At 33.8% G+C, this 288358-nt stretch overlaps 24 protein-coding genes and 10 pseudogenes across 37 annotated transcripts; all 34 read right to left on the reverse strand.

The window, feature by feature from the left end:
* Nucleotides 1-715: 715 nt before the first annotated feature.
* On the reverse strand, nucleotides 716-4772 carry LOC114180367 (putative disease resistance protein At3g14460). Its single transcript, XM_028066670.1, has one exon. The coding sequence runs from the start codon at nucleotides 4504-4506 to the stop codon at nucleotides 961-963; it is 3546 nt and encodes a 1181-aa protein (XP_027922471.1). The 5' UTR covers nucleotides 4507-4772; the 3' UTR covers nucleotides 716-960.
* Nucleotides 4773-8178: 3406 nt separating this feature from the next.
* LOC114181154 (putative disease resistance RPP13-like protein 1) lies at nucleotides 8179-12705 on the reverse strand. Its single transcript, XM_028067514.1, has 2 exons — nucleotides 9044-12705; nucleotides 8179-8336 (listed from the first exon to the last, which is right to left on the reverse strand). Coding segments are annotated over exons 1-2 (3471 nt in total). The 5' UTR covers nucleotides 12514-12705; the 3' UTR covers nucleotides 8179-8335.
* A 7455-nt stretch (nucleotides 12706-20160) lies between these two features.
* On the reverse strand, nucleotides 20161-24215 carry LOC114181526 (annotated as a pseudogene).
* Nucleotides 24216-28624: 4409 nt separating this feature from the next.
* On the reverse strand, nucleotides 28625-32180 carry LOC114181418 (putative disease resistance protein At3g14460). The gene is made up of 2 exons (XM_028067868.1): nucleotides 29173-32180; nucleotides 28625-29124 (listed from the first exon to the last, which is right to left on the reverse strand). The coding sequence occupies exons 1-2, from the start codon at nucleotides 32153-32155 to the stop codon at nucleotides 28625-28627; spliced, it is 3483 nt and encodes a 1160-aa protein (XP_027923669.1). The 5' UTR covers nucleotides 32156-32180.
* Nucleotides 32181-36892: 4712 nt separating this feature from the next.
* On the reverse strand, nucleotides 36893-42904 carry LOC114181417 (annotated as a pseudogene).
* Nucleotides 42905-47919: 5015 nt separating this feature from the next.
* On the reverse strand, nucleotides 47920-52371 carry LOC114181327 (annotated as a pseudogene).
* A 1545-nt stretch (nucleotides 52372-53916) lies between these two features.
* Nucleotides 53917-55299, reverse strand: LOC114180933 (putative disease resistance protein At3g14460). The gene has a single exon (XM_028067228.1). It carries the CDS (start codon nucleotides 55297-55299, stop codon nucleotides 53917-53919), a length of 1383 nt encoding a protein of 460 aa, XP_027923029.1.
* A 581-nt stretch (nucleotides 55300-55880) lies between these two features.
* On the reverse strand, nucleotides 55881-56800 carry LOC114181331 (putative disease resistance RPP13-like protein 1). The gene has a single exon (XM_028067756.1). It carries the CDS (start codon nucleotides 56766-56768, stop codon nucleotides 55947-55949), a length of 822 nt encoding a protein of 273 aa, XP_027923557.1. The 5' UTR covers nucleotides 56769-56800; the 3' UTR covers nucleotides 55881-55946.
* Nucleotides 56801-67464: 10664 nt separating this feature from the next.
* LOC114180934 (putative disease resistance RPP13-like protein 1) lies at nucleotides 67465-69689 on the reverse strand. Its single transcript, XM_028067229.1, has 4 exons — nucleotides 69554-69689; nucleotides 68571-69084; nucleotides 68408-68474; nucleotides 67465-68259 (listed from the first exon to the last, which is right to left on the reverse strand). The coding sequence occupies exons 1-4, from the start codon at nucleotides 69687-69689 to the stop codon at nucleotides 67465-67467; spliced, it is 1512 nt and encodes a 503-aa protein (XP_027923030.1).
* A 3421-nt stretch (nucleotides 69690-73110) lies between these two features.
* On the reverse strand, nucleotides 73111-81448 carry LOC114181330 (annotated as a pseudogene).
* A 6652-nt stretch (nucleotides 81449-88100) lies between these two features.
* On the reverse strand, nucleotides 88101-90842 carry LOC114180935 (putative disease resistance RPP13-like protein 1). Its single transcript, XM_028067230.1, has one exon. The coding sequence runs from the start codon at nucleotides 90840-90842 to the stop codon at nucleotides 88101-88103; it is 2742 nt and encodes a 913-aa protein (XP_027923031.1).
* A 3363-nt stretch (nucleotides 90843-94205) lies between these two features.
* On the reverse strand, nucleotides 94206-98276 carry LOC114181328 (putative disease resistance RPP13-like protein 1). Its single transcript, XM_028067755.1, has one exon. It carries the CDS (start codon nucleotides 97751-97753, stop codon nucleotides 94217-94219), a length of 3537 nt encoding a protein of 1178 aa, XP_027923556.1. The 5' UTR covers nucleotides 97754-98276; the 3' UTR covers nucleotides 94206-94216.
* Nucleotides 98277-98362: 86 nt separating this feature from the next.
* LOC114180936 lies at nucleotides 98363-99226 on the reverse strand (annotated as a pseudogene).
* A 2643-nt stretch (nucleotides 99227-101869) lies between these two features.
* Nucleotides 101870-104608, reverse strand: LOC114180937 (putative disease resistance protein RGA4). The gene is made up of 3 exons (XM_028067231.1): nucleotides 104167-104608; nucleotides 102525-103134; nucleotides 101870-102375 (listed from the first exon to the last, which is right to left on the reverse strand). The coding sequence occupies exons 1-3, from the start codon at nucleotides 104572-104574 to the stop codon at nucleotides 101870-101872; spliced, it is 1524 nt and encodes a 507-aa protein (XP_027923032.1). The 5' UTR covers nucleotides 104575-104608.
* A 2628-nt stretch (nucleotides 104609-107236) lies between these two features.
* LOC114181647 lies at nucleotides 107237-109291 on the reverse strand (annotated as a pseudogene).
* A 10-nt stretch (nucleotides 109292-109301) lies between these two features.
* LOC114180938 (putative disease resistance RPP13-like protein 1) lies at nucleotides 109302-111098 on the reverse strand. Its single transcript, XM_028067232.1, has one exon. The coding sequence runs from the start codon at nucleotides 111096-111098 to the stop codon at nucleotides 109302-109304; it is 1797 nt and encodes a 598-aa protein (XP_027923033.1).
* Nucleotides 111099-117087: 5989 nt separating this feature from the next.
* On the reverse strand, nucleotides 117088-117805 carry LOC114181646 (annotated as a pseudogene).
* A 7281-nt stretch (nucleotides 117806-125086) lies between these two features.
* LOC114180939 (putative disease resistance RPP13-like protein 1) lies at nucleotides 125087-127219 on the reverse strand. Its single transcript, XM_028067233.1, has one exon. It carries the CDS (start codon nucleotides 127217-127219, stop codon nucleotides 125087-125089), a length of 2133 nt encoding a protein of 710 aa, XP_027923034.1.
* A 2908-nt stretch (nucleotides 127220-130127) lies between these two features.
* On the reverse strand, nucleotides 130128-134408 carry LOC114181008 (putative disease resistance RPP13-like protein 1). Its single transcript, XM_028067318.1, has 2 exons — nucleotides 130534-134408; nucleotides 130128-130322 (listed from the first exon to the last, which is right to left on the reverse strand). The coding sequence occupies exon 1, from the start codon at nucleotides 134120-134122 to the stop codon at nucleotides 130583-130585; it is 3540 nt and encodes a 1179-aa protein (XP_027923119.1). The 5' UTR covers nucleotides 134123-134408; the 3' UTR covers nucleotides 130128-130322; nucleotides 130534-130582.
* An 8016-nt stretch (nucleotides 134409-142424) lies between these two features.
* LOC114182394 lies at nucleotides 142425-151297 on the reverse strand (annotated as a pseudogene).
* Nucleotides 151298-158489: 7192 nt separating this feature from the next.
* Nucleotides 158490-168345, reverse strand: LOC114181285 (putative disease resistance protein At3g14460). 6 transcript variants are annotated; one of them, XM_028067701.1, is made up of 4 exons: nucleotides 164685-164919; nucleotides 162202-162452; nucleotides 158934-162053; nucleotides 158506-158742 (listed from the first exon to the last, which is right to left on the reverse strand). In XM_028067701.1, the coding sequence occupies exons 2-3, from the start codon at nucleotides 162245-162247 to the stop codon at nucleotides 158977-158979; spliced, it is 3123 nt and encodes a 1040-aa protein (XP_027923502.1). In that variant the 5' UTR covers nucleotides 162248-162452; nucleotides 164685-164919; the 3' UTR covers nucleotides 158506-158742; nucleotides 158934-158976. The 6 variants fall into 6 exon arrangements, 5 of the variants coding, with proteins under 5 accessions (XP_027923503.1, XP_027923502.1, XP_027923501.1 ...); XR_003603788.1 differs by lacking the exon at nucleotides 158934-162053 and having other exon boundaries at nucleotides 158490-158742; nucleotides 164685-168345; XM_028067702.1 differs by lacking the exon at nucleotides 164685-164919 and having other exon boundaries at nucleotides 158505-158742; nucleotides 158934-161906; nucleotides 162202-162537.
* Nucleotides 168346-169235: 890 nt separating this feature from the next.
* LOC114182642 (putative disease resistance RPP13-like protein 1) lies at nucleotides 169236-174263 on the reverse strand. Its single transcript, XM_028069553.1, has 4 exons — nucleotides 170575-174263; nucleotides 169990-170082; nucleotides 169766-169874; nucleotides 169236-169614 (listed from the first exon to the last, which is right to left on the reverse strand). Exon 1 carries the CDS (start codon nucleotides 174135-174137, stop codon nucleotides 170634-170636), a length of 3504 nt encoding a protein of 1167 aa, XP_027925354.1. The 5' UTR covers nucleotides 174138-174263; the 3' UTR covers nucleotides 169236-169614; nucleotides 169766-169874; nucleotides 169990-170082; nucleotides 170575-170633.
* Nucleotides 174264-181560: 7297 nt separating this feature from the next.
* On the reverse strand, nucleotides 181561-185854 carry LOC114182641 (putative disease resistance protein At3g14460). Its single transcript, XM_028069551.1, has 2 exons — nucleotides 181995-185854; nucleotides 181561-181785 (listed from the first exon to the last, which is right to left on the reverse strand). Exon 1 carries the CDS (start codon nucleotides 185587-185589, stop codon nucleotides 182044-182046), a length of 3546 nt encoding a protein of 1181 aa, XP_027925352.1. The 5' UTR covers nucleotides 185590-185854; the 3' UTR covers nucleotides 181561-181785; nucleotides 181995-182043.
* A 2630-nt stretch (nucleotides 185855-188484) lies between these two features.
* Nucleotides 188485-196176, reverse strand: LOC114181152 (putative disease resistance RPP13-like protein 1). 3 transcript variants are annotated; one of them, XR_003603755.1, is made up of 4 exons: nucleotides 194768-196176; nucleotides 190125-192480; nucleotides 189019-189417; nucleotides 188485-188869 (listed from the first exon to the last, which is right to left on the reverse strand). XR_003603755.1 is itself a non-coding variant. In XM_028067511.1 (3 exons), coding segments are annotated over exons 1-3 (3471 nt in total). In that variant the 5' UTR covers nucleotides 195882-196176; the 3' UTR covers nucleotides 188485-189416. The 3 variants fall into 3 exon arrangements, 1 of the variants encoding a protein (XP_027923312.1); XR_003603756.1 differs by having other exon boundaries at nucleotides 188485-188909; XM_028067511.1 differs by having other exon boundaries at nucleotides 188485-189417.
* Nucleotides 196177-211276: 15100 nt separating this feature from the next.
* LOC114182592 (putative disease resistance RPP13-like protein 1) lies at nucleotides 211277-214822 on the reverse strand. The gene is made up of 2 exons (XM_028069489.1): nucleotides 211825-214822; nucleotides 211277-211776 (listed from the first exon to the last, which is right to left on the reverse strand). Exons 1-2 carry the CDS (start codon nucleotides 214805-214807, stop codon nucleotides 211277-211279), a joined length of 3483 nt encoding a protein of 1160 aa, XP_027925290.1. The 5' UTR covers nucleotides 214808-214822.
* Nucleotides 214823-221863: 7041 nt separating this feature from the next.
* LOC114180941 (putative disease resistance protein At3g14460) lies at nucleotides 221864-223532 on the reverse strand. The gene is made up of 2 exons (XM_028067234.1): nucleotides 222038-223532; nucleotides 221864-221922 (listed from the first exon to the last, which is right to left on the reverse strand). Exons 1-2 carry the CDS (start codon nucleotides 223530-223532, stop codon nucleotides 221864-221866), a joined length of 1554 nt encoding a protein of 517 aa, XP_027923035.1.
* Nucleotides 223533-223712: 180 nt separating this feature from the next.
* Nucleotides 223713-225207, reverse strand: LOC114180262 (putative disease resistance RPP13-like protein 1). The gene has a single exon (XM_028066555.1). It carries the CDS (start codon nucleotides 224891-224893, stop codon nucleotides 223751-223753), a length of 1143 nt encoding a protein of 380 aa, XP_027922356.1. The 5' UTR covers nucleotides 224894-225207; the 3' UTR covers nucleotides 223713-223750.
* A 2822-nt stretch (nucleotides 225208-228029) lies between these two features.
* On the reverse strand, nucleotides 228030-242289 carry LOC114181397 (putative disease resistance RPP13-like protein 1). Of its 3 annotated transcripts, XM_028067842.1 has the most exons (3): nucleotides 242018-242289; nucleotides 228644-232054; nucleotides 228030-228432 (listed from the first exon to the last, which is right to left on the reverse strand). In XM_028067842.1, the coding sequence occupies exons 1-2, from the start codon at nucleotides 242193-242195 to the stop codon at nucleotides 228693-228695; spliced, it is 3540 nt and encodes a 1179-aa protein (XP_027923643.1). In that variant the 5' UTR covers nucleotides 242196-242289; the 3' UTR covers nucleotides 228030-228432; nucleotides 228644-228692. The 3 variants fall into 3 exon arrangements, with proteins under 3 accessions (XP_027923643.1, XP_027923642.1, XP_027923644.1); XM_028067841.1 differs by lacking the exon at nucleotides 242018-242289 and having other exon boundaries at nucleotides 228644-232321; XM_028067843.1 differs by lacking the exons at nucleotides 228030-228432; nucleotides 242018-242289 and having other exon boundaries at nucleotides 229052-229243; nucleotides 229531-232321.
* A 4183-nt stretch (nucleotides 242290-246472) lies between these two features.
* Nucleotides 246473-247882, reverse strand: LOC114180942 (putative disease resistance protein At3g14460). The gene has a single exon (XM_028067235.1). It carries the CDS (start codon nucleotides 247880-247882, stop codon nucleotides 246473-246475), a length of 1410 nt encoding a protein of 469 aa, XP_027923036.1.
* A 3415-nt stretch (nucleotides 247883-251297) lies between these two features.
* On the reverse strand, nucleotides 251298-255092 carry LOC114181816 (putative disease resistance protein At3g14460). The gene has a single exon (XM_028068392.1). The coding sequence runs from the start codon at nucleotides 254843-254845 to the stop codon at nucleotides 251309-251311; it is 3537 nt and encodes a 1178-aa protein (XP_027924193.1). The 5' UTR covers nucleotides 254846-255092; the 3' UTR covers nucleotides 251298-251308.
* Nucleotides 255093-258092: 3000 nt separating this feature from the next.
* Nucleotides 258093-266819, reverse strand: LOC114181814 (probable phospholipid-transporting ATPase 8). 5 transcript variants are annotated; one of them, XM_028068390.1, is made up of 10 exons: nucleotides 266356-266505; nucleotides 262538-262630; nucleotides 262150-262426; nucleotides 261844-261932; nucleotides 261650-261758; nucleotides 261344-261574; nucleotides 261091-261216; nucleotides 260081-260179; nucleotides 259504-259556; nucleotides 258093-258956 (listed from the first exon to the last, which is right to left on the reverse strand). In XM_028068390.1, exons 1-9 carry the CDS (start codon nucleotides 266412-266414, stop codon nucleotides 259554-259556), a joined length of 1086 nt encoding a protein of 361 aa, XP_027924191.1. In that variant the 5' UTR covers nucleotides 266415-266505; the 3' UTR covers nucleotides 258093-258956; nucleotides 259504-259553. The 5 variants fall into 5 exon arrangements, with proteins under 5 accessions (XP_027924191.1, XP_027924190.1, XP_027924192.1 ...); XM_028068389.1 differs by having other exon boundaries at nucleotides 258095-258956; nucleotides 259504-259694; nucleotides 266356-266488; XM_028068391.1 differs by lacking the exon at nucleotides 266356-266505 and adding an exon at nucleotides 263123-263234 and having other exon boundaries at nucleotides 258098-258956; nucleotides 259504-259694.
* Nucleotides 266820-271467: 4648 nt separating this feature from the next.
* On the reverse strand, nucleotides 271468-277481 carry LOC114181818 (putative disease resistance RPP13-like protein 1). The gene is made up of 4 exons (XM_028068394.1): nucleotides 273890-277481; nucleotides 273228-273332; nucleotides 273038-273116; nucleotides 271468-271779 (listed from the first exon to the last, which is right to left on the reverse strand). Exons 1-2 carry the CDS (start codon nucleotides 277373-277375, stop codon nucleotides 273312-273314), a joined length of 3507 nt encoding a protein of 1168 aa, XP_027924195.1. The 5' UTR covers nucleotides 277376-277481; the 3' UTR covers nucleotides 271468-271779; nucleotides 273038-273116; nucleotides 273228-273311.
* A 5695-nt stretch (nucleotides 277482-283176) lies between these two features.
* On the reverse strand, nucleotides 283177-286903 carry LOC114180233 (annotated as a pseudogene).
* A 1307-nt stretch (nucleotides 286904-288210) lies between these two features.
* Nucleotides 288211-288358, reverse strand: part of LOC114181574 — a 3920-nt pseudogene continuing 3772 nt past the window's right edge.

Genomic DNA, 288358 nt, shown 5'->3' on the forward strand with positions numbered 1-288358 from the left:
TGGCTCCAACACCACTTCAACCTTATGATATTTTAATTTCCTAGATAAAAAAAAAATAGGATATCTTCCATAATAAAATTTACGTAACTAGCTAATAAATTATATAAACAAAATAAAGAAATAAATGTTATATGAATTCACCTCTTAGTAGCTTAGGTTAGTTTTTTCCTATTTTTCTGTTTTCCTCATAAAGGTAGTTTGATTGAAAAAATAATAATTATTCTTGTGATTCAAATAAAACTATTATAAGTTTAGAGATAATGATCGAGATTATGGTAGAATGATTCTTTTAATTTCCTCGTCATTCTTAAACTTGGGTGTCATATGATAATGTTTTCTATATCTGATGACTCTGTTCCATCAAAATTTTTCATTCTCCATCGTGTAAAACAAGAAAGACTATTCTAAAATAAGTAAACCATCAATAGACTAGTTATGCAATCAGTCTAACTTCTTCACTTCATCTCGTATCAGATCAAAGGTTTTAGTTGATGTGATATATACACTAGAAAATTTTTCTTTCCTTATTTTATTTTAAATTTCTTGCAATAATCCTTTATAATAAAAACATGATAGGAGAAGAGATGATAACCAAAATATAACTACAAAATATCATATAATAAAATCAAAACCTCTAAAGGGCGTTGGCTGTGTCATATTTCCAAAACTTAACGAATCATGTGGCATATTTGCGGAAAAATGGTTTTGCCTTCTATTTATTTATATTTATGCTTCCTCCAACTTAAGTATATATGCTTCCTTTGCTTTGAATATTCACACAAGAAATCATTAGACAAAGTGATGAATGTAATAGCACAACAATGTAAATTCCAGTTACATAGTCAAATATATATTTGCGCCTAACAAGATTGTAATTGAAAAGGTAGAGAGATAGTGAAGAGTATCAACACCTGTTGAAGAGGCAGACAAACGGGAATTATTGCACATCTAATTTTAAACTTATGGGAGAATAATTAGGTCTTCAATGTGAGCAATCTTGTTCCAGTCTTGGCCTTCGGGATTCTGACAACGTTGTTTCAACAATGGACAGTTCAAGATTTGAAGAGAGGAGATGGATTTGGGGAGACCATCCTCTGGTAAGCATTGGAGGTTGGGACAGTTATGAAGTAAGAGAGAGGAGAGGTGGCAGAGACCCTTGTACTCCATCTTTTTAAGATTTGGGCAATCACAAATTCGTAGAGCAGTGATAGAGTGTGGTAGCAAAACTTCATCGGGAAAAAACTCCACATCCATCTTTTCAATATACAAGCTTTGAAGACATGTGTTGGTACCCAAGGTCTCTCTTAGGGAGGCCATAAGTTTCAAACTTGAAAGAAACACCGCTTTTACATTTGGTGGCAAACCTCCGTTTGGGAACATCTCCACTTTTGGACAACAAATTATCTTTAGTATATTAAGAGACGGAAGCAGGATTTGCATCTGCTTTGGCAATAACTTCAAATTCTCCGCTTCATCAATATCAATTCTCTTTAGCCGTGGAGCAGATAAACCTTCACTAGGAAATGAGTCAAATCGAGAGCAACCGTCAATTGTCAAACTCTCGAGATGATTATGAGTGTGATCCTGTGAAATAATTTGTAGGTTACGACAGAAATACAATGAAAGAGCCTTAAGGTTTGGGAAGAAATCTAGTGGAAAGGTTGTTAGAGAATCACAACCGCGAAAGATGTTAATTTGTTCAAGCAGATCAAAGCTTCGACTCATTGGAATATTCATAATTGGAAAAGCACAAAAGTTCAAGTCTTCAAGTGAATTATGAGATACAGTGTGCTCACACCTTTCAAGGCACCATGCTTTCATGCTGCCACGTATATCAAGATACTTTACATTAACAAGTTCTTTTGGCAGACCTTTTAGTTTGGGACATTGATACACACTGAGAAATTCAAGACGTGGAAAAGCAGCAGTCTTACGTTCACATTCTTCCAATTCCTTCATGTTTGAAAATGTCAATCTTTCCAAAGATGTAAACGAAGAAGAGCTATTCCCATAAAATTCATCACCAATGCTCACTATTCCATCAAATCCAATAATCTGAAGGGTCTTCAGAGATGACAATAGTCCAAGGGGAGGCAAACACAAACAATATTTACAGTCCTCCAGCCTTAAGGACACTAAATTTGATAATGAATTATCAAATACCCAACTTGGGAATTCTGTACCACCATAGCTCTTGATTGACAAATGTTCCAATGTTTTGGAAGGTTGTAGATTCTCCAATACTTTCTTTTCTTTCCTTGGATCATCAGGGATGTAGTCTGACTTCCATTTTAACTCTAACTTCACAAGATCTTTATTTTTTAAATTTGCTTCTAATGCATCTACAGGATTTACAATATTTTGCACCTCATTAATTGATAATCCTCCATGAAGATTGAGCCCTCCTAGATGCTTAGTACTGAACTCCTTATTTTTATCGACAAAAACCGCACTAAGTACTTGAAGATTCTTCAACTCTCCAAAATGCATTGGCATCTCTGTCACATTTGTATTTTCAAATTCAAGACAACGCAATTTGGTGAGTTTATGCAAATTTAAGGGCAACTCCTTCAGACTTGAACAATAGTTCAACTTCAAGATTAGCAAGTTATAGAGCAAACATGTTGAGTCAGGTAGTTTTTGTATCTGAGTTCCCGAAAGATCTAAGGAATGGAGATGTTTAAGATCACCGATGGAATCAGGGACTTCTCTAAGCTCAGAATATTGATCCAAAGATAATACACGTAAAAACTTAAAGTTGGAAAACAATTCATGTACCAAAATCTTGAATTGCAAAGGATAATAATCAATATATCTTCTCCCAAATTCTTTATATGGAAAAAAAGAACGCAGTCTTTTAGCATCAGTTAAACTCCCAAGCCCATCAAAATATTTTACGTCAGAGATTCCAAATGAAAAATGACGGGTTGTTTTGGATATGCAGTTTCCTTTATCAAATTTCAACCTGAAACAGAAGTCCGCACAAACATATTTTGCCAAATCATTTAGAAGGTCATGCATGAAGAAACAGGTTTTGAAATCTGATTGAAGAAAGAAAGACCTCATTAGTAAATCATTGAAATATTGTTCACCAATTTCTTCTAGATTGTTGCTCTGTTGAGAGCAATGGAGAAAATCTTGAGCTATCCACAACAAAATTAATTCCTTCTTGTCAAATTTATAATCTTTTGGAAATAATGCACAATAAGCAAAGCACCTCTTGAGATGAGAAGGAAGGTGTTGATAACTCAATAGTAGAGCAGGCATAATTTCAACTTCTTTCGGTAAGTCCCATATGTCGCTTTCCAATACGCTTTGCCAATCTGAAATAGATGACTTTGTGCGCAGAAGACTTCCAATTGTTTTCAGAGCAAGAGGTAATCCTTTGCATTTCTGAACTATCCTTCTACCAATCTCCTTTTTTTCATCATTCAATTCAAGCTCATCATCTCTTAAAGCGTGTTTTTCAAAAACATTCCAGCATATATCCTTTTTTAATTGCTTTAGGCGATGCACTTTAGACCTCATGATAGAAGCAACTTTCTCACCACGTGTTGTGACAAGAATTCTACTTCCTGGAGCCCCATAGCTAAGAGGAGTTTGCACAGCTTCCCACTTTTCTTGTCTTTCGTTCCAAACATCATCCAAAACAAGAAAAAATTTCTTTCCTGATATTTTTTCTTTCAATCTTTCATGAACCATTTGTAGGTCTCCGCTATCATCTTTAGATTTAGTGACTGCCTCAAGAATTGTTTTTGTCACTGTCAAAACATTAAAATGATCAGAAACACAAACCCAAGCTGTGATATCAAATTTAGCCTCCTCTAGTTTTGTGTCATTGTATACATGTTGGGCAAGTGTGGTCTTACCCAACCCACCCATTCCCACAATGGAAAGTACTGAAGGATGGTTATGATTGCCAGTTTCAGATGTGAGCCAATTAAAGATAATTTCTTTATCCACATCTCTGCCATAAATAACAGTTTCAACCACCAAAGAAGATGATGGCAATTTCTGTGACACCTTACTACCTGAACTATCACCAGAGTAAATACCCTCTTTCAAACCAAGAGCACCCTTTTGCTTTGCAAGATATTCTAATTTTTCTAGGACTTCTCTCATCTCAGATTCAATTTTCTTGTTAAATGAACTGAAAGTAGAGTTGAAGAAGGTAGATACCTTGTCAGTAAAGGTTTGAGGTTCAGATCCAGCTTCCACTTGGCATCTGGTGAGTTCATAATCTATTTCACCCAAGAGATCCTCTGCATCAAAGACAGCCTCCTTGACAGAAAGAAGCCATGCTTTGACGTGTGGATCTGTGAACTGTTTCTGTTCTGCATCATCAGCAAGAGCATTGATGGAGTGCAGCATGATGTTCAAATTGCCGAGCAGCTTCTCATCAAGTTTTCTTCCACGAAAGAAATCTACGAATTGAGGAGAAGCCAGCCTGTCGAATGCAACCTGAAGAAAAGCGGAAAGAAGAGCACCACCAACAAGTTCTGCCATGGTAGGAGTTGGAAATGGATTGAATGATGAATGGAAGTGTGAGATTTGAGATGGAAGTTTACAACAGGGATTCAGTGCAGGGATGCTATACTGATGTTATGATTGAGCAATATAAGATGTGAACAGCAGAATATCCATTCAACGTTGTGATGAATGAAATTATGAAATCCTAGCTGTGGGCCCAGTGAAGCAATAATTGTTGAGTCTTTCTGATCACAAAAATGTTCACAGCTGTAATCCATGAATGTCTCACAATAAGAATCAGCACTGACATCTGACTTGGTATACAGTATTTTGAAACCAAAACTTTAAATGGGCGAAGGAAACTATAATTGTTTGGATATTCTCTAACTTTAAAATATAAAAAAGTAAATATCTTTTCTGCATCAATTATCTTATATTCATGTACTAATTCTCATCCTTTCTTTATTCACTTAATTGGCTATCTTAAGCTAGTTTAGCATATGCAGTGAGTAATTTTTAATTATCCAAGATTTGGTTTATTAGTTTTTCTTTGCCCCTTTAGCATATGCAGGGACCTCTTATTATTTTACAAGGTATCAAGTTAGTTCCACTCTTATTTACAAATAGTAAGCTAATTTTTTTAAATATTGTTTCATTGACTAACTCGAAAGTTGGACCTAACATCTATTTGATATTATTTTTTTTAAGTACATACTAATTAGGTATTAAATTGGTTATGAGGACGAGATCTTGATATACGATTTTTTTGAAGAATACGGTGGTGGCCGTAACCTGTCATTTAAAGATGTTGACAATAGCTGTGGTGCAGAGAATTGGAGTAGCACTTTTAAAGAACAACTTGTAAAATGCTGAACCGGTTAATTTAGTCCCTAATCTGTTTTCATGATTCAATTTGTGTTTTCATTGCATAATTCACATTTCAATTCAGAGTTCTCATGTTTATCATGGTAGGTAATATAGTTATGGTAGTTAATATATATTGATCTTTTATTTTCAGATTTTAGCACTGGTTCTGCATATTAGATTTAAGTTTCTGAATTTTACAGTTCTATGCATTGTTTAAGTTTAGTTTCACCATTTGAATCTTGTTCATGACTTTAATTCCAGTTTTGATTGCATATTTCAGTTTTTACCCCATTTTAGAAAGTTAGGTTTATTAGTTTAGTTAGTTTTCCCCCATCTTAAAAATCTAATTCTGCACTTGTTCTTAGTATCAATTCTCGGTTATAGTTTTCAATTAGTATGTTTCAAGACTACATTGCATGTTGCCTCCATGATTCAAACCATTATATTGCATCTTAATTCAGTTTTGCTTATCAATCGTCATAATTTAGTTTTCAGTCGCATACACTACTCACTGTTTTCGTTTCAGTTTGCTGTCTAATTTTATTTCCTGGTTTCAATTTGTTGTTTTAGTTTATTTTTCTGATTCTGAAGTCGCTTATCACATTGTTGTATTGATTAAAAATAAAAACTATAAGCTATTAGCAATTGTCACTACTTCAATGCTCCTTCCTAACTCAGCAAGAAATCAAATCTAATTTCAAGGTCTAAGAATGTATATATAGAAGCATTTACATATCACAACTCTCTTTCCTTCTATCTCTCTCTTAGGTGTATTATTTTTCCTTGCACATGTTTAGGTAACTCAGGTGTTCATTGTCTGAATTAAATATGTCAAGAGTTTGGCACAATGCGTGATAATCTGTTTATCTTCTGTATAGTCAGAAGTTATATGATTTGAACTTGACATGGAGAAGTATTACACAAGTCTACAATGTCACGAATAATAGAATATGAGGACGAATGGATAAATGATCATTTAGAAGAAGTAATATGTGATGTTGATGAAGAAAATTTTGGAAAAGCTCATTTATATGATTCTTTAAAGTTTGATTCAGAGGAGGAGTTGTTCCTAGGATGCGCTTACATGATTGTTGACAACTTTAGAATTATTTAGTTTAAAAACAAGAAATAAATGGACTGATAAAATATTTACATAATTGTTGGAGTTTTGAAGGAAATCCTTCTAGAAAATAACACGTCCAATAACGGGTTTGGAGTACAAAGAAATACATGCATGGCCTAATGATTAGGTATTGTACAAAGACGAGTTTGTTTGATTTAAAAAAAAAAAAACTTGATGGAAATAGTGTTGGTGAAGGCATAGATGGTCTCCCTCTTAAAGTGGTGTGTTACTTGTTGGTAATAACTAGGTTTAAATCATGACAATTATTTTGTATATTGTGACAATTCTAACCGTCACTATTTACTCATGTGACAGTTTCAAAAATCATCACAACAATTCGTGTCGCCACAAAATATAATATAATAGTTTCAAATGAACTGTCACAACAATCGTCATTTATTACACAGTACAAAGTGGTGTTTTCAAGAGGTAAATAATGCCAATTTATACTATCATTATTCCCATTATATTATGGTGATATTTTTAACCATCATAATTCAAAAATTATATTACTTATAATTATAAATTATTCATTTATAATCCACTTCTATATTTTGTGTTTACAATTTTGTAACTCAATAAAATTTATTTTAACAAATAAATATAAAATTTCATAACAGTACTTAAAATAAAATTAAATTCCCATCAAATTTGTCTTCTGTTTTTTTTTTCTATTTTTTGAATTGTAATGGAAGTCACTTGCAACCCATCCTTTTCCCGGTCTCCAAGAGTATGAGGTCTACCTAGAATCATTTGAGTAAGCAGGGTAACTACTAATTAGTTTGGAAAAGTAGAGGTCCTTCATATATTAAAACAAAAAAATTTACATCATTAAATATTACATTATGTGGAAGAATAATTTTATCTTCTGATGGGTGGAAATGGAAAAGGAATTCCAAAAAAAAGGTTCTTTCTTTTTCGTATACTTATAGTTTTTTTGGGGAATTCTTTCATTTTTCAAATTTCTGCAATTACGTGGATTATACCTATTTGAAGAAATACCCCGACGATTCCCATTCGTTAATATGTAAAGTCCAATAAGCATATCTTGAGTTGGTACAGAAATTGGATCCGCGATAGCTGGAGACAAGAGGTAAAACAATGTTGTATTCCCAATATTAAATCACTATTACATCAATTCCACGGGGATTTTAAAAGTAATAACTTTGAACCTTTTAACTTAAGGCCTGTGTTTCTGATGCCAATTTCTTCTTGGGATTTTTCAACAATAAACAAATAATCTTATCAATAAGAAGAAATACAAAGATTCTACAGAATTACAAAACCACACTCAGCATGAAAAAAGAAATAGAAATCCGGCCCTCAACCTGCAAACGCATACTCCAAAAATGTTATGAGGTTTTAAGGCTGTAAAAAAAATGAATAATCATGAACAACTAATTATGAAGTAGGAGTTAAGATTTTAAAAGGGGTTTAAAAATGGAAGAGACTGAAAAGGGGTTAAGATTTTACATACCTCAGAGACAGTAAATGGCGAAGAGTAGCAAAGAGTGCCTTGAGACAGTAAATGGTGAAATTGACCCCACCATCTCCAATTGTAGCCTCTGGAAATTTTAAAGAGACTCTTCAATTGCTTCTTTTGCACCATCTTTTAGGTACAAACTCAGAAACAACTTGAATTCTACTTCCCAGCTCAGAAAGCAAATACAATTTCTTGTCCTTAGAATGTGTCTTAAGTATTTACATTTCATTTCACAACTACATTTGATTCAATCTCTCTCTATGTAGCGGTTTGCCCTGGACTTGTTTAGGTACATTGGTGGTAGAAACAGATTTTACCATCTTTTCAGAAGTATCGATTAAAGACACAATTAGTGGTCAAGAAGAAGATCACAAAAGAGGGTCTCTTCTACTCCTGACAAAGAAAGGGATCTCATTGTTAAAAATCAATCCCAACAAAAGGAATAAATAGACAAACATTGGATACATTAGCATTAGAAATCTCAAAGAGTGCAAGTTCAGTTTTATGCATGTGATTGACTGATACATTTGATCTTGTTTGTGAAGGTATGCGATGATGTGGAGTCTATACATTTTATTATAGTCCTACCTTAAGGTGAGATAATATGTCCATATATATAATAAATTCAAACCAAATTTTATACAATATGAACGTATATGGATTTGATGATCACATTTATCACAACTAATAAACAGAAAAACTAATCCGAACTTTTACTAAAACCGACTCATAAAAACAAATAAGCAAAAACAATAACTATATATTTACATAGACATAGTTTATTATTGGTTTCTCACTTTGTTAATAATCTTTTACAAATTTGTTTTTCAAAATTGACTTTGGAATTTCCAATCAACCTTTTCTAACATTCCTTTTGCTAATGTCAATTGGGAAACTTTTCCGTTAACTTTGATAAAAACAGCAGAAAAAAGAACATCCATCAAACAACATTGTAAAATTAACTTCTGGTGTGAACTTCAACAGAAAACAATTTTAAGCTTCAATAAAAGACAAAACTTGGTCAATATCAACCAAAAATGATTACTCCAAATTTGAATTATTAATATTTCTTTAATATTTAAATAATTTTTTGCACTTACTAATCAATAGACAGTTGTTGAATGTGAGCAATCTTTCCCCAATCTTCGCCTTCTGAATTCTGACAACGCGGTCTAAGCAATGGACAATACCATATATGAAGAAAAGAGATGGATTTGGGCAGACCCTCCTCCGGTAAGCATTCAAGGTTGGGACATCCAAAAAGTCTGAGAGATGAGAGGTGGCAGAGACCCTTGTAGTTCAGCTTTTTGAGAGTTGGGCAATCGTAGATTTTTAGAAAGGTAAGAGAGGGTGGCAACAAACCTTCATCAGGGAAACACTGCACGTCCACCTCTTCAATAGACAATGTTTCAAGACAAGTGTTGGCACCCAAAGCCTCTCTCAGGGAGGCTATAAGTCTGAAACATGAAAGAGACACCTCTTTTAAATTTGATGGCAAACTTCCTTCTTCAAACATCTCCACTTGTGGACAATCAGTTATTCGCAACTCAGTAAGAGAGGGAAGTAGGATTTGCATGCGCTTTGGCAACAACTTCAAATTCCTTGGTCCTTTAATCTCAATTTTCCATAGCTGCGGAGCAGATAAACCTTCACTAGGAAATGATTCAAATTGAGGACATTCATCAATTTCCATTTCCTTGAGATGATTATGAGTGTGCTCATGTGAAATTCCTCGTAGGTTTCGTAACCCTGTTATATGAAGTAAATGTAGCTTTGGAAAGAAATCTAGCGGAAAGATGGTAAGAGAGTCACACCCACCATTAATTATCACTTCTTCAAGAAAATCGTAATGGGTAATAGGAATATTCACAAGTGGGCATGAATAAATTATGAGCTTACCACGTAAACTAACAAATAGTTCCTTTAAGTTAAGAAGTTGCTCTGAAGTACCTTTCAGCTTTGGACATCGATTGATAAAAAGATATCGAAGACATGGAAAAGTAGTTTTACATTCCCACTCTTCCCATTCCTTCAAGTTGTCGATTTCCAAACTTTCCAAGGATGTAAACGAAGTAGAGTTGCTCCCACAAAACTCAGCACCAATGCTCACTATTCCATCAAACCCTCTAATCTTGAGGGTCTTTAGTGATGACAGAAGTCCAAGAGGAGGCAAACATAGGCAATACTTACAGTTCTCCAAACATAAGAACACCAAAGTTGATAATGAATTATTGAATACCCAACTTGGAAATTCTGTTCCACCATAATTCTCGATAGACAAACGTTCTAAGTGTTTGGAAGGTTGTAGATTCTCAAGTACTTTCTTTTCTTTCAATGGATCATCAGGGATGTGCTTCCTCTTCCATTCCAATTCCAAGTTCACAAGGTGTTTATTTTTCAAATTTGCTTCTAATGCATCCAAAGGATTCACAATATTTTGAACCTCCTTAATTGATAGACTTCCATGAAGATTGAGTCCTCCTAATTGCTTAATATTGCACTCATTGTTTCTATCAACGAGAAACGTACTCAGTACTTGAAGATTCTTCAATTCTCCAAAATGCTTTGGCATCTTTGTCACTTTTGTTCTTTCAAATTCCAGACAACGCAATTTAGTGAGTTTATGCAAATTTGAGGGCAATTCCTCCAGATCATAACAATTGCTCAACTTCAGTATTAACAAGTTATAGAGCAAACCTATTGAGTCAGGTAGTTTTTGTATATTAGTATACTCAAGGTCTATCGATTGGAGATGTTTAAGATTACCAATAGAATCAGGGACCTTTTTGAGATCGCTAATACCATAGAAAGATAAGACGCGTAAAAACTTAATCTTGGAGAACAAATCATGTAATGAAATCATGAATTGCCAAGGATAGTTGCCAAGGTAACGTCCCCTAAGTCGTGCAATTGCAATAAAGGAACGCAATCTTTTAGCATCACTTAAACTCTCTAAACCATTAAAACATTTGACATCACCGGGTGTAAATAAAAAATGACGGGTTGTTTTAGGTATATATTTTCCTTTATCAAATTTCAACCTAAAACATATGTCCCCATAAACATATTTTGCCAAATCATTTAAAAGGTCATGCATGACGAAATTACCTTCATATTGTTGAAAGAAAGACCTTGACAATAGATCATTAAAGTATTGTTCACCAACTTCTTCTGGATGTCTAATTTCTTGAGGACAATGCAGAAAATTTTCAGCCATCCACAACAAAATTAACTCCTTCTTCGCAAACTCATAATCTTTGGGGAATAAGGCACAATAGGCAAAGCATCTCTTGAGAGGAGTAGGAAGGTAGTGATAGCTTAGTAATAAAGCGGGGATAATTTCACTAGCTTCTTTTGGTAAGTTCCACATGTCACTTTCCAATATGTTTTGCCAATCTGAAATGGATGACTTTGTGTGTAAAAGTCGTCCAATTGTTTTCAAAGCAAGAGGTAATCCTTTGCACTTCACAACTATCCTTCTACCAATCTCCTTTAGGTCATCGTTCAATTCAATTTCACCGTCTTTTAATGCGTGTTTTTCAAAAACATTCCAAGACTTATCCTCTCGTAATTCCTCCAGAAGATGCACTCTAGACCTCATGTTAGAAGCAACTTTCTTACTACGTGTTGTGACAAGAATTTTACTTCCTGGAGCCCCATAGCTAAGAGGAGTTCGAACAGCTTCCCATTCTTCTCCTCCTTCGTTCCAAACATCATCTAAAACAAGAAGAAATTTCCTTCCTGATATTTCGTCTTTCAATCTTCCATGAACCATTTCTAGGTCCCCGCTATCATCTTTAGATTTAGTGATTGCCTCAAGAATTGTTTTTGTCACTGTCAAAACATCAAAATGATCGGAAACACAAACCCAAGCTCTGATATCAAACTTAGCCTCCTCCATCTTTGGGTCACGGTATACATGTTGGGCGAGTGTGGTCTTACCCAACCCACCCATGCCCACAATGGAAAGTATAGACGGATGGTTATGATTGTCGGTTTCAGATGTGAGCCAATTAAATATAATTTCTTTGTCTGCATCTCTGCCATAGATAATACTTTCAACCACCAAAGAAGATGATGGCAATTTCTGTGACACCTTACTATCAGAATAAGAAGTACCCTTTTTCAAACCAAGAGCATCCTTTTGCTGTTCAAGATATTTTAGTTTTTCTAGGACTTCTTTCATCTCTAATTCAATTTTCTTGTTAAACGAACTGAAAGTAGAGTTGAAGAAGGTAGATACCTTGTAAGTAAAGGTTTGAGGTTCAGATCCAGCTTCCACTTGGCATCTGGTGAGTTCATAATCTATTTCACCCAAGAGATCCTCTGCATCAAAGACAGCCTCCTTGACAGAAAGAAGCCATGCTTTGACGTGTGGATCTGTGAACTGTTTCTGTTCTGCATCATCAGCCAGAGAATTGATGGAGTGCAACATGATGTTCAAATTGTCGAGAAGCTTCTCATCAAGTTTTCTCCCACGAAAGAAATCAACAAACTGAGTGGAAGCTAGCTTGTCGAATGCAACCTGAAGAAAGGCTGAAAGAAGAGCACCACCAACAAGTTCTGCCATGGTTGGAGTTGGAACAGATTGTAGTGGATGGTGAATGGAAGTGTGAGATTTGAGATGGAAGTTTACGACAGTGATGCTATACCGATGAAATGAGTAGTTGGTTGGCTATTTTACGACGAAGACTTGACTTTAAGGATAGTGGAACATCATTTTCTCAGCTTTGTTTCACAATTCTCGTTAGATTAGGAATGGTCGGCTCAAACATTTGATAAGTTTTATTGATCATTATAAAATGTGAGCTGTTCGATATTCATTCAAGGGCTGTGATGAATGAAAGCATGAAATTCTGAATGGAGAGAGGATTGTGGGCCCAGTGAAGCAATAATGTCTTTCTGATAATTTTTTTAATTGTTAGGTTATGAGAATGATGCAGTGGAAGGATGGTGCTATATTAATGAAAGAAAATCAGTAGTAACGTGTTTTGCTTTGGGGTTGATGTCAATACAGACTGTATTCCATGAGTGAATCTGAATATTGTGATGTGTGCATTCTCAATACTTTACTACTTTGCACTCTGTCCAACCTATGAGTTTAATAGTGGGAAACACAGTTTATATTAGCGTTAATTTAAAACAGTTTTCAATCGCAGATCTCTATGTATGATGATGTTGTTGAGTTTTCACAGAATCATAATAAACCAATTTAGAGTGTGACATCGAGCCTCATTTAGATTATTGGATTTCTAGATCTAGTGGCAATAACGTGCCTAACACGGGGTGGTGACAGAGAAGTCTAATTCATTATGTCGTAGTTAAATTCAAAAAGTGTATTTGGTGGATTAAATATTACAAGTTACACAATAATAACTTTAATAGCAATAATAATAAAATGAGGAAAAAAAGTATAAAGTAAACGCATTAAGTTCATGGCAATTTATACTAATTACTTTCTTTACCTAGTGCAATTTATACTAATTAATTGCTCGGTTTCCGCTCCAAAAATGTTAGTTCCATGTTTTCAATTACTGTAGAATTATGATATCATGCTAAATGCAATAGTAGAGAATAGTAATCCCATATGAAGAACAGAACATATTGAAGTATTTTAATTTTTCAAGTTTCTTCGTCTTGAACTAAGAAACAAGCTTTTCTTTAAATAACAATTATACTTCAACATCCCTACAACAATCATTGTCATCTACATAGATTAATAGAAGAATAAGTTTCCTTTCAAAGAAATGTTTGATAAAAAGTTTCAAGAACTATATGTGATCACGTTACCCAATCTATATATATCAGGAAATTGCCAAAGAACTTGTGTAGTAGTTGTACCTTTACCCGGCTAGAATTGATGTCAAAAAATTTCAGAAGCAAAATTACTTTATATCATTGTGCATACGTTTGCTGGAAGAGTTAACAATCAAACTCACTAACCCTCTCATATTTTGAACAGCTGTTTGCAGTGAAATGATTTTCTGAAATCTGTCATAGTTCTTTGGCAAATCATCCAAGTAGTGTAAGTCAAAGCTCCTAATCACACAAGTTTTATTAGAGCACTACCCGGAATTGAATTCAACCAAAGATAAACAGCAGTATTACACTAAAAAAAATAGATGGTGAATTGATTCTTCATTTTTTTACATGGAGAACAGAACAGCCCCTCCATAACCATAAGAAGTTGACGGCAATTTCTGTGACAATTTAATACTTGATTCAGCATCAGAATAACTACATTCTTTGAACAGGAAAAGACTCCACATCCAATTTTTGAACAGACAAGAGTTGTAGAGAGTTGTTGGCTCCCAAAGCCATTTTCATTGGAGCAGTCTGAGAGATCCATGGTATTTAGATTTGATGGCAAACCTCCATCAGAGCACAACTCCACTTCATCAGTTTTGGGAAGAAATCTAGAGGAAAGGTCATCGGAGAGTCAAAGCCTCCATCTATATCCAGTGTTACAGGTAAATTGTAGCGAAGTCTCAATGGAATATTCATGTACAAACAAGAATAAATGTGTAAGACTTAAATAGAGTTATTATTTATGGTATCCCCTATCCTTTCCAGGGTTGATGATTCCGTGTTGTGTCCGCTAATGGTGAACCTTTCACATTCACAGATAATTATTTGCTTTACGTGAAGAAGTTGGTTTGGCAGCCCTTTGAGCTTGGGGCAATGTACTATAGAAAGATGTTGAAGACGTGGGAAAGGAGTTTCACAATCCCATTCTTCCCACTCCTTCATATTATAGAAATACAATGTTTCCAAGCATGTAAATGAAGAAGAGCTACTCCCATGGAACTCAGCACCAACACCCACTATCCCATCAAGCTCTATAATTGTCAGCTGCTTGAGGAATGGCAAAAGCCCAAGGGGAGGCAATTGCAGAACATACTTACAACCTATCAATGTTAATGACACCACATTTGATAAGGAACTATCAGATAACCAACTTGGAAATTGTGTACCACCGTAGTGACTGATTGAGAAATTCTTTAAGTGTTTGGGAGGTTGTAGACACTCGAGTACTTGTTTTTTTTTCCTTGGATTGTCAGGGATCTGGTTTGAATTCCATTCTAACTCTAGCTTTACAAGGTGCTTTTTATTTTTTCAAATCTACTTGTAAAGCATCTGAGGGATTCAGAATATTCTGCATATCACCAATTAAACCAAAGTAAATTGAAGTATATATCATTGTCCTTTGAATAACTAATTGTATAATTTTGTGATTTTAGTACACTTTGTAATATTTATTGCTTTGTATGAATTTAGTAGAAGTTAATGGAAAGCATGTATGAAAGATAACATAATAGAATTATATATTAATTCTATATTATATCTGTGTGTGTATGAAACATAATAGAATTATATATTAATGGAAGGCTTGAGGAATGACTTTGTGTGCAGAAGACTTCCAATTGCATCATCAGCGAGAGAATTGATGGACAAGAGTTTGATGTTGAGTTTTGTGAGGAGTGCTTGATCAAGCTTTCTTCCACGAAAGAAGTGTAGAAGTTTAGGAGAGGTTACCCTGTGAAATGCAACCTGCAGAAAAGCACAAAGAAGAGCACCACCGACGCATGCTGCTGCCAAGGTAGGAATAGGAAATGAGTAATTTCAATCGCAGGTTATGACAATGGCTTGGAACAGTGCCTATTGAGTTTTCATTGGAATTCAGAACTGCATTTGATGAACGATTGAATGACTGACTTTGACTAAGATAAAGGTAGGTATTTGAGGGATATTTTGACTGACTTAGCACAAAATATCTGATCGATTGTTTCCCAAACAAGAGGACATTGCACATGACGTAGTCACATGCAGATTTTCAAACAATACTAGTAGAAGAAAAAATAACTTTTTGGGTGTGCAAGTGGCTCCCATGAACAGAACTACGTAGTGTAATTATATTTAACAGTCTAAAGTTCTGAATATTAAAGCAAATAAAATTTGACAGCGACATGACTGCATTGTGTTTGTCACTAAAATGAAGGTTCAACACAGAATTAGTGGTGAAGAATATATATGTGTGTGTGTGTTATAAGTGCGAACATACATAGTAGAGAATAGTAAGCCCATATGAAGAACAGAACAGAACATTGAGATTATTCCTTTCACCTACCATTTTCCTGTCTCGTTTAAACTCTTCAAATGTGTAGAAAATAGAGTTTCCCGAAACTAGACGAAATCTAGCGGCTATGTGCAAGTGATATTATCCACCATTTAATATGTACCTTTTATGGATTAAAATCCTACTTTTAGAACTATGAAAGATGCATATGTATAGAGAAAGATGCACAATAACAAGGAATGAGAGTTGGGTAAGATCAATTGATGTCTAGGTCCTCTTACAGATTTTATTATTTATTTTCAATTTTATATTGCAGACGTAAGATATGAAGTTTCCTTTTTTATTTGAGATTTAAATAAAGTGAGACAACTTTTTTATAGTAATTATTAGAGATAAGATTATTCATGTAGATATCCACAATAGGAAAGCACAAACATTGAGTGTTACAAATCATATGAAAACTCTTACAAGAAATCAAGACACCACCAAGAAATTCGATTAATATGAAAACTCTTACAAATCATAACCTATAGACACTGGTTTCTTGGTTTCTGAGTCTTTTCTCTTAACATGTTGTTTATTTATACCCAATGCGAAACACCAACTCATGGCTCCAACTCCACTTTAACCTTATGATCTTTTTATTTCCTAGATAAAAAAAAAAAATAGGATATCTTCCATAATCAAATTTACGTAATTAGCTAATAAATTATATAAAAACAAAATAAATAAATACATGTTATTTGAATTCACCTCTTAGTAGCTTAGGTTAGTTTTCTCCTATTTTTCTGTTTTCCTCCTAAAGGTAGTTTGATTGAAAAAAAATAAAATTATTCTTGTGATTCAAATAAAACTATTATAAATTTAGAGATAATGATTGAGATTATGGTAGAATAATTCTTTTAATTTCCTCGTCATTCTTAAACTTAGGTGTCATATATAATGTTTTCTATATGTGATGACTCTGTTCCATAAAAAATTTTCATTCTCCATCGTGTAAAATAAGAAAGACTATTCTAAAATAAGTAAACCATCAATAGACTAGTTATGCAATTAGTCTAACTTCTTCACTTGATCTTGTATCTCATCAAATGTTTTAGTTAATGAAGTAGCAAATTTTTCTCTCCTTATTTTATTTTAAATTTCTTGCAATAATCCCTTATAATAAAAACATGATAGGAGAAAAGATAATGAGCAAAATATAACTACAAAATATCATATAATAAAATCAAAACCTCTAAAGGGCGTTGACTGTCATGTTTCCAAAACTTAACAATACTAGTCAGCTATCATCTTTCTTGGTTGACAGTATTTTGAAACCAAAATTTTATATGGACATAGTAAACTTTAATTGGATATTCTATCACTTAAAAATATAATACATATATATATATATATATATATATATATATATATATATTTTGCATCAATTATATTATATTTATGCGATGTACTAATTCTCATTCTTTTTATTGACTTAATTCATTACAAGAAAATATTTTACAAGTGATCAATTTTAGTGACAAAAAAGTAATTAGTCACTGTAGTAACTAATTTAGATAATAATTTATAAATTAAAAATTATTGGTACTTAAAATAATTTCTAAATTGGTCACTATATAGTGAATGGTCTCTATCGTTAGTTACCAAAAAAATTGGTATTTAAATTGGTTTTTAATAGGACAAATTTAAATACCAATTTTTTGGTTATAGTGACTAATTTAGAAATTATTTTCGTTATCAATAATTTTTAGTTTATAAATTGGTTTATAAATTAATCACTATAGTGACTAATTATTGTTTATTTCTAAAATTAGTCAGTAATCAAATATTTTTTTTGTAGTGATTTATTATCATAAGATAATTAAGTCAGTTTAGTATATAAAGAGTTTAGTGCATGCAGTGAGTAACTTTTAATTAGCCAAGATTAGGTTATAAGTAATTCTTTTATATAGAGACAACATTATGAAAATGTTATCTTTTTGTAACATTTACTTTAATAAATATTAGTAAATGTTTACTTCAGTGAAATAAAACGTATTTTATAAATTCGGCAAATAACCTTTTATACAAATATTGTGATTTAATGTAGACAACATTTTTATACAAATATCAGGAACTGGGACACAGTCATTCAGACTCAATTCATCATTACCTTATCATACATAAATTGGCATGTACATTCAGAAATGTTAATGATGTGTTAGGATTGCTGACGTGAAGTAGTTGTTACTAAATCAAATGTTTTTATATACCTATGATTGTTATTTGGTGATGGTTACTTTTTATTTGTTCTTCTTACGATTGTGGTATAGTTTTAAACCATTAGTCATAAGGCAATACAGTTTCTTTTATATAAAGCTTATTAGTTTCCCATGAAAATGAAACAGTGATGTTTTCATTCCCTTTGCCTCTGCAGAAATTAAAAACAGAGAAAAGGTACTACAATCAAAAATGCAGTAGACAATCATGAGTGCTGATATGATAGGGAACACAAGAATTTAGAGATAATGATGGAGATTATGGTAGAATGATTCTTTTAATTTCCTCGTCATTGTTAAACTTAGGTGTCATATGATAATGTTTTCTATATGTGATGACTCTCTTCTATATATGCTTCCTTTGTTTTGAATATTCACATAAGACAGCATTTCTTTCTTCTGATATCAAGTAAAATCCATGCAGGGCAGAAACTTGAAGAAACTTGAAGAGGAGACAATGGTTTTGTTTTATTCTGCCATGTATATACTACATCAAAGGGGGAATCTAGATATTTATGTAGAAATCATTTATCTAAAATATATTGTAAAATATCTAATGTTGTTTCCAATAACAAACACGTACGCGTTTTACGGTTCAACAATTACACAAAGTTTACATGTTTTCTGACAACTACATAAAATCCTGCCTCTACAAATTTCATAAATAAACGAAAAGTTGGGGGAAGAAAATTGTAGCTAAGAAGTAAAAGCTATTATTGTAATGCTCACTGCTTTAATGTCACTCTCCAAAACTGAGTCCAGTTTTTCTTTTTTTTCTCTTCCTATGTGGATCATTAAAGACACGGGTACTGTGATGCCCGGATACGGATACGGACACGACACGGACACGGATACGGAGATACGGCAAAATTGAAAAAGTATAAGACACGGACACGGCAATATACATATTAAAATCTAATAATTTTATTTCATAATAAAAAAAACATTTAAAATATCATAATGTTTGAGGCTTATATATGTTAATCTTCATCAAAAAAATACAACTTCTAATTCTGGTTCATCGAGAGATAGGCTAGCAATATCAAGAATTTCATTATCATCCATTGAAAAATATTTGAGTAATAAAGAAAAAATCAAATAAAATATTTGAGTAACAAAAGAAAAAATTAAATAAAATATTTGAGTAATAAAGAAAAAATCAAATAAAATATTTGAGTAACAAAAGAAAAAATCAAATAAAATATTTAAGTAACAAAGAAAAAATCAAATAAAATATTTGAGTAATAAAGAAAAAATCAAATAAAATATTTGAGTAACAAAAGAAAAAATCAAATAAAATATTTGAGTAACAAATAAAAAATCAATTGAGTAATAAAGAAAAAATCAAATACAATATTTGAGTAACAAAAAAAAAATCAAATAATATATCTCAGTAATAAAGAACAATCAAATAAAATAATATAGTGCCATTAAAAAGAGAAGGGCGTGAAAAGGGTGAAAAGGGCGTGAACAGAGAGCGTGAACAGAGAACCATCTTCCTCGCGAGGTGTCCGCCGCGCATCCGAGCACCTACAGGTGTCCGCCAACGCGTGTCTCCGACCTGGCCGTGTCTGATCCAGAGAGAAGCCTCCGACACCGTGTCGTGCAGGTGTCCGCCGCGCCTCCGCGTCCGTGTCCGCTTCGGGAGCGGGAAGCGGCGTCCAACCACCGTGTCGGAGCATCACAGCACGGGTATTAGTCATCAGTGTATTTTGAAAGTACAGTAGAAAAAAATAACACAGAACATACCAGTTGAGGATATAAATTCAACAAGACGAAAACAAATACAAGTTCAAGTCCCAAGAAACGGAAGTTTAAAAGTAATTGCATTTTCACAATTGCGTTTGTTTCAAGAAGAATATCCCTAAACAACTACTTACTCTTTTCGGTGTGCAGCTTAGAATCAAGGGTCAGCCGATGAGGGAGGGTGTCTTCTGCTCCCTCCAGATTCAGATAGGAATGTTGTACAGAGATAATACGATTAGCACCAGATACCGGCTTCCAATTAAATCATTAGTTTAAAAATTAACAATAAACAATTAACAAAAGAAATCATTAGACAAAGTGATGAATGTAATAGCACAACAATGTAAATTAACAAGATTGTAATTGAAAAGGTAGAGAGATAGTATAGAGTATCAACACCTGTTGAAGAGGCAGAGAAACGGGAATTATTGCTCATCTAACTTTAAAATTTTGAGCGAACACTTAGTTTTTCGATGTGAGCAATCTTTTTCCAGTCTTGGCCTTGAGGATTCTGACAACGTTGTTCCAACAATGGACAGTTCCAGATTTCAAGAGAGGAGATGGATTTGGGGAGACCATCCTCCGGTAAGCATTGGAGGTTGGGACAAGCATGAAGTGTGAGAGAGGAGAGGTGGCAGAGACCCTTGTAATGCATCTTTTTAAGATTTGGGCAGTGATCGATTCGTAGAGAAGTGATAGAGTGTGGTAGCAAAATTTCATCGGTAAAAAACTTCACATCCATATTTTTAATATACAAGCTTTGAAGACATGTGTTGGTACCCAAGGTCTGTCTTAGGGAGGCCATAAGTTTGAAACTTGAAAGAGACACATCTTTTACATTTGGTGGCAAACCTTCGTCTGGGAACATCTCCACTTTTGGACAATTAATTATTTGTAGTTCACTAAGAGACGGAAGCAGGATTTGCATCCGTTTTGGCAACAACTTCAAATTACCCGCTCCATCAATTTTAATTATCTGTAGCCGCGGAGCAGATACCCCTTCACTAGGAAATGATTCAAATCGTGAGCAACTGACAATTGTCAAATGCATGAGACGATTATGAGTGTGCTTCTGTGAAATAATTTGTAGGTTACGACACTCAAGCAGGAAAAGAGACTTAAGGTTTGGAAAGAAATCTAGTGGAAAGGTTGTTAGAGAAACACAACTGCTAATGATCCCAATTTGTTCAAGCAGATCAAAGCTACAACTCATTGGAATATTCATAATTAGAAAATCACAAAAGTTCAAGTCTTCAAGTGAATTATGAGATACAGTATGCTCACACCTTTCAAAGCACGATGCTTTCATGCTGCCACATATATCAAGATACTTTACCTTAACAAGTTGATCTGGCAGACCTTTTAGCTTGGGACATTGATACACCTTGAGAAATTCAAGACGTGGAAAAGCAGCAGTCTTACGTTCACATTCCTCCAATTCCTTCATGTTTGAAAATGTCAATCTTTCCAAAGATGTAAATGAAGAAGAGCTATTCCCGTAAAATTCATCACCAATGCTCACTATTCCATCAAATCCAATAATCTCAAGGGTCTCCAGAGATGACAATAGTCCAAGGGGAGGCAAACACAAACAATATTTACAGTCCTCTAGCTTTAAGAACACCAAATTTGATAATGAATTATCAAATACCCAACTTGGCAATTCTGTACCACCATAGTTCTCTATTGACAAATGTTCCACATTTTTGGAAGGTTGTAGATTCTCCAATACTTTCTTTTCTTTCCTTGGATCATCAGGGATGTAGTTTGACTTCCATTTTAACTCTAACTTCACAAGATTTTTATTTTTCAGATTTGCTTCTAATGCATCTACAGGATTTACAATATTTTGCACCTCAATAATTGATAGTCCTCCATGAAGATTGAGCCCTCCTAGATGCTTAGTACTGAACTCGTTATTTTTATCGACAAAAACCGCACTGAGTACTTTGAAGATTCTTCAACTCTCCAAAACGCATTGGCATCTCTGTCACTTTTGTATTTTCAAATTCCAGGAAACACAATTTGGTGAGTTTATGTAAATTTGAGGGCAACTCTTCCAGCATTAAACAATAGTTCAACTTCAAGATTAGCAAGTTATAGAGCAAACATGTTGAGTCAGGTAGTTTTTGTATCCTGGTTCCCGAAAGATCTAAAGAATGGAGATGTTTAAGAGCACCAATAGAATCAGGGAGTTCTCTAAGCTCAGAATATAGATCCAAAGATAATATACGTAAAAACTTAAAGTTGGACAACAATTCATGTACCAAAATCTTGAATTGCAAAGGATAATGATAAATATATCTTCTCCCAAACTTTTTATATGGAAAAAAAGAACGCAATCTTTTAGCATCAGTTAAACTCCCAAACCCATCAAAATATTTTACGTCAAAGAGAGCAAATGAAAAATGACGGGTTGTTTTGGGTATGCAGTTTCCTTTATCAAATTTCAACCTGAAAGAGAAGTCTGCACAAACATATTTTGCCAAATCATTCAGAAGGTCATGCATGGAGAAATAGGTTTTGAAATCTGATTGAAGAAAGAAAGACCTCGTCAGTAAATCATTGAAATATTGTTCACCAATTTCTTCTACATTATTGATTTGTTGAGAGTGATGGAGAAAACCTTCAGCCATCCACAACAAAATTAATTCCTTCTTGTCAAATTCATAATCTTTCGGAAACAATGCACAATAAGCAAAGCATCGCTTGAGATGAGAAGGAAGGTGTTGATAACTCAGTAATAGAGCAGGGATAATTTTCACTTCTTTCGGCAAGTCCCATATGTCGTTTTCCAAAACCCTCTTCCAATATGAAATGGATGACTCTTTGCAGAGAAGACTTCCAATTGTTTTCAAAGCAAGAGGTAATCCTTTGCACTTCTCAACTATCCTTCTACCAATCTCCTCTTTCTCATCATTCAATTCAAGATCATCATCTCTTAATGAATGTTTTTTAAAAACATTCCAGCATTCATCCCCTCGTAATTCCCTCAGGAGATGCACTTTTGACCTCATGTTAGAAGCAACTTTCTCAGCACGTGCTGTGACAAGAATTTTACTTCCTGGAGCCCCGTAACTAAGAGGAGTTCGAACAGCTTCCCATTCTTCTCCTCCTTCGTTCCAAACATCATCTAAAACAAGAAGAAATTTCCTTCCTGATATTTCGTCTTTCAATCTTCCATGAACCATTTCTAGGTCCCCGCTATCATCTTTAGATTTAGTGATTGCCTCAAGAATTGTTTTTGTCACTGTCAAAACATCAAAATGATCGGAAACACAAACCCAAGCTTTGATATCAAATTTAGCCTCCTCCATCTTTGGGTCACAGTACACATGATGGGCGAGTGTGGTCTTACCCAATCCACCCATGCCCACAATGGAAAATATAGATGGATGGTTATGATTGTCGGTTTGAGATCTGAGCCAATTAAAGATAATTTCTTTGTCTGCATCTCTGCCATAGATAATACTTTCAACCACCAAAGAAGATGATGGCAATTTCTGTGACACCTTATTATCAGAATAAGAAGTACCGTTTTTCAAACCAAGAGCATCCTTTTGCTGTTCAAGATATTTTAGTTTTTCTAGGACTTCTTTCATCTCTGATTCAATTTTCTTCATAAATGAACTGAAAGTAGAGTTGAAGAAGTTTGATACCTTGTAAGTGAAGGTTTGAGGTTCGGATTCAGCTTCGACTTTGCATCTGGTGAGTTCATAATCTATTTCACCCAAGAGATCCTCTGCATCAAAGACAGCCTCCTTGACAGAAAGAAGCCATGCTTTGACGTGTGGATCTGTGAACTGTTTCTGTTCTGCATCATCAGCGAGAGCATTGATGGAGTGCAGCATGATGTTCAAATTGCCGAGCAGCTTCTCATCAAGTTTTCTTCCACGAAAGAAATCTACGAATTGAGGAGAAGCCAGCCTGTCGAATGCAACCTGAAGAAAAGCGGAAAGAAGAGCACCACCAACAACTTCTGCTGCCATGGTAGGAGTTGGAACAGATTGGAGTGAATTGTGAATGGAAATGTGTAATTTGAAATCCAAGTGCAGGGATGCTATACCGATGAAACGAGTATGTGGCTATTTTACGACGAAGACTTGACTTTAAGGATAGTGGAACATCATTTTCTTTTATCGCAATTTTTCTCAGCTTTGTTCCACAGTTCTCTTTAGATTACGAATGGACGGTTCAAACATTCGATAAGTTTGATTCGCTATTATAAATGTGAGTAGTAATATTCATTCAAAGGTTGTAAAGTATGAAATTGTGAATGGAGAGAAAGTTGAGTCCCCGTGAAGCAATAATAGTTGAGTCTTTCGAATCACAAAAATTGCTCACAGCTGTTATCCATGAATATAAAGCAAAACTTGTCTGATTATAAAGCAGTAGTGATATCTGACTTGGTATATCGTATTTTGAAACCAAAACTTTATATAAAAGTAAATATCTTTTCTGCTTCAATGATCTTATATTCATGCAAATTTATTTTGATGTACTAATTCTCATTTCGTATTTCTTCACTTAATTGGCTATCATGAGGTAATTAAGCTAGTTTAGTAGATGTTTAGTCAGTAATTTCTAATTAGCCGAGATTTAATTTATTAGTACTTCTTCGCCTCTTTTTTATAATTTTTTCAATTTGGTTTAATAGTAAGCATATTACGTCCTTTCCCATATCTGATCTTAGATAATAAAGTCATGATAACATGATGTAAAGACATTATGAGTGTATAAGATTTGGATAGTTGAAGTCACCATCTTACAAAAACATTTCCCAAGAATTATGTGTTTAGTAGATCAAGATTGAGCTGCTAATTGAATCCCATCTTACTTCATCTAAGATTGTTAATTTAAATAAGTGGTATCGATGGTTTTCATGATATTTTGATTTATCTATATGATATGTTGTAGAATTTTACAGCCTCAGACCCTGCTGTAATATTACAATGAACACAGGAAACAATTATCTCTTTATACATCATGAACTTTAAGTCCTTTTTAATAACCTGCTGATAAGTCTCCATTTGTTCATACTTTTCTAGACTAATTATACTTTTTTTAGACCTTTTGCTTTTATTTCTTTGTTTAAGGACATATTTGGTTTTCCTTCAATAAATATTAGTTTTTCTAAATCTTTTTTAATTTTGCATTCTAACAGTTAGATTTTTTTTAGTAATTTATATTTGTTGATTTTAGGATTTTCAGAAAAAAGAAAAAAAAAAGGTGACAGCAGCTGTATGGTGCAGAGAATTGGAGTTCAGCAGTTTTAAGCAATCATTGAAGAACAACTTGTAAAATGCTGAACCGGTTAAATTGGTCCCTAATCTGTTTTCATGATTCAGTTTGTGTTTCCATTGCATAATTCACATTTCAATTCAGAGTTCTCATTTGTTCATCATGGTAGGTAATATAGTTATGGTAGTTAATATAGTTGATCTTACATTTTCAGATTTTAGAACCGGTTCTGCATATTAGATTTCAGTTTCTGAATTCATTTTACAGTTTTATGCATTGTTTAAGTTTAGTTTCATCATTTGAATCTTGTTCATGGCTTTAATTCCAGTTTTAATTGCATATTTCAGTTTTTACCCCATTTTAGAAAGTTAGGTTTATTAGTTTAGTTAGTTTTCCCCATCTTAAAAATCTAATTCTGCACTTGTTCTTAGTATCAATTATCGGTTATAGTTTTCAATTAGTATGTTTCTAGACTACATTTCATGTTGCGTCCATGATTCAAACCATTTTATTGCATCTTAATTCAGTTTTTCTTATCAATCTTCATAATTTAGTTTTCAGTCGCATACACTACTCACTGTTTTCATTTCAGTTTGCCGTCTAATTTTGTTTCTTGGTTTCAATTTGTTGTTTTAGTTTAGTTTTATGATTCTAAAGTAGCTCATTACATTGTTGTATTGATTAAAGTGTGTTCCAATTGCTCTCATAATTCATTTAATATTTCAGTTTCGTTCAGGCATTTTATCAAACAGTTTTGTCCGGTTTTCATTTTCACTCAGACATTCCATCAAACACTTTTTATTTTTCATAGTAACTCACTGTTTTTCGTGCTTTCCATTGTTGTTGCATGTTACATTCCCATTTTCATTGCTTTATATGTTTTCATTAGTCAATTCTTGCCACTCTAATTCATTCTCATTAATTTTTGCGACTTTACTCACTTTAGTCCCTCAAGAATTGATCATCTATTTCACATGGGGCAATGCAGCAAATAAGAAAAGAGTGGGCAACATTTCTCCTCCAAAATTGGAGTTAGGTTTAGCTTTAAGATTATTATCATATTTAGTTTAGATTAAAACGTTGAAGAAAGAATTTTAGATTATGAAATCTACATTTTGTATTACAATAATTTTTGTTTTGAAATATATATTCTGCGTTGTGACTTTCTGATTATCAGATTTGGTTAATTGACAAATGTAAGTAAAACATAAAAAAAGAAAGAATTTGACATTTGTTTTAACAGACGTAAAATTATGTCGATTAGAGCAACATTTGACGGAATTTTACTTCTATTAATGTCCTAACATACGTAAAATTCTGCCCTTTTTTATTTAAATTGGCTCCAAATTTTATTTTGGTTCCTTAGAGAACAAACATTAATTTAAGTGTATTACAGACCACGTTCGACTTAAAATTACATTTGATGATACCTCCAATATCAATTTATAACACATGTAATAACGTCAGACATTTCTCTGATGTCAACAATAACAAACATAAAAAGTTTTTTTTTATTAGTGATATTTCCTATCTGCTTATTTATCTTTCCTTCTCTGAATACTTTTTCTCCCATCTAATTATTTAACTCTAGGCTGTTTGTTGTTGCTACTTTAAGAGTAAATTTCATAATAAAAATTATACTTTCTTTCATAAGTGCTTTTACCCACATCAATGGCTAAGAACACATGGATGAAAGAGTTGAAAAATCAAGTTACAACTCAAGGTGAAGAACTATAGTGATTCGTGTTAGGAATAATCCAAGTGTGAGTCAAAGTCTCACATTAGATAGAATGGACAAAGTTAAACACTATATAAAAATAAAGACTCATAACATCATTGCCTTTAAGGTTTTGGTGTAAATCAGGGGTCACTCATATACCTAAAGGAAAATATATCATATGAAAAAGAAAAAAAAAAAAAAAAAAAAACTGGACTCACCCTTGGAAAAAGATTGTTGGGAATAGTCCAAGAGTAAATCAAAGTCTCATATTAGATATAATAGACAAAGTTAAACACTATATAAAAATAAAGACCTATAACATCATTGTCTTAAAGTTTTGGTGTAGAAGATTACGACTCGGTTGCAGAATATAACACATGAACTACGAACAGTCACAAAGTAGTAGCTGTCAAGGAATGGTCTCAACCTGTCAACATTAAACAGATGTGAAGAAATTGTCACAATGTTAATTGCCATCATAGCTAGCTGCATGTTTTGGACTAAAAATGTGAGAAATTAAACAAATTTAAGATAAATAATTGTTCAGCCAAATTGATTTAAGGACATTCTGCAATCTTGTTGCAGTAGCTACAGCTTCAATTGACTATGCTACTGAGTCAGTGATGTACTTGATCAATGATAAATTACACGTGTCTCTGGCATTTATGTATATGTTTATGCATATCAAAATTAAATAATTAATTTTTATAAATCTACTATTTCATCCTTTTAACTAAAAACAAATTATAAAAATAAATAAAAAAATATATTTATATAATATAATTTATTAGTGGTCCTTAAAAATATGTTATTTTTCTGTCAATAATGTTTAGGATTTTTTTTTAAATGTTAACTTGAAAATTTTTATTAACCTTAACTAGGATTGCTTTAGTCAATGTCGACAAAAAAAAAATCCAACTAACAATGTTGGAAAATTAGCCTCGATTGAGAAAACAATTTGGATGTACTTCAATGGATAAAAGCTTCGACAATATTAATTGAAAATATCTTAACAAACCTCAGGGAAAAAAAAAGGAACTTTAACCAAGAATGATTATAGAATATCATCTATTTTGAATTATCAACTATTCTTTGATATTTAAATAATCTGTTTGATTTACGTAATTTATCCAAACAAAAAAAATAAAGTTAAGTTAACTTATATAAACAAAAACATTTAAAAAATAAAATAATTTGATAAAAGATTAACTCAAATTGAATGTCTATAAATCAATCACCACAATGAGATATATTAATAAATTTTAAATTGTAGTTTTCGTTAACAAAGTGATTCAATATAGAGCAAACTGTTCCAATATAAAATTAGCAGAGCAACAAAATAATAGAAAATTACTATAAAATGTTATTACTTTTACAATTTTTAAATGAACAAATCTATAATGATATTTGCAACTTAATTTTTAATTTTGTTCAAAAGCAATAACATATAACAATAACAAGAAGCAACTTCTAAAAAAGTGTTTGATTTGAAGAAAGATGTATACTATCGAGAGAAATATTTGCGACTATAGAAAAGTGTAATGGAAAAGGTAGAGAAATATTGTGGAGAATTAGCAGCTGTAGAAAGAGACAGAGAAAAGACAAGTATGCACATCTAATTTTGAACTTCTTTGTCTTATTCCCATTTCCCAACTCTCAGTTGTTGAATGTGAGCAATCTTTTCCCAGTCTTTGCCTTCTGGATTCTGACAACGTTTTTGGAGCAATGGACAACCCCAGATTGTAAGAGAAGAGATGGATTTGGGTATACCTTCCTCTGGTAAGCATTCAAGGTTGGTGCACCCATTAAGTGTGAGAGAGGAGAGGTGGCAGAGACCCTTATAGTTTAGCCTTTTAAGATTGGGGCTCTCAGTAATTAGTAGAGTGGTGAGAGAGCGTGGCAACAAACCTTCGTCCGGAAAGCACTCCACGTCCAGCTTTCCAATTTGCAAAGTGTTATCCAAGTTCACTCTCATGGAGGCCATAAGTTTAACATTTGAAAGATGCATATGTTTAACATTTGATGGCAAACCTCCATCCGGAGGCATCTCCACTTGTGGACAATCAATTATCCATAGTTGATTTAGAGAAGGAAGCAGGACTTGCATGTGTTTTGGCAACAACTTCAAATTCTGCGCTCCAAAAATTTCAAAACTGACTAGTTGCGGAGCAGATAACCCTTCACTAGGAAATGATTCAAATTGAGGGCATACCGCAATTGTCATTCTCTGGAGATGATTATGAGTGTCCTCCTGTGAAATTCTTTGTAGGTTTCGACATCTTCTCAAATAAAGATAACAGAGATTTGGAAAGAAATCTAGCGAAAAGGTTGTAAGAGAGTCACAGCCATCGTCAATTGACATTTCTTTAAGTAAATTATAATGCGTAGTGGGAATACTCACAAGTGGACATGAATTCAATTTCAGGAATTCAAGCGATCGTGTGTCCATGTTGGTCTCGCTAATGATGAGCTTATCACAGTAACAAATAACTAGATGCTTTAAATGAAGAAGTTGGTTTGATAGACCTTTCAGCTTGGGACATCTATTCACAAAAAGATGTTGAAGACGTGGAAAAGAAGTAGTTTTACATTCCCATTCTTCCCATTCCTTCATGTCGATGAAATTCAATGTTTCCAAGGACATGAACGAAGAGTTGCTCCCATAAAATTCAACACCAATGCTATATATTCCTTTAAGCCCTATAATCTCAAGGGTTTTCAAAGATGACAAAAGTCCAAGGGAAGGCAAACATACGCAATACTTACAGCTCTTCAAACGTAAGAACACCAAATTTGATAATGAATTATTGAAGACCCAACTTGGGAGTTGTGTACCACCATAGTTCGTGATTGACAAATGTTCCAAGTGTTTGGAAGGTTGTAGATTCTCAAGTACTTTCTTTTCTTTCTCTGAATCATCACAGACATGGTTCGACTTCCATTCTAACTGTAGCTCCACAAGGTGTTTATCTTTCAAATTTGCCTCTAATGCATCTAAAGGATTCACAATATTCTGCACCTCATTAATTGATAGCTTTCCATGAAGATTGAGTCCTCCTAGCTGCTTAACACTGGACTCACCATTTCTATCGACCAAAAACATATTCAATACATGAAGATTCTTCAATTCTTCAAAATTCAATGGCATCTTTGTCACTTTTGTATCTTCAAATTCCAGACAATGCAATTTGGTGAGTTTATGCAAATTTGAGGGCAATTCCTCCAGATATGAACAACCGTTCAACTTCAGTATTAGCAAGTTATAGAGCACACTGATTGACTCAGGTAGTTTTTGGATGTAAGTACGCGAAAGGTCTAACGAATGAAGATGTTTAAGATCACCAACAGAATCAGGTACCTCTCTTAGATCGGAATATCCATCCAAAGATAATACGCGTAAAAACTTCAACTTGGAGAACAATTCATGTATCAAAGTCTTGAATTGACAAGGAAGCTTATAATGGTAAGATTTAGTTGTTGCAGTTTCTCTAATTGGAAGAAATGAACGCATTCTTTTAGCATCAGTTAAGCTCCCTAAACCATCAAAACATCTTGCGTCTTCCAATCTAAATGAAAAATGACGGGTTGTGTTGGGTACAAAATTTCCTTTATCAAATTTGAATCTGAAACAGAAGTTTGCACAAACATATTTTGCCAAATCATTCAGAAGGTCATGCATAGAGAAACGTGTTTTGATGCTTGATTGAAGAAAGAATGACCTCGTTAGTAGATCTTCAAAATACTGTTCACCAATTTCTTCTACATTATTGATATGTTGAGAGTGATGGAGAAAACCTTCAGCCATCCACAACAAAATTAATTCCTTCTTGTCAAATTCATAATCTTTTGGAAATAATGCACAATAAGCAAAGCACCTCTTGAGATGAGAAGGAAGGTGCTGATAACTTAATAGTAGAGCAGGCATAATTTCAACTTCTTTGGATAAATCCCATATGTCGCTTTCCAGTACGCTTTGCCAATCTGAAATGGATGACTTTGTGCGAAGAACACTTCCAATTGTTTTCAGAGCAAGAGGTAATCCTTTGCACTTTTCAACTATTCTTTTGCCAATCTCCTTTCTCTCATCATTCAATTCATCATCATCATTTTTTAGTGCATGCTTTTTAAAAAGTTTCCAACATTCCTCTTCTTCTAATTGCTTTAGCCTATGCACTTCAGACATCATGTTAGAAGCAACTTTCTCACCACGTGTTGTCACAATAATTCTACTTCCTGGTGCCCCACAACTAAGAGGAGTTCGCACAGCTTCCCATTCTTCTCGTCTTTCGTTCCAAATATCATCCAGAACAAGAAGAAATTTCCTTCCTGATATTTTTTCTTTCAATCTTCCATGAACCATTTCCAGGTCTCCGCTATCATCTTTAGATTTAGTGATTGCCTCAAGAATTGTTTTTGTCACTATCAAAACATCAAAATGGTCGGAAACACAAACCCAAGCTCTGATATCAAATTTAGCCTCCTCTATCTTTGGGTCATTGTATACATGTTGGGCGAGTGTGGTCTTACCCAACCCACCCATTCCCACAATGGAAAGTATTGATGGCTGGTCATGATTCTCAGTTTCAGATGTGAGCCAATTTAAAATCATTTCTTTGTCTGCATCTCTGCCATAAATAACACTTTCAACCACCAAAGAAGAAGATGGCAATTTCTGTGACTCTTTGCTACCTGATCCATCACCAGAGTAAATACCCTCTTTCAAACCGAGAGCACCCTTTTGCTTTGCAAGATATTCTAGTTTTTCTAGGACATCTTTCATCTCTGATTCAATTTTCTTGTTAAATGAACTGAAAGTAGAGTTGAAGAAATTTGATACCTTGGAAGTAAGGGTTTGTGGGTCTGATCCAGCTTCCACTTGGCATCTGGTGAGTTCATACTCTATTTCCTTCAAGAGATCCTCTGCATCGAAGACAACATCTTTGACAGCAAAAAGCCAAGCTTTGATGTGTGGATTTCTGAACTGTTTTTGTTCAGCATCATCAGCGAGATCATTGATTGAGTGCAGCACGATGTTCAGTTTGCTAAGCAGCTTCTCATCAAGTTTTCTTCCACGAAAGAACTGTACAACTTGAGGAGAAGCCAGCCTGTCGAATGCAACCTGAAGAAAACCGGAAAGAAGAGCACCACCAACAAGTTCCGCTGCCATGGCAGGGGTTGAGAAATGGTGAATGGAAATGTATAATTTGAAGTGCAGTTTACGAACCACAATGCGGAAATTAATAGTTAGGTATTTTACCATTTACGGTGAATTGACTCTAAGAACACTGACTCGGTGCAGACTTGACTTTATGTCTTTCGGACAAAGCAAACTTCCCTGAGCTTTGTAACTTAATGATCCGTTGGAATCGAAGGTTAAGTCACTCGTAAACCGTGATTGTCCGATTAAGAATGGATGGTTGAAATATAGGATGAGTTTGATTCAGTCTCATCTAAATTTGAGCGGTTGGATACGCATTAAACGGTTTTGACGAATTTAATGTGTGAAACAATAATTACACCACTTCTACCAGGTATTTAGTTATTAAAAAAAAAAGTTAACTTTTATATTTATAAAAAAGGAAAAAAAAATTAAAAGGCAACTGTTACATTTTTCTTTTTCCTTATTTGTTTATCTCTAACAACATTTGTAGCTCAACTTGTGCTAAATAGATGTATGTATCGTATGCTTTCCCTTGTTCTTTCTGTTTTCTATCTTTTATATATCCCCATTTTATGAGCTATAAGCCCTAAGATGGAAGATTATATATAATAAATAAATAAATTCTGCTAAATAAGATTCACCAATTAGCATAAAAAGATGTTAAGGATATTATTATAGTACATGTAATAAATTGTATTCAATTTTATTTTTCTTCCAATTAAAATTGGGGCTTTAGGATTTAAGTATGCAAAACGTAAATTGGGAAGCAAAATTAAAAATCGAAATCAATATATCTATCCACATACTCAAACCCTCAAACAATTTGAAAATTATAGTTCTCTAGATATTTGATTCCAATATTAGGAAAAAAAGAACAAACTTAAATTAGCTAACGATGAGTGCAAGAATTCAATTTGTGTTGTTTAATGTTCACCCCCTAATTGATCCTCAGATATTTTGTTTTTCGTTATTTAATATCAAAAGCGAAAATAGAAAAATAATTGATTTATGATCTTTGCTTTTGGGCAGAATTAGGTCTTTAATAAGCTCTTACCTAAACCCTAATTTTACAAAACCCTAAAGCAATTTGGTCTCTAATATAAGGTCTACGAGCCTAATTAAAAAATATGCAAATCCTGTGGTTCATTTACAATAAATCTGGGTTCAACTCCTAAAAATTATAAAAATAACATAGGATTCCAAATCCATCAATCCATATGACTATTTTAAAACTCTGAAGTGTGAAATCAAATACAACTGACATTTCAATCTAATCTACATTTTATATATTTTATGGATTGGATATCCATTTTATAAATCAAGATTTTTAAATATGGATAATCTAAAAAATCCAATCCAAATTTTCAATTTAAATTTTTAGTTGGGTTAGACTAAAGGTTGAGATGGAGTATGCTAAATTCAGACATGGACAGGCCTTGCTCGACGACCTATACGGATCGGGCAGGCCCGACAACCATAAGAGGTTGGGTAGGCCTAAAGATATGAACCGGCTAGGCGGGCCCGACAAATCGAACTAGTCAATCGAGCCCAACGATTCAAAAAATTCAAGTGAGCCCGATGATCCGAACGGGCAGGCGGGCCCAATGACCTGATGAGCCAGGTGGGCCCAAAGACCCAAATGGGTCAAGCGGGCTCGAAGAACCGAACAGATCAGGCAGACCCAAAGATCCGAATAGGTCAGGCGGGCCCGATGACCCGAACGAGTCAGGTGGACTCGAAGAATCGAACGGGTAAGGCGGGCCCGGAGACCCGAACGGGTCAGGCGGATCCGAAGACCCGAAAGGACCAGGCAGGACCAATGATGAAAACATGTCAGGCAGCCCAAAGACCCGAACGAGTCAGGCAAGCCCAAAGACCTGGACGGGCCCGACGACCCAGACGGGCCAAACGACCAGGACAGGTCTGACGACCTACACGGGCCTTACGACCCGGATGGGCACAACGACGAACGAGCCAGACGACCCGGATGGGCCCGATGATCCAGGTAGACCTGACGACTCGGACGGGCCCAACGACCCAGACGAGCCTAACGACCTACATAGGCCTTACAACCCAGATGGCACGATTACACGAACGAGCGCGTCGACCTGGACGTGCTCTACGACCCATACGGGCTCGACGTCCTGGACGAGCCCTACGACCCGGACGGGCCCGACGATCCGGACATGCCCGACGACCCGGATGGGCTCGACGACCCTGACGAGCCTGACGACTCAAACGTGCACGACTACCCGATTGGGCCTGACTGTTTGGACGGGTTCGTCCGGGTCGTCTGGTCCGTCCGGGTCATCGGGCCCATTCGGGTCATCCAGCCTGTTCGCGTTGTCGAGCCTGTTCGTGTTGTCGGGCTCGTCCGGGTTGTCCGACCCGTCCAGGTCGTCGAGCTCGTTCGGGTTGTCCGGCCCGTTTGGGTCGTCCTGGTCATTGGGCCCGTCCGGGTCCTTGGGCCCGTCCAGGTCGTCAGGCCCATCCGGGCATCCAGGCCTTAATGATACAAGTTTTAAAAAATTCAATTTAAATTTCTTCTATACAAAAATGGATTCTGGATTTTGAACTCTATCCAAATATTTGGATTGGATTTAAATCTTGATCCAAATATTTGGATATGGATTTTAAAAAAATCCAAACTACTTTTGCTAAAAAAATGGATTTTGGTAAAAAATTTAATCCAATTATTTAGATCTAAAATGGATGTGGATTGGATCATTAAAAATCCAATCCATGCCCACCCCTAACAACTGTAATCAACAAGTAATTATGTTTGTAGAAAAACTATTGTAATCAACAAGTAATTATGTAATTTATAAACATAATTCCAAAGTTCAGTAGAGTGACCAAGTCCAGTATGAGTTTATTATTATATCGTGTAAACTTTCATGAGTCGAACATATAAAAATCTTTTAATCTTCTACATCTTCTTTGTACATAATTTTTTTTTTCTTCTTGTAATTTGTTGATTAAATAATGATATCTTAACCCGCTTTTAACTCATTATTTTAATCACTCTTTAATTATTTATTTTAATTTTATTTAATAGTGTAATGTGATAATTGAAGAACGAATGGAATGATAGATTAAGAGTAGATCTTGGATAATAATATTTTGATCTACTTTTAACTTATCACTTTAATCATCTTTCAATTATCTATTTTTATTTTATTTAGTGATGTGATATAATAATTAAAAAGTGATTGAAGCATTGGGTTAAAAATTGAATAAAAAAATATTGATCAAAATATTATTATTCTTGCTGATTATACATTTGCTTTGTTCCATAAGGTTAGTGTAACTTTGCAATTATTTGAATAATGGTATGGTGTCTGGTCAATGTGTATTGGTGTGATGAAAATACTCTTGCAAGGGTTTTGCTTGTTTTGAATAACTATTTGTATAGTTTTGTGATTTTAGGGCACTTTGTAATATTTATTGCTTTGTATGAGTTTATTAGAAGTTAATGGAAAGCATGTAAGAAAGATAACATAATAGAATTATATATAATTCTATATTGTCATTATATATATATATATATATATATATATATATATATATATATATATATATATATATATATATATATATATATATATATATATATATATATATATATATATATATATATATATATATATATATATATATATACACACACGTGTGTGTATGGAAATGTCAACCATGTATTGAATGTGTGTGGTGTGAAATTGGGATCTACTCAACGTTGAATCTCTCTAATAACACGACCATCCAGTTTTAAACCACATGCAGCAAACTGAAAATCCCCTAAATAGATTCAATTCACGTTGCACTTCCTCCAACAATCTTGGCACAATAAAAGATTTATTTTTAATGAATATAAAAAATATTACTAAATCATCAAAAACATTACTAAATATTGATAACATTTAATCAAATCTTGTTAATGTGATTTAGTAATATGACTTGTTGTAACATCCGAGTTATCGGTCATCCCAAAATAAATAAATTAAAATACAAAAGAAAGTATAACTATCAAAGAGTTTTCAAAGAAAAACTACGAGCTAATACCAAAAAATATAGATATAACAATACAACAACATCTCCTCCTCTCCTCCTTGCCTAATCCAGCTCCAAAATCTTCAACTATTCACACCGATCAGGTGATTATTGCAAAAGAAAACATACACCAAAAAAACAAAACATAGGAAAAAGAATAAGCTAATGAATTACAAAAAAAACACACACACACACACATTAATTCACAATACAATAGTATAAGGTATACACAAACAATCAATTATTTACATACAGATATATAAAACCAAGACTCACTTAATCTGGATACAAGCATTGATATTGAGTCTTAATAGGTTATGTACTTGTTGTGACCTCCAATGTTTTACATAACGATAAACAATATCACACATAAGGTTAATTCAGTGTTGTACAACAAAAAATAAACCAATGATCTGAAAATATTTAAAAATATTACTATTAACTAATCATCACATCAATAACCAAATATTTATATTTATCAAAATTTCATTTCCTCTCTTAATTTATCCAAAATCATCTTTTAATGTTATGAATCATATTTGTTTCTTATATTACGACAAAACCTCAATTAAAATTTTCTTCTATATTAAATAAATATTTTCTTATATTCTACATAAATAAACTATTTTCAAAATAGTTTTTTCCTTCAAAAAAGGATTAAAAATATTTTCTTTTCTCTAATTTTAACCATAGTTTATTGTGACGTCCCATTTTAATAGATTAATCCATCAAATAAAGCATCACGCAATTATAATAACGAGAAGCATTCGGATAAGCAAAACGGTTAAAAGGTAGCTATTACAGTCATCCAGAAAATACTACGAAACCGGATTTAGGCATGCCACCACGCCATAAACAGAAACAAACTAAAGTTTAACAGTTGAGCGAAAGAAATGCTCTAAGAGCATGGAACTACAAGGCGCGAGGGCCATAGAATTTCTTCGAAAACCGAACCAACGGGCCCACTAGACTGCACCGCTACCACCATCAGGCCTACCTCCAGAAGTATTCCCATCTGCTCCCACCAATCGGTGATCATCGCAAAAGAGAAAACATAACAGCAAACAAACACAAACACGCAAGGGTAAGCTAGTGTAATATGATACTTATCATGGCATAAAGAAATAAATATCTAAGCATTCCAGACATACAACTCAGAGACACATAGATCATGTTATGGCAAACAAGCAAGACACTATGACTCAATTATCCGGATACATATATTAAGATCGGATTCACTGGATGCCTGCACTCGTGGTGGCCTCTACTGCTCTGCAGAGCCATTGCCAATGGGTTTCACCCTACCACTCACGAGGTTAGCCTTCAAACGTCTAAGGCCATTATCCTGCCAAAGACTAGGGCCTCCCGCTACTCTCACCACTTGGGTCAGTTTGCTCTACTTGAGACTCACTGACCCTTTAGAGTTTCGGGATGCGATCCTTACTTGAATCCATATCTTAATATATACACTACACGCCACCATAAAGTCTCCCCACGAGACTCATGGAATTACGCCTATCACACGCCACCATAGAGCCTCCCACGGCGACTCATGGAATTACGCCAATCACACCATCATAATCATATTTCTCATGCAATTCCCACCTCAATTTGACCATCCATTAAATTCTCATGCAAATTCTCAACCAACCAACCAAACAAAATCCATGTATTATTCATGCCACATACCAACTTTTAGTTCATAAGATTCAAGCAACCATGTATATACATATATTCACATGCTTTAAGATTTGAAGCGAAGGGGGTAATTAAATAAATCACAACTTCATCCCTCAAACAACGAGAGAAAACAGAATTGGAGCCCTCCGCCGTCGCAGCCTCGCTCAAGCTAGGAGCAGTCGCCCAGGCGAGAGAAGTTGTCTCGCTCAGGCGACTGGCTCTCGCTTAGGCGAGCCTACCACGTGGAGCCTTAAATGATTTCACGATTTCTCGCTCAGGCGACGCTGTCTCGCCTGAGCGAGCTGACCTGTCGCCCAAAAGTGCAGCATCTCGCCTGGGCGAGTGCTCGAGGGAGAACCAGGGTGAACGTCCTGCAACTCTCGCCTAGGCGGAGACGAGCTCGCTTGGGCCGAGAATCGCAGAGCTCACCACTGTCCACCCACATGCAGTGGCGGAAACCACTCAGATCCGCCCCCAAACCCACATGCAAACCCATATCATTCAATAAAAACATACCAGGCACGCCATACGGACTCAAAAACAACCACAAACAGCCAAGGACAACTCAAAAACAGATGGATCTAGCTTCCCTTACCTCTTGTTGGAGCACCAAGAACAACCAGACTCTAACAGCGTAGCACAGCAGCTCCAGGAGCTAAGGCAGTGAACGAAAACTGGGAAAAGAAAACAGAACGAGCTCAGGGAATCTAACTCCAACTTGACCCACATGCATTAGGCAAAGAGGAAGGAAACAGAGCGGACCAGAGGTTCCGAAGCTTACTCACCTGGGAAAAAGGGTTTTCCTAGCTTGAAAGCAGACCAGCTTTGTGCCCTAGGAGAGCCTTGCTGAAGGACAGAGTTGAGAGCGTTTAAGGGAGGGGGAAAACTTTCTGAAAAGGAAACAAGGCAGAAATGAGGGAATATGGTAGGGTAGGGTGCCCTTCTGTAGGGCAGGGCCTTGGGCCTCCGGAAAGGCCAGGCCCAAACTCTACAGTACAGAAGAAAAAAAAAAAAAAAAAAAAGGGCTTACATTTATTGTTATTATTATTCTTCTTAAAATCTCTTTAATTATCATGATAGTACAATACAACTTGTCAAGTTTATTTTCCATTAGAAATATCTATATTTTGTTAAATAGTTAATTTTCTAAATACTAAAATGAATTTTTTTTACAATTCTTAATTCAACAAATCTATATTAATTGATATTTGCAACTTACTACCAGATTTTGTTAAAAAGCAATAACTGATAAAACTGTTGCAAGAGGCACCTTTCTGAAAAATGTTTGATTTCGAAAAAGAATTGGCAATTAACAAGTAATCCATTAAAACTCATATGACCATTTCTTTTACAACTTTGAGCATATGTTGTTTAGCAAGTGCTAACAGAGTGAAATATTTGTAACTAAGAAAATTGTAATCGAAAAGGTCGAGAGAGAATTAGCACCTGTAACGCGACTGGTTCAATAATCCGTTTTTTAATGTGAGCAATCTTTTTCCAGTCTTCGCCTTCAGGATTCCGACAACGCTTACTGATTAATGGACACAACCAGATTTTAAGATAAGAGATGGATTTGGGCAGACCCTCCTCTGGTAAGCATTCAAGGTTGGGACATCCAAAAAGTGTGAGAGATGAGAGGTGGGAGAGACCCTTGTAGTTCAGCTTTTTGAGAGTTGGGCAATTGTAGATTTCTAGAGAGGTAAGAGAGGGTGGCAACAAACCTTCATCAGGGAAACACTGCACGTCCACCTCTATAATAGTCAATGTTTCAAGACAAGTGTCGGCACCCAAAGCCTCTCTCAGGGAGGCTATAAGTCTGAAACATGAAAGAGACACCTCTTTTAAATTTGATGGCAAACTTCCTTCTTCAAACATCTCCACTTGTGGACAATCAGTTATTCGCAACTCAGTAAGAGAGGGAAGTAGGATTTGCATGCGCTTTGGCAACAACTTCAAATTCCTTGCTCCTTTAATCTCAATTTTCCATAGCTGCGGAGCAGATAAACCTTCACTAGGAAATGATTCAAATTGAGGACATTCATCAATTTTCATTTCCTTGAGATGATTATGAGTGTGCTCATTTGAAATTCCTCGTAGGTTTCGGGACCCTGTTATATGAAGTAAATGTAGCTTTGGAAAGAATCTAGCGGAAAGATGGTAAGAGAGTCACACCCACCATCAATTATCACTTCTTCAAGAAAATCGTAATGGGTAATAGGAATATTCACAAGTGGGCATGAATAAATTATGAGCTTACCACGTAAACTAACAAATAGTTCCTTTAAGTTAAGAAGTTGCTCTGAAGTACCTTTCAGCTTTGGACATCGATTGATAAAAAGATATCGAAGACATGGAAAAGTAGTTTTACATTCCCACTCTTCCCATTCCTTCAAGTTGTCGATTGCCAAACTTTCCAAGGATGTAAACGAAGTAGAGTTGCTCCCACAAAACTCAGCACCAATGCTCACTATTCCATGAAACCCTCTAATCTGAGGGTCTTTAGTGATGACAGAAGTCCAAGAGGAGGCAAACATAGGCAATACTTACAGTTCTCCAAACATAAGAACACCAAAGTTGATAATGAATTATTGAATACCCAACTTGGAAATTCTGTTCCACCATAATTCTCGATAGACAAACGTTCTAAGTGTTTGGAAGGTTGTAGATTCTCAAGTACTTTCTTTTCTTTCAATGGATCATCAGGGATGTGCTTCCTCTTCCATTCCAATTCCAAGTTCACAAGGTGTTTATTTTTCAAATTTGCTTCTAATGCATCCAAAGGATTCACAATATTTTGAACCTCCTTAATTGATAGACTTCCATGAAGATTGAGTCCTCCTAATTGCTTAATATTGCACTCATTGTTTCTATCAACGAGAAACGTACTCAGTACTTGAAGATTCTTCAATTCTCCAAAATGCTTTGGCATCTTTGTCACTTTTGTTCTTTCAAATTCCAGACAACGCAATTTAGTGAGTTTATGCAAATTGAGGGCAATTCCTCCAGATCATAACAATTGCTCAACTTCAGTATTAACAAGTTATAGAGCAAACCTATTGAGTCAGGTAGTTTTTGTATATTAGTATACTCAAGGTCTATCGATTGGAGATGTTTAAGATTACCAATAGAATCAGGGACCTTTTTGAGATCGCTAATACCATAGAAAGATAAGACGCGTAAAAACTTAATCTTGGAGAACAAATCATGTAATGAAATCATGAATTGCCAAGGATAGTTGCCAAGGTAACGTCCCCTAAGTCGTGCAATTGCAATAAAGGAACGCAATCTTTTAGCATCACTTAAACTCTCTAAACCATTAAAACATTTGACATCACCGGGTGTAAATAAAAAATGACGGGTTGTTTTAGGTATATATTTTCCTTTATCAAATTTCAACCTAAAACATATGTCCCCATAAACATATTTTGCCAATCATTTAAAAGGTCATGCATGACGAAATTACCTTCATATTGTTGAAAGAAAGACCTTGACAATAGATCATTAAAGTATTGTTCACCAACTTCTTCAGGATGTCTAATTTCTTGAGGACAATGCAGAAAATTTCAGCCATCCACAACAAAATTAACTCCTTCTTCGCAAACTCATAATCTTTGGGGAATAAGGCACAATAGGCAAAGCATCTCTTGAGAGGAGTAGGAAGGTAGTGATAGCTTAGTAATAAAGCGGGGATAATTTCACTAGCTTCTTTGGTAAGTTCCACATGTCACTTTCCAATATGTTTTCCCAATCTGAAATGGATGACTTTGTGTGTAAAAGTCGTCCAATTGTTTTCAAAGCAAGAGGTAATCCTTTGCACTTCACAACTATCCTTCTACCAATCTCCTTTAGATCATCGTTCAATTCAATTTCATCGTCTTTTAATGCGTGTTTTTCAAAAACATTCCAAGACTTATCCTCTCGTAATTCTCCAGAAGATGCACTCTAGACCTCATGTTAGAAGCAACTTCTTACTACGTGTTGTGACAAGAATTTTACTTCCTGGAGCCCCATAGCTAAGAGGAGTTCGAACAGCTTCCCATTCTTCTCCTCCTTCGTTCCAAACATCATCTAAAACAAGAAGAAATTTCCTTCCTGATATTTGGTCTTTCAATCTTCCATGAACCATTTCTAGGTTCCCGCTATCATCTTTAGAGTTAGTGATTGCCTCAAGAATTGTTTTTGTCACTGTCAAAACATCAAAATGATCGGAAACACAAACCCAAGCTCTGATATCAAACTTAGCCTCCTCCATCTTTGGGTCATGGTATACATGTTGGGCAAGTGTGGTCTTACCCAATCCACCCATGCCCACAATGGAAAATATAGATGGATGGTTATGATTGTCAGTTTCAGATCTGAGCCAATTAAAGATAATTTCTTTGTCTGCATCTCTGCCATAGATAATACTTTCAACCACCAAAGAAGATGATGGCAATTTCTGTGACACCTTACTATCAGAATAAGAAGTACCGTTTTTCAAACCAAGAGCATCCTTTTGCTGTTCAAGATATTTTAGTTTTTCTAGGACTTCTTTCATCTCTGATTCAATTTTCTTGTTAAATGAACTGAAAGTAGAGTTGAAGAAGGTAGATACCTTGTCAGTAAAGGTTTGAGGTTCAGATCCAGCTTCCACTTGGCATCTGGTGAGTTCATAATCTATTTCACCCAAGAGATCCTCTGCATCAAAGACAGCCTCCTTGACAGAAAGAAGCCATGCTTTGACGTGTGGATCTCTGAACTGTTTCTGTTCTGCATCATCAGCAAGAGCATTGATGGAGTGCAGCATGATGTTCAAATTGCCGAGCAGCTTCTCATCAAGTTTTCTTCCACGAAAGAAGTCTACAAATTGAGGAGAGGCTAGCCTGTCGAATGCAACCTGAAGAAAGGCCGAAAGAAGAGCACCACCAACAACTTCTGCTGCCATGGTAGGAGTTGGAAATGGATTGAACGATGAATGGAAGTGTGAGATTTGAGATGGAAGTTTACAACAGGGATGCTATACCGATGCAATGAGTAGTTGGCCTTTTTACGACGAAGACTTGACTTTAAGGATAGTGGAACATTATTTCTTTGATCGCAAATTTTCTCAGCTTTGTTTCACAATCCTCGTTAGATTAGGAATGGACGGCTCAAAATTTGATAAGTTTTATTCATCATCATAAAATGTGAGCTGTTCGATATTCATTCAAACGGCTGTGATGAATGAAAGCATGAAATTCTGAATGGAGAGAGGATTGTGGGCCCAGTGAAGCAATAATGTCTTTCTGATAATTTGTTTAATTGTTAAAAATATTCGGGTAAAATTTTAAATATTATTTCATTGACTGACTCCACTTAACACTGATTTGGTATTATTTTTTTATTTGGACACTAATTAAGAATTAAATTAGATTACGAGATGAGATTTTGATATACCTATTATTGTTATTTGGTGATGGTTACTTTTTATTTGTTCTTCTTACGATTGTGGTATAGTTTTAAAACCGTTCAGTGATTAGGTATAAGGCAATATAGTTACTTTTATATAAACCTTATTAGTTTCCCATGAAAATGAAACAGTGATGTTTTCATTCCCTTTGCCTCTGCAGAAATTAAAAACAGAGAAAAGGTACTACAATAAAAAATGCAGAAATTAAAAACAGAGATTTTGCAATGCATGTTTTGCAAAAACACCGTAGCAATGATCTTACTGTAAGTGCATTAGGCGATGCACTTTACTTAACAACATTGTAGAAACAGATGTTTTTATTTTTTTTATCTTATCAAACACGAATTTGAAAACAGACAATATTGATAATTATTGATTTGTCTTATTAAAATATTTAAATAGTGAGGTATTCTATTCATAGCTTTAAATGTTGCTCTCTTGATTATGCAGGAAATGATTGACCACACTCAAAGCACACTCTGTCTTATCTTGTGTGACCTAAATAACTGAGCTTCTCTACAAACATGTAATATGAACCTTTATTTTGATAGAGTTATCATTCTCAGTTCTATGACTTTGTTCTGTATGAGTTCTAGAGGCCTTGTAATCAATTTTTCATTCTTTGAGAAGATAAATAAGATATTGAAGTATTTTAATTTTTCAAGTTTCTTCATCTTGAACTAAGAAACAAGCTTCTCTTTAAATAACAATTATACTTCAACACCCCTACAACAATCATTGTCATCTACATAGATTAATAGAAGAATAAGTTTCCTTTCTGAGAAATGATTGATAAAAAGTTTCAAGAACTATCTGTGATCACATTAACCCAATCTATATATATCAGGAAATTGCCAAAGAACTTGTAGAGTAGTTGTACTTTTACCCGGCTAGTATTGATTTCAAAAAATTTCAGAAGCAAAATTGCTTTATATCATTGTGCATATGTTGCTGGAAGAGTTAACAATCAAACTCACTAACCCTCTCATATTTTGAACAGCTGTTTGCAGTGAAATGATTTTCTGAAATCTGTCATAGTTCTTTGGCAAATCATCCAAGTAGTGTAAGTCACAGCTGCTAATCACAAAAGTTTTATTAGAGCACTACCCGGAATTGAATTCAAACAATGCACATAAGAAAAAAAATCCTCTGCAGGAAAGACCAAAGATAAACAGCAGTATTACACTCAAAAAAATAGATGGTGAATTGATTCTTCATTTTTTACATGGAGAATACATGGAACATAGAAACCAAGTGCACCCTTTTGCCTTGCAAGATATTCTAGTTTTTCTAGTACTTCTTTCATCCCCGAGTCAGTTTTCTTGTTAAATGAACTGAAAGTGGAGTTGAAGAAATTTGATGCCTTATAAATGAAAGTTAGAAGTTGAGATTCAGCTTCCACTTTGCATCTGGTGAGTTGATAGTCTCTTTCATCCCAGAGATCCTCTGCATCAAACATGACCTCTTTGACATCAAAAAGCCATGTTTTATAGAGTGGATCTTTGATGGAGTGCAGTGTGATGTGCAAGTTTCCTAGTAGCTTCTTATCAAGTTTTCTTCCACAAAACATATTGTTTAGGGGAAGCCAGCTTGTCAACCACCAACAAATTCTGCTGCCATCCTATGAATTGGAAACAAAGTGACTAATGGAAATCAGTAATTTGATCTGAAGTATATGGCAATAGCCCAACATTGTATTTCAAAAGGTTCAAACTTCAAACAACTACCTGATGTGTGATTTCAAACTTCAAGTTCATGTCTCACATCTTCAAACTCTATGTTTTCAAGTCAGCAATCTTTTCCCAGTCTGAGAGATCCATGGTATTTAGATTTGATGGCAAACCTCCATCAGACACAACTCCACTTGTGGACAATCTAATATTCGTATGTCTGTAAGAGATGGAAGGAGGATATCCATGAGTTCTTCAATTCTTAAATACTAAATTTTACTAGCTTGGGGGCAGATAATCCTTCCATGGGAAATGATTCTTTAAGACACCGATTTCGATTGGTTTATTGGTTTATGAGTGTTTTCTCCTAACATATTGTTTATTTATACCCAATGCGAAACACCAACTCATGGCTCCAACTCCACTTTAACCTTATGATCTTTTAATTTCCTAGATAAAAAAAATAGGATATCTTCCATAATAAAATTTACGTAATTAGCTAATAAATTATATAAAAACAAAATAAAGAAATAAATGTTATATGAATTCACCTCTTAGTAGCTTAGGTTAGTTTTCTCCTATTTTTCTGTTTTCCTCATAAAGGTATTTTGATTGAAAAAAAATATTTTATTCTTGTGATTCAAATAAAACTATTATAAATTTAGAGATAATGATTCAGTTATGCAATTAGTCTAACTTTTTCACTTCATCTTGTATCTGATCAAAGGTTTTAGTTGATGTGATATACACACTGGCAAATTTTTCTCTCCTTATTTTATTTTAAATTTCTTGCAATAATCATTTGTAATAAAAACATGATATGAGAAAAGATAATGACCAAAATATAGCTACAAAATATTATATAATAAAATCAAAACCTCTAAAGGGCGTTGGCCGTCATATTTCCAAAATTTAACAATACTAGTCAGCTATCATCTTTCTTGGTTGACAGTATTTTGAAACCAAAATTTTATATGGGCATAGTAAACTTTAATTGGATATTCTATCACTTGAAAATATAATATATATATATATATATATATATATATATATATCAATTAATAGATCTAAGACCTTAAGTTAATAAAAATAATTGAAAATTATTTAGGTCTCAATTCAGTAACGTCTTAAAGTAAAAATAAAAAATCAGGTAAAACATAATTAAAAGGAACAACTATATAAGATTAGGGACACAAAGTAATTTTTTTTCAAATATTTGGTAATAATTTTAATAAAACTAGGAGGTGCGCTTGTCCACGCTCAAATACATACAGATTTGCATATATATATATATATATATATATATATATATATATATATATATATATATATATATATATATATATATATATATATATATATATATATATATATATATATATTGCATCAATTATATTATATTCATGCTATGTACTAATTCTCATTCTTTTTATTGACTTAATTCACTGCAAAAAATAATTTTACAAGTGATCAATTTTAGTGACAAAAAATAATTAGTCACTATACTAATTAATTTAGATACTAATTTATAAATTAAAAATTATTGGTACTTAAAATAATTTCTAAATTGGTCACTATACGGTGAGTGGTCTCTACCGTTAGTTACCAAAAAAATTGGTATCTAAATTTGTATCTAAATTGGTTACTAAAAGGACAAATTTAAATACCATTTTTTAGTAGATAAAACCTTGGTAGTTAACGACAGTGATCAATTCATTATAATGACTAATTTAAAGACTAATTTAGAAACTATTTTCATTACCAATAATTTTTAGTTTATAAATTAATCACTATAGTGACTAATTATTTTTTATTTCTAAAATTAGTCAGTAATCAAATATTTTTTTGTAGTGATTTATTATCATAAGATAATTAAGTCAGTTTAGTATGTAAAGAGTTTAGTGCATGCAGTCAGTAACTTTTAATTAGCCAAGATTAGGTTATAAGTAATTCTTTTATATAGAGACAACATTATGAAAATGTTATCTTTTTGTAACATTTACTTTAATAAATATTAGTAAATGTTTTCTTCAGTGAAATAAAACGTATTTTATAAATTCGGCAAATAACCTTTTATAAAAATATTGTGATTTAATGTAGACAACATTTTTATACAAATATCAGAAACTGGGACACAGTCATTCAAACTCAGTTCATCATTACCTTATCATACATAAATTGGCATGTACATCAGAAATGTTAATGATGTGTTTAGGATTGCTGACGTGAAGTAGTTGTTACTAACTCAAATGTTTTTATATACCTATGATTGTTATTTGGTGAATGTTACTTTTTATTTGTTCTTCTTACGATTGTGGTATAGTTTTAAACCGTTCAGTGATTAGTAATAAGGCAATACAGTTACTTTTATATAAACCTTATTTCCCATGTTTTCATTCCCTTTGCCACTGCAGAAATTAAAAACAGAGAAAAGGTACTACAAAAATGCAGGAGACAATGGTTTTGTTTTATTCTGCCATGTGTATACTACATCAAAGGGAGAATCTAGATATTTATGTAGAAATCATTTATCTAAAATATATTGTAAAATATCTAACGTTGTTTCCAATAACAAACACGTACGCATTTTACAGTTCAACAATTACACAAACTTTACATGTTTTCTGACAACTACATAAAATCCTGCCTCTACAAATTGCGTAAATAAACGAAAACTTGGGGGAAGAAAATTGTAGCGTAAGAAGTAAAAGCTATTATTGTAATGCTAACTGCTTTAATGTCACTCTCCAAAACTGAGTCCAGTTTTTCTGTTTTTTTTTTCTTCCTGTGTGGATCGTTAAAAACACGCGGTATTAGTGATCATTAGTATATCTTGAAAGTACAGTAGAAAAAAAACAAACAACACAGAAAAGACCAGTTGAGGTTATAAATTCAACAAGATGAAAAACAAATACAAGTTCAAGTCCCAAGAAAAGGAAGTTTAAAAGTACTTGCATTTTCACAATTGTGTTTGTTTCAAGAACTATCTCTGAATCAAGTCAAGGGCCAACCGATGAGGGTGTCTTCTGCTCCCTCCAGATTCAGATAGGAATGCTGTACAGAGATAAATATGATTAGCACCAGATATCGGCTTCCAATTAAATCATTAGTTTAAAAATTAACAATCAACAACTAACAAAAGAAATTATTAGACAAAGTGATGAATGTATTAGCACAAGAAATTTGTAGAGCTGCGTTTTTAGATTAAAGTGGGAGAGAGATCAAACAAATTTCTGACAAATTCTAGTTTAATCACATTGCTTCAATGAGATTCTACAATCCATAGCTAGGATCAGTTACGGTGCTCAGTGACTAATGCATTTGATCCACGGTGTCTCTTGCATTTTTAAGAAGCTCTATCATGATAGGAAAGATGTTTGAAATATTCTTCAACACATACTTACTGACTCAATTTAAACAATTAATCAATGACAATTTTTTACTATTAGGCAAAGCTTGGCAGAGACAGCTTGATCAAAAAACGCTAAAAGGCACTAGATAACAACCATCACACTGAGAAAAATTAGATATAAAAGATAATGTTTATATTAAAAGTAAAATAATATAAATCTAATATATTATCTCTCATTTATCCTCACAAGTATTTCTTTTGCTTAGTAAATGCCATTTACACAGTCAAATGTTTGCGCCTAACAAGATTGTAATTGAAAAGGTAGAGAGATAGTGAAGAGTATCAACACCTGTTGAAGAGGCAGACAAACGGGAATTATTGCACATCTAATTTTAAACTTCTGAGCGAACACTTAGTTTTTGAATGTGAGCAATCTTTTTCCAGTCTTGGCCTTGAGGATTCTGACAACGTTGTTCCAACAATGGACAGTTCCGGATTTCAAGAGAGGAGATGGATTTGGGGAGACCATCCTCTGGTAAGCATTGGAGGTTGGGGCAGCTAGAAAGTGTGAGAGAGGAGAGGTGGCAGAGACCCTTATAATGCATCTTTTTAAGATTTGGGCAATCATAGATTCGTAGAGAAGTGATAGAGTGTGGTAGCAAAACTTCATCGGGAAAAAACTCCACATCTATATTTTCAATCCACAAGCTTCCCAGACATGTGTTGGTACCCAAGGTCTCTCTCAGGGAGGCAATAAGTTTGAAACTTGAGAGAGACACATTGTTTACCGTTGATGGCAAACCTCCAACCGAGAACATCTCCACTTTTGGACAATACATTATTCGTAGTCCATTAAGAGACGGAAGCAGGATTCTCATGCGTTTTGGCAACAATTTCAAATTTTCCGCTCCATAAATTTCAATAGCCCATAGTCGTGGAGCAGATAGCCCTTCACTAGGAAATGATTCAAATCTAGAACAAAGGCTAATTGACAAGTGCTTGAGATGATTATGAGTGTGATCTTGTGAAATCATTTGTAGGTTACGACAATTAACCAATGAAAGAACCTTTAGTTTTGGGAAGAAATCTAGTCGAAAGTTTGTCAGAGAATCACAACCGCAAATGATCTGAATTTCTTCAAGCAGATCAAAGCCACGACCCATTGGAATATTCATAATTGGAAAAGCACAAAAGTTCAAGTCTTCAAGTGAATTATGAGATATAATATGCTCACACCTTTCAAGGAACGATGCTTTCATGCTGCCAGTTATATAAAGATGCTTTACATTAACAAGTTGATCTGGCAGACCTTTTAGTTTGGGACATTCATACACCTTGAGCATTTCAAGACGTGGAAAAGCAACAGTCTTACGTTCACATTCTTCCAATTCCTTCATCTTTGAAAATGTCAATCTTTCCAAAGATGTAAACGAAGAAGAGCTATTCCCATAAAATTCAGCACCAATGCTCACTATTCCATCAAATCCAATAATCTGAAGGGCCTTCAGAGATGACAATAGTCCAAGGGGAGGCAAACACAAACAATATTTGCAATCCTTCAGCTTTAAGAACACCAAATTTGATAATGAATTATCAAACACCCAACTTGGGAATTCTGTACCACCATAGCTCTTGATTGACAAATGTTCCAAGTTTTTGGAAGGTTTTAGATTCTCCAATACTTTCTTTTCTTTCCTTGGATCATCAGGGATATGGTCTGACTTCCATCTTAACTCTAACTTCACAAGATGTTTATTATTCAGATTTGCTTCTAATGCATCTACAGGATTTACAATATTTGCACCTCATTAATTGATAGTCTTCCTTGAAGATTGAGCCCTCCTAGATGCTTAGTACTGAACTCCTTATTTTTATCGACAAAAACCGCACTGAGTACTTGAAGATTCTTCAACTCTCCAAAATGCGTCGGCATCTTTGTCACTTTTGTTTTTTTAAATTCAAGACAACGCAATTTGGTGAGTTTATGCAAATTTAAGGGCAACTCCTCCAAACTTGAACAATAGTTCAACTTCAAGATTAGCAAATTATAAAGCAAACATGTTGAGTCAGGTAGTTTTTGTATCCCAGTTCTCGAAAGATCTAAAGAATGGAGATGTTTAAGATCACCAATAGAATCAGGGACTTCTCTAAGCTCAGAATATTGATCCAAAGATAATACACCTAAAAGCTTAAAGTTGGAAAACAATTCATGTACCAAAATCTTGAATTGCAAAGGATAATAATCAATATCTCTTCTCCCAAATTCTTTAATTGGAAAAAAAGAACGCAGTTTCTTAGCATCAGTTAAACTCCCAAAACCATCAAAACATTCTACATCATCGAATGCAAATGAAAAATGACGGGTTGTTTTGGGTATGCAGTTTCCTTTATCAAATTTCATCCTGAAACAGAAGTCCGCACAAACATATTTTTCCAAATCATTCAGAAGGTCATGCATGGAGAAACATGTTTTGAAATCTGATTGAAGAAAGAAAGACCTCGTTAGTAAATCATTGAAATACTGTTCACCAATTTCTTCTAGACTGTTGCTCTGTTGAGAGCAATGGAGAAAATCTTGAGCTATCCACAATAAAATTAATTCCTTCTTGTCAAATTCATAATCTTTTGGAAATAATGCACAATAAGCAAAGCACCTCTTGAGATTAGAAGGAAGGTGTTGATAACTCAGTAGTAGAGCAGGCATAATTTCAACTTCTTTGGGTAAGTCCCATATGTCACTTTCCAACACGCTTTGCCAATCTGAAATGGAGGACTTTGTGCGAAGAAGACTTCCAATTGTTTTCAGAGCAAGAGGTAATCCTTTGCATTTCTCAACTATCATTCTCCCAATCTCCTTTTTTTCATCATTCAATTCATGCTCGTCATCTCTTAATGCGTGTTTTTCAAAAACATTCCAGCATATATCCTTTTGTAATTGCTTTAGGCGATGCAATTTAGACCTCATGATAGAAGCAACTTTCTCACCACGTGTTGTCACAAGAATTCTACTTCCTGGAGCCCCACAGATAAGAGGAGTTCGCACAGCTTCCCACTTTTCTTGTCTTTCGTTCCAAACATCATCCAAAACAAGAAAAAATTTCTTTTCTGATATTTTTTCTTTCAATCTTTCATGAACCATTTGCAGGTCTCCGCTATCATCTTTAGATTTAGTGACTGCCTCAAGAATTGTTTTTGTCACTGTCAAAACATTAAAATGATCAGAAACACAAACCCAAGCTGTGATATCAAATTTAGCCTCCTCCAGTTTTGTGTCATTGTAGACATGTTGGGCAAGTGTGGTCTTACCCAACCCACCCATTCCTACAATTGAAAGTATTGATGGCTGGTCATGATTCTCAGTTTCAGATGTGAGCCAATTTAAAATCATTTCTTTGTCTGCATCTCTGCCATAAATAACACTTTCAACCACCAAAGAGGATGATTGCAATTTTTGTGGCTCTTTGCTACCTGATCCATCAGCAGAGTAAATACCCTCTTTCAAACCAAGAGCATCCTTTTGCTTTGCAAGATATTCTAGTTTTTCTAGGATTTCTTTCATCTCTAATTCAATTTTCTTGTTAAACGAACTGAAAGTAGAGGTGAAGAAGGTAGATACCTTGTAAGTAAAGGTTTGAGGTTCAGATCCAGCTTCCACTTGGCATCTGGTGAGTTCATAATCTATTTCACCCAACAGATCCTCTGCATCAAAGACAGCCTCCTTGACAGAAAGAAGCCATGCTTTGACGTGTGGATCTCTGAACTGCTTTTGTTCTGCATCATCAGCGAGAGCATTGATGGAGTGCAGCATGATGTTCAAATTGCCCAACAGCTTCTCATCAAGTTTTCTTCCACGAAAGAAGTCTACAACTTTAGGAGAAGCCAGCCTATCAAATGCAACTTGTAGAAAAGCAGAAAGAAGAGCACCACCAACAAGTTCTGCTGCCATGGTAGGAAATGTAAAATGATGGGAAGAATGAAAACCAGTTATTTGAAATGCAGTTTGTGACAAGGATTCAGTGCAGGATGGTATATCTATTGATAGGATGAGTAGTAAAGTATATTAGAAAGGATGAGTTGACTTTAAGGATGGTGGAACATCGTTTTCTTTGATGGCTACTCTCAAACAACATCTCATTTGAGTCTTTCTTAAAAGCTTAATTCCACAATTATTCGTTGCATTCACACATTGAGCCAATCATAAAGAGCGATGGTTGGGTTAGGAGTGGACGGTTCAAACACTGGATACATATTTTATATATGTTTGATTAAGACATAAAACATGAGTTCTATATTCTATGGTTTTGGTTCGTTGAATGGTATAAAATGCTGAGTGTAGGAAATGTGTATCCAAAAAGGTTGTTGGTCCCAAAGTCTAGCAATAATTGTTTGTTTATTTTCTAATATGATATGACAAACGTATATTTAATGAATAAAAGTCTGACGCTATACGTCATTATTTTATTGTGGATATATAGAAGATACACCTAAATATCAATCACTTAAATATGTTTTAACAGTTTTTAACGTATTTCAAATTTCAGGATATAAATTCATCATTTTAAAATTAAAATAATGCTTATATATGCACTTTATATTAGAAAATTTTCTCTTATATTAGATTATTATGCTACGTTTTAAAAAACTAACGAAGTATATTTTGCACTATAATGCAATAAAAATTTATTATCTTGTGTTTTGTAAGGAACTAAAAGAAATAGTTAGGAGTAGAAATGGTATGTTAAAAGTGATGTTTGGATATTTTATTATTAAAATACAAGACTTGTAAATAGAAAATTCGTTTATAATACTAAAAAAATTGAAGCCAAAATATCAAATGCAGCCTGAATGAATGAAATTTTGAACAGTTAAATGTGTGAATGTGTGTATTGTAAAGTCTGAATCCAACCCAGCTTTCTAAAGATTTGATCACAGAACTTGTTAGATTAAGTTAAAAGAAGGTCAGTTGGAAAATCTTCAGACTGTCATTTTGAAATAGATGAAGAGATTATTGGATTCATACACAATAATTTTGGACCTGGTACGCAATCTTTCTCCTGTGGTAATTTACAAATGGGACTTGTGCACATCTAATTTTTAACTTCTACTTCATCTTATTACCAAATTGTTATATTTTCAATGTGAGCAATCTTTCCTCAGTCTTTGTCTTCTGAATTTTGACAACGTTGTTTTAAGCAATGGACAATCCCAAATTTTAAGAGCAGAGAGATGGATTTGGCAAACCCTTATAGTCTATCTTTTTAAGATTTGGACAGTAACAGATTTGTAGAGAGGTGAGGGAGTGTGGTAGCAAAACCTCAGCGGGAAAAGACTCCACATCCACATTTGTAATACACAACCTTTTATATTTGATTTAACAGATAACAATAGCAAAACTCATCTCACCATCTCCTTTAAAACATAGTTCTGTTGTTTTAGTAAATACCGATCACAGAGTGAAATATTTGCAACTAAGAAAATTGTAATTGAAAAGGTAGAGAGATATTGCAGAGAATTAGCACATCTTGAAAGAGACAGACAAATGAGAATTATATTGTATACACATCTAATTTTGAACTTCTACTTCATCTTATTCCCCAATTATCAATTCTTTAATATGAGCGATCTTTAACCAGTCTTCGCCATCAGGATTCTGACAACGCAGTTGGAGCAATGGACAATCCTGAATTGTTAGAGAAGAGATGGATTTGGGTAGACCCTCCACCGGTAAACATTGAAGGTTGTGACAGTGAAGAAGTGTGAGAGAAGAAAGGTTACAGAGACCCTTATAGTCCAGTTTTTTAAGATTTGGGCAATTAAAGATTCGTAAATTGGTGAGAGAGCGTGGCAGCAAACCTTCATTTGGAAAAGACTCCACATCCACATTTTCAATAAACAACCATTCAAGACATGTGTTGGCATCCAAGGTTTCTCTCAAGGAGACAATAAGTTTTAAACTTGAAAGAGACACATATTTTACATTTGTTGGCAAACCTTCTTCTGAGAGAATCTCCACTTGTGGACAATCAATTATCCGCAGGTTATTAAGAGATGGAAGCAGGATTTTCATGCGTTTTGGCAACAACTTCAAATTCCCTGTTCCTTGAATTGCAATTTTTTGGAGCCACGGTGCAAGTAACCCTTCACTGGGGAATGATTCAAATTGAGGGCAATCTTCAATTGTTAGTTCATTGAGATGATCATGAGGGTGCTCTTGTGAAATTCTTCGTAAGTTTTGGCACCTTTGCAATTTAAGTAAACGAAGCTTTGGAAACAAATCTAGCGGAAAAATTGTAAGAGAGTCGCAGCCACCACTAATCTTTATTACTTCAAGGAAATCATTATGGGTAGTGGGAATACTCACAAATGGACTTGAATAAATATTCAAGATTTCAAGCGACGATGTGTCCATGCTGTTTTCACTAATGATGAGCTCATCACAATAATGAATAGTTAGTTCCTTTGAATGAAGAAGTTGCTCTGAGAGACCTTTCAACTTGGGACATCTATCGATAGAAAGATGTCGAAGACGTGGAAAAGAAGTAGTTTTACATTCCCATTCTTCCCATTCCTTCATGGAGTAGAATACCAATATTTCCAACGACTTGAACGAAGAACGGTTTGCCCCATAAAATTCAGCACCAATGCTCACTATTCCATCAAACCCTATAATCTGTAGAATCCTTAGAGATGACAAAAGTCCAAAGGGAGGCAAACATAGGCAATATTTACAGTCGGCCAACCATAAGGACACCAAATTTGATAATGAATTGTCGAATACCCAACTTGGGAATTGTGTACCACCATAGTTAAGGATTGACAAATGTTCCAAGTGTTTGGATGGTTGTAGATTCTCAAGTACTTTATTTTCTTTTCCTGGATCATCAGAGACATGGTTCGAATTCCAAATTAACTCTAGTACCACAAGGTGTTTATTTTTCAAATTTGCTTCTAATGCATCTAAAGGATTCATAATATTTGCACCTCCTTAATTGATAACCTTCCATGATGATTGAGTTTCAGTCCTCCTAACTGCCTAGTACTGAACTCACTATTTCTATCAATACAAAATGTATTCAGTACTTGAAGATTCTTCAATCTTTCAAAATACATTGGCATCTTTGTCACTTTCGTACTTTCAAATTCCAGGCAACTCAATTTGGTGAGTTTATGCAAATTTGAGGGCAACTCCTCCAAATTCCGACAATAATTCAACTTCAGTATTAGCAAGTTATAGAGCAAACATGTTGAGTCAGGCAGTTTTGTTATCCAAGTACCCGAAAGGTCCAACGAATTGAGATGTTTAAGATCACAATAGAATCTGGGACCTCTTTAAGTCCTGAACAACAAGACAATGATAAGACACGCAAAAACTTAATCTTGGAGAACAAATCATGTATAGAAATCTTGAACTGCCAAGCAGAAGGGTAAGGTTCCCAATATGTTTAATCGGAAGAAAGAACGCAGTCTTTTAGCATCAGTTAAGCTCCCAAAACAATCAAAGTATCTTACATCATCGGAATGCAAATGAAAAATGACGAGTTGTTTTGGGTATAGAGTTTCCTTTATCAAATTTCAATCTGAAACAGAAGTCTCCACAAACATACTTTGCCAAATCATTCAAAAGGTCATGCATGATGAATTGCATTTTGAAGGTTGATTGAAGAAAGAAGACCTCGTTAATAAATCATCGAAATACTGCTCACCAATTTCTTGTACATTTTTATTCTGTTGAGAGTGATGGAGAAAACCTTCGGCCATCCACAACAAAATTAATTCCTTCTTGTCAAACTCATAATCTTTTGGAAATAGAGCACAATAAGCAAAGCACCTCTTGAGGTGAGAAGAAAGATGTTGATAACTCAATAATAGAGCCGGGATTATTTCAACTTCTTTCGGTAAGTCCCATATGTCACTTTCCAATACACTTTGCCAATCTAAAATGGATGACTTTGTACAGAGAAGACTTCCAATTGTTTTCAAAGCAAGAGGTAATCCTTTGCACTTCTCAACAATCCTTCTACCAATCTCCTTTTTCTCATCATTCAATTCAAGATCGTCATCTTTTAGTGCTTGTTTTTCAAAGACTTTCCAGCATTCATCCTCTTCTAATTGCTTTAAGCGATGCACTTTAGACTTCATGTTAGAAGCGACTTTCTCACCACGTGTTGTCACAATAATTCTACTTCCTGGAGCCCCATATCTAAGAGGAGTCTGCACAGCCTCCCATTCTTCTCGCCTCTCGTTCCAAACATCATCCAAAACAAGAAGAAATCTCTTTCCAGATACTTTTTCTTTCAATCTTCCATGAACCATTTCTAAGTCTGCGCTATCATCTTTAGATTTAGTGATTGCCTCGAGAATTGATTTCGTCACTGTCAAAACATCAAAATGATCGGAAACACAAACCCAAGCTCTGATATCAAATTTAGCCGCCTCCATCTTTGGGTCATTGTATACATGTTGGGCTAGTGTGGTCTTACCCAACCCACCATTCCCACAACAGAAAGTATCGATGGATGGTTATGATTGTCGGTTTCAGATATGAGCCAATTAAAGATCATTTCTTTATCCGCATCCCTGCCATAAAATTACAGTTTCAACCACCAAAGAAGATGATGGCAATTTTTGTGACACTTTACTTCGTGATCTATCACCAGAGTAAATACCCTCTTTCAAACCAAGAGCACCCTTTTGCTTTGAAAGATATTCTAGTTTTTTCTAGGACTTCTTTCATCCCTGATTCAATTCTCTTGTTAAATGAACTAAAAGTGGAGTTGAAGAATTCGATACCTTATAAGTAAAGGTTTGAGGTTGGGATTCAGCTTCCACTGGGATCTGGTGAGTTCATAATCTATTTCACCCAAGAGATCCTCTGTATCAAAGACAGCCTCTTTGACAGAAAAAGCCATGCTTTAATGTGTGGATCTGTGAACTGTTTTTGTTCTGCATCATGAGCGAGAGCATTGATGGAGTGCAGCATGATGTTCAAATTGCCGAGAAGCTTCTCATCAAGTTTTCTGCCGCGAAAGAAATCAACAAACTGAGTAGAAGCCAGCTTGTCGAATGCAACCTGAAGAAAAGCAGAAAGAAGAGCACCACCAACAACTTCTGCTGCCATGATAGGAGTTGGAAATGGAGTGAATGATGAATGGAAGTGTGTAATTTACGCGGGGATTCAGTGCAGGGATGGCATGATGAAATGTAGTTAGATTAAGTTTGGTTGAGCAATATATGAGATTGGAGTTATGAAATTGATTGGACGGTTGTGATGAATGAAAGTATGAAATCCTAATATTGGAAGAGGGTTGTGGGGCCCAGTGAAGCAATAATTGTTGGGTCTTTCTGATCATAAAAATGTTCACAGCTGTAATCCATGAATGGATGTCTCACAATAAGAATCAGCACTGTCATCTGACTCTTTATACAGTATTTTGAAACCAAAACTTTATATGGGCGAAGGAAACTGGTAATTGTTTGGACATTCTCTGACTTGTAAATATCTTTTCTACTTCAATTATCTTATATTCATGTACTAATTCTCATCCTTTCTTTATTCACTAAATTCGCTATCTTAAGCTAGTTTAGCGTATGCAGTGAGTAATTTTTAATTAGCCAAGATTTGGTTTATTAGTCTTTCTTTGTTCCATTATTTAACATTTTCTTAATTTGGTTTAACAGTAATTTTCATCTCTTTATTTACAATTGTTTCACTTTAATCTTATTGCTTTACAAGGTCCTCAGTTAGTCCACTTTTATTTACAATAGTACGCTAATTTTTTTAAATATTGTTTCATCGACTAACTCGAGAGTGGGACCTATGACATCTATTTGATATTATTTTTACAATGAAGACAGGAAAGCTTTATCTCTTTATACATCATGAACTAGTCCTTTTGAAAAAGCTGCTGATAAGCCTCCATTTGTTCATGTTTTCTAGATTAATATTCGGTTTTCCTTCAATAAACAGTAGTTTTTCTAAGTCTTTGTTAATTTGGTATCCTTAGTTAGATTTTTGTTAGAATTTTATATTTGTTTCATTTTAGGATTTTCAGAAAAATAAAAAGAAAATACTTGGAGTTGAATAAATATGTTGATAGCAACTGTGCTGCAGAGAATTGGAGTTGAGCAGTTTTGAGCAATCCTTGAAGAACAACTTGTAAAAATGTTGAATCTTGTTGTTTAAGTTTACTTTCATCATTTGAATCTGGTTCATTGCTTTAGTTCCAGTTTTGATAGCAAATTTCAGTTTTTACCCCATTTCAGAAAGTTAGGTTAATTAGTTTAGTTAGTTTTCCCCATTTTAGAAATCTAATTCTGCACTTGTTCTTAGCATCAATTCTTGGTTATAGTTTCAATTAGTATGTTTCTAGACTACATTGCATGTTGCGTCCATGATTCAAATCATTTTATTGCATCTTAATTCAGTTTTGCTGATCAATTTTCATAATTTAGTTTTCAGTGGCATACACTACTCACTGTTTTCGTTTCAGTTTTGCTGTCTAATTTTGTTTCTTGGTTTCAATTTGTTGTTTTTAGTTTAGTTTTCTGATTCTAAAGTCGCTTATTACATTGTTGTATTGATTAAAGTGTGTTTCAATTGCTCTCATAATCCATTTCATATTTCAGTTTCATTCAGGCATTTTATCAAACAGTTTTATCCAGTTTTCATTTTCACTCAGACATTTCATCAGACACTTTTTTTTCATAGTAACTCACGGTTTTTCGTGCCTTCCATTGTTGTTTCATGTTACATTCCCCTTTTCGTTGCTTTATATGTTTTCATTAGTCAATTCTTGCCACTCTAATTCTTTCTCGCATTGAATTTTGCAACATTACTCACTTTTCTGTAATGCATTTTAACTCTGCATTCATGTGTTTTTCTGATATTGTTTTTAGCTTAGTTCTTTGTGGCTATGTCATGCTTTAGGATAGCCCTTTTAGTTTTAATTGTTATTTACACTTTCTTGTTTTAAAAGCACCACAAGCTTTGCATTTCATTCTCTAACAGACTTATTTAATCAACTACTTGAATCATGTTTTCTTGGATTGGTTGACCCTATACCACATTAGGCGGTAACATCGGATTTTGTTTCAATCTGAACGCGATAAAGGGTTCAACACTTGCTTTCTTGTAATTGCATCAATGTCCTTTCTTAAAATGGGGATGTATTATAGAAATTTTTATTAATGTCTTTTTAAGGGTGTCAATTATCTTGCATTGAGCTTAGTTCAATCTTTCAGATGGTCAAGTTGAGAAAATTAGTGTCTGTAATAATTTTGGATTGATATATGTTTATGTACCCTGGCGTTTTGTTAGGAAGAGAAGAGGTCTTGTGACGAATATAGAATTATATAGTATATCACTCTTATTCAAGTGTTCGTTATATTGTCGAGTTTTTTTTTTCATACTTCTTTGATTTCCTTTTATCTTAATTATCAACACCTATGCTTCTGTGGATGCTTGATAATAATTTCTTAGAGAAGAACATTCTGCTACAACTATCTTATTCTACAAAATTTTGACACAGTTTCATCTCCATGAGATAATAAACTTTCTTTCTTGCAACATGTGTTTATCATACACCAATTTCAAAATCAAACCCTCTTTATCTTGGAACATGTAAAAGAAAGCTCATATACTGATATTGAACTATTATTATATAGTATTGTAGTTGACATTAATATCATGAACCTCACTTTACAAAGGTATCATGTTTCTAGTTGTTTTTGGAACTTGCATCAGATAATAAAGATCATTTATATGTAAATTATATTGTAAATTGCTTCTATTGCTTCTTCCATTAACAAATACAAGGACCATTTTCGGTACAACAAATACTTAAGCTTTACCTACCTAATCTACATCACGTGACTGCTACACAAATTATCCTCTCCTAATCTTATAAACAAATGGAAACCCAAGAGAAAAAGAGAAATCAAATACAATTTCAAAGTCTAAGAATATATGTTTAGAAGCATTTACATTTTCAATATCAGTCAGGTGTATTAGTTTCCTTGGACCTGTTTAGGTAACTCATCATCAGATAAACCAATTTGAATCCCTTCTACTAGTTTTCTCTTTGTATAATATCATGGTACATTGGCAGAAAGCGATGGCGATTTTAGAAAGAGCTAAAGGAGAAATAGGGTAGCAGCACACACACAACAACCATAGTACTACTCACACGAGCTTTTTGTTTGGGTGAAGATCGACAACATATGACAGAAGCACAATTAGTGGCAAGCTCAAAGAAGGACCTTTCCAAATTCTTGTTAAGCGAATAATCTAAGGACTTCCCATCGATTATCAAGCCAAACCCAGAAGAACTTCCTTTATTTGCATTACAACTCTCTTTTGCAGAGTTAATTTGTGAGATTCCTTCTCCAATTTGCTTCTTAATGCTTTCAAGAGAAGCCTAAGAAATTTTTGTATCAAAGATCTACAATAGTGAAAGAATATTAAATTCCAAAAATATGCCAAGGCCGTGTACCTTTGCTAGAGCCTGCTTGTCCCTTTGTTTTTCCAAGTATAGGATATATGAGGAATCAAGAGTGATCACTATCTTTTTCATGTCCTTTCTAATAAGTAAACTGCAAGCATACCTGTACAATGAAAAGGGTGGAAAATAAGTTCAATTTTACACAACCTTAAGATTTTGTACCTTAAGCAATCTTTAATACAGACAAAAGAAATTTAATAATTAATAAAATTTTGTACCTTAAGACAAAAATTTTGCAGGAACAACATGATAGAAGATGCCTAGAGCGATCACTTGAAGTGAAGACATTGGAAGCCATTGCAAGAAACTTGTGTAAAAAGCACATCCCCGACTCGGTAATACTCTTGAATTACAAATAAAAATTTACAAGTCAGTCTCAGGAAGAATAATAGATCAATAGTCAAGAAGGAAAATGAAAATATTCAACAGTCTAGAATTCTTAAGGAAAATCAAATTTGACAATGGCGTGACTGCATTGGACCCTGTTCTAAGAAAATTTGAAGGCTCAAATTTTATCAGTTTATCGGTTGTTTTGATTTAATCGATTAAGTATATAAATAATCCATATCACATAACTGTTTCAATATAGAACACACTGATTCAATATAAAATTTAGCAGAGCAACAAAACAATAAAAAAATACTAAAGTGATTAATAGTAGATTTTTTTAATCAATAAATCCATAATGATATTTGCAACATACTTAGTAATATTTTTCAAAAGCAAACAGATAAGAACAGCAAGAGGCAGCTTATAAAAAAATGTTTGATTTCCTAAACAAAGTTATATTGTTGTCAATTAACAAGTAACCCATTAAAACTCGTCTCACCGTCTCCTTTAAAGGCAACTGTCGTTTAGTAAGTGCCGATAACAGAGTGAAGTATTTGTAACTAAGAACTTTCTAATTTTCTTTGATGAAGGTTGGGACATCCAAAATATATGACAGAGGAGATGTGAGATAGACCCTTGTAGTCAAGCTTTTTAAGATTTGGGCAAAAACGGATGTGTAGAGTGGTGAGAGAGCGTGGCAACAAAACTTCACCGGGAAAAGACTCCACCTCCAACTTTTCAACAATCAAGCTTTCAAGACATGTATTGGCATCCAATGTGTCTCTCAGGGAGGCGATAAGTTTTAAGCTCGAAAGAGACATCTTTTTTAAATTTGATGGCAATCCTTCATCTGGGAACATCTCCACTTTTGGACAATCAATTATCTCCAACTCAGTAAGAGATGGGAGTAGGATTTGCATACGTTTTGGCATCAACTTCAAATTCTCCGCTCCTCGAATTGAAATTATTTGTAGCCACGGCGCAGCTAATCCTTCACTGGGAAATGATTCAAATTGAGGGCATTCACTAATTCTTAATACCTTGAGATGATTATGAGCGTGCTCCTCCTGTGAAACTCTTCTTAAGCTTTGGCACCTACTTAATTGAAGTAAATGGAGCTTTGGAAAGAAATCTAGTGGAAAGATGGTGAGAGAGTCGCAGTCACTATTAATCTCCATTGCTTCAAGAAAATCGTAATGGATCATAGGAATATTCACAAGTGGGCATAGACTAATTACGAGCTTATCACAGTTATTAATATCTAGACTCTTTAAATAAAGAAGTTGCTCTGGCAGACCTTTCAGCTTGGGACATTTGTAGATAGATAGATTTTGAAGACGTGGAAAAGATATGTAGTTTTACATTCCCATTCTTCCAATTCCTTCATGTTGTAGAATCCCAATTTTTCCAAAGATTTGAATGAAGAAGGGGTGCTCCCATAAAATTCAGCACCAATGCTCACTATTCCATCAAGCCCTTCAATCTCGAGGATCTTCAGAGATGACAAAAGTCCAAAAGGAGGCAAACATAGGCAATATTTACAGTCTTTCAACCACAAGGACACCAATTTTGATAATGAATTATCAAATACCCAACTTGGGAATTGTGTACCACCATAGTTCTCTATTGACAAATGTTCCAAGTGTTTGGGAGGTTGTAGATTCTCAAGCACTTTCTTTTCTTTCCTTGGATCATCGGGGATGTGATTCAAATTCCATTTTAACTTAAGCTCCACAAGGTGCTGATTTTTCAAATTTGCTTCTAATGCATCCAAAGGATTAACGATATTCTGCACCTCGTTAATTGATAGCCTTCCATGAAGATTGAGTCCTCCAAGTTACTTAATATTGATGACCTTGCTATCTCTATCAACACAAAACGTACTTAGTACTTGAAGATTCTTCAATTCTCCAAAATGCATTGGCATCTTTCTAACATTTGTATGTTCAAATTCCAAACAATTCAATTTGGTGAGCTTATGCAAATTTGAAGGTAATTCCTCCAGAAAAGAACAAAAGTTCATCTTCAATTTGGTGAGCTTATGCAAATAATGATCCGTTGCATTCACAGGTTGGGTCAGTCGTATGCGATTAGAAATGGATGGTTTTTCGTTTGATTTTTCAAACTTTCTTAGACACTTCATTTGTAGGTGTCTGCTAAAAAGTATGGATGTAGACTTCTAGTCCATTTAGGCGAGAGAAACTAGATTTTTTTTTGGGAAAATATTTTTTAACATGACTTCCTCCAAGTTTTTAGTAATTAAAGAAAAAGTTAACTTTTATATTTATATAAAAAAGAAATAAAAGTAAAAATAGTAGAAATGAGATATGTGAAAAAAATTGTTAACGTTACGTTCCGAAAAAATACTTTATTAACAACTAATTTAATGACAAAAAATAATTAATTATCTCAGAGATCAAAAGTAGTAGAAGTAATTAATTACTTTGGTGACGAAAGATATTTAATTATTTTAGTGACTAATTTAAATACTAATTTATAAAATAAAAAATTATTTGTTATTAATATAATCGTTATTATAAATAAAAAAATTATAATTTATTTTTAAATTTGTTTTTAAAATTTAATTATCAAAAGATATTGATTACTATTTTGCTCCCAAAATTAGTGACCAAAAGAAATGGTGATGAGGTTTTAATATTTGTATGTTAGTAATATATTTTAGTGATTGTGATTTTTTATATGATTACTAAAAATTAGTTACGATTGTGTTTGTTCCCAAAATCAGTGACTAAAAGAAATGGTGATGAGGTTTTAATATTTGTATGTTAGTTAGTCAACTATTTTAGTGATTGTGATTTTCATATATGATGATCGTATTTTATACCAGAACAAATAATTATGCATATATCGAGAAAGGTGATAATACAAGGAAGATTTGATTTAAGATAATACTTTAGTATTGTGTTTTCTTTTTTAATAAAGTTTTTGGTTATAAAACAATGGTTTAATGGTTTTATTTATTGAGATTTTTAATAAAACTGGAATAAGTTTTTATTTTAATATCATTTTTACAAATATCATTTTTCAGCCTAAGATGTTATTACAAATTATTAGAACAAGATATAAAGCCGAATGATAAAAGTTCACTATAAATCAACAATTATGAAAGGAAACGGATAAATGAAATTAATACACAAAATTACCAACCTCTTCTTTCGATTCCTAAAACATTTTTTATCTAACCACTTTCTGACAAACAAATATAGACTTATTGTTATTAATTGTTTAAATACTTTTTAATCGTTATTAATGCAATACAACATATGTCAACTTTATTTCTCCTCTCAAAATATTTATATTTCTTACACAATTAATTTTAATAAATCTACTATTCCATTTTTTAACTAACATAGAAAATAAATAAATAATAAATCATATATATAATTTATTATTGGTTCTCACAAACATATTAGTCTTTATCTATAATTTTTAGAATATTTTTTCAAATGTTGACATGGAAATTTTCAATCAACCTTCATTAGGACTATTTTGGCCAATATCAATTGAGAAATTTTCCTGCTAATATCGAAAAGCCGATAAAAGAAAATCCTACTACCAATGTTAAAAAAATTAATGTCGATTGATGTCAACCTAAGTAATTTGGTCATCTACAATAGAAAACAATTTCGATATACATTAATTTATAGAAAACAAACATCATCAGTATTATTTAAAAATATTTTAAAAAACTTGAAAAAAAGAGATACAAGATATCATTGATATTAATATTTTGAATTATTGAGAATTCTTTGATATTTAAATATTTTCTGCACTAAATAAAAATTGAAATGATTTATTAAAAAAATTCAAATTGAATCAATTTGAATTGGTTTATCTAAACAAAATATTTTAAGAAATCGAAACGAGATAAGCTCAAATTCAATATCTTTGATGTTTAGTAATAGTGAAATTTTCTATCGTCCTAAATTGAATTTGTGAGTAATACATTATAAAGCAATCACCACACTGAGAAACATTAGATATAATAAATTTCAAATTATAGTTTTCGTTCACCGAAGATTTAGAATAAATTGATTCAATATAAAATTTAGCAGAGCAACAAATTAATAATAATAAAATAATAAAGTGATTTTTTTTTAATTTTTTAATCAATAAATCTATAATGATATATAGAACATAATTACTAATGTTTCTAAAACGCAATAACAATAGCCAAACACAACTTCTAGAGTAATGTTTGATTTGGAAAAAAAAATTATATCATTGTCACTTATCAAATAATCCATTAAACTCATATGATCATCTCCTTTAAAATTGAGTGTTTCTGTTTTGAAAAATGGTTTTGCCTTCTATTTATTTACATTTATGATTCCTCCAACTGAGTATAACATTTCTTTCTTCTGATAGCAAGTAAAATCCATGCAGGACAGAAACTTGACGAGGAGGAGACAATGGTTTTGTTTTATGCTGTCATGTGTATGCTACATCAAAGGGGTAATCTAGATATTTATGTAGAGATCATTTATCTAAAATACATTGTAAAATATCTAATGTTGTTTCGAATAATAAACACGTACGCATTTTACAGTTCAACAATTACACAAGCTTTCCATGTTTTATGACATACATAAAATCCTGCCTCTGCAAATTTCGTAAATAAATGGAAAGTTGGGGAAGAAAATTGTAACGTAACAAGTAAAAGCTATTACTGTAATGCTCACTGTTTTAATGCAACTATCCAAAACTGAGTTCAATTTTTCTGTCCTTTGTTAAACATTAAAAACACACTATTTTTGAAATATTAGTGATCATAGGTGTATTTTGAAAGTACAACTGACAAACAATAAAAAAAAATAGTAGAGAATTTAGATTTAACAAGATGAAACAGATACAAGTTCAAGTCCCAAGAAAAGGAAATTTAAAAGCACTTGCATTTTCAGAATTGTGTTTGTTTCAAGAAGAATATCCCTAAAATACTACTTACTCTGTTCAGTGTCGAGCTTAGAATCAAGTCAAGGGCCAACCGATGAGGGAGGGTGTCTTCTGCTCCCTTCAGATTCAGATCGGAATGCTGTAAAAAGATAATACGATTAGCACCAGATATCGGCTTCCAATTAAATCATTAGTTTAAAAATTAACAATCAACAACTAACAAAAGAAATCATTAGATAAAGTGATAAATGTATAAGCAAAAGAATCTAAATTCCATTTACATAGTCAAATATTTGCGCCTAACAAGATTGTAATTGAAAAGGTAGAGAGATAGTGAAGAGTATCAACACCTGTTGAAGAGGCAGAGAAATGGGAATTATTGCACATCTAATTTTAAACTTTAGAGCGAACACTTAGGTCTTCAATGTGAGCAATCTTGTTCCAGTCTTGGCCTGCGGGATTCTGACAACGTCGTTCAACAATGGACAGCTCCAGATTTAAGAGAGGAGATCGATTTGGGGAGACCATCCTCCGGTAAGCATTGGAGGTTGGGACAGTCATGAAGTTTGAGAGAGGAGAGGTGGCAGAGACCCTTGTACTCCATCTTTTTAAGATTTGGGCAGCGACAGATTTCTAGAGAAGTGATAGAGTGTGGTAGCAAAACTTCATCGGGAAAAAACTCCACATCTATATTTTCAATACACAATCTTTCATAAATGTGTTGGTACCCAAGGTCTCTTTTAGGGAGGCTATAAGTTTCAAACTTGAAAGAGACACTTCTTCTACATATGGTGGCAAACCTCCATCTGGGAACATCTCCACTTTTGGACAATTAATTATGTCTAGTACATAAAGAGACGGAAGCAGGATTCTGATGCGTTTTGGCAACAACTTCAAATTCTCCGCTCCATCAATAACAATCATCCATAGCTGCGGAGCAGATAAACCTTCACTAGGAAATGAGTCAAATCGTGAGCAACTGCGAATTGACAAAATCTCGAGACTAGTATGAGTGTGATCCTGTGAAATCATTTGTAGGTTACGACAGGAAAACAATGAAAGATCCTTAAGGTTTGGGAAGAAATCGAGTGGAAAGGTTGTTAAAGAATCACAACTGTCAAAGATGCGAATTTGTTCAAGCAGATCAAAGCTACGACTCATTGAAATATTCATAATTGGAAAAACAAAAAAGGTCAAGGCTTCAAGTGAATTATGAGATACAGTATGCTCACACCTTTCGAGGCACGATGCTTCCATGCTGTCAATTATATAAAGATTCTTTACATTAACAAGTTGATCTGGCAGACCTTTTAGCTTGGGACATTGATACACCGAGAGAAATTCAAGACGTGGAAAAGCAGCAGTCTTACGTTCACATTCTTCCAATTCCTTCATCTTGAAAATTCCAAACTTTCCAAAGATGTAAACGAAGAAGAGCTATTCCCATAAAATTCATCACCAATGCTCACTATTCCATCCAATCCAATAATCTTAAGGGTCTTCAGAGATGACAATAGTCCAAGGGGAGGCAAACACAAACAATATTTACAGTCCTCCAGCCTTAAGGACACCAAATTTGATAATGAATTATCAAATACCCAACTTGGGAATTTTGTACCACCATAGTTCTCTATTGACAAATATTCCACGATTTTGGAAGGTTGTAGATTCTCCAATACTTTCTTTTCTTTCCTTGGATCATCAGGGATATGGTCTGACTCCCATTTTAACTCTAACTCCACAAGATCTTTATTTTTCAGATTTGCTTCTAATGCATCTAGAGGATTTACAATATTTTGCACCTCATTAATTGATAGTCTTCCATGAAGATTGAGCCCTCCTAGATGCTTAATATTGAATTCATTATTTTTATTGACAAAAACCGGACTGAGTACTTGAAGATTCTTCAACTCTCCAAAACGCATTGGCATCTCTGTCACTTTTGTATTTTTAAATTCCAGGAAACACAATTTGGTGAGTTTATGTAAATTTGAGGGCAACTCTTCCAGCCTTGAACAATAGTTCAACTTCAAGATTAGCAAGTTATAGAGCAAACATGTTGAGTCAGGTAGTTTTTGTATCCCAGTTCTCGAAAGATCTAAAGAATGGAGATGTTTAAGATCACCAACAGAATCAGGGACTTCTCTAAGCTCAGAATATGCATTCAACGATAAGACACGTAAAAACTTAAAGTTGGAAAACAATTCATGTACCAAAATCTTGAATTGCAAAGGATAATAATCAATATTTCTTCCCCCGAATTCTTCATATGGAAAAAAAGAACGCAGTCTTTTAGCATCAGTTAAACCTCCCAAAACCATCAAAACATTCTACGTCATCGAATGCAAATGAAAAATGACGGGTTGTTTTGGGGATGCAGTTTCCTTTATCAAATTTCAACCTGAAACAAAAATCTGCACAAACATATTTTGCCAAATCATTCAGAAGGTCATGCATAGAGAAACGTGTTTTGATGCTTGATTGAAGAAAGAATGACCTCATTAGTAGATCTTCGAAATACTGTTCACCAATTTCTTCTACATTATTGATTTGTTGAGAGTGATGGAGAAAACCTTCAGCCATCCACAACAAAATTAATTCCTTCTTGTCAAATTCACGATCTTTCGGAAACAATGCACAATAAGCAAAGCATCGCTTGAGATGAGAAGGAAGGTGTTGATAACTCAGTAATAGAGCAGGGATAATTTTCACTTCTTTCGGCAAGTCCCATATGTCGTTTTCCAATACACTCTTCCAATATGAAATGGATGACTTTGTGCGGAGAAGACTTCCAATTGTTTTCAAAGCAAGAGGTAATCCTTTGCACTTCTCAACTATCCTTCTACCAATCTCCTTTAGATCATCATTCAATTCAAGATCATCATCTTTTAATGCATGTTTTTCAAAAACATTCAAGCATTCATCCCCTCGTAATTCCCTCAGGAGATGCACTTTAGATCTCATGTTAGAAGCAACTTTCTCAGCACGTGCCGTGACAAGAATTTTACTTCCTGGAGCCCGTAGCTAAGAGGAGTTCGAACAGCTTCCCATTCTTCTCCTCCTTCGTTCCAAACATCATCTAAAACAAGAAGAAATTTCCTTCCTGATATTTCGTCTTTCAATCTTCCATGAACCATTTCTAGGTTCCCGCTATCATCTTTACAACTCAAGTTACAACTCAATGTGAAGAACTATAGTGATTCGTGTTAGGAATAGTCTAAGTGTGAGTCAAAGTCTCACATTGGATAGAATAAACAAAGTTAAACACTATATAAAAATAAAGACTCATAACATCATTACTTAAGGTTTTGGTATAAACTAGGGGTCACTCATATACCTGATGTAAGGCCCAATTGTTTCTGCCCTTTTATTTTATAGGCTGTCCAATATTATGGGCCTAAGGGGGGTTGGCCCAGCCTAAGGGGGGTTGGCCCAGTTCGATTTCTGACCTAAAGTGCCCAAACCCTAACTTGTGCTCACTTTTCGTAAAAACAGATCCCTCACATTTCCTTGAGCTGTTGCTGCCGCCTCTGCTAGGGTTCCATAGTGTATCCAGTCTCACGTTCAGCTTGACCGTTTCGGGCTCAGTAAGTATTCCCAACCCACATTTTTCCATCTCTGGTCCCGTTCCCGTGAGTAGTGTTAGAGCTTCGGTATTAAACACCCTCTGCTCACTTTTCCAGCTCTGTAATCTTCTCCTAGGACTGTGGTGTTCCGCTGTTCGGGTGTCGAGATCTTAAAACTAGCTCATTCCAGGTAAGGGAAGCTAGGGATTTTCGTTCAATTCTATTTCTTGCATGTTTTGCCCATTGTTTTATGCTTTGAACGAGTATGGTGCCTTTGCGAAATATTAAATGCATGTATGCTGCTGTTTGGGATGTGGTTGGATGACTGTGCAGGGTGATCAGTGACGAAACCTGACGATCTCACCCAGGCAACCAGGCCTAGCCCAGGCGAGACATGCAAAGACAGACCCAGACTCGCGCTCGAGATCTCGCTCAGGCAGAGAGCTTTCGTTTGAGCGAGACACCATCTCGCTCAAGCGAGAGAGGTTCGCCTAAGTGAGGACGAGTGGGGGTTTGAGGTTTTTTGTTGTAGGCGTAGCTCAGGCGAGGGAGCCTTTCTTTTTGGGCGAGGGACATGCTCGCCCAGGCAAGTAGCAGCTCGCTTAAGCGAGAATCCGTGAGCCTCGCAGGGTTTCCCTAATGACAGTCTCGCCTAAGTGAGACCCTGTGGCTTGAGCGAGACTTGCACGGGATTTCTTTATACAACTGTACCTTTTATGTTGTTGGGGCCTTAATTGTATGTTTGGCTTGTTATTCTTTACCTTGGGTATGAACTATATGAATTGAGTGACCTTGTATGAGTGAGAGGGAATTATGATTCATGAGTTTTAATATGAGGTGAGCATGTTGTTTTGTATGTGGTGATTCATGGAATTTGAAACGATGGTTTGGTATGGCTTTGACATGATATATGAGGGAATGTGGATCAATGAATGTGGCATGGTGCTGGTAGGAAATACACTCCTACATTTGTAATTTGTGAAGGATGAGTGGGATGGATTCAATATGAAATACAAGTGAGAATGGAATTGTGAAGGTTGTCATGATATATATATATATATATATATATATATATATATATGTATGTATGTATACACATGTGCATGTTAAATAGTATTGGTTTGATTATGATTGGTCCGTGTTAGTGTGTAATTCCTTGGAGCCTCTAGGTGAGACTTTCAAGGTCGCGCTTCAGTGGTCGGGACGTAATTTCATGGCCCCTGTTAGTGGGTGTTCATGGTGGTGCCCCATCTATATGGTCTGGTAAGGATTCAAGGTAAGGTTGCATCCTAACACTCTAAGGAGTCAGTTAGTCTCACTTAGAGCGGACTGACTCTTGTGGTGAGAGTAGCAGGAGGCCTGAAACTCATTAAGGGCTAACCTTGTGTGTGAGGGAATCGATTCATTGTAACACTTGTAACACATAGCTCGGGGGTAAGCAGAGGTATCCACCACAAGTGCAAGCATCCGCTGAATCCGACCAGATTGTATGTATCCGGATGAGTCGAGTCGAGTCTTAGTGTATTGGTTTGAGAGTCATGGCATGTTTGGGTGTTTTGTGTATTGATGACTGTGAAAGCGTATCAGATTGCATGATGAAATTATTTTATGCTCTAGCTTACCCTACTTTTATTGTTGTGTGTTCTACTGTGTGGTACTCTCTTTTGCGATGATCATCAACTTGTTGATGTGAGCAGATGCGAGGAACACCAGTGGTCAACAGGGAGGTGATGGTTCTGCCGCTTAGTCTTTGGATTGGCTTCTGTCTTTGGGCTCTTCATTTAGGGCTAAGGCCCATGTATTGTTTTCTCTGTAGATTGGTTTAAGTGTTTATCACTCTCTTGCTTTACTTGGTACTTGGCATCGTGGTGTGCCGCTTTTATTCGTCCTTTAAGTTTGGGATATTTGTATGAGTGACGTCATACTCTTTTATTCTCGCTTCTTATATTATTCAGCGTGACATGTCCTTTATTTAGCTTTATCAAATAAATGAGGTGTTACACCTGAAGGAAAATATATCATATGAAAAAGAAAAAAAAAAGTGGACTCACCCTTGGAAGAAGATTGTTGGGAATAGTCCAAATGTGAATTAAAGTCTCACATTAGATATAATAGACAAAGTTAAATACTATATAAAAATAAAGACTCATAACATCATTGTCTTAAAATTATTATGTAACACGTTGCGACTCCGTTGCAGAATATAACACATGAACTACGGACAGTCACAAAGTAGTAGCTGTGAAGGAATGGTCTCAACCTGTCAACATTAAACAGATGTGAAGAAATTGTCACAATGTTAATTGCCATCACAGCTAGCTGCATGTTTTGGACTAAAAATGTGAGAAATTAAACAAATTTAAGATAAATAATTGTTCAGCCAAATTGATTTAAGGACATTCTGCAATCTTGTTGCAGTAGCTACAGCTTCAATTGACTATGCTACTAAGTGAGTGATGTATTTGATCAATGATAAAGTACACGTGTCTCTGGCATTTATGTATATGTTTATGCATATCAAAATTAAATAATTAATTTTTATAAATCTACTATTTCATCCTTTTAACTAAAAACAAATTATAAAAATAAATAAAAAAATATATTTATATAATATAATTTATTAGTGGTCCTTAAAAATATGTTATTTTTCTGTCAATAATGTTTAGGATTTTTTTTAAATGTTAACTTGAAAATTTTTATTAACCTTAACTAGGATTGCTTTAGTCAATGTCGACAAAACAAAAAAATCCAACTAACAATGTTGGAAAATTAGCCCTCGATTGAGAAAACAATTTGGATCTACTTCAATGGATAAAAGCTTCGACAATATTAATTGAAAATATCTTAACAAACCTCGGGAAAAAAAAAAAAGAACTTTAACCAAGAATGATTATAGAATATCATCTATTTTGAATTATCAACTATTCTTTGATATTTAAATAATCTGTTTGATTTAAGTAATTTATCCAAACAAAAAAAAAAATAAAGTTAAATTAACTTATATAAACAAAAACATTTAAAAAATAAAAAATTTGATAAAAGATTAACTCAAATTGAATGTCTATAAAGCAATCACCACAATGAGATATATTAATAAATTTTAAATTGTAGTTTTCGTTAACAAACTGATTCAATATAGAGCAAACTGTTTCAATATAAAATTAGCAGAGCAACAAAATAATAGAAAATTACTATAAAATGTTATTACTTTTACAATTTTTGAATGAACAAATCTATAATGATATTTGCAACTTAATTCCTAATTTTGTTCAAGAGCAATAACATATAACAATAACAAGAAGCAACTTCTAAAAAAGTGTTTGATTTGAAGAAAGATGTATACTATCGAGAGAAATATTTGCGACTATAGAAAAGTGTAATGGAAAAGGTAGAGAAATATTGTGGAGAATTAGCAGCTGTAGAAGAGACAGAGAAAAGACAAGTATGCACATCTAATTTTGAACTTCTTTGTCTTATTCCCATTTCCCAACTCTCAGCTGTTCAATGTGAGCAATCTTTTCCCAGTCTTTGCCTTCTGGATTCTGACAACGTTTTTGGAGCAATGGACAATCCCAGATTGTAAGAGAAGAGATGGATTTGGGTATACCTTCCTCTGGTAAGCATTCAAGGTTGGTGCACCCATTAAGTGTGAGAGAGGAGAGGTGGCAGAGACCCTTATAGTTTAGCCTTTTAAGATTGGGGCTCTCAGTAATTAGTAGAGTGGTGAGAGAGCGTGGCAACAAACCTTCGTCCGGAAAGCACTCCACGTCCAGCTTTCCAATTTGCAAAGTGTTATCCAAGTTCACTCTCATGGAGGCCATAAGTTTAACATTTGAAAGATACATAAGTTTAACATTTGATGGCAAACCTCCATCCGGAGGCATCTCCACTTGTGGACAATCAATTATCCATAGTTGATTAAGAGACGGAAGCAGGACTTGAATCTGTTTTGGCAACAACTTCAAATTCTGCGCTCCAAAAATTTCAAAACTGACTAGTTGCGGAGCAGATAACCCTTCACTAGGAAATGATTCAAATTGAGGGCATTCCTCAATTGTCATTCTCTGGAGATGATTATGAGTGTCCTCCTGTGAAATTCTTTGTAGGTTTCGACATCTTCTCAAATAAAGATAACAGAGATTTGGAAAGAAATCTAGCGAAAAGGTTGTAAGAGAGTCACAGCCATCGTCAATTGACATTTCTTTAAGTAAATTGTAATGCGTAGTGGGAATACTCACAAGTGGACATGAATTCAATTTCAGGAATTCAAGCGATCGTGTGTCCATGTTGGTCTCGCTAATGATGAGCTTATCACAGTAACAAATAACTAGATGCTTTAAATGAAGAAGTTGGTTTGATAGACCTTTCAGCTTGGGACATCTATTCACAAAAAGATGTTGAAGACGTGGAAAGAAGTAGTTTTACATTCCCATTCTTCCCATTCCTTCATGTCGATGAAATTCAATGTTTCCAAGGACATGAACGAAGAGTTGCTCCCATAAAATTCAACACCAATGCTCGATATTCCTTTAAGCCCTATAATCTCAAGGGTTTTCAAAGATGACAAAAGTCCAAGGGAAGGCAAACATACGCAATACTTACAGCTCTTCAAACGTAAGAACACCAAATTTGATAATGAATTATTGAAGACCCAACTTGGGAGTTGTGTACCACCATAGTTCGTGATTGACAAATGTTCCAAGTGTTTGGAAGGTTGTAGATTCTCAAGTACTTTCTTTTCTTTCTCTGAATCATCACAGACATGGTTCGACTTCCATTCTAACTGTAGCTCCACAAGGTGTTTATCTTTCAAATTTGCCTCTAATGCATCTAAAGGATTCACAATATTCTGCACCTCATTAATTGATAGCTTTCCATGAAGATTGAGTCCTCCTAGCTGCTTAACACTGGACTCACCATTTCTATCGACCAAAAACATATTCAATACATGAAGATTCTTCAATTCTTCAAAATTCAATGGCATCTTTGTCACTTTTGTATCTTCAAATTCCAGACAATGCAATTTGGTGAGTTTATGCAAATTTGAGGGCAATTCCTCCAGATATGAACAACCGTTCAACTTCAGTATTAGCAAGTTATAGAGCACACTGATTGACTCAGGTAGTTTTTGGATGTAAGTACGCGAAAGGTCTAACGAATGAAGATGTTTAAGATCACCAACAGAATCAGGTACCTCTCTTAGATCGGAATATCCATCCAAAGATAATACGCGTAAAAACTTCAACTTGGAGAACAATTCATGTATCAAAGTCTTGAATTGACAAGGAAGCTTATAATGGTAAGATTTAGTTGTTGCAGTTTCTCTAATTGGAAGAAATGAACGCATTCTTTTAGCATCAGTTAAGCTCCCTAAACCATCAAAACATCTTGCGTCTTCCAATCTAAATGAAAAATGACGGGTTGTGTTGGGTACAAAATTTCCTTTATCAAATTTGAATCTGAAACAGAAGTTTGCACAAACATATTTTGCCAAATCATTCAGAAGGTCATGCATAGAGAAACGTGTTTGATGCTTGATTGAAGAAAGAATGACCTCGTTAGTAGATCTTCAAAATACTGTTCACCAATTTCTTCTACATTATTGATATGTTGAGAGTGATGGAGAAAACCTTCAGCCATCCACAACAAAATTAATTCCTTCTTGTCAAATTCATAATCTTTTGGAAATAATGCACAATAAGCAAAGCACCTCTTGAGATGAGAAGGAAGGTGCTGATAACTTAATAGTAGAGCAGGCATAATTTCAACTTCTTTGGATAAATCCCATATGTCGCTTTCCAGTACGCTTTGCCAATCTGAAATGGATGACTTTGTGCGAAGAACACTTCCAATTGTTTTCAGAGCAAGAGGTAATCCTTTGCACTTTTCAACTATTCTTTTGCCAATCTCCTTTCTCTCATCATTCAATTCATCATCATCATTTTTTAGTGCATGCTTTTTAAAAAGTTTCCAACATTCCTCTTCTTCTAATTGCTTTAGCCTATGCACTTCAGACATCATGTTAGAAGCAACTTTCTCACCACGTGTTGTCACAATAATTCTACTTCCTGGTGCCCCACAACTAAGAGGAGTTCGCACAGCTTCCCATTCTTCTCGTCTTTCGTTCCAAATATCATCCAGAACAAGAAGAAATTTCCTTCCTGATATTTTTTCTTTCAATCTTCCATGAACCATTTCCAGGTCTCCGCTATCATCTTTAGATTTAGTGATTGCCTCAAGAATTGTTTTTGTCACTATCAAAACATCAAAATGGTCGGAAACACAAACCCAAGCTCTGATATCAAATTTAGCCTCCTCTATCTTTGGGTCATTGTATACATGTTGGGCGAGTGTGGTCTTACCCAACCCACCCATTCCCACAATGGAAAGTATTGATGGCTGGTCATGATTCTCAGTTTCAGATGTGAGCCAATTTAAAATCATTTCTTTGTCTGCATCTCTGCCATAAATAACACTTTCAACCACCAAAGAAGAAGATGGCAATTTCTGTGACTCTTGTTGGATATTAAAGGAGGAAGATAATAGAACCAGATGACAGAATAATGGAAGAGAGAGAGCTCAGTTTATTGTTCTCCTCACATTTCTTTAAAATGCTGAACAATACAATGTTTATATAATAAAAAAACTTGGCTAACTATCTCCACTAACCACGTCTAACAATCCTACATTAGTGGTGCTAAGAATAACTTAAAAACTGAATCTTAAAGTGCTCCTAACTAATAGCCGAAAAACCTACAACAGACTTTTGACAAAGTCTTCCAACAAGGTCACTAATTTTCTCTGACTTTTATTCAGCTTCTTACGTGTGCACATATGAGCTTGAATTATATTGCAACACCTCCCCTTAATTCAAACTCATACATACCAATTTTCTCCATAAAGAACTGATGTTTGGTTTGAGCTAAAGCCTTGGTGAACAGATCTGCATTTTGGATATTTGTGCTGCAGAATCTTAGAACGATTGTTTCATCTGACACAAGCTTCCTTATGAAATGATGCTGAACTTCAATATGCTTGGTTCTTGCGTGAAATGCTGGGTTTCTTGTCATAGCAATCGCAGACCTGTTATCACACCATATCTCAGTTGCTCCTTCCTGCTCACAACATAAATCTTTCAACAACTTTCTAAGCCAAACAGCTTGTCTTGCTGCTGCACCAGCAGCTACATATTCTGCTTCAGATGATGACAGAGCCACAGTGTCCTGCTTCTTTGAGCTCCAAGTAATAGCTCCTGAGCCTAAACTGAAAACTGACCCTGAGGTACTTTTCCTGTCATCCAAACTGCCTGCCCAGTCACTGTCTGTGTAGCTAACTAACTTGAACTCATTTACATGTTCATATAGGATTCCAAAACGAGTTGATCCTGCAACATACTTTAGAATCCTTTTTGCTGCACCTAGCTGTTGCTTTGTTGGAGAGTGCATGTATCTGGATACCACACTTACACTATAAGCAATGTCAGGACGTGTGTGAGTGAGATAATTCAGACCTCCTACTAAACTTCTGAACAGCTTTTCATCAGCTTTTCCTGTGCCATCCTCCTTCTGCAGCTTCTCATTTGGATTCATAGGAGTGTTGACAGTTTCACATTTTTCCATTGAAAATTTTTTCAATAAATCCTCTGCATACTTCCTCTGGCACAGAAATATTCCATTTTCTCCTTGCCTTACTTCTAGACCCAAGAAATACTGAAGCAGTCCCAAGTCTGTCATCTCAAATCGCTTCATCATTGATGCTTTGAACTCATTTAGCAGCTTCTGAGAGGAGCTAAAGTAGATGATGTCGTCCACATAAAGACAGACAATAATGAATCCATTCATGCCTTCCTTTTTCACATAGAGAGTTGGCTCATTCTGACTTCTCTCAAACTGATTTTGAAGAAAGAATGAGTCAATCTTGGTGTACCAGGCTCTTGGAGCCTGTTTCAGTCCATAAAGTGCCTTTTGCAGCTTGTAAACCTTGCCTTCTTCACCATCTTTGACAAAGCCGAGTGGTTGCTCAACAAAAACTTCTTCTTGTAAGTCTCCATTGAGAAATGCAGATTTTACGTCAAGCTGAAACACCTTCAATTTCCATTGGGCAGCCAAAGCTAATACTACTCTTACAGTTTCAAATCTTGCCACTGGTGAGAATGTCTCCTCAAAATCGATTCCTTCTTGCTGTGCATACCCTTTTGCCACCAATCTTGCTTTGTGCTTTAGAATACTACCATCTGTATTGAACTTAGTTCTGAATACCCACTTAAGTCCAATAACATTCTTTCCTTCAGGAAGATCAACCAATTTCCAAGTCTCATTCTTTTGAATGGACCTGATTTCCTCGTTCATTGCATTCTGCCATTCAACTTCATCTTTAGCTTCATCAAAACTGGTTGGATCTGCAGCCATCAGTGCAAAGTTGCAGTTTGCATACAAGTCAACAAGAGTCATGTATTTTCTCGGTGCTGAATCATCTGATGAACTTGATGAGGAAGGACTTGAAGAAGATGATGAGCTGTGATTTGAAGATGATAATGGTGTAGGAGGACTTGAAGACTGCTGGTCATTTGATGGCACAGTTACGTCTTCCTCTGAGCAATCAGTCCCTACTATATTCTGCTGAATACTGTCACAACTATCTCTTTGCTTCCAATTCCAGCCTGCATTCTCATTAAATACAACGTTCCTACTGACCACAATCTTGCCAGTAAGAGGGTTATACAGTCTATATGCCTTGGATTGAGTAGCATACCCAATGAATACACATTTCATAGATTTATCATCTAGTTTAGATCTTAAATCAACTAAAGCATAAGCTATACAACCGAAAACTCTTAAATGACTTACTGATGGTTTTTTTCCTCTCCATGCTTCAAATGGTGTCATATTCATGACTGCCTTTGTAGGAGAGACATTTAGGATGTACACTGCAGTAGCTACAGCTTCACACCAAAAGTTGTTTGGTACACCTCTAGCTTTGAGCATGCTTCTTGCCATCTCTACAACAGTTCTGTTCTTTCTCTCAGCTACTCCGTTTTGCTCTGGAGTATATGGTGCAGTCAATTCTCTTCTTATTCCATGCTCCTCACAAAATGTGATGAATTCATTTGACAAGAATTCGCCACCACGATCTGTTCTTAAGGCTTTCACACATAGACCAGATTGTTTCTCAACCATAGCCTTAAAAATCTTAAAGTTTTCAAAGGCTTCAGACTTAGCCTTTAGAAAGTAGACCCAACTCATTCTACTGTAGTCATCAGTTATGAGCAAGAAATACCTACTTCCACCAAGAGAAACTGTCTGCATTGGTCCACAGAGATCAGCATGCAGCAGCTCCAAACTTTCACTTGCTCTCCAAGCTCTGCCATTAGGAAATGGTCCTTTTGACTGTTTTCCATATAAGCATCCTTCACACAATTCAAGCTCACCAATTTTAGGCAGCCCTTGCACCATGTCTTTGGAACATAGAAGCTTCAGTCCCTGCACATTCAAATGGCCATACCTCAAATGCCACAGCTTGGCATCATCATCTCCTCTAACTGTCAGTGCTTTGCTCACATTGCCAGATAAATCAAGAGGGAACATTCTGTTTCTCCCCATAACAATCTTTACTACAACTTCTTTGGATTTCTTATCACAAATCAAACAAAAATCATTCTCAAACAATACTGAATATCCAGAATTGATTAATTGACCCACACTCAGCAAATTGTGAGCCAAATTTGGCACATACTGCACATCATATAATAGCTTGGTGTTTCCTTGCTCCGTTTTGATTGCAATCGTGCCTCTTCCTTCCACTTCAAGTTGCTTTCCATCTCCAAGCCTCACCTTGCTCTTCAAAGATTCATTCAGTTCTCTGAACATAGACTTGGCACTTGACATATGGTTGGAACATCCACTGTCAACATACCACACGCCATCTCCTGCATCATTTCCAGCTGCACTTTGTGCTAAAAACAACTTTTGCTCATTCTCCACAAAATTGGATTTTTGATCACCCTTTTGTTCATCCTCCTCCTTCTTCCAGCAGCTAGCTTCTTTGTGGCCTGGCTTCTTGCAATAGTAACATTTGAGTGGACCCTTATACGATTGCTCTTTTCCTTCCTTATTCTGTCCTCTTCCACGGCCCCTTCCTCTAGAGCCAGCTCTTCCTCTACCTCTTCCACTGAATTGCCCTGTCTTTTCCCTGTTTGAGGAATCTCCTTTCACATGGAATGCCTTCTCTTCCTTCTTCTCACCATTTCTATTGAGCCTCTCCTCATGAGCTTGCAAGGATCCCATGAGTTCATCAAAGGTGTATTCTCCCATGTCCTTTGACTCTTCAATGGCTGCTACAACATGGTCATATTTGCTTGTGAGACTTCTTAGAACTTTTCCAACCACATGCTCATTGGTCATTGTTTCTCCATATGACCGCATTTGTTGTACCACAGTGGATACACGTGACAGGTATTCTTGGACCGATTCTTTGTCCGTCATTAGAGCTGTTTCAAACTCTCTCCTTAGTGATTGCAGCCTCACTGTAATCACCTTCTTGTCACCTAGATACTCTTGCTTTAGAGTATCCCATGCCATCTTGGATGTGGTTGCTGAAGCAATTCTGGGAAAGATTCCATCATTCAAGGCCTGTTGTATCAAAAATAATGCCTTGGAATCTTTCTTTCTCTTTTCTTTCAATTGCTGATCAGGTTCTGGAGATTGAGCATCATCAAATCCTTCTTCAACAAAACTCCACAGTTCTTGAGACTTGAATAATGTTTTCATTTTCAAGCTCCAAAACTGATAATTTATGCCTTTAAAGATAGGCAATTGTGAAGTGGCTCCAGATCCATTGTTCTGCATTATGAACAACTTTTTCACTCTCCAACCGTGTTTATCCTTGTGTTTGAGTGATCTCTCTTCTCACTCAACAATTCCCTGGATATGAACCCGGATTGCTCTGATACCAAAATGTTGGATATTAAAGGAGGAAGATAATAGAACCAGATGACAGAATAATGGAAGAGAGAGAGCTCAGTTTATTGTTCTCCTCACATTTCTTTAAAATGCTGAACAATACAATGTTTATATAATAAAAAAACTTGGCTAACTATCTCCACTAACCACGTCTAACAATCCTACATTAGTGGTGCTAAGAATAACTTAAAAACTGAATCTTAAAGTGCTCCTAACTAATAGCCGAAAAACCTACAACAGACTTTTGACAAAGTCTTCCAACAAGGTCACTAATTTTCTCTGACTTTTATTCAGCTTCTTACGTGTGCACATATGAGCTTGAATTATATTGCAACAACTCTTTGCTACCTGATCCATCACCAGAGTAAATACCCTCTTTCAAACCGAGAGCACCCTTTTGCTTTGCAAGATATTCTAGTTTTTCTAGGACATCTTTCATCTCTGATTCAATTTTCTTGTTAAATGAACTGAAAGTAGAGTTGAAGAAATTTGATACCTTGGAAGTAAGGGTTTGTGGGTCTGATCCAGCTTCCACTTGGCATCTGGTGAGTTCATACTCTATTTCCTTCAAGAGATCCTCTGCATCGAAGACAACATCTTTGACAGCAAAAAGCCAAGCTTTGATGTGTGGATTTCTGAACTGTTTTTGTTCAGCATCATCAGCGAGATCATTGATTGAGTGCAGCACGATGTTCAGTTTGCTAAGCAGCTTCTCATCAAGTTTTCTTCCACGAAAGAACTGTACAACTTGAGGAGAAGCCAGCCTGTCGAATGCAACCTGAAGAAAACCGGAAAGAAGAGCACCACCAACAAGTTCCGCTGCCATGGCAGGGGTTGAGAAATGGTGAATGGAAATGTATAATTTGAAGTGCAGTTTACGAACCACAATGCGGAAATTAATAGTTAGGTATTTTACCATTTACGGTGAATTGACTCTAAGAACACTGACTCGGTGCAGACTTGACTTTATGTCTTTCGGACAAAGCAAACTTCCCTGAGCTTTGTAACTTAATGATCCGTTGGAATCGAAGGTTAAGTCACTCGTAAACCGTGATTGTCCGATTAAGAATGGATGGTTGAAATATAGGATGAGTTTGATTCAGTCTCATCTAAATTTGAGCGGTTGGATACGCATTAAACGGTTTTGACGAATTTAATGTGTGAAACAATAATTACACCACTTCTACCAGGTATTTAGTTATTAAAAAAAAAGTTAACTTTTATATTTATAAAAAAGGAAAAAAAAAATTAAAAGGCAACTGTTACATTTTTCTTTTTCCTTATTTGTTTATCTCTAACAACATTTGTAGCTCAACTTGTGCTAAATAGATGTATGTATCGTATGCTTTCCCTTGTTCTTTCTGTTTTCTATCTTTTATATATCCCCATTTTATGAGCTATAAGCCCTAAGATGGAAGATTATATATAATAAATAAATAAATTCTGCTAAATAAGATTCACCAATTAGCATAAAAAGATGTTAAGGATATTATTATAGTACATGTAATAAATTGTATTCAATTTTATTTTTCTTCCAATTAAAATTGGGGCTTTAGGATTTAAGTATGCAAAACGTAAATTGGGAAGCAAAATTAAAAATCGAAATCAATATATCTATCCACATACTCAAACCCTCAAACAATTTGAAAATTATAGTTCTCTAGATATTTGATTCCAATATTAGGAAAAAAAGAACAAACTTAAATTAGCTAACGATGAGTGCAAGAATTCAATTTGTGTTGTTTAATGTTCACCCCCTAATTGATCCTCAGATATTTTGTTTTTCGTTATTTAATATCAAAAGCGAAAATAGAAAAAATAATTGATTTATGATCTTTGCTTTTGGGCAGAATTAGGTCTTTAATAAGCTCTTACCTAAACCCTAATTTTACAAAACCCTAAAGCAATTTGGTCTCTAATATAAGGTCTACGAGCCTAATTAAAAAATATGCAAATCCTGTGGTTCATTTACAATAAATCTGGGTTCAACTCCTAAAAATTATAAAAAATAACATAGGATTCCAAATCCATCAATCCATATGACTATTTTAAAACTCTGAAGTGTGAAATCAAATACAAGTGTAATCAACAAGTAATTATGTTTATAGAAAAAGTATTGTAATCAACAAGTAATTATGTAATTTATAAACATAATTCCAAAGTTCAGTAGAGTGACCAAGTCCAGTATGAGTTTATTATATGTTAAAACTTCATGAGTCAATCATATAAAAATCTTTTAATATTCTACATCTTGTTTGGACATGATTTTAATTTTAATTTTTATTTTTGCAATTTGTTGATCGGATAATGATATTTTGATTCACATTTGACCCGGTACTCCAATCACTCTTCAATTATCTATTTTAATTTTATTTAATAGTGTGATGTTATAATTAAAGAGTGATTAAAATGGTGAATTAAAAATGAATAAAAGAAAATGGGTCAAAATATCATTATCCTGATTACACATTTACTTTATTTCATAAGCTTAGTGTAACTTTGCAATTGTTTGAAAAATGGTATGGTGTCTCTGAATGTGTATTAGTGCGATGAAAATACTCTTGTAACGGTTTTGTTTGTTTTGAATAAGGAAAATGATATTTTAACTCACTATTTTTTATTTAGTTTTAACACACTACTTTGATCATCATTAAATTATCTATTTTAATTTTTTTTAGTGATATGATGTAATGATTTAATGATGTGGGTTAAAAGTGAATAAGAAAATGAGTTGAAGTATCATTGTCTTGTCCTGTGAATAACTAATTGTATAGTTTTGTGATTTTAGGACACTTTGTAATATTTATTGCTTTGTTTGAATTTAGTAGAAGTTACTGGAAAGCATGTATGAAAGATAACATAATAGAATTATATAATTCTATATTGTCATCAAAGAAGTAAAAAAATGATATATATGTGTGTGGTGTGAAATTGGGATCTACTCAACGTTGAATCTCTCTAATAACACGACCATCCAGTTTTAAACCACATGCAGCAAACTGAAAATCCCCTAAATAGATTCAATTCACGTTGCACTTTCTCCAACAATCTTGGCACAATAGTTAATGGAAAATGTTACTAAATCATCAAAAATATTACCAAATATTGATAACATTTAATCAACTTTTATTGATGTCATTTTGTAATATGAGATAAAATACTTGTTGTAACATTTACATAATTGATAAAATCAAAACATAAAAGTTAATACATAAATCTCATATTACAGTCATCCCAACATAGATCAATTGAAATACAAAATAAAGTATAAGTATAACTATCAAAGATTTTTCAAAAGGAAAACTAGGATCTAACACCAAAAAATCTAGATGTAACTATACAACAGCATGTCCTTCTCCTTCTCTAATCCAGCTCCAAAATCTCCAACTGCTCACACCAATCAGGTGATTATTGCCTCCAGTGCTCTACAGAGTGGGTATACAGTACCACACACAAGGTTAGTCCGTTAAAACCTCTGATCAAGGTAAAATTTCAAGGCTAGGACCTCATGCTTCTCTCACCACATGTCTCATCCTTCTCTACTTCAGAAATTGATGGTCATTAGAGCATCAAGATAACTTCCAATTGAACTCTCATGTTAATGCTTATAATCCAACTCCAAAATCTCCAACTGCTCACACCAATCAGGTGATTATTGCAAAAAAAAAAAAAAACAGACATCAAAGGGAACAAAACACAAGAGTAAGGATAAGCTAATGAATTTTAAAAAAAAAAACACATTAACCCACAATACAATAGTTAAGTTATACACAAACAATCAACTATTTACATACAGGCATTGGTGGAACTAGGTGATGACAGGGGGAGCCACGGCTCCCCCATTTTTTTTTTTGAATTTTTTTTACATATATTTATATATTTTTTAAAATTATAATATATATTATTTATATTAAGATTATATTATGGAAAATTATAATAAAAGATAAATAAAAAAATTTAATGGAGACTTTAATTTATAAAAGAGATTAGGTTTTTTTTTTTCTGACTATAAGATTTTTTCACCATGTAAATTATCATGAAAGTGTGTGAAGAGAGATAAATACAAAGAGATAAATTGGGAAATAAAGGGTGGAAACACATAGATTGAGATTGTGTATACATTCTTGCATGATCTCTCACAAATCAAAGTTAGTATCTTATTATGACTTATGTATATTAGTTTATGATTCTTTTTATGATGTTTCTTCCAAATTAAGTTTATTCCAAATTAATATAAACCCTAATTATGATTTTAGGGATTCTTTTGTGAAATTGGTATAAACCCTAATAATAATTTTTCCTAAATTATTATAACCCTTAATTATGAAATTTAGGGATTTTGTGTTTTTCACTACCTGTGGTATTTTTTTTTTAAGTTTTGAATTTATACAATATTGCTTATTTAATTAAAGTAGTATGAGTTTTGTTATATTTTGCATTGTGATAATCGTGATTTGTGAATATAAATTTTATTTTTTCTAAATAGGCGAGAGGTGATAAATTTATATTAGAAAGATTATGATAAAAAGTAAAAAAATTGATTCCTCTTTTTCAAGGAGGAAAGGTTTGTGATAAAGATGAAAAAAATGCATTTACGCTAACTAAACTTAAGAAATTTAATAAGAACTAAGAATTTAAGACAATAAAAAACAAATCTCTAAAGTTCTAGAGTTACAATTTAAAAATTCATTAGAACGTGATCTGGGAAAAACGACATCAAATTTGACAATACCACCAAATCAAATTGATGAGATACGAATGACTTATCTAAAATGGTATTCATGGTTTGGTATCATGATATAATAGCATGATATAATAGCGAATGATAGTAATATATTTTTGAATTCTACTATTATGTGTGTTTGTTTTAAGGAGAGGAAATGAAGAGAAAAAATGAAGAATTTTTCTTCTAAAGAAAAATTATATATAACAAATCTAATTTGGCCCCCCTATATTTTTTGTCCAAGTTCCGTCACTGCATACAGGTATTTAAAACTAAAACTCAATTAATCCGGATACAAGCATTGATGTCGAGTCCTAGTAAGTTGTGCACTTGTGGTGACATCTAGTACTCTACGGAGCGGTAGATAGTACCACACACAAGGTTAGTCCATTAACACCTCTGATCAAGGTAAAATCCAAAGACTAGGACCTCATGCTCCTCTCACGACATGTCTCATCCTTCTCTACTTGAGAAATTGATGGTCATTAGAGCATTAGGATAACTTCCAACTAAACTCTCACGTCAATGCTTACACTACAACAATCACTACTAATTTTCCTTGAATTAGTATTATTACATACTCATTCATCATCATTTCTCAAAATAAACATTCATAAGAGTCATAAGCTTTCTCGAATAACTCAGTAAGTAAATGTTAAGGTTGTGATCTACTCGCTCATCGAGCACATCCTCTCGCTTACCTAAAAGTGTGAAATTGTCCTTTTTGACCAGCGATAAAATGGCTTGCCTAAACTCGCTGGGCTGGGACTTCAGCGGAAAATATTTTAAATAATTCACCCAGTGAGAACTACTCATTCAACGACTTCGAAGTCAAAAAGCCTATGAATTTGAAACTCGCCCAATGAGTAGCATCGCCCAACGACTTCCAAAGTTTGGGAGCTTCTGACTTCAAAACTCGCCCAGTGAGTAATGGCTCACCCAACGAGTAATGGCTCATCCAGTGAGTAATGGCTCATCCAGCGAGTAATGGCTCGTCTAATGAGTGTGCATAATTATGCAGAACATGTTTGCTGCATAATTCTACATTACGAAAATCAGGCCAAACCTCCCAACAACCGTACCAGATACCAAAACAGAAATTCATCATGAATACCAATATCAATTTATCTCATATGCACAATTAAAACATTAGTTATTCTCAAGAAAGATAATCTAATTTTCATAGCTTTCACATAACATTTCTCATTTTGCAACTCATATATCAAAATAAATACAATCATACACTTTATAATTCTGACATTATGAATTTTAAAATAATACAACTAGCTTTCCTTACTTGTAAAACAACGTAGACGACACAAAGCGAGTATCAAACCGCTTTTTAAACCTAACAGAGACCACAACTCAATCTAAGAACAACAAGAACATGATTAGGGAACATCATCAGAACCATTGATCAAGGGAAAAACATGAATAAAACTCAGATGACACATACGAGTGAAAATCTCTTGCATGCACCAAAGATCTAAATTGAGCAAGAGACAAGAGTAGAACATAACTTACTTTGTTGGAGAAATTGATCAGGCAGAATTAGAGAACTTGTCTCAGGGATCACCCTAGTGGTCTTTGATGATCATCAGACAAATGAACACAGGAGGAGTGAGAAATTGAGAGAGAGGGTTATAGAATATAGGATTTTTAGAGAAATATGACACTTATAACTAATGAAACTCGTTTATAAGATTTCTATTTATATTTTAGTATTCATTATTTTAAACACCTTATCAATTCTAAAATACTATCTTCTAGGTTCTCAAACATACTATAGATTATGTTATTAATAACATCTAACAACATTTTGACATATTATTTAAAAATATGTTAACTAAATCTTTTAGTAATATTTTTTTTTAGTAGAAATGAAACTGTTTTAGAAATGTGATTAAGAAATTTAGTGACTTTTTTTTTTCACAGAGAAAAATATAATATTATAATAGCGGTGCTGGAAATTTTGTAACATTTTTTTAATAAAAGGTAACATTTTAAAATTGTTAATAAAATTTTTTGGTAACGTATTTTTTTACAGAGGTAGGTAACATTATCAAAACTGCGACCAATATAAATATTTTGTAAAAATCAATAAATGTTACCAAATCTTTTTCTTTAGTGAAATAAAATATGTTTTCTTAATAAATTTTACAAATAACATTTCATTTAATAAATCAAAATTATGTCAATACTGAATTCAATTAATATCTAAACTAAAAACATAAAATAATTAAACTTATCAAGGTATATCCAAAACAAGTTATACAATTGTAATTTAATGTATTTAATTAAATATATTTAATAATTTAATTAACCAAAACAATGGTGAAGAGTCATAAAGTGACATGGGTGCATGATAGTTGAAATAACTTCAAACAATAAGTACACAACAATCAACTGTAACGTATTGATATGGGGATGTCAACACACAAGTAGCCATCCATAAGTTTTGCAATATCCAAAAAAGAAGAAGAAGAAGCAATGTAATAAAGATAAACAAAATAGTATTATATATAGACTTTCATCACTAACATCAAAATAGAAAACAAAGTAGTACAGATTCTCTATCAAGTTTATTTGATGTTTTTTATAAATGTTTGGACAGAGATATTGGAGAATTATACAATAATCGGTTCTTTAATGTGAGCAATCTTTTTCCAGTCTTGGTCTTGTGGATTCTGATAACGCTCACTGATTAATGGACACGACCGGATTTCAAGAAAAGAGATGGATTTGGGCAAACCCTCTTCTGGTAAGCATTGAAGGTTGAATCATCGAATAATTATGAGAGAGGAGAGGTGAGAGAGACCCTTGTAGTCCAACTTTTTGAGATTTGGGCAATTAAAGATTCTTAGAAAGGTAAGAGAGGGTGGCAACAAACCTTCATCGGGAAAATACTCCGTATCCACATTTTCAACATACAACCTTTCAAGACAAGGCTCGGCATCCAAAGCCTCTCTCAGGGAGGTTATAAGTCTGAAACTTGAAAGAGACACCTCTTTTAAATTTGATGGCAAACTTCCTTCTTCAAACATCTCCACTTGTGGACAATAAGTTATCTCCAGACTACTAAGAGATGGAAGTAGGGTGTGCATACGTTTTGGCAACAATTTCAAATTTGGCGCTGCTTTAATTTCGATTTTTTGTAGCCACCGTGCAGATAATCCTTCACTGGGAAATGACTCAAATTGAGGGCAACATAAAATTTGTAGTTCCTTGAGATGATTATGAGTCTCTTCCTGTGAAATTCTTTGTAGGTTTTGACAGTGGAACAGTAGAAGTGTACGGAGCTTTGGAAAGAAATCTAGCGGAAAGATTATAAGAGAGGGGCAGCCATGAGTAATCCTCATTACTTCAAGGGAATTGAAAGCAGTAATAGGAATATTTACACGTGGACATGAATTAATATTCAAGAACTGAAGCGACCATGTGTCCATGTTGTTTACGCTAATTGTGAGCTTATCACAGCCACCAATAAATATATTCTTTAAATGAATAAGTTGCTCTGGCAGACCTTTCAGTTTACAACATTGATCCACAAAAAGATATTGAAGACGTGGAAAAGAAGTAGTTTTACATTCCCATTCTTCCCATTCCTTCATGTTCCTGAAGCTTAGTCTTTCCTTGGACGCAAAGGAAGAAGAGTTGCTCCCATAAAATCCATCACTAACACCAATGCTCACTATTCCATCAAGCCCTTCAATCTCGAGGTTCTTCAGACATGACAATTCTCCAAGGGAAGGCAAACATAGACAATTTTTACAGTTATTCAGTCTTAAGAACACCAAATTAGATAATGAATTATCAAATAACCAACTTGGAAATTCTATACCGTGATAACTCCAGATTGACAAATGCTCCAAGTGAATGGAAGGTTGGAGATTCTCAAGCACTTCTTTTTCTTCCCTTGCATCATTAGGGACATGATTTGAATTCCATATTAACCCTAACTCCACAAGCTGTTTATCTTTCAAATTTGCCTCTAGTGCATCCAAAGGATTAACAATATTTTGCACTTGATAAATTGATAGGCTCCCATGAAGATTGAGTCCTCCCAACTGCTTAATACTGGACTCACTATGGACACGAAACGCATCCAGTAAATGAAGATTCTTCAATTCTCCAAAATGCATCGGCATCTTTGTCACCTTTGTATGTTCAAATTCCAGACAATGTAATTTGGTAAGTTTATGTATATTTGAGGGCAACTCCTCCAGATATAAACAACGGTTCAACTTCAATAGTAGTAAGTTAAAGAGCAAACATATTGAGTCGGGTAGCTTTTGTATATTAGTATATGAAAGGTCTAACGAACGAAGATGTTTAAGAGCACCGACAGAATCAGGAACCTCTGTAATAAGATCACCAAATCCACTCAATGATAAGACGCGCAAAAACTTGAACTTGGAGAACAATTCATCAATCAGAATCAATTCACAAGGAAGACCGTCAATATTATTTGTCATTGGAATAAATGAACGCAGTCTTTTAGCATCAATTAAACTCCCCATACCATCATCATATACTTCATTATCAATTGAAAATGAAAAATGACGGGTTGTTTTGGGTATACGGACTCCTTTATCAAATTTGAACATGAAACAAAAGTTTCCACCAACATATTTTGCCAAATCATTCAAAAGGTCATGCATGACAAATCGCATTTTAATACTCGACTGAAGAAAAAAAGACCTTGTTAATAGATCATCGAAATATTGTTCACCAACTTCTTCTACATTCTCGATATGTTGAGAGTGACGGAGAAAATCTTCAGCCATCCATAACAAAATTAACTCCTTCTTATCAAATTCATAATCTTTGGGAAATAATGCACAATAAGCAAAACACCTCTTAAGGTGAGAAGGAAGGTGCTGATAACTCAAAAGCAGAGCAGGGATAATTCCAAGTTCCTTTGGTAAGTTCCATATGTCACTTTCCACTACGCTTTTCCAATATGAAATGGATGCTTTTGTGTAGAGAAGGCATCCAATTGTTTTCAAAGCAAGAGGTAATCCTTTGCATTTCTCAACTATACTTTTACCAATCTTCTTTTTCTCATCATTCAATTCAAGATCATCATCTTTTAGTGCATGCTTTTTAAAAACTTTCCAGCATTCATCCTTTTCTAATTGCTTTAGGTGATGCACTTTAGATCTCATGTTAGAAGCAACTTTCTCAGCACGTGTTGTGACAAGAATTCTACTTCCTGGAGCCCCGTAGTTAAGAGGAGTTTGCACAACCTCCCATTCTTCTCGTTTTTCGTTCCAAACATCATCCAAAACAAGAAGAAATTTCTTCCCTGACAATTTTTCTTTCAGATTTTTGTGAACCATGTTTAAGTTCCCACTATCATCTTTTTTATCAGCGATTGACTCAAGAATTGTTTTTGTCACTGTCAAAACATCAAAATGATCTGAAACACATACCCAGGCCTTGATATCAAATTTTGCATCGTCGATCTTTGGGTCATTGTACACATGTTGGGCGAGTGTGGTCTTACCAAGTCCACCCATGCCCACAATGGAAAGAATTGATGGATGGTTATGATTGTCTATTTCAGATGTGAGCCAATCAAGGATAATTTTTTTGTCGGCATCTCTGCCATAAATAACACTTTCAACCATCAAAGAAGATGATGGCAATTTGAGCATAAGTCCTTGGGAGAACCACACCCCAAAAGCTAACTATTAGAGTGAGAGAGCCCAAGTCCTTATAAGGTCTCCCTTTGAAATGACCTCCCCGATGTTGGAGGAGTTTGAATGACCCGTATAAAAATGTGAGGAGTTGGATACGCATTCAACGGTTTTGATGAATTTAAAGTGTGAAACAATAATTTAGTCCTTAGTGTAGGAAATATGTATCCCGAGAGGCTAAAGGCCCCCAGCGAAACAATAATAGTTGACACTTTCGAATACTATAAACCTTTATAACTTAATCAGATAGATTAGTAGCTCATTCTTTTTCGTTTGATTTTTAAAACTTTTTTAGATGTTTAGTAAAAAGTATGGATTTAGACTTCTAAAGCATTTAGGCGAGAGAAACTTTTTTTTGGGAAAATACTTTTTAACACCACTTCCACCAAGTTTATAGTTATTAAAAAAAAGTTAACTTTTATATTTATAAAAAAGAAAAGAAATTAGAAGGTAAAATAGTAGAAATGAAATATGTGAAAAAAAGTAATTCGTTGTTTTAATGATCAATTTAGATACTAATTTATAAAAAAAATACTATTTGTTACTAATATAATCATTATTATAAATAAAATATTATAATTTGATTTTAAATTTATGTCTAAAATTTAACTATCAAAAAAATTAATCACTAAAAAATAGTTATGAAAATTTTTGCTACCACATATATTGATTTCTAAATTAGTGACAAAAAAAAAAATGATGATGATGTTTTGATATTTATATGTTAGTTCAGTCATCTATTTTAGTGACTGTGGTTCTCATATGTGATCATCGTATTTTATACTAGAACAAATAATTATGCATATATCGAGAAAAATGCATAGTGCAAGAAAGATTGATTTAAGATAATAATTTGGTCTTATATTTTTCTTTTTTTAATAAATTTTATGGTTATAAAGCAATGGTTTAATGGTTTTGTTTATTGAGATTTTTAATAAAACTGGAATAAGTTTTTATTTTAATTTAGATTTTAATAAACGATACAAATGGGATGTTAACTAGAGAAACAAACTCAAATGTCAACTTCTACGTACTGTCTTGATAGCATATAGACTCGTACTTTTGATTAAGGAAATGTTAAAAACAATATATATATATATATATATATATATATATATATATATATATATGACACAGGAAAAAAAAAACAGCATTATTTTACAAATATCATTTTTCAGCCTAAGATGTTATTACAAATTATTAGAAACAAGATATAAAGCCGAATGATAAAAGTTCCCTATAAATCAACAATTATGAGAGGTTGTTATTAATTGTTTAAATACTTTTTAATCGTTATTAATGCAATACAACATATGTCAACTTTATTTCTCCTCTAAAAATATTTATATTTTCTTACACAATTAATTTTAATAAATTTACTATTCCATTTTTTAACTAACATAGAAAATAAATAAATAATAAATCATATATATAATTTATTATTGGTTCTCACAAATATATTAGTCTTTATCTATAATTTTTAGAATATTTTTTCAAATGTTGACATGGAAATTTTCAATCAACCTTCATTAGGACTATTTTGGCCAATATCAATTGAGAAATTTTCCTGCTAATATCGATCGAAAAGCCGATAAAAGAAAATCCTACTAACAATGTTAAAAAAATTAATGTCGATTGATGTCAACCTAAGTAATTTGGTCATCTACAATAGAAAACAAACATCATCATTATTATTTAAAAATATTTTAATAAACTTGAAAAAGAAGATACAAGATATCATTGATATTAATATTTTGAATTATTGAGAATTCTTTGATATTTAAATATTTTTTGCACTGAATAAAAATTGAAATGATTTATTAAAAAAATTCAAATTGAATCAATTTGAATTGGTTTATCTAAACAAAATATTTTAAGAAATCGAAACGAGATAAGCTCAAATTCAATATCTTTGATGTTTAGTAATAGTGAAATTTTCTATCGTCCTAAATTGAATTTGTGAGTAATACATTATAAAGCAATCACCACACTGAGAAACATTAGATATAATAAATTTCAAATTATAGTTTTCGTTCACCGAAGATTTAGAATAAATTGATTCAATATAAAATTTAGCAGAGCAACAAATTAATAATAATAAAATAATAAAGTGATTTTTTTTAAAATTTTTTAATCAATAAATCTATGATGATATATAGAACATAATTAGTAATGTTTCTGAAACGCAATAACAATAGCCAAACACAACTTCTAGAGAAATGTTTGATTTGGAAAAAAAAATTATATCATTGTCACTTATCAAATAATCCATTAAACTCATATGATCATCTCCTTTAAAATTGAGTGTTTCTGTTGTGAAAAAATAGTTTTTCCTTCTATTTATTTACATTTATGATTCCTCCAACTTAAGTATAACATTTCTTTGTTCTGATAGCAAGTAAAATACATTGTAAAATATCTAATGTTGTTTCGAATAATAAACACGTACGCATTTTACAGTTCAACAATTACACAAGCTTTACATGTTTTATGACATACATAAAATCCTGCCTCTGCAAATTTCGTAAATAAATGGAAAGTTGGGGAAGAAAATTGTAACGTAACAAGTAAAAGCTATTACTGTAATGCTCACTGTTTTAATGCCACTCTCCAAAACTGAGTTCAATTTTTCTGTCATTTGTTAAACATTAAAAACACACTATTTTTGAAATATTAGTGATCATCGGTGTATTTTTAAAGTACAACTGACAAACAATACAAAAAAATTAGTAGAGAATTTAGATTTAACAAGATGAAACAGATACAAGTTGAAGTCCCAAGAAAAGGAAATTTAAAAGTACTTGCATTTTCAGAATTGTGTTTGTTTCAAGAAGAATATCCCTAAAATACTACTTACTCTGTTCAGTGTCGAGCTTAGAATCAAGTCAAGGGCCAACCGATGAGGGAGGGTGTCTTCTGCTCCCTTCAGATTCAGATCGGAATGCTGTAAAAAGATAATACGATTAGCAGCAGATATCGGCTTCCAATTAAATCATTAGTTTAAAAATTAACAATCAACAACTAACAAAAGAAATCATTAGATAAAGTGATAAATGTATTAGCAAAAGAATGTAAATTCCATTTACGTAGTCAAATATTTACGCCTAACAAGATTGTAATTGAAAAGGTAGATAGTGAAGAGTATCAACACCTGTTGAAGAGGCAGAGAAACGAGAATTATTGCACATCTAATTTTAAACTTTAGAGCGAACACTTAGGTCTTCAATGTGAGCAATCTTGTTCCAGTCTTGGCCTTCGGGATTCTGACAACGTCGTTCCAACAATGGACAGCTCCAGATCCGAAGAGAGGAGATGGATTTGGGGAGACCATCCTCCGGTAAGCATTGGAGGTTGGGACAGTCATAAAGTTTGAGATAGGAGAGGTGGCAGAGACCCTTGTACTCCATCTTTTTAAGATTTGGGCAGCGACAGATTTCTAGAGAAGTGATAGAGTGTGGTAGCAAAACTTCATCGGGAAAAAACTCCACATCTATATTTTCAATACACAATCTTTTCATAAATGTGTTGGTACCCAAGGTCTCTTTTAGGGAGGCTATAAGTTTCAAACTTGAAAGAGACACTTGGCCTACATATGGTGGCAAACCTCCGTCTGGGAACATCTCCACTTTTGGACAATTAATTATGTTTAGTATATAAAGAGACGGAAGCAGGATTCTGATGCGTTTTGGCAACAACTTCAAATTCTCCACTCCATCAATATCAATAAACAATAGCTGCGGAGCAGATAAACCTTCACTAGGAAATGAGTCAAATCGTGAGCAACTGCGAATTGTCAAATGCTTGAGACGATTATGAGTGTGCTTCTGTGAAATAATTTGTAGGTTACGACAGGAACACAATGAAAGATACTTAAGGTTTGGGAAGAAATCGAGTGGAAAGGTTGTTAAAGAATCACAACTGTCAAAGATGAGAATTTCTTCAAGCAGATCAAAGCTACGACTCATTGAAATATTCATAATTGGAAAAACAAGAAAGGTCAAGGCTTCAAGTGAATTATGAGATACAGTATGCTCACACCTTTCGAGGCACGATGCTTTCCTTATATAAAGATTCTTTACATTAACAAGTTGATCTGGCAGACCTTTTAGCTTGGGACATTCATACACATCGAGATATTCAAGACGTGGAAAAGCAGCAGTCTTACGTTCACATTCTTCCAATTCCTTCATCTTTGAAAATGCCAAACTTTCCAAAGATGTAAACGAAGAAGAGCTATTCCCATAAAATTCATCACCAATGCTCACTATTCCATCAAATCCAATAATCTCAAGGGTCTTCAGAGATGACAATAGTCCAAGGGGAGGCAAACACAAACAATATTTACAGTCCTCCAGCCTTAAGAACACCAAATTTGATAATGAATTATCAAATACCCAACTTGGGAATTCTGTACCACCATAGTTCTCTATTGACAAATATTCCACGATTTTGGAAGGTTGTAGATTCTCCAATACTTTCTTTTCTTTCCTTGGATCATCAGGGATATGGTCTGACTCCCATTTTAACTCTAACTCCACAAGATCTTTATTTTTCAGATTTGCTTCTAATGCATCTACAGGATTTACAATATTTTGCACCTCATTAATTGATAGTCTTCCATGAAGATTGAGGCATCCTAGATGCTTAGTACTAAACTCCTTATTTTTATCGATAAAAACCGGACTGAGTACTTGAAGATTCTTCAACTCTCCAAAATGCATTGGCATCTTTGTTACTTTTGTATTTTCAAATTCAATACAATGCAATTTGGTGAGTTTATGCAAATTTAAGGGCAACTCCTCCAGACTTAAACAATAGTTCAACTTCAAGATTAGCAAGTTATAGAGCAAACATGTTGATTCGGGTAATTTTTGTATCCCAGTTCTCGAAAGGTCTAAAGAATGGAGATGTTTAAGATCACCAACAGAATCAGGGACTTCTTTAAGCTCAGAATATCCATCCAAAGATAAGACACGTAAAAATTTAAAGTTGGAAAACAATTCATGTACCAAAATCTTGAATTGCAAAGGATAATAATCAATATTTCTTCCCCCGAATTCTTCATATGGAAAAAAAGAACGCAGTCTTTTAGCATCAGTGAAACTCCCAAAACCATCAAAACATTCTACGTCATCGAATGCAAATGAAAAATGACGAGTTTTTTTGGGGATGCAGTTTCCTTTATCAAATTTCAACCTGAAACAAAAATCTGCACAAACATATTTTGCCAAATCATTCAGAAGGTCATGCATGGAGAAATAGGTTTTGAAATCTGATTGAAGAAAGAAAGACCTCGTTAGTAAATCATTGAAATACTGTTCACCAATTTCTTCTACATTATTGATTTGTTGAGAGTGATGGAGAAAACCTTCAGCCATCCACAACAAAATTAATTCCTTCTTGTCAAATTCATGATCTTTCGGAAACAATGCACAATAAGCAAAGCATCGCTTGAGATGAGAAGGAAGGTGTTGATAACTCAGTAATAGAGCAGGGATAATTTTCACTTCTTTCGGCAACTCCCATATGTCGTTTTCCAATACACTCTTCCAATATGAAATGGATGACTTTGTGCGGAGAAGACATCCGATTGTTTTCAAAGCAAGAGGTAATCCTTTGCACTTCTCAACTATCCTTCTACCAATCTCCTTTAGATCATCATTCAATTCAAGATCATCATCTTTTAATGCATGTTTTTTAAAAACATTCCAGCATTCATCCCCTCGTAATTCCCTCAGGAGATGCACTTTAGATCTCATGTTAGAAGCAACTTTCTCAGCACGTGCCGTGACAAGAATTTTACTTCCTGGAGCCCCATAGCTAAGAGGAGTTCGAACAGCTTCCCATTCTTCTCCTCCTTCGTTCCAAACATCATCTAAAACAAGAAGAAATTTCCTTCCTGATATTTCGTCTTTCAATCTTCCATGAACCATTTCTAGGTTCCCGCTATCATCTTTAGAGTTAGTGATTGCCTCAAGAATTGTTTTTGTCACTGTCAAAACATCAAAATGATCGGAAACACAAACCCAAGCTTTGATATCAAATTTAGCCTCCTCCATCTTTGGGTCACGGTACACATGATGGGCGAGTGTGGTCTTACCCAATCCACCCATGCCCACAATGGAAAATATAGATGGATGGTTATCATTGTCGGTTTCAGATCTGAGCCAATTAAAGATAATTTCTTTGTCTGCATCTCTGCCATAGATAATACTTTCAACCACCAAAGAAGATGATGGCAACTTCTGTGACACCTTATTATCAGAATAAGAAGTACCGTTTTTCAAACCAAGAGCATCCTTTTGCTGTTCAAGATATTTTAGTTTTTGTAGGACTTCTTTCATCTCTGATTCAATTTTCTTGTTAAATGAACTGAAAGTAGAGTTGAAGAAATTTGATACCTTGTCAGTAAAGGTTTGAGGTTCAGATCCAGCTTCCACTTGGCATCTGGTGAGTTCATAATCTATTTCACCCAAGAGATCCTCTGCATCAAAGACAGCCTCCTTGACAGAAAGAAGCCATGCTTTGACGTGTGGATCTGTGAACTGTTTCTGTTCTGCATCATCAGCAAGAGCATTGATGGAGTGCAGCATGATGTTCAAATTGCCGAGCAGCTTCTCATCAAGTTTTCTTCCACGAAAGAAATCTACGAATTGAGGAGAAGCCAGCCTGTCGAATGCAACCTGAAGAAAGGCCGAAAGAAGAGCACCACCAACAACTTCTGCTGCCATGGTAGGAGTTGGAAATGGATTGAATGATGAATGGAAGTGTGAGATTTGAGATGGAAGTTTACAACAGGGATGCTATACCGATGAAATGAGTAGTTGGCCTTTTTACTACGAAGACTTGACTTTAAGGATAGTGGAACATCATTTTCTTTGATCGCAAATTTTCTCAGCTTTGTTTCACAATTCTCGTTAGATTAGGAATGGGCGGCTCCAAATTTGATAAGTTTTATTCATCATCATAAAATGTGAGCTGTTCGATATTCATTCAAACGGCTGTGATGAATGAAAGCATGAAATTCTGAATGGAGAGAGGATTGTGGGCCCAGTCAAGCAATAATGTCTTTCTGATAATTTGTTTAATTATTAAGAATATTCGGGTAAAATTTTAAATATTATTTCATTGACTGACTCCACTTAACACTGATTTGGTATTATTTTTTTATTTGGACACTAATTAAGAATTAAATTAGATTACGAGATGAGATTTTGATATACCTATTATTGTTATTTGGTGATGGTTACTTTTTATTTGTTCTTCTTACGATTGTGGTATAGTTTTAAACCGTTCAGTGATTAGGTATAAGGCAATATAGTTACTTTATATAAACCTTATTAGTTGCCATGAAAATGAAACAGTGATGTTTTCATTCCCTTTTCCTCTGCAGAAATTAAAAACAGAGAAAAGGTACTACTATGCACTTCAGACATCATGTTAGAAGCAACTTTCTCACCACGTGTTGTCACAAGAATTCTACTTCCTGATGCCCCATAGCTAAGAGGAGTCTGCACAGCCTCCCATTCTTCTCGCCTTTCGTTCCAAACATCATCTAAAACAAGAAGAAATCTCTTTCCAGATACTTTTTCTTTCAATCTTCCATGAACCATTTCTAGGTCTCTGCTATCATCTTTAGATTTAGTGATTGCCTCAAGAATTGTTTTTGTCACTGTCAAACATCAAAATGATCGGAAACACAAACCCAAGCTCTGATTTCAAATTTAGTCTCCTCCATCTTTGGGTCATTGTATACATGTTGGACGAGTGTGGTCTTAACCAACCCACCCATTCCCACAATAGAAAGTATTGATGGATGGTTATGATTGTCGGTTTCAGATGTGAGCCAATTAAAGATCATTTCTTTGTCCGCATCCCTGCCAAAAATAACAGTTTCAACCACCAAAGAAGATGATGGCAATTTCTGTGACACTTTACTACGTGATCTATCATCAGAATAAGTACCCTCTTTCAAACCAAGAGCACCCTTTTGCTTGGCAAGATATTCTAGTTTTTCTAGCACTTCTTTCAGTCCTGAATCAATTTTCTTGTTAAATGAACTGAAAGTAGAGGTGAAGAAATTTGATACCTTGTAAGTAAAGGTTTGAGGTTCAGATTCAGCTTCCACTTTGCATCTGGTGATTTCATAGTCTATTTCATCCAAGATATCCTCTGCATCAAAGACAGCCTCTTTGACAGAAAAAGCCATGCTTTAATGTGTGGATCTGTGAACTGTTTTTGTTCTGCATCATGAGCGAGAGCATTGATGGAGTGCAGCATGATGTTCAAATTGCCGAGAAGCTTCTCATCAAGTTTTCTGCCGCGAAAGAAATCAGCAAACTGAGTAGAAGCCAGCTTTTCGAATGCAACCTGAAGAAAAGCAGAAAGAAGAGCACCACCAACAAGTTCTGCTGCCATGGTAAGAGTTGGAAATGGAGTGAATGGTGAATGGAAGTGTGTAATTTGAAATCCAAGTGCAGGGATGCTATACCGATGAAACGAGTATGTGGCTATTTTACGACGATGACTTGACTTTAAGGATAGTGGAACATCATTTTCTTTTATCGCAATTTTTCTCAGCTTTGTTCCACAGTTCTCTTTAGATTACGAATGGACAGTTCAAACATTCGATAAGTTTGATTCGCCATTATAAATGTGAGTAGTAATATTCATTCAAAGGTTGTAAAGTATGAAATTCTGAATGGAGGGAAAGTTGAGTCCCCGTGAAGCAATAATAGTTGAGTCTTTCGAATCAGACAAATTGCTCACAGCTGTAATCCATGAATATAAAGCAAAACTTGTCTGATTATAAAGCAGTAGTGACATCTGACTTGGTATATCGTATTTTGAAACCAAAACTTTATATAAAAGTAAATATCTTTTCTGCTTTATCTTATATTCATGCAAATTTATTTTGATGTACTAATTCTCATCCTCTATTCATTCACTTAATTGACTATCATGAGGTAATTAAGCTAGTTCAGTAGATGTTTAGTCAGTAATTTCTAATTAGCCGAGATTTAATTTATTAGTACTTCTTCGCCTCTTTTTTATCATTTTTTCAATTTGGTTTAATAGTAAGCATATTATGTCCTTTCCCATCTCTGTTCTTAGTTAATAAGTCATGATAACATGATGTAAAGACATCATGAGTGTATAAGATTTGGAGAGTTGAAGTGACCATCTTACAAAAACATTTCCCAAGAATTATTTGTTTAGTAGATCAGATTGAACCGCTAATTGAATCTCATCTTACTTCCTCTAAGATTGTTAATTTAAATAAGTGGTATCGATGGTTTTCATGATATTTTGATTTATCTATATGATATGTTGTAGAATTTTACAGCCTCAGACCCTGCTGTAATATTACAATGAACACAGGAAACAATTATCTCTTTATACATCATGAACTTTAATTCCTTTTTAATAACCTGCTGATAAGTCTCCATTTGTTCATACTTTTCTAGACTAATTATACTTTTTTTAGACCTTTTGCTTTTATTTCTTTGTTTAAGGACAGATTTGGTTTTCCTTCAACAAATATTAGTTTTTCTAAATCTTTTTTAATTTTGCATTCTAACAGTTAGATTTTTTTTAGTAATTTATTTTTGTTGATATTAGGATTTTCAGAAAAAAGAAAAAAAAAAGGTGACAGCAGCTGTATGGTGCAGAGAATTGGAGTTCAGCAGTTTTAAGCAATCATTGAAGAACAACTTGTAAAATGCTGAACCGGTTAAATTGGTCCCTAATCTGTTTTCATGATTCAACTTGTGTTTCCATTTCATAATTCACATTTCAATTCAGAGTTCTCATTTGTTCATCATGGTAGGTAATATAGTTATGGTAGTTAATATAGTTGATCTTTCATTTTCAGATTTTAGCACTGGTTCTGCATATTAGATTTCAGTTTCTGAATTCATTTTACAATTTATGCATTATTTAAGTTTAGTTTCATCATTTGAATCTTGTTCATAGCTTTAATTCCAGTTTTGATTGCATATTTCAGTTTTTACCCCATTTTAGAAAGTTAGGTTTATTAGTTTAGTTAGTTTTCCCCATCTTAAAAATCTAATTCTGCACTTGTTCTTAGTATCAATTCTCGGTTATAGTTTTCAATTAGTATGTTTCTAGACTACATTGCATGTTGCGTCCATGATTCAAACCATTTTATTGCATCCTAATTCAGTTTTTCTTATCAATCTTCATAATTTAGTTTTCAGTCGCATACACTACTCACTGTTTTCATTTCAGTTTGCTGTCTAATTTTGTTTCTTGGTTTCAATTTGTTGTTTTAGTTTATTTTTATGGTTCTAAAGTAGCTTATTACATTTTTGTATTGATTAAGTGTGTTCCAATTGCTCTCATAATTCATTTAATATTTCAGTTTCGTTCAGGCATTTTATCAACAGTTATTACTATAAAATGTTATTACTTTTACAATTTTTAAATGAACAAATCTATAATGATATTTGCAACTTAATTTTTGATTTTGTTCAAGAGCAATAACATATAACAATAACAAGAAGCAACTTCTAAAAAAGTGTTTGATTTGAAGAAAGATGTATACTATCGAGAGAAATATTGCGACTATAGAAAAGTGTAATGGAAAAGGTAGAGAAATATTGTGGAGAATTAGCAGCTGTAGAAGAGACAGAGAAAAGACAAGTATGCACATCTAATTTTGAACTTCTTTGTCTTTTTCCCATTTCCCAACTCTCAGTTGTTGAATGTGAGCAATCTTTCCCCAATCTTCGCTTTCTGAATTCTGACAACGCGGATTAAGCAATGGACAATTCCATATTTCAAGAAAAGAGATGGATTTGGGCAGACCCTCCTCTGGTAAGCATTCAGGTTGGGACATCCAAAAGTCTGAGAGAGGAGAGGTGGGAGAGACCCTTGTAGTTCAGCTTTTTGAGAGTTGGGCAATCGTAGATTTCTAGAGAGGTAAGAGAGGGTGGCAACAAACCTTCATCAGGGAAACACTGCACGTCCACCTCTTCAATAGACAATGTTTCAAGACAAGTGTCGGCACCCAAAGCCTCTCTCAGGGAGGCTATAAGTCTGAAACATGAAAGAGACACCTCTTTTAAATTTGATGGCAAACTTCCTTCTTCAAACATCTCCACTTGTGGACAATCAGTTATTCGCAACTCAGTAAGAGAGGGAAGTAGGATTTGCATGCGCTTTGGCAACAACTTCAAATTCCTTGCTCCTTTAATCTCAATTTTCCATAGCTGCGGAGCAGATAAACCTTCACTAGGAAATGATTCAAATTGAGGACATTCATCAATTTTCATTTCCTTGAGATGATTATGAGTGTGCTCATTTGAAATTCCTCGTAGGTTTCGGGACCCTGTTATATGAAGTAAATGTAGCTTTGGAAAGAAATCTAGCGGAAAGATGGTAAGAGAGTCACACCCACCATCAATTATCACTTCTTCAAGAAATCGTAATGGGTAATAGGAATATTCACAAGTGGGCATGAATAAATTATGAGCTTACCACGTAAACTAACAAATAGTTCCTTTAAGTTAAGAAGTTGCTCTGAAGTACCTTTCAGCTTTGGACATCGATTGATAAAAAGATATCGAAGACATGGAAAAGTAGTTTTACATTCCCACTCTTCCCATTCCTTCAAGTTGTCGATTTCCAAACTTTCCAAGGATGTAAACGAAGTAGAGTTGCTCCCACAAAACTCAGCACCAATGCTCACTATTCCATGAAACCCTCTAATCTTGAGGGTCTTTAGTGATGACAGAAGTCCAAGAGGAGGCAAACATAGGCAATACTTACAGTTCTCCAAACATAAGAACACCAAAGTTGATAATGAATTATTGAATACCCAACTTGGAAATTCTGTTCCACCATAATTCTCGATAGACAAACGTTCTAAGTGTTTGGAAGGTTGTAGATTCTCAAGTACTTTCTTTTCTTTCAATGGATCATCAGGGATGTGCTTCCTCTTCCATTCCAATTCCAAGTTCACAAGGTGTTTATTTTTCAAATTTGCTTCTAATGCATCCAAAGGATTCACAATATTTTGAACCTCCTTAATTGATAGACTTCCATGAAGATTGAGTCCTCCTAATTGCTTAATATTGCACTCATTGTTCTATCAACGAGAAACGTACTCAGTACTTGAAGATTCTTCATTCTCCAAAATGCTTTGGCATCTTTGTCACTTTTGTTCTTTCAAATTCCAGACAAACGCAATTTAGTGAGTTTATGCAAATTGAGGGCAATTCCTCCAGATCATAACAATTGCTCAACTTCAGTATTAACAAGTTATAGAGCAAACCTATTGAGTCAGGTAGTTTTGTATATTAGTATATCAAGGTCTATCGATTGGAGATGTTTAAGATTACCAATAGAATCAGGACCTTTTTTGAGATCGCTAATACCATAGAAAGATAAGACGCGTAAAAACTTAATCTTGGAGAACAAATCATGTAATGAAATCATGAATTGCCAAGGATAGTTGCCAAGGTAACGTCCCCTAAGTCGTGCAATTGCAATAAAGGAACGCAATCTTTTAGCATCACTTAAACTCTCTAAACCATTAAAACATTTGACATCACCGGGTGTAAATAAAAAATGACGGGTTGTTTTAGGTATATATTTTCCTTTATCAAATTTCAACCTAAAACATATGTCCCCATAAACATATTTTGCCAAATCATTTTAAAAGGTCATGCATGACGAAATTACCTTCATATTGTTGAAAGAAAGACCTTGACAATAGATCATTAAAGTATTGTTCACCAACTTCTTCTGGATGTCTAATTTCTTGAGGACAATGCAGAAAATTTTCAGCCATCCACAACAAAATTAACTCCTTCTTCGCAAACTCATAATCTTTGGGGAATAAGGCACAATAGGCAAAGCATCTCTTGAGAGGAGTAGGAAGGTAGTGATAGCTTAGTAATAAAGCGGGGATAATTTCACTAGCTTCTTTTGGTAAGTTCCACATGTCACTTTCCAATATGTTTTCCCAATCTGAAATGGATGACTTTGTGTGTAAAAGTCGTCCAATTGTTTTCAAAGCAAGAGGTAATCCTTGCACTTCACAACTATCCTTCTACCAATCTCCTTTAGATCATCATTCAATTCAAGATCATCATCTCTTAATGCATGTTTTTAAAACATTCCAGCATTCATCCCCTCGTAATTCCCTCAGGAGATGCACTTTTGACCTCATGTTAGAAGCAACTTTCTCAGCACGTGCCGTGACAAGAATTTTACTTCCTGGAGCCCCGTAGCTAAGAGGAGTTCGAACAGCTTCCCATTCTTCCCCTCCTTCGTTCCAAACATCATCTAAAACAAGAAGAAATTTCCTTCCTGATATTTGGTCTTTCAATCTTCCATGAACCATTTCTAGGTTCCCGCTATCATCTTTAGAGTTAGTGATTGCCTCAAGAATTGTTTTTGTCACTGTCAAAACATCAAAATGATCGGAAACACAAACCCAAGCTCTGATATCAAACTTAGCCTCCTCCATCTTTGGGTCATGGTATACATGTTGGGCGAGTGTGGTCTTACCCAATCCACCCATGCCCACAATGGAAAATATAGATGGATGGTTATGATTGTCGTTTCAGATCTGAGCCAATTAAAGATAATTTCTTTGTCTGCATCTCTGCCATAGATAATACTTTGAACCACCAAAGAAGATGATGGCAATTTTTGTGACACCTTATTATCAGAATAAGAAGTACCGTTTTTCAAACCAAGAGCATCTTTTGCTGTTCAAGATATTTTAGTTTTTCTAGGACTTCTTTCATCTCTGATCAATTTTCTTGTTAAACGAACTGAAAGTAGAGTTGAAGAAGGTAGATACCTTGTAAGTAAAGGTTTGAGGTTCAGATCCAGCTTCCACTTGGCATCTGGTGAGTTCATAATCTATTTCACCCAAGAGATCCTCTGCATCAAAGACAGCCTCCTTGACAGAAAGAACCCATGCTTTGACGTGTGGATCTGTGAACTGTTTATGTTCTGCATCATCAGCAAGAGCATTGATGGAGTGCAGCATGATGTTCAAATTGCCCAACAGCTTCTCATCAAGTTTTCTGCCGCGAAAGAAATCAACAAACTGAGTAGAAGCCAGCTTGTCGAAGGCAACCTGAAGAAAAGCAGAAAGAAGAGCACCACCAACAACTTCTGCTGCCATGGTAAGAGTTGGAAATGGAGTGAACGGTGAATGGCTGTGATGAATTGAAAGAATGAAATTCTGAATGGGGAGAGGATTGTGGGCCCAGTGAAGCAATAATGTCGTTCTGATAATTTTTTTAATTGTTAGGTTATGAGAATGATGCAGTGGAAGGATGGTGCTATATTAATGAAGGAAGAGAGTAGTAACGTGTTTTGCTTTGGGGTTGATGTCAATAAAGACGTTGAGAGCTGTATTCCATTAGTGAATCTGAATATTGTGATGTGTGCATTCTCAATATTTTACTACAACCTATGAGTTTAATACTGGGAAACACAGTTTATATTAGCGTTAATTTAAAACAGTTTTCATCGCAGATCTCTATGTATGATGATGTTGTTGAGTTTTCACAGAATCATAATAAACCAATTTAGAGTGTGACATCGAGGCATGCTCTACATTCATTTAGATTATTGGGTTTCTAGATCTAGTGGCAATAACGTGCCTAACACGGGGTGGTGACAGAGAAGTCTAATTCATTATGTTGCAGTTAAATTCCAAAGTGTATTTTGGTGGATTAAATATTACTAGTTACATAATAACAAGTTTAATTGCAATAATAATAAAATGAAGAAAAAAAAGTATAAAGTAAACTCATTAAGTTCATGGCAATTTATACTAACTACTTTCTTTACCTAGTGCAATTTATACTAATTAAATTGCTCGATTTCCGCTCCAAAATTGTTAATTCAATGTTTTCAATTACTGTAGAATTATGATACCATGCTAAATGCAATAGTAGAGAATAGTAAGCCCATATGAAGAACAGAACATATTGAAGTATTTTTAATTTTTCAAGTTTCTTCATCTTGAACTAAGAAACAAGCTTCTCTTTAAATAACAATTATACTTCAACACCCCTACAACAATCATTGTCATCTACTAGATTAATAGAAGAATAAGTTACCTTTCTAAGAAATGTTTGATAAAAAGTTTCAAGAACTATCTGTGATCACGTTAACCCAATCTATATATATCAGGAAATTGCCAAAGAACTTGTATAGTATTGATTTCAAAAATTTTCAGAAGCAAAATTCCTTTATATCATTGTGCATATGTTTGCTGGAAGAGTTAACAATCAAACTCACTAACCCTCTCATATTTTGAAACAGCTGTTTGTGGTGAAATGATTTTCTTAAATCTGTCATAGTTCTTTGGCAAATCATCCAAGTAGTGTAAGTCAAAGCTCCTAATCACACAAGTTTTATTAGAGCACTACCCGGAATTGAATTCAACCAAAGATAAACAGCAGTAATTACACTAAAAAAAATAGATGGTGAATTGATTCTTCATTTTTTTACATAGAGAACACATGGAACACAGAACAGCCCCTCCATAAGAAGTTGACGGCAATTTCTGTGACAATTTAATACTTGATTCAGCACCAGAATAACTACATTCTTTCAAACCAAGCGCACCCTTTTGCCTTGCAAGATATTCTAGTTTTCTTGTTAAATGAACTGAAAGTGGAGTTGAAGAAATTTGAAGCCTTATAAATGAAAGGTAGAAGTTGAGATTCAGCTTCCACTTTGCATCTGGTGAGTCGATAGTCTCTTTCCCCCAGAGATCCTCTGCATCAAACATGACCTCTTTGATATTTGATGGAGTGCAGTGTGATGTGCAAGTTTCCCAATAGCTTCTTAGCAAGTTTTCTTCCACAAATAAGTCTAAAAAACTTTTAGGGGAAACAAAGTGACTAATGGAAATCAGTAATTTGATCTCAAGTATATGGCAATAGCCCAACATTGTATTTCAAAAGGTCAAACTTCAAACAACTACCTGATGTGTTGATTTCAAACTTCAAGTTCATGTCTCACATCTTCAATCACTATTTTACAAGTGAGCAATCTTTTCCCAGTCTTAGCCTTTTGGTTTTTAAGATCTGAACAGTTACTGATTTGTAGAGAAGTAAGAGAGAAAGGCAAGAAAGCTTCATCAGGAAAAGACTCCACGTTCCAATTTTTTAACAGACAACACTTCTAGAGAGTTGTTGGCTCCCAAAGCCATTTTCATTGAGGCCATAAAGGTAGTTTGATTAGAAAAAATAAATAAATTATTTATGTGACTCAAATAAAACTATTATAAATTTAGAGATAATGATTGAGATTATGGTAGAATGAATTCTTTTAGTTTCCTCGTCATTCTTAAACTTAGGTGTCATATGATAATGTTTTCTATATGTGATGATGACTCTCTTCCATTAAAATTCTTCATTCTCTATTGTGTAAAACAAGAAAGACTATTCTAAAATAAGTAAACCATCAATAGACTAGTTATGCAATTAGTCTAACTTCTTCACTTCATCTTGTATCTCATCAAAGGTTTTAGTTGATGTGATATATACATTAGTAAATTTTTCTCTCCTTATTTTATTTTAATTTTCTTGCAACAATCCTTTATAATAAAAACATGATATGAGAAAAGATAATAACAAAAATACAACTACAAAATAACATATAATAAAATCAAAACCTCTAAAGGGCGTTGGCTGTCTCATATTTCAAAAACTTAACAACAATCATGTGGCATATTGTGGAAAAATGGTTTTGCCTTCTATTTATTTACATTTATGATTCCTCCAACTTAAGTATATATGCGTCCTTTGTTTTGAATATTAATCGCGCAAGACAACATTTCTTTCTTCTGATAGCAAGTAAAATCCATGCAGGGCATAAACTTGATGAGGAGACAATGGTTTTGTTTTATGCTGTCATGTGTATGCTACATCAAAGGGGTAATCTAGATATTTATGTAGAGATCATTTATCTAAAATATATTGTAAAATATCTAATGCTGTTTCCAATAACAAACACGTACGTCGTTTCACAGTTCAACAATTACACAAACTTTATATGTTTTTTGACAACTACATAAAATTCTGCCTCTGCAAATATCGTAAATAAATGGAAAGTTGGGAAAGAAAATTGTAATGTAACAAGTAATGCTCAATGTTTTAATGCCAATCCCCAAAACTGAGTCCATTTTTTCTGTTTATTTTTGTTTTGTCTTGGGTTAAGCATTAAAAACACACTATTTTTTAGATATTACTGATTATTAGTGTATGTTGAAAGTACAGCAGACAAACAATACAGAAAAAAACCAATAGAGAATTTAAATTCAACAGGATGAAAACAGATACAAGTTCAAGTCCCAAGAAAAGGAAGTTTAAAAGTACTTGCATTTTCACAACTGTGTTTGTTTCAAGAAGAATATCCCTAAACAACTACTTACTCTGTTCAGCATCCAGCTTAGAATCGAGGGCCAGTCGATGAGGGTGTCTTCTGCTCCCACCAGATTCAAATCAGAATGCTGTACAGAGATAATACGATTAGCACCAGATATCGGCTTCCAATTAAATCATTAGTTTAAAAATTAACAATCAACAACTAACAAAAGAAATCATTAGACAAAGTGATGAATGTCTTAGCACAACAATGTAAATTCCATTTACATAGTCAAATATTTGCGCTTAACAAGTTTGAAATTGAAAAGGTAGAGAGATAGTGTAGAGTATCAACACCTGTTGAAGAGGCAGACAAACGGGAATTATTGGACATCTAATTTTAAACTTTTGAGCGAACAATTAGTTTTTGAATGTGAGCAATCTTTTTCCAGTCTTGGCCTTCAGGATTCTGACAACGTTGTTCTAGCAATGGACAGTTCCAAATTTCAAGAGAGGAGAGGGATTTGAGGAGACCATCCTCCGGTAAGCATTGGAGGTTGGGACAGTCATCACGTGTGAGAGAGGAGAGGTGGCAGAGACCCTTGTACTTCATCTTTTTAAGATTTGGGCAGTGATAGATTCCTAGAGAAGTGATAGAGTGTGGTAGCAAAACTTCATCGGGAAAAAACTCCACATCCATATTTTTAATAGACAAGCTTTGAAGACAAGACATGTGTTGGTACCCAAGGTCTCTCTTAGGGAGGCCATAAGTTTGAAACTTGAAAGAGACACCTCTTTTACATTTGGTGGCAAACCTCCGTCTGGGAGCATCTCCACTTTTGGACAATTAATTATCTGTAGCAAAATAAGAGACGGAAGCAAGATTTGCATTCGTTTTTTGGCAACAACTTCAAATCTCCGCTCCATAAATATCAATTGTCTGTAGCCGCGGAGCAGATAAACCTTCACTAGGAAATGAGTCAAATCGAGAGCTACCGCTAATTGACAAATGCTTGAGACGATTATGAGTGTGCTTCTGTGAAATAATTTGTAGGTTACGACACCCAACCAGTAAAAGAGCCTTAAGGTTTGGGAAGAAATCAAGTGGAAAGGTTGTTAGAGAATCACAACTGCCAATGATCTCAATCTTTGCAAGCAAATCATAGCTACGGCTCATTGGAAAATTCATAATTGTAAAAGCACAACAGTTCAAGGCTTCAAGAGAATTATGAGATACAATTTTGTGGGAGGATGTTATCATGCTGCAACTTATATATAGATGCTTTACATGAAGAAGTTGTTCTGGCATACCCTTTAGCTTGGGACATACACACACCCTGAGAATTTGAAGACGTGGAAAAGCACCAATCATATATTCCCATTCTTCCAATTCCTTCATGTTTAAAAATTTGAGCTTTTCCAAAGATGCAAATGAGGAAGAGCTGCTCCCATAAAATTCAGCACCAATGCTCACTATTCCATCAAGCCCTACAATTTCAAGGGTTTTCAGAGATGACAAAAGTCCAAGGGGAGGTATACATAAGCAATATTTACAGTCCTCCAACCTTAAGAACACCAAATTTGATAATGAATTATCAAATACCCAACTTGGGAATTCTGTACCACCATAGTTCTCTATTGACAAATGTTCCACGTTTTTGGAAGGTTGTAGATTCTCCAATACTTTCTTTTCTTTCCTTGGATCATCAGGGATATGGTCTGACTTCCATTTTAACTCTAACTTCACAAGATCTTTATTCTTCATATTTGCTTCTAATGCATCTACAGGATTTACAATATTTTGCACCTCATTAATTGATAGTCTTCCATGAAGATTGAGCCCTCCTAGATGCTTAGTACTGAACTCGTTATTTCTATCGAAAAAGATCGTGTTGAGTACTTGAAGATTCTTCAACTCTCCAAAATGCATTGGCATCTTTGTCACTTTTGTATATTTAAATTCAAGACAACGCAATTTGGTGAGTTTATGCAAATTTAAGGGCAACTCCTCCAGACTTGAACAATAGTTCAACTTCAATATTAGCAAATTATAGAGCAAACATATTGAGTCAGGTAGTTTTTGTATCCCAGTTCTCGAAAGATCTAAAGAATGGAGATGTTTAAGATCACCAATAGAATCAGGGACTTCTCTAAGCTCATAATATTTATCCAAAGATAGTACACGTAAAAACTTAAAGTTGGAAAACAATTCATGTACCAAAATCTTGAATTGCAAAGGATAATGACCAATATATCTTCTCCCAATTTCTTTAATTGGAAAAAAAGAACGCAGTCTTTTAGCATCAGTTAAACTCCCAAACTCATCAAAATATTTTACGTCCCAGAATGCAAATGAAAACTGACGGGTTGTTTTGGGTATGCAGTTTCCTTTATCAAATTTCAACCTGAAACAGAAGTCCGCACAAACATATTTTGCCAAATCATTCAGAAGGTCATGCATGGAGAAACAAGTTTTTAAATCTGATTGAAGAAAGAAAGACCTCGTTAGTAAATCATTGAAATATTGTTGGCCGATGTCTTCTAGATTGTTGCTCTGTTGAGAGCAATGGAGAAAATCTTGAGCTATCCACAACAAAATTAATTCGTTCTTGTCAAATTCATAATCTTTTGGAAATAATGCACAATAAGCAAAGCATCTCTTGAGATTAGAAGGAAGGTGTCGATAACTCAATAGTAGAGCAGGCATAATTTCAACTTCTTTGGGTAAGTCCCATATGTCGCTTTCCAATACGCTTTGCCAATCTAAAATGCATGACTTTGTGCGGAGAAGACTTCCAATTGTTTTCAGAGCTAGAGGTAATCATTTGCATTTCTCAACTATCCTTCCACCAATCTCCTTTTTTTCGTCATTCAATTCAAGCTCATCATCTCTTAATGCGTGTTTCTCAAAAACTTTCCAACATTCATCCTCTTTTAGATGCTTTAGGCGATGCACTTTAGACCTCATGATAGAAGCAACTTTCTCACCACGTGTTGTGACAAGAATTCTGCTTCCTGGAGCCCCATAGCTAAGAGGAGTTCGCATAGCTTCCCACTTTTCTTGCCTTTCGTTCCAAACATCATCCAAAACAAGAAAAAATTTCTTTCCTGATATTTTTTCTTTCAATCTTTCATGAACCATTTGTAGGTCTCCGCTATCATCTTTAGATTTAGTGACTTCCTCAAGAATGATTTTTGTCACTGTCAAAACATTAAAATGATCAGAAACACAAACCCAAGCTGTGATATCAAATTTAGCCTCCTCAAGTTTTCTGTCATTGTAGACATGTTGGGCAAGTGTGGTCTTACCCAACCCACCCATTCCTACAATAGAAAGTATTGATGGTTGGTCATGATTCTCAGTTTGAGATGTGAGCCAATTTAAAATCTTTTCTTTGTCTGCATCTCTGCCATAAATAACACTTTCAACCACCAAAGAGGATGATTGCAGTTTTTGTGGCTCTTTGCTACCTGATCCATCAGCAGAGTAAATACCCTCTTTCAAACCAAAGCATCCTTTTGCTTTGCAAGATATTCTAGTTTTTTTAGGATTTCTTTCATCTCTAATTCAATTTTCTTGTTAAACGAACTGAAGTAGAGGTGAAGAAGGTAGATACCTTGTAAGTAAAGGTTTGAGGTTCAGATCCAGCTTCCACTTGGCATCTGGTGAGTTCATAATCTATTTCACCCAAGAGATCCTATGCATCAAAGACAGCCTCCTTGACAGAAAGAAGCCATGCTTTGACGTGTGGATCTCTGAACTGCTTTTGTTCTCCATCATCAGCGAGAGCATTGATCAATCAGCTTTAATCCATGAATGGATGTCTCACAATAAGAATCAGCACTGACATCTGACTTGGTATACAGTATTTGAAACCAAAACTTTAAATGGGCGAAGGAAACTATAATTGTTTGGATATTCTCTAACTTTTAAAATAAAAAGTAAATATCTTTTCTGCATCAATTATCTCATATTCATGTACTAATTCTCATCCTTTCTTTATTCACTTAATTCCCTATCTTAAGCTAGTTTAGCATATGCAGTGAGTAATTTTTTCATTAGCCAAGATTTGGTTTATTAGTCTTTCTTTGTTTCTTTATTTATCATTTTTTTAATAGTAATTTTCAACTCTTTATTTGCAATTTTTTCAATTAATCTTATTATTTTACAAGTCTTAAGTTAGTTCCACTTTTATTTACAAATAGTACGCTAATTTTTTTAAATATTGTTTCATCGACTAACTCGAGAGTGGGACCTATGACATCTATTTGATATTATTTTTACAATGAAGACAGGAAACCATTATCTCTTTATACATCATGAACTTTAAGTCCTTTTGAAAAAGCTGCTGATAAGCCTCCATTTGTTCATGTTTATCTAGATTAATATTCGGTTTTCCTTCAATAAACAGTAGTTTTTCTAAGTCTTTGTTAATTTGGTATTCTTAGTTAGATTTTTGTTAGAATTTTATATTGTTTCATTTAGGATTTTCAGAAGAAAAAAAAGAAGAAGAAAACGATGTGCAATTGAGAAGAATATTTGGAGTTGAATAAAGATGTTGATAGCAACTGTGGTGCAGAGAATTGGAGTTGAGCAGTTTTGAGCAATCATCGAAGAACAACTTGTAAAAATGTTGAATCTTGTTGTTTAAGTTTACTTCATCATTTGAATCTGGTTCATGGCTTTAGTTCCACCTTTGATAGCACATTTCAGTTTTTACCCCATTTTAGAAAGTTAGGTGAATTAGTTTAGTTAGTTTTCCCCCATTTTAGAAATCTAATTCTGCACTTGTTCTAAGCATCAATTCTTGGTTATAGTTTTCAATTAGTATGTTTACATTGCATGTTGCGTCCATGATTCAACCATTTTATTGCAACTTAATTCAGTTTTGCTTATCAATCTTCATAATTTAGTTTTCAGTCGCATACACTACTCACTGTTTTTGTTTCAGTTGCTGTCTAATTTTTTTTCTTGGTTTCAATTTGTTGTTTTTAGTTTAGTTTTCTGATTCTAAAGTCGCTTATTACATTGTTGTATTGATTAAAGTGTGTTCCAGTTGCTCTCATAATCCATTTCATATTTCAGTTTCGTTCAGGCATTTTATCAAACAGTTTTGTCCAGTTTTCATTTTCACTCAGACATTTCATCAAACACTTTTTTTTTCATAGTAATTCACTGTTTTTCGTGCCTTCCATTGTTGTTTCATGTTACATTCCCCTTTTAGTTGCTTTATATGTTTTCATTAGTCAATTCTTGCCACTCTAATTCTTTCTCACATTGAATTTTGCAACATTACTCACTTTTCTGTAATGCATTTTAACTCTGCATTCATGTGTTTTTTCTGATATTGTTTTTAGCGTAGTTCTTTGTGCCTATGTCATGCTTTAGGATAGCCCTTTTAGTTTTAATTGTCATTTACACTTTCTTGTTTTAAAAACCCACAATCTTTGCATTTCATTCTCTGACAGACTTATACAATCAACTACTTGAATCATGTTTCTTGGATTGATACCTTGGTTGACCCTATACCACATTAGGGGGTAGATCGGATTTTGTTTTAACCTGAACGCGATAAAGGGTTCAACACTTGTTTCTTGTAATTGCATCATTGTCCTTTCTTAACATGGGTGTGTATTATAGAAATTGTTATTAATGTCTTTTTAAGAGTGTCAGTTATCTAGCATTGAGCTTAGTTCAATCTTTCAGATGGCCACGGTTAGAAAATTAGTGTCTGTAATCATTTTGGATTGATGCATGTTTATGTACCCTGGCGTTTTGTTAGGAAGGGAAGAGGTCTTGTGACGAATATAGAATTATATAGTGTATCACTCTTATTCAAGTGTTTCGTTAGATTGTTGAGTTTTTTTTTTTCATACTTCTTGATTTCCTTTTATCTTAATTATCAACACCTATGCTTGTGTGGATGCCTTGATAATAATTTCTTAGAGAAGAACATTCTGCTACAACTATCTCATCCTACAAATTTTGACACAGTTTCATCTCCATGAGATAATAAACTTTCTTTCTTGCAACATGTGTTTACCATACACCAATTGCAAAATCAAAACCCTCTTTATCTTGGAACATGTAAAGAAAGGTCATATACTGATATTGAACTATTATTATATAGTATTGTAAATGACATTAATATCATGAACCTCACTTTACAGAGGTAACATGTTTCTAGTTGTTTTTGGAAGTTGCATCAGATAATAAATATCATTTATATGTAAATTATATTGTAATTGCTTCTGTTGCTCCTTCCATTAACACTACAATGACCATTTTCAGTACAACAAATACTTAAGCTTTACCTACCTAATCTACATCACGTGACTGCTACACAAATTTTCCTCTCCTAATCTTATAAACAAATGGAAACCCAAGAGAAAAAGAGAAATCAAATACATTTCAAAGGTCTAAGAATATATGTTTAGAAGCATTTACAATTTCAGTCTCTCTCAGATGTATTAGTTTCCTTGGACCTGTTCAGGTAACTCATCATCAGATAAACCAATTTGAATCCCTTCTACTAGTTTTCTCTTTGTATAATATCATGGTACATTGGCAGAAAGCGATGGCGACTTTAGAAGAGATAAAGGAGAATAGGGTAGCAGCACACACACAACAACCATAGTACTCACACGAGCTTTTTGTTTGGGTGAAGATCGACAACATATGACAGAAGCACAATTAGTGGCAACTCAAAGAAGGACCTTTCCAATTCTTGTTAAGCGAATAATCTAAGGACTTCCCATCGATTATCAAGCCAAACCCAGAAGAACTTCCTTTATTTGCATTACAACTCTCTTTTGCAGAGTTAATTTGTGAGATTCCTTCTCCATTTTGCTTCTTGATGCTTTCAAGAGAAGCCTAAGAAATTTTTGTATCAAAGATCTACAATAGTGAAAGAAAATTAAATTCCAAAAATATGCTAAGGCGTGTACCTTTGCTAGAGCCTGCTTGTCCTTTGTTTTTCCTAGTATAGGATATATGAGGAATCAAGAGTGATCACTATCTTTTTCATGTCTTTTCTAAGTAAACTGCAAGCATACCTGTACAAAGAAAGGGTGGAAATAAGTTCAATTTTACACAACCTTAAGATTTTGTACCTTAAGCAATCTTTATACAGACAAAAGAAATTTTAATAATTACTAAAATTTTGTACCTTAAGACAAATTTTGCAGAAACAACATGATAGAAGATGCCTAGAGCGATCACTTGAAGTGAAGAAGACATTGGAAGCCATTGTAAGAACTTGTGTTAGCACATACCAGACTCGGTAATACTCTTGAATGACAAATAAAATTTACAAGTCAATCTCAGGAAGAATAATAGATCATACACGAAGAGTCAGAAGGAAAATTAAAATATTCAACAGCCTAGAGTTCTTAAGGAAAATAAAATTTGACAATGGCGTGACTGCATTGGACCCTGTTCTAAGAAAATTTGAAGGCTCAATTTTATCAGTTTATCAGTCGTTTTCGGATTTAATCGATTAGTATATAAATAATCCATATTACATAACTGTTTCAATATAGAGCACAGTGATTCAATATAAAATTTAGCAGAGCAACAAAACAATAAACAAAATACTAAGTGATTAATAGTAGATTTTTTAATCAATAAATCCATAATGATGTTTGCAACATACTTACTAATATTTTCAAAGCAATAACAGATAAGAACAGCAAGAGGCAGCTTATAAAAAACATGTTCAATTTCAAAAAAAGTTATATTGTTTTTGCTTCTAATGCATCCAAAGGATTAACAATATTCTGCACCTCATTAATTGATAGCCTTCCATGAAGATTGAGTCCTCCAAGTTGCTTAATATTGATGACCTTGCTATCTCTATCAACAGAAAACGTACTCAGTACTTGAAGATTCTTCAATTCTCCAAAATGCATTGGCATCTTTCTAACATTTGTATGTTCAAATTCCAAACAATTCAATTTGGTGAGCTTATGCAAATTTGAAGGTAATTCCTCCAGAAAGAACAAAAGTTCATCTTCATTATTAGCAAGTTATAGAGCAAACATATTGAGTCAGGTAGTTTTGTATATGAGTATACGAAAGGTCTATCGAACAGAGATGTTTAAGATCACCAAGAGATTAGGGACCTCACTAAGCTGAGAATATCCGTTCAAGGATAAGACGCGTAAAAACTTCAACTTGGAGAACAACTCATGTACCAAATATTGAATTGACAAGGATTGAAGTCATAGCTACAGTCATTTGTAATTGAATGAAATGAACGCAGTCTTTTAGCATCAATTAAAACTCCCTAAATCATCAAAATATTCTACGTCATCGAATGAAAATGAAAAATGACGGGTTGTATTGGGTATATTTCCTTTATCATATTTGAACCTGAAACAGAAGTCTGCACAAACATATTTTGCCAATCATTGAGAAGGTCATGCATGACAAATCGCATTCCAAAGCTTGATTCAAGAAAGAAGGACCTCGTTAATAGATCATGGAATATTGTTCACCAATTTCTCGTACATTCTTGATTTGTCGCATTTCAGAGCTTAATTGAAGAAAGAAGGACCTTGTTAATAGATCGTCGAAATATTGTTCACCAATTTCATGTACACTCTTGATCTGTTTAGAGTGATTAAGAAAATCTTCAGCCATCCATAACAAAATTAATTCCTTCTTGTTAAATTCATAATCTTTGGAATAATGCACAATAAGCAAAGCACCTCTTGAGATGAGAAGGAAGGTGTTGATAACTCAATAGTAGAGCAGGCATAATTTCAACTTCTTTCGGTAAGTCCCATATGTCGCTTTCCAGTACGCTTTGCCAATCTGAAATGGATGACTTTGTGCGGAGAAGTCATCCAATTCTTTTGCCAATCTCCTTTCTCTCATCATTCAATTCATGATCATCATTTTTTAGTGCATGCTTTTTAAAAGGTTCCAACATTCCTCTTCTTCTAATTGCTTTAGCCTATGCACTTCAGACATCATGTTAGAAGCAACTTTCTCACCACGTGTTGTGACAATAATTCTACTTCCTGGTGCCCCATAACTAAGAGGAGTTCGCACAGCTTCCCATTCTTCTCGTCTTTCGTTCCAAACATCATCCAAAACAAGAGAAATTTCCTTCCTGATATTTTTTCTTTCAATCTTCCATGAACCATTTCCAGGTCTCCGCTATCATCTTTAGATTTAGTGATTGCCTCAAGAATTGTTTTTGTAACTATCAAAACATCAAAATGGTCGGAAACACAAACCCAAGCTCTGATATCAAATTTGGCCTCCTCTATCTTTGGGTCATTGTATACATGTTGGGCGAGTGTGGTCTTATTACCCAACCCACCCATTCCCACAATGGAAAGTATTGATGGCTGGTCATGATTCTCAGTTTCAGATGTGAGCCAATTTAAAATCATTTCTTTGTCTGCATCTCTTCCATAATAACACTTTCAACCACCAAAGAAGAAGATGGCAATTTCTGTGACTCTTTGCTACCTGATCCATCACCAGAGTAAATACCCTCTTTCAAACCGAGAGCACCCTTTGCTTTGCAAGATATTCTAGTTTCTCTAGGACATCTCTCATCTCTGATTCAATTTTCTTGTTAAATGAGGTGAAAGTAGAGTTGAAGAAATTTGATACCTTGGAAGTAAGGGTTTGTGGGTCTGATCGAGCTTCCACTTGGCATCTGGTGAGTTCATACTCTATTTCCTTCAAGAGATCCTCTGCATCGAAGACAACATCTTTGACAGCAAAAAGCCAAGCTTTGATGTGTGGATTTCTGAACTGTTTTTGTTCAGCATCATCAGCGAGAGCATTGATTGAGTGCAGCATGATGTTCAGATTGCTAAGAAGCTTCTCATCAAGTTTTCTTCCACGAAAGAACTGTAAAACTTGAGGAGAAGCCAGCCTGTCGAAGGCAACCTGAAGAAAGCAGAAGAAGAGCACCCAACAACTTCTGCTGCCATGGTAGGGGTTGAGAAATGGTGAAAGGAAATGTATAATTTGAAGTGCAGTTTACGAACCACAATGATGAAATTAATAGTTAGGTATTTTACCATTTTCGGTTACTTTACTCTAAGAACATTGACTCAGTGCAGACTTGACTTTAAGTCTTTTTGACAAGCAAATTTCCCTGAGCTTTGTAACATAATGATCCATTGGATTAAGAATGGATGGTTGAAATATAGGATGAGTTTGATTCAATCTCATCTAAATTTAAGCAGTTGGATACGCATTCAACGGTTTTGATGAATTTAATGTGTGCAACAATAATTACACCAATTCCACCAGGTATTTAGTTATTAAAAAAAGAAGTTAACTTTTATATTATAAAAAAGGAAAAAAAATTAAAGGTAACTGTTACATTTTCTTTTTCCTTATTTGTTTATCTCTAATAACATTTGTAGCTCAACTTGTGCTAAATAGATGTATGTATCTTATGCTTTCCCTTGTTCTTTCTGTTTTCTATCTTTTATATATCCGCATTTATGAGCTACAAGCTCTAAGATGGAATTTTATATAAAAATAAATAAATAAATTGTGCTAAATAAGGTTCACCAATTAGCATAAAAGATGTTAAGGTACTTTAAATTATGTAGCACAGATCTTGGTCAATTATTATAGTATACGTAATAATTGTATTCAATTTTTTTCTTCTTCCAATTAAAATTGGGCTTTAGGATTTAAGTATGCAAACGTAAATTGGGAAGCAAAATTAAAAATCAAATCAATATATCTATCCACATACTCAAACCCTCAAACAATTGAAAATTATAGTTCTCTAGATATTTGATTCCAATATTAGGAAAAAAGAACAAACTTAAATTAGCTAACGATGAGTGCAAGAATTCAATTTGTGTTGTTTGATGTTCACCCCCTAATTGATCCTCAGATATTTTGTTTTCGTTATTTAATATCAAAGCGAAAATAGAAAAAATATTGATTTATGATCTTTGCTTTTGGGCAGAATTAGGTCTTTAATAAGCTCTTACCTAAACCCTAATTTTACAAAACCCTAAAGCAATTTGGTCTCTAATATAAGGTCTACGAGCCTAATTAAAAAATATGCAAACCCTGCGGTTCATTTACAATAAATCTGGCTCAACTCCTAAAAATTATAAAAAATAACATAGGATTCCAAATCCATCGATCCATATGACTATTTTAAAACTCTGAAGTGTGAAATCAAATACAAGTGTAATCAACAAGTAATTATGTTTATAGAAAAAGTATTGAAATCAACAAGTAATTATGTAATTTATAAACATAATTCCAAAGTTCAGTAGAGTGACCAAGTCCAGTATGAGTTTATTATATGTTAAAACTTCATGAGTCAATCATATAAAAATCTTTTAATATTCTACATCTTGTTTGGACATGATTTTAATTTTAATTTTAATTTTTGCAATTTGTTGATTGGATAATGATATTTTGATCCACATTTGACCCAGTACTCCAATCACTCTTCAATTATCTATTTTAATTTTATTTAATAGTGTGATGTTATAATTAAAGAGTGATTAAAATGGTGGAATTAAAAATGAATAAAAGAAAATGGGTCAAAATATCATTATCCTGATTAAACTTTTACTTTATTTCATAAGCTTAGTGTAACTTTGCAATTGTTTGAAAAATGGTATGGTGTCTCTGAATGTTATTGGTGCGATGAAAATACTCTTGTAACAGTTTTGTTTGTTTTGAATAAGGAAAATGATATTTTAACTCACTATTTTTTATTTAGTTTTAACACACTACTTTTGATCATCATTAAATTATCTATTTTAATTTTTTTTAGTGATATGATGTAATAATTTAATGATGTGGTTAAAAGTGAATAAAAAAATGAGTTGAAGTATCATTGTCTTGTCCTGAGAATAACTAATTGTATAGTTTTGTGATTTTAGGACACTTTGTAATATTTATTGCTTTGTTTGAATTTAGTAGAAGTTACTGGAAAGCATGTATGAAAGATAACATATAGAATTATATAATTCTATATTGTCATCAAAGAAGTAAAAAATGATATATATGTGTGTGGTGTGAAATTGGGATCTACTCAACGTTGAATCTCTCTAATAACACGACCATCCAGTTTTAAACCACATGCAGCAAACTGAAAATCCCCTAAATAGATTCAATTCACGTTGCACTTTCTCCAACAATCTTGGCACAATAGTTAATGGAAAATGTTACTAATCATCAAAAATATTACCAAATATTGATAACATTTAATCAACTTTTATTGATGCGATTTAGTAATATGAGATAAAATATTGTTGTAACATCCGAGTTAACGGTATAAATTACCAGACAAAACATTTACATAATTGATAAAATCAAAACATAAAAGTTAATACATAAATCTCATATTACAGTCATCCCAACATAGATCAATTGAAATACAAAATAAAGTATAAGTATAACTATCAAAGATTTTTCAAAAGGAAACTAGGATCTAACACCAGAAATCTAGATGTAACTATACAACAGCATGTCCTTCTCCTTCTCTAATCCAGCTCCAAAATCTCCAACTGCTCACACCAATCAGGTGATTATTGCCTCCAGTGCTCTACAGAGTGGGTATACAGTACCACACACAAGGTTAGTCCGTTAAAACCTCTGATCAAGGTAAAATTTCAAGGCTAGGACCTCATGCTTCTCTCACCACATGTCTCATCCTTCTCTACTTCAGAAATTGATGGTCATTAGAACATCAAGATAACTTCCAATTGAACTCTCATGTTAATGCTTATAATCCAGCTCCAAAATCTCCAACTGCTCACACCAATCAGGTGATTATTGCAAAAAAAAAAAAAAACAGACACCAAAGGGAACAAAACACAAGAGTAAGGGTAAGCTAATGAATTTTAAAAAAAAAAAAAAAAACACATTAACCCACGATACAATAGTTAAGGTATACACAAACAATCAACTATTTACATACAGGCATTGGCGGAACTAGGTGATGACAGAGGAGCCACGGCTCCCCCATTTTTTTTTTTTTTGAATTTTTTTTACATATATTTATATATTTTTAAAAATTATAATATATATTATTTATATTAAGATTATATTATGGAAAATTATAATAAAGATAAATAAAAAAATTTAATGAGACATTATTTATAAAAGAGATTAGGTTTTTTTTTTCTGACTATAAGATCTTTTCACCATGTAAATTATCATGAAAGTGTGTGAAGAGAGATAAATACAAAGAGATAAATTGGGAAATAAAGGGTGGAAACACATAGATTGAGATTGTGTATACATTCGTGCATGATCTCTCACAAATCAAAGTTAGTATCTTATTATGACTTATGTATATTAGTTTATGATTCTTTTATGATGTTTCTTCCAAATTAAGTTTATCCCAAATTAATATAAACCCTAATTATGATTTTAGGGATTCTTTTATGAAATTGGTATAAACCCTAATAATAATTTTTCCTAAATTATTATAACCTTAATTATGAAATTTAGGGATTTGTGTTTTTCGGGTATTTTTGTTTTAAGTTTTGAATTTATACAATATTGCTTATTTAATTAAGTAGTATGAGTTTTGCTATATTTTGCATTGTGATAATCGTGATTTGTGAATATAAATTTTATTTTTTCTAAATAGGCGAGAGGTGATAAATTTATATTAGAAAGATTATGATAAAAGTAAAAAAATTGATTCCTCTTTTCAAGGAGAAAAGGTTTGTGATAAAGATGAAAAAAAATGCATTTACAGTAACTAAACTTAAGAAATTTAATAAGAACTAAGAATTTAGACAATAAAAAACAAATCTCTAAAGTTCTCAGAGTTACATATCATGAATTTAAAAATTCATTAGAACGTGATCTGGGAAAAACGACATCAAATTTGACAATACCACCAAATCAAATTGATGAGATACGAATGACTTATCTAAAATGGTATTCATGGTTTGGTATCATGATATAATAGCATGATATAATAGCGAATGATAGTAATATATTTTTGAATTCTACTATTATGTGTGTTTGTTTTAAGGAGAGGAAATGAAGAGAAAAAATGAAGAATTTTTCTTCTAAAGAAAAATTATATATAACAATCTAATTTGGCCCCCTATATTTTTTGTCCAAGTTCCGCCACTGCATACAGGTATTTAAAACTAAAACTCAATTAATCCGGATACAAGCATTGATGTTGAGTCCTAGTAAGTTGTGCACTTGTGGTGGCATCTAGTACTCTACGGAGCGGTAGATAGTACCACACACAAGGTTAATCCATTAACACCTCTGATCAAGGTAAAATCCAAAGACTAAGACCTCATGCTCCTCTCACGACATGTCTCATCCTTCTCTACTTGAGAAATTGATGGTCATTAGAGCATTAGGATAACTTCCAACTAAACTCTCACGTCAATGCTTACACTACAACAATCACTACTAATTTTCCTTGAATTAGTATTATTACATACTCATTCATCAATCATTTCTCAAAATAAATATTCATAAGAGTCATAAGCTTTCTCGAATAACTCAGTGAGTAAACGTTAAGGTTGTGATCTACTCGCTCATCGAGCACATCCTCTCGCTTACCTAAAAGTGTGAAATTGTCCTTTTTGACCAGCGATAAAATGGCTTGCCTAAACTCGCTGGGCTGGGACTCCAGCGGAAAATATTTTAAATAATTCACCCAGTGAGAACTACTCATTCAACGACTTCGAAGTCAAAAGCCTATGAATTTGAAACTCGCCCAACGAGTAGCATCGCCCAACGACTTCCAAAGTTGGGAGCTTCTGACTTGAAAACTCGCCCAGTGAGTAATGGCTCACCCAACGAGTAATGGCTCATCCAACGAGTAATGGCTCGTCTAACGAGTGTGCATAATTATGCAGAACATGTTTGCTGCATAATTCTACATTACGAAAATCAGGCCAAACCTCCCAACAACCGTACCAGATACCAAACAGAAATTCATCATGAATACCAATATCAATTTATCTCAGATGCACAATTAAAACATTAGTTATTCTCAAGAAAGATAATCTAATTTTCATAGCTTTCACATAACATTTCTCATTTTGCAACTCATATATCAAAATAAATACAATCATACACTTTATAATTCTGACATGTTTGAATTTTAAAATAATACAACTAACTTTCCTTACTTGTAAAACAACGTAGACGACCCAAAGCGAGTATCAAACCGCTTTTTAAACCTAACAGAGACCACAACTCAATCTAAGAACAACAAGAACATGATTAGGGAACATCATCAGAACCATTGATCAAGGGAAAAACATGAATAAAACTCAAATGACACATACGAGTGGAAATCTCTTGCATGCACCAAAGATCTAAATTAAGCAAGAGACAAGAGTAGAACATAACTTACTTTGTTGGAGAAATTGATCAGGCAGAATTAGAGAACTTGTCTCAGGGATCACCCTAGTGGTCTTTGATGATCATCAGACAAATGAACATAGGAGGAGTGAGAAATTGAGAGAGAGGGTTATAGAATAAAGGATTTTAGAGAGATATGACACTTATAACTAATGAAACTCTTTATAAGATTTCTATTTATATTTTAGTATTCATTATTTTAAACACCTTATCAATTCTAAAATACTATCTTCTAGGTTCTCAAACATACTATAGCTTATGTTATTAATAACATCTAACAACATTTTGACATATTAATAGAAACATTTAAAAATATGTTAACTAAATCTTTTAGTAATATTTTTTTTAGAAGAAATGAAACTGTTTTAGAAATGTGATTAAGAAATTTAGTGACTTTCTTTTTCACAGAGAAAAATATAATATTATAATAGCGGTGCTGGAAATTTTGTAACATTTTTTTAATAAAAGGTAACATTTTAAAATTGTTAATAAAATTTTTGGTAACGTATTTTTTTACAGAGGTAGGTAACATTATCAAAACTGCGACCAATATAAATATTTTGTAAAAATCAATAAATGTTACCAAATCTTTTTCTTTAGTGAAATAAAATATGTTTTCTTAATAAATTTTACAAATAACATTTCATTTAATAAATCAAAATTATGTCAATACTGAATTCAATTAATATCTAAACTAAAAACATAAAATAATTAAACTTATCAAGGTATATCCAAAACAAGTTATACAATTGTAATTTAATGTATTTAATTAAATATATTTAATAATTTAATTAACCAAAACAATGGTGAAGAGTCATAAAGTGACATGGGTGCATGATAGTTGAAATAACTTCAAACAATAAGTACACAACAATCAACTGTAATGTATTGATATGGGGATGTCAACACACAAGTAGCCATCCATAAGTTTTGCAATATCCAAAAAAATAAAAAAAGCAATGTAATAAAGATAAACAAAATAGTATTATATATAGACTTTCATCACTAACATCAAATAGAAAACAAAGTAGTACAGATTCTCTATCAAGTTTATTTGATGTTTTTTATAAATGTTTGGACAGAGATATTGGAGAATTATACAATAATCGGTTCTTTAATGTGAGCAATCTTTTTCCAGTCTTGGTCTTGTGGATTCTGATAACGCTCACTGATTAATGGACACGACCGGATTTCAAGAAAAGAGATGGATTTGGGCAAACCCTCTTCTGGTAAGCATTGAAGGTTGAAGCATCGAATAATTGTGAGAGAGGAGAGGTGAGAGAGACCCTTGTAGTCCAACTTTTTGAGATTTGGGCAATTAAAGATTCTTAGAAAGGTAAGAGAGGTGGCAACAAACCTTCATCGGGAAAATACTCCGTATCCACATTTTCAACATACAACCTTTCAAGACAAGGCTCGGCACCCAAAGCCTCTCTCAGGGAGGTTATAAGTCTGAAACTTGAAAGAGACACCTCTTTTAAATTTGATGGCAAACTTCCTTCTTCAAACATCTCCACTTGTGGACATTCCCATTCTTCCCATTCCTTCATGTTCCTGAAGCTTAGTCTTTCCATGGACGCAAAGGAAGAAGAGTTGCTCCCATAAAATCCATCACTAACACCAATGCTCACTATTCCATCAAGCCCTTCAATCTCGAGGTTCTTCAGAGATGACAATTCTCCAAGGGAAGGCAAACATAGACAATTTTTACAGTTATTCAGACTTAAGAACACCAAATTAGATAATGAATTATCAAATAACCAACTTGGAAATTCTATACCGTGATAGCTCCAGATTGACAAATGCTCCAAGTGAATGGAAGGTTGGAGATTCTCAAGCACTTCTTTTTCTTCCCTTGCATCATTAGGGACATGATTTGAATTCCATATTAACCCTAACTCCACAAGCTGTTTATCTTTCAAATTTGCCTCTAGTGCATCCAAAGGATTAACAATATTTTGCACTTGATAAATTGATAGGCTCCCATGAAGATTGAGTCCTCCCAACTGCTTAATACTGGACTCACTATGGACACGAAACGCATCCAGTAAATGAAGATTCTTCAATTCTCCAAAATGCATCGGCATCTTTGTCACCTTTGTATTTTCAAATTCCAGACAATGCAATTTGGTGAGTTTATGTATATTTGAGGGCAATTCTTCCAGATCTGAACAATAGTTCAACTTCAATATTAGTAAGTTAAAGAGCAAACATATTGAGTCAGGTAGCTTTTGTATATTAGTATATGAAAGGTCTAACGAACGAAGCTGTTTAAGAGCACCGACAGAATCAGGAACCTCTGTAATAAGATCACCAAATCCACTCAATGATAAGACGCGCAAAAACTTGAACTTGGAGAACAATTCATCAATCAGAATCAATGCACAAGGAAGACCGTCAATATTATTTGTCATTGGAATAAATGAACGCAGTCTTTTAGCATCAATTAAACTCCCCATACCATCATCATATACTTCATTATCAATTGAAAATGAAAAATGACGGGTTGTTTTGGGTATACGGACTCCTTTATCAAATTTGAACATGAAACAAAAGTTTCCACCAACATATTTTGCCAAATCATTCAAAAGGTCATGCATGACAAATCGCATTTTAATACTCGACTGAAGAAAAAAAGACCTTGTTAATAGATCATCGAAATATTGTTCACCAACTTCTTCTACATTCTCGATATGTTGAGAGTGACGGAGAAAATCTTCAGCCATCCATAATAAAATTAACTCCTTCTTATCAAATTCATAATCTTTGGGAAATAATGCACAATAAGCAAAACACCTCTTAAGGTGAGAAGGAAGGTGCTGATAACTCAAAAGCAGAGCAGGGATAATTCCAAGTTCTTTTGGTAAGTTCCATATGTCACTTTCCAATACGCTTTTCCAATCTGAAATGGATGCTTTTGTGTAGAGAAGGCATCCAATTGTTTTCAAAGCGAGAGGTAATCCTTTGCATTTCTCAACTATGCTTCTACCAATCTTCTTTTTCTCATCATTCAATTCAAGATCATCATCTTTTAGTGCATGCTTTTTAAAAACTTTCCAGCATTCATCCTTTTCTAATTGCTTTAGGTGATGCACTTTAGATCTCATGTTAGAAGCAACTTTCTCAGCACGTGTTGTGACAAGAATTCTACTTCCTGGAGCCCCGTCGTTAAGAGGAGTTTGCACAACCTCCCATTCTTCTCGTTTTTCGTTCCAAACATCATCCAAAACAAGAAGAAATTTCTTCCCTGACAATTTTTCTTTCAGATTTTTGTGAACCATGTTTAAGTTCCCACTATCATATTTTTTATCAGCGATTGACTCAAGAATTGTTTTTGTCACCGTCAAAACATCAAAATGATCTGAAACACATACCCAGGCTTTGATATCAAATTTTGCAACGTCGATCTTTGGGTCATTGTACACATGTTGGGCGAGTGTGGTCTTACCAAGTCCACCCATGCCCACAATGGAAAGAATTGATGGATGGTTATGATTGTCTATTTCAGATGTGAGCCAATCAAGGATAATTTTTTTGTCGGCATCTCTGCCATAAATAACACTTTCAACCATCAAAGAAGATGATGGCAATTTGAGCATAAGTCCTTGGGAGAACTACACCCCAAAAGCTAGCTATTGGAGTGGGAGAACCCAAGTCCTTATAAGACCTCCCTTTGAGGTGACCTCCCCGATGTAGGAGGAGTTTGAATGACCCGTATAAAAATGTGAGGAGTTGGATAGGCATTCAACGGTTTTGATGAATTTAATGTGTGAAACAATAATTTAGTCCTTAGTGTAGGAAATATGTATCCCGAGAGGCTAAAGGCCCCCAGCGAAACAATAATAGTTGACACTTTCGAATACTACAAACCTTTATAAGTTAATCATTCTTTTTCGTTTGATTTTTAAAACTTTTTTAGACACTTCATTTGTAGGTGTTTAGTAAAAAGTATGGATTTAGACTTCTAAGCATTTAGGCGAGAGAAACTTTTTTTTGGGAAAATGTTTTTTAACACCACTTCCACCAAGTTTATAGTTATTAAAAAAAAGTTAATTTTTATATTTATAAAAAGAAAAGAAATTAAAAGGTAAAATAGTAGAAATGAAATATGTGGAAAAAAATCTTAATTGTCACTGTTAGGAGAAAATGTTTCATTAATAATTAATTTTAATAATAAAAAATAATTAATTACTTCAGATACAAAAAATAGTTAATTACTTCAATGATCAAAAGTAGTTAATTATTTTAATGATCAATATTAATTTATAAATAAACATATTTTTGTTACTAAATAATTATTATTATAAATAAAATATTATAATTTGGTTCTAAATTGATTTCTAAAATTTAACTAAAGAAATTAATCACTAAAAAATAGTTATGAAAGTTTTTACTACCACAGATATTGATTTCTAAATTAGTGACCATTATTGATTTCTAAATTAGTAACCATAGAAATGATGATGATGTTTGATATTTATATATATTAGTTCAGTCATCTATTTTAGTGACTGTGGTTCTCATATGTGATGATCATATTTTATACTATAGCAAATAATTATGCATATATCGAGAAAAATGCATAGTGCAAGAAAGATTGATTTAAGATAGACTCGTACTTTTGATTAAGGAAATGTTAAAAACAATATATATATATATATATATATATATATATATATATATATATATGTATATATGACACAGGAAAAAAAACAGCATTATTTTACAAATATCATTTTTCAGCCTAAGATGTTATTACAAATTATTAGAAACAAGATATAAAGCCGAATGATAAAAGTTCCCTATAAATCAACAATTATGAGAGGTTGTTATTAATTGTTTAAATACTTTTTAATCGTTATTAATGCAATACAACATATGTCAACTTTATTTCTCCTCTAAAAATATTTATATTTTCTTACACAATTAATTTTATTAAATCTACTATTCCATTTTTTAACTAACATAGAAAATAAATAAATAATAAATCATATATATAATTTATTATTGGTTCTCACAAATATATTAGTCTTTATCTATAATTTTTAGAATATTTTTTCAAATGTTGACATGGAAATTTTCAATCAACCTTCATTAGGACTATTTTGGCCAATATCAATTGAGAAATTTTCCTGCTAATATCGATCGAAAAGCCATAAAAGAAAATCCGACTAACAATGTTAAAAAAATTAATGTCGATTGATGTCAACCTAAGTAATTTGGTCATCTACAATAGAAAACAAACATCATCATTATTATTTAAAAATATTTTAATAAACTTGAAAAAAAGATACAAGATATCATTGATATTAATATTTTGAATTATTGAGAATTCTTTGATATTTAAATATTTTTTGCACTAAATAACAATTGAAATGATTTATTAAAAAAATTCAAATTGAATAAATTTGAATTGGTTTATCTAAACAAAATATTTTAAGAAATCGAAACGAGATAAGCTCAAATTCAATATCTTTGATGTTTAGTAATAGTGAAATTTTCTATCGTCCTAAATTGAATTTGTGAGTAATACATTATAAAGCAATCACCACACTGAGAAACATTAGATATAATAAATTTCAAATTATAGTTTTCGTTCACCGAAGATTTAGAATAAATTGATTCAATATAAAATTTAGCAGAGCAACAAATTAATAATAATAAAATACTAAAGTGATTTTTTTTAATTTTTTAATCAATAAATCTATAATGATATATAGAACATAATTACTAATGTTTCTAAAACGCAATAACAATAACCAAACACAACTTCTAGAGTAATGTTTGATTTGGAAAAAAAAATTATATCATTGTCACTTATCAAATAATCCATTAAACTCATATGATCATCTCCTTTAAAATTGAGTGTTTCTGTTTTGAAAAAATGGTTTTGCCTTCTATTTATTTACATTTATGATTCCTCCAACTTAAGTATAACATTTCTTTCTTCTGATAGCAAGTAAAATCCATGTAGGACAGATATTTATGAAGACATCATTTATCTTTAATATATCGTAAAACATCTAATGTTGTTTCCAATAACAAACACGTACGCGTTTTTACAGTTCAACAATTACACAAACTTTACATGGTTTGACAACTACATAAATCCTGCCTCTGCAAATTTCGTAAATAAATGAAAGTTGGGGGAAGAAAATTGTAGCGTAAGAAGTAAAAGCTATTATTGTAATGCTCACTATTTTAATCCCAATCCCCAAAATGGAGTCTAGTTTTTCTGTTTTTTTTTTCTCTGTCATCCGTTAAACATTAAAAATACATTATTTATTTTTAAGGTATTAGTGATCACCGGTGTATTTTGAAAGTACAACCGACAAACAATACAGAACAAATCAGTAGAGAATTTAAATCGAACAAGATGAAAACAGATACAATTTCAAGTCCCAAGAAAAGGAAGTTTAAAAGTAATTGCATTTTCACAATTGCGTTTGTTTCAAGAACAATATCCCTAAACAACTACTTACTCTGTTCGGTGTGCAGCTTAGAATCAAGGGCCAGCCGATGAGGGAGGGTGTCTTCTGCTCCCTCCAGATTCAGATCGGAATGCTGTAAAAAGATAATACGATTAGCACCAGATACCGGCTTCCAATTAAATCATTAGTTTAAAAATTAACAATCAACAATTAACAAAAGAAATCATTAGACAAAGTGATGAATGTAATAGCACAACAATGTAAATTCCATTTACACAGTCAAATATTTGCGCCTAACAAGATTGTAATTGAAAAGGGAGAGAGATAGTGTAGAGTATCAACACCTGTTGAAGAGGCAGACAAACGGGAATTATTGCACATCTAATTTCAAAATTATGAGCGAACACTTAGTTTTTGAATGTGAGCAATCTTTTTCCAGTCTTGGCCTTCAGGATTCTGACAACGTTGTTCCAACAATGGACAGTTCCAGATTTCAAGACATGAGATGGATTTGGGGAGACCATCCTCTGGTAAGCATTGGAGGTTGGGGCAGTTAGAAAGTGTGAGAGAGGAGAGGTGGCAGAGACCCTTGTACTCCATCTTTTTAAGATTTGGGCAATCATAGATTCGTAGAGAAGTGATAGATTGTGGTAGTAAAACTTCATCGGGAAAAAACTCCACATCCATCTCTTCAATAGACAAGCTTTGAAGACATGTGTTGGTACCCAATGTCTCTCTTAGGGAGGCCATAAGTTTGAAACTTGAAAGAGACACCTTTTTTACATTTGGTGGCAAACCTCCGTCTGGGAAATCCTCTACTTTTGGACAATTAATTATTTGTAGTTCACTAAGAGACGGAAGCAGGATTTGCATCCGTTTTGGCAACAACTTCAAATTCTCCGCTCCATCAATATACATTCTCTGTAGCCGCGGAGCAGATAAGCCTTCACTAGGAAATGAGTCAAATCGTGAGCATTTGAGAATTGACAAATGCTTGAGACGATTATGAGTGTGCTTCTGTGAAATAATTTGTAGGTTATGACACAAAAACAATGAAAGAGCCTTAAGGTTTGGGAAGAAATCTAATGGAAAGGTTGTTAGAGAATCACAACCGCTAATGATCTCAATTTGTTCAAGCAGATCAAAGCTACGGCTCATTGGAATATTCATAATTGGAAAAGCACAAAAGTTCAAGTCTTCAAGTGAATTATGAGATACAATATGCTCACACCTTTCAAGGCACGATGCTTTCATGCTGTCACGTATATTAAGATACTTTACATTAACAAGTTGATCTGGCAGACCTTTTAGCTTGGGACATTGATACACCTTGAGAGTTTCAAGACGTGGAAAAGCAGCAGTCTTGTGTTCACATTCTTCCAATTCCTTCATGTCTGAAAATGTCAATCTTTCTAAAGATGTAAACGAAGAAGAGCTATTCCCATAAAATTCAGCACCAATGCTCACTATTCCATCAAATCCAATAATCTCAAGGGTCTTCAGAGATGATAATAATCCAAGGGGAGGCATACACAAACAATATTTACAGTCCTTCAGCATTAAGAACACCAAATTTGATAATGAATTATCAAATACCCAACTTGGGAATTGTGTACCACCATAGTTCTCTATTGACAAATGTTCCACATTTTTGGAAGGTTGTAGATTCTCCAATACTTTCTTTTCTTTCCTTGGATCATCAGGGATATGGTCTGACTTCCATTTTAACTCTAACTTCACAAGATCTTTATTTTTCAGATTTGCTTCTAATGCATCTACAGGATTTACAATATTTTGCACTTCATTAATTGATAGTCTTCCATGAAGATTGAGCACTCCTAGATCCTTAGTACTGAACTCGTTATTTTTATCGACAAAAACCGCACTAAGTACTTGTAGATTCTTCAACTCTCCAAAATGCATTGGCATCTTTGTCACTTTTGTAGATATAAATTCAAGACAACGCAATTTGGTGAGTTTATGCAAATTTAAGGGCAACTCCTCCAGACTTGAACAATAGTTCAACTTCAAGATTAGCAAGTTATAGAGCAAACATGTTGAGTCAGGTAGTTTTTGTATCCCAGTACTCGAAAGATCTAAAGAATGGAGATGTTTAAGATCACCAACAGAATCAGGGACTTCTCTAAGCTCAGAATATTGATCCAAAGATAAGACACGTAAAAACTTAAAGTTGGGAAACAATTCATGTACCAAAATCTTGAATTGCAAAGGATAATGATCAATGTATCTTCTCCCAAATTCTTTATATGGAAAAAAAGAACGCAGTCTTTTAGCATCAATTAAACTCCCAAAACCATCAAAACATTCTACGTCATCGAATGCAAATGAAAAATGACGGATTGTTTTGGGGATGCAGTTTCCTTTATCAAATTTCAACCTGAAACAAAACTCTGCACAAACATATTTTGCCAAATCATTCAGAAGGTCATGCATGGAGAAATGGGTTTTGAAATCTGATTGAAGAAAGAAAGACCTCGTCAGTAAATCATTGAAATATTGTTCACCAATTTCTTCTACATTATTGATGTGTTGAGAGTGATGGAGAAAACCTTCGGCCATCCACAACAAAATTAATTCCTTCTTGTCAAATCCATAATCTTTCGGAAACAATGCACAATAAGCAAAGCATCGCTTGAGATGAGAAGGAAGGTGTTGATAACTCAGTAATAGAGCAGGGATAATCTTCACTTCTTTCGGCAACTCCCATATGTCGTTTTCCAATACCATCTTCCAATATGAAATGGATGACTCTTTGCAGAGAAGACTTCCAATTGTTTTCAAAGCAAGAGGTAATCCTTTGCACTTCTCAACTATCCTTCTACCAATCTCCTCTTTCTCATCATTCCATTCAAGATCATCATCTTTTAGTGCTTGTTTTTTGAAAACATTCCAGGATTCGTCGTCTTCTAATTGCTTTAGGCGATGCACTTTAGATCTCATGTTAGAAGCAACTTTCTCGGCACGTGCTGTGACAAGAATTTTACTTCCTGGAGCCCCATAGCTAAGAGGAGTTCGAACAGCTTCCCATTCTTCTCCTCCTTCGTTCCAAACATCATCTAAAACAAGAAGAAATTTCCTTCCTGATATTTGGTCTTTCAATCTTCCATGAACCATTTCTAGGTTCCCGCTATCATCTTTAGAGTTAGTGATTGCCTCAAGAATTGTTTTTGTCACTGTCAAAACATCAAAATGATCGGAAACACAAATCCAAGCTCTGATATCAAACTTAGCCTCCTCCATCTTTGGGTCACGGTATACATGTTGGGCGAGTGTGGTCTTACCCAACCCACCCATGCCCACAATGGAAAGTATAGACGGATGGTTATGATTGTCGGTTTCAGATGTGAGCCAATTAAAGATAATTTCTTTGTCTGCATCTCTGCCATAGATAATACTTTCAACCACCAAAGAAGATGATGGCAATTTCTGTGACACCTTATTATCAGAATAAGAAGTACCGTTTTTCAAACCAAGAGCATCCTTTTGCTGTTCAAGATATTTTAGTTTTTCTAGGACTTCTTTCATCTCTGATTCAATTTTCTTGTTAAATGAACTGAAAGTAGAGTTGAAGAAATTTGATACCTTGTCAGTAAAGGTTTGAGGTTCAGATCCAGCTTCCACTTGGCATCTGGTGAGTTCATAATCTATTTCACCCAAGAGATCCTCTGCATCAAAGACAGCCTCCTTGACAGAAAGAAGCCATGCTTTGACGTGTGGATCTGTGAACTGTTTCTGTTCTGCATCATCAGCAAGAGCATTGATGGAGTGCAGCATGATGTTCAAATTGCCGAGCAGCTTCTCATCAAGTTTTCTTCCACGAAAGAAATCTACGAATTGAGGAGAAGCCAGCCTGTCGAATGCAACCTGAAGAAAAGCGGAAAGAAGAGCACCACCAACAACTTCTGCTGCCATGGTAGGAGTTGGAACAGATTGGAGTGAATGGTGAATGGAAATGTGTAATTTGAAATCCAAGTGCAGGGATGCTATACCGATGAAACGAGTATGTGGCTATTTTACGACGATGACTTGACTTTAAGGATAGTGGAACATCATTTTCTTTTATCGCATTTTTTCTCAGCTTTGTTCCACAGTTCTCTTTAGATTACGAATGGACGGTTCAAACATTCGATAAGTTTGATTCGCCATTATAAATGTGAGTAGTAATATTCATTCAAAGGTTGTAAAGTATGAAATTCTGAATGGAGAGAAAGTTGAGTCCCTGTGAAGCAATAATAGTTGAGTCTTTCGAATCACAAAAATTGCTCACAGCTGTAATCCATGAATATAAAGCAAAACTTGTCTGATTATAAAGCAGTAGTGACATCTGACAAGTCATATCGTATTTTGAAACCAAAACTTTATATAAAAGTAAATATCTTTTCTGCTTCAATGATCTTATATTCATGCAAATTTATTTTGATGTACTCATTCTCATCCTCTATTTATTCACTTAATTGGCTATCATGAGGTAATTAAGCTAGTTCAGTAGATGTAGTCAGTAATTTCTATTTAGCCGAGATTTAATTATTAGTATTTCTTCGCCTCTTTTTTATCATTTTTTCAAATTGGTTTAATAGTAAGCGTATTACGTCCTTTCATATCTCTGTTCTTAGTAAATAAAGTCATGATAACATGATGTAAAGACATCATGAGTGTATAAGATTTCGAGAGTTGAAGTCACCATCTTACAAAAACATTTCCCAAGAATTATTTGTTTAGTAGATCAAGATTGAACCGCTAATGGAATCTCATCTTACCTCCTCTAAGATTGTTGATTTAAATAAGTGGTATTCGATGGTTTTCATGATATTTTGATTTATCTATATGATATGTTGTAGAATTTTACAGCCTCAGACCCTGAAGTTATATTACAATGAACACAGGAAACAATTATCTCTTTATACATCATGAACTTTGACAATGAAGTTATATTACTTCATTGTTGTAATCCCTGAATGCATTTTTGACAATAAGGTGAAATAAATTAATGATCCTTGATTCTACAGTTGAAATTTGAAATCATTTTTTAATGTCCTTATGAATTAGCAAGCAAACAAAAAATCTCACTGACGATTGAAGATAGTTTTGAATGTGAAGAGGTTTCACACTTATTTACAGCCAGGAACTTATCTGAGGAATGATTCAAATAAAAATTACATCAAAAGGAAAAAGCTCAGGAAAGACTAAAATGGTGGGTTTTATCTTCATTCTTTGATATGGCTCTTTGTGGTCTTCGTAAGCTGAAGCTAAACTCAATCTTTTCTCTTCAACTTCTTCTAATTGTTTGGTTGTGTAAACAACAGAAGTGTTTCGTTCTTGGTTTGTTTTTCTGAGTATAAAACCTCTAGTGCTGTTGAAGCTTATTTACAGCTTCCTGGATTTCCCTTTGTCTCTCTTGGAGGTTTTCAATCTCAGACTTACTGGTTGAGATATTGGTGTCAAACTGATGAACTTTCAGTTTAGAAAAGTAGTATCCTAAACATATTACTTTACAATATTTAATAATTTTATCCTATAGAAACACATCATTCTTTATTAAAGTTTTTAGACTTTTTGTTTAAAAATGTTGCATAATTGAAATGTTACTAAAATCCTTTTGTAATGTATTTTAATAGAGGAAATTACAAAATGTTATTAATAAAAATGTTTAACGGCACTCCATAAATACTATTAAATTATTTATTATAAAATTAAATATGATGTCATTTTGGAAAATAGTAGGTAATTTTTTCACACCATAACAAAAATTATTATAGAGAGAATCGTAATAAAAAAGATATGCTGAATTAAGAAAATATTGAAGGACATATATGAAAAACTTTTAGTCATCTTATATATGAACCCTATAAATTCAAGAAAACTTCTTCTATGTATTTGATTTACTATTGATTTTTAAATTCTAAAAATTTGGATTTTGTTAAAATTCGTTGTGTTTTTGGAGCGAGTTTCATTTTTTTAATTAGAAGTAAGATGTGTGAAAGTTACCTAGATTTATAAGTTTTTCTGTTGTGACTCATGTATCTTGGAACACTTTTTATTGGAGTCTATTTGATAAACTTTCATATTTTTTACTTTTAATGAAGAAAATGTTTCTCGAAAAAAAGTTTATATTTTCAAATGTTTTCGGATATTTTAAATAATTTGTGAATTTGTTTTCAAGATTGATGTTTTATGTTGATTTTTTAGCTTTTCCTTACATTTGTGGTTTCCACTTGTGACGATCATATCTTATCGTATAGGTGTAGATTGTGACGATCATATCTTATACAAAAACATATGATCGTATAGGTGTAGAGAAAGATTCACAACAATGAGAAGTAAGAGTTGGACAAGACTAGTTGATGTTTGGACAGTCTTATAAAGATTTTATTATTATTTATTTTCAAATTTTATCAAATTACATTTTACCCGTATGTAATACATGAACCTTTTTTTTTATTTGAGATTTAAATAAAGTGAGACAATTTTTTTATAGTAATTATAAGAGATAGAGTTATTCGTGTAGCTATGCACCATAGGAAAGCCAAAAAAGTTGAGTGTTACAAACCATGTGAACACTCTTAAGAAATAAAACACCATCTTCGATGCATAACCTATAGGTATTGAGTAAGGGTGGGCAAAAAATCCAATTTTTATGATCCAATCAATTTTTTCTATGATCCAATCCATTTAATGTTCATTATATTAAAAATTCAATCTATTTAAAATTCATTTTATTAGATTTGGATATCAATCTAATTTACATTTTATGGATTGGATATCCATTCTCGAAATCTAGATTTTCAAAATGAATAATCCAAAATATCCAATCCAAATTTTCACTTTATATTTTTTGTTAGGTTAGGCTAAAGGTTGAGACGAACTAGCCCAAATTTAGTCGTATTTAATTGAGTTGGCGTGACCCTATACAAAATTTGGCCGAATTAGGCCAAATTCTGTCAAGTCGGTCCTGATCGAGATTTGACCCAATTGGTCCTAGACAAAATTTGGAAGTATTCGGCCAAATTTGTCAAAATTCTTTGGTGTCAGCCCTATGGACACAAATTTGGATCCACATCCATTATTTGGATCCAAAATGGATGTGAATTAGACTTTCGATAGGGCTGACACCATAGAATTTGACAGATTTTTGCAACGAAGCAAAATTTCAGCATGGGATCAACTTGGATGACTTTCGAACGAATTTCGGTCGGGGACGACGTGACCAAATTTGGACTAAGGTCAACTCGACAAGATTTCAGTCGAGATCGACTTGACTGAATTCGACTGAATGTCGGCCAGGGTCGATTTTGCCTAATATGACCAAATTTTGGCCAGAGCCGACTTGACCAAATATGGCCACATTTGGGTCAAGGCCTGATCAGCCAAATTTCGGTCAGGGTTGACTCTACTAAATTCGTCGGTCGGGACTGACTTGATTGAATATGGCCAATTTTCTCTCACAGCTGATGAGTTGAATATAGTCAAATTTTGTTCGGGACATAGTCGACCGAATATGGCTAAATTTGGGCAAGTGCTGACTTGACCAAATTTTGGTCATGACCAACTCGACTGAATTTGGTCAAATTTAGGTTAGGACCGACTTGCCTAAATATGACCAAATTTCGGTCGCGATCGACTCTGCCGAATATGACCAAATTCAGGCCAGGACCAACTCGGTCAAATTTTGGTCGAGGCCAACACGACCAAATTTTGAACGGAGCCGACTCGACTAAATTCGGCTGAATTTCGGTCGTGACCGACTCATTTGAATACGACCAAATTTCATCCTAGGCCGTCTAAGTCAAATACGACCAAATTTGGGTTAGGGCCCACTCAGCCAAATCTCAATTGGGGCCAACTCGATTGAATTCGACCAAATTTTGACTGGAGCCAATTAGGCTGAATACAACCAAATTTTGGTCTCGATTGTCTTGACCGAATACGGTCAAATTTTGTCTAGGTTGACTCAGCACAATGCAGTCAAATTTGGGTCGGGATGAACTCAACCGAATACTTCCAAATTTTGTCCAGCACCAGCTGGGCCAAATTTCGATCGAGACCGACTTGATAGAATTGGCCAAATTTTGTATAGGGTCACGCCAACTCAATCAAATACGACTAAATTTGGACTAGTCGGTCTCAACTTTTAGCCTAACCTAACCAAAAATATAAACTGAAAATTTGGATTAGATATTTTAGATTATCCATTTTGAAAATCTAGATTTAGATAATGGATATCCAATTCATAAAATATATATCAGATTGATATCCATATCCAATAAAATGGATTTTAAATGGATTGAATTTTTAATAAAATAGATATTAAATGGACTAGATCATAGAAAAAATAGTTTGGATTATAAAAAATGGATTTTTTGCCCACTCTTGATTAGAATTTTGTGACACATCTCTTCACATATTGAATGTCAGAACAGAAAACCAATAAAAAAATATTGTCTGCCAACATCTAAACACTTTTGTAAAATCATCCATGTAATGATAGGAGACATCTGCAAAAGCTTCAAATCACTGTTGTTGCATAAGGTTAGCTTTCCTATTTCCGTTAAAATAATGTTCATTCTTTTCCTTCTTTCAATCAATAAGAAGTTATTATCTGAGGAAGGATAAACAACAAAGAAGAACCTTAGCCTGCAACTAGTAAACCAAAACACCATTATTTTATGAAAGAATCAAGTATTTTAGTGTAATAATGTGAGACGTGCGACGTGGGACGTGAGACGTGCTACGTGAAAGGTGAGACGTGGGCGTGATACGTGGGACGTGAAACGTGCAACGTGAGACGTGGGACGTGCGACGTGGGACGTAGGACGTGGGACGTGGGACGTGGGATGTGGGACGTGGATCTTGGGATTTGGGACGTGAGACGTGACACGTAGAACGTGGGACGTGAGACGTGAGATACATGAGAGATGTGAGACGTGGGACATGAGAGACGTGAGACGTGAGAGACGTGCGAAGTGAGACGTGCGACGTGAGACGTGAGACGTGAGACGAGAGACGTGAGACGAGAGACGTGAGACGTGCGACGTGCGACGTGCCTCATGCGACATGCGACGTGTGACGTGAGACGTCCGTAAACACTAAACCTTAAAATTTATATTCATAAACTTTAAACCTTACAATTTAATTGAAAATTTTAGAAGTTTAGTAAAAGAATTGTTTATGTATCCATAAATTTGTACTAACAAATTTAAATTATACTCTTGTAAAAATATTATTAATAAAAAGAGATTAAATACATATAAAAATGAAAGAATAAAAATATGAGGGTAAAAGTAATAATTAATGTTTATTTAACACATAAAAATAAAAATTATGAGGATAACAACAATAATTTATATTTATTGAACTCTTAAATGAGCGGAAGGAAACAGAGGATGATCTGAAAAGTTAAACTAAGGATGGGCAAAAAATCTAATTTTCATGACCCAATCTATTTTTGCTATGATCCAATCCATTTAATATTCATTTTATTAAAAATCAAATCCATTTTATTGAATTTGGATATCAATCTGATCTACATTTTGTATATTTTATGGATTGTATATCCATACTCTAAATCTAGATTTTCAAAATGGATAATCCAACATATCCAATCCAAATTTTCAGTTTATATTTTTGGTTAGGTTAGGCTAAAGGTTGGGATGGACTAGCCCAAATTTAATCGTATTTGATTGAGTTGGTGTGACCCTAAACAAAATTTGGCTGAGTTAGGCCAAATTCTGTCAAGTTGGTTCCGATTGAAATTTGGCCCAGCTGGTCCTAGACAAAATTTGGAAGTACTCGGTTGAGTTCACCCCGACCCAAATTTGACTGCATTGGGTTGAGTCGACCTAGACAAAATTTGACCGTATTTGGCCGAGACAACCGCGACCAAAATTTGGCTGTATTTAGCCTAGTTGGCTCCAGTCAAAATTCAGTCGAATTCAATCGAGTTGGCTCCGATTGAGATTTGGCCGAGTCGGCCCTGGCTCAAATTTTGTCATATTCAGCTGAGATGGCCTAGGATGAAATTTGGCCGTATTCAAATGAGTCGGCCATGACCGAAATTCGACTGAATTCAGTCGAGTCGGCTCCGGTAAAAATTCGGTCGTGTTGGCCTCAACCAAAATTTGACTGAGTTGGTCCTGGCCTGAATTTGGTCGTATTCGACAGAGTCGATCGCGACCGAAATTTGGTCATATTTAGGCGAGTCGATCCTGACCTAAATTTGGCCAAATTCAGTCGAGTTGGTCATGACCAAAATTTGGTCGAGTTGGCACTAACCCAAATTTAGCCGTATTCGGTCGACTATGTCCCGAACAAAATTTGACTATATTCAACTTAGTCGGCCGTGATCGAAAATTGGCCATGTTCAGTGAAGTCGGTCCCGACCGACGAATTTAGTGGAGTCAACCCTGACCAAAACTTGACTGATCAGGCCCTGGCCCAAATGTGGCCATATTTGGCCAAGTCGGCTCTAGCCAAAATTTGGTCGTATTAGGCAAAATCGGCCCTGGCCGAAATTCAGTCGAATCCAGTCAAGTCGATCTTGACTGAAATTTTGTCAAGTAGACCTTGGCCCAAATTTGGTCACGTCGTCCCCGACTGAAATTCATTCGAAAGTCATTCAAGTTCATCCCATGCTGAAACTTGGCCTCGTTGGCCCTGACAAAAAATCTGCCAAATTCTATGGTGTCAGCCCTATGGACACAAGTTTTAAAAAATTTAATTTGAATTTATTTTATGAAAAATGGATTTTGGATTTTGAACTTGATCCAAATATTTAGATCTAGATTTAAACTTGATCTAAATATTTGGATCCGTATTTTTAGAAAATTCAATCTACTTCTTTTGAAAAAATGGATTTGGATCGAAAATCTAATCCAATTATTTGGATCTAAAATGGATGTAGATTAGATCATTAAAAATTCAATTCATGATGACCTCTAGTATTGAGCTTGTGAGTCTTTTCTCTAATATATTGTTTATTTTACCCAACGCGAAACACCAACTCATGGCTCCAACACCACTTTAACCTTATGATCTTTTAATTTCCTAGATAAAAAAAGTATAGGATATGTTCCATAATAAAATTTACGTAATTAGCTAATAAATTATATAAAAACAAAATAAAGAAATAAATGTTATATGAATTCACCTCTTAGTCACTTAGGTTAGTTTTCTCCTATTTTTTTGTTTTCCTCATAAAGGTAGTTTGATTGAAAAAAAAATTATTTGTAGAGATAATGATTGAGATTATGGTAGAATGATTCTTTTAATTTTCTCGTCATTCTTTAGGTGTCGTATGATAATGTTTTCTATGTGATGACTCTCTTCCATCAAAATTCTTCATCCTCTATCGTGTAAAACAAGAAACACTATTCTAAAATAAGTAAACCATCAATAGACTAGTTATGCAATTAGTCTAACTTCTTCACTTCATCTTGTATCTCATCAAATGTTTTAGTTAATAAACTAGCAAATTTTTCTCTCCTTATTTTATTTTAAATTTTTTGCAATAATCCTTTATAATAAACATGATATGAGAAGAGATGATAACCAAAATATAACTACAAAATATCATATAATAAAATCAAAACCTCTAAAGGGCGTTGCTGTGTCATATTTCCAAAACTTAACAACAATCATGTGGCATATTGTGGAAAAATGGTTTTGTCTTCTATTTATTTACATTTGTGATTCCTCCAACTTAAGTATATATGCGTCCTTTGTTTTGAATATTGGCACAAGACAACATTTCTTCCTTCTGATAGCAAGTAAAATCCATGCAGGGCAGACACTTGAAGAGGAGACAACGGTTTTGCTTTATGCTGTCAATGTATATGCTACATCAAAGGGGAATCTATCTAGATATTTATGTAGAGATCATTTATCTAAAATATATTGTAAAATATCTAATACTGTTTCCAATAATAAACACGTACGTGTTTCACAGTTCAACAATTACACAAACTTTACATGTTTTCTGACAACTATATAAAATCTTGCCCCTGCAAATTTCATAAATAAATGGAAAGTTGGGAAGAAATTGTAACGTAAGTAGTAAAAGCTATTATTGTAATGCTCACTCTTTTAATGCCAATCCTCACAACCGAGTCCAGTTATTTTGTTTATTTTTTTCTGACCTCTGTTTAACATTAAAAACACATTATTTTTAAGGTATTTGTGACATCAGTGTATTTTGAAAATATAACAGACAAACAACACAGAAAAAACCCGAAGATAATTTTAATTCAACAAGATGAAAACAGACACAAGTTCAAGTCCCAAGAAAAGGAAGTTTAAAAGTACTTGCAATTTCACAATTGTGTTTGTTTCAAGAAGAACATCCCTGAACTACTTACTCTGTTCAGTGTCCAACTTAGAATCAAGTCAAGGGCCAGCCGATGAGGGTGTCTTCTGCTCCCTCCAGATTCAGATCAGAATGCTGTAAAAAGATAATACGATTAGCACCACATACCGACTTCCAATTAAATCATTAGTTTAAAAATTAACAATCAACAACTAACAAAAGAAATCATTAGACAAAGTGATGAATGTATCAGCACAAGAATGTAAATTCCATTTACATAGTCAAATATTTGCGCCTAACAAGATTGTAATTGAAAAGGTAGAGAGATAGTGTAGAGTATCAACACCTGTTGAAGAGGCAGACAAACGGGAAATATTGGACATCTAATTTTAAGCTTTTGAGCCAACACTTAGGTTTTCAATGTGAGCAATCTTTTTCCAGTCTTGGCCTTCAGGATTCTGACAACGTTGTTCCAACACTGGACAGTTCAATATTCGAAGAGAGGAGATGGATTTGGGGAGACCATCCTCCGGTAAGCATTGGAGGTTGGGACAGTCATGAAGTGAGAGATAGGAGAGGTGGCAGAGACCCTTGTACTCCATCTTTTTAAGATTTGTGCAGTGATAGATTCGTAGAGAAGTGATAGAGTGTGGTAGCAAAACTTCATCGGAAAAAAACTCCACATCCATATATTGAATACACAAGCTTTCAAGACATGTATTGGTACCCAAGGTCTCTCTTAGGGAGGCCATAAGTTTGAAACTTGAAAGAGACACCTTTTTTACATTTGGTGGCAAACCTCCGTCTGGGAAATCCTCCACTTTTGGACAATAAATTATTTGTAGTTCACTAAGAGACGGAAGCAGGATTTGCATCCGTTTTGGCAACAGCTTCAAATTCTCCGCTCCATCAATATACATTCTCTGTAGCCGCGGAGCAGATAAGCCTTCACTAGGAAATGAGTCAAATCGAGAGCAACCGGTAATTGACAAATGCTTGAAACGATTATGAGTGTGCTTCTGTGAAATAATTTGTAGGTTACGACAGAAAAACAATGAAAGAGCCTTAAGGTTTGGGAAGAAATCTAATGGAAAGGTTGTTAGAGAATCACAACCGCTAATGATCTCAATTTGTTCAAGCAGATCAAAGCTACGGCTCATTGGAATATTCATAATTGGAAAAGCACAAAAGTTCAAGTCTTCAAGTGAATTATGAGATACAATATGCTCACACCTTTCAAGGCACGATGCTTTCATGCTGCCACGTATATTAAGATACTTTACATTAACAAGTTGATCTGGCAGACCTTTTAGCTTGGGACATTGATACACCTCGAGAGTTTCAAGACGTGGAAAAGCAGCAGTCTTGTGTTCACATTCTTCCAATTCCTTCATGTCTGAAAATGTCAATCTTTCTAAAGATGTAAACGAAGAAGAGCTATTCCCATAAAATTCATCACCAATGCTCACTATTCCATCAAATCCAATAATCTCAAGGGTCTTCAGAGATGACAATAGTCCAAGAGGAGGCAAACACAAACAATATTTACAGTCCTCTATCCTTAAGGACACCAAATTTGATAATGAATTATCAAACACCCAACTTGGGAATTGTGTACCACCATAGCTCTTGATCGACAAATGTTCCACGTTTTTGGAAGGTTGTAGATTCTCCAATACTTTCTTTTCTTTCCTTGGATCATCAGGGATATGGTCTGACTTCCATTTTAACTCTAATTTCAAAAGATCTTTATTCTTCATATTTGCTTCTAATGCATCAAAAGGATTTTCAATATTTTGCACCTCATTAATTGATAGTCTTCCATGAAGATTGAGCCCTCCTAGATGCTTACTTTTGAACTCGTTATTTCTATCGAAAATGACCGTGTTGAGTACTTGAAGATTCTTCAACTCTCCAAAATGCATTGGCATCTTTGTCACTTTTGTATTTTCAAATTCAAGACAACGCAATTTGGTGAGTTTATGCAAATTTAAGGGCAACTCCTCCAAACTTGAACAATAGTTCAACTTCAAGATTAGCAAGTTATAGAGTAAACATGTTGAGTCAGGTAGTTTTTGTATCCCAGTTCCCGAAAGATCTAAGGAATGGAGATGTTTAAGATCACCGATGGAATCAGGGACTTCTCTAAGCTCAGAATATTGATCCAAAGATAATACACGTAAAAACTTAAAGTTGGAAAACAATTCATGTACCAAAATCTTGAATTGCAAAGGATAATAATCAATATTTCTTCTCCCGAATTCTTTATATGGAAAAAAAGAACGCAATCTTTTAGCATCAGTTAAACTCCCAAACCCATCAAAATATTTTACGTCATAGAATGCAAATGAAAAATGTCGGGTTGTTTTGGGTATGCAATTTCCTTTATCAAATTTCAACCTGAAACAGAAGTCTGCACAAACATATTTTGCCACATCATTGAGAAGGTCATGCATGGAGAAATAGGTTTTGAAATCTGTTTGAAGAAAGAAAGATCTCATTAGTAAATCATTGAAATACTGTTCACCAATTTCTTCTAGATTGTTGTTCTGTTGAGAGCAATGGAGAAAATCTTGAGCTATCCACAACAAAATTAATTCCTTCTTGTGAAATTTATAATCTTTCGGAAATAATGCACAAGAAACAAAGCACCTCTTGAGATGAGAAGGAAGGTGTTGATAACTCAATAGTAGAGCAGGCATAATTTCAACTTCTTTGGGTAAGTCCCATATGTCGCTTTCCAATACGCTTTGCCAATCTGAAATGGATGACTTTGTGCGAAGAACACTTCCAATTGTTTTCAAAGCTAGAGGTAATCCTTTGCATTTCTCAACTATCCTTCTACCAATCTCCTTTTTTTCATCATTCAATTCAAGCTCATCACCTCTTAATGCGTGTTTCTGAAAAACTTTCCAACATTCATCCTCTTTTAGATGCTTTGGGCGATGCACTTTAGAACTCATGTTAGAAGCAACTTTCTCACCACGTGTTGTGACAAGAATTCTACTTCCTGGTGCCCCATAGCTAAGAGGAGTTCGCACAGCTTCCCACTTTTCTTGTCTTTCGTTCCAAACATCATCCAAAACAAGAAAAAATTTCTTTCCTGATATTTTTCTTTCAATCTTTCATGAACCATTTGTAGGTCTCCGCTATCATCTTTAGATTTAGTGACTGCCTCAAGAATTGTTTTTGTCACTGTCAAAACATTAAAATGATCGGAAACACAAACCCAAGCTCTGATATCAAATTTAGCCTCCTCCAGTTTTGTGTCATTGTAGACATGTTGGGCAAGTGTGGTCTTACCCAACCCACCCATTCCTACAATAGAAAGTATTGATGGCTGGTCATGATTCTCAGTTTCAGATGTGAGCCAATTTAAAATCTTTTCTTTGTCTGCATCTCTGCCATAAATAACACTTTCAACCACCAAAGAAGATGATGGCATTTTCTGTGGCTCTTTGCTACCTGATCCATCACCAGAGTAAATACTCTCTTTCAAACCAAGAGCACCCTTTTGCCTTGCAAGATATTCTAGTTTTTCTAGGACTTCTCTTATCTCTGATTCAATTTTCTTGTTAAATGAAGTGAAAGTAGAGTTGAAGAAATTTGATACCTTGGAAGTAAGGGTTTGTGGGTCTGATCCAGCTTCCACTTGGCATCTGGTGAGTTCATACTCTATTTCCTTCAAGAGATCCTCTGCATCAAAGACAGCCTCTTTGACAGCGAAAAGCCATGCTTTGACGTGTGGATCTCTGAACTGCTTTTGTTCTGCATCATCAGCGAGGGCATTGATGGAGTGCAGCATGATCACTACTAGATATATAATGTACACTAACACTAAAAAAATGTTACTAAATCATGAAAAATGTTATTAATACAATTTAGTAACATTTTATCACATGTTACGTATTCCCCATGTTACTATTGATTTTTTGTAACATTTATACTTATTAATAGAGACATTTACATAAATGTTACTAAAGATTTTAAGTAACATTTTTTTAATAAAAGTGTAACATTTTTAAAATGTTACTAAAAGATTATAGTAACATTTTTTTATAGAAAAGTGACATTATAAAAATGTTACTAGAAAGTTTTAGTAACTTTTTCTTAATAAAAAGGCTACATGTTAAAAATGTTACTAAAAATAACAAAAAATTTCACACATGATTGAGCAGGACAGAAAATTTCACACATGATTATAATAACAGATAGCAAGATAAATGAATATATACACACATGAAGCTATTTGATATATCCACAAATTCACAAGCTAGATACACGCTCACACAAACAAATATATTGATCACTTGAAAGTATTAGCATTTCAAGGAAAAATCCAAAATTTTAAAATATGTTGAAGGACTATCATATTAGCCGATACATATTACATTTATTTAAGCAACCAAAGCTAAATGATCAGAATCCAGAAACCAAAAGATTAACCAAAAACATCTAAAAGAGAGGGGAGGATAACCCTTGTTTAGGCAAAGGCCTTCCACCTTTGGCACACGAAAGAACATAGCTAGGACCTGTTGAATAATAAAAAAGAAACAAAGCTCACGAACAATGCCAATTTCAATTTCAACCACATAAACCAACACAAAGGCACACTTATAAAGAGTGTGTGGACTCATTAAGTGGTTTTGAACTACTTTATATAACTTATTTAAATTTTAAAATTAACAAAGGTAAAGTCTGTTCATGCAAGTTTAAAATAACTAAAGAAAGCTAAAAATTAACTCAAAACCAGAATTCTACAAGAAACTAAAAACTTCACTAATCAAGACCTAAAAAGGACTCTAAAAGTAGGCTAATACTAAGGACTGTATTAAAACAGAAAGTAAATAAGTAAAAAATTATCTAAACAAGTTTTAATGGACTAAAAATAACTAAAACTAACTCAAAAATAACTAAACACAATACACAATAATCAGCAGACATAAGAAAATCTCTAAAAGGATGTCAGGTTCAAAGCTCCAAAAGATTTAGACTAGAAAGTGAATCAACGTGTTAAACAACTGCATTGTGAATAGACTAGCATGTGACGTGAGAAACCAACAGGAATCTTTTCACCAGAGTCACAAGAGCATCATACCTCAGTTTTTTATGTCATAGTTGATTGAGCTGGTTTTTCTTTAGAACCAATTGGAATCTTTTCACTAGGATAATGGATTCTACATGTTTTCCCCTCTCTGATAGTTCAGAAACAGTGTACATATAGGTTTCTTCCTACAAAAGTAAAACAAACACAAAAAGTTGATTTAATCCAAACATATTTTGACTAGTACTCAGAAAGTGAAAGAAACAACGAAACAAAGCATAGGGGATTAGTACTCAACACTATATTAGAATATACATGGCTGATTTCAAATATAAAATTTATTTGAATAAGCATAAGTAGTATCTGAAAGCTAATAGCTTGGACATAAGTGTGTGAAATGGAAAAAGAACTGTAAGTGGCTTTGCAATTTGTTTATCATAAAATCGAAAACATAAATACAGAGTTTAAGAAGAATGGTACAAAATTTCAAGTCTTCCATGCAAATCCAAACAAAATATTTGCATATCCATCAAAATAATAAATCATAAATGCTACTGCCATCAAATTGTAATAGAATGTAAAAGTCAAAGTAAAGCAGAAATGAAATTAGTCTTCCAATATGGCAAGTTAAAGAATATACTCAATTTTGACCAAGGATCACCCTTCTTTCTTTTCTTTTTTGAGCATTGCCAAATGAATTTTTTCTATCACCTAATATATCCAATATGTTAGACCCTGTTAACGGAGTAGGTGCTCCTCTCAATTCTTGGGTACCATCAAAACAATTTTTATCCTTTCGCCACCTATGTTTTGAGTCTAACCACCTTCGATGACACATATAACACATCTTTTTACTATTGTTTAAGTACCTTGAGCATGTGTGGTAGTTACATACAGGACATGCCAATTTTCCACTTGTAGTCCAACCTGATAACATAGAATAAGCAGGCAAGTCATTAATAGTCCAAAGTAATGCAACATGTGCCTGGAAAAATTCTTTATTAGAAGCATCATAAGTTTCAAACCCTTTCTCCCACAACTCCTTCAACTCGTCAATAAGAGGTTCCAAATAAACATCAATACTACTTTTAGGGGAAGAAGGACCAGGAATTAGCAGTGACAACATCAAGTAAGGTTGTTTCATACAATCCCATGGAGCTAAATTATATGTCATCAGAACTACAGGCCAAATACTATGTCCTTTGGCCGTCATCTTAAATGGAGTAAATCCATCACTTGCTAACCCAAGCCTCACATTTCGAGGATCTGATGCAAAGTTAGGATGGAGAGAATCAAAGGTTTTCCAAGCAAGTGAATCAGCTGGATGTCTTAGCTTTCCATCTTTGGTGCGGCCTTCATCATGCCATTTCATTGATTTAGCAGTTTTTGATGACATGAATAGCCTTTTGATCCTTTGTTTTAAAGGAAAGTACCTCAAAACTTTGGCTGGAATTGGAAGTGAAGCTACCTTAGAAGAAACTTTTCTTCTAAATCTTTGATGTTTCATTTCTTTATATCTAGAAGCATGACATTTAGGACATCTAACTTCATTCTCATACTCCTTTCGAAATAAGACACAATCATTAGGACAAGCATCAATTTTTTCATAACTAAAACCTAAGTCCTTAATGATCAACTTGCATTCTTGATATGATGATGGCAAACAAGAGTTTTCAGGAAGTAACTCTTCTAAAAATTTTAGCAACATATCAAATGACACATTGCTCCACCCATGGAGATTTTTAATATGTAGCAATCGAACAATGATTGATAACTTGGAGAAATTTTTACATCCAGGATATACTTCTTGGTGAGCATCACGTATTAACTTGGAAAACCTAGTTGTTTCAGTGTCAAACTCACCATTATCTTCATCTATAGTGTCATCAAAATCATTTTCTCCTAAATTTGGGGGAATCATGAACGTTTCCTCTAACAAACTATCCAAATCATTTTGCATACTAAATTTCTCTCGTTCATCACTATACATCTTATTTGAAGAGCCACATTCTCCATGAAAAACCCACTTTGTATAGTTTCTATCAAATCCGACACACATTAAATGCTCATGCACTTCCTTTCGACTACCCCAACTACAATTGTTACACTCCTTGCAAGGACATAGAATTTGATCTCCTTGAGCACTATTCTCAAATGCGAAATTTAGAAAAAAATCCAATCCATCCAAATACCTAGTAGATGATCTAGGTGCTACCATCCACTTTTTGTCCATGTTTATATATTCTTAGATCGCCCTGTATGGCTTGAATCCATCAATTACCTAAATCAAAACGATACGAAAATAAAACCGAGAAGGTTATATACAAACATCATTTAGGTAAACCTCGTGGTTTAACAAATTTGTAGAAGCTAAAGATAATATAGAAAAAGATACAACAATTGAACAAAACAGAAGTAATAGGTGAATAAAGAGAAAATTTTACTTTTGTAATGTATCTATCAAACGGTTAATAAAGAGAAGAAAAAAAAAAACGAAGGATGTAATAAAGAGAAGAAAATGTAGCTAGGGAATGGAATAATGAGACATATTAGAAGATGATACCTTATAACGATGGTAATGGTCATCAACAATGTCACCATTACTTCCATCAGTGACAGTTCCTGAAATGTACAACCATATATACCATTGGATTTTTTGCCCAATATAAACAATAAATGTTTTAGAAAATAATGAGTAAGAAATGTGAACCTGGCTTGTGAGAGAAAACATCCCAGTTATTTAGCCCCTTTCCATCAGCCAAGTAAGGTCCTTCAATCTGCGAAATCGTTCATTGTTTGGCAAAATCACTGGAGAACAATATTCGAAGATAAATCATGAGTCCTGTTCAAATGATTAAGCAACTACCAGACTTAAGATTCCAAACTGCTTCACAAGCACATAAACTGTCACAACAAAGTCCAGCTCATTAACAAGCGATTTCAATGCTTAAAGGATAATAATAAAGTACTACTTACAGTTTCATTTTTCAAATCAAAGTCTTTCAACTTCCATTCACAAACCACAATACCACAAAAAAACCCTCACTCTTTCAACCAAAATAAGAGTTAAAGACACATACCTGCAACAACAACAACCGTGAGAACATCCCCAATTCTTTTGAGCTGTTTTACACTCTTCTTATACGATTTGAATGGTTTCAGAATTGAATCTTCAGCTAAGAGCTGCAACAAAAATACAAGCGATAAAAATGAATGCACAAGCAAACAAATGTGTGCCAAGAGAGATAAGCACGTTAACTTGTACAACGAATTCGCAAAAGCTAAAAAAAAAATTAAAAACTACAAAATAATTTCTTTATTTCTTTCAACGATACCACAAATAGCAAATGACAAATTCGTTGAGACAGGATCAAAATCACGTTTCAGAAATTTGCTTAATCCCGAATGCCAAAATTTGTTTACAAAATGAATCCATCAAAAGAAAACTCTCCATTTTTAAACCCTAATTTGTCTATTGCCAAATTAAATAAAAGAAATTATAAGTAGAAACAGGTGATCCAGATGCACGAAATTACTTTAATCGTGAAAAACAATAACAAATCTAACAATAATAAATAAATACGCCTTACAACTTTTTCACGAGGACCAGGCTCAACGTGGAATCGACGGCGCGGAAAAGGAGCGGATTCTTCAGTCTTCTGATTTGTTTGTGCACGAGAGATGGAAGGCACAAGAGATGGAAGGCACTGGAAATTGGGATGTAGGGTTTAAACAAAGAACGAAGAGAAAGAGGGAAAAGAAAAAGAAAAGTAGAGGAAAAAAATGAAATAAAAATTATTTACAGTTTTATCAATTTTTTAATAATACAATAATTAAAAACTAAAAGTTAGTTTCTATTTTAATTATTTTTATTGATTAAAATTTAGTTTCTAAAATAAATTTAAAATGACTAGAAAATAATTTTTAATTACTTCTTAACGATGTGATATTATTATTATTTTATTTTTAATTAATTTCTGATAATACTGATATTATACAATATATTTGTTATGAATTAATGATTGTCCATTGATTTGATATATTTACTCATATGATTCATTACTCTTTATGGTAAATATTTGTATTAACTAAGTTGATTTGTTTCCTTGATGGATTACATATTGTATCTATAAATAGGACTCTTCCTATCAATAATAATACATAGATGAGTTGCTCCCTATTCTCTCATTCTCTATTCTCTCTTGTTTCTTCTCTTCTCTATTATTTGTCGTCATTCTCTATGTTATTCGCTTTATTTCATAACACGTTATCAGCACGATGCTCCAACCAATTGAGGACTAGTGGAAGCTTTTTCTCTATAACGACAATGATCTGTGCGTCTCAATACAGGCTCTTTCTAATCCTTTCTCGAATTATAATTTTACCTTATATTCTTCCTCTTGTGATAAGAATTATTTAACTTTATCAATTTTCATCTCTGTCTTATTATTTTATTTTTATTTTGACGGTGATTATTATTATTATTATTATTATTATTATTATTATTATTTTATGTGCTAGTTTTAAACACACGAAATGTTGCAAAATTTGGATTTGTGACCCTTGATATTACAAGGAAGAATTCCTTATATTGGATTTTAAACGTTGAAATATATTTAGATGCAATGGATATTGGGATACCATTAAATAAAGAAATAAAGCATCTAAGCAACTAATTTGCTCATAACAAAAATATTGTGAGAAGAGATTTCACAAATATTGTGAATTTATTTCATGCCTATGTATGGCTGCTGGACAAAGCAATAAAGCTTTTGATGAAAAATAATGAGATCCGCCTAATCTGCTCCATTCCCAGAAGTGAATGCAGCAATCAATATTATGAATTTATTTCATGCCTTTGTATGGCTAAACAAAGCAATGAGCTTTTGATAAAAAATCATGAAACCTGTCCAAATTGGTTCTGCTCCATTCCCAGAAGTGAATGCAGTAACATTTGATTTATATTTTCATGATCGATCATGATCTTGATTTTGGACATGGTTATAAAGATAATTTCAAAGACACATTTTGTCACCAAAAGTGGCACGATAATGTGAAAAAAGGAAAAGGAAAATGTGAAAATATTGACAAAAGATGAAGGTATATATTATCATTACGATGGTAAAGGCCATTTGAGTTGTACTTATTGTACACCAAAGCATCTTACAAATAATGAGAAGAACATAGAAACACACTTTGCTTATGAAGATGGTGATTCTGATTATGGCCATATGGATGCTACTCATCTTGATATTGTTATTTTCTTTTTGCTAAAGCAAATGGAAGCATTGATCACCTCATTGATTATGAGAGTGTTAACAAAATATCTCATATTGATATTTACGTTTATATGAAAAACGAATGTTTGCACTAGTACCAAAAGATATGCGTCTTATTGATAGTGCAACAACTTATACAATTCTCAAGAGTAATAAATTTTTCTCTTGTTTGATAATGTGAGACATCGATGTTAGTATTATTTATAGTACTACAAATATATTTGAAGACTCTAGAAGAGCTATTATACTTCTACTAAGAAGTTGAATAGAAACTTATTAAGTTTCAATGATATTTGTCTAAATGGATATTATATTGAGACAAACAATGAAAAAGATATGAAATATCTTTATATCTCTATGATTGAGTTGAAAAAGAAAGTGTATTGGAGAAATTGTCAACATTCTCTTATAGTTTGTACTACAAGTTTATTAGTACAATTTAAATGCATGTCATGGTAAACCAGAAGTTTACAAATCAAAATGATTGCCTTGTTTGACATGATTAGTTATTATGATGCGAAAAAAAAAAGGGTTGAAAAACTCATGTGAACATGTTTGAAGCGTGGTAAACCTATTGGTTCCAAAGATAAAAACTCTTGAATGAGAAAGGGGGCTAATATGCAAAATAACCTAATCGAAAAGGTTGAAATCCCAAAAGATTCATTTGACATAATTAATGGTTCAGTTCCAGAAGAACCTCAGGTACCTGAAATGGTTGAAAATGATGAGATCTCAATAAATTATGTCATGAATCATATAATATGGAACCAAAATGAAGTTAACATTGACGAAAATTTTACTTATAACATAGCGATGAATGCTATGAATGACAATGAGGATCAATAAGCAATGATCAACAAAAGATTGTCGGCAAGGAAAAGATTGGCCAAAATGAAAATATGCAAAGAAGCATAATTATATTTGTTTGCTAAACGAAAGGTTTTTGGACGTGTAGTTCGCACTCCTGAAGTTGTGAAACCCATTGGGTACATATGGATTTTTACGCAAAAAATCAAATTAAGAATGATGAAATTGTTAGATACAAAGCACAATTGGTTGCTCAAGGTTGTTCACAAAACCTTGTATTGATTTGTGAAAAAACATATTCACTAGTATTGGATGCAACAACATTGCAATATTCGATTATCCTAGTTGCACAACAAGGTTTGCATTTACATCTAATGGATGATGTTACAACCTATTCGTACGATTCTTTTGAGAATCATATTTATATGAAAATCCCTGAAGGATTTTATTTGCCCAACAAGACAAATTCTTAAGAGGGTTATTCAATAAAATTGAACATGCTCTTTTATTGATTAAATAAATCAAGACGTGTGTGGCATAACCGTCTTATTGAGTACTTATTAAAAGAAGGATATAAAAAATGATCCTATTTGGTCTTGTATTTATATGAAAAGATCCAAATAATGAATTTGCCATAATTATTGTTTATGTAGATGACATAAACGTCGTTGAAACTACTAATAAGCTCACAAGGCAGTTGAAAGAATTTGAGATGAATGATCTTTGAAGGGCAAAATCTTGTTTGAAATTAGAAATTGAGTATTTAAATAAAAGTATTTTTATACGTCAAGAGGCTTATATGATTAAGGTGCTTAAAATGTTCTAAATGGACAAGTCATGTTCATTATGCACTCCAATAGTTGTGAGGTCGTTAGATGTTGATAAAGACTCTTCTTAGACCTCAAGAAAATGATGAAAATCTTTTTGGTCTAGAAGCACCATATCTTAGTGTCATAGAAACACTAATGTATCTTGCGAATTATATTCGATCTAATATTGCATTTGCTATAAATTTGTTAAGCAAGATATAGTTCTTCAACTACAAGAAGAAAATGGTTTGGAGTAAAACATATACTTCGTTACTTTAAGGGTACTACGAATATATTCCATCCAAATGATTCAAATTCAGACCAATGGGTTATGGATATGCATGTTATTTTACATATTCTTACAATGTCACAATGGTTGATCACAAACAAGATGTTTGTTCAAATGTGGTAGCACAATGGTTTCATTAAGGTATATGAAACAAACCATAGTAGCAACATCGTCTAATCATACAAAATTACGAGGAAAGTTGTGAATATGTTTGGTTAAGGTTTATAATTTAACATGTGCAAGAAACTTGTGACTATCCCCGAGAAAGATGGAATCAACAACCATATATGAAGACAATAGTATATTGTTCAATTGAAAGGATGATATAGATATCCAAAAATTCATTCATCTGAAAATATGACAAGTCTATTTGTAAAGTTTTTGCCAAGAAAAACTTTTGAGCAAATGACTCACAAATTCGGACTCTGTCACCTTAATGATGTAAGTTTACATGAGGGGGAGAAATAGAATATGTGATAAACAATATTGTATTAAAGAATACAGAATGTTGTACTCTTTTTCCTTCGCTAGGTTTTTTATCCCAAAGGGTTTTTCCTAGTAAGGTTTAACGAGGCACATTCTTTATCAATGGACACTCAAGGGGGAGTGTTATGAATTAATGATTGTCCATTGATTTGATATATTTACTCATATGATTCATTACTCTTTATGGTAAATATTTGTATTAACTAAGTTGATTTGTTTCCTTGATGGATTACATATTGTATCTATAAATAGGACTCTTCCTATCAATAATAATACATAGATGAGTTGCTCCCTATTCTCTCATTCTCTATTCTCTCTTGTTTCTTCTCTTCTCTATTATTTGTCGTCATTCTCTATGTTATTCGCTTTATTTCATAACAATATTTATTTATTTAGCATATTTATTTATTTATAGTAATATTTTTGAAACATGTTGCAATATTAGGATATATATATATATAGTAACATTTTTAGTAGATGTGATTATGCAAATGTTAATAAAAATAGAAAAAAGTGTAATATGTACAGTAACATTTTTAAAAAGTGTTACAATATTAATATTAATATTCTTTTTCGTTTGATTTTTCAAACTTTCTTAGACACTTCATTTGTAGGTGTCTGGTAAAAAGTATGGATGTAGACTTCTAGTCCATTTAGGCGAGAGAAACTGGATTTTTTTTTGGGAAAATATTTTTTAACATCACTTCCACCAAGTTTTTAGTAATTAAAGAAAAAGTTAACTTTTATATTTATAAAAAAAGAAATAAAAGTTAAAATAGGAGAAATGGGATATGTGAAAAAAATTGTTAATCGTTACTGTTCTGAAAAAATACTTTATTAACAACTAATTTTAATGACAAAAAATAATTAATTATCTCAAGATCAGAAGTAGTAGAAGTAATTAATTACTTTGGTGACCAAAAATAGTTAATTATTTTAGTAACTAATTTAAATACTAATTTATAAATTAAAAATTATTTATTATTAATATAATCGTTATTATAAATAAAAAATTATAATTTATTTTTAAATTTGTTTTTAAAATTTAATTATCAAAATATATTGATTACTAAAATTTAGTTACGATTTTGCTCCCAAAATTAGTGACCAAAAGAAATGGTGATGAGGTTTTAATATTTGTATGTTAGTCATATATTTTAGTGATTGTGATTTTCATATATGATTACTAAAAATTAGTTACGATTGTGTTTGCTCCCAAAATTAGTGACTAAAAGAAATGGTGATGAGGTTTTAATATATGTATGTTAGTTAGTCAACTATTTTAGTGATTGTGATTTTCATATATGATGATCGTATTTTATACCAAAACAAATTATTATGCGAAAGGTGGATAATACAAGGAAGATTTGATTTAAGATAATACTTTAGTATTGTGATTTCTTTTTTTTAATAAAGTTTTTGGTTATAAAACAATGGTTTAATGGTTTTATTTATTGAGATTTTTAATAAAACTGGAATAAGTTTTTATTTTAAAATCATTTTACAAATATCATTTTTCAGCCTAAGATGTTATTAAAAATTATTAGAAAGAAGATATAAAGCCGAATGATAAAAGTTCACTATAAATCAACAATTATGAAAGGAAACGGATAAATGAAATTAATACACAAAATTACCAACCTCTTCTTTCGATTCCTAAAACATTTTTTATCTAACCACTTTCTGATAAACAAATATAGACTTATTGTTATTAATTGTTTAACTACTTTTTAATCGTTATTAATGCAATACAACATATGTCAACTTTATTTCTCCTCTCAAAATATTTATATTTTCTTACACAATTAATTTTAATAAATCTACTATTCCATTTTTTAACTAACATAGAAAATAAATAAATGATAAATCATATATATATAATTTATTATTGGTTCTCACAAATATATTAGTCTTTATCTATAATTTTTAGAATATTTTTTCAAATGTTGACATGGAAATTTTCAATCAACCTTCATTAGGACTATTTTGGCCAATATCAATTGAGAAATTTTCCTGCTAATATCGAAAAGCCGATAAAAGAAAATCCTACTACTAATGTTAAAAAAATTAATGTCGATTGATGTCAACCTAAGTAATTTGGTCATCTACAATAGAAAACAATTTCGATATACATTAATTTATAGAAAACAAACATCATCAGTATTATTTAAAAATATTTTAAAAAACTTGAAAAAAAAGATACAAGATATCATTGATATTAATATTTTGAATTATTGAGAATTCTTTGATATTTAAATATTTTTTGCACTAAATAAAAATTGAAATGATTTATTAAAAAAATTCAAATTGAATCAATTTGAATTGGTTTATCTAAACAAAATATTTTAAGAAATCGAAACGAGATAAGCTCAAATTCAATATCTTTGATGTTTAGTAATAGTGAAATTTTCTATCGTCCTAAATTGAATTTGTGAGTAATACATTATAAAGCAATCACCACACTGAGAAACATTAGATATAATAAATTTCAAATTATAGTTTTCGTTCACTGAAGATTTAGAATAAATTGATTCAATATAAAATTTAGCAGAGCAACAAATTAATAATAATAAAATACTAAAGTGATTTTTTTAATTTTTTAATCAATAAATCTATAATGATATATAGAACATAATTACTAATGTTTCTGAAACGCAATAACAATAGCCAAACACAACTTCTATAGAAATGTTTGATTTGAAAAAAAAAAAATTATATCATTGTCACTTATCAAATAATCCATTAAACTCATATGATCATCTCCTTTAAAATTGAGTGTTTCTGTTGTGAAAAAATAGTTTTTCCTTCTATTTATTTACATTTATGATCCCTCCAACTTAAGTATAACATTTCTTTGTTCTGATAGCAAGTAAAATTCATGCAGGGCAGAAACTTGATGAGGAGACAATGGTTTTGTTTTATGCTGTCATGTGTATGCTACATCAAAGTGGATCTAGATATTTATGTAGAGATCATTTATCTAAAATATCTAATGCTGTTTCCAATAACAAACACGTACGCGTTTTACAGTTCAACAATTACACAAATTTTACATGTTTTCTGACAACTACATAAAATCCTTCCTCTACAAATTTCGTAAATAAACGAAAAGTTGGGAGAAGAAAATTGTAACGTAACAAGTAAAAGCTATTACTGTAATGCTTATTGTTTTAATTCCACTCCCCAAAACTGAGTCCAATTTTTCTTGTTTTTTTTTTCTATTGAACATTAAAAACACGCTATTTTGTAAATATTAATAATCATCCGTGAATTTTGAAAGTACAGCAAACAAAGAACACAGAAAAAATGAGCAGAGAATTTAAATTTAACAAGATGAAAACAGATACAAGTTCAAGTACCAAGAAAAGGAAGTATAAAATTACTTGCATTTTCACAATTGTGTTTGTTTCAAGAACAATATCCCTAAACAACTACTTACTCTTTTAAGTGTCGAGCTTAGAATGAAGTCAAGGGCCAGCCGATGAGGGTGTCTTCTGCTCCCTCCATTCAGATCAGAATGCTGTAAAAAGATACCGGCTTCCAATTAAATCATTAGTTTAAAATTAACAATCAACAACTAACAAAAGAAATCATTAGACAAAGTGATGAATGTATTAGCACAACAATGTAAATTCCATTTACATAGTCAACTATTTGCGCCTAACAAGATTGTAATTGAAAAGGCAGAGAGATAGTGTAGAGTATCAACACCTGTTGAAGAGGCAGACAAACGGGAATTATAGCTCAGCTAATTTTAAACTTTTGAGCGAACAATTAGTTTTTCGATGTGAGCAATCTTTTTCCAGTCTTGGCCTTGAGGATTCTGACAACGTTGTTCCAACAATGGACAGTTCAATATTTCAAGAGAGGAGATGGATTTGGGGAGACCATCCTCTGGTAAACATTGGAGGTTGGGACAGTTATGAAGTGAGAGAGAGGAGAGGTGGCAGAGACCCTTATACTCCATCTTTTTAAGATTTGGGCAATCAGAGAGTTTTAGAGAAGTGATAGAGTGTGGTAGCAAAACTTCATCGGGAAAAAACTCTACATCCATATATTTAATAGACAAGCTTTGAAGACATGTGTTGGTACCCAATGTCTCTCTTAGGGAGGCCATCAGTATGAAACTTGAAAGAGACACATCTTCTACATTTGGTGGCAAACCTCCGTCTGGGAACATCTCCACTTTTGGACAATGAATTATCTTTAGTACATGAAGAGACGGAAGCAGGATTTGCATCCGTTTTGGCAACAATTTCAAATTCTCCGCTCCATGAATATCAATTGTCTGTAGCCGCGGAGCAGATAAACCTTCACTAGGAAATGAGTCAAATCGAGAGCAACCGGCAACTGACAAATGCTTGAGACGATTATGAGTGTGCTTCTGTGAAATAATTTGTAGGTTACGACAGAAAAGCAATGAAAGAGACTTAAGGTTTGGAAAGAAATCTAGTGGAAAGGTTGTTAGAGAATCACAACCGCAACTGATCTTAATATTTGCAAGCAAATCATAGCTACTACCCATTGGAATATTCATAATTGGAAAAGCACAAAAGTTCAAGTCTTCAAGTGAATTATGAGATACAGTATGCTCACACCTTTCAAGGAACGATGCTTTCATGCTACCAGTTATATAAAGATACTTTACATTAACAAGTTGATCTGGCAGACCTTTTAGTTTGGGACATTGATACACCTTGAGAATTTGAAGACGTGGAAAAGCAGCAGTCTTACGTTCACATTCTTCCAATTCCTTCATGTTTGAAAATGTCAATCTTTCCAAAGATGTAAACGAAGAATAGCTATTCCCATAAAATTCAGCACCAATGCTCACTATTCCATCCAACCCAATAATCTCAAGGGTCTTCAGAGATGACAATAGTCCAAGGGGAGGCAAACACAAACAATATTTGCAGTCCTTCAGCTTTAAGAACACCAAATTTGATAATGAATTGTCAAACACCCAACTTGGGAATTCTGGACCACCATAGCTCTTGATTGACAAATGTTCCAATTTTTTGGAAGGTTTTAGATTCTCCAATACCTTCTTTTCTTTCCTTGGATCATCAGGGATATGGTCTGACTTCCATCTTAACTCTAACTTCACAAGATGTTTATTATTCAGATTTGCTTCTAATGCATCTACAGGATTTACAATATTTTGCAACTCATTAATTGATAGTCTTCCATGAAGATTGAGCCCGCCTAGATGCTTAGTACTGAACTCCTTCTTTTTATCGACAAAAACCGCACTGAGTACTTGAAGATTCTTCAACTCTCCAAAATGCGTTGGCATCTTTGTCACTTTTGTTTTTTTAAATTCAAGACAACGCAATTTGGTGAGTTTATGCAAATGTAAGGGCAACTCCTCCAAACTTGAACAATAGTTCAACTTCAATATTAGCAAATTATAGAGCAAACATGTTGAGTCAGGTAGTTTTTGTATCCCAGTTCTCGAAAGATCTAAAGAATGGAGATGTTTAAGATCACCAACAGAATCAGGGACTTCTCTAAGCTCAGAATATGCATCCAACGATAAGACACGTAAAAACTTAAAGTTGGAAAACAATTCATGTACCAAAATCTTGAATTGCAAAGGATAATAATCATTATCTCTTCTCCCAAATTCTTTATATGGGAAAAAAGAACGCAGTCTTTTAGCATCAGTTAGACTCCCAAAACCATCAAAATATTTTACATCAGAGAATGCAAATGAAAAATGACGGGTTGTTTTGGATATGCAGTTTCCTTTATCAAATTTCAACCTGAAACAGAAGTCCGCACAAACATATTTTGCCAAATCATTTAGAAGGTCATGCATGAAGAAACAAGTTTTGAAATCTGATTGAAGAAAGAAAGACCTCATTAGTAAATCATTAAAATATTGTTCACCAATTTCTTCTAGATTGTTGCTCTGTGGAGAGCAATGGAGAAAACCTTGAGCTATCCACAACAAAATTAATTCCTTCTTGTCAAATTCATAATCTTTCGGAAATAATGCACAAGACGCAAAGCACCTCTTGAGATGAGAAGGAAGGTGTTGATAACTCAATAGTAGAGCAGGCATAATTTCAAATTCTTTGGGTAAGTCCCATATGTCGCTTTCCAATACGCTTTGCCAATCTGAAATGGATGACTTTGTGCGAAGAACACTTCCAATTGTTTTCAAAGCTAGAGGTAATCCTTTGCATTTCTCAACTATCCTTCTACCAATCTCCTTTTTTTCATCATTCAATTCAAGCTCATCACCTCTTAATGCGTGTTTCTGAAAAACTTTCCAACATTCATCCTCTTTTAGATGCTTTGGGCGATGCACTTTAGAACTCATGTTAGAAGCAACTTTCTCACCACGTGTTGTGACAAGAATTCTACTTCCTGGAGCCCCATAGCTAAGAGGAGTTCGCACAGCTTCCCACTTTTCTTGTCTTTCGTTCCAAACATCATCCAAAACAAGAAAAAATTTCTTTCCTGATATTTTTTCTTTCAATCTTTCATGAACCATTTGTAGGTCTCCGCTATCATCTTTAGATTTAGTGACTGCCTCAAGAATTGTTTTTGTCACTGTCAAAACATTAAAATGATCGGAAACACAAACCCAAGCTCTGATATCAAATTTAGCCTCCTCCAGTTTTGTGTCATTGTAGACATGTTGGGCAAGTGTGGTCTTACCCAACCCACCCATTCCTACAATAGAAAGTATTGATGGCTGGTCATGATTCTCAGTTTCAGATGTGAGCCAATTTAAAATCTTTTCTTTGTCTGCATCTCTGCCATAAATAACACTTTCAACCACCAAAGAAGATGATGGCATTTTCTGTGGCTCTTTGCTACCTGATCCATCACCAGAGTAAATACTCTCTTTCAAACCAAGAGCACCCTTTTGCCTTGCAAGATATTCTAGTTTTTCTAGGACTTCTCTTATCTCTGATTCAATTTTCTTGTTAAATGAAGTGAAAGTAGAGTTGAAGAAATTTGATACCTTGGAAGTAAGGGTTTGTGGGTCTGATCCAGCTTCCACTTGGCATCTGGTGAGTTCATACTCTATTTCCTTCAAGAGATCCTCTGCATCAAAGACAGCCTCTTTGACAGCGAAAAGCCATGCTTTGACGTGTGGATCTCTGAACTGCTTTTGTTCTGCATCATGAGCGAGAGCATTGATGGAGTGCAGCATGATGTTTAAATTGCCCAACAGCTTCTCATCAAGTTTTCTTCCACGAAAGAAGCCTACAACTTTAGGAGAAGCCAACTTGTCAAATGCAACATTAACGAAAGCAGAAAGAAGAGCACCACCAACAAGTTCTGCCATGGTAGGAAATGTAAAATGATGGGAAGAATGAAAATCAGTTATTTGAAATGCAGTTTGTGACAAGGATTCAGCGCAGGATTGTATATCTATTGATAGGATGAGTAGTAAAGTATATTAGAAAGGATGAGTTGACTTTAAGGATGGTGGAACATCGTTTTCTTTGATGGCTACTCTCAAACAACATCACATTTGAGTCTTTCTTAAAAGCTTAATTCCACAATTATTCGTTGCATTCACACATTGAGCCAACCATAAAGAGCGATGGTTGGGTTAGGAGTGCACGATTCAAACACTGGATACATATTTTATATGTTTGATTAAGACATAAATCATGAGTTCTATATTCTATGCTTTTGGTGCGTTGAATGGTATAAAATGCTGAGGGTAGGAAATGGGTATCCAAAGAGGTCGATGGTCCCAAGTCTAGCAATAATTGTTTGTTTATCTTCTAATATGATATGACAAACGTATATTTAATGAATAAATGTCTGACGCTATACGTCATTATTTTATTGTTCTATCTCTAGCTTCAAATTGTGGATATATAGAAGATACACCTAAATATCAATCACTTAAATATGTTTTAACAGTTTTTAACGTATTTCAAATTTTAGGATATAAATTCTTCATTTTAAAATTAAAATAACGCTTATGTATGCACTTTATATTAGAAAATGGTCACAGTACTGATATGAACTGTTATTATAGTCTTTTTTAGTTGACATATATCACGAACCTAACTGACATACAGAGGTATGTCATGTTTCTAGTTGTTTTTGGAACTTCCATTAGATAACAAAGATAATTTATATATAAAATATATTGTAAAATATATATTGCTTCTTTCATTAAAAAATACAAGAACTCTTTTTGGTACAACAAATACTCAAGCTTTACCTAATTAATTTATATAAGGTGACTGCTACACAAATTCTCTTCCCCTAATTTTATAAACAAATGGAAACCCAAGGGAAGAAAAGAAATGAAATACAATTTCAAGGGTCTAAGAATATGTGTTTAGAAGCATTTACATTTCATAATTCCCTTTGCTTCAATCTGTCTCTGGGGTGTATTAATTTTCCTTGGACCTGTTTAGGTAAGTCATCATCAGATAAGCCAATTCCAATCTCTTCTACTTGTTCTCTTTGTATAATATTTTTGTACATCAGATAACTATAACTTCTTGTAGTAATCAGTTGTAAAATAATCAAATAAAGCTTTGTTTTGCATTACTTTGTTGAATTATGTTATTCTCTCTTTTCTGTTACTTGAGAACATTGAGGAAACTAAAGTTGGACTGTGAAACAATTGAATAGATGAACACTAAATCTTCAAGACTGAGAGGAACAGATGGATGCATGGTTTTACCATCATTAATGTATGTCAATAACACATATGGCCATGTACAATCAACAAACTATCCAGAAATTGAGCTTTTGCAAAAGCCCTTGCCATAACACCCTTTAGACAACATTTATTTACCTTTTATTTGTTGTATGCATTATTCCAAAGTTTTTTAAAATGAACACACAAATGTTAATTATTTATCAATAACTTCTAGGATTTTTTTTTTTTTTTTAGTTTTAATTCAAAAAATTTCTGTTAACCTTAAATATGGCTGCTTATGTCAGCTTGACTAACTGGATTTATCTTCAACTCGACAAACTTCATCAACTTAAACCTACATTAGACAAAATTAGTTGAAAATATTTTAACCAACTTTCGAAAGAAAAAAAAAAAGATCATCAAGAATATTGAAAAAATAATAATTAACTTTTATCAGCAAATATTAGTTGTTAGATTTTCTTATTTATCCAAAATGTTAGTAGGAGATTGAACCATCAACCTTTCCCTCCTTTCCATTTTATTTAACTACTAAGTTATCTTATCATTCTTGAATAAATGTGTGATGATATTTGCAACAGAGTTACTAATTTTGTTCAAACGCAATAACCAATAATAGCAAAAGACAAGTTGTAGAAAAATGTTTGATTTCGAAAAGAATTATATTATTGTCAAGTAACAAAATCATCCATTGAAACTCATCTCACCATCTCCTTATTACTAAGTGTTTCAGTTGTTTTAGTAAATGGCGATTACGCAGTGAAATATTTGCAACTAAGAAAATTGTAATGGAAAAGATAGAGAATTAGCACCTGATAAAGACAAATGGAATTGCGGCACATCTAGTTTTGAACTTCTTAATACCAAATTCTCAAGTTTTTAATGTGAGAGATCTTTTTTCGGTCTTCACCTTTTGGATTCTGATAACGCTTTTTCAACAACGGACAACCCTTGATAAAAAGATGAGAGATGGATTTAGGTAGACCCTCCTCTGGTAAGCATTGAAGGTTGGGGCAGTGCTCAAGTGAGAGACATGAGATGTGGCAGAGACCCTTGTACTCCATCTTTTTGAGATTTGGGCAATCAAAGATTTGTAGAAAAGTATGTTTGGGCAAAACTTCAAGAGGAAAAGACTCCACATCAACCTTTTTAATACACAACCAAAAAAGAGATGTGTTGGCATCCAAGTTCTCTCTCAGAGAGGCAATAAGTTTTGAACTTGAAAGAGACACTTTGTTTACATTTGATGGCAAACCTCCATCTGGGAACATCTCCACTTGTGGACAATCAATTATTTTCAGATCATTAAGAGACGGAAGCAGGGTATGCATGCCTTTTGGCAACAACTTCAAATTCTGCGCTCCATCAATTTCAATTCTTTGTAGCCACGGAGCAGATAACCCTTCATTGGGAAATGATTCAAATTGAGGACATCCATAAATAGTCATTTCCTTGAGATGATTATGGGTGTGCTCCTGTGAAATCCTTTGCAGGTTTTGGCAATCTGTCAATCGAAGACAACGTAGTTTTGGAAATAAATCTAGCTGAAAGATTGCAAGAGAGTCACAGCGGCCACCATCAATTTTCATTTCTTCAAGAAAATCATAATGGGCAATAGGAATATTTACATGTGGGCTTGTCATAATTGTCAAGAGTTGAAGCGAGGATGTAATGATGTTGTTTCCTCTAATGATGAGTTGATAACAATCACAAATAACTAGTTCCTTTAAATGAAGAAGTTGGTTTAACATACCTTTCAACTTGGGACACCTCTCGATAGAAAGATGATGAAGATGTGGAAAAGAAGTGGTTTTACATTCCCATTCTTCCCATTCCTTCATGTCGTAGAATCTCAATCTTTCTAAGGACTTGAACGAAGAAGAGTTTTTCCCATAAAATTCAGCACCAATGCTCACTATTCCATCTAAGCCTCCTATCTCAAGGGTCTTCAGAGATGACAATAGTCCAAGTGGAGGCAAACACAGACAATATTTACAGTCCTCCAACTTTAAGAACACCAAATTTGATAATGATATATCGAATGCCCAACTTGGGAATTCTGTACCACCATAGTTCTCTATTGACAAATGTTCCACGTTTTTGGAAGGTTGTAGATTCTCAAACACTTTCTTTTCTTTCCCCGGATCATCTGGGATGTGATTCGAATTCCATTTTAACTGTAGTTCCATGAGGTGTTTATTTTTCAAATTTGTTTCTAATGCATCCAATGGATTCTCAATGTTTTGCACCTCATTAATTGATAGTTTTCCATGAAGATTGAGTCCTCCTAACTGCTTAGTACTGAGCTCACTATCTTTATCAACGAAAAACATATTCAATAACTGAAGATTCTTCAATTCTCCAAAACGCATTGGCATCTTTGTCACTTTTGTGCTTTCAAATTCTAAGCAACACAATTTTGTGAGTTTATGCAGATTTGAGGGAAATTCCTCTAGATATAAACAACTATTCAACTTCAGTATTAACAAGTTATAAAGCAAACATATTGAGTCAGGTAGTTTTTGTATACAAGTAAACGAAAGGTCTAACGAGAGGAGATGTTTAAGATCACCAATAGATTCAGGGATCTCTCTAAGGTCAGAATATCCACACAAAGATAAGATGCGTAAAAACTTCAACTTGGAGCACAATTTATGTATCATAATCTTGAATTGACAAGAAAAACCGCTATAGGAAGTTCTAGGTTTTGTAATCGGAAGAAATGAACGCAGTCTTTTAGCATCAGTTAAACTTCCAAAACCATCAAAATATCTTACATCTTCGAATGCAAATGAAAAATGACGGGTTGTTTTGGGTATACAGTTTCCTTTATCAAATTTCAAACTGAAACATAAGTCTCCACAAACATATTTTGCCAAATCATTCATAAGGTCATGCATGACAAATCGCATTTTACAGCTTGATTGAAGAAATAAGGACCTCGTTAGTAGATCGTCAAAATACTGTTCACCAATTTCTTGTACATTCTTTATATGTGGAGAGTGATGGAGAAAACCTTCAGCCATCCACAACAAAATTAATTCCTTCTTTTCAAACTCATAATCTTTCGGAAATAATGCACAATAAGCAAAGCACCTCTTGAGATGAGAAGGAAGGTGCTGATAACTCAATAACAGAGCAGGGATAATTTCAACTTCTTTTGGTAAGTCCCATATGTCACTCTCCAATACGTTTTTCCAATATGAAATTGATGACTTTGTCCGGAGAAGACATCCAATTGTTTTCAAAGCAAGAGGTAATCCTTTGCACTTCTCCACTATCCTTCTACCAATCTCCTTTTTCTCATCATTTAATTCAAGATCATCATCTTTTAATGCTTGCTTTACAAAAACTTTCCAGCATTCATCCTTTTCTAATTGTTTTAAGCGATGCACTTTAGACCTCATATTAGAAGCAACTTTCTCCCCACGTGTTGTGACAAGAATTCTACTTCCTGGAGCCCCATAACCAAGAGGAGTTCGCACAGCTTCCCATTCTTCTTGTCTTTCGTTCCAAACATCATCCAAAACAAGAAGAAATTTGCGTCCTGACAATTTTTCTTTCAGTTTTTTGTGAATCTTTTGTAGGTCTCTACTGTCATCCTTTTCATCTGTGATTTCCTCAAGAATTGCTTTTGTCACAGTCAAAACATCAAAATCATCCGAAACACAGACCCAAAGTTTGATATCAAACATTGCATCGTCGATCCTTGGGTCATTGTACACATGTTGGGCAAGTATGGTCTTACCCAACCCACCCATGCCCACGATGGAAAGTATTGATGGATGGATATGATTGTCGATTTCAGATCCGAGCCAATTTAACATCATTTCTTTGTCAGCATCTCTGCCATAAATAACACTTTCAGCCACCAAAGAAGATGATTGCAATTTCTGTGGCATTTTACTACCTGATCCATGCCCAGAGTAAGTACACTTTTTCAGGCCAAGAGCATCCTTTTGCTTTTCAAGATATTCTAGATTTTTTGTGACTTCTTTCATTCCGGAGTTAATTTTCTTGTTAAATGAACTGATAGTAGAATCAAAGAAATCGGATACCTTGTAAGTCAAGTTTTGATGTGCAGATTCAGCTTCCACTTTGCATTTGATGAGTTGATAGTCTATTTCATCCAAGAGATCCTCTGCATCAAAGACAGCCTCGTTGACAGCAAAAAGCCATGCTTTGACGTGTGGATCTCTGAACTGCTTTTGTTCTGCATCATCAGCGAGAGAATTGATGGAGTGCAGCATGATGTTCAAATTGCTGAGCAGGTTCTCATCAAGTTTTCTTCTACGAAAGAAGTCTAAAACTTCAAAAGAAGCCAGCCTGTCAAATGCAACATTAACGAAAGCAGAAAGAAGAGCACCACCAACAAGTTCTGCTGCCATGGTAAGATGGAAGTGTGTGATTCCACAATGATTCAGTGCAGGGAGCTGCTATGGTGATGAAATGAGTAGTTAGGTATTTTCTCAAGAACGGTGACTTGACTTTAAGAACACTGAACATTAATACTCAACCAATAGCTTTTAAGTCTTCCTGACAAAGCAACTTTTCTGATTTTTGACACGTATATGAACTAGAGATTAAATTGACTTAGCTGGTTTATAACTTATGAAACATAGAATTGTATTATTTAGTTATTTCTAATTTAAGTTTTTATTTTAAATTTATTAATTTAGTATCTCAAACATACTTCATAATGAAAAATAAGATAAAAGAAAAAAAAAAGGATAAAAACATTTTGCAATAATAAGATCATTATTTAATGTTCACAATTTTCTACAGATTATAAAACTTGAGGGCATCCTTTATCATAGTCATAGTATGCATCATTTTGCTTTTATATTTAGGAAATAATGTATGAAGAAGGGAAGGGTCTTATTTCTTTATATCCGCTGTGCTGATTTTCAAACAATCACGTCTCAATGATACTCTGTTTTTCTTTTTTAAATTGTTACATTTTTGCAATATTTATAATTTAACTTATGTATTGTTTTCAAAATTAAAAAAAATGTTCATTATTTTTTATTAATTTATATAAATGCATTTAGCCTGACTCAAATTTTTATAGATGCAAATTAAGCCAGGTCATTTGTCTATAAGGCATACTAGCAATACAATTTCTTTTAACAATGTATACAAACTTTTAACATGAACAATATTAAGTAGTAAATGAATTGACAGTGCGACAGTGAGTTCAAATTGTGAATTGCTTGAGCTGAATTCTCATATTAAGAGTAAAAGAGGTGACTTTTTGAATATAGAAGATTTCCAGATAGGTGATTTGAAATGAAACAGGGAGACATGATTTCTTCCGACATGACTTCATTTCCATAATATACTAAACTTTCTTTCTTCCGACATGTATTTCTTTCTTTCTTTCTTTCTTTCTATCATTAACAAATACAATGACTGTTTTCGGTACAACAAATACTCAATTTTTACATAGTTAATCTATGTCACTGCTACACAAATTCTCCTCTACTAATTTTATAAATAAATGGAAACCCAATAAGGAAAAAAATTAAAAATTATTGGCAATTCTCACTACTTAAATTCCCTTCCCAGTTCACCAAGAAATCAAATACAATTTAAAGGGTCTAAGAATGTATGTTTAGAAGCATTTACATTTCATAACTCCCTTTGCTTCAATCTCTCTCTCAGGTGTACTAGTTTTCCTTGGACCTGTTTAGATAACTCATCATCAGATATGCCAATTTGAATCCCTTCTACTTGTTTTCTCTGTATAATATCATGGTACATTAGTGAGATTCCTTCGCCAATTTGCTTCTCAATGCTTTCAAAGAGAAGCCTAATTAAGAAAGTTTTGTATCAAAAGATCTACAATATAGTAAGAGAAAATTAAATTCCAAAAAATTCTAAGGTCATGTACCTTTGCTAGAGCCTGCTTGTCCCCTTGTTTTTGCAAGTATAGGATATATAAGGAATCAAGAGTGATCACTATCTTTTTCATGTCTTTTCTAAGTAAACTGCAAGCATACCTGTACAAAGAAAAGGTGGAAAATAAGTTCAATTTTACACAACCTTAAGATTTTGTACCTTAAGCAATCTTTAATACAGACAAAAGCAATTTTAATAATTAATAAAATTTTGTACCTTAAGATGCCTAGAGCGATCACTCGAAGTGAAGAAGACATTGGAAGCCATTGTAAGAAACTTGTGTAAGCACATGCCAGACTCGGTAATACTCTTGAATTACAAATAAAAATTTACAAGTCAGTCTCAGAAAGAATAATAGATCAATAGTCAAGAAGGAAAATTAAAATATTCAACAGTCTAGAATTCTTAAGGAAAATAAAATTTGACAATGGCATGCCTGCATTGTACCCTGTTCTAAGAAAATTTGAAGGCTCAAATTTTATCAGTTTATCAGTTGTTTTCGGATTTAATCGATTAAGTATATAAATAATCCATATTACATAACTGTTTCAATATTGAACACAGTGATTCAATATAAAATTTAGCAGAGCAACAAAACAATAAAAAGAAATACTAAAGTGATTAATAGTAGATTTTTTTAATCAATAAATCCATAATGATATTTGCAACATACTTACTAATATTTTTCAAAAGCAATAACAGATAAGAACAGCAAGAGGCAGCTTATAGAAAAATGTTTGATTTCCAAAACAAAGTTACATTATTGTAAATTAACAAGTAATCCATTAAAACTCGTCTCACCGTCTCCTTTAAAGGCATCTATTGTTTAGTAAATGCCGATAAGAGTGAAGTATTTGTAACTAAGAACTTTGTAATTTTCTTTGATGAAGGTTGGGACATCCATAATATATGACAGAGGAGATGTGAGATAGACCATTGTAGTCAAGCTTTTTAAGATTTGGGCAAAAACGGATGTGTAGAGTGGTGAGAGAGCGTGGCAACAAAACTTCACCGGGAAAAGACTCCACATCCAACTTTTCAACAATCAAGCTTTCAAGACATGTATTGGCATCCAATGTGTCTCTAAGGGAGGCGATAAGTTTTAAGCTCGAAAGAGACATCTTTTTCAAATTTGATGGCAATCCTTCATCTGGGAACATCTCCACTTTTGGACAATCAATTATCACCAAATCAGTAAGAGAGGGGAGTAGGAATTGCATACGTTTTGGCATCAACTTCAAACTCTCCGCTCCTCGAATTGAAATTATTTGTAGCCTCGGTGCAGATAATCCTTCACTGGGAAATGATTCAAATTGAGGACAATCTCCAATTCTTAGTACCTTGAGATGATTATGAGCATGCTCCTGTGACACTGCTTTTAGGTTTTGGCACCAACTCAATTGAAGTAAACGGAGGTTTGGAAAGAAATCTAGCGGAAAGATGGTAAAATAAACGCAGTTACTATTAATCTCCATTGCTTCAAGAAAATCATAATTGGTCCTGGGCATATTCACAAGTGGGCATAGCATAACACTCAAGAGTTGAAGCGATGATGTGAACATTTTGTTTACGCTAATTACTAGCTTATCACAGCAACTAATATCTAGATTCTTTAAATGAAGAAGTTGATTTGGCAGACATTTAAGTTTGCGACAATGATAGATATGAAGATTTTGAAGACGTGGAAAAGAAGTAGTTTTACATTCCCATTCTTCCAATTCCTTCATGTTGTAGAACTTCAATGTTTCCAAGGACCTGAATGAAGAAGAGTCGCTCCCATAAAATTCAGCACCAATGCTCACTATTCCATCAAGCCCTGTAATCTCGAGGGACTTCAGAGATGACAAAAGTCCAAAGGGAGGTAACCATAGACAATACTTACAGTTCTCCAAATGTAAAAACACCAAATTTGATAATGAGTTATCAAATACCCAACTTGGGAATTTTGTACCACCATAGTTCTCTATTGACAAATGTTCCAAGTGTTTGGGAGGTTGTAGGTTCTCAAGCACTTTCCTTTCTTTCTTTGGATCATCGGGCATGTGATTCAAAGTCCATTTTAACTTAAGCTCCACAAGGTGCTGATTTTTCAAATTTGCTTCTAATGCATCCAAAGGATTAACAATATTCTGCACCTCATTAATTGATAGCCTTCCATGAAGATTGAGTCCTCCAAGTTGCTTAATATTGATGACCTTGCTATCTCTATCAACAGAAAACGTACTCAGTACTTGAATATTCTTCAACTCTCCAAAATGCATTGGCATCTTTCTCACATTTGTATGTTCAAATTCCAAACAATTCAATTTGGTGAGCTTATGCAAATTTGAAGGTAATTCCTCCAGAAAAGAACAAAAGTTCATCTTCATTATTAGCAAGTTATAGAGCAAACATATTGAATCAGGTAGTTTTTGTATATGAGTATACGAAAGGTCTATCGAACAGAGATGTTTAAGATCACCAACAGAATTAGGGACCTCAATAAGCTGAGCATATCCATTCAAAGATAAGACGTGTAAAAACTTGAACTTGGAGAACAATTCATGTACCAAAATATTGAATTGGCAAGGATTGAATTTATAGCTACAGTTATTTGTAATTGAATGAAATGAACGCAGTCTTTTAGCATCTGTTAAATTCCCTAAACCATCAAAATATTCTACGTCACCGAATGAAAATGAGAAATGACGGGTTGTATTGGGTATACAACTTCCTTTATCAAATTTCAACCTGAAACAAAAGTCTGCACAAACATATTTTGCTAAATCATTGAGAAGGTCATGCATGACAAATCGCATTTCAAAGCTTGATTCAAGAAAGAAGGACCTCGTTAATTGATCATGGAAATATTGTTCACCAATTTCTCGTACTTTCTTGATTTGTCGCATTTCAGAGCTTAATTGAAGAAAGAAGGACCTTGTTAATAGATCGTCGAAATATTGTTCACCAATTTCTTGTGCACTCTTGATCTTATTAGAGTGATGAAGAAAATCTTCAGCCATCCACAACAAAATTAATTCCTTCTTGTCAAATTCATAATCTTTTGGAAATAATGCACAGTAAGCAAAGCACCTCTTGAGATGAGAAGGAAGGTGTTGATAACTCAATAGTAGAGCAGGCATAATTTCAACTTCTTTCGGTAAGTCCCATATGTCGCTTTCCAATACGCTTTGCCAATCTGAAATGGATGACTTTGTGCGGAGAAGACTTCCAATTGTTTTCAGAGCAAGGGGTAATCCTTTGCACTTCTCAACTATCCTTCTACCAATCTTCTTTTTCTCATCATTCAATTCATGATCATCATTTTTTAGTGCATGCTTTTTAAAAAGTTTCCAACATTCCTCTTCTTCTAATTGCTTTAGCCTATGCACTTCAGACATCATGTTAGAAGCAACTTTCTCACCACGTGTTGTGACAAGAATTTTACTTCCTGGTGCCCCATAACTAAGAGGAGTTCGCACAGCTTCCCATTCTTCTCGTCTTTCGTTCCAAACATCATCCAAAACAAGAAGAAATTTCCTTCGTGATATTTTTTTTTTCAATCTTCCATGAACCATTTCCAGGTCTCCGCTATCATCTTTAGATTTAGTGATTGCCTCAAGAATTGTTTTTGTCACTATCAAAACATCAAAATGGTCGGAAACACAAACCCAAGCTCTGATATCAAATTTAGCCTCGTCTATCTTTGGGTCATTGTATACATGTTGGGCGAGTGTGGTCTTACCCAACCCACCCATTCCCACAATGGAAAGTATTGATGGCTGGTCATGATTCTCAGTTTCAGATGTGAGCCAATTTAAAATCATTTCTTTGTCTGCATCTCTGCCATAAATAACACTTTCAACCACCAAAGAAGAAGATGGCAATTTCTGTGGCTCTTTGCTACCTGAACTATCACCAGAGTAAATACCCTCTTTCAAACCAAGAGCACCCTTTTGCTTTGCAAGATATTCTAGTTTTTCTAGGACTTCTCTTATCTCTGATTCAATTTTCTTGTTAAATGAACTGAAAGTTGAGTTGAAGAAATTTGATACCTTGGAAGCAAGGGTTTGTGGGTCTGATCCAGCTTCCACTTGGCATCTGGTGAGCTCATAGTCTATTTCATTCAAGAGATCCTCTGCATCAAAGACAGCCTCTTTGACAGCGAAAAGCCATGCTTTGACGTGTGGATCTGTGAACTGCTTTTGTTCTGCATCATGAGCGAGAGCATTGATGGAGTGCAGCATGATGTTCAAATTGCCCAACAGCTTCTCATCAAGTTTTCTTCCACGAAAGAAGTCTACAACATTAGGAGAAGCCAACCTGTCAAATGCAACCTGTAGAAATGCCGAAAGAAGAGCACCACCAACAAGTGCTGCTGCCATGGTATGGAAAGGGAGTGAAGAAGCAATGGAAGTGTGAGATGATTTCACAATGATTCAGTGCAGGGATGCTATAGTGATGAAAATCAGTAGTTAGGTATTTTATCAAGACTTTAAGAGCAGTGAACATCAATACTCAACCACTAACATCAATACCCAACCAATAGCTTTTAAGTCTTTCGCAAATTTTCTGAGCCATAATGATCCGTTGCATTTACAGGTTGGGTCAGTCGTAAACCGTGATCGTGCGATTAGAAATGGATGGCTGAAATATAGGAGTTTGAATGACCCATATAAATGTGAGGAGTTGGATACGCATTCAACGGTTTTGATGAATTTAAAGTGTGTAAATAGGGAGTGGTGAGTCCCAATGAAGCAATAATTGATGAGTTTAACATTTGATTTTTCTTCCTTTGATTTTTCAAAGTTTCTTAGAGGGTTAATATGTCGGTCTTCTTAATTAAGTAATATGAGATGTTCTATTCTCATCTGTGATGGTACATAATCAAGTATTAAGGTATTATTTAACATGAAGATTAGGAAACCAATTTGAGAAACCACCGCGTCTGAATTGATACTCTTTTTTTCTTTAATTGTTACATATTTTGAAATATTTATAATTTAACTTATGTATTGTTTTCAAAATTCAAAAAAATGTTAATTATTTTTTTATTACGTATGTACCTCTACTATGCATCTAATCTTTAATTAATTTATATAAATGTATTTATCATATTGACTTAAACTTTTATCGTGACAGTAAGCCAGGTCATTGTCTATATAAGGCACAGTATTAAGTAGTAAATCAATTGACATTGCGACAATAAGTTTAAATTGTGAATTGCTTGAGCTGAATTCTCATTAAGAGTAAAAGAGGTGTCTGTTTGAATATAAAAGATTTCCAGAGAGGGGATTTGAAATAAAAAATCCCCTGCAGGCAATACCAAAGATAAACAGCAGTATTACACTCAAAACAATAGATGCTGAATTGATTCTTCATATTTTTACATAAAGAACACATGGAACACAGAACAACCCCTCCATAAGAAGTTGACGGCAATTTATGTGACAATTTAATACTTGATTCAGCACCAGAATAACTACATTCTTTGAAACCAAGTGCACCCTTTTGCCTTGCAACATATTCTAGTTTTTCTAGTACTTCTTTCATCCCCGAGTCAGTTTTCTTGTTAAATGAACTGAAAGTGGAGTTGAAGAAATTTGATGCCTTATAAATGGAAGTTAGAAGTTGAAATTCAGCTTCCACTGTGCATCTGGTGAGTTGATAGTCTCTTTCATCCCAGAGATCCTCTGCATCAAACATGACCTCTTTGACATCAAAAAGCCATGTTTTCTAGCGTGGACCTTTGATGGAGTGCAGTGTGATGTGCAAGTTTCCCAGTAGCTTCTTAGCAAGTTTTCTTCCACAAAATAAGTCTAAAAACTTAAGGGGAAACCAGCTTGTCAACCACCAACAAATTCTGCTGCCATCCTATGAATTGGAAACAAAGTGACTAATGGAAATCAGTAATTTGATCTCAAGTATATGGCAATAGCCCAACATTGTATTTCAAAAGGTTCAAACTTCAAACAACTACCTGATGTGTGATTTCAAACTTCAAGTTCATGTCCGACATCTTCAATCTCTATGTTTTCGAGTGAGCAATCTTTTCCCAGTCTGAGAGATCCATGGTATTTAGATTTGATGGCAAACCTCCATCAGAGCACAACTCCACCTGTGGACAATCTAATATTCGTATGTCTGTAAGAGATGGAAGGAGGATATCCATGCGTTTAGGCAATAATTTCAAGTTCTTCAATTCTTTAATACTAAATTTTACTAGCTTGGGGGCACATAATCCTTCCATGGGAAATGATTCAAATTGAGGTGATTTGCTGATATCCAGATCCTTGAGATGATTATGAGTGTGATCCTGTGAAATCATTTGCAGATTACAACACCTGAGTTTAAGTGAACAGAGTTTCGGGAAGAAATCTAGAGGGAAGGTCATTGGAGAGTCAAAGCCTCCATCTATATCCAGTGTTACAAGTAAATTGTAGCGAAGTCTCAATGGAATATTCATGTACAGACAAGAATAAATGTGTAACACTTCAAGAGAATTATTATTTATTGTATCCCCTATCCTTTCCAGGGTTGATGATTCCGTGTTGTGTCCGCCAATGGTGAACCTTTCACATTCACAGATAATTATTTGCTTTACGTGAAGAAGTTGGTTTGGCAGCCCTTTGAGCTTGGGGCAATGTACTTAACGTCATTGCTTTTCGCATCATATAAACTGTCAAAATACTTAACGTCATTGATTGCGAATGAAAAATGAGGAGCCCTTTCTGGTATAGATAGTGCTTTATCAACTTCTAAGTTGAAGTATATATCTCCACAAACATATCTGATCGATTGTTTCCCAAACAAGAGGACATTGCACATGACGTAGTCACATGCAGATTTTCAAACAATGAGGTGGAGAGCTTGGGGTTTTCTGTCTCGTGATTGGGAGGGTTTTGTATGTCTAGCATACATAGAAAATATAGAGGGGTGTGAGGAAGTCAAAAAATTCTTTCTTTTAAGATAGTTAGGCCTAACAAAAGCTCAGCCATACTCCTCTTTTCTCCTATTTTCTTGTTTTGAAAACTATTTTATTTATTTTGTTTGTTTTTCCTTTATCCTTTATTTGTAAAATGATTTTTCTTATTCTTTAATTTTCTTAATTAAATTTTTAATCTTTTTATATTTTTAAATCCAAAAAGGCAAATTAGTTTTTTTTAAGAACCTTTTATTTATTAACAATAAAAACCATTTTTTTGTTGATTTTTCTTTTTCTAATAATCTCTATTTGTCCGAAGGTTGACACTTGCATTATTGTATCTCCTTCCGATGATCGATTGTACCTTATACAGAAATAGATAATTGCATGTGTGTAGAGAAAGATGCACAATAATTAATAATCAAGAGTGGGAGTTGAATAAGACCGATTGATGTTTTAGGTCGTCTCACAGATTTTATTGTTATTTATTTTCGATTTTGGTCAAGTTATATTGCAGAAGTAAGACATGAAGTTTCCTTTTTATTTGAGATTTAAATAAAGGGAGACAATTTTTTTTATAGTAATTATTAGAGATAAGATTATTCATGTAGATATGCACAATAGGAAAGCAACAAAAATCGAGTGTTACAAATCATGTGAACACTCTTACAAGAAATTAAGACATCAATTTCGATTGGTTTATGAGTGTTTTCTCCTAACGTATTGTTTATTTATACCCAATGCGAAACACCAACTTATGATCTTTTAATTTCCTAGATAAAAAAAAAAAAATAGGATATCTTCCATAATAAAATTTACGTAATTAGCTAATAAATTATATAAAAACAAAATAAAGAAATAAATGTTATATGAATTCACCTCTTAGTAGCTTAGGTTAGTTTTCTCCTATTTTTCTGTTTTCCTCATAAAGGTAGTTTGATTGAAAAAAGAAAAAATTATTCTTGTGATTCAAATAAAACTATTATAAATTTAGAGATAATGATTGAGATTATGGTAGAATGAATTCTTTTAGTTTCATCGTCATTCTTAAACTTTGGTGTCATATGATAATGTTCTACATGTGATCACTCTCTTCCATCAAAATTGTTCATTCTCTATCGTGTAAAACAAGAAAGACTATTCTAAAAAAAGTAAACCATCAATAGACTAGTTATGCAATTAGTCTAACTTCTTCACTTCATCTTGTATCTCATCAAAGGTTTTAGTTGATGTGATATATACACTAGCAAATTTTTCTCTCCTTATTTTATTTTAATTTTCTTGCAACAATCCTTTATAATAAAAACATGATATGAGAAGAGATAATATCAAAAGTACAACTACAAAATATCATATAATAAAATCAAAACATCTAAAAGGCGTTGGCTGTGTCATATTTCCAAAACTTAACAATAATCATGTGGCATATTTGCGGAAAAATGGTTTTGCCTTCTATTTATTTACATTTATGATTCCTCCAACTTAAGTATATATGCTTCCTTTGCTTTGAATATTCACACAAGACAGCATTTCTTTCTTCTGATATCAAGTAAAATCCATGCAGGGCAGAAACTTGAAGAGGAGACAATGGTTTTGTTTTATTCTGCCATGTGAAAACTACATCAAAGGGTAATCTAGATATTTATGTAGAAATCATTTATCTAAAATATATTGTAAAATATCTAATGCTGTTTCGAATAACAAACACGTACGCATTTTACAGTTCAACAATTACACAAGCTTTACATGTTTTATGACAACTACATAAAATCCTGCCTCTGCAAATTCCGTAAATAAATGGAAAGTTGGGGAAGAAAATTGTAACGCAACAAGTAAAAGCTATTAATGTAATGCTCACTGTTTTAATGCCACTAGTGCAGGAAAGGAAAACAACAGCGATTATTTTTAACTTTTGGTTTCGGGTTCACACCCGAGACATATACTGCCGAGGTAAAAAGACACTTCTTTATGCCTCGGTTATCAACCCGAGGCATATTGCATAGTTACTGCCTCGGTTTCCACCAACCGAGGCTTAATTGTGTACCAGAAATAAATAAAAAAACTCAAGTTTTCATTTTCCTCGTTACCTGTGGGTGCTTCAATCACACTGAGAAAAAAAGAAACAGTTGCGAAACATTGTAAGATTAAACTTAGAGAAAATACCACAAATTTTGATGGAGGTAAAACAATAATTCTATTGCTGGAATGAAAAGAAAAAATGGCATCTATGTGATTCAATCATTACCAATAGCATAATTTTTAACACAAACATAAGCCCAGAACATGGAATGGCATAAACAATGACAAAATGGCATAAACATTCATTCTTAGATCTGACCTCAAATTATCAACATCAATCAATATCACAAACATGGCAATGGCAATTTCATTTACTTCCATCAATAAATAAAAGCAATTAAAAGACCCAACTAGTAACTGATCCTTGTAAAGAATCCCATAAAACACCAGATCCGGTGACAACGAACTTCATGCTCGGAGAAGACGAAGATGCAGCAGCGCCGGAACAATCTCGTCAACGGTGAAGTGGCAGTGCAACGGCGGTGTAGGCAGAACGAACGGCGCACTTGAAGAGTGGTGATGGTTGCTCGAAGATGAAGAAGATGCAGCGGCGGCCCCGAAACAACCTCCTCGACGGTGCAGTGGCAGTGCAGCAGCGCTGCAACTGTGGTGAAGCCGAAACGAACGGCTGGCGCGCAGTGGAAGAGTGGAAGTTGTATGCGGGTTGCTCGGAGAAGAAGAAAATCTGAATGTTGCTGTTGCAGTGAAAAGATTTGGGGTTTTTGTTAACCCTACAATGCGATACTGCCTTAGTTAATTTGAAACCGAAGCATATTGCTTCTTGTATGCCTCGGTTGACAGGAGGACCGAAGCATAAGGTCCCTACACTAGTGCAGAATTGGATTTTTACCTCGCCTTATAGGCCTCGGTTGCCCAGGAACCGAAGCCTATAATGGCGCGGTGGCAATTTTGCAATTATAGGCAACTTTTATGCCTCGGTTCACCAATCACCCGCTGCCAAAACCAGTTATAGGCCTCGGTTGTACAAAACCCGAAGCCAAAAGCCCTATTAGGCTTCGGTTAAGAAGGCCCGAAGCCAAAAAGGATGCCTAGAATTTCAAAAATGCCATTCTCGTTTTGACTGATAGGCCTCGGTTGAGCCAATAACCGGTGCCAAAAGGTTTAATTAGGGTTCAAAAACAGCAGCCCCTTTCTTCCTCGCGCGCGCAGCTCTCTCTGCAATTTCTCTCCATTTCTCTCTGCATTTCCGGCAGGCCACCATCTCGCGCTGCTCCTCCTCCATTTCGCTCCTCCACCACTGCCACCCCGTCGAGAAAACCACGCGAGCACGTCGCGTTCTCTCTCCGCGACTTCCGGCGAGAAATCCACGCCAGCCGCCGCTGTCTCGCGCTCTCTCCGCGAGTTCGACGGTGGGTTGCTTCGCGGGGGTCTGTCTGGTCTGGTTTTTTGCAGGTACCGTGGTGGCTGTCGCATTGGCGCAATCGACATCGATTTCTGTCACGGTGGCCTGCGGTTCTGTTTGGAACGGAGGTGGAGGATTCTCGCAATGTAGGTGTGTTCGCGTCTGGTTTCGCGTCTTCTCCGGGCAGCTTTTTTCGTCGCAGGTGGCTGCGTGGTGGCCGGCGCCGCAGTGATGGGGATTTCGCGTCAGAAAGTGCCCTCGTCGTCGATCTGATTCGCAGTGGTTCTGCAACGCGTGGCTTCGTCAACGTGTGGTGGTTCGTCGTGGCAGGCTGGTTTCGCGAGACATCTGCTGGCTCTGGTTTCGTCGCAGCGGAGGTGGCTCGCAACACCGATCTGGTTGTGTTCGCGTAGGTGGCTCGCGACGGCGGCGATCTGGTTAGGGACGGCGGCTTCGCAAGCGGCAATTTGATTTTCCAGGCCCTTTTTTTGGCCGTCAATGGCTGTGGTTTGCTCTAAAGTGTGCCGGCAGAGATTCCATTTAGGGGTTAGTTCATGCGCGTGGGAGAAGATAAATGTTTATGTTTATTTTTTTTTTTGCTTTTTATTATGATAATAACAGATAATTAAAACAGCAGTATACAATACTAACCATAGAATTATTAAGTACTTAAGAAAATCTCTTCCTTTTATTTTATTTCCTTGAGAAGATTAAGACTAAGCCGTCAACTTTGGCCATGGTTCAATGTTACTGTATATACATCAGTACTTGGTTGTTTTGGAGTTTGACACCATTATATTCCGTGGAAAATTAGAAAAAGCTCTTCTTAATCGCTGTTCAGAATCTTAGAAAAAACACCATATGGCCTCGGGTGCAACAAAAACCGAGGCCAAAAACAGCCCATATGGCCTCGGGTGCAGCAAAAACCGAGGCCAAAAAGGGTTATCGAATTTTAAAAAAAAAAAAAAAAGCCCATATGGCCTCGGGTACAGAGAAAACCGAGGCAAAAGGCAGGGTATATGGCCTCGGGTGCATTGAAAACCGAGGCAGAAGCGCCCTCTATGGCTTCGGTTCTTAACCGAGGCCAAAAGCTATGACCTTTTGGCCTCGCCCTGATATGCCTCGGTTCTCGAACCGGTGCAGAATATTAAAAACAACCGCTGCCAAAGGCCCTTCCTGCACTGGTGCTACTGTCTCGGTTATAAAAGAACTGAGGCATAAAATGTGACTTTAATTACAAAAATGCTACCGCGTGTTTATATGCAGCAGGTGCGCAGGAACTGAGGTATGTACTGCGAGGTAAAAACTCTTAAATGTACTAAAAACTGAGTTTAGCTTTTCTGTTTTTTTTTTTGTCTCCTGTTAAGCATTAAAAACACACTATTTTTAAAATATTAGTGATCATCAGTGTACTTTTAAAGCTTAGCATATAAACAACACAGAAAAAAAAAACAGTAGAGAATTTAAATTCAACAAGATGAAAATAGATACATGTTCAAGTCCAAAGAAAAGGAAGTATAAAAGTACTTGCATTTTCATAATTATGTTTGTTTCAAGAAGACTATCCCTAAACAACTACTTACTCTGTCTAGTGTCGAGCTTAGAATCAAGTCAAGGGCCATCCGATGAGGGTGTCTTCTGCTCCCTTCAGATTCAGATCGGAATGCTGTACAGAGATAATACGATTAGCAGCAGATACCGGCTTCCAATTAAATCATTAGTTTAAAAATTGACAATCAACGACTAACAAAAGAAATCATTAGACAAAGTGATGAATGTATTAGCACAACAATGTAAATTCAATTTACACAGTCAAATATTTGCGCCTAACAAGATTGTAATTGAAAAGGTAGAGATAGTGTACAGTATCAACACCTGTTGAAGAGGCAGACAAACGGGAATTATTGCACATCTAATTTTAAACTTATGGGAGAATAATTAGGTCTTCAATGTGAGCAATCTTGTTCCAGTCTTGGCCTTCGGGATTCTGACAACGTTGTTTCAACAATGGACAGTTCAAGATTTGAAGAGAGGAGATGGATTTGGGGAGACCATCCTCTGGTAAGCATTGGAGGTTGGGACAGTTATGAAGTAAGAGAGAGGAGAGGTGGCAGAGACCCTTGTACTCCATCTTTTTAAGATTTGGGCAATCACAAATTCGTAGAGCAGTGATAGAGTGTGGTAGCAAAACTTCATCGGGAAAAAACTCCACATCCATCTTTTCAATATACAAGCTTTGAAGACATGTGTTGGTACCCAAGGTCTCTCTTAGGGAGGCCATAAGTTTCAAACTTGAAAGAAACACCGCTTTTACATTTGGTGGCAAACCTCCGTTTGGGAACATCTCCACTTTTGGACAACAAATTATCTTTAGTATATTAAGAGACGGAAGCAGGATTTGCATCTGCTTTGGCAATAACTTCAAATTCTCCGCTTCATCAATATCAATTCTCTTTAGCCGTGGAGCAGATAAACCTTCACTAGGAAATGAGTCAAATCGAGAGCAACCGTCAATTGTCAAACTCTCGAGATGATTATGAGTGTGATCCTGTGAAATAATTTGTAGGTTACGACAGAAATACAATGAAAGAGCCTTAAGGTTTGGGAAGAAATCTAGTGGAAAGGTTGTTAGAGAATCACAACCGCGAAAGATGTTAATTTGTTCAAGCAGATCAAAGCTTCGACTCATTGGAATATTCATAATTGGAAAAGCACAAAAGTTCAAGTCTTCAAGTGAATTATGAGATACAGTGTGCTCACACCTTTCAAGGCACCATGCTTTCATGCTGCCACGTATATCAAGATACTTTACATTAACAAGTTCTTTTGGCAGACCTTTTAGTTTGGGACATTGATACACACTGAGAAATTCAAGACGTGGAAAAGCAGCAGTCTTACGTTCACATTCTTCCAATTCCTTCATGTTTGAAAATGTCAATCTTTCCAAAGATGTAAACGAAGAAGAGCTATTCCCATAAAATTCATCACCAATGCTCACTATTCCATCAAATCCAATAATCTGAAGGGTCTTCAGAGATGACAATAGTCCAAGGGGAGGCAAACACAAACAATATTTACAGTCCTCCAGCCTTAAGGACACTAAATTTGATAATGAATTATCAAATACCCAACTTGGGAATTCTGTACCACCATAGCTCTTGATTGACAAATGTTCCAATGTTTTGGAAGGTTGTAGATTCTCCAATACTTTCTTTTCTTTCCTTGGATCATCAGGGATGTAGTCTGACTTCCATTTTAACTCTAACTTCACAAGATCTTTATTTTTTAAATTTGCTTCTAATGCATCTACAGGATTTACAATATTTTGCACCTCATTAATTGATAATCCTCCATGAAGATTGAGCCCTCCTAGATGCTTAGTACTGAACTCCTTATTTTTATCGACAAAAACCGCACTAAGTACTTGAAGATTCTTCAACTCTCCAAAATGCATTGGCATCTCTGTCACATTTGTATTTTCAAATTCAAGACAACGCAATTTGGTGAGTTTATGCAAATTTAAGGGCAACTCCTTCAGACTTGAACAATAGTTCAACTTCAAGATTAGCAAGTTATAGAGCAAACATGTTGAGTCAGGTAGTTTTTGTATCTGAGTTCCCGAAAGATCTAAGGAATGGAGATGTTTAAGATCACCGATGGAATCAGGGACTTCTCTAAGCTCAGAATATTGATCCAAAGATAATACACGTAAAAACTTAAAGTTGGAAAACAATTCATGTACCAAAATCTTGAATTGCAAAGGATAATAATCAATATATCTTCTCCCAAATTCTTTATATGGAAAAAAAGAACGCAGTCTTTTAGCATCAGTTAAACTCCCAAGCCCATCAAAATATTTTACGTCAGAGATTCCAAATGAAAAATGACGGGTTGTTTTGGATATGCAGTTTCCTTTATCAAATTTCAACCTGAAACAGAAGTCCGCACAAACATATTTTGCCAAATCATTTAGAAGGTCATGCATGAAGAAACAGGTTTTGAAATCTGATTGAAGAAAGAAAGACCTCATTAGTAAATCATTGAAATATTGTTCACCAATTTCTTCTAGATTGTTGCTCTGTTGAGAGCAATGGAGAAAATCTTGAGCTATCCACAACAAAATTAATTCCTTCTTGTCAAATTTATAATCTTTTGGAAATAATGCACAATAAGCAAAGCACCTCTTGAGATGAGAAGGAAGGTGTTGATAACTCAATAGTAGAGCAGGCATAATTTCAACTTCTTTCGGTAAGTCCCATATGTCGCTTTCCAATACGCTTTGCCAATCTGAAATAGATGACTTTGTGCGCAGAAGACTTCCAATTGTTTTCAGAGCAAGAGGTAATCCTTTGCATTTCTGAACTATCCTTCTACCAATCTCCTTTTTTTCATCATTCAATTCAAGCTCATCATCTCTTAAAGCGTGTTTTTCAAAAACATTCCAGCATATATCCTTTTTTAATTGCTTTAGGCGATGCACTTTAGACCTCATGATAGAAGCAACTTTCTCACCACGTGTTGTGACAAGAATTCTACTTCCTGGAGCCCCATAGCTAAGAGGAGTTTGCACAGCTTCCCACTTTTCTTGTCTTTCGTTCCAAACATCATCCAAAACAAGAAAAAATTTCTTTCCTGATATTTTTTCTTTCAATCTTTCATGAACCATTTGTAGGTCTCCGCTATCATCTTTAGATTTAGTGACTGCCTCAAGAATTGTTTTTGTCACTGTCAAAACATTAAAATGATCAGAAACACAAACCCAAGCTGTGATATCAAATTTAGCCTCCTCTAGTTTTGTGTCATTGTATACATGTTGGGCAAGTGTGGTCTTACCCAACCCACCCATTCCCACAATGGAAAGTACTGAAGGATGGTTATGATTGCCAGTTTCAGATGTGAGCCAATTAAAGATAATTTCTTTATCCACATCTCTGCCATAAATAACAGTTTCAACCACCAAAGAAGATGATGGCAATTTCTGTGACACCTTACTACCTGAACTATCACCAGAGTAAATACCCTCTTTCAAACCAAGAGCACCCTTTTGCTTTGCAAGATATTCTAATTTTTCTAGGACTTCTCTCATCTCAGATTCAATTTTCTTGTTAAATGAACTGAAAGTAGAGTTGAAGAAGGTAGATACCTTGTCAGTAAAGGTTTGAGGTTCAGATCCAGCTTCCACTTGGCATCTGGTGAGTTCATAATCTATTTCACCCAAGAGATCCTCTGCATCAAAGACAGCCTCCTTGACAGAAAGAAGCCATGCTTTGACGTGTGGATCTGTGAACTGTTTCTGTTCTGCATCATCAGCAAGAGCATTGATGGAGTGCAGCATGATGTTCAAATTGCCGAGCAGCTTCTCATCAAGTTTTCTTCCACGAAAGAAATCTACGAATTGAGGAGAAGCCAGCCTGTCGAATGCAACCTGAAGAAAAGCGGAAAGAAGAGCACCACCAACAAGTTCTGCCATGGTAGGAGTTGGAAATGGATTGAATGATGAATGGAAGTGTGAGATTTGAGATGGAAGTTTACAACAGGGATTCAGTGCAGGGATGCTATACTGATGTTATGATTGAGCAATATAAGATGTGAACAGCAGAATATCCATTCAACGTTGTGATGAATGAAATTATGAAATCCTAGCTGTGGGCCCAGTGAAGCAATAATTGTTGAGTCTTTCTGATCACAAAAATGTTCACAGCTGTAATCCATGAATGTCTCACAATAAGAATCAGCACTGACATCTGACTTGGTATACAGTATTTTGAAACCAAAACTTTAAATGGGCGAAGGAAACTATAATTGTTTGGATATTCTCTAACTTTAAAATATAAAAAAGTAAATATCTTTTCTGCATCAATTATCTTATATTCATGTACTAATTCTCATCCTTTCTTTATTCACTTAATTGGCTATCTTAAGCTAGTTTAGCATATGCAGTGAGTAATTTTTAATTATCCAAGATTTGGTTTATTAGTTTTTCTTTGCCCCTTTAGCATATGCAGGGACCTCTTATTATTTTACAAGGTATCAAGTTAGTTCCACTCTTATTTACAAATAGTAAGCTAATTTTTTTAAATATTGTTTCATTGACTAACTCGAAAGTTGGACCTAACATCTATTTGATATTATTTTTTTTAAGTACATACTAATTAGGTATTAAATTGGTTATGAGGACGAGATCTTGATATACGATTTTTTTGAAGAATACGGTGGTGGCCGTAACCTGTCATTTAAAGATGTTGACAATAGCTGTGGTGCAGAGAATTGGAGTAGCACTTTTAAAGAACAACTTGTAAAATGCTGAACCGGTTAATTTAGTCCCTAATCTGTTTTCATGATTCAATTTGTGTTTTCATTGCATAATTCACATTTCAATTCAGAGTTCTCATGTTTATCATGGTAGGTAATATAGTTATGGTAGTTAATATATATTGATCTTTTATTTTCAGATTTTAGCACTGGTTCTGCATATTAGATTTAAGTTTCTGAATTTTACAGTTCTATGCATTGTTTAAGTTTAGTTTCACCATTTGAATCTTGTTCATGACTTTAATTCCAGTTTTGATTGCATATTTCAGTTTTTACCCCATTTTAGAAAGTTAGGTTTATTAGTTTAGTTAGTTTTCCCCCATCTTAAAAATCTAATTCTGCACTTGTTCTTAGTATCAATTCTCGGTTATAGTTTTCAATTAGTATGTTTCAAGACTACATTGCATGTTGCCTCCATGATTCAAACCATTATATTGCATCTTAATTCAGTTTTGCTTATCAATCGTCATAATTTAGTTTTCAGTCGCATACACTACTCACTGTTTTCGTTTCAGTTTGCTGTCTAATTTTATTTCCTGGTTTCAATTTGTTGTTTTAGTTTATTTTTCTGATTCTGAAGTCGCTTATCACATTGTTGTATTGATTAAAAATAAAAACTATAAGCTATTAGCAATTGTCACTACTTCAATGCTCCTTCCTAACTCAGCAAGAAATCAAATCTAATTTCAAGGTCTAAGAATGTATATATAGAAGCATTTACATATCACAACTCTCTTTCCTTCTATCTCTCTCTTAGGTGTATTATTTTTCCTTGCACATGTTTAGGTAACTCAGGTGTTCATTGTCTGAATTAAATATGTCAAGAGTTTGGCACAATGCGTGATAATCTGTTTATCTTCTGTATAGTCAGAAGTTATATGATTTGAACTTGACATGGAGAAGTATTACACAAGTCTACAATGTCACGAATAATAGAATATGAGGACGAATGGATAAATGATCATTTAGAAGAAGTAATATGTGATGTTGATGAAGAAAATTTTGGAAAAGCTCATTTATATGATTCTTTAAAGTTTGATTCAGAGGAGGAGTTGTTCCTAGGATGCGCTTACATGATTGTTGACAACTTTAGAATTATTTAGTTTAAAAACAAGAAATAAATGGACTGATAAAATATTTACATAATTGTTGGAGTTTTGAAGGAAATCCTTCTAGAAAATAACACGTCCAATAACGGGTTTGGAGTACAAAGAAATACATGCATGGCCTAATGATTAGGTATTGTACAAAGACGAGTTTGTTTGATTTAAAAAAAAAAAACTTGATGGAAATAGTGTTGGTGAAGGCATAGATGGTCTCCCTCTTAAAGTGGTGTGTTACTTGTTGGTAATAACTAGGTTTAAATCATGACAATTATTTTGTATATTGTGACAATTCTAACCGTCACTATTTACTCATGTGACAGTTTCAAAAATCATCACAACAATTCGTGTCGCCACAAAATATAATATAATAGTTTCAAATGAACTGTCACAACAATCGTCATTTATTACACAGTACAAAGTGGTGTTTTCAAGAGGTAAATAATGCCAATTTATACTATCATTATTCCCATTATATTATGGTGATATTTTTAACCATCATAATTCAAAAATTATATTACTTATAATTATAAATTATTCATTTATAATCCACTTCTATATTTTGTGTTTACAATTTTGTAACTCAATAAAATTTATTTTAACAAATAAATATAAAATTTCATAACAGTACTTAAAATAAAATTAAATTCCCATCAAATTTGTCTTCTGTTTTTTTTTTCTATTTTTTGAATTGTAATGGAAGTCACTTGCAACCCATCCTTTTCCCGGTCTCCAAGAGTATGAGGTCTACCTAGAATCATTTGAGTAAGCAGGGTAACTACTAATTAGTTTGGAAAAGTAGAGGTCCTTCATATATTAAAACAAAAAAATTTACATCATTAAATATTACATTATGTGGAAGAATAATTTTATCTTCTGATGGGTGGAAATGGAAAAGGAATTCCAAAAAAAAGGTTCTTTCTTTTTCGTATACTTATAGTTTTTTGGGGAATTCTTTCATTTTTCAAATTTCTGCAATTACGTGGATTATACCTATTTGAAGAAATACCCCGACGATTCCCATTCGTTAATATGTAAAGTCCAATAAGCATATCTTGAGTTGGTACAGAAATTGGATCCGCGATAGCTGGAGACAAGAGGTAAAACAATGTTGTATTCCCAATATTAAATCACTATTACATCAATTCCACGGGGATTTTAAAAGTAATAACTTTGAACCTTTTAACTTAAGGCCTGTGTTTCTGATGCCAATTTCTTCTTGGGATTTTTCAACAATAAACAAATAATCTTATCAATAAGAAGAAATACAAAGATTCTACAGAATTACAAAACCACACTCAGCATGAAAAAAGAAATAGAAATCCGGCCCTCAACCTGCAAACGCATACTCCAAAAATGTTATGAGGTTTTAAGGCTGTAAAAAAAATGAATAATCATGAACAACTAATTATGAAGTAGGAGTTAAGATTTTAAAAGGGGTTTAAAAATGGAAGAGACTGAAAAGGGGTTAAGATTTTACATACCTCAGAGACAGTAAATGGCGAAGAGTAGCAAAGAGTGCCTTGAGACAGTAAATGGTGAAATTGACCCCACCATCTCCAATTGTAGCCTCTGGAAATTTTAAAGAGACTCTTCAATTGCTTCTTTTGCACCATCTTTTAGGTACAAACTCAGAAACAACTTGAATTCTACTTCCCAGCTCAGAAAGCAAATACAATTTCTTGTCCTTAGAATGTGTCTTAAGTATTTACATTTCATTTCACAACTACATTTGATTCAATCTCTCTCTATGTAGCGGTTTGCCCTGGACTTGTTTAGGTACATTGGTGGTAGAAACAGATTTTACCATCTTTTCAGAAGTATCGATTAAAGACACAATTAGTGGTCAAGAAGAAGATCACAAAAGAGGGTCTCTTCTACTCCTGACAAAGAAAGGGATCTCATTGTTAAAAATCAATCCCAACAAAAGGAATAAATAGACAAACATTGGATACATTAGCATTAGAAATCTCAAAGAGTGCAAGTTCAGTTTTATGCATGTGATTGACTGATACATTTGATCTTGTTTGTGAAGGTATGCGATGATGTGGAGTCTATACATTTTATTATAGTCCTACCTTAAGGTGAGATAATATGTCCATATATATAATAAATTCAAACCAAATTTTATACAATATGAACGTATATGGATTTGATGATCACATTTATCACAACTAATAAACAGAAAAACTAATCCGAACTTTTACTAAAACCGACTCATAAAAACAAATAAGCAAAAACAATAACTATATATTTACATAGACATAGTTTATTATTGGTTTCTCACTTTGTTAATAATCTTTTACAAATTTGTTTTTCAAAATTGACTTTGGAATTTCCAATCAACCTTTTCTAACATTCCTTTTGCTAATGTCAATTGGGAAACTTTTCCGTTAACTTTGATAAAAACAGCAGAAAAAAGAACATCCATCAAACAACATTGTAAAATTAACTTCTGGTGTGAACTTCAACAGAAAACAATTTTAAGCTTCAATAAAAGACAAAACTTGGTCAATATCAACCAAAAATGATTACTCCAAATTTGAATTATTAATATTTCTTTAATATTTAAATAATTTTTTGCACTTACTAATCAATAGACAGTTGTTGAATGTGAGCAATCTTTCCCCAATCTTCGCCTTCTGAATTCTGACAACGCGGTCTAAGCAATGGACAATACCATATTTGAAGAAAAGAGATGGATTTGGGCAGACCCTCCTCTGGTAAGCATTCAAGGCTGGGACATCTAAAAAGTCTGAGAGATGAGAGGTGGGAGAGACCCTTGTAGTTCAGCTTTTTGAGAGTTGGGCAATTGTAGATTTTTAGAGAGGTAAGAGAGGGTGGCAACAAACCTTCATCAGGGAAACACTGCACGTCCACCTCTATAATAGACAATGTTTCAAGACAAGTGTCGGCACCCAAAGCCTCTCTCAGGGAGGCTATAAGTCTGAAACATGAAAGAGACACCTCTTTTAAATTTGATGGCAAACTTCCTTCTTCAAACATCTCCACTTGTGGACAATCAGTTATTCGCAACTCAGTAAGAGAGGGAAGTAGGATTTGCATGCGTTTTGGCAACAACTTCAAATTCTTTGCTCCTTTAATCTCAATTTTCCATAGCTGCGGAGCAGATAAACCTTCACTAGGAAATGATTCAAATTGAGGACATTCATCAATTTTCATTTCCTTGAGATGATTATGAGTGTGCTCATTTGAAATTCCTCGTAGGTTTCGGGACCCTGTTATATGAAGTAAATGTAGCTTTGGAAAGAAATCTAGCGGAAAGATGGTAAGAGAGTCACACCCACCATTAATTATCACTTCTTCAAGAAAATCGTAATGGGTAATAGGAATATTCACAAGTGGGCATGAATAAATTATGAGCTTACCACGTAAACTAACAAATAGTTCCTTTAAGTTAAGAAGTTGCTCTGAAGTACCTTTCAGCTTTGGACATCGATTGATAAAAAGATATCGAAGACATGGAAAAGTAGTTTTACATTCCCACTCTTCCCATTCCTTCAAGTTGTCGATTTCCAAACTTTCCAAGGATGTAAACGAAGTAGAGTTGCTCCCACAAAACTCAGCACCAATGCTCACTATTCCATCAAACCCTCTAATCTTGAGGGTCTTTAGTGATGACAGAAGTCCAAGAGGAGGCAAACATAGGCAATACTTACAGTTCTCCAAACATAAGAACACCAAAGTTGATAATGAATTATTGAATACCCAACTTGGAAATTCTGTTCCACCATAATTCTTGATAGACAAACGTTCTAAGTGTTTGGAAGGTTGTAGATTCTCAAGTACTTTCTTTTCTTTCAATGGATCATCAGGGATGTGCTTCCTCTTCCATTCCAATTCCAAGTTCACAAGGTGTTTATTTTTCAAATTTGCTTCTAATGCATCCAAAGGATTCACAATATTTTGAACCTCCTTAATTGATAGACTTCCTTGAAGATTGAGTCCTCCTAATTGCTTAATATTGCACTCATTGTTTCTATCAACGAGAAACGTACTCAGTACTTGAAGATTCTTCAATTCTCCAAAATGCTTTGGCATCTTTGTCACTTTTGTTCCTTCAAATTCCAGACAACGCAATTTAGTGAGTTTATGCAAATTTGAGGGCAATTCCTCCAGATATGAACAATTGCTCAACTTCAGTATTAACAAGTTATAGAGCAAACCTATTGAGTCAGGTAGTTTTTGTATATGAGTATACTCAAGGTCTATCGATTGGAGATGTTTAAGATTACCAATAGAATCAGGGACCTTTCTGAGACCGCTAAAACCATATAAAGATAAGACGCGTAAAAACTTAATCTTGGAGAACAAATCATGTAATGAAATCATGAATTGCCAAGGATAGTTGCACAGGTAACGTCCCCTAAGTCGTACAATTGCAATAAAGGAACGCAATCTTTTAGCATCACTTAAACTCTCTAAACCATTAAAACATTTGACATCACCGGGTGTAAATAGAAAATGACGGGTTGTTTTAGGTATATATTTTCCTTTATCAAATTTCAACCTAAAACATATGTCCCCATAAACATATTTTGCCAAATCATTTAAAAGATCATGCATGACGAAATTATTTTTATATTGTTGAAAAAAAGACCTTGACAATAGATCATTAAAGTATTGTTCACCAACTTCTTCTGGATGTCTAATTTCTTGAGGACAGTGTAGAAAATTTTCAGCCATCCACAACAAAATTAACTCCTTCTTCACAAACTCATAATCTTTGGGGAATAAGGCACAATAGGCAAAGCATCTCTTGAGAGGAGTAGGAAGGTAGTGATAGCTTAGTAATAAAGCGGGGATAATTTCACTAGCTTCTTTTGGTAAGTTCCACATGTCACTTTCCAATATGTTTTCCCAATCTGAAATGGATGACTTTGTGTGTAAAAGTCGTCCAATTGTTTTCAAAGCAAGAGGTAATCCTAGGGATGGCAACGGGGCGGGGCGGGGACGGGTTTCGCTATCCCATACCCATCCCCGCATAAAAAATTCATCCCCATCCCCATACCCAAACCCAACGGGTATCAAACTTTTTTCCCATCCCCATCCCCACCGGGTAACGGGTATAATCTCGTACCCATACCCGTACCCGTGTTCTAACTACTTCAATATTAATTTTTATAAAAGAAAAAAAATTACGGTAAAGAAAACATAATATTATGAAATATTCAATATTAGGAGGATTTTCTTCGATGCCAAATACCTTAAAATAAATTATAATTGTTTACATTTTATATTAGAATACCAAATAAAATTTCATGTGAACCAAAACATTTGTTAAATTTGCAAACTACAACATTGATGAACTTAGTTGATAAAATTAAAAAATATTTCAAAAAAATATAAAAGGAAAACAAATATTTAAATTAAAATATATTTTAAATGTCTGTTTACTTCAATTTTTTAAATTCTAATGAATATCTTTTTTATACACTAATAAAAGTTATAATATATCACTTGATCAAAATTACACAAAGAATAAATAATAAACATAATAATAAAAGGAAAACAAATATTCAAATTAAAATATATTTTAAATGTTTGTTTACTTCAATTTTTTAAATTATAATGAATCTCTTTTTTATACACTAATAAAAGTTATAATACATCACTTGATCAAAATGACACAAAGAACAAATAATAAACATAATAATAAAATTTTGACATAGATTTTGTATCTTTTGAACTTCAATATATGTTGGATAGTGACAAAAAAATATTCATAGCAATTACATTAAATTTTTATATTGTAGTAAATAAAAGTTATTTATACAATTAAAGTGGAAAAAATTACAGTATGATTAATAGTGAGTTATAAAATAACAAATAATTAGACAGAATATATCGAAATATTATTCTACATGATGAAAATAAACAATAAATAAAAATATTAAAAGACTAACAAATGTGTGTTTTAGAAATAATTTGAGAGACTATCGAAAGAAATCGCACAAAGGAAATCAAATGTATAATTAAGGTATGATAAAATGAAAAATACCTTACAGAACTAATTATTAAATTATGTTTGAAGTGGTTAAAATTAAATAGAAATATCATTAGTGACCAAAAAATTTGTCATTAAATTACATATAAATTAGTAATTAAATTGGTCACTAAATCAAGTACAGATTCGATCATTGAATCGGTCACTAATTTAGTCATTGATTCAAACAAAAAATCAACTACTACCACCAATGACGAAAAATAGTGACTGATATGGGTTACTGACTAAATTAGTCACCATTTCATGTTTTTCTTGTAGTGAATTATCATATACTATTCCTAAATATCATTATATATATATATATATATATATATATATATATATAATTTTAACCACTTCAAACAGAATTTAAAGTGAAAAAATTACATTATGATTAATAATGAGTTATAAAATAAAAAATAATTAGATAGAATATATCGAAATATTATTCTACATGATGAAAATAAAATAAAAAATAAAAATATTAAAAAACTAACAAATGTGTGTTTTAGAAATAATTTGAGAGACTATCGAAAAAAATCACACAAAGGAAATCAAATGTATAACTAAGGTATGATAAGACGAAAAATATCTTAGAGAATTAAAAAAACTTTTCAAATATTAACATATAATTAATGGTTGAAAAATAACGAAAATTATTTTAATGAAACAAAAGAGTTCTTCAAATTAAACAAAAATTAATAATAATAATAATAAGTAAAGAATTTTTTTATATTATCTTAAATTGAGAGTATAAACATTCTCATGTGAAAGAAAAATTTATAATAAATAAAAATATTAAAAAATAATATAAATATTCAAATGTGAGGCATAATTTTTTTTTAATTAACATACATCATTTTAACATAATTACATAAAGGTTATGATAAGATAAAAAATATATTGGAGATGAGAATGAGTTTCATGACAAATGAAATAATTAAAAGAAATAAAAAATAGAAAAAAAAAATATATATATATATATAGGGGTTACTTGATTAATTGTGAATATTTTAATAATTTAAACGAGAATGGAGATATGGCGGGGACGGGTATTATGGCGGGTATATGTACATCCCCATACCCATCCCCATACCCAACTGAAAAAGTCGGGGATTCCCCATACCCATACCCATACCCAGTCAATGCGGGGATTCCCCGTCAAAACGGGGACGGGTTCGGGCAATACCCACGGGGACGGGTTTATTTGCCATCTCTAGGTAATCCTTTGCACTTCACAACTATCCTTCTACCAATCTCCTTTAGATCATCGTTCAATTCAATTTCATCGTCTTTTAATGCGTGTTTTTCAAAAACATTCCAAGACTTATCCTCTCGTAATTCCTCCAGAAGATGCACTCTAGACCTCATGTTAGAAGCAACTTTCTTACTACGTGTTGTGACAAGAATTTTACTTCCTGGAGCCCCATAGCTAAGAGGAGTTCGAACAGCTTCCCATTCTTCTCCTCCTTCGTTCCAAACATCATCTAAAACAAGAAGAAATTTCCTTCCTGATATTTTGTCTTTCAATCTTCCATGAACCATTTCTAGGTTCCCGCTATCATCTTTAGAGTTAGTGATTGCCTCAAGAATTGTTTTTGTCACTGTCAAAACATCAAAATGATCGGAAACACAAACCCAAGCTTTGATATCAAACTTAGCCTCCTCCATCTTTGGGTCATGGTATACATGTTGGGCGAGTGTGGTCTTACCCAATCCACCCATGCCCACAATGGAAAATATAGATGGATGGTTATGATTGTCGGTTTCAGATCTGAGCCAATTAAAGATAATGTCTTTGTCCGCATCTCTGCCATAGATAATACCTTCAACCACCAAAGAAGATGATGGCAATTTCTGTGACGCCTTACTATCAGAATAAGAAGTACCCTTTTTCAAACCAAGAGCATCCTTTTGCTGTTCAAGATATTTTAGTTTTTCTAGGACTTCTTTCATCTCTGATTCAATTTTCTTGTTAAATGAATTGAAAGTAGAGTTGAAGAAATTTGATACCTTGTAAGTGAAGGTTTGAGGTTGGGATTCAGCTTCGAGTTTGCATCTGGTGAGTTCATAATCTATTTCACCCAAGAGATCCTCTGCATCAAAGACAGCCTCCTTGACAGAAAGAAGCCATGCTTTAACGTGTGGGTCTCTGAACTGTTTCTGTTCTGCATCATCAGCGAGAGAATTGATGGAGTGCAACATGATGTTCAAATTGTCTAGAAGCTTCTCATCAAGTTTTCTCCCACGAAAGAAATCAACAAACTGAGTGGAAGCCAGCCTGTCGAATGCAACCTGAAGAAAGGCCGAAAGAAGAGCACCACCAACAAGTTCTGCCATGGTTGGAGTTGGAACAGATTGGAGTGGATGGTGAATGGAAGTGTGTAATTTGAAATCCAAGTGCAGGGATGGTATACCGATGAAAAGAGTATTTGGCTATTTTACGACGAAGACTTGACTTTAAGGATAGTGGAACATCATTTTCTTTTATCGCAATTTTTCTCAGCTTTGTTCCACAGTTCTCTTTAGATTACGAATGGACTGTTCAAACATTCGATAAGTTTGATTCGCCATTATAAATGTGAGTAGTAATATTCATTCAAAGGTTGTAAAGTATGAAATTGTGAATGGAGAAAAAGTTGAGTCCCCGTGAAGCAATAATAGTTGAGTCTTTCGAATTAGACAAATTGCTCACAGCTGTAATCCAAGAATATAAAGCAAAACTTGTCTGATTATAAAGCAGTAGTGACATCTGACTTGGTTTATCGTATTTTGAAACCGAAACTTTATATAAAAGTAAATATCTTTTCTGCTTCAATGATCTTATATTCATGCAAATTTATTTTGATGTACTAATTCTCATCCTCTATTTATTCAATTAATTGGCTATCATGAGGTAATTAAGCTAGTTCAGTAGATGTAGTCAGTAATTTCTAATTAGCCGAGATTTAATTTATTAGTATTTCTTCGCCTCTTTTTTATCATTTTTTCAAATTGGTTTAATAGTAAGCGTATTACGTCCTTTCATTCTCTGTTCTTAGTTAATAAAGTCATGATAACATGACGTAAAGACATTATGAGTGTATAAGATTTGGAGAGTTGAAGTCACCATCTTACAAAAACATTTTCCAAGAATTATTTGTTTAGTAGATCAAGATTGAGCTGCTAATTGAATCCCATCTTACTTCCTCTAAGATTGTTAATTTAAATAAGTGGTATCGATGGTTTTCATGATATTTTGATTTATCTATATGATATGTTGTAGAATTTTACAGCCTCAGACCCTGCTGTAATATTACAATGAACACAGGAAACAATTATCTCTTTATACATCATGAACTTTAAGTCCTTTTTAATAACTTGGTGATAAGTCTCCATTTGTTCCTACTTTTCTAGACTAATTATACATTTTTTAAGACCTTTTTGCTTTTATTTCTTTTTTTAAGGACAGATTTGGTTTTCCTTCAATAAATATTAGTTTTTCTAAATCTTTTTTAATTTGGCATTCTAACAGTTAGTTTTTTTTTAGTATTTTATATTTGTTGATTTTAGGATTTTCATAAACAAAAAAAAAAAAAAAAAAGCTGCAGCTGAGAATAATCTTTGGAGTTGAATAAAGATGTTGACAGCAGCTGTGGTGCAGAGAATTGGAGTTCAGCAGTTTTAAGCAATCATTGAAGAACAACTTGTAAAATGCTGAACCTGTTAACTTAGTCCCTAATCTGTTTTCATGATTCAATTTGTGTTTCCAATGCATAATTCACATTTCAATTCAGAGTTCTCATTTGTTCATCATGGTAGGTAATAAAGTTATGGTAGTTAATATAGTTGATCTTTCATTTTCAGATTTTAGAACCGGTTCTGCATATTAGATTTCAGTTTCTGTATTCATTTTACAGTTTTATGCATTGTTTAAGTTTAGTTTCATCATTTGAATCTTGTTCATGGCTTTAATTCCAGTTTTGATTGCATATTTCAGTTTTTACCCCATTTTAGAAAGTTAGGTTTATTAGTTTAGTTAGTTTTCCCCATCTTAAAAATCTAATTCTGCACTTGTTCTTAATATCAATTCTCAGTTATAGTTTTCAATTAGTATGTTTCTAGAATACATTGCATGTTGCGTCCATGATTCAAACCATTTTATTGCATCTTAATTCAGTTTTTCTTATCAATCTTCATAATTTAGTTTTCAGTCGCATACACTACTCACTGTTTTCATTTCAGTTTGCTGTCTAATTTTGTTTCTTGATTTCAATTTGTTGTTTTAGTTTAGTTTTCTGATTCTAAAGTAGCTCATTACATTGTTGTATTGATTAAAGTGTGTTTCAATTGCTCTCATAATCCATTTCATATTTCAGTTTCGTTCAGGCATTTTATCAAACAGTTTTGTCCGGTTTTCATTTTCACTCAGACATTCCATCACTCTTTTTTTTTCATAGTAACTCACTGTTTTTCGTGCTTTCCATTGTTGTTGCATGTTACATTCCCATTTTCATTGCTTTATATGTTTTCATTAGTCAATTCTTGCCACTCTAATTCATTCTCATTGAATTTTGCGACTTTACTCACTTTAGTCCCTCAAGAATTGATCATCTATTTCACATGGGGCAATGCAGTAAATAAGAAAAGAGTGGGCAACATTTCTCCTCCAAAATTGGAGTTAGGTTTAGCTTTAAGATTATTACATATTTAGTTTAGATTAAAACGTTGAAGAAAGAATTTTAGATTATGAAATCTACATTTTGTATTACAATAATTTTTGTTTTGAAATATATATTCTGCGTTGTGACTTTCTGATTATCATCAGATTTGGTTAATTGACAAATGTAAGTAAAACAGAAAAAAAGAAAGAATTTGACATTTGTTTTAACAGACGTAAAATTATGTCGATTAGAGCAACATTTGACGGAATTTTACTTCTATTAATGTCCTAACATACGTAAAATTCTGCCCTTTTTTATTTAAATTGGCTCCAAATTTTATTTTGGTTCCTTAGAGAACAAACATTAATTTAAGTGTATTACAGACCACGTTCGACTTAAAATTACATTTGATGATACCTCCAATATCAATTTATAACACATGTAATAACGTCAGACATTTCTCAGACGTCAACAATAACAAACATAAAAAGTTTTTTTTTTTATTAGTGATATTTCCTATCTGCTTATTTATCTTTCCATCTCTGAATACTTTTTCTCCCTTCTAATTATTTAACTCTAGGCTGTTTGTTGTTGCTACTTTAAGAGTAAATTTCATAATAAAAATTATACTTTCTTTCATAAGTGCTTTTACGGACATCAATGGCTAAGAACACATGGATGAAAGAGTTGAAAAATCAAGTTACAACTTAAGGTGAAGAACTATAGTGATTCGTGTTAGGAATAGTTCAAGTGTGAATCAAAATTTCACATTGGATAAAATAGACAAACTTAAACACTATATAAAAATAAAGACTCATAACATCATTGCCTTAAGATTTTGGTGTAAATCAGGGGTCACTCATATACATAAAGGAAAATATATCATATGAAAAAGAAAAAAAAAAATTGGACTCACCCTTGGAAGAAGATTGTTGGGAATAGTCCAAGTGTAAATCAAAGTCTCACATTGGATATAATAGACAAAGTTAAACACTATATAAAAATAAAGACCCATAACATCATTGTCTTAAAGTTTTGGTGTAGAAAGTTACGACTCAGTTGCAGAATATAACACATGAACTACGAACAGTCACAAAGTAGTAGCTATGAAGGAATGGTCTCAACCTGTCAACATTAAACAGATGTGAAGAAATTGTCACAACGTTAATTGCCATCATAGCTAGCTGCATGTTTTGGACTAAAAATGTGAGAAATTAAACAAATTTAAGATAAATAATTGTTCAGCCAAATTGATTTAAGGACATTCTGCAATCTTGTTGCAGTAGCTACAGCTTCAATTGACTATGCTACTAAGTCAGTGATGTACTTGATCAATGATAAAGTACACACGTGTCTCTGGCATTTATGTATATGTTTATGCATATCAAAATTAAATAATTAATTTTTTTAAATCTACTATTTCATCCTTTTAACTAAAAACAAATTATAAAAATAAATAAAAATATAAAAATATATATTTATATAATATAATTTATTAGTGGTCCTTAAAAATTTGTTATTTTTCTGACAATAATGTTTAGGATTTTTTTTTAAATGTTAACTTGAAAATTTTTATTAACCTTAACTAGGATTGCTTTTGTGACGTCCCATTCTCAATAGATTAAACTATTAAATAAAGCATCACAAAATTATAGTAACGAGAAGCACTCAGATGAACATAAACGTAGAAAAGGTAACAGTTATAGTCATCCAGAAGTATACTGTGAAAACAAATTTAGGCATACCACTATGCCATAAACAACCTAAGAGAAAGTTAACAGTTTTACAAAAGGCGATGCTCCTCTAAAGCATGAGATTACAAAAAGGCACTTAGGGCCATAGACTGATCCTGAGAGTCACACAGACAGATCCCCTAAGTTGCACCACTGCTACCACCGGGCCTACTCCCAGAATTTCCTCCATCTGCTCCCACCAATGGTGATCATCGCAAAAGAGAAAACACAACAGGAACATAAACAGAAATGCAAGGGTAAGCTAGTGTAATTTAATCTTATCATGATACACGGACAAGTACTTAAACATTCCTTAACATGCAACACAACAGGCACAGAACATCATGTTATGGCAAACAAGCAGGACACTATGACTCAATTATCCGGATAAATATATTAGGATCGGATTCACTGGACGCTTGCACTTGTGGTGGCCTCTACTGCTCTGCAGAGCCATTGCCAATGGGTTTCACCCTACCACACACAAGGTTAGCCTTTAAGCGTCTAAGGCCATTATCCTGCCATAGACTAGGGCCTCCCGCTACTCTCACCACTTGGGTCAGTTTGCTCTACATGAGACTCACTGACCCTTTAGAGTTTTGGGATGCGGTCCTTACTTGAATCCATATCTCAATATACACACTGTTGGCAAAAAGAAGGAAGTCAAGTGATTTTGAATGATGATCAAGATGAAGACAAAGTGTTCAATTATGCAAATGTTATCTTGTAAAATAAAATAAGTGTATTGTAGAATAGTTTAATTAAACTTAGAATCAGCAGCATGGCATTCGTCTTTCTAGAAGGTTTCTTATTTTTAGAAAAACTACAGTGATAATCGATTATCACTATTGATAATCGATTATCTGTGCTGAACTTGTATTTTTCGAAAACCTACTGGAATAATCGATTATCTCCTGAAATAATCGATTATCCTGTTCAAAATTTATTTTTCAGGAAACCTACTGGAATAATCGATTATCCTTAGTGATAATCGATTATCCTTGGCAGTTGAAACACAAAGATTCAGTTTTTAACTTAAATTTCGAAAAACCTACTGGAATAATCGATTATCCTTAGTGATAATCGATTATCCTTGGCAGTTGGAACATAACGGCTCTATTCTTAAACCTAAATTTCGAGAACTCTATTTAAGGAACTGCAGTTCAACTTCAAAAATACCTTTTTAAGATTCAGAGTTCTTTGGTTGTAACTGCAAAGTGTGGCTCTGTGAGATTCTTAAAAAAAGCTTGAAAAACCTAGTGTGAGTGAGCGATAACTTTTTCTAAGTGAGTTCTTAGAAGATTGAGTGTTGTGCTGTTGTTAGGAGAGCTGGTCATCCTCTGTGAGATTCAGGGGGAGTTTTGTTCATCTCTTGTGGTTGTTCAAGAGAGGTGTTTTCTAATCTTTTCTCTCATATAAATCTGTTGTAATTTTGATTATTATAGTGATTGAGTCAATCTCCTTGTTTAAGAGATTAACAACTGGACGTAGGGTCTTTTGATCCGAACCAGTATAAATATCAGTGTGCTCCTCTTCCCTTAAACTCTTTATTTATCTGCACTTGTATTTAAAGTATCTATTACTTTAAGTTAATTATTTAAATTTTGAGAAAAATTTTAAAACCTGTCAAGTTTTTTTAAAAATCCAATTCACCCCCCCTCTTGATTTTTGACCATTGTTTAGTCATTCCGCTGCGCGATACCAACAATTGGTATCAGAGCTTGCTTTGATAGTTATTCAAATTTTTCGAAAATGGTAGGGTCAAATCAAACTTTTGCTGAAGGTGCGTCTATCAATAGACCTCCACTCTTCACGGGTGAAAACTATCCTTTTTGGAAAGTCAGAATGCAAATATTTTTAGAATCAGTTGATAGGGGTATTTGGGATGCTGTTTTGAATGGACCATTTGTGCCTGTTAACGTTGTTGATGAAGTGCAGGAACCAAAACCTTTTGCTCAATGGACTGCTGATGAAAACAGGCGAGCTCAATATGACGTTAAAGCCAGAAACATTATTTCATCTGCTCTAACTCTTGATGAGTTCTACAGAATTTCTGTTTGCACCAGTGCACGCGAGATGTGGGAAATCCTTCGAGTGACTCATGAAGGAACTGACGATGTCAAACGAGCTAGAAAGAACTCCTTGATACAAGAATATGAGATGTTTCAAATGCAGCAGGGAGAAACCATCTACGATGTGCAGAAGCGGTTCACACACATTGTCAACCATCTCAATGGGCTAGGTAAAACATTTGATACTGATGAACTTAACATAAAAATTCTTAAATCTTTGAATAGGGCTTGGCAGCCAAAGGTGACGGCTATCACGGAGTCACAAAATCTTGCAACAATGACCATGGCTGCTCTGTTTGGAAAACTGAGAGAGCACGAGCTTGAGCTGGGAAGATTGAATGATGAAGAAGATCAAGGAAGAAAGAAAAATATTGCATTCAAAACCGAGGTTGTCAAAGGCAAAAAGCAAAAAGAGGAAGAAGATTCTGATGATGATGAGAATCTCAGTCTAATGATAAAGAAGTTCACAAAGTTCATGAAGTCTAAAGGAAGAAATCAATTCAAGAGTAATAAGAAGGAGAATCAAGGAAGCTCCTCAAACTTTAAATGCTATGGATGTGGAGAAACTGGTCATGTAAAAGCAGACTGCCCAAATTCAAAAAGGAGTGATGAAAAGAAAAGCAAGAAATATTTTAAGAAAAAGGCATACATTGCGTGGGAAGATAATGCCTCAAGTTCATCCAACTCTGAAGGATCTGATGAGGAAGAGGCAAACTTTTGCTTAATGGCCAATGGTGATTACTCTGACAGTGAGGTAAGCTCTTCTGAAAATGAAAATGATTATGATTCTCTTTATGATGCTTTTCAAGAATTGCTTGCTAAATCCAGTAAATTAGATATTGCTCACAAAAAATTGAAAAAGGATTTTAAAGAATTACAAGACAATCTTGAAAAATCTCTAGAAGAAGAAAATGTTTTGAAAAATAAAATCTTAAGTTTAGAAAATAGAGAAATTGAGGTAGTTGAATGTGAATCTTGCAAAAGCTATATGTTTGAGTTAATGATTTTAGAAAAACAACTTAAAGATGCTTTAGAAAATAAATCTTTTGAAAAACATGCTTTTGAGAAGAAAAATCTAAGTAGAAATAAATATGTTCCTAAAAATAAAAAGACTCGCAGAGTGTGGGTAGAAAAAGGAACTGCTCACTATAGAAATACTTGTTTAGCTACTTGTTTTTATTGCATGAAAAAGGGGCATACATCAAATAAATGCAATATTAAACACTATGATGTTCCAAATGGGAAGTATACTTGGATGCCTATTGCTAGATAATTCTTATATCTCTCTAACCCCAAGGACCCAATAAAGTTAATGGGGACCTAAAGAAATTATTTTTATTTTGAAGTTAACTTCCAGAGTTAGAAAATCATTGTGGTACCTTGACAGTGGATGTTTAAGATACATGACGGGTGATAAAAAGAAGATCAAGAATCTCAAAAGAAAGGATCAAGGATTTGTTACATATGGAGATAACAACAAAGGGAAAATAATTGGAATTGGAGATGTTGGTGGAGGAGATACCTTGGAGATCAAGGACGTGCTACTTGTAGAAGGACTGAAGCACAATCTTCTCAGTATTAGTCAACTATGCGACAAAGGTCTCAAAGTTATCTTTGAAAGTGATTACTGCACTATCCACCAAAAGGATTCTAATGAAATTGCTTTGAAAGGTATGAGACACAACAATATCTATTTAATTGATCTTGATTGTGCATCATCTAGTGATATAACATGTCTAGTTGCAAAGGAAGAAAATCCTTGGTTGTGGCATAAAAGGGCTGCTCATATTCACATGAAACAGTTGAATAAGTTGATGTCTAAGGAGTTAGTGATTGGTTTACCAAAAATAAAATTTGAAAAAGATAAAATATGTGTTGCTTGTCAAAAAGGAAAACAAGTAAAATCATCTTTTCATTCAAAAAATATTTTATCTACTTCAAAGCCTTTAGAGCTGTTGCATATGGATTTATTTGGTCCCTCTAGGATTAAGAGTTATGGAGGAAATTATTATGCTCTTGTTATTGTGGATGACTACTCTAGGTTTACTTGGACCTTCTTTCTTACCTTAAAAAGAAGCCTTTAAAGCATTTAAAAAATTTGCAAAATTAGTTCAAAATGAAAAAGATTTGAAAATTAAAATTATAAGAAGTGATCATGGTGGGGAATTTCAAAATGAGTCATTTGAAAAATTTTGTGATAAAAATGGAATTTTGCATAATTTCTCTGCCCCTAGGACACCTCAACAGAATGGAGTTGTAGAGAGGAAAAATAGATCCTTAGAGGAACTAGCTAGAACAATGCTAAATGAATATAATGTTCCTAAATACTTTTGGGCTGATGCTGTGAGTACTGCATGTTATGTTTTAAATAGAATGCTTATTAGGCCTATTTTAAAAATTACTCCTTATGAATTATTTAAAGGTAGAAAGCCAAATATTGCTCATCTTAAAATTTTTGGATGCACGTGTTTTGTTTTAAATAATGGAAAAGAAAATTTAGGAAAATTTGATTCTAAAGCTGATGAAGCAATATTTCTAGGATATTCTCTTACTAGTAAAGCATATAGAGTCTTTAATCGAAGAACTTTGAATGTTGAAGAATCCATGCATGTTGTCTTTGATGAAGTTGTGGACCTTGAGGTGAACCCTCTTGAGTCAAATAAGCAAATTACAGGTGATGAAGAATATATTCAGGAAGCCCTTGATGAGATGTATTTAAATGAGAATCCACCTTATCAATCTGAAGATCTTGAAAAATGCTGGAAGTCACCAAGAGGACTATCTCTAGACAACATCATTGGTGATATTTCAAAAGGGGTAATCACTAGAAATATGAACAATTTTTGTATGAATGTTGCTTTTGTCTCGCAGATTGAACCAAAAAATGTTCAAGAATCTCTTCAAGATGATCAATGGTGCATTGCAATGCAAGAAGAGCTCAATCAATTTGAAAGAAATAAAGTATGGGAGTTGATTCCAAGAGATGAATCACTTCAAGTGATTGGAACAAGATGGGTTTTCAGAAATAAGATGGATGAAGATGGAAATATTACTAAGAACAAAGCTAGGCTTGTGGCAAAGGGATATCGACAAGAAGAAGGTATAGATTATGATGAAACATACGCCCCTGTTGCAAGGTTAGAAGCTATACGCTTACTTCTTGCTTATGCCTCTATTATGAAATTTAAATTATATCAAATGGATGTCAAAAGTGCTTTCCTAAATGGTTTTATCAAAGAAGATGTGTACGTTGAACAACCACCTGGTTTTGAGGATTACAAATTTCCAAATCATATTTATAAATTGAAAAAGGCACTTTATGGTTTGAAACAAGCACCTAGATCTTGGTATGAACGCTTAAGCACATTTTTGCTCGAAAATGATTTTGAAAGAGGTAAAATAGACTCAACTTTGTTTATTAAAAGAGTAGATAAACACATTTTATTAGTTCAAGTGTATGTTGATGATATAATTTTTGGATCAACTGATAAATCTCTATGTGAAGGTTTTGCAAGCATAATGCAGGGTGAGTTTGAAATGTCAATGATGGGAGAATTAAACTTCTTCCTTGGTTTACAAATTAAACAAATGGATGAAGGGACTTTCATATCTCAATCTAAATATTGTAAGGAATTACTTAAAAAATTTGAAATGGATAATGCTAAAGCAGCAAGTACTCCCATGGCAACTTCCTGCTATTTGGATAAAGATGAATTAGGTATTGAGGTAAATCAGACCATGTTTAGAGGTATGATAGGATCTCTTTTATATCTTACTGCAAGTAGACCTGATATTATGCAATCTGTATGCGTTTGTGCTAGATATCAAGCTAATCCTAAGGAATCACATCTTATAGCAGTAAAAAGAATCTTAAAATATCTTAAAGGAACTATATCTGTTGGACTTTGGTATCCTTCTGGGGCATCACTTAGTTTAATAGGGTACTCTGATGCTGATTATGGTGGCTGTAAAATAGATAGAAAAAGTACCAGTGGTACTTGTCATCTCTTAGGAAGCTCATTAGTTTCTTGGCACTCCAAAAAACAAGCCTGTGTGGCTTTGTCAACTACAGAGGCTGAATACATTGTTGCTGGCAATTGTTGTGCTCAAATCCTATGGATGAAGCAACAATTAGAGGATTACAGTATCTATCTAAATCATATACCTCTAAAATGTGACAATACTAGTGCCATAAACTTAACTAAGAATCCAATAATGCATTCTAGGACAAAACACATAGAAATTAGACACCACTTCTTAAGGGATCACATAAGTAAAGGAAATTGTGTAATAGACTATGTAGACACCAAGCATCAATTGGCAGACATCTTCACAAAGCCTTTAGCCAAAGACAGATTTTATGAGCTTAGGAGAGATTTAGGGATATTAGAAGTCTCTTGAAAGAGCAATAATCTTCATTTTTTCGTAAATCAACACTCAATAATCGATTATCACTCATGATAATCGATTATCTTCTCCCAAAATAAGTTCTATATTCCTGGAATAATCGATTATCAAGCAGAATAATCGATTATCTTTTCCCAAAATAAGTTCTAAATTTCTGGAATAATCGATTATCAAGCAGAATAATCGATTATCATAACCCTGATCAAAATACTCAAAATCGTTCTGGAATAATCGATTATTACTTACAATAATCGATTATCTGCTCATACCAATCACTTCTGGAATTCATATTATGAAACAATAATCGATTATCACTCAGGATAATCAATTATTACACGACGTTATGTCAAAATTTTCGAAAAAATAGCCGTTGTAACGGCTAGATTTGCTTTGATTTTCGCATTTTAGCCGTTGGGAGCCTTCTCTTTATAAATTATGTGTCCAAATTTTCACTATTCACTCAGAAACGAACTCCTATCATCTTTCACCCTTTTTTCTTCAAACAAAACCCTAAACGTATCATCCTTTGCTCTTACAATCAGCACCATGGCAGAATCATCTCGCAGAAAGATCCCAACACGTAGACGAACTGCTCCACGTCCAACCCAACCTTCCATCAGATCAGCATCCATTGAAGGTTGGATCTCTGATGAAGATCGAAGAGATGAATTCGTTCAGATTTGGAAAAACAAAGCACCCATCTCTCCAAAGTACATTACTCTTCGAAAATTCACAACTGCAGGTTTTGAGTTTCCTGCTCTCTTTAATTTTCAAGGCATCAGACCATTTGTGGAAATGCATGGAAACTACTATCCTGATCTTGTACGAGTGTTCTACTATAATCTCAAGATCAGAGATGAAGTTGCTCTATCAAAGGTGAAGGGAGTGGACATCATCATCGACAATGATATTTGGGAAAATGTGGCTAAATTTCCCATCAATGATGCTGCAGAATCAATTCTCCATGGGATTGCTGGCTTCAATCGAATCTTGGCTTATCAATCCTTCTTACGCAACCCAGCACAGGATGTTGGGAGACAATTATTGGCTGGAGGACTAAAAATGGATGAAAGACTCATCCATTACTTAATTGTCTGGATTTTGTGTCCTAGAGGAACCAATCATGCTCAGTGCTCAGAGGCTGACCTTCTCATCATGTATGCGATTCTAAATCGCGTTCCGATCAAATGGTCTAGTCTAATCCTAGACATTATGCTCAAAGCAAAGAGGTATCCACAATATCCTCTCCCATATTCCCTCTTAATCTCAAGGGTTTGCGAATACAAAGGAGTTGATACCACCGGAGAGCTTTGTCAAAGTACCTTACGTGCCAATGAAATTGCTGAAAGCTCTCTCAAACAGCTAAAACTTGTTCCTCTTGGTGATACTTATGTCCATCGTGATGATATGCCCAACTATGACGCTGAAGATGGAGAACTTCCTCCTGCTGATCCCATACCTCCTGCTACACACAATGTTGGCTCTTCAAGTGGTGCTGGCTCATCTTTCTCTATAGAAGACAACATAGCCAACATGAACAAACGACTAGAAGAATTATTTCTTCTGTCTACCTCTCGTCATGAAGAAGTTGTCGGACTCATTAGGGGGATTGATACTAGAATTTCCAACTTAGAAAATAGGTTTGACGAGGAATTCACTCATGATGATGACATGAGTGCAGAATTTTAGGGGGAGAATTCTCTAACATATGTTTTACCACTGTTTGTAGTCTCTTTTCATTTCTGAATCAATAAATGATTAAGTATTTTTTTCCTGCTGTGTGCCCTCAAGCATTATTTCATTTAAGGGGAGCTCTACCCTTTTCTCATATGATCAAAAAAGGGGGAGAATAAGTTTAAATGCTCAAGACACATTATTTTATTTTAACCATTCTCTTTGCAAGTCTCTAAATTGCAGGTAGCAACAAGTCCTTAAACATATTTTTGATCATCATCAAAAAGGGGGAGATTGTTGGCAAAAAGAAGGAAGTCAAGTGATTTTGAATGATGATCAAGATGAAGACAAAGTGTTCAATTATGCAAATGTTATCTTGTAAAATAAAATAAGTGTATTGTAGAATAGTTTAATTAAACTTAGAATCAGCAGCATGGCATTCGTCTTTCTAGAAGGTTTCTTATTTTTAGAAAAACTACAGTGATAATCGATTATCACTATTGATAATCGATTATCTGTGCTGAACTTGTATTTTTCGAAAACCTACTGGAATAATCGATTATCTCCTGAAATAATCGATTATCCTGTTCAAAATTTATTTTTCAGGAAACCTACTGGAATAATCGATTATCCTTAGTGATAATCGATTATCCTTGGCAGTTGAAACACAAAGATTCAGTTTTTAACTTAAATTTCGAAAAACCTACTGGAATAATCGATTATCCTTAGTGATAATCGATTATCCTTGGCAGTTGGAACATAACGGCTCTATTCTTAAACCTAAATTTCGAGAACTCTATTTAAGGAACTGCAGTTCAACTTCAAAAATACCTTTTTAAGATTCAGAGTTCTTTGGCTGTAACTGCAAAGTGTGGCTCTGTGAGATTCTTAAAAAAAGCTTGAAAAACCTAGTGTGAGTGAGCGATAACTTTTTCTAAGTGAGTTCTTAGAAGATTGAGTGTTGTGCTGTTGCTAGGAGAGCTGGTCATCCTCTGTGAGATTCAGGGGGAGTTTTGTTCATCTCTTGTGGTTGTTCAAGAGAGGTGTTTTCTAATCTTTTCTCTCATATAAATCTGTTGTAATTTTGATTATTATAGTGATTGAGTTAATCTCCTTGTTTAAGAGATTAACAACTGGACGTAGGGTCTTTTGATCCGAACCAGTATAAATATCAGTGTGCTCCTCTTCCCTTAAACTCTTTATTTATCTGCACTTGTATTTAAAGTATCTATTACTTTAAGTTAATTATTTAAATTTTGAGAAAAATTTTAAAACCTGTCAAGTTTTTTTAAAAATCCAATTCACCCCCCCTCTTGATTTTTGACCATTGTTTAGTCATTCCGCTGCGCGATACCAACACACACTACACGCCACCATAAAGTCTTTCCACAGAACTCATGGAATTACGCCTATTTCACACCAATCTCATGTTTCGTATCTCCTAACCACCACTTGTTATCCCCACATTCATTTCTCATGCACATTCTCAACAAACCAAACAAAATTTCATATATTACTCATGCTAACACACAGATTTCAGTGCATACAACTCCTACAACTCATGAAATCACACCATAATCTTGCATGTTCAAGATAAATAGCCACACCCAAGGTAAACAGGAATCCAAAAACATAAAACTACATTATTCTCGCCTGGGCTAGAAGACCTCGCCTAAGTTGCAGCGACTGTCTCGCTTAAGCTAGGCCTTCTCGCCTAGGCGAGGCCTGGAACAGTGGCACTCTGCGAGCCCTCACTTGGGCGAGTCCAGCTCGCCTGGGCGAGATTGTCATTCGCCCAAAAATATAAAACCCCTCGCCTAAACGAGGAGGCAAAAAGAGTACACTGGCTTTCCTCGAGTTCTCGCTTGGGCGAGCCATTCTCGCCTGAGCGAGACAACGCGTCGCTCAAAACAAGCTTTGGTCGCCTGGGCGAGATGCTCGAGCAGCACCAGGGCGAGCTCTGTGCTATTCTCGCCTGAGCGAAACAAGCTCGTTTAGGCGAGAATACCAGTTCTCCCCCACTGTTTCACACATGCAGCACCACAACCAGACAACATTCATCAAACAGTTCATTCACATACAAGCACCTTATTTTTAAACCATCCCATTCACGAAATAAAGCACAAATATATGGAAAAGCACTAAGATTTCACAAACAGAAAAGACTAGCTCCCCTTACCTTTTCTAGACACGAGAAAAGAGCAGCAACCCAAAGAACGCAACCTGGCACAACAGCTCTACGGACTACAATGGTGAGCAAAGAAGAACACTGAGTTTAGCTTGAAGATGGAGTTTTCTCTGTGCCCTAGCAGAGCTCCTTGCTTGAGTTGTGGGATGGAGAGGAGGGTTGTTTCTGAAAAGGTGGCAAGAGTCAAATGAGACAACTGAGTGGGGTATTGGAGTTCTGCTGTAGGGCTGGCCTTGGGCCTATGAAGAGGTCAGGCCCAACACATAAAACTGAAAATGGGGCTTACAGCTTTAGTCAATGTCGACAAAACAAAAAAATCCAACTACCAATGTTGGAAAATTAGCCTCGATTGAGAAAACAATTTGGATCTACTTCAATGGATAAAAGCTTCGACAATATTAATTGAAAATATCTTAACAAACCTCGGGAAAAAAAAAGAACTTTAACCAAGAATGATTATAGAATATCATCTATTTTGAATTATCAACTATTCTTTGATATTTAAATAATTTGTTTGATTTAAGTAATTTATCCAAACAAAAAAAAATAAAGTTAAATTAACTTATATAAACAAAAACATTTAAAAAATAAAATAATTTGATAAAAGATTAACTCAAATTGAATGTCTATAAAGCAATCACCACAATGAGATATATTAATAAATTTTAAATTGTAGTTTTCGTTAACAGACTGATTCAATATAAAATTAGCAGAGCAACAAAATAATAGAAAATTACTATAAAATGTTATTACTTTTACAATTTTTAAATGAACAAATCTATAATGATATTTGCAACTTAATTTTTGATTTTGTTCAAGAGCAATAACATATAACAATAACAAGAAGCAACTTCTAAAAAAGTGTTTGATTTGAAGAAAGATGTATACTATCGAGAGAAATATTTGCGACTATAGAAAAGTGTAATGGAAAAGGTAGAGAAATATTGTGGAGAATTAGCAGCTGTAGAAGAGACAGAGAAAAGACAAGTATGCACATCTAATTTTGAACTTCTTTGTCTTATTCCCATTTCCCAACTCTCAGTTGTTGAATGTGAGCAATCTTTTCCCAGTCTTTGCCTTCTGGATTCTGACAACGTTTTTGGAGCAATGGACAATCCCAGATTGTAAGAGAAGAGATGGATTTGGGTATACCTTCCTCTGGTAAGCATTCAAGGTTGGTGCACCCATTAAGTGTGAGAGAGGAGAGGTGGCAGAGACCCTTATAGTTTAGCCTTTTAAGATTGGGGCTCTCAGTAATTAGTAGAGTGGTGAGAGAGCGTGGCAACAAACCTTCGTCCGGAAAGCACTCCACGTCCAGCTTTCCAATTTGCAAAGTGTTATCCAAGTTCACTCTCATGGAGGCCATAAGTTTAACATTTGAAAGATACATAAGTTTAACATTTGATGGCAACCCTCCATCCGGAGGCATCTCCACTTGTGGACAATCAATTATCCATAGTTGATTAAGAGAAGGAAGCAGGACTTGCATGTGTTTTGGCAACAACTTCAAATTCTGCGCTCCAAAAATTTCAAAACTGCCTAGTTGCGGAGCAGATAACCCTTCACTAGGAAATGATTCAAATTGAGGGCATACCGCAATTGTCATTCTCTGGAGATGATTATGAGTGTCCTCCTGTGAAATTCTTTGTAGGTTTCGGCATCTTCTCAAATAAAGATAACAGAGATTTGGAAAGAAATCTAGCGAAAAGGTTGTAAGAGAGTCACAGCCATCGTCAATTGACATTTCTTTAAGTAAATTGTAATGCGTAGTGGGAATACTCACAAGTGGACATGAATTCAATTTCAGGAATTCAAGCGATCGTGTGTCCATGTTGGTCTCGCTAATGATGAGCTTATCACAGTAACAAATAACTAGATGCTTTAAATGAAGAAGTTGGTTTGATAGACCTTTCAGCTTGGGACATCTATTCACAAAAAGATGTTGAAGACGTGGAAAAGAAGTAGTTTTACATTCCCATTCTTCCCATTCCTTCATGTCCATGAAATTCAATGTTTCCAAGGACATGAACGAAGAGTTGCTCCCATAAAATTCAACACCAATGCTCGATATTCCTTTAAGCCCTATAATCTCAAGGGTTTTCAAAGATGACAAAAGTCCAAGGGAAGGCAAACATACGCAATACTTACAGCTCTTCAAACGTAAGAACACCAAATTTGATAATGAATTATTGAAGACCCAACTTGGGAGTTGTGTACCACCATAGTTCGTGATTGACAAATGTTCCAAGTGTTTGGAAGGTTGTAGATTCTCAAGTACTTTCTTTTCTTTCTCTGAATCATCACAGACATGGTTCGACTTCCATTCTAACTGTAGCTCCACAAGGTGTTTATCTTTCAAATTTGCCTCTAATGCATCTAAAGGATTCACAATATTCTGCACCTCATTAATTGATAGCTTTCCATGAAGATTGAGTCCTCCTAGCTGCTTAACACTGGACTCACCATTTCTATCGACCAAAAACATATTCAATACATGAAGATTCTTCAATTCTTCAAAATTCAATGGCATCTTTGTCACTTTTGTATCTTCAAATTCCAGACAATGCAATTTGGTGAGTTTATGCAAATTTGAGGGCAATTCCTCCAGATATGAACAACCGTTCAACTTCAGTATTAGCAAGTTATAGAGCACACTGATTGACTCAGGTAGTTTTTGGATGTAAGTACGCGAAAGGTCTAACGAATGAAGATGTTTAAGATCACCAACAGAATCAGGTACCTCTCTTAGATCGGAATATCCATCCAAAGATAATACGCGTAAAAACTTCAACTTGGAGAACAATTCATGTATCAAAGTCTTGAATTGACAAGGAAGCTTATAATGGTAAGATTTAGTTGTTGCAGTTTCTCTAATTGGAAGAAATGAACGCATTCTTTTAGCATCAGTTAAGCTCCCTAAACCATCAAAACATCTTGCGTCTTCCAATCTAAATGAAAAATGACGGGTTGTGTTGGGTACAAAATTTCCTTTATCAAATTTGAATCTGAAACAGAAGTTTGCACAAACATATTTTGCCAAATCATTCAGAAGGTCATGCATAGAGAAACGTGTTTTGATGCTTGATTGAAGAAAGAATGACCTCGTTAGTAGATCTTCAAAATACTGTTCACCAATTTCTTCTACATTATTGATATGTTGAGAGTGATGGAGAAAACCTTCAGCCATCCACAACAAAATTAATTCCTTCTTGTCAAATTCATAATCTTTTGGAAATAATGCACAATAAGCAAAGCACCTCTTGAGATGAGAAGGAAGGTGCTGATAACTTAATAGTAGAGCAGGCATAATTTCAACTTCTTTGGGTAAATCCCATATGTCGCTTTCCAGTACGCTTTGCCAATCTGAAATGGATGACTTTGTGCGGAGAAGACTTCCAATTGTTTTCAGAGCAAGAGGTAATCCTTTGCACTTTTCAACTATTCTTTTGCCAATCTCCTTTCTCTCATCATTCAATTCATCATCATCATTTTTTAGTGCATGCTTTTTAAAAAGTTTCCAACATTCCTCTTCTTCTAATTGCTTTAGCCTATGCACTTCAGACATCATGTTAGAAGCAACTTTCTCACCACGTGTTGTGACAATAATTCTACTTCCTGGTGCCCCACAACTAAGAGGAGTTCGCACAGCTTCCCATTCTTCTCGTCTTTCGTTCCAAACATCATCCAGAACAAGAAGAAATTTCCTTCCTGATATTTTTTCTTTCAATCTTCCATGAACCATTTCCAGGTCTCCGCTATCATCTTTAGATTTAGTGATTGCTTCAAGAATTGTTTTTGTAACTATCAAAACATCAAAATGGTCGGAAACACAAACCCAAGCTCTGATATCAAATTTAGCCTCGTCTATCTTTGGGTCATTGTATACATGTTGGGCGAGTGTGGTCTTACCCAACCCACCCATTCCCACAATGGAAAGTATTGATGGCTGGTCATGATTCTCAGTTTCAGATGTGAGCCAATTTAAAATCATTTCTTTGTCTGCATCTCTTCCATAAATAACACTTTCAACCACCAAAGAAGAAGATGGCAATTTCTGTGACTCTTTGCTACCTGATCCATCACCAGAGTAAATACCCTCTTTCAAACCGAGAGCACCCTTTTGCTTTGCAAGATATTCTAGTTTCTCTAGGACATCTCTCATCTCTGATTCAATTTTCTTGTTAAATGAGGTGAAAGTAGAGTTGAAGAAATTTGATACCTTGGACGTAAGGGTTTGTGGGTCTGATCGAGCTTCCACTTGGCATCTGGTGAGTTCATACTCTATTTCCTTCAAGAGATCCTCTGCATCGAAGACAACATCTTTGACAGCAAAAAGCCAAGCTTTGATGTGTGGATTTCTGAACTGTTTTTGTTCAGCATCATCAGCGAGATTATTGATTGAGTGCAGCACGATGTTCAGTTTGCTAAGCAGCTTCTCATCAAGTTTTCTTCCACGAAAGAACTGTACAACTTGAGGAGAAGCCAGCCTGTCGAATGCAACCTGAAGAAAACCGGAAAGAAGAGCACCACCAACAAGTTCCGCTGCCATGGCAGGGGTTGAGAAATGGTGAATGGAAATGTATAATTTGAAGTGCAGTTTACGAACCACAATGCGGAAATTAATAGTTAGGTATTTTACCATTTACGGTGAATTGACTCTAAGAACATTGACTCGGTGCAGACTTGACTTTAAGTCTTTCGGACAAAGCAAACTTCCCTGAGCTTTGTAACTTAATGATCCGTTGGAATCGAAGGTTAAGTCACTCGTAAACCGTGATTGTCCGATTAAGAATGGATGGTTGAAATATAGGATGAGTTTGATTCAGTCTCATCTAAATTTGAGCGGTTGGATTCGCATTCAACGGTTTTGATGAATTTAATGTGTGAAACAATAATTACACCAATTCCACCAGGTATTTAGTTATTAAAAAAAAAAGTTAACTTTTATATTTATAAAAAAGGAAAAAAATTAAAAGGTAACTGTTACATTTTTCTTTTTCCTTATTTGTTTATCTCTAATAACATTTGTAGCTCAACTTGTGCTAAATAGATGTATGTATCTTATGCTTTCCCTTGTTCTTTCTGTTTTCTATCTTTTATATATCCGCATTTTATGAGCTACAAGCTCTAAGATGGAATTTTATATAAAAATAAATAAATAAATTGTGCTAAATAAGGTTCACCAATTGGCATAAAAAGATGTTAAGGTACTTTAAATTATGTAGCACAGATCTTGGTCAATTATTATAGTATACGTAATAAATTGTATTCAATTTTTTTTCTTCTTCCAATTAAAATTGGGGCTTTAGGATTTAAGTATGCAAAACGTAAATTGGGAAGCAAAATTAAAAATCGAAATCAATATATCTATCCACATACTCAAACCCTCAAACAATTTGAAAATTATAGTTCTCTAGATATTTGATTCCAATATTAGGAAAAAAAGAACAAACTCAAATTAGCTAACGATGAGTGCAAGAATTCAATTTGTGTTGTTTGATGTTCACCCCCTAATTGATCCTCAGATATTTTGTTTTTCGTTATTTAATATCAAAAGCGAAAATAGAAAAAATAATTGATTTATGATCTTTGCTTTTGGGCAGAATTAGGTCTTTAATAAGCTCTTACCTAAACCCTAATTTTACAAAACCCTAAAGCAATTTGGTCTCTAATATAAGGTCTACGAGCCTAATTAAAAAATATGCAAATCCTGTGGTTCATTTACAATAAATCTGGGTTCAACTCCTAAAAATTATAAAAAATAACATAGGATTCCAAATCCATCAATCCATATGACTATTTTAAAACTCTGAAGTGTGAAATCAAATACAAGTGTAATCAACAAGTAATTATGTTTATAGAAAAAGTATTGTAATCAACAAGTAATTATGTAATTTATAAACATAATTCCAAAGTTCAGTAGAGTGACAAAGTCCAGTATTATATGTTAAAACTTCATGAGTCAATCATATAAAAATCTTTTAATATTCTACATCTTGTTTGGACATGATTTTAATTTTTATTTTTATTTTTGCAATTTGTTGATTGGATAATAATATTTTGATCCACATTTGATCCGGTACTCCAATCACTCTTCAATTATCTATTTTAATTTTATTTAATAGTGTGATGTTATAATTAAAGAGTGATTAAAATGGTGAATTAAAAATGAATAAAAGAAAATGGGTCAAAATATCATTATCCTGATTACACTTTTACTTTATTTCATAAGCTTAGTGTAACTTTACAATTGTTTGAAAAATGGTATGGTGTCTCTGAATGTGTATTAGTGCGATGAAAATACTCTTGTAACGGTTTTGTTTGTTTTGAATAAGGAAAATGATATTTTAACTCACTATTTTTTATTTAGTTTTAACACACTACTTTGATCATCATTAAATTATCTATTTTAATTTTTTTTAGTAATATGATGTAATGATTTAATGATGTGGGTTAAAAGTGAATAAAAAAATGAGTTGAAGTATCATTGTCTTGTCCTGTGAATAACTAATTGTTGGGTTATGTTTCATATGGGTTATGGTTATAGTCATGTGGTTCTATATGGTTATATGACATTAGTCTTGCACATATAAGACCTTAGACACCACTTTTACACCATATATTTCCCTTCAGGTGTGTATGAGTGACCCCTTTGGTTATGGTTATGCGGTCAGTCACTTCGATGACCCCTTTTTGGTTATGGTTATGCGGTCAGTCACTCCGAACCATCGGCTCTGATACCACTGTTGGGTTATGTTTCATATGGGTTATGGTTATAGTCATTGAGAGATTGTGGTTCTATATGGTTATATGACATTAGTCTTGCACATATAAGACCTTAGACACCACTTTTACACCAAAACCTTAAGGCAATGTTGTTATGGGTCTTTATTCTTATATAGTGTTTAACTTTGTCTTTTCTATCCAATGTGGAACTTTTTGACTCACACTTGGACTATTCCCAACTGTATAGTTTTGTGATTTTAGGACACTTTGTAATATTTATTGCTTTGTTTGAATTTAGTAGAAGTTGCTGGAAAGCATGTATGAAAGATAACATAATAGAATTATATAATTCTATATTGTCATCAAAGAAGTAAAAAAATGATATATATGTGTGTGGTGTGAAATTGGGATCTACTCAACGTTGAATCTCTCTAATAACACGACCATCCAGTTTTAAACCACATGCAGCAAACTGAAAATCCCCTAAATAGATTCAATTCACGTTGCACTTTCTCCAACAATCTTGGCACAATAGTTAATGGAAAATGTTACTAAATCATCAAAAATATTACCAAATATTGATAACATTTAATCAACTTTTATTGATGTGATTTAGTAATATGAGATAAAATACTTGTTGTAACATCCGAGTTAACGGTATAAATTACCAAACAAAACATTTACATAATTGATAAAATCAAAACATAAAAGTTAATACATAAATCTCATATTACAGTCATCCCAACATAGATCAATTGAAATACAAAATAAAGTATAAGTATAACTATCAAAGATTTTTCAAAAGGAAAACTAAGATCTAACACCAGAAAATCTAGATGTAACTATACAACAGCATGTCCTTCTCCTTCTCTAATCTCTAATCCAGCTCCAAAATCTCCAACTGCTCACACCAATCAGGTGATTATTGCCTCCAGTGCTCTACAGAGTGGGTATACAGTACCACACACAAGGTTAGTCCGTTAAAACCTCTGATCAAGGTAAAATTTCAAGGCTAGGACCTCATGTTTCTCTCACCACATGTCTCATCCTTCTCTACTTCAGAAATTGATGGTCATTAGAGCATCAAGATAACTTCCAATTGAACTCTCATGTTAATGCCTATAATCCAGCTCCAAAATCTCCAACTGCTCACACCAATCAGGTGATTATTGCAAAAAAAAAGAAAACAGACACCAAAGGGAACAAAACACAAGAGTAAGGGTAAGCTAATGAATTTAAAAAAAAAAAAAACACATTAACCCACAATACAATAGTTAAGTTATACACAAACAATCAACTATTTACATACAGGCATTGGCGGAACTAGGTGATGACAGGGGGAGCCACGACTCCCCCATTTTTTTTTTTGAATTTTTTTTACATATATTTATATATTTTTAAAAATTATAATATATATTATTTATATTAAGATTATATTATGGAAAATTATAATAAAAGATAAATAAAAAAATTTAATGGAGACATTAATTTATAAAAGAGATTAGGTTTTTTTTTCTGTCTATAAGATCTTTTCACCATGTAAATTATCATGAAAGTGTGTGAAGAGAGATAAATACAAAGAGATAAATTGGGAAATAAAGGGTGGAAACACATAGATTGAGATTGTGTATACATTCGTGCATGATCTCTCACAAATCAAAGTTAGTATCTTATTATGACTTATGTATATTAGTTTATGATTCTTTTTATGATGTTTCTTCCAAATTAAGTTTATCCCAAATTAATATAAACCCTAATTATGATTTTAGGGATTCTTTTATGAAATTGGTATAAACCCTAATAATAATTTTTCCTAAATTATTATAACCCTTAATTATGAAATTTAGGGATTTTGTGTTTTTCGCTACCTGTGGTATTTTTTTTTTAAGTTTTGAATTTATACAATATTGCTTATTTAATTAAAGTAGTATGAGTTTTGTTATATTTTGCATTGTGATAATCGTGATTTGTGAATATAAATTTTATTTTTTCTAAATAGGCGAGAGGTGATAAATTTATATTAGAAAGATTATGATAAAAAGTAAAAAAATTAATTCCTCTTTTTCAAGGAGGAAAGGTTTGTGATAAAGATGAAAAAAAATGCATTTACGCTAACTAAACTTAAGAAATTTAATAAGAACTAAGAATTTAAGACAATAAAAAACAAATCTCTAAAGTTCTCAGAGTTACATATCATGAATTTAAAAATTCATTAGAACGTGATATGGGAAAAACGACATCAAATTTGACAATACCACCAAATCAAATTGATGAGATACGAATGACTTATCTAAAATGGTATTCATGGTTTGGTATCATGATATAATAGCATGATATAATAGCGAATGATAGTAATATATATTTTTGAATTCTACTATTATGTGTGTTTGTTTTAAGGAGAGGAAATGAAGAGAAAAAATGAAGAATTTTTCTTCTAAAGAAAAATTATATATAACAAATCTAATTTGGCCCCCCTATATTTTTTGTCCAAGTTCCGCCACTGCATACATGTATTTAAAACTAAAACTCAATTAATCCGGATACAAGCATTGATGTCGAGTCCTAGTAAGTTGTGCACTTGTGGTGGCATCTAGTACTCTACGGAGCGGTAGATAGTACCACACACAAGGTTAGTCCATTAACACCTCTGATCAAGGTAAAATCCAAAGACTAGGACCTCATGCTCCTCTCACGACATGTCTCATCCTTCTCTACTTGAGAAATTGATGGTCATTAGAGCATTAGGATAACTTGCAACTAAACTCTCACGTCAATGCTTACACTACAACAATCACTACTAATTTTCCTTGAATTAGTATTATTACATACTCATTCATCAATCATTTCTCAAAATAAATATTCATAAGAGTCATAAGCTTTCTCGAATAACTCAGTGAGTAAATGTTAAGGTTGTGATCTACTCGCTCATCGAGCACATCCTCTCGCTTACCTAAAAGTGTGAAATTGTCCTTTTTGACCAGCGATAAAATGGCTTTCCTAAACTCGCTGGGCTGGGACTCCAGCGGAAAATATTTTAAATAATTCACCCAGTGAGAACTACTCATTCAACGACTTCGAAGTCAAAAAGCCTATGAATTTGAAACTCGCCCAACGAGTAGCATCGGCCAACGACTTCCAAAGTTTGGGAGCTTCTGACTTGAAAACTCACCCAGTGAGTAATGGCTCACCCAACGAGTAATGGCTCATCCAGTGAGTAATGGCTCATCCGGCGAGTAATGGCTCGTCGTCTAACGAGTGTGCATAATTATGTAGAACATGTTTGCTGCATAATTCTACATTACGAAAATCAGGCCAAACCTCCCAACAACCGTACCAGATACCAAAACAGAAATTCATCATGAATACCAATATCAATTTATCTCAGATGCACAATTAAAACATTAGTTATTCTCAAGAAAGATAATCTAATTTTCATAGCTTTCACATATCATTTCTCATTTTGCAACTCATATATCAAAATAAATACAATCATACACTTTATAATTCTGACATTATGAATTTTAAAATAATACAACTAGCTTTCCTTACTTGTAAAACAACGTAGACGACACAAAGCGAGTATCAAACCGCTTTTTAAACCTAACAGAGACCACAACTCAATCTAAGAACAACAAGAACATGATTAGGGAACATCATCAGAACCATTGATCAAGGGAAAAACATGAATAAAACTCAGATGACACATACGAGTGGAAATCTCTTGCATGCACCAAAGATCTAAATTGAGCAAGAGACAAGAGTAGAACATAACTTACTTTGTTGGAGAAATTGATCAGGCAGAATTAGAGAACTTGTCTCAGGGATCACCCTAGTGGTCTTTGATGATCATCAGACAAATGAACACAGGAGGAGTGAGAAATTGAGAGAGAGGGTTATAGAATAAAGGATTTTTAGAGAAATAGGACACTTATAACTAATGAAACTCGTTTATAAGATTTCTATTTATATTTTAGTATTCATTATTTTAAACACCTTATCAATTCTAAAATACTATCTTCTAGGTTCTCAAACATACTATAGATTATGTTATTAATAACATCTAACAACATTTTGACATATTAATAGAAACATTTAAAAATATGTTAACTAAATCTTTTAGTAATATTTTTTTTTAGTAGAAATGAAACTGTTTTAGAAATGTGATTAAGAAATTTAGTGACTTTTTTTTTTCACAGAGAAAAATATAATATTATAATAGCGGTGCTGGAAATTTTGTAACATTTTTTTAATAAAAGGTAACATTTTAAAATTGTTAATAAAATTTTTTGGTAACGTATTTTTTTACAGAGGTAGGTAACATTATCAAAACTGCGACCAATATAAATATTTTGTAAAAATCAATAAATGTTACCAAATCTCTTTCTTTAGTGAAATAAAATATGTTTTCTTAATAAATTTTACAAATAACATTTCATTTAATAAATCAAAATTATGTCAATACTGAATTCAATTAATATCTAAACTAAAAACATAAAATAATTAAACTTATCAAGGTATATCCAAAACAAGTTATACAATTGTAATTTAATGTATTTAATTAAATATATTTAATAATTTAATTAACCAAAACAATGGTGAAGAGTCATAAAGTGACATGGGTGCATGATAGTTGAAATAACTTCAAACAATAAGTACACAACAATCAACTGTAATGTATTGATATGGGGATGTCAACACACAAGTAGCCATCCATAAGTTTTGCAATATCGAAAAAAAAAGAAGAAGAAGCAATGTAATAAAGATAAACAAAATAGTATTATATATAGACTTTCATCACTAACATCAAAATAGAAAACAAAGTAGTACAGATTCTCTATCAAGTTTATTTGATGTTTTTTATAAATGTTTGGCAACAATTTCAAATTTGGCGCTGCTTTAATTTCGATTTTTTGTAGCCACCGTGCAGATAATCCTTCACTGGGAAATGACTCAAATTGAGGGCAACATAAAATTTGTACTTCCTTGAGATGATTATGAGTCTCTTCCTGTGAAATTCTTTGTAGGTTTTGACAGTGGAACAGTAGAAGTGTACGGAGCTTTGGAAAGAAATCTAGCGGAAAGATTATAAGAGAGGGGCAGCCATGAGTAATCCTCATTACTTCAAGGGAATTGAAAGCAGTAATAGGAATATTTACACGTGGACATGAATTAATATTCAAGAACTGAAGCGACGATGTGTCCATGTTGTTTACGCTAATTGTGAGCTTATCACAGCCACCAATAAATATATTCTTTAAATGAATAAGTTGCTCTGGCAGACCTTTCAGTTTACAACATTGATCCACAAAAAGATATTGAAGACGTGGAAAAGAAGTAGTTTTACATTCCCATTCTTCCCATTCCTTCATGTTCCTGAAGCTTAGTCTTTCCATGGACGCAAAGGAAGAAGAGTTGCTCCCATAAAATCCATCACTAACACCAATGCTCACTATTCCATCAAGCCCTTCAATCTCGAGGTTCTTCAGAGATGACAATTCTCCAAGGGAAGGCAAACATAGACAATTTTTACAGTTATTCAGTCTTAAGAACACCAAATTAGATAATGAATTATCAAATAACCAACTTGAAAATTCTATACCGTGATAGCTCCAGATTGACAAATGCTCCAAGTGAATGGAAGGTTGGAGATTCTCAAACACTTCTTTTTCTTCCCTTGCATCATTAGGGACGTGATTTGAATTCCATATTAACCCTAACTCCACAAGGTGTTTATCTTTCAAATTTGCCTCTAGTGCATCCAAAGGATTCACAATATTTTGCACTTGATAAATTGATAGGCTCCCATGAAGATTGAGTCCTCCCAATTGCTTAATACTGGACTCACTATGGACACGAAACGCATTCAGTAAATGAAGATTCTTCAATTCTCCAAAATGCATCGGCATCTTTGTCACCTTTGTATCTTCAAATTCCAGACAATGTAATTTGGTGAGTTTATGTATATTTGAGGGCAACTCCTCTAGATATGAACAACAGTTCAACTTCAATACTAGTAAGTTATAAAGGAAACATACTGAGTCAGGTAGCTTTTGTATCTTAGTATATGAAAGGTCTAACGAACGAAGATGTTTAAGAGCACCGACAGAATCAGGAACCTCTGTAATAAGATCACCAAACCCACTCGATGATAAGACGCGCAAAAACTTGAACTTGGAGAACAATTCATCAATCAGAATCAATTCACAAGGAAAACTGTCATTTATCTTATTTGTAATTGGCGTAAATGAACGCAGTCTTTTAGCATCAATTAAACTCCCCATACCATCATCATATACTTCATTATCAATTAAAAATGAAAAATGACGGGTTGTTTCGGGTATACGGTCTCCTTTATCAAATTTGAACATGAAACAGAAGTTTCCACAAACATATTTTGCCAAATCATTCAAAAGGTCGTGCATGACAAATCGCATTTTAATGCTTGACCGAAGAAAAAAAGACCTTGTTAATAGATCATCGAAATATTGTTCACCAACTTCTTCTACATTCTCGATATGTTGAGAGTGACAGAGAAAATCTTCAGCCATCCATAATAAAATTAACTCCTTCTTATCAAATTCATAATCTTTGGGAAATAATGCACAATAAGCAAAACACCTCTTAAGGTGAGAAGGAAGGTGCTGATAACTCAAAAGCAGAGCAGGGATAATTCCAAGTTCTTTTGGTAAGTTCCATGTGTCACTTTCCAATACGCTTTTCCAATCTGAAATGGATGCTTTTGTGTAGAGAAGGCATCCAATTGTTTTCAAAGCGAGAGGTAATCCTTTGCATTCTCAACTATGCTTCTACCAATCTTCTTTTTCTCATCATTCAATTCAAGATCATCATCTTTTAGTGCATGCTTTTTAAAAACTTTCCAGCATTCATCCTTTTCTAATTGCTTTAGGTGATGCACTTTAGATCTCATGTTAGAAGCAACTTTCTCAGCACGTGTTGTGACAAGAATTCTACTTCCTGGAGCCCCGTAGTTAAGAGGAGTTTGCACAACCTCCCATTCTTCTCGTTTTTCGTTCCAAACATCATCCAAAACAAGAAGAAATTTCTTCACTGACAATTTTTCTTTCAGATTTTTGTGAACCATGTTTAAGTTCCCACTATCATCTTTTTTATCAGTGATCGACTCAAGAATTGTTTTTGTCACTGTCAAAACATCAAAATGATCTGAAACACAGACCCAGGCTTTGATATCAAATTTTGCATCATCGATCTTTGGGTCATTATACACATGTTGGGCGAGTGTGGTCTTACCTAATCCACCCATGTCCACAATGGAAAGTATAGATAGATGGTTATGATTGTCAGTTTCGGAAGTGAGCCAATTAAAGATAATTTCTTTGTCCGCATCTCTGCCGTAAATAACACTTTCAACCACCAAAGAAGATGATGGCAATTTTTGTGGCACTTTACTATCTGGTCCATCACCAGAATAACTATACTTTTTCAGGCCAAGAGCACCCTTTTGCTTTGCAAGATATTCTAGTTTTTCTGTGACTTCTCTCATCCCCGAGTTAATTTTCTTGTTAAATGAACGGAAAGTAGAATCGAAGAAATTGGATACCTTGGAAGTCAAGCTTTGAGGCGCAGATTCAGCTTCCACGTTGCATTTGATGAGTTCATAGTCAATTGAATCCAAGAGAACCTCTGAATCAAAGACAGCGTCGTTGACAGCAAGAAGCCATGCTTTGACGTAGGGATCTCTGAACTGCTTTTGTTCTGCATCATCAGCAAGAGAATTGATGGAGTGCAGCGTGATATGCAATTTGCTGAGCAGCTTCTCATCAAGTTTTCTTCCACGAAAGAAGTCTAAAACTTGAGGAGAAGCCAGCCTGTCAAACGCAACCTGAAGGAAAGCAGAGAGAAGAGCACCACCAACGAGTTCTGCTGCCATCGTAAGGAAAGGGAGTGAAGGAGTAATGGAAGTGTGTGATGATTTCACAATGATTCAGTGCAGGGATGCTATAGTGATCAAATGAGATGAGTAGTTAGCTATTTATCAAGACTTTAAGAGCAGTGAACATCAATACTCTATCCAACCAATAGCTTTTAAGTCTTTTGCAAATTTTCTGAGTCATAATGATCCGTTGCATTCACAGGTTGGATCAGTCGTAAACCGTGATCGTGCGATTAGAAATGGATGGTTGAAATATAGGAGGAGTTTGAATGACCCGTATAAAAATGTGAGGAGTTGGATACGCATTCAACGGTTTTGATGAATTTAAAGTGTGAAACAATAATTTAGTCCTTAGTGTAGGAAATCTGTATCCCGAGAGGCTAAAGGCCCCCAGCGAAACAATAATAGTTGACACTTCCGAATACTACAAACCTTTGTATTCCATGAATGCTTTAGAGCGAGTAGCTCTTTGGAAATATTTTTAGAGAATTCTCTTAAGGAATATTGTGTTACTCTTTATAAGTTAATCAGATAGATTACTAGCTAATTCTTTTTCGTTTCATTTTTCAAACTTTCTTAGACACTTCATTTGTGGGTGTTTGGTAAAAAGTATGGATATACTTCTAAACCATTTAGGCGAGACAAACTGGATTTTTTTTTGGGAAAATATTTTTTAACACCACTTCCACCAAGTTTATAGTTATTAAAAAAAAGTTAACTTTTATATTTATAAAAAAGAAAAGAAATTAAAAGGTAAAATAGTATAAATGAAATATGTGGAAAAAATTGTTACTTGTCACCGAGAAAGTGTTTCATTAATAATTAATTTTAATAAGAAAAAATAATTAACTACTTCAGAGACAAAATGTAGTTAGTTACTTGAATGGCCAAAAGTAATTCGTTGTTTTAATGATCAATTTAGATACTAATTTATAAAAAATAATACTATTTGTTACTAATATAATCATTATTATAAATAAAATATTATAATTTGATTTTAAATTTATTTCTAAAATTTAACTATCAAAAAAATTAATCACTAAAAAGTAGCTATGAAAATTTTTGCTATCACATATATTGATTTCTAAATTAGTGACCAAAAGAAATGATGATGATGTTTTGATATTTATATGTTAGTTCAGTCATCTATTTTAGTGACTGTGGTTCTCATATGTGATCATCGTATTTTATACTAGAACAAATAATTATGCATATATCGAGAAAAATGCATAGTGCAAGAAAGATTGATTTAAGATAATAATTTAGTCTTATATTTTTCTTTTTTTAATAAAGTTTATGGTTATAAAGCAATGGTTTAATGGTTTTGTTTATTGAGATTTTTAATAAAACTGGAATAAGTTTTTATTTTAATTTAGATTTTAATAAACGAAACAAATGGGATGTTAACTAGAGAAACAAACTGAAATGTCAACTTCTACGTACTGTCTTGATAGCATATAGACTCGTACTTTTGATTAAGGAAATGTTAAAAACAAAATATATATATATATATATATATATATATATATATATATATATATATATATATATATATATATATATATATATATATATATATATATATATATATATATATATGACACAGGAAAAAAACAGCATTATTTTACAAATATCATTTTTCAGCCTAAGATGTTATTACAAATTATTAGAAACAAGATATAAAGCCGAATGATAAAAGTTCCCTATAAATCAACAATTATGAGAGGTTGTTATTAATTGTTTAAATACTTTTTAATCGTTATTAATGCAATACAACATATGTCAACTTTATTTATCCTCTAAAAATATTTATATTTTCTTACACAATTAATTTTAATAAATCTACTATTCCATTTTTTAACTAACATAGAAAATAAATAAGTAATAAATCATATATATAATTTATTATTGGTTCTCACAAATATATTAGTCTTTATCTATAATTTTTAGAATATTTTTTCAAATGTTGACATGGAAATTTTCAATCAACCTTCATTAGGACTATTTTGGCCAATATCAATTGAGAAATTTTCCTGCTAATATCGATCGAAAAGCCGATAAAAGAAAATCCTACTAACAATGTTAAAAAAATTAATGTCGATTGATGTCAACCTAAGTAATTTGGTCATCTACAATAGAAAACAATTTCGATATACATTAATTTATAGAAAACAAACATCATCAGTATTATTTAAAAATATTTTAAAAAACTTGAAAAAAAAGACACAAGATATCATTGATATTAATATTTTGAATTATTAAGAATTCTTTGATATTTAAATATTTTTTGCACTAAATAAAAATTGAAATGATTTATTAAAAAAATTCAAATTGAATCAATTTGAATTGGTTTATCTAAACAAAATATTTTAAGAAATCGAAACGAGATAAGCTCAAATTCAATATCTTTGATGTTTAGTAATAGTGAAATTTTCTATCGTCCTAAATTGAATTTGTGAGTAATACATTATAAAGCAATCACCACACTGAGAAACATTAGACATAATAAATTTCAAATTATAGTTTTCGTTGACCGAAGATTTAGAATAAATTGATTCAATATAAAATTTAGCAGAGCAACAAATTAATAATAATAAAATACTAAAGTGATTTTTTTTTTAAATTTTTAATCAATAAATCTATAATGATATATAGAACATAATTACTAATGTTTCTAAAACGCAATAACAATAACCAAACACAACTTCTAGAGTAATGTTTGATTTGGAAAAAAAAATTATATCATTGTCACTTATCAAATAATCCATTAAACTCATATGATCATCTCCTTTAAAATTGAGTGTTTCTGTTGTGAAAAAAATGGTTTTGCCTTCTATTTATTTACATTTATGATTCCTCCAACTTAAGTATAACATTTCTTTCTTCTGATAGCAAGTAAAATCCATGCAGGACAGAAACTTGACGAGGAGGAGACAATGGTTTTGTTTTATGCTGTCATGTGTATGCTACATCAAAGGAGAATTTAGATATTTATGTAGAGATCATTTATCTAAAATATATTGTAAAATATCTAATGATGTTTCGAATAATAAACACGTACGCATTTTACAGTTCAACAATTACACAAGCTTTACATGTTTTATGACAACTACATAAAATCCTACCTCTGCAAATTTCGTAAATAAATGGAAAGTTGGGGAAGAAAATTGTAACGTAACAAGTAAAAGCTATTACTGTAATGCTCACTGTTTTAATGCCACTCTCCAAAACTGAGTTCAATTTTTCTGTCCTTTGTTAAACATTAAAAACACACTATTTTTGAAATATTAGTGATAACTGACAAACAATAAAAAAAAATTAGTAGAGAATTTAGATTTAACAAGATGAAACAGATACAAGTTCAAGTCCCAAGAAAAGGAAATTTAAAAGCACTTGCATTTTCAGAATTGTGTTTGTTTCAAGAAGAATATCCCTAAAATACTACTTACTCTGTTCAGTGTCGAGCTTAGAATCAAGTCAAGGGCCAACCGATGAGGGAGGGTGTCTTCTGCTCCCTTCAGATTCAGATCGGAATGCTGTAAAAAGATAATACGATTAGCACCAGATATCGGCTTCCAATTAAATCATTAGTTTAAAAATTAACAATCAACAACTAACAAAAGAAATCATTAGATAAAGTGATAAATGTATTAGCAAAAGAATGTAAATTCCATTTACGTAGTCAAATATTTACGCCTAACAAGATTGTAATTGAAAAGGTAGAGAGATAGTGAAGAGTATCAACACCTGTTGAAGAGGCAGAGAAACGGGAATTATTGCACATCTAATTTTAAACTTATGGGAGAATACTTAGGTGTTCAATGTGAGCAATCTTGTTCCAGTCTTGGCCTTCGGGATTCTGACAACGTCGTTCCAACAATGGACAGCTCCAGATTTGAAGAGAGGAGATCGATTTGGGGAGACCATCCTCCGGTAAGCATTGGAGGTTGGGACAGTCATAAAGTGTGAGAGAGGAGAGGTGGCAGAGACCCTTGTACTCCATCTTTTTAAGATTTGGGCAATCATAGATTTGTAGAGAAGTGATAGAGTGTGGTAGCAAAACTTCATCGGGAAAAAACTCCACATCTATATTTTCAATACACAATCTTTTCATAAATGTGTTGGTACCCAAGGTCTCTTTTAGGGAGGCTATAAGTTTGAAACTTGAAAGAGACACTTGTTCTACATATGGTGGCAAACCTCCGTCTGGGAACATCTCCACTTTTGGACAATTAATTATGTTTAGTACATAAAGAGACGGAAGCAGGATTCTGATGCGTTTTGGCAACAACTTCAAATTCTCCGCTCCATCAATATCAATTGTCCATAGCTGCGGTGCAGATAAACCTTCACTAGGAAATGAGTCAAATCGTGAGCAACTGCGAATTGACAAAATCTCGAGACTAGTATGAGCGTGATCCTGTGAAATCATTTGTAGGTTACGACAGGAAAACAATGAAAGATCCTTAAGGTTTGGGAAGAAATCGAGTGGAAAGGTTGTTAGAGAATCACAACTGCGAAAGATGCGAATTTTTTTAAGCAGATCAAAGCTACGACTCATTGAAATATTCATAATTGGAAAAACAGAAAAGGTCAAGGCTTCAAGTGAATTATGAGATACAGTATGCTCACACCTTTCGAGGCACGATGCTTCCATGCTGTCCATTATATAAAGATTCTTTACATTAACAAGTTGATTTGGCAGACCTTTTAGCTTGGGACATTGATACACCGAGAGAATTTCAAGACGTGGAAAAGCAGCAGTCTTACGTTTGCATTCTTCTAATTCCTTCATCTTTGAAAATGTCAAACTTTCCAAAGATGTAAACGAAGAAGAGCTATTCCCATAAAATTCATCACCAATGCTCACTATTCCATCAAATCCAATAATCTCAAGGGTCTCCAGAGATGACAATAGTCCAAGGGGAGGCAAACACAAACAATATTTACAGTCCTCCAGCCTTAAGGACACCAAATTTGATAATGAATTATCAAATACCCAACTTGGGAATTCTGTACCACCATAGTTCTCTATTGACAAATATTCCACGATTTTGGAAGGTTGTAGATTCTCCAATACTTTCTTTTCTTTCCTTGGATCATCAGGGATATGGTCTGATTTCCATTTTAACTCTAACTCCACAAGATCTTTATTTTTCAGATTTGCTTCTAATGCATCTAGAGGATTTACAATATTTTGCACCTCATTAATTGATAGTCTTCCATGAAGATTGAGGCATCCTAGATGCTTAGTACTAAACTCCTTATTTTTATCGATAAAAACCGAACTGAGTACTTGAAGATTCTTCAACTCTCCAAAATGCATTGGCATCTTTGTTACTTTTGTATTTTCAAATTCAAGACAATGCAATTTGGTGAGTTTATGCAAATTTAAGGGCAACTCCTCCAGACTTGAACAATAGTTCAACTTCAAGATTAGCAAGTTATAGAGCAAACATGTTGATTCGGGTAACTTTTGTATCCCAGTTCTCGAAAGGTCTAAAGAATGGAGATGTTTAAGATCACCAACAGAATCAGGTACCTCTCTTAGATCGGAATATCCATCCAAAGATAATACGCGTAAAAACTTCAACTTGGAGAACAATTCATGTATCAAAGTCTTGAATTGCAAAGGATAATAACCAATATTTCTTCTCCCGAATTCTTTATATGGAAAAAAAGAACGCAGTCTTTTCGCATCAGTTAAACTCCCAAAACCATCAAAACATTCTACGTCATCGAATGCAAATGAAAAATGACGGGTTGTTTTGGGGATGCAGTTTCCTTTATCAAATTTCAACCTGAAACAAAAATCTGCACAAACATATTTTGCCAAATCATTCAGAAGGTCATGCATAGAGAAACGTTTTTTGATCCTTGATTGAAGAAAGAATGACCTCGTTAGTAGATCTTTGAAATACTGTTCACCAATTTCTTCTACATTATTGATTTGTTGAGAGTGATGGAGAAAACCTTCAGCCATCCACAACAAAATTAATTCCTTCTTGTCAAATTCATAATCTTTCGGAAACAATGCACAATAAGCAAAGCATCGCTTGAGATGAGAAGGAAGGTGTTGATAACTCAGTAATAGAGCAGGGATAATTTTAACTTCTTTCGGCAAGTCCCATATGTCGTTTTCCAATACCCTCTTCCAATATGAAGTGGATGACTCTTTGTAGAGAAGACTTCCAATTGTTTTCAAAGCAAGAGGTAATCCTTTGCACTTCTCAACTATCCTTCTACCAATCTCTTCTTTCTCATCATTCAATTCAAGATCATCATCTTTTAGTGCTTGTTTTTTAAAAACATTCCAGGATTCGTCGTCTTCTAATTGCTTTAGGCGATGCACTTTAGATCTCATGTTATAAGCAACTTTCTCAGCACGTGCTGTGACAAGAATTTTACTTCCTGCAGCCCCGTAGCTAAGAGGAGTTCGAACAGCTTCCCATTCTTCTCCTCCTTCGTTCCAAACATCATCTAAAACAAGAAGAAATTTCCTTCCTGATATTTGGTCTTTCAATCTTGCATGAACCATTTCTAGGTCCCCGCTATCATCTTTCGATTTAGTGATTGCCTCAAGAATTGTTTTTGTCACTGTCAAAACATCAAAATGATCGGAAACACAAACCCAAGCTTTGATATCAAATTTAGCCTCCTCCATCTTTGGGTCACAGTACACATGAGTGGCGAGTGTGGTCTTACCCAATCCACCCATGCCCACAATGGAAAATATAGATGGATGGTTATGATTGTCGGTTTCAGATCTGAGCCAATTAAAGATAATTTCTTTGTCTGCATCTCTGCCATAGATGATACTTTCAACCACCAAAGAAGATGATGGCAATTTCTGTGACGCCTTACTATCAGAATAAGAAGTACTGTTTTTCAAACCAAGAGCATCCTTTTGCTGTTCAAGATATTTTAGTTGTTCTAGGACTTCTTTCATCTCTGATTCAATTTTCTTGTTAAATGAACTGAAAGTAGAGTTGAAGAAGGTAGATACCTTGTAAGTAAAGGTTTGAGGTTCAGATCCAGCTTCCACTTGGCATCTGGTGAGTTCATAATCTATTTCACCCAAGAGATCCTCTGCATCAAAGACAGCCTCCTTGACAGAAAGAAGCCATGCTTTGACGTGTGGATCTCTGAACTGTTTCTGTTCTGCATCATCAGCAAGAGCATTGATGGAGTGCAGCATGATGTTCAAATTGCCGAGCAGCTTCTCATCAAGTTTTCTTCCACGAAAGAAATCTACGAATTGAGGAGAAGCCAGCCTGTCGAATGCAACCTGAAGAAAAGCAGAAAGAAGAGCACCACCAACAACTTCTGCTGCCATGGTAGGAGTTGGAAATGGAGTGAATGGTGAATGGAAGTGTGTAATTTGAAATTGAAGTTTACGACAATGAAATGAGTAGTTGGCTATTTTACGACGAAGACTTGACTTTAAGGATAGTGGCACATCATTTTCTTTTATCGCAAATTTTCTCAGCTTTGTTTCACAATTCTCGTTAGATTAGGAATGGACGGCTCAAACATTTGATAAGTTTTATTCATCATTATAAAATGTGAGCTGTTCGATATTCATTCAAGGGCTGTGATGAATGAAAGCATGAAATTCTTAATGGAGAGTGGATTGTGGGCCCAGTGAAGCAATAATGTCTTTCTGATAATTTTTTTAGTTGTTGAAAATAGTCGGTAAAATTTTAAATATTATTTCGTTGACTGACTCCACTTAACACTGATTTGGTATTATTTTTTTATTTGGACACTAATTAAGAATTAAATTAGATTACGAGATGAGATTTTGATATACCTATTATTGTTATTTGGTGATGGTTACTTTTTATTTGTTCTTCTTACGATTGTGGTATAGTTTTAAACCGTTCAGTGATTAGGTATAAGGCAATATAGTTACTTTTATATAAACCTTATTAGTTTGCCATGAAAATGAAACAGTGATGTTTTCATTCCCTCTGCCTCTGCAGAAATTAAAAACAGGGAAAAGGTACTACAATCAAAAATGCAGAAATTAAAAACAGAGATTTTGCGATGCATGTTTTGCAAAAACACCCTAGCAATGATCTTACTGTAAGTGCATTAGGCGATGCAATTTACTTAACAACATTGTAGAAACAGATGTTTTTATTTTTTTTTATCTTATCAAACACGAATTTGAAAACAGACAATATTGATAATTATTGATTTGTCTTATTAAAATATTTAAATATGGAAGTATTCTATTCATAGCTTTTAAATGTTGCTCTCTTGATTATGCAGGAAATGATTGACCACACTCAAAGCACACTATGTTTTATCTTGTGTGACCTAAATAACTGAGCTTCTCTACAAACATGTAATATGGACCTTTATTTTGATAGAGTTATCATTCTCAGTTCTATGACTTTGTTCTGTATGAGTTCTAGAGGCCCTGTAATCAATTTTTCATTCTTTGAGAAGATAAATAACATATTGAAGTATTTTAATTTTTCAAGTTTCTTCATCTTGAACTAAGAAACAAGCTTCTCTTTAAATAACAATTATACTTCAACACCCCTACAACAATCATTGTCATCTACATAGATTAATAGAAGAATAAGTTTCCTTTCTGAGAAATGTTTGATAAAAAGTTTCAAGAACTATTTGTGATAACGTTAACCCAATCTATATATATCAGGAAATTGCCAAAGAACTTGTATAGTATTGATGTCAAAAAATTTCAGAAGCAAAATTGCTTTATATCATTGTGCATATGTTTGCTGGAAGAGTTAACAATCAAACTCACTAACCCTCTCATATTTTGAACAGCTGTTTTGCAGTGAAATGAGTGAAGAGAAGGTTGGATCTACATTGGATCTCACCTGAATCGCCCCATCTATCCTTCTAAGGATAAGTTTGGTTTCAAACCCCGGTTCAAACAGGAGAAGTACGCCATGCTAATGTGCCTTGGATGATCCACATCTCAGGGTTAGGAGCCGATGAGCACATTAAACTATCCATGTGGCTGAGAGCCCTCACAGTCCAGGCACAATGACACAATTATCAGGGGCGCGCTCTACCACTGAGCTAAAATAATAGGAAAATACATTAAATTATGTCTTCACATATCAAATAGTTTCTTTTCATATCGATGTTTACGATATTTTTCCAGCAATTCATATATATGAGACAAAAACTTTCATTTACAGTTTTTTCTCGTGGATCTTTGATGGAGTGCAGTGTGATGTGCAAGTTTCCCAGTAGCTTCTTATCAAGTTTTCTTCCACAAAACAAGTCTATAAACTTTAGGGGAAGCCAGCTTGTCAATCACCAACAAATTCCGCTGCCATCCTATGAATTGGAAACAAAGTGACTAATGGAAGTCAGTAATTTGATCTGAAGTATATGGCAATAGCCCACTATTGTATTTCAAAAGGTTCAAACTTCAAACAACTACATGATGTGTGATTTCAAACTTCAAGTTCATGTCTCACAGCTTCAATCACTATGTTTTCAAGTGTGGAATCTTTTCCCAGCCTTAGCCTTTTGGTTTTTAAGATCTGAACAGTTACTGATTCGTAGAGACGTAAGAGAGAAAGGCAAGAAACCTTCATCAGGAAAAGACTCCACATCCAATTTTTGAACAGACAACACTTCTACAGAGTTGTTGGCTCCCAAAGCCATTTTCATTGAGGCCATAAATTTGGAGCAGTCTGAGAGATCCATGGTATTTAGATTTGATGGCAAACCTCCATCAGAGCACAACTCCACCTGTGGACAATCTAATATTCGTATGTCTGTAAGAGATGGAAGGAGGATATCCATGCGTTTAGGCAATCATTTCAAGTTCTTCAATTCTTTAATACTAAATTGCTGAGTTTGTACACATTCGAAGGCAACTCCTTCAAAAGGATACAATGGTTAAGCTTTAGTATTTGCAAGTTATAGAGCAAACAACTTGAATCGGGTAGTTTTCTTATGTCAGTACAGGAAAGGTCTAAAGAACGTAGATGTTTAAGATCACCTGTCAAGTCAGGCACCTCTGGGAGGCCAGAGCAACATAGCAAAGATAAGGTGTGTATGAACTTAAACTTGGAGAACAACTCTTGAAATGAAACCTTGCATTGCCATGGATCGTTTAGAAGGGACAATTTTATAAATGTAGGAAGCGGAATAAATGTGCGCAACCTTTTCGCATCATATAAACTGTCAAAATACTTAACGTCACTGATTGCAAATGAAAAATGACGAGCCCTTTCTGGTATAGATTGTGCTCTATCAACTTCTAAGTTGAAGTATATATCTCCACAAACACATTTTGCGAAATCGTTGAGAAGGTCATGCATGACAAAACATGATTCCAATCGTTGATGTTGAGTTTTGTGAGGAGTGCTTGATCAAGCTTTCTTCCACGAAAGAAGTGTAGAAGTTTAGGAGAGGTTACCCTGTGAAATGCAACCTGCAGAAAAGCAGAAAGAAGAGCACCACCAACGCATGCTGCTTCCATGGTAGGAATAGGAAATGGAGTGGATGAATGGAAATGAGTAATTTCAATCGCAGGTTATGACAATGGCTTGGAACAGTGCCTGTTGGAACGTGGTGTAATTTATTCATTTGGCATACAACTTTCTCCCTTATCTATGTGGTCAAGTTTTCGTTGAAATGAGTACTCAGGGAAAAGTCCATTTGTCTTGGTTGTTGTAATTACAGAATGCTGAATTATAAGAACATGACATAGTCTTTGATGCATTGGATTGGATAGAACTATGATTGTTTGTGATTAACATTTTACACAGAGGAAAAAAATTCTTTGATAAAGACATATTAATTCAGGCTCAGGAAGAATGACAGATCAATACATGAAGGATCAAGAAGTATGAGAAAAAGGAAAATTAAAATATTTAACAGTCTAAAGTTCTGAATATTAAAGCAAATAAAATTTGACAGCGACATGACTGCATTGTGTTTGTCACTAAAATGAAGGTTCAACACAGAATTAGTGGTGAAGAATATATATGTGTGTGTGTGTTATAAGTGCGTACATACATAGTAGAGAATAGTAAGCCCATATGAAGAACAGAACAGAACATTGAGATTATTCCTTTCGCCTACCATTTTCCTGTCTCGTTTAAACTCTTCAAATGAGTAGAAAATAAAGTTTCCCGAAACTAGACGAAATCTAGTGGCTATGTGCAAGTGAAAATATACATGGAGGAGCTATTATCCACCATTTAATATGTACCTTTTATGGATTAAAATCCTACTTTTAGAACTATGAAAGATGCATATGTATAGAGAAAGATGCACAATAACAAGGAATGAGAGTTGGGTAAGATCAATTGATGTCTAGGTCCTCTTACAGATTTTATTATTATTTTCAATTTTATATTGTAGACGTAAGATATGAAGTTTCCTTTTTTATTTGAGATTTAAATAAAGTGAGACAACTTTTTTATAGTAATTATTAGAGATAAGATTATTCATGTAGATATCCACAATAGGAAAGCACAAACATTGAATGTTACAAATCATATGAAAACTCTTACAAGAAATCAAGACACCACCTTCGATGCATAACCTATAGACACTGGTTTCTTGGTTTATGAGTCTTTTCTCTTAACATGTTTATTTATACCCAATGCGAAACACCAACTCATGGCTCCAACTCCACTTTAACCTTATGATCTTTTTATTTCCTAGATAAAAAAAAAAAAAAAAGATATCTTCCATAATCAAATTTACGTAATTAGCTAATAAATTATATAAAAAAAATAAATAAATACATGTTATTTGAATTCACCTCTTAGTAGCTTAGGTTAGTTTTCTCCTATTTTTCTGTTTTCCTCATAAAGGTAGTTTGATTGAAAAAAAAATATATTATTCTTGTGATTCAAATAAAACTATTATAAATTTAGAGATAATGATTGAGATTATGGTAGAATAATTCTTTTAATTTCCTCGTCATTCTTAAACTTAGGTGTCATATATAATGTTTTCTATATGTGATGACTCTGTTCCATCAAAAATTTTCATTCTCCATCGTGTAAAATAAGAAAGACTATTCTAAAATAAGTAAACCATCAATAGACTAGTTATGCAATTAGTCTAACTTCTTCACTTCATCTTGTATCTCATCAAATGTTTTAGTTAATGAAGTAGCAAATTTTTCTCTCCTTATTTTATTTTAAATTTCTTGCAATAATCCCTTATAATAAAAACATGATAGGAGAAAAGATAATGAGCAAAATATAACTACAAAATATCATATAATAAAATCAAAACCTCTAAAGGGCGTTGGCTGTCATGTTTCCAAAACTTAACAATACTAGTCAGCTATCATCTTTCTTGGTTGACAGTATTTTGAAACCAAAATTTTATATGGACATAGTAAACTTTAATTGGATATTCTGTCACTTAAAAATATAATACATATATATATATATATATATATATATGTATGTATCTATATATTTTGCATCAATTATATTATATTTATGCGATGTACTAATTCTCATTCTTTTTATTGACTTAATTCATTACAAGAAAATATTTTACAAGTGATCAATTTTAGTGACAAAAAAATAATTAGTCACTGTAGTAACTAATTTAGATAATAATTTATAAATTAAAAATTATTGGTACTTAAAATAATTTCTAAATTGGTCACTATATAGTGAATGGTCTCTATCGTTAGTTACCAAAAAAATTGGTTTTTAATAGGACAAATTTAAATACCAATTTTTTGGTTATAGTGACTAATTTAGAAATTATTTTCGTTATCAATAATTTTTAGTTTATAAATTGGTTTATAAATTAATCACTATAGTGACTAATTATTGTTTATTTCTAAAATTAGTCAGTAATCAAATATTTTTTTTGTAGTGATTTATTATCATAAGATAATTAAGTCAGTTTAGTATATAAAGAGTTTAGTGCATGCAGTGAGTAACTTTTAATTAGCCAAGATTAGGTTATAAGTAATTCTTTTATATAGAGACAACATTATGAAAATGTTATCTTTTTGTAACATTTACTTTAATAAATATTAGTAAATGTTTACTTCAGTGAAATAAAACGTATTTTATAAATTCGGCAAATAACCTTTTATACAAATATTGTGATTTAATGTAGACAACATTTTTATACAAATATCAGGAACTGGGACACAGTCATTCAAACTCAATTCATCATTACCTTCTCATACATAAATTGGCATGTACATTCAGAAATGTTAATGATGTGTTAGGATTGCTGACGTGAAGTAGTTGTTACTAAATCAAATGTTTTTATATACCTATGATTGTTATTTGGTGATGGTTACTTTTTATTTGTTCTTCTTACGATTGTGGTATAGTTTTAAACCGTTCAGTGATTAGTCATAAGGCAATACAGTTTCTTTTATATACAGCTTATTAGTTTCCCATGAAAATGAAACAGTGATGTTTTCATTCCCTTTGCCTGCAGAAATTAAAAACAGAGAAAAATGCAGTAGATAATCATGAGAGCTGATATGATAGGGAACACAAGAATTTAGAGATAATGATGGAGATTATGGTAGAATGATTCTTTTAATTTCCTCGTCATTGTTAAACTTAGGTGTCATATGATAATGTTTTCTAGATGTGATGACTCTCTTCTATATATGCTTCCTTTGTTTTGAATATTCACATAAGACAGCATTTCTTTCTTCTGATATCAAGTAAAATCCATGTAGGGCAGAAACTTGAAGAGGAGACAATGGTTTTGTTTTATTCTGCCATGTGTATACTACATCAAAGGGGGAATCTAGATATTTATGTAGAAATCATTTATCTAAAATATATTGTAAGATATCTAATGCTGTTTCCAAAAACAAACACGTACGCGTTTTACAGTTCAACAATTACACAAACTTTACATGTTTTCTGACAACTACATAAAATCCTGCCTCTACAAATTTCATAAATAAACGAAAAGTTGGGGGAAGAAAATTGTAGCTATGAAGTAAAAGCTATTATTGTAATGCTCACTGCTTTAATGTCACTCTCCAAAACTGAGTCCAGTTTTTCTTTTTTTTTCTCTTCCTGTGTGGATCATTAAAGACACGGGTATTAGTCATCAGTGTATTTTGAAAGTACAGTAGAAAAAAATAACACAGAACATACCAGTTGAGGATATAAATTCAACAAGACGAAAACAAATACAAGTTCAAGTCCCAAGAAACGGAAGTTTAAAAGTAATTGCATTTTCACAATTGCGTTTGTTTCAAGAACAATATCCCTAAACAACTACTTACTCTTTTCGGTGTGCAGCTTAGAATCAAGGGTCAGCCGATGAGGGAGGGTGTCTTCTGCTCCCTCCAGATTCAGATAGGAATGCTGTACAGAGATAATACGATTAGCACCAGATATCGACTTCCAATTAAATCATTAGTTTAAAAATTAACAATAAACAATTAACAAAAGAAATCATTAGACAAAGTGATGAATGTAATAGCACAACAATGTAAATTAACAAGATTGTAATTGAAAAGGTAGAGAGATAGTATAGAGTATCAACACCTGTTGAAGAGGCAGAGAAACGGGAATTATTGCTCATCTAACTTTAAAATTTTGAGCGAACACTTAGTTTTTCGATGTGAGCAATCTTTTTCCAGTCTTGGCCTTGAGGATTCTGACAACGTTGTTCCAACAATGGACAGTTCCAGATTTCAAGAGAGGAGATGGATTTGGGGAGACCATCCTCCGGTAAGCATTGGAGGTTGGGACAAGCATGAAGTGTGAGAGAGGAGAGGTGGCAGAGACCCTTGTAATGCATCTTTTTAAGATTTGGGAAGTTATTGATTCGTAGAGAAGTGATAGAGTGTGGTAGCAAAATTTCATCGGGAAAAAACTTCACATCCATATTTTTAATAGACAAGCTTTGAAGACATGTGTTGGTACCCAAGGTCTCTCTTAGGGAGGCCATAAGTTTGAAACTTGAAAGAGACACATCTTTTACATTTGGTGGCAAACCTTCGTCTGGGAACATCTCCACTTTTGGACAATTCATTATTTGTAGTTCACTAAGAGACGGAAGCAGGATTTGCATCCGTTTTGGCAACAACTTCAAATTACCCGCTCCATCAATTTTAATTATCTGTAGCCGCGGAGCAGATACCCCTTCACTAGGAAATGATTCAAATCGTGAGCAACTGACAATTGTCAAATGCATGAGACGATTATGAGTGTGCTTCTGTGAAATAATTTGTAGGTTACGACACTCAAGCAGGAAAAGAGACTTAAGGTTTGGAAAGAAATCTAGTGGAAAGGTTGTTAGAGAAACACAACTGCTAATGATCCCAATTTGTTCAAGCAGATCAAAGCTACAACTCATTGGAATATTCATAATTAGAAAATCACAAAAGTTCAAGTCTTCAAGTGAATTATGAGATACAGTATGCTCACACCTTTCAAGGCACGATGCTTTCATGCTGCCACATATATCAAGATACTTTACCTTAACAAGTTGATCTGGCAGACCTTTTAGCTTGGGACATTGATACACCTTGAGAAATTCAAGACGTGCAAAAGCAGCAGTCTTACGTTCACATTCCTCCAATTCCTTCATGTTTGAAAATGTCAATCTTTCCAAAGATGTAAATGAAGAAGAGCTATTCCCGTAAAATTCATCACCAATGCTCACTATTCCATCAAATCCAATAATCTCAAGGGTCTCCAGAGATGACAATAGTCCAAGGGGAGGCAAACACAAACAATATTTACAGTCCTCTAGCTTTAAGAACACCAAATTTGATAATGAATTATCAAATACCCAACTTGGGAATTCTGTACCACCATAGTTCTCTATTGACAAATGTTCCACGTTTTTGGAAGGTTGTAGATTCTCCAATACTTTCTTTTCTTTCCTTGGATCATCAGGGATGTAGTTTGACTTCCATTTTAACTCTAACTTCACAAGATTTTTATTTTTCAGATTTGCTTCTAATGCATCTACAGGATTTACAATATTTTGCACCTCAATAATTGATAGTCCTCCATGAAGATTGAGCCCTCCTAGATGCTTAGTACTGAACTCGTTATTTTTATCGACAAAAACCGCACTGAGTACTTTGAAGATTCTTCAACTCTCCAAAACGCATTGGCATCTCTGTCACTTTTGTATTTTCAAATTCCAGGAAACACAATTTGGTGAGTTTATGTAAATTTGAGGGCAACTCTTCCAGCATTAAACAATAGTTCAACTTCAAGATTAGCAAGTTATAGAGCAAACATGTTGAGTCAGGTAGTTTTTGTATCCTGGTTCCCGAAAGATCTAAAGAATGGAGATGTTTAAGACCACCAATAGAATCAGGGAGTTCTCTAAGCTCAGAATATAGATCCAAAGATAATATACGTAAAAACTTAAAGTTGGACAACAATTCATGTACCAAAATCTTGAATTGCAAAGGATAATGATAAATATATCTTCTCCCAAACTTTTTATATGGAAAAAAAGAACGCAATCTTTTAGCATCAGTTAAACTCCCAAACCCATCAAAATATTTTACGTCAAAGAGAGCAAATGAAAAATGACGGGTTGTTTTGGGTATGCAGTTTCCTTTATCAAATTTCAACCTGAAAGAGAAGTCTGCACAAACATATTTTGCCAAATTATTCAGAAGGTCATGCATGGAGAAATAGGTTTTGAAATCTGATTGAAGAAAGAAAGACCTCGTCAGTAAATCATTAAAATATAGTTCACCAATTTCTTCTACATTATTGATTTGTTGAGAGTGATGGAGAAAACCTTCAGCCATCCACAACAAAATTAATTCCTTCTTGTCAAATTCATAATCTTTCGGAAACAATGCACAATAAGCAAAGCATCGCTTGAGATGAGAAGGAAGGTGTTGATAACTCAGTAATAGAGCAGGGATAATTTTCACTTCTTTCGGCAAGTCCCATATGTCGTTTTCCAAAACCCTCTTCCAATATGAAATGGATGACTCTTTGCAGAGAAGACTTCCAATTGTTTTCAAAGCAAGAGGTAATCCTTTGCATTTCTCAACTATCCTTCTACCAATCTCCTCTTTCTCATCATTCAATTCAAGATCATCATCATTTTAAAAACATTCCAGCATTCATCCCCTCGTAATTCCCTCAGGAGATGCACTTTTGACCTCATGTTCTGCATCATCAGCAAGAGCATTGATGGAGTGCAGCATGATGTTCAAATTGCCGAGCAGCTTCTCATCAAGTTTTCTTCCACGAAAGAAATCTACGAATTGAGGAGAAGCCAGCCTGTCGAATGCAACCTGAAGAAAGGCCGAAAGAAGAGCACCACCAACAACTTCTGCTGCCATGGTAGGAGTTGGAAATGGATTGAATGATGAATGGAAGTGTGAGATTTGAGATGGAAGTTTAGAACAGGGATTCAGTGCAGGGATGCTATACTGATGTTATGATTGAGCAATATAAGATGTGAGCAGTTGAATATCCATTCAACGTTGTGATGAATGAAATTATGAAATCCTAGCTGTGGGCTCCAGTGAAGCAGTAATTGTTGAATCTTTCTGATAAGAATAATGTTCACAGCTGTAATCCATGAATGGTTGTCTCACAATAACAAATCAGCAGTGATATCTTGTTGGTATATAGTATTTTGAAACCAAAACTTTAAATGGGAGAAGGAAACTATAATTGTTTGGATATTCTCTAACTTGAAAATATAAAAAAGTAAATATCTTTTCTGCATCAATTATCATATATTCATGTACTAATTCTCATCCTTTCTTTATTCACTTAATTGCCTATCTTAAGCTAGTTTAGCGTATTCAGTGAGTAATTTTTAATTAGGCAAGATTTGGTTTACTAGTCTTTCTTTGTTCCATTATTTAACATTTTCTTAATTTGGTTTAACAGTAATTTTCATCTCTTTATTTACAATTGTTTCACTTTAATCTTATTATTTTATAAGGTCTTAAGTTAGTTCCACTTTTATTTACAAATAGTACGCTAATTTTTTTAAATATTGTTTCATCGACTAACTCGAGAGTGAGACCTATAACATCTATTTGATATTATTTTTACAATGAAGACAGGAAACCATTATCTCTTTATACATCATGAACTTTTAAGTCCTTTTGAAAAAGCTGCTGATAAGCCTCCATTTGTTCATGTTTTTCTAGATTAATATTCGGTTTTCCTTCAATAAACAGTAGTTTTTCTAAGTCTTTGTTAATTTGGTATTCTTAGTTAGATTTTTGTTAGAATTTTATATTTGTTTCATTTTAGGATTTTCAGAAAATAAAAAGAAAATACTTGGAGTTGAATAAAGATGTTGATAGCAACTGTGCTGCAGAGAATTGGAGTTGAGCAGTTTTGAGCAATCATTGAAGAATAACTTGTAAAAATGTTGAATCTTGTTGTTTAAGTTTACTTTCATCATTTGAATCTGGTTCATGGCTTTAGTTACAGTTTTGATAGCAAATTTCAGTTTTTACCCCATTTTAGAAAGTTAGGTTAATTAGTTTAGTTAGTTTTCCCCATTTTAAGAAATCTAATCTGCACTTGTTCTTAGTATCAATTTTTGGTTATAGTTTTCAATTAGTATGTTTCTAGACTACATTGCATGTTGCGTCCATGATTCAAATCATTTTATTGCATCTTAATAAAGTTTTGCTTATCAATCTTCATAATTTAGTTTTCAGTCGCATACACTACTCACTGTTTTCGTTTCAGTTTGCTGTCTCATTTTGTTTCTTGGTTTCAATTTGTTGTTTTAGTTTAGTTTTCTGATTCTAAAGTCGTTTATTACATTTTTGTATTGATTAAAGTGTGTTCCAATTGCTCTCATAATCCATTTCATATTTCAGTTTCGTTCAGGCATTTCATCAAACAGTTTTGTCCAGTTTTCATTTTCACTCAGACATTCCATCAAACACTTTTGTTTTTCATAGTAACTCACTTTTTTTCGTGCTTTCCATTGTTGTTTCATGTTAAATTCCCCTTTTCATTGCTTTATATGTTTTCATTAGTCAATTCTTGCTACTCTAATTCATTCTCATTGAATTTTGCAACATTACTCACTTTGCTGTCATGCATTTTAACTCTGCATTCATGTGTTTTTCTAATATTGTTTTTAGCGTAGTTCTTTGTGCCTATGTCATGCTTTAGGATAGCCCTTTTAGTTTTAATTGTCATTTACACTTTCTTGTTTTAAAAACCCCACAATCTTTGCATTTCATTCTCTGACAGACTTATACAATCAACTACTTGAATCATGTTTTCTTGGATTGATACCTTGGTTGACCCTATACCACATTAGGGGGTAACATCGGATTTTGTTTGAATCTGAATGCGATAAAGGGTTCAACACTTACTTTCTTGTAATTGCATCAATGTCCTTTCTTAACATGGGGATGTATTATAGAAATTCTTATTAATGTCTTTTTAAGAGTGTCAGTTATCTAGCATTGAGCTTAGTTCAATCTTTCAGATGGCCAAGTTGAGAAAATTAGTATCTGTAATCATTTTGGATTGATGCATGTTTATGTACCCCGGTGTTTTGTTAGGAAGGGAAGAGGTCTTGTGACGAATGTAGAATTATATAGTATATCACTCTTATTCAAGTGTTCGTTATATTGTTGAGTTTTTTTTTCGTACTTCTTTGATTTCCTTTATCTTAATTATCAACACCTATGCTTGTGTGCATGCCTTGATAATAATTTCTTAGAGAAGAACATTCTGCTACAATTATCTCATCCTACAAAATTTTGACACAGTTTCATCTCCATGAGATAACAAACTTTCTTCCTTGCAACATGTGTTTACCATACACCAATTTCAAAATCAAACCCTCTTTATCTTGGAACATGTAAAAGAAAGGTCATATACTGATATTGAACTATTATTATATAGTATTGTAGTTGACATTAATATCATGAACCTCACTTTACAGAGGTATCATGTTTCTAGTTGTTTTTGGAACTTGCATCAGATAATAATAAAGATCATTTATATGTAAATTATATTGTAAATTGCTTCTGTTGCTTCTTCCATTAACAAATACAAGGACTATTTTCGGTACAACAAATACTTAAGCTTTATCTACCTAATCTACATCACGTGACTCCTACACAAATTATCCTCTCCTAATATTATAAACAAATGGAAACCCAAGAGAAAAAGAGAAATCAAATACAATTTCAAAGCTCTAAGCATATATGTTTAGAAGCATTTACATTTCATAACTCCCTTTGCTTCAATCTCTCTCAGGTGTATTAGTTTCCTTGGACCTGTTTAGGTAACTCATCATCAGATAAGCCAATTTGAATCCCTTCTACTTGTTTTCTTTTTGTGTAATATCATGGTACATTGGCAGAAAGCGACTTTGGAAAGAGCTAAAGGAGAAATAGGGTAGCAGCACACACACAACAACCATAGTACTCACACGAGCTTTTTGTTTGGGTGAAGATCGACAACATATGACAGAAGCACAATTAGTGGCAAGCTCAAAGAAGGACCTTTCCAAATTCTTGTTAAGCGAATAATCTAAGGACTTCCCATCGATTATCAAGCCAAACCCAGAAGAACTTCCTTTATTTGCATTACAACTCTCTTTTGCAGAGTTAATTTGTGAGATTCCTTCTCCAATTTGCTTCTTAATGCTTTCAAGAGAAGCCTAAGAAATTTTTGTATCAAAGATCTACAATAGTGAAAGAATATTAAATTCCAAAAATATGCCAAGGCCGTGTACCTTTGCTAGAGCCTGCTTGTCCCTTTGTTTTTCCAAGTATAGGATATATGAGGAATCAAGAGTGATCACTATCTTTTTCATGTCCTTTCTAATAAGTAAACTGCAAGCATACCTGTACAATGAAAAGGGTGGAAAATAAGTTCAATTTTACACAACCTTAAGATTTTGTACCTTAAGCAATCTTTAATACAGACAAAAGAAATTTTAATAATTAATAAAATTTTGTACCTTAAGACAAAATTTTGCAGGAACAACATGATAGAAGATGCCTAGAGCGATCACTTGAAGCGAAGACATTGGAAGCCATTGCAAGAAACTTGTGTAAAAAGCACATCCCCGACTCGGTAATACTCTTGAATTACAAATAAAAATTTACAAGTCAGTCTCAGGAAGAATAATAGATCAATACACAACAGTCTAGAATTCTTAAGGAAAATAAAATTTGACAATGGCATGACTGCATTGGACCCTGTTCTAAGAAAATTTGAAGGCTCAAATTTTATCAGTTGATCAGTTGTTTTCGGATTTAATCGATTAAGTATATAAATAATCCATATTACATAACTGTTTCAATATAGAAAACAATGATTCAATATAAAATTTAGCAGAGCAACAGAACAATAAAAAAAAATACTAAAGTGATTAATAGTAGATTTTTTTAATCAATAAATCCATAATGATATTTGCAACATACTTGCTAATATTATTTCAAAAGCAATAACAGATAAGAACAGCAAGAGGCAGCTTATAAAAAAATGTTTGATTTCCAAAACAAAGTTACATTATTGTAAATTAACAAGTAATCCATTAAAACTCGTCTCACCGTCTCCTTTAAAGGCATCTATTGTTTAGTAAATGCCGATAAGAGTGAAGTATTTGTAACTAAGAACTTTGTAATTTTCTTTCATTGAAGTTGGGACATCCAACATATATGACAGAGGAGATGTTACATAGACCCTCGTAGTCAAGCTTTTTAAGATTTAGGCAAAAAAAGATGTGTAGAGTGGTGAGAGAGCGTGGCAACAAAACTTCACCGGGAAAAGACTCCACATCCAACTTTTCAACAATCAAGCTTTCAAGACATGTATTGGACCCCAATGTGTCTCTAAGGGAGGCGATAAGTTTTAAGCTCGAAAGAGACATCTTTTTCAAATTTGATGGCAATCCTTCATCTGGGAACATCTCCACTTTTGGACAATCAATTATCTCCAACTCAGTAAGAGATGGGAGTAGGATTTGCATACATTTTGGCATCAACTTCAAATTCTCCGCTCCTCGAATTGAAAGTATTTGTAGCCACGGCGCAGATAATCCTTCACTGGGAAATGATTCAAATTGAGGGCATTCGCTAATTCTTAGTACCTTGAGATGATTATGAGCATGCTCCTCCTGTGAAACTCTTCTTATGTTTTGGCACCTATTTAATTGAATTAAATGGAGCTTTGGAAAGAGATCTAGCGGAAAGATGGTAAGAGAGTCGCAGTAACTATTAATCTCCATTGCTTCAAGAAAATCGTAATGGACCATAGGAATATTCACAAGTGGAGATACAATAATACTAAAGAGTTGAAGCGACGACGTGAACATGCTGTTTACGCTAATTACGAGCTTATCACAGCTATTAATATCTAGACTCTTTAAATAAAGAAGTTGCTCTGGCAGACCTTTCAGCTTGGGACATTTGTAGATAGATAGATGTTGAAGACGTGGAAAAGAAGTAGTTTTACATTCCCATTCTTCCAATTCCTTCATGTTGTAGAATCCCAATTTTTCCAAAGATTTGAATGAAGAAGAGTTGCTGCCACAAAATTCAGCACCAATGCTCACTATTCCATCAAGCCCTCCAATCTCGAGGTTCTTCAGAGATGACAAAAGTCCAAAGGGAGGCAAACATAGGCAATATTTACAGTCATTCAACCACAAGGACACCAATTTTGATAATGAATTATCAAATACCCAACATGGGAATTGTGTACCACCATAGTTCTCTATTGACAAAAGTTCCAAGTGTTTGGGAGGTTGTAGATTCTCAAGCACTTTCTTTTCTTTCATTGGATCATCGGGGATGTGATTCAAATTCCATTTTAACTTAAGCTCCACAAGGTGCTGATTTTTCAAATTTGCTTCTAATGCATCCAAAGGATTAACAATATTCTGCACCTCATTAATTGATAGCCTTCCATGAAGATTGAGTCCTCCAAGTTGCTTAATATTGATGACCTTGCTATCTCTATCAACACAAAACGTACTTAGTACTTGAAGTTTCTTCAATTCTCCAAAATGCATTGGCATCTTTCTAACATTTGTATGTTCAAATTCCAAACAATTCAATTTGGTGAGCTTATGCAAATTTGAAGGTAATTCCTCCAGAAAAGAACAAAAGTTCATCTTCAATTTGGTGAGCTTATGCAAATAATGATCCGTTGCATTCACAGGTTGGGTCAGTCGTATGCGATTAGAAATGGATGGTTTTTCGTTTGATTTTTCAAACTTTCTTAGACACTTCATTTGTAGGTGTCTGCTAAAAAGTATGGATGTAGACTTCTAGTCCATTTAGGCGAGAGAAACTAGATTTTTTTTTTGGGAAAATATTTTTTAACATGACTTCCACCAAGTTTTTAGTAATTAAAAAAAAAGTTAACTTTTATATTTATAAAAAAAAAAGAAATAAAAGTAAAAATAGTAGAAATGAGATATGTGAAAAAAATTGTTAATCGTTACGTTCCGAAAAAATACTTTATTAACAACTAATTTTAATGACAAAAAATAATTAATTATCTCAGAGATCAGAAGTAGTAGAAGTAATTAATTACTTTGGTGACGAAAGATAGTTAATTATTTTAGTGACTAATTTAAATACTAATTTATAAAATAAAAAATTATTTGTTATTAATATAATCGTTTTATAAATAAAAAATTATAATTTATTTTTAAATTTGTTTTTAAAATTTAATTATCAAAAGATATTGATTACTATTTTGCTCCCAAAATTAGTGACCAAAAGAAATGGTGATGAGGTTTTAATATTTGTATGTTAGTAATATATTTTAGTGATTGTGATTTTTTATATGATTACTAAAAATTAGTTACGATTGTGTTTGTTCCCAAAATCAGTGACTAAAAGAAATGGTGATGAGGTTTTAATATTTGTATGTTAGTTAGTCAACTATTTTAGTGATTGTGATTTTCATATATGATGATCGTATTTTATACCAGAACAAATAATTATGCATATGTCGAGAAAGGTGATAATACAAGGAAGATTTGATTTAAGATAATACTTTAGTATTGTGTTTTCCTTTTTTTAATAAAGTTTTTGGTTATAAAACAATGGTTTAATGGTTTTATTTATTGAGATTTTTAATAAAACTGGAATAAGTTTTTATTTTAATATCATTTTTACAAATATCATTTTTCAGCCTAAGATGTTATTACAAATTATTGGAACAAGATATAAAGCCGAATGATAAAAGTTCACTATAAATCAACAATTATGAAAGGAAACGGATAAATGAAATTAATACACAAAATTACCAACCTCTTCTTTCGATTCCTAAAACATTTTTTATCTAACCACTTTCTGACAAACAAATATAGACTTATTGTTATTAATTGTTTAAATACTTTTTAATCGTTATTAATGCAATACAACATATGTCAACTTTATTTCTCCTCACAAAATATTTATATTTTCTTACACAATTAATTTTAATAAATATACTATTCCATTTTTTAACTAACATAGAAAATAAATAAATAATAAATCATATATATAATTTATTATTGGTTCTCACAAACATATTAGTCTTTATCTATAATTTTTAGAATATTTTTTCAAATGTTGACATGGAAATTTTCAATCAACCTTCATTAGGACTATTTTGGCCAATATCAATTGAGAAATTTTCCTGCTAATATCGAAAAGCCGATAAAAGAAAATCCTACTACCAATGTTAAAAAAATTAATGTCGATTGATGTCAACCTAAGTAATTTGGTCATCTACAATAGAAAACAATTTCGATATACATTAATTTATAGAAAACAAACATCATCAGTATTATTTAAAAATATTTTAAAAAACTTGAAAAAAAAGATACAAGATATCATTGATATTAATATTTTGAATTATTGAGAATTCTTTGATATTTAAATATTGTTTGCACTAAATAACAATTGAAATGATTTATTAAAAAAATTCAAATTGAATAAATTTGAATTGGTTTATCTAAACAAAATATTTTGAGAAATCGAAACGAGATAAGCTCAAATTCAATATATTTGATGTTTAGTAATAGTGAAATTTTCTATCGTCCTAAATTGAATTTGTGAGTAATACATTATAAAGCAATCACCACACTGAGAAACATTAGATATAATAAATTTCAAATTATAGTTTTCGTTCACCGAAGATTTAGAATAAATTGATTCAATATAAAATTTAGCAGAGCAACAAATTAATAATAATAAAATAATAAAGTGATTTTTTTTAAAATTTTTTAATCAATAAATCTATAATGATATATAGAACATAATTACTAATGTTTCTGAAACGCAATAACAATAGCCAAACACAACTTCTAGAGAAATGTTTGATTTGGAAAAAAAAATTATATCATTGTCACTTATCAAATAATCCATTAAACTCATATGATCATCTCCTTTAAAATTGAGTGTTTCTGTTGTGAAAAAAATGGTTTTGCCTTCTATTTATTTACATTTATGATTCCTCCAACTTAAGTATAACATTTCTTTGTTCTGATAGCAAGTAAAATCCATGCAGGACAGAAACTTGACGAGGAGGAGACAATGGTTTTGTTTTATGCTGTCATGTGTATGCTACATCAAAGGGGTAATCTAGATATTTATGTAGAGATCATTTATCTAAAATACATTGTAAAATATCTAATGTTGTTTCGAATAATAAACACGTACGCATTTTACAGTTCAACAATTACACAAGCTTTACATGTTTTATGACAACTACATAAAATCCTGCCTCTGCAAATTTCGTAAATAAATGGAAAGTTGGGGAAGAAAATTGTAACGTAACAAGTAAAAGCTATTACTGTAATGCTCACTGTTTTAATGCCACTCTCCAAAACTGAGTTCAATTTTTCTGTCATTTGTTAAACATTAAAAACACACTATTTTTGAAATATTAGTGATCATCGGTGTATTTTGATTTGAAATATTAGTGATCATCGGTGTATTTTTAAAGTACAACTGACAAACAATACAAAAAAAATTAGTAGAGAATTTAGATTTAACAAGATGAAACAGATACAAGTTCAAGTCCCAAGAAAAGGAAATTTAAAAGCACTTGCATTTTCAGAATTGTGTTTGTTTCAAGAAGAATATCCCTAAAATACTACTTACTCTGTTCAGTGTCGAGCTTAGAATCAAGTCAAGGGCCAACCGATGAGGGAGGGTGTCTTCTGCTCCCTTCAGATTCAGATCGGAATGCTGTAAAAAGATAATACGATTAGCAGCAGATATCGGCTTCCAATTAAATCATTAGTTTAAAAATTAACAATCAACAACTAACAAAAGAAATCATTAGATAAAGTGATAAATGTATTAGCAAAAGAATGTAAATTCCATTTACGTAGTCAAATATTTACGCCTAACAAGATTGTAATTGAAAAGGTAGAGAGATAGTGAAGAGTATCAACACCTGTTGAAGAGGCAGAGAAATGGGAATTATTGCACATCTAATTTTAAACTTTAGAGCGAACACTTAGGTCTTCAATGTGAGCAATCTTGTTCCAGTCTTGGCCTTCGGGATTCTGACAACGTCGTTCCAACAATGGACAGCTCCAGATCCGAAGAGAGGAGATGGATTTGGGGAGACCATCCTCTGGTAAGCATTGGAGGTTGGGACAGTCATAAAGTTTGAGATAGGAGAGGTGGCAGAGACCCTTATAATGCATCTTTTTAAGATTTGGGCAGCAACAGATATCTAGAGAAGTGATAGAGTGTGGTAGCAAAACTTCATCGGGAAAAAACTCCACATCTATATTTTCAATACGCAAGCTTTGAAGACATGTGTTGGTACCCAAGGTCTCTTTTAGGGAGGCTATAAGTTTGAAACTTGAAAGAGACACTAGTTCTACATATGGTGGCAAACCTCCGTCTGGGAACATCTCCACTTTTGGACAATCAATTGTCATTAGTATAATAAGAGAAGGAAGTAGGATTTGCATCCGTTTTGGCAATAACTTCAAATTCTCTGCTCCATCAATATCAATTCTCTTTAGCTGTGGAGCAGATAAACCTTCACTAGGAAATGAGTCAAATCGTGAGCAACTGCGAATTGACAAAATCTCGAGACTAGTATGAGTGTGATCCTGTGAAATCATTTGTAGGTTACGACAGGAAAACAATGAAAGATCCTTAAGGTTTGGGAAGAAATCGAGTGGAAAGGTTGTTAAAGAATCACAAATGCCAAAGATGCGAATTTGTTCAAGCAGATCAAAGCTACGACTCATTGAAATATTCATAATTGGAAAAACAAAAAAGGTCAAGGCTTCAAGTGAATTATGAGATACAGTATGCTCACACCTTTCGAGGCACGATGCTTTCCTTATATAAAGATACTTTACATTAACAAGTTGATCTGGCAGACCTTTTAGCTTGGGACATTCATACACCGATACAGTTTGAAGACGTGGAAAAGCAGCAGTCTTACGTTCACATTCTTCCAATTCCTTCATCTTTGAAAATTTCAAACTTTCCAAAGATGTAAACGAAGAAGAGCTATTCCCATAAAATTCATCACCAATGCTCACTATTCCATCAAATCCAATAATCGCAAGGTTCTTCAGTGATGATAATAATCCAAGGGGAGGCATACACAAACAATATTTACAGTCCTCCAGCCATAAGGACACCAAATTTGATAATGAATTATCAAATACCCAACTTGGGAATTCTGTACCACCATAGTTCTCTATTGACAAATATTCCACGATTTTGGAAGGTTGTAGATTCTCCAATACTTTCTTTTCTTTCCTTGGATCATCAGGGATATGGTCTGACTCCCATTTTAACTCTAACTCCACAAGATCTTTATTTTTCAGATTTGCTTCTAATGCATCTAGAGGATTTACAATATTTTGCACCTCATTAATTGATAGTCTTCCATGAAGATTGAGGCATCCTAGATGCTTAGTACTAAACTCCTTATTTTTATCGATAAAAACCGGACTGAGTACTTGAAGATTCTTCAACTCTCCAAAATGCATTGGCATCTTTGTTACTTTTGTATTTTCAAATTCAATACAATGCAATTTGGTGAGTTTATGCAAATTTAAGGGCAACTCCTCCAGACTTAAACAATAGTTCAACTTCAAGATTAGCAAGTTATAGAGCAAACATGTTGATTCGGGTAATTTTTGTATCCCAGTTCTCGAAAGGTCTAAAGAATGGAGATGTTTAAGATCACCAACAGAATCAGGGACTTCTTTAAGCTCAGAATATCCATCCAAAGATAAGAGACGTAAAAATTTAAAGTTGGAAAACAATTCATGTACCAAAATCTTGAATTGCAAAGGATAATAATGAATATTTCTTCCCCAGAATTCTTCATATGGAAAAAAAGAACGCAGTCTTTTAGCATCAGTGAAACTCCCAAAACCATCAAAACATTCTACGTCATCGAATGCAAATGAAAAATGACGAGTTTTTTTGGGGATGCAGTTTCCTTTATCAAATTTCAACCTGAAACAAAAATCTGCACAAACATATTTTGCCAAATCATTCAGAAGGTCATGCATGCAGAAATAGGTTTCGAAATCTGATTGAAGAAAGAAAGACCTCGTTAGTAAATCATTGAAATACTGTTCACCAATTTCTTCTACATTATTGATTTGTTGAGAGTGATGGAGAAAACCTTCAGCCATCCACAACAAAATTAATTCCTTCTTGTCAAATTCACGATCTTTCGGAAACAATGCACAATAAGCAAAGCATCGCTTGAGATGAGAAGGAAGGTGTTGATAACTCAGTAATAGAGCAGGGATAATTTTCACTTCTTTCGGCAAGTCCCATATGTCGTTTTCCAATACACTCTTCCAATATGAAATGGATGACTTTGTGCGGAGAAGACTTCCAATTGTTTTCAAAGCAAGAGGTAATCCTTTGCACTTCTCAACTATCCTTCTACCAATCTCCTCTTTCTCATTATCCAATTCAAGATCATCATCTTTTAGTGCTTGTTTTTTAAAAACATTCCAGGATTCGTCGTCTTCTAATTGCTTTAGGCGATGCACTTTAGATCTCATGTTAGACGCAACTTTCTCAGCACGTGCTGTGACAAGAATTTTACTTCCTGGAGCCCCATAGCTAAGAGGAGTTCGAACAGCTTCCCATTCTTCTCCTCCTTCGTTCCAAACATCATCTAAAACAAGAAGAAATTTCCTTCCTGATATTTCGTCTTTCAATCTTCCATGAACCATTTCTAGGTTCCCGCTATCATCTTTAGAGTTAGTGATTGCCTCAAGAATTGTTTTTGTCACTGTCAAAACATCAAAATGATCGGAAACACAAACCCAAGCTTTGATATCAAATTTAGCCTCCTCCATCTTTGGGTCACAGTACACATGATGGGCGAGTGTGGTCTTACCCAATCCACCCATGCCCACAATGGAAAATATAGATGGATGGTTATGATTGTCGGTTTCAGATCTGAGCCAATTAAAGATCATTTCTTTGTCTGCATCTCTGCCATAGATAATACTTTCAACTACCAAAGAAGATGATGGCAATTTCTGTGACACCTTATTATCAGAATAAGAAGTACCGTTTTTCAAACCAAGAGCATCCTTTTGCTGTTCAAGATATTTTAGTTTTTCTAGGACTTCTTTCATCTCTGATTCAATTTTCTTGTTAAATGAACTGAAAGTAGAGTTGAAGAAGGTAGATACCTTGTAAGTGAAGGTTTGAGGTTCGGATCCAGCTTCCACTTGGCATCTGGTGAGTTCATAATCTATTTCACCCAAGAGATCCTCTGCATCAAGGACAGCCTCCTTGACAGAAAGAAGCCATGCTTTGACGTGTGGATCTGTGAACTGTTTATGTTCTGCATCATCAGCAAGAGCATTGATGGAGTGCAGCATGATGTTCAAATTGCCGAGCAGCTTCTCATCAAGTTTTCTTCCACGAAAGAAATCTACAAATTGAGGAGAAGCCAGCCTGTCGAATGCAACCTGAAGAAAAGCAGAAAGAAGAGCACCACCAACAACTTCTGCTGCCATGGTAGGAGTTGGAAATGGATTGAATGATGAATGGAAGTGTGAGATTTGAGATGGAGTTTACAACAGGGATTCAGTGCAGGGATGCTATACTGATGTTATGATTGAGCAATATAAGATGTGAACAGCAGAATATCCATTCAACGTTGTGATGAATGAAATTATGAAATCCTAGCTGTGGGCCCAGTGAAGCAATAATTGTTGAGTCTTTCTGATCACAAAAATGTTCACAGCTGTAATCCATGAATGTCTCACAATAAGAATCAGCACTGACATCTGACTTGGTATACAGTATTTTGAAACCAAAATTTTAAATGGGCGAAGGAAACTATAATTGTTTGGATATTCTCTAACTTTAAAATATAAAAAAGTAAATATCTTTTCTGCATCAATTATCTCATATTCATGTACTAATTCTCATCCTTTCTTTATTCACTTACTTGGCCATCTTAAGCTAGTTTAGGATATGCAGTGAGTAACTTTTAATTATCCAAGATTTGGTTTATTAGTTTTTCTTTGCATCTTTAGCATATGCAGGGACCTCTTATTATTTTACAAGGTCTCAAGTTAGTTCCACTCTTATTTACAAATAGTAAGCTAATTTTTTTAAATATTGTTTCATTGACTAACTCGAAAGTGGGACCTGACATCTATTTGATATTATTTTTTTTAAGTACATACTAATTAGGTATTAAATTGGTTATGAGGACGAGATCTTGATATACGATTTTTTTGAAGAATACGGTGGTGGCCGTAACCTGTCATTTAAAGATGTTGACAGCAGATGTGGTAAAGAGAATTGGAGTTCAGCAGTTTTAAGCAATCATTGAAGAACAACTTGTAAAATGTTGAACCGGTTAACTTAGTCCCTAATCTGTTTTCATGATTCGATTTGTGTTTCCATTGCATAATTCACATTTCAATTCAGAGTTCTCATTTGTTCATCATGGTAGGTAATAGTTATGGTAGTTAATATAGTTGATCTTTCATTTTCAGATTTTAGCACTGGTTCTGCATATTAGATTTCAGTTTCTGAATTCATTTTACAGTTCTATGCTTTGTTTAAGTTTAGTTTCATCATTTGAATCTTGTTCATACTTTAATTCCATTTTTGATTGCATATTTCAGTTTTTACCCCATTTTAGAAAGTTAGGTTTATTAGTTTAGTTAGTTTTCCCCATTTTAGAAATCTAATTCTGTACTTGTTCTTAGTATCAATTCTCGGTTTTAATTTACAATTAGTACGATTCTAGACTAAATTGCATGTTGCGTTCATGATTCAAACCATTTTATTGCATCTTAATTCAGTTTTACATATCAATCTTCACGATGTCTATTTTTCAGTCACATACACTACTCACTAGTTTCATTTAGTTTGCTGTCTAACTTTGTTTACTGGTTTCAGTTTGTTGTTTTAGTTTAGTTTTCTGATTCTGAAGTCATTAATTACATTGATGTATTGATTCAAGTGTTCCAATTGTTGTCATAATCTATTTCATATCTTAGTTTCGTTCAGGCATTTTATCCTTCAGTTTTGTCAAGTTTTCATTTCCACTCAGACATTTCATCGAACACTTTTTGTTTTTTCATGGTTACTCACTGTTTTTCGTGCTTTCCATTGTTGTTTCAAGTTGCATTCCCCTTTTCATTGCTTTATATGTTTTCATTAGTCAATTCTTGCCACTCTAATTCATTCTCACATTGGTTTTTGCAACTTTACTCACTTTGCTGTCATGCATTTTAACTCTGCGTTCATGTGTTTTTCAGATATTGTTTTTAGCGCAGTTCTTTGTTCCTATTTCATGCTTTAGGATAGCCCTTTTAGTTTTAATTTTCATTTACACTTTGTTGCTTTAAAAACCCCACAATATTTGCATTTCATTCTCGGCCAGACTTATACAATCAACTACTTGAATCATGTTTCCTCATATTGATACCTCGGTTGATCCTATACCACCTTAAGCGTAACTTCAAATGTTGTTTGAATCTGAATCTGAATGCGATAAAGGGTTCAACACCTGCTTTCTTGTAGTTGCAACAATGTCCTTTCTTGAACAAGGAGATGTATTGTAGAAATTCTTATTAATGTCTTTTTAAGAGTGTCAGTTATCTAGCATTGAGCTTAGTTCAATCTTTCAGATCTTTGAGATCCTCTTCAAAAGACAAGCTTTCACATCGACGGCTACCAATGATCGACATAAATCAATTCCTCACGAGGATCGACGTAAAAAGTAATGCATCCAATAAAAAATTACAATGAAATGAATATGTGGTCTTTAGTAAAGTCATGGTTAAATAAAAATAGAAACTTTAGTAAACAAACATTAACGACGAAACAGATTAGACAAAAGTACTCTTCATGAGATGCACCACCACTGGAGAAGAAGACCGTTCAAACAGTATCACCAAACCACAACCTTTTCCTCATCAGAGATGAAACCCTAAGTCAGAAGAGCGTTTCAACATTTTCTTTAGTGAGAATGAGAAGAAAACATATGGATATATAAATAAGAAGAAACTTATAATCGCTTATGGATCAACCTAAGCGATATAATTTTGGTCGAATGTTAAACAACTAAACATAAATTTTCTCGTTTATGTCGATACATAAGAAATCAACGTAAAATTCTTCAATTTATTTACAAAAAATGTCATCACACATCTTTTATGTTTATTGTTTTAACTTCATATGTTAATTAGGTGGCATCAAAGATATTTTTTTGTGTTAATAAATGTAAAACAATTATAATAAAGTATAATAAACTAAATAAAATACTTTCCTTATCTTATTTTCTATATTTGAATCATAACTTTGTCAATTTCTTTTTTTTTTATCAAGACCTACTATTTGCCCTAATACCTTTATCATCTCTTCTCTCACTTCCTTTATCAAGACCTACTATTTTATATCAATACCTACTATTTGCTTTAATTCCTTTAGAATTTCTAAGTCTTCGCTATCATTTTTAGATTTAGTGCTTTTCTCAAGAATAGTTTTTGTCTCTGTCAAAACATTGATCAAAAACATAGACCCAAGCTCTGATATCACATTTAGCCTCTTCATTCTTTGGATCATTATATACATTTTGGACGAGTGTGGTCTTACCCAACCCACCCATGCCCACAATAGAAAGTATAGATGAATGGTTATTGTCTGTTTGAGAAGTAAAGCCAATCAAAGATCATTTCTTTATCCGTATCTCAGCCATGAATAAAGATCATTTGTATATAAAATATATTGTAAAAGATCTATTGCTTCTTCCATTAACAAATACAAAGACCGTTTTCGGTACAACAAATACTCAAGCTTTACATAACTAATCTACATCAGGTCACTGCTACACAAATACTCCTCTCCTAATCTTATAAACAAATGAAAGCCCAAAAGGGAAAAAAATTAAAAGCTATTGGCAATTCTCACTACTTCCATGCTCCCCAACTTAGCAAGAAATCAAATACAATTTCAAGGTCTAAGAATTTCAAGGTTTAAGAATGTATGTATAGAAGCATTCACATCTCACAACTCCCTTTGCTTCAATCTCTCTCTGAGGTGTATTAGTTTTCCCTGGACCTGTTTAGGTAACTCATCATCAGATAAGCCAATTTCAATGCCTTCTACTTGTTCTCTCTGTATAATATCATGGTACATTGGCAGAAACCGACTTTGGAAAGACCTATAGCAGAAATAGGGTAGCAACACACACACAACAACCAAAAGGGTCACTAGCCAATACGAACCACTGGGAGCACATGCTTCCACAAAAACCATGTACGATGTTGTGGATATTTCTGGAGAGAGGTAGCCATAGACCAACACAAATACATACCAGAAGGCGATGCTGCCCCATATAAAAAAATGTTGTATCCAAGTAAAGTAATTGATGGATAGTGCCATTTGGCAATTCACAGTCCACACCACACATGTATACATTGTCACCCCAAGTATTTCAAAATCAACCACCTTACCATCTCTTCTGAAGGCTTGATTCAACACAGAATTGGTGGTTAAGAAGAAGATCACTAAAGAACTAAGAACTCCATTCAACATCCACCCAAGAATCCGGGGCCAGCTGAACAGGGTGTCTTCTACTCCCTCTAGATATAGAAAGGGATACTGGAATATAGACAAGAACTAATCATTATTTATAATCAAGAACCACAGAAGAAATCACTAGACATGTCAGCCAAACAATAGCATTAGAATTTTACACAGTAATTCAGACACAGTAATCCAAGGCATTCAGAGATAACGCTTTAGGAAGAACTCTACAAAGCAGATGTATTCAGACATAGAGAAACTAGAGAAACAAATCTTTAAAAATGTCAAAAAGCATCCAAATCAGTAATGGCATATTTTGAGTGAATGTAGGAACATCGCTGCTAGCAAACTCCTTTTTCCATCGCCTAAAGGCAGAGCCAAGACTTTTACAAAATGAAATAATGAATATAAACTCTAGTGTGAACATATACTAATAATAAATTATGTATTCAACTCAAAAGCTCCAAGATAAACTGGTAATATAAAGATCCCATAGAGCAAAAAAGGTATACAGTTCCTGTCTTATAAGGAGAATCGTATATGTCTATCTTCTGGTTCTTCGATATTCTTTAATACATACAAAAGCAAATTTAATAAAAAAAGAAAAAAGAGAATATAGTACCTTTAGGCAAAGTTTGGCAGAAACATCCTGATCAAAAACACCTAGAGCGATTACTGGAAGTGAAGTGAAGAAGACATTGTAAAATGACATTACCAATCATTGTAAGCAGCTTGACCAGAGAAAGAAGCATATGCCTCAAACCAAAAAAGGGTAAATCCAAATGCAATGTTTTTATAGAAAAAATAGCATATCTGCATAAAAGAATTCAACAAGATATCAGCAGCAATTTTTTGGACAAAGTTGCCTAATTTTTAATCTAAACAAGTGTGATATGGTTTAATGCATTCCCAAACACATGCATTCTTACATAGCAGACAGAAAATTGTGAGATCTTTTTCATCTGGGGACTAAACCAATCTACTCATCTATATAAGAAGCAACTAGAACTTTTTGTAAAACTCAGTTTTCAAGTAATGAAATAAAGTTTCTTTTCTATCTTTTGTTATTTCTTGAATTCTGTTATTCCCTCTTTTCTGTTACTTCAGAACATTGAGGAACTAAAGTTGGACTGTGAAACAATTGAATAGGTGAACACTAAATCTTTAAGTATGAGAAATAGATGGATACATGGTTTTACCATCATTGATATACGGCGATAACACCAATGCCCATGTACCAACAAAAGACGTTCCAGAAACCGGAATTGAGCTATAGCAAAATCACTTGCCATTACAGCCTGCAGTCAACATTTATTCACAAATATCAGAAATTGGGACCCTGTCATTCAAACTCAATTCATCATTAGCTTATCATTCAAAAATTGGCATGTACATTCAAAAATGTTAATGATGTTTGTAGGATTGCTGGTTTGGAGTAGTTGTTACTAAAACAAATGTTTTTATATACCTATTACTCGTTATTTGGTGATGGTTTACTTTTTATTTGTTCTTCTTGTGATTGTGATGTAGTTTTAAACAATGACTTCAGTGGGTAGTTATTAGGCAATACAGTTACTTTCATATAAAGCTTATGAGTTTCCCATGGATATGAAACAGTGAAGTTTTCATTTCCTTTGCCTCTGCATAAATTAAAGTTCTGGATTTCTTTCCTTATTAGATTTAAAAACAGAGAAAAGGTACTAGAAAAATTCAGTAGATAATCATCAATGCTAATATGATAGGGAACACAATTATGTTAAAAACTAAGAACAAAACCACTCAAATTCTAACCTTACAAGTTATTAAACAACTTTGGGGTATTGGGTATTATTCTAGATGTGAAAAAAAGAAAGGGAAGTCATTGTATGGAAAGTAATGGGCAAGATAACCAATTAAACTAGATTCCTTTTAAGAATATTTTTCCTTGAGGTAATGAATAGATGTCAAACCCAACTTGTTTCAGAGTTCATAAAAAGTGTTCAATCCAAAGACTGAGTAATAAGATCACCCCACCAATCACCAAATCCAATGTAGAAAATTAAAACCAACTTCCTTCACAATGCTGAATTTTATGAGTTTAGGCACTATCTACATGGCAATTTGATTGCCTTAAACATATTCATGGGATTTGGCACCTGAACACAGTTTCTGAAAGATAGACGTTTATCCTAGCAAGCCTGATGGAAACAATTAATGGCTTTAACATTACCTGCATCCCTTCCGCACCACTAATACCAACTCCAATATCGGCCTCCTGAAGCATGCCAACATCATTTGCCCTATCACCAATGGACAATGTTGTCTTCCCCGTTCCCAATTTTACCAACCTTGTAACCTGCATATTTTTTTGTTTGACATGATTATAATATTTTAACAACCTAAGCTATGATTATACTCAACTACTCAATGAATGTATATTATTTATATGACAGAAATTCAAATTGCACACCCATAGTACTCACACGAGCTTTCTGTTTGGGTGAAGATCGACAACATATGACAGAAGCACAACTAATGGCAAGCTCAAAGAAGGACCTTTCCAAATTCTTGCTAAGAGAATAATCCAAGGACTTCCCATCGATTATCAAGCCAAACCCAGAAGAACTTCCTTTATTTGCATTAGAACTCTCCTTTGCAGAGTTGATTTGTGAGATTCCTTCTCCAATTTGCTTCTTAATGCTTTCAAGAGAAGCCTAAGAAATTTTTGTATCAAAGATCTACAATAGTGAGAGAAAATTAAATTCCAAAAAAATTCTAAGGCCGTGTACCTTTGCTAGAGCCTGTTTGTCCCCTTGTTTTTCCAAGTATAGGATATCTGAGGAATCAAGAGTGATCACTATCTTTTTCATGTCCTTTCTAAGTAAACTGCAAGCATACCTGTACAAAGAAAAGGGTGGAAAATAAGTTCAATTTTACACAACCTTCTCATAGAAAGAATCTAGAACAAGCCATGCTAATGTACCCTATGTTGACAGCAGTTTCCATCTTGTCTCCAGTCAATACCCATAACTTGATTTTTGCCCGTGCAAGCTTTTCAATACACTCAGGAACCTGTATTTCCATGTCGAATAAGCTCTATTAACTAATCAAGAACAAAGGTGTTTAGTACCTCATTTTTTTCCCTGTTTCTGTGGTCTATATCTGAAGCCAAAGTTCAATTTTTGTCAGAAACTTCTATTTTGTTCTCACTGGGTATATAATTGTTGGAAACTTGCCTTGCAAAGACTTGCATAATTAGAATGAGGAAGATTAAAAACTTTGTACTTACCCCCTTTTGCAGTCTATCCTCAACTGCAGTAGCACCGAGAAGTATCAAATCTCTTTCCATCTTGTCAGAAGCTGCATCCACAAGTGCATCTCGGTCTTCTGTTACAGAAGTTTTGACCTTTGAAAACTCCTTATCCCATAACTTATACTCTTCTTCATCAAGTTCACGGTATGTGACTACAAGGGTTCTTAAACCAGCCTCGGCGTACCTTTTGATATGATCCCTGGTTTCAACCTCAAACTGTCTTCCATCTTTTGAGAGCCTTTCAAACATTACACTGAATATATGCAGCGAAATAAGTTCAATTTTACACAACCTTAAGATTTTGTACCTTAAGCAATCTTTAATACAGACAAAAGCAATTTTAATAATTAATAAAATTTTGTACCTTAAGATGCCTAGAGCGATCACTTGAAGTGAAGAAGACATTGGAAGCCATTGTAAGAAACTTGTGTAAGCACATGCCAGACTCGGTAATACTCTTGAATTACAAATAAAAATTTACAAGTCAGTCTCAGAAAGAATAATAGATCAATAGTCAAGAAGGAAAATTAAAATATTCAACAGTCTAGAATTCTTAAGGAAAATAAAATTTGACAATGGCATGCCTGCATTGTACCCTGTTCTAAGAAAATTTGAAGGCTCAAATTTTATCAAATTATCAGTTGTTTTCGGATTTAATCGATTAAGTATATAAATAATCCATATTACATAACTGTTTCAATATTGAACACAGTGATTCAATATAAAATTTAGCAGAGCAACAAAACAATAAAAAGAAATACTAAAGTGATTAATAGTAGATTTTTTTAATCAATAAATCCATAATGGTATTTGCAACATACTTACTAATATTTTTCAAAGCCAATAACAGATAAGAACAGCAAGAGGCAGCTTATAAAAAAATGTTAGATTTCCAAAACAAAGTTACATTATTGTAAATTAACAAGTAATCCATTAAAACTCGTCTCACCGTCTCCTTTAAAGGCATCTATTGTTTAGTAAATGCCGATAAGAGTGAAGTATTTGTAACTAAGAACTTTGTAATTTTCTTTGATGAAGGTTGGGACATCCATAATATATGACAGAGGAGATGTGAGATAGACCCTTGTAGTCAAGCTTTTTAAGATTTGGGCAAAAACGGATGTGTAGAGTGGTGAGAGAGCGTGGCAACAAAACTTCACCGGGAAAAGACTCCACATCCAACTTTTCAACAATCAAGCTTTCAAGACATGTATTGGCATCCAATGTGTCTCTAAGCGAGGTGATAAGTTTTAAGCTCGAAAGAGACATCTTTTTCAAATTTGATGGCAATCCTTCATCTGGGAACATCTCTACTTTTGGACAATCAATTATCTCCAACTCAGTAAGAGATGGGAGTAGGATTTGCATACGTTTTGGCATCAACTTCAAATTCTCCGCTCCTCGAATTGAAATTATTTGTAGCCACGGTGCAGATAATCCTTCACTGGGAAATGATTCAAATTGAGGGCATTCACTAATTCTTAATACCTTGAGATGATTATGAGCGTGCTCCTCCTGTGAAACTCTTCTTAAGTTTTGGCACCTACTTAATTGAAGTAAATGGAGCTTTGGAAAGAAATCTAGCAGAAAGATGGTAAGAGAGTCGCAGTCACTATTAATCTCCATTGCTTCAAGAAAATCGTAATGGATCATAGGAATATTCACAAGTGGGCATAGAATAACACTCAAGAGTTGAACCGACGATGTGAACATGTTGTTTACGCTAATTCCGAGCTTATCACATTTGTTAATTTCTAGACTCTTTAAATAAAGAAGTTGCTCTGGCAGACCTTTCAGCTTGGGACATCCGTAGATAGATAGAAGTTGAAGACGTGGAAAAGAAGTAGTTTTACATTCCCATTCTTCCCATTCCTTCATGTTGTTGAATTCCAATTTTTCCAAAGATTTGAATGAAGAAGAGTTGCTGCCACAAAATTCAGCACCAATGCTCACTATTCCATCAAGCCCTCCAATCTCGAGGTTCTTCAGAGATGACAAAAGTCCAAAGGGAGGCAAACATAGGCAATATTTACAGTCATTCAACCACAAGGACACCAATTTTGATAATGAATTATCAAATACCCAACATGGGAATTGTGTACCACCATAGTTCTCTATTGACAAAAGTTCCAAGTGTTTGGGAGGTTGTAGATTCTCAAGCACTTTCTTTTCTTTCATTGGATCATCGGGGATGTGATTCAAATTCCATTTTAACTTAAGCTCCACAAGGTGCTGATTTTTCAAATTTGCTTCTAATGCATCCAAAGGATTAACAATATTCTGCACCTCATTAATTGATAGCCTTCCATGAAGATTGAGTCCTCCAAGTTGCTTAATATTGATGACCTTGCTATCTCTATCAACACAAAACGTACTTAGTACTTGAAGATTCTTCAATTCTCCAAAATGCATTGGCATCTTTCTAACATTTGTATGTTCAAATTCCAAACAATTCAATTTGGTGAGCTTATGCAAATTTGAAGGTAATTCCTCCAGAAAAGAACAAACGTTCATCTTCATTATTAGCAAGTTATAGAGCAAACATATCGAATCAGGTAGTTTTTGTATATGAGTATACGAAAGGTCTATCGAACAGAGATGTTTAAGATCACCAACAGAATTAGGGACCTCACTAAGCTGAGAATATCCGTTCAAAGATAAGACGCGTAAAAACTTGAACTTGGAGAACAACTCATGTACCAAAATATTGAATTGACAAGGATTGAAGTCATAGCTACAGTCATTTGTAATTGAATGAAATGAACGCAGTCTTTTAGCATCAATTAAACTCCCTAAATCATCAAAATATTCTACGTCATCGAATGAAAATGAAAAATGACGGGTTGTATTGGGTATATTTCCTTTATCAAATTTGAACCTGAAACAGAAGTCTGCACAAACATATTTTGCCAAATCATTGAGAAGGTCATGCATGACAAATCGCATTTCAAAGCTTGATTCAAGAAAGAAGGACCTCGTTAATAGATCATGGAAATATTGTTCACCAATTTCTCCAACATTCTTGATTTGTCGCATTTCAGAGCTTAATTGAAGAAAGAAGGACCTTGTTAATAGATCGTCGAAATATTGTTCACCAATTTCTTGTACATTCTTGATCTGTTTAGAGTGATGAAGAAAATCTTCAGCCATCCACAACAAAATTAATTCCTTCTTGTCAAATTCATAATCTTTTGGAAATAATGCACAATAAGCAAAGCACCTCTTGAGATGCGAAGGAAGGTGTTGATAACTCAATAGTAGAGCAGGCATAATTTCAACTTCTTTCGGTAAGTCCCATATGTCGCTTTCCAATACACTTTGCCAATCTGAAATGGATGACTTTGTGCGGAGAAGACTTCCAATTGTTTTCAGAGCAAGGGGTAATCCTTTGCACTTATCAACTATCCTTCTACCAATCTCCTTTTTCTCATCATTCAATTCATGATCATCATCTTTTAGTGCATGCTTTTTGAAAAGTTTCCAACATTCCTCTTCTTCTAATTGCTTTAGCCTATGCACTTCAGACATCATGTTAGAAGCAACTTTCTCACCACGTGTTGTCACAAGAATTCTACTTCCTGGTGCCCCATAACTAAGAGGAGTTCGCACAACTTCCCATTCTTCTCGTCTCTCGTTCCAAACATCATCCAAAACAAGAAGAAATTTCCTTCCTGATATTCTTTCTTTCAATCTTCCATGAACCATTTCCAGGTCTCCGCTATCATCTTTAGATTTAGTGATTGCCTCAAGAATTGTTTTTGTCACTATCAAAACATCAAAATGGTCGGAAACACAAACCCAAGCTCTGATATCAAATTTAGCCTCTTCTATCTTTGGGTCATTGTATACATGTTGGGCGAGTGTGGTCTTACCCAACCCACCCATTCCCACAATGGAAAGTACTGAAGGATGGTTATGATTGTCAGTTTCAGATGTGAGCCAATTAAAGATAATTTCTTTGTCCACATCTCTTCCATAAATAACACTTTCAACCACCAAAGAAGATGATGGCAATTTCTGTGACACCTTACTACCTGATCTATCACCAGAGTAAATACCCTCTTTCAAACCAAGAGCACCCTTTTGCTTTGCCAGATATTCTAGTTTTTCTAGGACATCTCTCATCTCTGATTCAATTTTCTTGTTAAATGAAGTGAAAGTAGAGTTGAAGAAATTTGATACCTTGGAAGTAAGGGTTTGTGGGTCTGATCCAGCTTCCACTTGGCATCTTGTGAGTTCATACTCTATTTCCTTCAAGAGATCCTCTGCATCGAAGACAACATCTTTGACAGCAAAAAGCCAAGCTTTGATGTGTGGATTTCTGAACTGTTTTTGTTCAGCATCATCAGCGAGATCATTGATTGAGTGCAGCACGATGTTCAGTTTGCTAAGCAGCTTCTCATCAAGTTTTCTTCCACGAAAGAACTGTACAACTTGAGGAGAAGCCAGCCTGTCGAATGCAACCTGAAGAAAACCGGAAAGAAGAGCACCACCAACAAGTTCCGCTGCCATGGCAGGGGTTGAGAAATGGTGAATGGAAATGTATAATTTGAATTGCAGTTTACGAACCACAATGCGGAAATTAATAGTTAGGTATTTTACCATTTACGGTGAATTGACTCTAAGAACATTGACTCGGTGCAGACTTGACTTTATGTCTTTCGGACAAAGCAAACTTCCCTGAGCTTTGTAACTTAATGATCCGTTGGAATCGAAGGTTAAGTCACTCGTAAACCGTGATTGTCCGATTAAGAATGGATGGTTGAAATATAGGATGAGTTTGATTCAGTCTCATCTAAATTTGAGCGGTTGGATACGCATTCAACGGTTTTGATGAATTTAATGTGTGAAACAATAATTACACCACTTCTACCAGGTATTTAGTTATTAAAAAAAAAGTTAACTTTTATATTTATAAAAAAGGAAAAAAAAATTAAAAGGCAACTGTTACATTTTTCTTTTTCCTTATTTGTTTATCTCTAACAACATTTGTAGCTCAACTTGTACTAAATAGATGTATGTATCTTATGCTTTCCCTTGTTCTTTCTGTTTTCTATCTTTTATATAACCCCATTTTATGAGCTATAAGCCCTAAGATGGAAGATTATATATAATAAATAAATAAATTCTGCTAAATAAGATTCACCAATTAGCATAAAAAGGTGTTAAGGTACTCTAAATTATGTATCACAGATCTTGGTCAATTATTATAGTATACGTAATAAATTGTATTCAATTTTTTTTCTTCTTCCAATTAAAATTGGGGCTTTAGGATTTAAGTATGCAAAACGTAAATTGGGAAGCAAAATTAAAAATCGAAATCAATATATCTATCCACATACTCAAACCCTCAAACAATTTGAAAATTATAGTTCTCTAGATATTTGATTCCAATATTAGGAAAAAAAGAACAAACTCAAATTAGCTAACGATGAGTGCAAGAATTCAATTTGTGTTGTTTGATGTTCACCCCCTAATTGATCCTCAGATATTTTGTTTTTCGTTATTTAATATCAAAAGCGAAAATAGAAAAAATAATTGATTTATGATCTTTGCTTTTGGGCAGAATTAGGTCTTTAATAAGCTGTTACCTAAACCCTAATTTTACAAAACCCTAAAGCAATTTGGTCTCTAATATAAGGTCTACGAGCCTAATTAAAAAATATGCAAATCCTGCGGTTCATTTACAATAAATCTGGGTTCAACTCCTAAAAATTATAAAAAATAACATAGGATTCCAAATCCATCGATCCATATGACTATTTTAAAACTCTGAAGTGTGAAATCAAATACAACTGACATTTCAATCTAATCTACATTTTATATATTTTATGGATTGGATATCCATTTTATAAATCAAGATTTTTAAATATGGATAATCTAAAAAATCCAATCCAAATTTTCAATTTAAATTTTTAGTTGGGTTAGACTAAAGGTTGAGATGGAGTATGCTAAATTCAGACATGGACAGGCCTTGCTCGACGACCTATACGGATCGGGCAGGCCCGACAACCATAAGAGGTTGGGTAGGCCTAAAGATATGAACCGGCTAGGCGGGCCCGACAAATCGAACTAGTCAATCGAGCCCAACGATTCAAAAAATTCAAGTGAGCCCGATGATCCGAACGGGGCAGGCGGGCCCAATGACCTGATGAGCCAGGTGGGCCCAAAGACCCAAATGGGTCAAGCGGGCTCGAAGAACCGAACAGATCAGGCAGACCCAAAGATCCGAATAGGTCAGGCGGGCCCGATGACCCGAACGAGTCAGGTGGACTCGAAGAATCGAACGGGTAAGGCGGGCCCGGAGACCCGAACGGGTCAGGCGGATCCGAAGACCCGAAAGGACCAGGCAGGACCAATGATGAAAACATGTCAGGCAGCCCAAAGACCCGAACGAGTCAGGCAAGCCCAAAGACCTGGACGGGCCCGACGACCCAGACGGGCCAAACGACCAGGACAGGTCTGACGACCTACACGGGCCTTACGACCCGGATGGGCACAACGACGAACGAGCCAGACGACCCGGATGGGCCCGATGATCCAGGTAGACCTGACGACTCGGACGGGCCCAACGACCCAGACGAGCCTAACGACCTACATAGGCCTTACAACCCAGATGGCACGATTACACGAACGAGCGCGTCGACCTGGACGTGCTCTACGACCCATACGGGCTCGACGTCCTGGACGAGCCCTACGACCCGGACGGGCCCGACGATCCGGACATGCCCGACGACCCGGATGGGCTCGACGACCCTGACGAGCCTGACGACTCAAACGTGCACGACTACCCGATTGGGCCTGACTGTTTGGACGGGTTCGTCCGGGTCGTCTGGTCCGTCCGGGTCATCGGGCCCATTCGGGTCATCCAGCCTGTTCGCGTTGTCGAGCCTGTTCGTGTTGTCGGGCTCGTCCGGGTTGTCCGACCCGTCCAGGTCGTCGAGCTCGTTCGGGTTGTCCGGCCCGTTTGGGTCGTCCTGGTCATTGGGCCCGTCCGGGTCCTTGGGCCCGTCCAGGTCGTCAGGCCCATCCGGGGCATCCAGGCCTTAATGATACAAGTTTTAAAAAATTCAATTTAAATTTCTTCTATACAAAAATGGATTCTGGATTTTGAACTCTATCCAAATATTTGGATTGGATTTAAATCTTGATCCAAATATTTGGATATGGATTTTAAAAAAATCCAAACTACTTTTGCTAAAAAAATGGATTTTGGTAAAAAATTTAATCCAATTATTTAGATCTAAAATGGATGTGGATTGGATCATTAAAAATCCAATCCATGCCCACCCCTAACAACTGTAATCAACAAGTAATTATGTTTGTAGAAAAACTATTGTAATCAACAAGTAATTATGTAATTTATAAACATAATTCCAAAGTTCAGTAGAGTGACCAAGTCCAGTATGAGTTTATTATTATATCGTGTAAACTTTCATGAGTCGAACATATAAAAATCTTTTAATCTTCTACATCTTCTTTGTACATAATTTTTTTTTTCTTCTTGTAATTTGTTGATTAAATAATGATATCTTAACCCGCTTTTAACTCATTATTTTAATCACTCTTTAATTATTTATTTTAATTTTATTTAATAGTGTAATGTGATAATTGAAGAACGAATGGAATGATAGATTAAGAGTAGATCTTGGATAATAATATTTTGATCTACTTTTAACTTATCACTTTAATCATCTTTCAATTATCTATTTTTATTTTATTTAGTGATGTGATATAATAATTAAAAAGTGATTGAAGCATTGGGTTAAAAATTGAATAAAAAAATATTGATCAAAATATTATTATTCTTGCTGATTATACATTTGCTTTGTTCCATAAGGTTAGTGTAACTTTGCAATTATTTGAATAATGGTATGGTGTCTGGTCAATGTGTATTGGTGTGATGAAAATACTCTTGCAAGGGTTTTGCTTGTTTTGAATAACTATTTGTATAGTTTTGTGATTTTAGGGCACTTTGTAATATTTATTGCTTTGTATGAGTTTATTAGAAGTTAATGGAAAGCATGTAAGAAAGATAACATAATAGAATTATATATAATTCTATATTGTCATTATATATATATATATATATATATATATATATATATATATATATATATATATATATATATATATATATATATATATATATATATATATATATATATATATATATATATATATATATAATATATATATATACACACACGTGTGTGTATGGAAATGTCAACCATGTATTGAATGTGTGTGGTGTGAAATTGGGATCTACTCAACGTTGAATCTCTCTAATAACACGACCATCCAGTTTTAAACCACATGCAGCAAACTGAAAATCCCCTAAATAGATTCAATTCACGTTGCACTTCCTCCAACAATCTTGGCACAATAAAAGATTTATTTTTAATGAATATAAAAAATATTACTAAATCATCAAAAACATTACTAAATATTGATAACATTTAATCAAATCTTGTTAATGTGATTTAGTAATATGACTTGTTGTAACATCCGAGTTATCGGTCATCCCAAAATAAATAAATTAAAATACAAAAGAAAGTATAACTATCAAAGAGTTTTCAAAAGAAAAACTACGAGCTAATACCAAAAAATATAGATATAACAATACAACAACATCTCCTCCTCTCCTCCTTGCCTAATCCAGCTCCAAAATCTTCAACTATTCACACCGATCAGGTGATTATTGCAAAAGAAAACATACACCAAAAAAACAAAACATAGGAAAAAGAATAAGCTAATGAATTACAAAAAAAAACACACACACACACACATTAATTCACAATACAATAGTATAAGGTATACACAAACAATCAATTATTTACATACAGATATATAAAACCAAGACTCACTTAATCTGGATACAAGCATTGATATTGAGTCTTAATAGGTTATGTACTTGTTGTGACCTCCAATGTTTTACATAACGATAAACAATATCACACATAAGGTTAATTCAGTGTTGTACAACAAAAAATAAACCAATGATCTGAAAATATTTAAAAATATTACTATTAACTAATCATCACATCAATAACCAAATATTTATATTTATCAAAATTTCATTTCCTCTCTTAATTTATCCAAAATCATCTTTTAATGTTATGAATCATATTTGTTTCTTATATTACGACAAAACCTCAATTAAAATTTTCTTCTATATTAAATAAATATTTTCTTATATTCTACATAAATAAACTATTTTCAAAATAGTTTTTTCCTTCAAAAAAGGATTAAAAATATTTTCTTTTCTCTAATTTTAACCATAGTTTATTGTGACGTCCCATTTTAATAGATTAATCCATCAAATAAAGCATCACGCAATTATAATAACGAGAAGCATTCGGATAAGCAAAACGGTTAAAAGGTAGCTATTACAGTCATCCAGAAAATACTACGAAACCGGATTTAGGCATGCCACCACGCCATAAACAGAAACAAACTAAAGTTTAACAGTTGAGCGAAAGAAATGCTCTAAGAGCATGGAACTACAAGGCGCGAGGGCCATAGAATTTCTTCGAAAACCGAACCAACGGGCCCACTAGACTGCACCGCTACCACCATCAGGCCTACCTCCAGAAGTATTCCCATCTGCTCCCACCAATCGGTGATCATCGCAAAAGAGAAAACATAACAGCAAACAAACACAAACACGCAAGGGTAAGCTAGTGTAATATGATACTTATCATGGCATAAAGAAATAAATATCTAAGCATTCCAGACATACAACTCAGAGACACATAGATCATGTTATGGCAAACAAGCAAGACACTATGACTCAATTATCCGGATACATATATTAAGATCGGATTCACTGGATGCCTGCACTCGTGGTGGCCTCTACTGCTCTGCAGAGCCATTGCCAATGGGTTTCACCCTACCACTCACGAGGTTAGCCTTCAAACGTCTAAGGCCATTATCCTGCCAAAGACTAGGGCCTCCCGCTACTCTCACCACTTGGGTCAGTTTGCTCTACTTGAGACTCACTGACCCTTTAGAGTTTCGGGATGCGATCCTTACTTGAATCCATATCTTAATATATACACTACACGCCACCATAAAGTCTCCCCACGAGACTCATGGAATTACGCCTATCACACGCCACCATAGAGCCTCCCCACGGCGACTCATGGAATTACGCCAATCACACCATCATAATCATATTTCTCATGCAATTCCCACCTCAATTTGACCATCCATTAAATTCTCATGCAAATTCTCAACCAACCAACCAAACAAAATCCATGTATTATTCATGCCAACATACCAACTTTTAGTTCATAAGATTCAAGCAACCATGTATATACATATATTCACATGCTTTAAGATTTGAAGCGAAGGGGGTAATTAAATAAATCACAACTTCATCCCTCAAACAACGAGAGAAAACAGAATTGGAGCCCTCCGCCGTCGCAGCCTCGCTCAAGCTAGGAGCAGTCGCCCAGGCGAGAGAAGTTGTCTCGCTCAGGCGACTGGCTCTCGCTTAGGCGAGCCTACCACGTGGAGCCTTAAATGATTTCACGATTTCTCGCTCAGGCGACGCTGTCTCGCCTGAGCGAGCTGACCTGTCGCCCAAAAGTGCAGCATCTCGCCTGGGCGAGTGCTCGAGGGAGAACCAGGGTGAACGTCCTGCAACTCTCGCCTAGGCGAGACGAGCTCGCTTGGGCGAGAATCGCAGAGCTCACCACTGTCCACCCACATGCAGTGGCGGAAACCACTCAGATCCGCCCCCAAACCCACATGCAAACCCATATCATTCAATAAAAACATACCAGGCACGCATACGGACTCAAAACAACCACAAACAGCCAAGGACAACTCAAAAACAGATGGATCTAGCTTCCCTTACCTCTTGTTGGAGCACCAAGAACAACCAGACTCTAACAGCGTAGCACAGCAGCTCCAGGAGCTAAGGCAGTGAACGAAAACTGGGAAAAGAAAACAGAACGAGCTCAGGGAATCTAACTCCAACTTGACCCACATGCATTAGGCAAAGAGGAAGGAAACAGAGCGGACCAGAGGTTCCGAAGCTTACTCACCTGGGAAAAAGGGTTTTCCTAGCTTGAAAGCAGACCAGCTTTGTGCCCTAGGAGAGCCTTGCTGAAGGACAGAGTTGAGAGCGTTTAAGGGAGGGGGAAAACTTTCTGAAAAGGAAACAAGGCAGAAATGAGGGAATATGGTAGGGTAGGGTGCCCTTCTGTAGGGCAGGGCCTTGGGCCTCCGGAAAGGCCAGGCCCAAACTCTACAGTACAGAAGAAAAAAAAAAAAAAAAAAAGGGCTTACATTTATTGTTATTATTATTCTTCTTAAAATCTCTTTAATTATCATGATAGTACAATACAACTTGTCAAGTTTATTTTTCCATTAGAAATATCTATATTTTGTTAAATAGTTAATTTTCTAAATACTAAAATGAATTTTTTTTACAATTTCTTAATTCAACAAATCTATATTAATTGATATTTGCAACTTACTACCAGATTTTGTTAAAAAGCAATAACTGATAAAACTGTTGCAAGAGGCACCTTTCTGAAAAATGTTTGATTTCGAAAAAGAATTGGCAATTAACAAGTAATCCATTAAAACTCATATGACCATTTCTTTTACAACTTTGAGCATATGTTGTTTAGCAAGTGCTAACAGAGTGAAATATTTGTAACTAAGAAAATTGTAATCGAAAAGGTCGAGAGAGAATTAGCACCTGTAACGCGACTGGTTCAATAATCCGTTTTTTAATGTGAGCAATCTTTTTCCAGTCTTCGCCTTCAGGATTCCGACAACGCTTACTGATTAATGGACACAACCAGATTTTAAGATAAGAGATGGATTTGGGCAGACCCTCCTCTGGTAAGCATTCAAGGTTGGGACATCCAAAAAGTGTGAGAGATGAGAGGTGGGAGAGACCCTTGTAGTTCAGCTTTTTGAGAGTTGGGCAATTGTAGATTTCTAGAGAGGTAAGAGAGGGTGGCAACAAACCTTCATCAGGGAAACACTGCACGTCCACCTCTATAATAGTCAATGTTTCAAGACAAGTGTCGGCACCCAAAGCCTCTCTCAGGGAGGCTATAAGTCTGAAACATGAAAGAGACACCTCTTTTAAATTTGATGGCAAACTTCCTTCTTCAAACATCTCCACTTGTGGACAATCAGTTATTCGCAACTCAGTAAGAGAGGGAAGTAGGATTTGCATGCGCTTTGGCAACAACTTCAAATTCCTTGCTCCTTTAATCTCAATTTTCCATAGCTGCGGAGCAGATAAACCTTCACTAGGAAATGATTCAAATTGAGGACATTCATCAATTTTCATTTCCTTGAGATGATTATGAGTGTGCTCATTTGAAATTCCTCGTAGGTTTCGGGACCCTGTTATATGAAGTAAATGTAGCTTTGGAAAGAAATCTAGCGGAAAGATGGTAAGAGAGTCACACCCACCATCAATTATCACTTCTTCAAGAAAATCGTAATGGGTAATAGGAATATTCACAAGTGGGCATGAATAAATTATGAGCTTACCACGTAAACTAACAAATAGTTCCTTTAAGTTAAGAAGTTGCTCTGAAGTACCTTTCAGCTTTGGACATCGATTGATAAAAAGATATCGAAGACATGGAAAAGTAGTTTTACATTCCCACTCTTCCCATTCCTTCAAGTTGTCGATTGCCAAACTTTCCAAGGATGTAAACGAAGTAGAGTTGCTCCCACAAAACTCAGCACCAATGCTCACTATTCCATGAAACCCTCTAATCTTGAGGGTCTTTAGTGATGACAGAAGTCCAAGAGGAGGCAAACATAGGCAATACTTACAGTTCTCCAAACATAAGAACACCAAAGTTGATAATGAATTATTGAATACCCAACTTGGAAATTCTGTTCCACCATAATTCTCGATAGACAAACGTTCTAAGTGTTTGGAAGGTTGTAGATTCTCAAGTACTTTCTTTTCTTTCAATGGATCATCAGGGATGTGCTTCCTCTTCCATTCCAATTCCAAGTTCACAAGGTGTTTATTTTTCAAATTTGCTTCTAATGCATCCAAAGGATTCACAATATTTTGAACCTCCTTAATTGATAGACTTCCATGAAGATTGAGTCCTCCTAATTGCTTAATATTGCACTCATTGTTTCTATCAACGAGAAACGTACTCAGTACTTGAAGATTCTTCAATTCTCCAAAATGCTTTGGCATCTTTGTCACTTTTGTTCTTTCAAATTCCAGACAACGCAATTTAGTGAGTTTATGCAAATTTGAGGGCAATTCCTCCAGATCATAACAATTGCTCAACTTCAGTATTAACAAGTTATAGAGCAAACCTATTGAGTCAGGTAGTTTTTGTATATTAGTATACTCAAGGTCTATCGATTGGAGATGTTTAAGATTACCAATAGAATCAGGGACCTTTTTGAGATCGCTAATACCATAGAAAGATAAGACGCGTAAAAACTTAATCTTGGAGAACAAATCATGTAATGAAATCATGAATTGCCAAGGATAGTTGCCAAGGTAACGTCCCCTAAGTCGTGCAATTGCAATAAAGGAACGCAATCTTTTAGCATCACTTAAACTCTCTAAACCATTAAAACATTTGACATCACCGGGTGTAAATAAAAAATGACGGGTTGTTTTAGGTATATATTTTCCTTTATCAAATTTCAACCTAAAACATATGTCCCCATAAACATATTTTGCCAAATCATTTAAAAGGTCATGCATGACGAAATTACCTTCATATTGTTGAAAGAAAGACCTTGACAATAGATCATTAAAGTATTGTTCACCAACTTCTTCAGGATGTCTAATTTCTTGAGGACAATGCAGAAAATTTTCAGCCATCCACAACAAAATTAACTCCTTCTTCGCAAACTCATAATCTTTGGGGAATAAGGCACAATAGGCAAAGCATCTCTTGAGAGGAGTAGGAAGGTAGTGATAGCTTAGTAATAAAGCGGGGATAATTTCACTAGCTTCTTTTGGTAAGTTCCACATGTCACTTTCCAATATGTTTTCCCAATCTGAAATGGATGACTTTGTGTGTAAAAGTCGTCCAATTGTTTTCAAAGCAAGAGGTAATCCTTTGCACTTCACAACTATCCTTCTACCAATCTCCTTTAGATCATCGTTCAATTCAATTTCATCGTCTTTTAATGCGTGTTTTTCAAAAACATTCCAAGACTTATCCTCTCGTAATTCCTCCAGAAGATGCACTCTAGACCTCATGTTAGAAGCAACTTTCTTACTACGTGTTGTGACAAGAATTTTACTTCCTGGAGCCCCATAGCTAAGAGGAGTTCGAACAGCTTCCCATTCTTCTCCTCCTTCGTTCCAAACATCATCTAAAACAAGAAGAAATTTCCTTCCTGATATTTGGTCTTTCAATCTTCCATGAACCATTTCTAGGTTCCCGCTATCATCTTTAGAGTTAGTGATTGCCTCAAGAATTGTTTTTGTCACTGTCAAAACATCAAAATGATCGGAAACACAAACCCAAGCTCTGATATCAAACTTAGCCTCCTCCATCTTTGGGTCATGGTATACATGTTGGGCAAGTGTGGTCTTACCCAATCCACCCATGCCCACAATGGAAAATATAGATGGATGGTTATGATTGTCAGTTTCAGATCTGAGCCAATTAAAGATAATTTCTTTGTCTGCATCTCTGCCATAGATAATACTTTCAACCACCAAAGAAGATGATGGCAATTTCTGTGACACCTTACTATCAGAATAAGAAGTACCGTTTTTCAAACCAAGAGCATCCTTTTGCTGTTCAAGATATTTTAGTTTTTCTAGGACTTCTTTCATCTCTGATTCAATTTTCTTGTTAAATGAACTGAAAGTAGAGTTGAAGAAGGTAGATACCTTGTCAGTAAAGGTTTGAGGTTCAGATCCAGCTTCCACTTGGCATCTGGTGAGTTCATAATCTATTTCACCCAAGAGATCCTCTGCATCAAAGACAGCCTCCTTGACAGAAAGAAGCCATGCTTTGACGTGTGGATCTCTGAACTGTTTCTGTTCTGCATCATCAGCAAGAGCATTGATGGAGTGCAGCATGATGTTCAAATTGCCGAGCAGCTTCTCATCAAGTTTTCTTCCACGAAAGAAGTCTACAAATTGAGGAGAGGCTAGCCTGTCGAATGCAACCTGAAGAAAGGCCGAAAGAAGAGCACCACCAACAACTTCTGCTGCCATGGTAGGAGTTGGAAATGGATTGAACGATGAATGGAAGTGTGAGATTTGAGATGGAAGTTTACAACAGGGATGCTATACCGATGCAATGAGTAGTTGGCCTTTTTACGACGAAGACTTGACTTTAAGGATAGTGGAACATTATTTTCTTTGATCGCAAATTTTCTCAGCTTTGTTTCACAATCCTCGTTAGATTAGGAATGGACGGCTCAAAATTTGATAAGTTTTATTCATCATCATAAAATGTGAGCTGTTCGATATTCATTCAAACGGCTGTGATGAATGAAAGCATGAAATTCTGAATGGAGAGAGGATTGTGGGCCCAGTGAAGCAATAATGTCTTTCTGATAATTTGTTTAATTGTTAAAAATATTCGGGTAAAATTTTAAATATTATTTCATTGACTGACTCCACTTAACACTGATTTGGTATTATTTTTTATTTGGACACTAATTAAGAATTAAATTAGATTACGAGATGAGATTTTGATATACCTATTATTGTTATTTGGTGATGGTTACTTTTTATTTGTTCTTCTTACGATTGTGGTATAGTTTTAAACCGTTCAGTGATTAGGTATAAGGCAATATAGTTACTTTTATATAAACCTTATTAGTTTCCCATGAAAATGAAACAGTGATGTTTTCATTCCCTTTGCCTCTGCAGAAATTAAAAACAGAGAAAAGGTACTACAATAAAAAATGCAGAAATTAAAAACAGAGATTTTGCAATGCATGTTTTGCAAAAACACCGTAGCAATGATCTTACTGTAAGTGCATTAGGCGATGCACTTTACTTAACAACATTGTAGAAACAGATGTTTTTATTTTTTTTATCTTATCAAACACGAATTTGAAAACAGACAATATTGATAATTATTGATTTGTCTTATTAAAATATTTAAATAGTGAGGTATTCTATTCATAGCTTTTAAATGTTGCTCTCTTGATTATGCAGGAAATGATTGACCACACTCAAAGCACACTCTGTCTTATCTTGTGTGACCTAAATAACTGAGCTTCTCTACAAACATGTAATATGAACCTTTATTTGATAGAGTTATCATTCTCAGTTCTATGACTTTGTTCTGTATGAGTTCTAGAGGCCTTGTAATCAATTTTTCATTCTTTGAGAAGATAAATAAGATATTGAAGTATTTTAATTTTCAAGTTTCTTCATCTTGAACTAAGAAACAAGCTTCTCTTTAAATAACAATTATACTTCAACACCCCTACAACAATCATTGTCATCTACATAGATTAATAGAAGAATAAGTTTCCTTTCTGAGAAATGATTGATAAAAAGTTTCAAGAACTATCTGTGATCACATTAACCCAATCTATATATATCAGGAAATTGCCAAAGAACTTGTAGAGTAGTTGTACTTTTACCCGGCTAGTATTGATTTCAAAAAATTTCAGAAGCAAAATTGCTTTATATCATTGTGCATATGTTTGCTGGAAGAGTTAACAATCAAACTCACTAACCCTCTCATATTTTGAACAGCTGTTTGCAGTGAAATGATTTTCTGAAATCTGTCATAGTTCTTTGGCAAATCATCCAAGTAGTGTAAGTCACAGCTGCTAATCACAAAAGTTTTATTAGAGCACTACCCGGAATTGAATTCAAACAATGCACATAAGAAAAAAAATCCTCTGCAGGAAAGACCAAAGATAAACAGCAGTATTACACTCAAAAAAATAGATGGTGAATTGATTCTTCATTTTTTTACATGGAGAATACATGGAACATAGAAACCAAGTGCACCCTTTTGCCTTGCAAGATATTCTAGTTTTTCTAGTACTTCTTTCATCCCCGAGTCAGTTTTCTTGTTAAATGAACTGAAAGTGGAGTTGAAGAAATTTGATGCCTTATAAATGAAAGTTAGAAGTTGAGATTCAGCTTCCACTTTGCATCTGGTGAGTTGATAGTCTCTTTCATCCCAGAGATCCTCTGCATCAAACATGACCTCTTTGACATCAAAAAGCCATGTTTTATAGAGTGGATCTTTGATGGAGTGCAGTGTGATGTGCAAGTTTCCTAGTAGCTTCTTATCAAGTTTTCTTCCACAAAACATATTGTTTAGGGGAAGCCAGCTTGTCAACCACCAACAAATTCTGCTGCCATCCTATGAATTGGAAACAAAGTGACTAATGGAAATCAGTAATTTGATCTGAAGTATATGGCAATAGCCCAACATTGTATTTCAAAAGGTTCAAACTTCAAACAACTACCTGATGTGTGATTTCAAACTTCAAGTTCATGTCTCACATCTTCAAACTCTATGTTTTCAAGTCAGCAATCTTTTCCCAGTCTGAGAGATCCATGGTATTTAGATTTGATGGCAAACCTCCATCAGACACAACTCCACTTGTGGACAATCTAATATTCGTATGTCTGTAAGAGATGGAAGGAGGATATCCATGAGTTCTTCAATTCTTAAATACTAAATTTTACTAGCTTGGGGGCAGATAATCCTTCCATGGGAAATGATTCTTTAAGACACCGATTTCGATTGGTTTATTGGTTTATGAGTGTTTTCTCCTAACATATTGTTTATTTATACCCAATGCGAAACACCAACTCATGGCTCCAACTCCACTTTAACCTTATGATCTTTTAATTTCCTAGATAAAAAAAATAGGATATCTTCCATAATAAAATTTACGTAATTAGCTAATAAATTATATAAAAACAAAATAAAGAAATAAATGTTATATGAATTCACCTCTTAGTAGCTTAGGTTAGTTTTCTCCTATTTTTCTGTTTTCCTCATAAAGGTATTTTGATTGAAAAAAAATATTTTATTCTTGTGATTCAAATAAAACTATTATAAATTTAGAGATAATGATTCAGTTATGCAATTAGTCTAACTTTTTCACTTCATCTTGTATCTGATCAAAGGTTTTAGTTGATGTGATATACACACTGGCAAATTTTTCTCTCCTTATTTTATTTTAAATTTCTTGCAATAATCATTTGTAATAAAAACATGATATGAGAAAAGATAATGACCAAAATATAGCTACAAAATATTATATAATAAAATCAAAACCTCTAAAGGGCGTTGGCCGTCATATTTCCAAAATTTAACAATACTAGTCAGCTATCATCTTTCTTGGTTGACAGTATTTGAAACCAAAATTTTATATGGGCATAGTAAACTTTAATTGGATATTCTATCACTTGAAAATATAATATATATATATATATATATATATATATATATATCAATTAATAGATCTAAGACCTTAAGTTAATAAAAATAATTGAAAATTATTTAGGTCTCAATTCAGTAACGTCTTAAAGTAAAAATAAAAAATCAGGTAAAACATAATTAAAAGGAACAACTATATAAGATTAGGGACACAAAGTAATTTTTTTCAAATATTTGGTAATAATTTTAATAAAACTAGGAGGTGCGCTTGTCCACGCTCAAATACATACAGATTTGCTATATATATATATATATATATATATATAATATATATATATATATATATATATATATAATATATATATATATATATATATATATATATATATTGCATCAATTATATTATATTCATGCTATGTACTAATTCTCATTCTTTTTATTGACTTAATTCACTGCAAAAAATATTTACAAGTGATCAATTTTAGTGACAAAAAATAATTAGTCACTATACTAATTAATTTAGATACTAATTTATAAATTAAAAATTATTGGTACTTAAAATAATTTCTAAATTGGTCACTATACGGTGAGTGGTCTCTACCGTTAGTTACCAAAAAAATTGGTATCTAAATTTGTATCTAAATTGGTTACTAAAAGGACAAATTTAAATACCATTTTTAGTAGATAAAACCTTGGTAGTTAACGACAGTGATCAATTCATTATAATGACTAATTTAAAGACTAATTTAGAAACTATTTTCATTACCAATAATTTTTAGTTTATAAATTAATCACTATAGTGACTAATTATTTTTATTTCTAAAATTAGTCAGTAATCAAATATTTTTTTTGTAGTGATTTATTATCATAAGATAATTAAGTCAGTTTAGTATGTAAAGAGTTTAGTGCATGCAGTCAGTAACTTTTAATTAGCCAAGATTAGGTTATAAGTAATTCTTTTATATAGAGACAACATTATGAAAATGTTATCTTTTTGTAACATTTACTTTAATAAATATTAGTAAATGTTTTCTTCAGTGAAATAAAACGTATTTTATAAATTCGGCAAATAACCTTTTATAAAAATATTGTGATTTAATGTAGACAACATTTTTATACAAATATCAGAAACTGGGACACAGTCATTCAAACTCAGTTCATCATTACCTTATCATACATAAATTGGCATGTACATTCAGAAATGTTAATGATGTGTTTAGGATTGCTGACGTGAAGTAGTTGTTACTAACTCAAATGTTTTTATATACCTATGATTGTTATTTGGTGAATGTTACTTTTTATTTGTTCTTCTTACGATTGTGGTATAGTTTTAAACCGTTCAGTGATTAGTAATAAGGCAATACAGTTACTTTTATATAAACCTTATTTCCCATGTTTTCATTCCCTTTGCCACTGCAGAAATTAAAACAGAGAAAAGGTACTACAAAAATGCAGGAGACAATGGTTTTGTTTTATTCTGCCATGTGTATACTACATCAAAGGGAGAATCTAGATATTTATGTAGAAATCATTTATCTAAAATATATTGTAAAATATCTAACGTTGTTTCCAATAACAAACACGTACGCATTTTACAGTTCAACAATTACACAAACTTTACATGTTTTCTGACAACTACATAAAATCCTGCCTCTACAAATTGCGTAAATAAACGAAAACTTGGGGAAGAAAATTGTAGCGTAAGAAGTAAAAGCTATTATTGTAATGCTAACTGCTTTAATGTCACTCTCCAAAACTGAGTCCAGTTTTTCTGTTTTTTTTTTCTTCCTGTGTGGATCGTTAAAAACACGCGGTATTAGTGATCATTAGTATATCTTGAAAGTACAGTAGAAAAAACAAACAACACAGAAAAGACCAGTTGAGGTTATAAATTCAACAAGATGAAAACAAATACAAGTTCAAGTCCCAAGAAAAGGAAGTTAAAAGTACTTGCATTTTCACAATTGTGTTTGTTTCAAGAACTATCTCTGAATCAAGTCAAGGGCCAACCGATGAGGGTGTCTTCTGCTCCCTCCAGATTCAGATAGGAATGCTGTACAGAGATAAATATGATTAGCACCAGATATCGGCTTCCAATTAAATCATTAGTTTAAAATTAACAATCAACAACTAACAAAAGAAATTATTAGACAAAGTGATGAATGTATTAGCACAAGAAATTTGTAGAGCTGCGTTTTTAGATTAAAGTGGGAGAGAGATCAAACAAATTTCTGACAAATTCTAGTTTAATCACATTGCTTCAATGAGATTCTACAATCCATAGCTAGGATCAGTTACGGTGCTCAGTGACTAATGCATTTGATCCACGGTGTCTCTTGCATTTTTAAGAAGCTCTATCATGATAGGAAAGATGTTTGAAATATTCTTCAACACATACTTACTGACTCAATTTAAACAATTAATCAATGACAATTTTTTACTATTAGGCAAAGCTTGGCAGAGACAGCTTGATCAAAAACGCTAAAAGGCACTAGATAACAACCATCACACTGAGAAAAATTAGATATAAAAGATAATGTTTATATTAAAAGTAAATAATATAAATCTAATATATTATCTCTCATTTATCCTCACAAGTATTTCTTTTGCTTAGTAAATGCCATTTACACAGTCAAATGTTTGCGCCTAACAAGATTGTAATTGAAAAGGTAGAGAGATAGTGAAGAGTATCAACACCTGTTGAAGAGGCAGACAAACGGGAATTATTGCACATCTAATTTTAAACTTCTGAGCGAACACTTAGTTTTTGAATGTGAGCAATCTTTTTCCAGTCTTGGCCTTGAGGATTCTGACAACGTTGTTCCAACAATGGACAGTTCCGGATTTCAAGAGAGGAGATGGATTTGGGGAGACCATCCTCTGGTAAGCATTGGAGGTTGGGGCAGCTAGAAGTGTGAGAGAGGAGAGGTGGCAGAGACCCTTATAATGCATCTTTTAAGATTTGGGCAATCATAGATTCGTAGAGAAGTGATAGAGTGTGGTAGCAAAACTTCATCGGGAAAAAACTCCACATCTATATTTTCAATCCACAAGCTTCCCAGACATGTGTTGGTACCCAAGGTCTCTCTCAGGGAGGCAATAAGTTTGAAACTTGAGAGAGACACATTGTTTACCGTTGATGGCAAACCTCCAACCGAGAACATCTCCACTTTTGGACAATACATTATTCGTAGTCCATTAAGAGACGGAAGCAGGATTCTCATGCGTTTTGGCAACAATTTCAAATTTTCCGCTCCATAAATTTCAATAGCCCATAGTCGTGGAGCAGATAGCCCTTCACTAGGAAATGATTCAAATCTAGAACAAAGGCTAATTGACAAGTGCTTGAGATGATTATGAGTGTGATCTTGTGAAATCATTTGTAGGTTACGACAATTAACCAATGAAAGAACCTTTAGTTTTGGGAAGAAATCTAGTCGAAAGTTTGTCAGAGAATCACAACCGCAAATGATCTGAATTTCTTCAAGCAGATCAAAGCCACGACCCATTGGAATATTCATAATTGGAAAAGCACAAAAGTTCAAGTCTTCAAGTGAATTATGAGATATAATATGCTCACACCTTTCAAGGAACGATGCTTTCATGCTGCCAGTTATATAAAGATGCTTTACATTAACAAGTTGATCTGGCAGACCTTTTAGTTTGGGACATTCATACACCTTGAGCATTTCAAGACGTGGAAAGCAACAGTCTTACGTTCACATTCTTCCAATTCCTTCATCTTTGAAAATGTCATCTTTCCAAAGATGTAAACGAAGAAGAGCTATTCCCATAAAATTCAGCACCAATGCTCACTATTCCATCAAATCCAATAATCTGAAGGGCCTTCAGAGATGACAATAGTCCAAGGGGAGGCAAACACAAACAATATTTGCAATCCTTCAGCTTTAAGAACACCAATTTGATAATGAATTATCAAACACCCAACTTGGGAATTCTGTACCACCATAGCTCTTGATTGACAAATGTTCCAAGTTTTTGGAAGGTTTTAGATTCTCCAATACTTTCTTTTCTTTCCTTGGATCATCAGGGATATGGTCTGACTTCCATCTTAACTCTAACTTCACAAGATGTTTATTATTCAGATTTGCTTCTAATGCATCTACAGGATTTACAATATTTTGCACCTCATTAATTGATAGTCTCCTTGAAGATTGAGCCTCCTAGATGCTTAGTACTGACTCCTTATTTTTATCGACAAAAACCGCACTGAGTACTTGAAGATTCTTCAACTCTCCAAATGCGTCGGCATCTTTGTCACTTTTGTTTTTTTAAATTCAAGACAACGCAATTGGTGAGTTTATGCAAATTTAAGGGCAACTCCTCCAAACTTGAACAATAGTTCAACTTCAAGATTAGCAAATTATAAAGCAAACATGTTGAGTCAGGTAGTTTTTGTATCCCAGTTCTCGAAAGATCTAAAGAATGGAGATGTTAAGATCACCAATAGAATCAGGGACTTCTCTAAGCTCAGAATATTGATCCAAAGATAATACACCTAAAAGCTTAAGTTGGAAAACAATTCATGTACCAAAATCTTGAATTGCAAAGGATAATAATCAATATCTCTTCTCCCAAATTCTTTAATTGGAAAAAAAGAACGCAGTTTCTTAGCATCAGTTAAACTCCCAAAACCATCAAACATTCTACATCATCGAATGCAAATGAAAAATGACGGGTTGTTTTGGGTATGCAGTTTCCTTTATCAAATTTCATCCTGAAACAGAAGTCCGCACAAACATATTTTTCCAAATCATTCAGAAGGTCATGCATGGAGAAACATGTTTTGAAATCTGATTGAAGAAAGAAAGACCTCGTTAGTAAATCATTGAAATACTGTTCACCAATTTCTTCTAGACTGTTGCTCTGTTGAGAGCAATGGAGAAAATCTTGAGCTATCCACAATAAAATTAATTCCTTCTTGTCAAATTCATAATCTTTTGGAATAATGCACAATAAGCAAAGCACCTCTTGAGATTAGAAGGAAGGTGTTGATAACTCAGTAGTAGAGCAGGCATAATTTCAACTTCTTTGGGTAAGTCCCATATGTCACTTTCCAACACGCTTTGCCAATCTGAAATGGAGGACTTTGTGCGAAGAAGACTTCCAATTGTTTTCAGAGCAAGAGGTAATCCTTTGCATTTCTCAACTATCATTCTCCCAATCTCCTTTTTTCATCATTCAATTCATGCTCGTCATCTCTTAATGCGTGTTTTTCAAAAACATTCCAGCATATATCCTTTTGTAATTGCTTTAGGCGATGCAATTTAGACCTCATGATAGAAGCAACTTTCTCACCACGTGTTGTCACAAGAATTCTACTTCCTGGAGCCCCACAGATAAGAGGAGTTCGCACAGCTTCCCACTTTTCTTGTCTTTCGTTCCAAACATCATCCAAAACAAGAAAAAATTTCTTTTCTGATATTTTTCTTTCAATCTTTCATGAACCATTTGCAGGTCTCCGCTATCATCTTTAGATTTAGTGACTGCCTCAAGAATTGTTTTGTCACTGTCAAAACATTAAAATGATCAGAAACACAAACCCAAGCTGTGATATCAAATTTAGCCTCCTCCAGTTTTGTGTCATTGTAGACATGTTGGGCAAGTGTGGTCTTACCCAACCCACCCATTCCTACAATTGAAAGTATTGATGGCTGGTCATGATTCTCAGTTTCAGATGTGAGCCAATTTAAAATCATTTCTTTGTCTGCATCTCTGCCATAAATAACACTTTCAACCACCAAAGAGGATGATTGCAATTTTTGTGGCTCTTTGCTACCTGATCCATCAGCAGAGTAAATACCCTCTTTCAAACCAAGAGCATCCTTTTGCTTTGCAAGATATTCTAGTTTTTCTAGGATTTCTTTCATCTCTAATTCAATTTTCTTGTTAAACGAACTGAAAGTAGAGGTGAAGAAGGTAGATACCTTGTAAGTAAAGGTTTGAGGTTCAGATCCAGCTTCCACTTGGCATCTGGTGAGTTCATAATCTATTTCACCCAACAGATCCTCTGCATCAAAGACAGCCTCCTTGACAGAAAGAAGCCATGCTTTGACGTGTGGATCTCTGAACTGCTTTTGTTCTGCATCATCAGCGAGAGCATTGATGGAGTGCAGCATGATGTTCAAATTGCCCAACAGCTTCTCATCAAGTTTTCTTCCACGAAAGAAGTCTACAACTTTAGGAGAAGCCAGCCTATCAAATGCAACTTGTAGAAAAGCAGAAAGAAGAGCACCACCAACAAGTTCTGCTGCCATGGTAGGAAATGTAAAATGATGGGAAGAATGAAAACCAGTTATTTGAAATGCAGTTTGTGACAAGGATTCAGTGCAGGATGGTATATCTATTGATAGGATGAGTAGTAAAGTATATTAGAAAGGATGAGTTGACTTTAAGGATGGTGGAACATCGTTTCTTTGATGGCTACTCTCAAACAACATCTCATTTGAGTCTTTCTTAAAAGCTTAATTCCACAATTATTCGTTGCATTCACACATTGAGCCAATCATAAAGAGCGATGGTTGGGTTAGGAGTGGACGGTTCAAACACTGGATACATATTTTATATATGTTTGATTAAGACATAAACATGAGTTCTATATTCTATGGTTTTGGTTCGTTGAATGGTATAAAATGCTGAGTGTAGGAAATGTGTATCCAAAAAGGTTGTTGGTCCCAAAGTCTAGCAATAATTGTTTGTTTATTTCTAATATGATATGACAAACGTATATTTAATGAATAAAAGTCTGACGCTATACGTCATTATTTTATTGTGGATATATAGAAGATACACCTAAATATCAATCACTTAAATATGTTTTAACAGTTTTTAACGTATTTCAAATTTCAGGATATAAATTCATCATTTTAAAATTAAAATAATGCTTATATATGCACTTTATATTAGAAATTTTCTCTTATATTAGATTATTATGCTACGTTTTAAAAAACTAACGAAGTATATTTTGCACTATAATGCAATAAAAATTTATTATCTTGTGTTTTGTAAGGAACTAAAAGAAATAGTTAGGAGTAGAAATGGTATGTTAAAAGTGATGTTTGGATATTTTATTATTAAAATACAAGACTTGTAAATAGAAAATTCGTTTATAATACTAAAAAATTGAAGCCAAAATATCAAATGCAGCCTGAATGAATGAAATTTTGAACAGTTAAATGTGTGAATGTGTGTATTGTAAAGTCTGAATCCAACCCAGCTTTCTAAAGATTTGATCACAGAACTTGTTAGATTAAGTTAAAAGAAGGTCAGTTGGAAAATCTTCAGACTGTCATTTTGAAATAGATGAAGAGATTATTGGATTCATACACAATAATTTGGACCTGGTACGCAATCTTTCTCCTGTGGTAATTTACAAATGGGACTTGTGCACATCTAATTTTAACTTCTACTTCATCTTATTACCAAATTGTTATATTTTCAATGTGAGCAATCTTTCCTCAGTCTTTGTCTTCTGAATTTTGACAACGTTGTTTTAAGCAATGGACAATCCCAAATTTTAAGAGCAGAGAGATGGATTTGGCAAACCCTTATAGTCTATCTTTTAAGATTTGGACAGTAACAGATTTGTAGAGAGGTGAGGGAGTGTGGTAGCAAAACCTCAGCGGGAAAAGACTCCACATCCACATTTGTAATACACAACCTTTTATATTTGATTTAACAGATAACAATAGCAAAACTCATCTCACCATCTCCTTTAAAACATAGTTCTGTTGTTTTAGTAAATACCGATCACAGAGTGAAATATTTGCAACTAAGAAAATTGTAATTGAAAAGGTAGAGAGATATTG

This window comes from Vigna unguiculata, chromosome 4 (genome assembly GCF_004118075.2).
Source record: "Vigna unguiculata cultivar IT97K-499-35 chromosome 4, ASM411807v1, whole genome shotgun sequence".
In the NCBI taxonomy this organism is placed as follows: Eukaryota; Viridiplantae; Streptophyta; class Magnoliopsida; order Fabales; family Fabaceae; genus Vigna; species Vigna unguiculata.

Bases quoted from the DNA above. Each gene is read 5' to 3' on its own strand.
- LOC114180367 (XM_028066670.1), bottom strand. From the start codon at position 4,506: ATGGCAGAACTTGTTGGTGGTGCTCTTCTTTCCGCTTTTCTTCAGGTT.
- LOC114181154 (XM_028067514.1), bottom strand. From the start codon at position 12,513: ATGGCAGAACTTGTTGGTGGTGCTCTTCTTTCAGCCTTTCTTCAGGTT.
- LOC114181418 (XM_028067868.1), bottom strand. From the start codon at position 32,155: ATGGCAGCGGAACTTGTTGGTGGTGCTCTTCTTTCCGGTTTTCTTCAG. The intron at 29,125-29,172 runs GTGAAGGGTTAT...AAATTTTTGGAG, and splicing joins TCAATTTGAATCATTTCCTA to CGCAGAATTTGAAGTTGTTG.
- LOC114180933 (XM_028067228.1), bottom strand. From the start codon at position 55,299: ATGAATCCTTTAGATGCATTAGAAGCAAATTTGAAAAATAAACACCTT.
- LOC114181331 (XM_028067756.1), bottom strand. From the start codon at position 56,768: ATGGAGGCGGCTAAATTTGATATCAGAGCTTGGGTTTGTGTTTCCGAT.
- LOC114180934 (XM_028067229.1), bottom strand. From the start codon at position 69,689: ATGGAAAAATGTGGGTTGGGAATACTTACTGAGCCCGAAACGGTCAAG. The intron at 69,085-69,553 runs GTGAGCACAAGT...TACGGGCTCCAG, and splicing joins GGGATCTGTTTTTACGAAAA to GAAGTAAAATTCTTGTCACG. The intron at 68,475-68,570 runs GTCATTCTTTCT...TTTTTGTTTCAG, and splicing joins TTCGAAGATCTACTAATGAG to GTTGAAATTTGATAAAGGAA.
- LOC114180935 (XM_028067230.1), bottom strand. From the start codon at position 90,842: ATGGGTGGACTTGGTAAGACCACACTCGCCCAACATGTGTACAATGAC.
- LOC114181328 (XM_028067755.1), bottom strand. From the start codon at position 97,753: ATGGCAGCAGAAGTTGTTGGTGGTGCTCTTCTTTCGGCCTTTCTTCAG.
- LOC114180937 (XM_028067231.1), bottom strand. From the start codon at position 104,574: ATGGGTGGATTGGGTAAGACCACACTCGCCCAACATGTATACCATGAC. The intron at 103,135-104,166 runs GTTTTAAAAACA...TCTCGTTGATAG, and splicing joins GAGGGGATGAATGCTGGAAT to AACAATGAGTGCAATATTAA. The intron at 102,376-102,524 runs GTAAGCTCATAA...TTCATATAACAG, and splicing joins ACTATTTGTTAGTTTACGTG to GGTCCCGAAACCTACGAGGA.
- LOC114180938 (XM_028067232.1), bottom strand. From the start codon at position 111,098: ATGCCTGCTCTACTATTGAGTTATCGACACCTTCCTTCTAATCTCAAG.
- LOC114180939 (XM_028067233.1), bottom strand. From the start codon at position 127,219: ATGGGTGGACTTGGTAAGACCACACTCGCCCAACATGTGTACAATGAC.
- LOC114181008 (XM_028067318.1), bottom strand. From the start codon at position 134,122: ATGGCAGCAGAAGTTGTTGGTGGTGCTCTTCTTTCCGCTTTTCTTCAG.
- LOC114181285 (XM_028067698.1), bottom strand. From the start codon at position 162,528: ATGGCAGAACTTGTTGGTGGTGCTCTTCTTTCTGCTTTCGTTAATGTT.
- LOC114182642 (XM_028069553.1), bottom strand. From the start codon at position 174,137: ATGGCAGCAGCACTTGTTGGTGGTGCTCTTCTTTCGGCATTTCTACAG.
- LOC114182641 (XM_028069551.1), bottom strand. From the start codon at position 185,589: ATGGCAGAACTTGTTGGTGGTGCTCTTCTTTCCGCTTTTCTTCAGGTT.
- LOC114181152 (XM_028067511.1), bottom strand. From the start codon at position 195,881: ATGGCAGAACTTGTTGGTGGTGCTCTTCTTTCGGCCTTTCTTCAGGTT. The intron at 192,481-194,767 runs GATTACCTAGAG...TGCCATCCCTAG, and splicing joins GATAGTTGTGAAGTGCAAAG to GATTACCTCTTGCTTTGAAA.
- LOC114182592 (XM_028069489.1), bottom strand. From the start codon at position 214,807: ATGGCAGCGGAACTTGTTGGTGGTGCTCTTCTTTCCGGTTTTCTTCAG. The intron at 211,777-211,824 runs GTGAAGGGTTAT...AAATTTTTGGAG, and splicing joins TCAATTTGAATCATTTCCTA to CGCAGAATTTGAAGTTGTTG.
- LOC114180941 (XM_028067234.1), bottom strand. From the start codon at position 223,532: ATGGCTGAAGATTTTCTCTGTCACTCTCAACATATCGAGAATGTAGAA. The intron at 221,923-222,037 runs GTACACTTCTAC...GTCATTTCCCAG, and splicing joins AGATTTCTTTCCAAAGCTCC to TGAAGGATTATCTGCACGGT.
- LOC114180262 (XM_028066555.1), bottom strand. From the start codon at position 224,893: ATGGCAGCAGAACTCGTTGGTGGTGCTCTTCTCTCTGCTTTCCTTCAG.
- LOC114181397 (XM_028067842.1), bottom strand. From the start codon at position 242,195: ATGGCAGCAGAAGTTGTTGGTGGTGCTCTTCTTTCGGCCTTTCTTCAG. The intron at 232,055-242,017 runs ATGAGGTCAAAA...ATGATGCAGAAC, and splicing joins TCTTGCTGATGATGCAGAAC to AGAAACAGTTCAGAGATCCA.
- LOC114180942 (XM_028067235.1), bottom strand. From the start codon at position 247,882: ATGCCAATGCATTTTGGAGAATTGAAGAAACTTCAAGTACTAAGTACG.
- LOC114181816 (XM_028068392.1), bottom strand. From the start codon at position 254,845: ATGGCAGCAGAAGTTGTTGGTGGTGCTCTTCTTTCTGCTTTTCTTCAG.
- LOC114181814 (XM_028068387.1), bottom strand. From the start codon at position 266,778: ATGGTAAAATACCTAACTATTAATTTCCGCATTGTGGTTCGTAAACTG.
- LOC114181818 (XM_028068394.1), bottom strand. From the start codon at position 277,375: ATGGCAGCAGAAGTTGTTGGTGGTGCTCTTCTTTCGGCCTTTCTTCAG. The intron at 273,333-273,889 runs GTGCTAATTCTC...TTTCCTTTTCAG, and splicing joins TTGAACCAGTCGCGTTACAG to AAAGTTTTCCCCCTCCCTTA.